The 242964-nt window shown below is 57.9% G+C and overlaps 7 protein-coding genes, 1 long non-coding RNA gene and 1 other non-coding gene across 23 annotated transcripts; 4 read left to right on the top strand and 5 right to left on the bottom strand.

Moving 5' to 3' along the window:
* Positions 1–2789: 2789 nt before the first annotated feature.
* On the bottom strand, positions 2790–7565 carry CYP2W1 (cytochrome P450 family 2 subfamily W member 1). The gene is made up of 9 exons (XM_065919243.1): positions 7398–7565; positions 6325–6487; positions 5945–6094; positions 5720–5877; positions 4185–4358; positions 3748–3886; positions 3404–3588; positions 3102–3243; positions 2790–2986 (listed from the first exon to the last, which is right to left on the bottom strand). Exons 1-9 carry the CDS (start codon positions 7563–7565, stop codon positions 2790–2792), a joined length of 1476 nt encoding a protein of 491 aa, XP_065775315.1.
* Positions 7566–13594: 6029 nt separating this feature from the next.
* Positions 13595–17506, top strand: COX19 (cytochrome c oxidase assembly factor COX19). The gene is made up of 3 exons (XM_065923652.1): positions 13595–13726; positions 14343–14458; positions 16940–17506. Exons 1-3 carry the CDS (start codon positions 13645–13647, stop codon positions 17009–17011), a joined length of 270 nt encoding a protein of 89 aa, XP_065779724.1. The 5' UTR covers positions 13595–13644; the 3' UTR covers positions 17012–17506.
* ADAP1 (ArfGAP with dual PH domains 1) lies at positions 16960–63857 on the top strand. Of its 3 annotated transcripts, none has more exons than XM_065923649.1 (11): positions 16960–17079; positions 41443–41573; positions 47951–48042; positions 51178–51260; positions 58325–58437; positions 58923–59069; positions 60723–60806; positions 61102–61164; positions 61457–61528; positions 61703–61931; positions 62011–63857. In XM_065923649.1, exons 1-11 carry the CDS (start codon positions 16989–16991, stop codon positions 62037–62039), a joined length of 1134 nt encoding a protein of 377 aa, XP_065779721.1. In that variant the 5' UTR covers positions 16960–16988; the 3' UTR covers positions 62040–63857. The 3 variants fall into 3 exon arrangements, with proteins under 3 accessions (XP_065779721.1, XP_065779723.1, XP_065779722.1); XM_065923651.1 differs by lacking the exon at positions 16960–17079 and adding an exon at positions 26121–26422 and having other exon boundaries at positions 61460–61528; XM_065923650.1 differs by lacking the exon at positions 16960–17079 and adding an exon at positions 26121–26422.
* On the bottom strand, positions 63681–76705 carry GET4 (guided entry of tail-anchored proteins factor 4). 2 transcript variants are annotated; one of them, XM_065923647.1, is made up of 9 exons: positions 76432–76705; positions 72879–72957; positions 72587–72668; positions 72059–72208; positions 70461–70599; positions 69179–69319; positions 69007–69082; positions 68772–68844; positions 63681–64380 (listed from the first exon to the last, which is right to left on the bottom strand). In XM_065923647.1, exons 1-9 carry the CDS (start codon positions 76584–76586, stop codon positions 64295–64297), a joined length of 981 nt encoding a protein of 326 aa, XP_065779719.1. In that variant the 5' UTR covers positions 76587–76705; the 3' UTR covers positions 63681–64294. The 2 variants fall into 2 exon arrangements, with proteins under 2 accessions (XP_065779719.1, XP_065779720.1); XM_065923648.1 differs by lacking the exon at positions 76432–76705 and adding an exon at positions 75742–76228.
* A 539-nt stretch (positions 76706–77244) lies between these two features.
* On the bottom strand, positions 77245–121090 carry SUN1 (Sad1 and UNC84 domain containing 1). 12 transcript variants are annotated; one of them, XM_065923634.1, is made up of 24 exons: positions 120980–121090; positions 111858–111994; positions 107564–107660; positions 104184–104333; positions 102455–102639; positions 99563–99589; positions 99279–99455; positions 94570–94770; positions 94057–94140; positions 93759–93869; positions 92695–92793; positions 92076–92169; positions 91437–91495; positions 91140–91285; positions 90244–90420; positions 89503–89589; positions 88468–88511; positions 87075–87210; positions 85483–85737; positions 84860–84944; positions 82385–82500; positions 81102–81269; positions 79321–79413; positions 77245–78968 (listed from the first exon to the last, which is right to left on the bottom strand). In XM_065923634.1, the coding sequence occupies exons 3-24, from the start codon at positions 107638–107640 to the stop codon at positions 78855–78857; spliced, it is 2685 nt and encodes an 894-aa protein (XP_065779706.1). In that variant the 5' UTR covers positions 107641–107660; positions 111858–111994; positions 120980–121090; the 3' UTR covers positions 77245–78854. The 12 variants fall into 12 exon arrangements, with proteins under 12 accessions (XP_065779706.1, XP_065779709.1, XP_065779708.1 ...); XM_065923637.1 differs by having other exon boundaries at positions 91140–91279; XM_065923636.1 differs by having other exon boundaries at positions 94570–94767.
* Positions 121091–121305: 215 nt separating this feature from the next.
* Positions 121306–122597, top strand: LOC136158391 (uncharacterized). The gene is made up of 2 exons (XR_010661338.1): positions 121306–121721; positions 122392–122597. It is a non-coding gene; the product is annotated as an uncharacterized lncRNA (long non-coding RNA).
* A 14034-nt stretch (positions 122598–136631) lies between these two features.
* TRNAG-CCC (transfer RNA glycine (anticodon CCC)) lies at positions 136632–136704 on the bottom strand. The gene has a single exon. It is a non-coding gene; the product is annotated as a tRNA-Gly (tRNA).
* A 1033-nt stretch (positions 136705–137737) lies between these two features.
* Positions 137738–161022, bottom strand: DNAAF5 (dynein axonemal assembly factor 5). Its single transcript, XM_065923633.1, has 13 exons — positions 160377–161022; positions 159523–159707; positions 155983–156107; positions 155515–155633; positions 152469–152701; positions 151744–151956; positions 150091–150234; positions 148698–148866; positions 147492–147639; positions 144851–145001; positions 143856–144012; positions 142287–142478; positions 137738–139089 (listed from the first exon to the last, which is right to left on the bottom strand). The coding sequence occupies exons 1-13, from the start codon at positions 160993–160995 to the stop codon at positions 138953–138955; spliced, it is 2592 nt and encodes an 863-aa protein (XP_065779705.1). The 5' UTR covers positions 160996–161022; the 3' UTR covers positions 137738–138952.
* Positions 161023–169143: 8121 nt separating this feature from the next.
* PRKAR1B (protein kinase cAMP-dependent type I regulatory subunit beta) lies at positions 169144–238615 on the top strand. Its single transcript, XM_065923632.1, has 11 exons — positions 169144–169249; positions 169897–170091; positions 181477–181647; positions 184046–184137; positions 206914–206975; positions 207655–207701; positions 216172–216330; positions 220846–220906; positions 226141–226262; positions 237218–237299; positions 237483–238615. Exons 2-11 carry the CDS (start codon positions 169915–169917, stop codon positions 237653–237655), a joined length of 1146 nt encoding a protein of 381 aa, XP_065779704.1. The 5' UTR covers positions 169144–169249; positions 169897–169914; the 3' UTR covers positions 237656–238615.
* Positions 238616–242964: the final 4349 nt, after the last annotated feature.

The following is a 242964-nucleotide window of genomic DNA, read 5'->3' as shown; positions in this document are numbered from 1 at the left end:
CCCAGAAACGGGGTTCCCCAACTCTGCCACGCAAGGACACCCCCCGGGGTCACCGTGGTTCCCAGTCACGGCCGGGGCCTATGCCCAGCCCACCCCCGAACCCCTGCAGGATGAAGCTCCGTCCCTCCGCTGTGCCCGGGGCAAGGCGTGGTCTCTCAGCCCCGAATCCAACGCCCAGGTGTTCCAGACCGACAGGAAGAGGGCACGGGACTGCCCTGGGGGTCCAGTGGTGAAGAATCCTCCTCATACTGCAGCGGACAAGGCTTCGATCCCTGGACCTGGAAACTAAGATCCCACCTGCCTTGCACCTTTAAGCCCTTGAGCTCTGGAGCCCACGGACCACAAGTAGAGGCAATGCACTGCAACAAAGTTTCCTCCTGACAGGACAGAGGCCCTGCAGGCTGCAACTGAAGTCACTGACTTCGCTGAGTTATTCCGAAAAAAGGATGATTGCCAACTTCAAGCTTCAGCTCAGGACGCCAGGCGCCGGGGGCCACAGCACAGCCTGACTGGCACGGTTGTCAGCTGCCCCCTGCACCACGCTGTCCCCCGAGACCATCGTTCAGGGTGCAGGTATGGGAGGCCGCGGGACATTCTGTCTCCCTGGAGCCCCTGACCCTCCAGCCTTAGGCCTGCTGACGCCCCCTGGAGGGACTCGGCCAGGCTACTTTCGGCGGGAAGTCCAGTGTTCCAGCCTGACTGAGGCTCTGCCAGCCTCTGGGGGGTGACTGGGATCAGGACCGAAGCCAGCAACCTCCGCCCCCCGCCCATGGCCTCAGGTCCTGGAGAGATGGGGCTGGAAAGTACACGTGAGCCTCGTGCCACCAACACACATACCCCGCCCCACACCGACACACGTGCCCGAGCGAGTTAGAGTTAAAACTGCTCGTGGTGCCTACAGATTAGGAACACTCTTAGTTAGTAGCTCAGTTGGTAAGGAATCCACCTGCAGTGCAGGAGACCCGGGGTCTATCCCTGAGTCAGGAAGATCCCCTGGAGAAGGGAACGGCTACCCACTCCAGTATTCTTGCCTGGAGAATTCCACGGACAGTGGATGTGGAGGGCTACAGTCCGTGAGATTGCACAGAGTCGGACACCACTGTGCGACTAACTTCCTTTATTTTAAAGTTCTGGGGAAAAATGAAATGCATGCAGCCATGGGGTTTGGAAATCAGGGCTGGTCCTCATGATTCCTGACCCTGGAGGAGGTTCAGGGGCTGGGGGGAACCAAGTCCCATATCCAAGAGGAAACGCCCAGGGCCACCCCCACCGGTGAGCAGGTGCGCCTGTTACTGACGGGACGGAGGGCAGGTGGGGCCCCTGCCCTCTGCTCCCCTGGTTCTCCAGGAGCACAGGGCACTGGCCTGGAGTCAGTGGGGCAACGAAAGCCCCACCCAGCCAAGAGACAAATCCTGAGAAGAGAAGGACTCGGCAGCCCTTCCCCCCTCCCCTCCCCAGGCCCACTGGGCCATCAGTGCATCCAGGCACGGCCACCCACAGCCCTGCCCCAGATCTTCAGGAAGCTTCTCCCGCCCTGCCTCACCCCCGAGATCTGTGTGCTGACTGGTGTGTCCTGGGTCGTTCCATGTGAACCTCTGGAAGGACACGTGCTTTGTCACCCGGCTCCTCTCACCCCAACCCCCGTCAAGCTCACCAGCTCACGCCCCAAGGGCAGCCTCCCCATGTGGTCACTGACACTCAGCGCAGGCAGACCTTTTAATTCGTGCTCATCTGATGCTTCCCCCCCCACCCCCTCGGCTCCAGGAAGGCCCTACAGCCCCAGCTGGGAACCCATGCCTCCCTTGGTCCAGTCGGTTCAGTTGGCGAGCTCCAGGAGGGCGGAAACTACGCCTTGTTTGCCCGTGTCCCACTGGCAGAGGTGGTGTTGGGCAGGCAGGGCTGTGATCTCAGCTGACCTGCACATCCTGGCTCGCTCCCCACCCACCACCAGCTGCCCCGAGGTGCGAGGCCCCCACCGAGGGACCAGGAGCTGGCTCATGGGGAGGGTCCGGGAGATTGTGGGGCAAGAGCTCTTGGAGGAGGCCTCCCTGCAGACTCCTACGACCCGCCTCACCCCAGCCTGGCTGACCCGCTCTGGACAGCCGCTCTCCCTCAACTGGCCCACCACCCGCAGGGCACCAACGAGCCCTAGGAACAGGGTGGGGTCTGCAGGGGACCCGGGGGGCCCAGGGCCTGGCACGATGCTGAGCAAGTCAGGAATGCTGGTCCGAGGTTGGCCTCTGGGTGGATGTCGCCATGGGGCCCAGCAGCCCCAGCTATCTCCCTCACCCCAAGTTCAGGTGGGTGGCACCCCTGTGCCTGGCACGTGTTGGCTGGTGACGCGGGCCCTGCTGGGGAACCGGATGAGGGCCAGTGGGGAGGGGAACGTGGGAGCAGGGACAGCAGGAAGCCTGAGGGGCCTGTGGGAATGTGGGGGTGCGACACCTGCTGGGGGGACCCCAGAGGATGGGCAGGGGCCCTGGTGTAGACAGAGGCAGCAGCAACATTCCAGGGTCTGGGGGTGGAGCGGGGACGACACCCAGCTCTGCCCTGGGCTGTGGGCCCTGGGAGGGGGAGAGGAGGGCCAGGCTGGGGAGCACCCCATCCTCCATGGTGCCCAGATGAGGCTCCCTGGCCCGGGACACACAGCCCGTGGTGGTCGCAGCAGAGAACCAGGTCAGGGGCTGCATGTCTGTGTCCGACTGTCCTGTCTCCATCACCCACAAGCCCAGAGCAACTCAGCTTCCCCCCTCCCCAACCCTGGGCCCTCGGTCAGCCAGGCCTCGCAGTCAGCGCCCCTGCAGCCTGGGTACGGCGCACAGCACCTGGGCGGATGGCCGCGCGGTGAAGGCAGGGGCGGGTGTGGTGTCCAGGGCGGCGGTGCTGAGGCCCGGCGGGGGCAGCAGGCGGTACCTCTGCAGGAGGCCCGCAAACAGCAGAAACAGCTCCGACCTGGCCAGGCTCTCCCCCACGCAGACACGGCGGCCTGTGGGGACACGGGACGCCGGTGAGTCTCGGAGGCCATGAGGGAAGCCCCGAGGGCCGGGCCCTGAGCTCGGAGGCCCTGGGGTCCAGGCGACGGCCGGTGGGGGCTGTAGTACCTGCAGAGAAAGGCAGGAAGGCCGGCCGCTTGACGAAGCGCCCGTCGGGGTCCAGGAAGTGGCCGGGGTTGAACTGGCGGGGCGTCTCCCACTGCGTCTCGTCCAGGAGCACGGAGTTCAGCAGAGCCAGCACGGGTGTGCCCTGCGGGGGCGCCAGGTGAGCGGCCGGCCGCTCTCCGCAGACGGGGAGCACGGGAAGCCCTGCTCAGCGTATGTGTCCCTGAGACGCCGTCCCAGCCCCATCTACCGCGGCCGAGAGGAGGGGGGGAGGGTCTGGGGCGCCGGGGGCCTGGCCCTCGCACCTTGGGGAGCAGGTAGGGGCCCAGCTGGGTGTCAGCGACCGTGCACCGCGGCGCGTGGGGCAGCAGCGTGATGAAGCGCTGCACTTCGTGGAGCACGGCGTTGGTGTAAGGTAGGGCGTGCACGTCCTCGGGCCTCGGGAGCCGCGCTGGCCCCAGCACGCGGTCCAGCTCCTGCTGCACAAGGCCTGCCGGCGAGGCAGAGGCCCAGCATGCTGGGACCCCGCCCTGCGCCCTGGGCCCCGCCCCCTGAGACCCCGGCCCCGCCCTGCACCCCGGGCCCCGCCCCCTTCGCCCTTGGCTCCGCCCTGCGCCCTGGGCCCCGCGGAGACGCGCCCCAGGCTCACTCTGCACGCGCGGGTGCTTGCCCATCAGAAGGGCGGCCCACTGCAGCGTGGCGGCGGTGGTCTCCGTTCCGGCCATGACCATGTCCAGGACACAGGCCACCACGTTGGCCTCAGTAAACAGGCCCTCGGGGTCTTTCCCCTGCAGAGGTGGGCGGGGCCGCGCTCAGCTGGAGGCAGGCTCCATGGAACCCCCACGCAGCCAGCCCCGGGCTCGAGAAAACCGTCGAAGACAGGCGCCTCCTACGTCGCGGGCTCACGCGGCCTCGCAGACGCCCCGCGTCTCAGGTGAGGTGACCGAGGCTCGGAGGCGCCCGGCCAGGGAGTAGAACGGCATGGCGCAGGGTCGGCCGGCTCCCTCCCCAGCTCTCTCCCCCAGGTGGGGCCCCAAGATTCCCCCCTCCCGCGGCCTCTTGGGCGGGGGCAGGTCTCGCCCACACCTGGCCCTGCTGGATCAGGGCGTCCAGGTAGCTCCGCTCGGGCCCTCGCGGGGGTGTGCGGCGCCTCCGCGCCTCCAGGAGGGTCCTCAGGATGGCCCGCACCTCCTCGATCTTGCGCAGAACCGGCCGGTGCAGCTGGAGGAGGGCCCCGAGCCGCGGGTAGAGGTTGAAGAGCTGGGGGCGGGCAGGGCCGAGCTGTGAGGGCTAAAGGCGGACCTCCGCCCACAGGTGGGGCCAACTGTGCGGACCGGCAGCGCCCCAGGCTCCCGGCAGAGGTGCCATCCTCCCTCTCCCTCCCCGTGGGACCGCAGCCCCGGGGGCGCGGAGGAAAGCCTCCACCTGGGTGCGCGGAGGAGGGGCCAACCGACAGGTAACACCGCCGGGGTCCGTGCAAGTCACAGCAGGCGGTTGTAACCGTGGCCCCCGCTCCACACCCACCAGAGCAGGTGAGAGGGAGGCGGGGCAGGACCCGCCTTGGAAGTCACTGACTTCGCTGAGTTATTCCGAAAAAAGGATGATTGCCAACTTCAAGCTTCAGCTCAGGACGCCAGGCGCCGGGGGCCACAGCACAGCCTGACTGGCACGGTTGTCAGCTGCCCCCTGCACCACGCTGTCCCCCGAGACCATCGTTCAGGGTGCAGGTATGGGAGGCCGCGGGACATTCTGTCTCCCTGGAGCCCCTGACCCTCCAGCCTCAGGCCTGCTGGCGCCCCCTGGAGGGACTCGACCAGGCTACTTTCGGCGGGAAGTCCAGTGTTCCAGCCTGACTGAGGCTCTGCCAGCCTCTGGGGGGTGACTGGGATCAGGACCGAAGCCAGCAACCTCTGCCCCCCGCCCATGGCCTCAGGTCCTGGAGAGATGGGGCTGGAAAGTACACGTGAGCCTCGTGCCACCAACACACATACCCCGCCCCACACCGACACACGTGCCCGAGCGAGTTAGAGTTAAAACTGCTCGTGGTGCCTACAGATTAGGAACACTCTTAGTTAGTAGCTCAGTTGGTAAGCAATCTGCCTGCAGTGCAGGAGACCCAGGGTCTATCCCTGAGTCAGGAAGATCCCCTGGAGAAGGGAACGGCTACCCACTCCAGTATTCTTGCCTGGAGAATTCCACGGGCAGTGGATGTGGAGGGCTACAGTCCGTGAGATTGCACAGAGTCGGACACCACTGTGCGACTAACTTCCTTTATTTTAAAGTTCTGGGGAAAAATGAAATGCATGCAGCCATGGGGTTTGGAAATCAGGGCTGGTCCTCATGATTCCTGACCCTGGAGGAGGTTCAGGGGCTGGGGGGAACCAAGTCCCATATCCAAGAGGAAACGCCCAGGGCCACCCCCACCGGTGAGCAGGTGCGCCTGTTACTGACGGGACGGAGGGCAGGTGGGGCCCCTGCCCTCTGCTCCCCTGGTTCTCCAGGAGCACAGGGCACTGGCCTGGGGTCACGTGGCTAATGAAGTCAGGAGCCTCTCCCTGCCCCCACCTCACTCTCTGACCACCCCCCCCCCCAGCCCCCAGGCCGAGAACAGCGACCTCTACCTGCACACTTGGCTTCCCCAGGAGGACCATGACCTCGTCAACGAGGCCCAGCAGGGACACGAACACAGGATCCCGGTAGTCGAACCGCTGGCCGAAGAGGAGCGCGAAGGTGATGTTGGAGGGAGCCCAGCGGAGCAGGGCCAGGGGGAAGGGCTGGCCTGTGGGGGGAGAGAGGCTTCAGGGCTGTGGGCTGCGCAGGGCGGAGGCGTCCCGGCCCCCACTCACCTCTGTAGCTGTCCAGCTGCGCCATGAGGCACCTCAGCTCCTGCAGGACCTTGTCAGCCACAGGCGCCCTCCCCACGCCCAGGCCATGGAGGGCGCGCACGGTGAGCTGGCGGGCGGCGCGCCAGAGTGGACCTGAGGAGAAGAAGATGCCTGCGGGCCGCATACGCCCGGTGGTGAGCGGCCCTGGGGCAGGATCCCAACGGAGCCTCATGCCCCCCAAGCCCCTAGCGCCCCCTCCAGCTGGTGTGGCCCAGTCCTGGTGTGCCCCGCCCCTGTTGCTCTGGGCCTGCCACACGGGCACCCTGGTGCTCCCCCGGGCCTCATGGGAGCACTCACCATGCCGCGGCCCCTGCCGCGTCCTGCCCCCCACACACACCTACCCCCGCCCCCGTTGATGAGCTGGAAGATTGCAATTGGGGGCCGGCCAGCCAGCTCCTGCCCGGCGCCCACCAGGGCCTTCTTCACTGCCTCGTAGCCGGTCAGCACCACCGTCTTCTGGTGCCCAAGGTGCACGGTGAACACTGGCCCGTACTGTTTGGCGAACTGGTGGGAATGGGCAGGGCTCATCCGCTGCCCCACCCAGGTCCCTGGGGGGCCCTCACGCCCCACCAGCCCCTTCTATCCTTACCGCTCCCCTGCCCATTCTGCAGATGGGCAGACTGAGGCCTGGGGGTGGGCAGTGAGTTGCTGTGGATCACACAGCAGAGCAGGGCCGGCCACTGCTGTTTGCGGGCGGCTCTGCCCCCAGCACACGGATGGTGGCCTCCAGGCCCCGGCTCTGGGCACAGGCCTGAGAGCCCTGGTACCTGCCACCTGGCGGGGTGGCTGCCCCAGCTCAGGGCGCTCCGGGGTTCCCCGAGGGACTGGGGCTCCCGCACCTCCTCCCCCACAGGGCCACCAGGCAACCTCCTGGGCGGTCCCTGCCGCACCACTGCGCGTGATCAAGGCCGGAGCTGAGCGGGCGTCAGCTGCCCAGCCTTGGGGATGGGCCAGGCCTTCAGCCCCGGGTCAGCTCACGGAGCGCAGTGAGGGGTCCAGCCTCAGCCCAGCTCAGGCAGCCGCTTCCCACAGAGTCCCCCCGCCTCTAGGCACCTCTGTGTGCTGGTCCTGCTCATTTGTTTCCAGACCGCAGCTGCAGGTGCCGCTCCCAGGAGCACCCACCTTCTGCCCTCTGCCACCCCAACCTGGGCCTCCCGTGGGCACTCATCAGGTGCTGCCTCCTCCAGGGAGCCCTCCTGGCCCCTTGGACCGCCCATCCTTTTCCCTCTGGGGTGGACCGTGCTTCTCTTCTCAGAGGCAAGGTGGGCCCATGGGCCTCCTGTTCCGTGTCAGGCCAGTGCCAGGCTGGACACGAACCTCCCACTCCACGGGGGTCCTGGAAACTGGGGGCTCAGCTTTCCCCCAGATGGGGCAGGCGGGGGCCCAGGGCACCCACGGACCTGCGTGGACCCACCTTCATCAGCGCCTGGTCCTGCTGTGCTGCCCGCAGCAAGTGCAGGTTCCCGATGAGGGGCAGGGGGCGCGGCCCCGGGGGCCAGCGGGGGGCCGGGGTGCGGGCGCGGGTGCGGAGCAGCCCCCAGAGCGTCAGCAGCGCCAGCAACGCCAGGAACAGCAGGGCCATGAGTCCGGCGGGTGGCGGCCAGCTCCCCTCCCGGGTGCCGCCTGCCCTGCGCCTTATGGGCCTCCTGGGAGGGCGTGCCGGCACCCCACCCTCCCGCCACCCCACCACCCCGAGAATGTGGAAGGAGCAGTTTGCAGGGACAGTCAGGCGCTTAAAGCGACAGGCGTGCGTGGAATGTGGGGGCCAGTCTGTGCCAGGGGTCGGGGGACCATCCGGGGGACGGGCGTCCAGTTGGGCCCTTGGGGCTTCCTTGGCCCTTGCCTTGTTGGGGGACATGGCACGGTGACTGTCTGCCCCCTGCACCAGCTGCCTCTGCCCCATCTCCCCACCAGAACCAGGGCTCCAGGGCCTTGGGCTCCACCCTCCCCAGGCTCTGAGCCTCCCTACCCGGGAGCCCCGCAGCCCCCCCAAGCCCACCACCACCTGAGTCCACCCAGCACCTCTGGGCCTGGGCCAGGGCGGGCACCGGGTCTACATGGCCAGCGCCTCAAATGCCAGGGCTCCAGAGCCCAACAGCGAGCTTGCCAGAGTGACGGTGTGCCCCTTGGGGGCTGTGGGAGCCCGGTCCCCTGGGCAGACGGCACTGGCCTTCCCGGGACAGGGTGGGCATGGGGGCGGGTCGGCCGCGCAGAGGGGCCCAGCCTGCAGGCCAGGCCGCTGGGGCGGCAAGTGGCGGGTTTATGAGCCCTGTCTATCTGGGCTGCACTCTGCTCCGAAGCCTGGAGGCCCAGCTGGGAGGGAGGAGGTGTCCATTTGGGATCGAACTCCGAGGGGCCAGAGGGCCGGTGGCCCCAGAAGCGGCTGGGCCTGCGACATAAGGCAGCAGGAGCCCCCTCCCCACCACTGGGCCCCTCACCCTGGGCCTGTCCCCTGCGGTGACATCTGTGCCCCTACACCCACCCCAAAGCCAAGGCAGCCTGTGGGCCCTTACCCCTCCCAGCCTCCATTTGCACACCTCCTGTGATGGGGTGCTCACTGCCTCACAGGCAGCCCGTCCAGATACACAGTCCTGGGGCTGCCAGGAGCGGGAACTGTTCTCTAAATGCTGAGTCTCTGGGTCTTTCGGGCTGAGCAGCGGTTCCCAAAGCCCCTACTGGGTGCAGAGGCTGGGGGCTTGTCTGCCCAGGTCAGTTCAGGCAATTAACTCAGCGTGTGTGTATTGAGTTCCTGTGTATTACCAGGCTCTCCAGGCGCTAGGGCTGTAGGAGTGGGTGCTACGGGGATCCTGAAGTGCCCTCGCAGCCCAGCGGAGGCAGGCGGGGGGCACGTGGCCATGACTTTGCACAGAAAACCGCTCGGGTGTTGGAGCTGGAGGGTGTGTCTCAGGAGGAAGGGCGTTCGTGAGGAGGGAACAGCTTGTGCGGAGCCTGCAGGGGTGGCATGGAGCGGGGGCGCTGGGCAGCCCTGGGTCACGGCCATGGAGCCACACTGGGGGCCCAGCCCCTTGGGCTGGCAGTGTGGCTTCAGGGCTGGAGGGGAGCACGCATCCCTGTCAGGGGCTCCGCTCTGGGTCGGTGAAGCCCGCGCTGAGGGGCCTGCTGGGCGGGGGCCAGGTCTTGGTGCTGCCGCTGTGCTCGGGGAGCAGGCGTGGCCCCCGCAGCAGGACTGAGCTGCAGGGAGCCCGTCTCAAGACCCTTCCTGACGGAACCGCCCCTGGCGTCTGTCCTGGGGCCTCCAGCTGCTGACAGCCCGTCAGGGTGGCCAGGTTTCCCGGGGAGGGAGTGGGCTCAGCTCGGTGGCACAGTGGCCCGCGCCCCAGGGCTGCATTTGGTGGGCCCTGCAGCGTCCACTCTGAGTGACCCACTGCTCTGCCTGCATCCCGTCCAGTGAGGGGGCACCACGGGGAGGGTCCTGGGAAAACCCAAACTGGCTGGAGCAGGGAGCTGGGTCTAAGGACATTCCCCTGACATTCACATCCACCCAGAGCCTCAGAATGGGGGGCTCTTTGGAGTGTGGCTCTCTAACCAAGTCACCTTGCCCTTCATTTGGTGATAGAGGAAAGGCCACAGACCACAGGCCAAGGACCCAGGAACCGCAGAAGCTGGCGGGAACAGGAAGGACCCCCCTGGAGCCATCTTCAGGAGGCGCCCTGCCTTCTGGCCTCCGGAGCAGAGCGGGTGGTGGTGGTGCTTTCTGCTCCCCCAGGCTATGTCCCTTGTTGGGGCAGCCCCGGGAGGCCTTGGGAGCAGGGTTCAGAAAATCACCCCACTCCAGAAACACGGCAGACGGGTCACACGGGTCCCTTCGTGAAGTTGCCGCCTAACCGCCTGCCTGGGCGTCACTTCGTCCCCCCAGGAATGGGGGTTCACGCTATTTGACTTGTCTATGATCGACTGGGCCCAGAGGCCACCAAGCCGGCCAAGAACAGGACAAATGCAGGTGATCCCCCATAAACACACGAGGACGTCTGTCTCATGGAGGAGGTCACCCAGAGGCTTGGCTCTGCTGTCCCGTCAGACGTTGACTGGTCCTGAGCCTGCTCGGTGGGCTCAGCCAGTGCTCTCTCTCCTCTGACTGGGTGTGATTGTCAGCGTTTGCACATTGCTCTTTGAAGCAGCCTTGCCGTCTCGCCCTCTTCCCTCGTTAACGGGCAAGATAAAGCTCGGCCGTGTGCTCAGGATCTGTTAGTCTGAGAGCCTTTTGAAAATTACTCTTTGACAGCAGAATTTATAAACATCAAAAGATCAGCAAGATCTAGTTTCAGGCCAGGGTCGATTCAGGGGCCCAGTGACATCATCAGGATTCCGATGAATTCTCCCCTCTCTTGGGTCTGCTGGTGGCACTCTGAGCTGGGGTGGGGTGGGCTGGGGGTGGGGAGTGGGGGTTGTGGGGCAAGCGGTGTTTCCATGTCTGCTCCTGGTGGCCAGACAACCACCTGCACCCAGGCTCACCTCCTCCCAGCGCGGCACAGTGGGCAGTTGTAGCAGCCCCATACTGGTGTTCGAGCAGAAGCCTGGGAACTGTGTGGTCAGAACTGAGTGGCCAGGGTCACCTGGGGCTCAGGTCACACCTGGCCTTGACGCCCCAGGTGCAGATTGTTGCCTAGAGGGCTCTGGGGTTGCACACACCTGACTCCACACTTGGCCCCTCTATCTACTCCCAAGGCTGAGACAGCATCTTCCAATGACAGCTCCCAGCCCTCAAGCACTCCATCTACTTGGCCCTCAGCCATGGAGAGCTGGGGACTCTGCCCTTGACCCTGGGTGGGGGCTAGTGACCGTGGTGGAGGCAATGTTCTGAGACTTTGGAGGTGGACTGGGAAAGCCATGTGGCTTCCACCTACTGCTTCTGGGATCCTGCATGCAGGACGCAGTCAGCATCCTGGGAGCAAGCCCTGGGAGGTGGGAGGAGGGCCAGGGGGACAGGAGTCGCGGCCCCCAGGAACCAGGCCCAGCACCCAGCCTCACGTGCTCAGTCCTGAAGGGCTTCCCTATTCTGAGGTGTGGCGGCCCCTGCTGATGGCCCATGGGTCCGTCTCCACATGGCCTGCCCACTGCCCGCGTTTAGGAGCGCAGCGGATTGCTGCTGTTTCACACCCGTGAGTCTGGGCTGTTTGTTACAGTGGTGGGAAACTCATACACTGGCTGTGTAACGCTGGGCAAGGGGCTTGACCTCTGTGTGTCCTATGTCTGACATGAAGATAATAATGCCTGAAAACTGTTCATTCTTCAAACATCATTTTTAACTTAATCTCGCAGTTTCTTTATTTTTGGCTGCCCTAAGTCTATGTTCCTTCGCATGGGCTTCCTCTGGTTGTGACGAGCGGGCTAACTCTTTGTTGCAGTGTTCAAGTTTCTCGCTTCAGGGGCTTCCAGTGGTCCGTGGACTGTAGCCCTGCTGGCTTCAGCAGTTGTAGTTCTCAGGCTCTAGAGCGCAGGCTTGGTAGTTGTGGTGCACGGGCTTAGGTGCTCCAAGGCATGTGGAACCTTTCCTGACAGGGGATCGAACCCATGTCCCCTGCATTGGCAGATGGACTGTTAACCACTGGACCACCAAAGAAGTCTCCCCAAATATTTTTAGTTTTTAATTAACTAATTAATTAAATTTTTAGCTATGCTGCATGGCCTATGGGATCTTAGTTCCTCAAACAGGAATCGAAGCCAGGCCCCAGGCAGTGAAAGCATCAAATCCTAACTACTGGACTGCCAGGGAATTCTTCAAAAGACACTAGCTGAACACCTACTGTGTGCCAGCACTGTGAGCCCACGTAAAACAGCCCCACACGTAAGAGGGTTTCCAAAAGCATTATTCCTTGCTTTTTGACCTAAAGATTTAATGAACTGCTAAACATCTCCTATGAAGCAATAATCGGTTACTTGGCAGGCTGACACCTCCTGGTCACTGGGCCTCGAGGGGTCATGGGTCCCCCAGGGCTGCCCCACGGAGAGGGAGAGGTATGGCAGCCTGGGTGGGGAGGAACTGTCCCTTCCTCTGCTAAGTGGTGTGATCAAGTTGCAGGGAAAGGTGCTATTTGCTAGGTAATAAACGCTCCTATTGTTCACAGCCCTGCAGCGTTAATAAGTAACCCAGTGCGGGGCCCCTGGCTCCTGTAATGTCAACAGTTAATATGACAGGAACGGGGAACAGGTACAAGCTTCCTCCTGTAGTTTTCTGTGGGCCCAGAGCCCCAGGCCAGCCCCGGCCCAGACGACAGGGCTGGGCTTACCCGCTGGTCTAGGCCCACCCTGTGGGCCCCTCCTGTCGGCCCGCTGACTTTGGTGGAGCTCTGGGCGGCTCCGGACAAACAGGGTGGAATCCCACCTCAGGCCCGGAGGTCGGGTGGTGTGCACCATGGGGGTCCTTGCGAGTGGGTGAGGGCATGCTGGATGGCTTCTGGAGAAGGGGGCATCCGACCTAGGCCCTGTGGGGAGAGGGTGCTGCTGGGACTGGTGGGCAAGCCCCCGACGTTACAGGGGGCAGTGGTGCTGGGCCTGGGGGAAGACTGCTTGTCCAGGGGGGTCAGCTGGTGACTCTGCGGTGCTGAGGCCCCCACAGGCTTATGTCTAGGGCCTGGCACGTGGCTGGCACCAGGGACCGCTATGTGGGTGGAGTGGATGCGTGAATAGGGGTTGGAGCTCGGGGAGGAATCGGACAGCAGGGTGGCGGGCAGGCGCCCACCCACCCCCATCAGCTCTGCCCAGGGTACAAGGTTGGGAGGAGCCCTGCTGCAGAGAGATGGTGACCACCCCCCCCCCAGCCTTTTCCCTGTTTTTACTGTTGCTATAACAACAATAATAAATGACCACCAGGGACTTTCCTGTTTATAATGCATTTTCACTCTTATCTGTTGAATTGTGTCCCCAGATTCACATGTTGAAGTCCTAGCTCCCCTACCTTAGAATGTGACCTTTCTGGGAACAGGGTCACTGTATATGTAATTAGCTGAGGTGACGTCATGGGGACGTCATGGGGGTGTGTCCTAACCCAATAAGGGTACATCCTCCTGGAAGGACGATGTGTGAACACAGACACACAGGGAGAGGCCACGTGGTGAGGCAGACGGGGTGATGCGTCCACAAGCCAGGGGGCACCAAGAGCTGCCGGCAATCCACGAGCAGGGAGCCAACACCCGGCTCTCGGATAACTGGCCCCCAGAACTGTGAGAGAAGGAATTTCTGTTGCTCTAAGCTGCCCAGACCTGCAGCCTTGCGGGGATGCAGAGACCCTCCTCACCCTTGCCAGGGACAGCCTTCCAGGAGCGTCCTCCTGCCCTTGGGCTTCTTATGGATTGAAGCTGTGTGCCCTTGGGCAAGTTGCTGACCCTCTCTGAACTTCGTTTCCTCGTCCTAAATAGATGACGGCTGGACCCTCTGCCATTGTGTTGCCTCGAGGATAATAAGAAACCCCACCTGCAGATCTAGTGCCTGAGGGTCCCGGCCTTTCGGAGCCCGGGGGCGGGGCCTGGGCACGAGGGGCGGGGTCTCGGTGCTGGGGGCGGGCCTTGTACCTCCAAGTCCAGGCCCATCAGGGGCGGCTCGCCGCTCGACGTGCTCGGCGCTCCCGCGGGGCCTGCTCCGCGATCGGCCGGCCGTCCTGCGTACGGCGCGCGTCGCCCTGGGAGAGTCTGGGTGCCGCCGTCATGTCGACGGCTATGAACTTCGGGTCCAAGAGCTTCCAGCCGCGTCCCCCGGACAAGGGTAGCTTCCCGCTCGATCACTTCGGTGAGTACTGGCGGTCCGGACTCCCCGGCCCGGCCCCGCCCGTCCAGCGCAGGGCCGGCCCGGTGGTGCCTCGCGGCGCGGGCGGGGCCTCTGAGGCTCGGCACGGCCCGGCTCGGTCCGGAGCCTCCCACCGCGGCCCGGGGTAGGAGCGGGACGGCGCTGGGCCCTGGGGCCAGCGAGAGGACACGGAGGCCGGCCTGCGGTCGGGGGCCGACGTTCCGGCAGCCGCATTCTTGGCGGGTGTGAGGCCCGCGCGCGGGGTTCCGCGGGCGTTTGGTGCGGAAGCGGAGGGCGCTCCTGGTCGCCGCAGCCTCCGCGGAAGCTAAGGCTTCGAAAATGGGTTTCGGATGGTTCTTTATTTGCCAGTCTTTTACCGAGAGATATTCCAGACAAAGGGCAACGTCGGCAGGGAACTCCCGGCGCCGCCTCTTGGACGCCCTCCTTTTCCTGCCCTCGCTGTTCCACCCAAAACATTTGTCTTTTCTCGTTTGTTTCCAGAGTGTTTCTGAAGGAAACTAGTTTCCAGAGGAGAAGAAGGAGGGCTGCCAGTAAGGTTGCTGGGCGGGCATGTCCTGTTTTCACTTTAAAAAGAAAACATTTTTCTGTTTTGTTCCAGGTGAATGTAAAAGCTTTAAAGAGAAATTCATGAAGTGTCTCCGGGACAATAATTTTGAAAATACTTTGTGCAGAAATGAATCAAAAGAATATCTAGAGTGCAGGATGGAGAGGCAAGTATCTGCCAACCATGATTTATGTCTTCTCCGCCCACCATGTCTCCAGCTGAAATGTTTGTCCCAAGAGGCCCCACCCAGGCCTGGCTTCTCCTTGTGTTTGGCCCCAAAGGGCTGCCTGCCTGTGAAATTGAGGCATTTCGGAGATGAGTTGTACTCAAAGTTGTTGGCAGCTGTGGGAACCTTTTCCCTAGTGATAGCCTTGGACGTGATTGCATTTCTCATAGTTTTTTCTTTCTAAATGATGTGTCATTCAGGTTTCAGAATCGTACATCATAAAAATGCTGACTGAGTCAAAAGATTTGTGGGGACAGAGCTTATTCCTTTAAACGTTCTCAGAACATAAAAATACGTGCTGTTTTGTTTGACATCCACTCAAGAGCTGTTTGTAGTGTGACAGGCAAGACAGTGGGCCCGAGAAACAGTGAAAGATGAGTGATTCTTCCCATCTCAACCAGAGTTCACAAGACCCACCTTTAGACAAAACAAAAACGCTTCTAACTGATCCGTTGAGATTTTACTTCAGAAGTACCATTGTAAAGCTTCATGGGGAAAGCATGTAACCTATTATGTGCTTGGGTGGAAACTTTTATTTATGTCCTTTGAGCTCTTTGTTTGCTCACGAGGGAACCCAGTCTGGCAGAGGCCTTGTCTGAAGACAGGTTGACAAAAAGCAATCCATTCTGGGCCTGTTTTCAATTTTTCCTTAACAAACTCAGGCATTCCCCTCCAGGCAAGCTCTGCTATGCTTCTTGGACCCCAGGTGTGTTGAGGGCTCTCTGCAGACATTTGGGATTTTGAGGGAGATGGGCCGCCTTGGTGCCCGGCCCTCAGGGGGCGCCCCTCTCCCCTCGTGCGTCACGCAGGCTCACAGGTTTGTAGCTTTAACGATGGACCGGCCTGACACCAGCTCCGTCATCTCTGCGTGGCGTGTCGGTCGGGTCTGCATGCTTCACTCACTCTCTCAAATCAAAACACCTGAACTCGCGGAGTCTCTTGGCACTGCCGAGCCTTGGTGATGGAGTTCGGCGCTCGTCTCTGCCCTGCGCCTGCCCCAAGCTCGGATCGCCATCCCCGGGTCGGTCCCCCCTGGGCTGGCACAGGGCCCAGCAGCTCCAGCTCAGGGTTGCCTGGAGGGTCTAGTTGCTTTCGTTCCAGAGCCACGCCTGCTGCGTGACGAGGGCTTCCCAGCAGGGCCAGCGGAAGGGCCGTCTTTTTCCCGTTTGCTCCTGGGCCTCTGAGGAAGGCCTGCAGACGGGAACGCGTCAGCTGCTCTGTGGGTTCCACGATTCAGGCGGCGTCACTGGTTGGTCAGGCCGCGTTTGGTTGTGAGGGGTGTGTGTTTCTGACTTGGTCCGTATCTTGCCCACTTGCTTCTCCGTCACTCTTTTATTTATTTATTTTTCCATCACTCTTTTAAAAAGCTTCTTCCTTTCCGCTGATATCCCACACCCTACTTTCGTGTACTTCACATGCATCTTTTTAAGAACTGGACCTCAGTAGAATCTGTCAGTTGGCTCACATGGTCTCCGGCCCTGTTGGCCTGGAGTGGATGCGTCTGCTGCTGAGGGCAGGGGCTACGCTTCCTCACAGCAGCTTCTGTTAACATTGGGGTTGCACGGTCAGGAGACACACAGCGAATACACGTGGGATCCGAGACCTCAAGTCCAGGGCCCGCCCAGGCATGTCTGGTGGCCGGGCCTCCTGACCTGGTGCGGAGTGTGTAGAGTGTCTGGTCCTGGGAGAGCACCAGGCCCAACCAGGTGCAGCCCAGGCGCTTCCCTCAGGAGGGTCTGTCCTGACCTGTCTGTTCCCGGGCTTCCTGTCCTTGACCTGTGACCCATCCTGCATCCTCACGGTCCTTCCTCCTCTTTACACTTTTTCTTTCTGACCAGAGGCACCCAAGGTTCTGTGATTTTAAGGATCCTGGGATTAGGTTGGGTCCCCTTGGATAATCCAAGGTGGTCTCCTCTCTGAGTGGGCTGACAGGCAGCCTTGTTTCCTCAGCAGCCTCAATACCAACCCCCTCCCACTGGTATCAGGTCTCACTCACAGATTCTAGGGCTCAGGGCATCACCTGGGGGCCCTGGCCCTGTCAGTCACGCTGTGTCTGAGTGGCCGGTTCTAAGAACCGTGTTCTGACAAGGTGTAGTGGGAGTTTGTCGTTACTTGCCTCCTTGGATTTTAGGAGCGTCTCGTGCATTCTGTCACTGTGAGGGTAGTGTAATCTGCTGCCGGGTGGATTCCACAAACTGGTGTTTGTGATTCTAGGGATGTTGTCCTCAGGGCTGTTGCCAGGCCTCTGGATGTCGTGGGCGTGGCGGGCAGGGGCCAGGGGCCTGCACATGGGAGCATGTGATGAGGAAAGTGATCGGGCGCACGGCAGGTGTGGGCCTGAGGGTGCTGTTCCCAGGAGGGGTGAGGGTGCCCGGCCTGAGCGGCTGCACGGACCCTAACAGTTCTCACTTTTCCTTTCAGGCAGCTGATGGCACAGGAACCCCTGGAAAAGCTGGGATTTGGAGATCTGATTGATGGAAAATCAGACAAAAACTGAGCTGTGCTGGGAGGAAGCCCGCGGCTGTGTGGGGGCGCTCGGACTCCGCCCCCACAGCGTGCTCATAGGTACCGTGGCTCAGAAGGGGACTGTGGGGGTGCCCGCGAGATGCTGCTCGGAACCATGCCAGACGCCCCTCCCTGGGGATGTGCCTTGAGGCTAGGAAACGGCTCGCCTTCTGAAGCTTCTGAAAGGATTTGGGGAAAGTGGTGTCCCTTTCAGATTCCTGTTTCCCTCAGGCTTGTGAAGGTTTATCCTTCGCGGGGGTGACAGGGCTCCCGGGGAGGTGAGGTGTTCGGTGCCCCCCCAGGGCACCGCGGGCGCCAGCGAGGTGCTGGGCTCACGTTGTCGGCTGTGTGTGTCCTCTCTGCGCTGGTAGTGCTCAGCACAGATGTTACATGGACGTTGTCAGGAAGACATTCCTAGCAAGTGGGTTGCTCTTTGTACTCATAAGCATATACTCTGTTCGTTTCCTTTTCTTTTTTTTTTTTTTTTTGAAGCAAAAACAGAGGATAAGCCTGGGAGGGGAAACTGGTTTTGACACATCTGACTTCTTGATTTTTTTCTGGTGATGCCTGAACACCATGTGTCTTTCTGATCCATATCAGGTGACACTTGTACAGTCAGATGTTTAGTTTCAAGAAGTCGCCTGCTGTAACTGGGGAGCAGGTCGTCCGCCCTTGTCAGGCGACGCGCGCAGCGGCCTCTGGCGCTTTTTCTCTGAGGAGCTGCCGAGCCTGCAGCCACCCCCGCTTCTTGGCCAGGAGGGGTCAGGGCAGCGTGGGCCCGTTGAGTGCTGCCCGAGTGCTGTCAGACCCCAGGGCAGTGTTTCTGGGGTGCCTTGTCGTGGGCTCAGAGCCTCAGCAGAGACCCTGCACCTGCCCCGTGACTGCCTCCCTGGCCTCAGTCAGCTGATTTTTGTCCCATTGTGGCCAGCGGGGGGGGGGGCTGTGCCAGGAAGACCCAGGTGAGTGCCCTGACCCCCTCCTGCTGCAGGGAGCCCTCGCGCCTCCCCGGCCACGTCCAGTTGTCTGTGTGGCGTCCCTCCCCTCGGTCCTGCAGTGGCGCCGTGCTCACTCAGACCCTCCCCTCGCTCCCTCCCAGGCCGGCCGTCTGCCGGGGGCTCCGGCACTGCTGGCCCCGTGGGGGTCCAGCCCCCGGCGCTCCGTCTGTGCCTTGTCACTGGAGCATCATCTCTGTCTATGCTTCTAGCTGGTTTATGAAAAGCCTTGCTTTTTATCACCAAATCGAGCCATGGAAGTATCCAGTGTGACGTTGCACCTGTACAGGGTTATTCATTGCAGTGTTGTTTGTAATTGTAAAGCATTGGTGGGACCCGGCCACCCGTGCTTGTCCCCGAGGCAGGGCCCGGGGCGGCCGTAGGAAGGACTGGGGGAGACCATGGTGTGCCCTGCATGGCCCTGCATGAGAGGGAACTTGGGGCCCAGAAGGCAGTGTGGTGGGGGAGGGCCATGGGTAGAGAAGCAGATGTACAGAAGTGTGTGCAGAAGCATGTGCATGCACTCACCTGTGTTCATACGGACATCCTTTCGCTCTAGGTCCCAAGGACCTGGGGTCACTGACCCCTGGCAGCCAGGAGCTTGCCTGGCGGCTGACTCTTTGATTTGAGCCTCTCTCCAGCAGGAAGACCCAGGGCCAGAAAGTCCATTTGACCCTGGACCCTCTTGTGTCAGACAGTAGGGAGTTGCCGAAGCCTTGGTGGGCTTGTCAGGAGCACGCGGCAGGGCTCCCAGTGACCTGGTTGGCAGCAGCAGGAACAACTGTTGGGTTTGGCTGCAGCATCAGTTCCTGCCCGGGAGTCCCTGCTGAGGGAGGGTAAATGTTCCAGCGCAGGAAGGAGACAGCCCTCCTCCTGACCCCGGCCCTTGTGGAAGGATGGGGCATCCGGGCATCGATGTGTCTGGAGGTGGGTGGGCAGCGTTAGGCGGAGCGGGTTCTGGAGGACACCCCAGGAAGCACTCAGCCATCAGCCGAAACCTCTGGGATGTCGCCGACGGCAAGGTCCCCATGGCACCCGCCCTGATCTGCCCCATGGAGGTGGCATCACTGCTGTTTTCTCTTGAGTGCGTCACCTCCGTCTCCGAGGACACACCGACGTGCCCGACCCGAAGGCCAAGCCTGGCATGAGGGTCAGCGGTACCGTCCCCGAGGACGGGCGAGGGGCTTCGGGTCGGTCACAGCGCGTCATGTCCGTGCACACGGGGATGTCGTCAGGAGAAGCGGGCAAACTCTGACCTGTTTCTGCAACTTTTTGGAAGTCTGGAGTTATTTCAAAATAAAGAATTAAAAAAATGGTCCATGCTCATCTCTTTGTAGTTGAACTTTGTACATACATGACTGGGTGAATTCATGTTTTGAAACACATTTGGGAATCCCACAGAGAACTCAGCTGTGGTGGCGTCAGGAGCGGGCGCGGGGCTGGAGGACACCCCATGTGGACCACCGGCTCTTCACGGAGGAGCGGTAGCTCTTGCAACCGCTGCTAAAAATACGAGGCTTCGTCTGATCCTGCCAAAGCTCCCATGAGGTATTTTTGGTTGTCATCATTTGTCAAGAATGCATTTTACTTGTCATATATACTTGTCTCAGTGAGCCAGTGACATTACTAGAAGGCACCTGAAGACAATGGGCAGAATGTTTTCCAAGTGTCTTTAGGATTATGCCAGGGCAATCTGATGGCCACTGTCAGCCCTGGGCCCACAGTCATCTTCCTGAAGTGCGATGCTGACAGAGCCCCTGGGATGGGAGCTGGGGGCACAGGGCTGCCCCCCCCCCCCCCTCCTTAAGCAAGCCAGCTCCTTGTAACAACTCTGGAAAACTCAAGCAGAGGAAAACAAGGTGGTTGGAATACCTTTTACTCTGTATCTGTTTAGTGAGGCAATGCTTTTATTAAAAAAAGCAAGTTAGGTTCCCTCCCCACTAACAGATCAGCACAGACTCTGTGGCTTAAACAACACACTTATGCTGCCTCATGTTCAAAAGCTCCCGGGAGCTGGCTCCTTCCGGAGGCGCTGGGCAGGGTCCACTTCCTGCTCTCCCAGCTCCTTGAGGTGCCGCGCCCCGTGGCCCGACCTCCTCCTGAGCTGCTGGCTTCTCCCTCCCTGACTGCCTCCTCCCCTATCCTCTCTCTGACCTGGGGCTCCCGCCTCCCTCCCGGAGGGTCCTTCGTGATGACATTGGGCCCCCTAGGCATGGGCAGCTTCGAACTGGGGGACACAGCAGAACCCCGCTTGTTTTACACACGTGGCTTACATGTTACCGTGTGCTGTGCTTTGCGGTGAGTGGTGGTTTTGATTACTCAGTAGACGTTCTTCAAAGGAAACTGAAGGGTGTGCACGTTGGCCTCTTTACTCCTGCAGAGAAGCCCGCGGCCTCTGCCCTCCCTGTGTCCTGGATGGTGTGGCCCTGGCCCTCAGGAGGAGCAGGGATCTTAGGTGGCTGCTCTCTGTCCTTGGGAAGCACGTGGGGGCAGCGGGAGCCCAGAGCAGGACAGCCCCCAGCCCTGGGGGTCCGGGAGGGCTTCCAGGAGTGTGTGGAGTAGGACCCGGGCGGCGCTCGGCAAACAGGGCCATCTCCGCGCCGTGCACAGCTGGCCACCAGTTTTTCTTTGTGACTCTTTATAACAAGCATCTATCATTTTCATAGAAACAATAGAAACATCAGCTAGGGGAACAGCCTTCTGAAGGTGCCAGGCCGTGTTACCAAGCTCGGGGTTACCACGTCGCGGGGGGTTAGGGTTGGCGTGTGCAGGGCGCCAGCCGCCCGGTGACAGAAGCCGGGCGTGGGAAGGGCCCTTCTCCCTCCCGGAAGCCGCAGCGGGGCACAGACTGTGGTGGCATGGCGGCCCCTGCTGGCCGGTGGTGGCGCCGCAGTGCCTGGGGTCACCTGTGGGAGGGCCGTCCCCTGGGGCCCCCACGGGCGCAGCGAACGTGCAGTGACCTCCACACTCCAGGTGCAACACATCGGGCCAGGCTGTGCGTCTCTGAGGCCCTGGATACTCCTGACACGGGGCCCTGGCTGGAGGCGGGAGGGCCAGCCCCCAGTGCCTGCGCCCTGGTCACCCCGGGCTCAGGGACCCGTGAGGGACTGCAGGGGCTCGCCGTCCACACCTGCGGGCTGTGTGCCCAGGGCGCAGTGGAGCCGCTGCAGAGGAGACCACCCTGGGGCATTGGGCGCGGAGGGCTAGGGTCGGGCTTCTCCCCGCTCTGTGAAGAGAGTCCTGGGCGTGATGATGGGGGCAGGGTTCTGGAGAGGAGAGCCCTGTGCCTGCGCTGGTGGCAGCTGCCCCAGACTTGGCTTCTGACCCCAGCGCCTGATGGTTGCCATCCTCACACCCAGGTTGGGCTGTGGTCTGATGGCGGCTGACGCCCCTGTGACACCGTACCCCTGTGCCTGGCACATGAGCCGGTTGGGGGGCGGGCGGGAGGTGGGGGACCCCCACCAGGCCTTGGCAGGTGGCGGCTCAGGAGAGACTCGGGGAGACTGCGCGCCAGCAGGAGCTGAGTCCCCTCCAAGTCTTGGAGGCGGGGGTACTGGGTCCTCCTGGGTTGGAGGCTCACGGCTCCCGGTCCACACCCCGGAGCAGCCGTAGGCCCCACCCATCGGGCGGGGCAGGCGCAGGCCCCACCCATTGGGGCGGGGCAGCCGTGGGCCCCACCCATCAGGGCGGGACAGCCCGTAGGCCCCACCATCGGGGCGGGGCAAGTAGCTCCTGGGGGAGGGCGTGTGTGAGGCTGACGGGTGGACAGGGTGGGGCGCAGATGCACAGACCCTGCCGGGGAAGGTGAGGACCCCTCACGCCCCGCTGGTCCCCCTGTCCGCGGCCTGACCTGTCCTGCCCCCGCGTGTCAGCCCAGGACCTGGCCTTGCCGTGTGCACAGCCTGCAGGGCCTGGTGAGCTGTGGGGTGATTCCACACGGGCTGTGGACTCCCGCCGCCTCGCCCTGCAGGTGGGGCGGGGTCCCTTGTGCTTGGTCCACAGACAGGCCTGGGGCCTGGTCCTGCAGACAAGCCTCAAGCCGTAGGTGAGCAGGGCCTCGCAGCCCCGGCTCCCTGCCCCTGAGGACCGCTGACCGGTCCATTCCGCGGGCCTGGTGGCTCAGCAGGGGCTGGAATCGACAGGTCCGAGGCCTCGGGAGCACCCCGGCATGCCGTGGGCGTTCACGACCGGCTGTTCTCACTGACCGTTGCGGTTCCTCCGGGCTGTAGCGTTGTAACGCTGCTCTCGTTTTCGCGGCCGAGTCCTGCCCGGCTGTATCCACGCTCCGCCGCCGGACAGGGCTCACCCCGCTTTGGCTCCTGTGAGGAGTGCTGCTGTGAACATTCACGTACACATTTCTGAGTGTGTGCGCGCTTTCCGTCTCTCGGGTGCGTACTTGGTGGAGTGGGTGATGCTCCGTTTATGGGTCTGCGCGGGTGCAGCCGTCCCCGTCTGCCAACAGCCGTGATGCTGGGCACCTGCACGTCTGTGTGTCTTCCTGGGAGAAAGTGCTGCTCGGTTTCTCTTCCCACTGGCTTGTCAGAGTTCTTTCTGAGTTTTGAGTCCCACTCATTTGTGAACTTTAAGTCCCCGACTGGATGTCAGTGCTCAAAGAGCTGGGGCCCAGGAGACGGAGCATCACTGCGGCCGCAGCCCTCTCCCCAGACTGCACCCGGGCTTCCCCCGGCTCCCACACCCGCCCCAGGGGGGCACCCTGGGAGCCCAGGTCCTCCAGGAGCCCGAGGGGCCTGCAGACACGTCCCCCTGCCACATGCTGGTTCTCTTCAGGATACCAGGCAGAAACTCTTTTTAAATGTCCCCACACCCACTGAACCAGCCCTGGAGCTCTGCCCCCACGGAGACCCCACCCCACCCGTCCCCTCTGGGGACCCCCCTGAGACCCTTCTGGGTCTCTAGAGCCAGCTCCGCTCGTAGATGGAGACACGGTCCTGGTGCCGGGAGCGTCCCCCGCTGCCCCGGCTGTGGGGCAGGGAGGGGTGCACACCCCGCACACCGAGGGTCGCCTCTCTGTGGGGCGTCTCTGTTTTCCTTCATCGGGGTGGGGCTGGAGGCTGAGGCTCAGGAATTAGGAGGGCGAGGGCTTTAAAACAGGAACTGGGCCAGCCACACCGGAAGCCGCCGCTCGTGGCCAGGCGTGTCAGCCGAGTCTCTGCGTCTCCCACATTCTGGGAGGTGCTTACCTCCTCAGCCCCCGGAGTCCCCGTGGGGACCTTGCCCTCAGCTGCCACCCAGTCCCCAACAGAGGACTGACCCCGACCCCCCGGCTCGTCCACGCCTGGGAAGACCTGAGTTCCCAGCCCAGGTGCGGCTCAGAGCAGGCCCGGGGGGATGGAGGGTGCCAGGGAGGAACGCCCATGGCCCCCCCAGGCCCAGGAGGGTTCGGGCCGGGCTGGCTGCTTGCCAGGTGCCTGCCATGCTCCCATCTTGCCCAACACCACCCCGGAACCTTGCGGTTGCGCAGCCCCGAGCCACGACGTGGCCAGGAAAGGATGGAGGGCAGTGCCCGCTCTCCCTCCCCCATGCACCCGAAACCCAGCTCTCAGGCAGGGGGACTGGTGGGGGCGGTGGACACGGCCTGGGGCTCCCCGTTTTCTCCCCTTGGTAGACGGGTCCCCACTGCTCAGGGCTCTGCACAGAACAGGCACGCCGAGGGTGCTGTCCAGGGCCCAGCCGCCCTGCAGGCCCCCTCTGGGCGCCCCGCCCCGCCCAGGCCGGAGGGCCAACCCCTCTGCCCTGCAGAAGTCCCTCAGGAGTCTGGGCACCGCTGCCAGGGGCTGGTGGCTGGCACCCCGTGGGGCTCCTGTCAGCCTGCGTCCTCCGCGCCTGCACCCCGTCGCCCTGCAGCCCCTGGGGCTGGGGTCCTGCCTCTCGGGCCCTCCCCTCCCTTGCCCTCCACCCCGTCCTCGTGACTCCCCCACCTCCTGCCCGGCCCCCCTCTGCCTGGCCCTGCTGGGGGGCCCACTGCGGCCTCCATGCTGTCAGCTGCCCTGGACTCTGTCTCCAGCCCGCAGGAGGACCCCTCCTTGGTCTCCCAAGTGCTGCGCCCTCCCCCATCCTCACAGCCTTCCTCAGGCCACGAGGCTCTGAGTCCTGGGTGTTTGCCTGTCCGCGTGTCCCCCACACCTCAGCGGGCGTGGCTGGCTCCCGTCACCCTCACGTGCCCCCTCCCACAAAGCAGACAGCGTGGTCACTCCCCTTGCTCCCGTCCCCTCAGCAGAGGGGCCCCCCAGGGCCCTGTGTGCTGGCCTCCAGCCCCTCCGACAACCCCTGGGGCCTGGGCAAGGGCCTGTCGGGCGTGGCCCGCCTGGGGCTGCGCGTGCCCTGCGTCCTAGGAGCCCCACACCAGCCCACTGCACCCTGTGCTTCCCTTTGGCCTGGGGGCCGGGTCAGGGGCTGCAGAGCTCCGTCCTGCCTGTCTCTTTAAGGCTCTTACATCCTGACCCCTGTCCTTGAATCCGCCTCCCTGGACCGTGTCATCACCCCCACAGTCGCATGGGACGACAGAAGCAGAAGGACCGGCTGCCAGACAGCCTGCGCCTCGCCTGCTCGTGCTCCCAGCCCCTCCAGCTTCCCTGCCCCCACCGGTCCCTCCTCGGCCCCCAGCATCCCTGCCGCTGGGGGCGGGGGGAGCGGGGGCTCGGCTCTTTGTTCCCCAGCTGTGTGTTCATCCCAGTCCTTCCACCTAGAAGCCACTTGTGACCTTGGGTGTGACTGAACACCTCTATGCCTCTGTTTTTCAGCATCTGTAAAATGGGGATTAAATGGGAAGGGGTTTGACCTAATGCCTGATGTAGTGAAAGTCGCTCAGTCGTGAGCGACTCTGTGACCACACAGACTGTAGCCCGCCAGGCTCCTCTGTCAAGGGATTCTCCGGGCAAGAGTACTGGAATGGGTTGCTGTGCCCTTCTCCAGGGAATCTTACCAACCCAGGGACTGAACCTGGGTCTCCCGCATCGCAGGCAGACGCTTTACCATCTGAGCCACTGAGTCAGTGAAGTAATTGCTGTTGTGACTGATGCCAGTGTGTCTTCGTGACGCGCTGTTCCCCACTCTGCTCTGTGGCACATTCTGACCCTGGCATGGGGACCCCGAGATGAGGACACCACCCATCCCGCCCGGAAGGGCGCCATCTGATGAGGGAGAGAGGAGGCCAGTTCAAGCACACGATGACGCAGGGCCTGTGGTTTAGAAACTCAAGCCCAAGTGGGCTCCCGTGTCCTGCCCGAGAGATCCTCAGAGCTCTAGAAGCACCGCGCCCCAGTGTTGGCCAGAGTAGGCCTCGGTGGACAGGCCCACACAGCCTCTGTGGAGGGCGAGGTGGCAGGCCCTTCCCCCTGTCCTGGAGGTGCTCTCCTGGTTGTGGGCCCCCGGGACTCCGGCACAGCATCCAGCTGAGACCCTGGCCGGTGGCACACGCCCGCAGTGCACCCCCTGCCGCGGACTGCCCGGCCGAGGACCGTTCTGGAAGAACGCTAGCAGTCGCTGACAGTGTTTGGCTCAGTCACGGGGTGGGGCGGGGGGAGGCTGTCCGCTGTTTCTAACCAGCTGCATCACTGCATTCATAATTTAAGAAGAAACGGGAAAGAAACTGAACAGAGACCCGTCCCCTCCTCTCCCCCATGCTGGCCTCCTGACTCAGAAGGCTGTATCCAGAGCACCCTTCTCCCCGCACACCCCGCCCTTCCCGGCTGGGTGCAGAGCAGGGCCCTGCTGTGGCCTGAGCGCCCCCGCCAGCCTCTCCTCGCAGGACAGGGAGGTGGTCCTCAGGGCGCGCGTGCACCCCTTCTTCGTGCATTCCCTGCTTGCCCGCTGGGCCTGGGGCACTGCCCCTGGGGGCGCAGTAGCTGTCAGGCGCTGTCAGGGCGAGTGACGGGGACGGTCCCACCCTCGGTCCCCGCGACCGTGGCTGCTGGTGTCTTGCCCGGCCAGGTGGGCCCGCTGCAGGGGGATAGGGTGGGCGCCGGCCCGGAGACCGCCCCTGCGGGTCCCTGGGCGGGTCCCGGGAGCGCGGGCTGGGGCGTCGGGCCGGCGCGGGAGGAGGCCGTTCGCCCGCCCTTCCGCCCGCGCCGCTGGGGGCCGCCCGCGGGCCGCGCCGGCCAGAGCGCGCCGTGCGCCCCGGGCCCCGCGCCGGCACACGCTCGGCGGCCGCGGCGGCGAGGAGAGCGGCGGCGGGGCCGGGCGGGCGGCAGGAATGCGGAACCGGCGCGCGGGCTGAGCCGCCCAGGATGGCGCAGGGGCGGCGGCGGCGGGCGGCCTGCGTGGGGCCCTAGTGTGGCGGGGCGGGCGCTCCCCACCCGGCGTCGCGGCCATGGCCAAGGAGCGGCGGAAGGCCGTGCTGGAGCTGCTGCAGCGGCCGGGGAACGCGCGCTGCGCCGACTGCGGCGCCCCGGGTAGGTGCGGGCCGGCCGGGCGCGTCGGGGTGCTGTGGGCCCGCGTGGGTGCGGGCCCGGGCGTCTGCGGCCCGGGCCGGGTGCTGGCCTGGATGCCAGCCCTGGGCCGGGAAGGGGTGCTGCAGCGCCCGCAGGGCTGGGGGGCGCGGGCCGTGGAGCCTGGCCCCCGCTCCGGTGAGGCGCGGGCCCGGTCCCCGCCGGCCCCCGGCCCCCGGCCCGCGGCTCTGTCGCCGCCTCCCCTCCCCCAGGCTGCGTGTCTTGTCAGCCGCCGGCAGCCGCCGCCTTGCGAAACCTGGGGCTCCGCAAAGAAAGAGGAAATCGCGGCGGGAGACCGGCGGCAGGGAGGGGATGGGTGAGCCGGACCGCGGCTCCTCCGCGGGGATGGAGGGTCCGCCGCCGCCCCCACCTGCGGTGACGTCATGGCCCCAGCCTGCAGCCGCCCTCCGGCCCTGCGCTGGGAGCGGGGGAGGAAGCACCTGCCGCGGCCACGTGGACCCGCTGGGAAAGGGGTCGCAGGCCCCCCGCCCCCAGCCTTGCTGCCCTGAGCAGGTGGCCAGTTCAGGTGGGGCCCTGGGCAGGTGCAGTCTCCCGGCGGGCATCTCCTGGACTTCGCTCCTGGGTGGTGCTCTGGGGTGATTTCCAAGGCCCGGGAGTCCTGGGGTTACTGTTCAGGGGTTGGCAGGAAGAGAAAAGGCTCTGCTCTCAGGCCCCCGGGACCCTGCTTAGTGAACTGGCGCCCCGGCAGGTCCTGGCTGCAGTGGGGGTGGGGCTGGAACAGCCCCCAGCAGCTAGGGCGGCCCCCTGGCCTGCAGGGACACACTGGGCGCCGCCCCCCCCCCAGGGGGGCCTAGCCTGAGCCCCTTAGAGCAAGCCGAACAGCATGGAGTGGCTGAGCCCCCAGAGAGGGAAAGTGGGGACACAGACTGTGGACGTTCACTGCCCGGCTCTTGACAGCTGCTTGCCCACTGGGCTGGGAGGGGTCTCTTCCCTCCCGCCGCCTCCCATGCAGGGAATCTGGAGTGGAGCGGCCCCGAGGGGAAGCAGCGGCAGGCTTCCCTGGAGGCGGGCGGGCTGAGGGCCTTCCCCACGGCCTCCCTCCAGAGCTGCCCAGGGCCTGCGGCTGTGCCCTGAGGCTGCATCGCCACCGCCTGCTGCTGCCCGCCTGGACACCCTACTTCTCTCTCCCGGGCCTGTGTTTCCACTTGTCAGGAGGGCGAGCCGTGCCAGGGAGTGGTCTGTCCGCACCGTCTCCTGCCAGGCCTGGTCTGAGGGGCCAGGCCGTCAGGCCACCCTGCCCAGAGGAGCTTCTTGGGACCCCGAGCCTCCCTGGCAGGAGGGAGAGGGGCCTCCTTGGTGTGGTGATCCTGCAGCCGCTGCGCCCACCCACCCACTCCGCCAGGGGCACCCCACCCCCGCCCCGCGGGCACAGGCGCTCAGGAAGCCCGCCGCCTGGCACTGGGCCACACCTCTGCTCTTCAGACTCCATCCATGACCTCAGATCCTCGCCTCGTCTGTCTGGCAGCCTGAGGAGCAGCCAGGACGTGGGCCCCCATTTTACAGCTGGGGACACCGAGGCCTGAAGACCTGGAGCTGACTCAGTGGGCGTGGGGCCTCAGGGGTGACCGCTGTCCAGGTGCCCGGCCCCCTGACCCGTCTCGCGCCTGCCGTGTCTCTGCTGCAGCCCCATGGCTCTGTCCATGGTGGGGGCCTCCCTGGGGCGCTGCTGTGACTTCCTGTCCCCGCCGCGGCCAGCTGGCTGACTGGAGCCCTTCCTGGCTTTGATGGGGGCCGGAGGAGGACAGCACCCTCCCACAGCGGCTGGTGCTCCTGCTTGTCTCCGCTGCAGCCCACCTGGAGCGGCACCTCGGGGCTGGGGGTCCCCAGGGCCTTGGCTCTGCATGGCAGGACACGGGTGGGCCCTGGGCCCCCAACCGCCAGGCGTGGGGCTGTGGGGATAGATCTGGGCAGGCCACCATGCGAGGGCTGCCGGCAGGGAGGCTGTCTGGGGGTGGTTGCAGCCCCCAGACCCTCTGGTTGTCTGCCCCAGAGTGGGCGCCGCTGCCCTTGAGCACGGGGCCTGGTCTGAGGCTCCCAGAGGTGCGCCTCAGTGCAGGCCTGGATGGGAGGGTCTCCATCCCAGAGGTGCGGGGGCTGCACTTCTTTCCTTCGGGTCACCCGCCTCATCAGTCACCCGCCAGGTGACTGTTTGGCCTCCGATAGCCAGGAAGGGCGAGGCCTCCACGCGTTCCCTGGGTGAGGTGTGGGTGGTCCTTCCGTGGGGCTTTGATGCCTGTCACCTGCACCACCAGGTAAAAACAGTTCTGATTGGTGAGGTCTGGGCTTGTCAAGGAGCGCTTTCTGGAGTGACGGTGGTGGGACGGTGGTGTGGAGACCCTGCTGGGGGCCCGGCACTGGGGGCCAGTCCTCACCGCTCAGCCGGGGCTGGAGCGTCTGCCTGCCAGACCTCAGAGCAGGAGGTCCGCACTCCACCCCGGAAGGCTTCAAGGCAGAGGTGGCTTTTCAGACGTTGCTGTGAAGTGGGGCAGGAGTACCCAGGCTGGGAGGGGCTCTGCACCGTGGCTTAGTTTGGGAGAGGGTCCCCTGAGAGTGTGGCCGGCAGGGGGCTGCCGAGAAGTGGGCTGGGCAGACGGTCCCCGCTCCCTGGAGCCGCAGCCTGCTTGGGTTTTAGGTCACTTTTTTCCATTGTGGTGAAATCCACATAAAAGTCACGCTTCTCACTGTTGCGCAGTGTACGTCCACGTTGTCATGCAGCCGTCACGACCGTCCGTCTCAGTCCATCTCGTGAGTTCTCTCCATCTTGCAAAACAGAGCTGTGTCCAGTTGAACACTGACGCCCTCCTCGCCCCAGCCCGCACCCTTCCCCTCGCCGTCTCTGTGGATTCGAGCCAGACAAGTAGGCTCACACAGGACCTGTCCTTCCGTGTCTGAGTTGTGTCGCTGAACGGAACGTCCACAGCGTTTGTCCCGCTGGGTCAGGTGGCACGGTTTCCTGCCTTTAAACAGCTGAGATGTCGTTGGCTACAACGTCGTATTAGTGTCAGGTGTAAACACAGTGATTCGATGCTTGTGCATACTGAGAAACGGTCACCACAAGAAGTCTAGTTAGCATCCCTCATGCAGGGTTTCTTCTTGTGACGAGAACTTTTAAGATCTGCTCTCTTAGCACCTTCCGGGTGTCTGCCTGCTGCAGTGCTGGCGGCTGCAGTCCCATGCTGTGCGTTTGCCCGCGGGCCTCGTTGATTCTGTAACTGGAAGCTTGTACTTTTTGACCCCTCTTCACACAGCCCCACCTCTGAGAACTTGTTCTCTCTCTGTGAGCGTGGGGTTTGGGGTTTGGTTTTTTAGATTGCACATGTTAATACAGCATTTGTCTTCCTCTCTCTGGTTTATTTCACTCAGCGTGATGCCCTCGGGATCCATCCACGTGGTCAGAAATGGCAGGGTCTCCTTTTTGATGGCTGAATAGTATCCATTTGTGTCACCTCTTTATCCAGCCGTCCGTATCTTAGCTGTGGTAGGGCTGCTGTAGTAAACATGGGCATACAGACATCTTTATGAATTCATTTTCGTTTCCCTCAATAAAATATCTAGAAGTGAAATTACTAGATTGTATGGAAGTCCTATTTTTAATTTTTTGAGGAACCTGCGTTCTGTTTTCTATCTGCAATGTCACCCAAATGTATCCTTGTGTCCACTGCCACCCTTGGCTTGTTATTTCCTGTCTTTTTCTTGCTGGCTCTGCTCATGGGTGAGCTGATGCCTCACTGTGGATTTGATCTGCATTTCCCTGGTGGTTAGTGGTATGAGCACCTCTCCACACACCACGCCATCTGAATGTCTTCTTTGGAACAATGTCTCCTCAGAGGCTGTGCCCAGTTTTTAATTGAAGTGTTGAGTCTCTTGTTGTTGGCTTGCTATCACATGAGTTCTTTGTGTATTTGGATGTGTTTAGACCCACTGTCAGGCGCGTGATTTACGGATATTTTCTCCCGTGGGTCGCCTGCCTGTTTGGTTGACGGTCTTGCTGTGCAGTCTTTAGTCCCACTGGTTTATTTCTGCTGCCTTCGCTTTTGGTGTCAGGCCCCCAGACTCATCGCCAGGACTGACGTCAGGGAGCTTGCTGCCCGCGTTCCCCTGGTTCTGTGGCTCTGGGCCTTGCGCTCGAGTCTTCAGTCCGTTCTGAGTTGACTTTTGTAAGAGAGTGGCCCTGGTTTTGCACATGGATGCCCAGTTTTCCTGTTTATTGAAAACACCGTCCTATTTCCATTGTAGTCTTGGTTCCTTCGTTGTAGATTAATTGACCGCAGAGGTGCGGGCTTATTTCTAAGCTCTCTGTTCTATTCCATTGATGTGTATGTCTGTCTTTATGCTAATACTATACTTTTTTATGTACTCTCTTGATTCCTATAGCTTTGTAACGTAGTTTGAAATCAGGAACTATGACGCCTGCAGCGTTGTTCCTCTTTCTCAAGTTCGCCCTGGCTGTTTGGACTTCAAGGTTCACAGAAACGTTAGGATGGTTTGTTCTGTGGTGCTGCTGGGATCTTGACAGGGATTTCTGTGTTGCCTGCTCTGACACCGAGGACGGCTTTGGGGGTGCGGACGCTTTAACAGTGTTAATTCTTCCAGTGCGTGAGCACGGTGTGCAGTCCCATCCGCCTGTGTCTTCAGCATCTTGTAGTTTTCAGTACGCGTGTCTTTCTCCTCCTTGCCTAAAGGTATTCCTATTTATTTTATTCTTTTTGACGCAGTTGTAAATGTGTTGTTAGCTTTCTTTCTCTCTCTGATGTTTTTATTCTTTTTGTTTTGTTTTTGGCTGTGCTGGGTGTTGTTGCTGCCTGGGCTTTTCTCTGGCTGTGGCGAGCAGGGGCGCCTCTCCAGTTGCGGCGTGCAGGCGTCTCTTGCTGCAGAGCGCGGGCTCCGGGGCACTTGGGCTTCAGCGGCTGTGACTCCCCGGCTCCAGAGCACAGGCTCGGTGGCTGTGGCGCTCGCTCCTGCATGGCTTGTGGGATCTCCCCGGGTCAGGGGTTTAACTTGGGTCTCCCGTGTTGGCAGGTGGATTCTTTACCACTGAGCCACCAAGGAAGCCTCCATCGTTTGTGTCTGTGGGTTCTTTTTAGTGTAAAGAAACACAATAAATTGTTGTATTTTGATTTGTATCCTGCAACTTTACTGAACTCATGTTCTAACAGTCTCTCCATGGAGTCTTAGTTTTCCATATATTATATATTGTCATCTGCAAACAATGACAGTTTTACTTTTTCCTTTCTTGTTTGGATGCCATTTATTTCTTTTTCTTGCCCGTTTGCTGTGGCTGAGATTTCCAATACTTTGTTGAATAACAGCGGGAAGACTGGGCACCCTTATATTGTTCCTGGTCTTAGAGGAAAAGCTTTCAGCTTTTCACTGTTGAATGTGATGTCAGCTCAAGGCTTGTCATTTGCGGCCTTTGTTATGTTGAGGTGCACTCCCTCTATGCTTTTATCGTAAATGGATGTTGGATCTTGTCAAATGCATTTTCACATCTGTTGAGATGATCGTGAGTTTTTCTCTTCACTTGGTGCATGGCACTGATTCTTCTGCTTCCCTAGCTCAGTTGGTAAAGAATCTGCCTGCAGTGCAGGAGACAGAGGTGACTCGTGTTTGATTCCCGGGTCAGGAAGATCCCCTGGAGGAGGAAATGGCTAACCCGCTCCAGTATTCTTGCCTGGGAAATCCCATGGACAGAGGAGCCTGGTGGGCTACAGTCCGTGGGGTCGCAAAGAGTCAGACACGACTCAGCGACTAACCCACCACCATTGATTGATTTGGGAATATTGAACTGTCCTTGCATCCCTTGTGAGAGTTAGACCATAAAGAAAGCTGAGCACCGAAGAATTGATGCTTTTGAACTGTGGTGTTGGAGAAGACTCTTGAGAGGCCCTTGGACTGCAAGGAGATCCAACCAGTCCATCCTAAAGGAGATGAGTCCTGGGTGTTCATTGGAAGGACTGATGCTGAAGCTGAAACTTCAATCCTTTGGTCACCTCATGTGAAGAGCTGACTCACTGGATAAGACCCTGATGCTGGGAAAGGTTGAAGGCAGGAGGAGAAGGGGATGACAGAAAATGAGATGGTTGGATGGCATCACCAACTCAAAGGACATGAGTCTGAGCAAGCTTTGGGAGTTGGTGATGGACAGGGAAGCCTGGCATGCTGCAGTCCACGGGATGGCAAAGAGTCAGACACGACTGAGTCACTGAACTGAACTGAACTTGCATCCCTAGAATAAATCTCAACTGATGATGGTATATGATCCTTCTAATGCATTGTTGAATTTAGTTAGATTAAAATTTGTTGAGGATTTTGTATCAGGGATATTGGCCTGTGATTTCCTTTTTGTGTATCTTTATACAGAAAACCAGGTATCTTTATCTGATTTTGGTGTCAGGGTAATGCTGGCCTTGTTCAGTGAGTTTCAAAGTGTTCCCTCCTGTTTCTGGAAGAGTTTGAGAAGGACTGTTGTTAACTGTTTTTAGGTGTTTGGTAGAATTCACCAGTGAGGCCATCTGGGTTGCTGGGAGGCTTTTGATTACCCACTCAGTCTCCTCACTAGTCACTGGCCTGTCCAGATTTCTGCTTCTTCATGATTCAGTCTTGGCAGGTTGCATGTTTCTAGGAAATAATCAGTTTCTTCCAAGTTGTCCAATTTCTTGATTTCTAGTTTCATATCACCATGGTTAGAAAAGACACTTGGTGTGATTTCAGCCTTCTCAAATTAGCCTTGTTTTCTGGCCTAACGTATGATTTATCCTGGGGAATGCCCGTGTGCACTTGGGGAGGATGTGTGCTCAGTGTGGCTTCTGGACGGAATTTCCTACGTGTGTCCACAGCCTCATGTGTTGTCCAAAGCCAGAGTTTCCTGATTGGTTTTCTGTGTGGATAATCTAACCGCTGAGGAACATGGGTTTTAACAGCCCCTCCTCTTACTGTATCACTATCTCTTTCTCCATTTACGTCTGTTAACATTTGCTCTACATTTTGGGGTGTTCCTATATTGGGCACCTCAGTTCAGTTCAGTTGCTCAGTCATGTCTGACTCTTTGCGACCCCATGGACTGCAGCATGCCAGGCTTCCCTGTCCCTCACCAACTCCTGAAGCTTGCTGAAACTCATGTCCATCGAGTCGGTGATGCCATCCAACCACCTCCTTTGGGTGCCTAAATATTTACAGCGTCTTGTTGGGTTGACCTCTTTATCATTGTGTAACGTCCTTCTTTGTCTCTTACTGCAATACTTGTCTCAAAGTCTTTTTTTCCTGAGTATTTTTCCCTAAGAATAGCTATCCCAGCTTTCTTTTGATTTCCATTTCCTTCCATTTTACGGTCAAATCACATTCCATTGTATGGATGGACTATTTTCCTTACCCATTCTTCCATCGATGGACACTTAGGTTGCTTCCGCATTTCAGCTGTCGTGGACGATGCTGCTGTGAACGTGGGTGAACAAACATCTCAAGAGTCTGCTTTCAGTTCTTCTGGATGTGTGCTCAGAAGTGGACTTGCTGGGTCACATGGCTAATTCTCTCTTTACTCTTTTGAGTAATCGTGTGCCACTTTCCAGAGTGGCTGCGCCGTTCTCTCCCTCACCAGCAGTGCACACGGGTGTGACTCTCCCCAGCCTCACCGTCTCTGGTTTGGTTTGGGGGGGAGCAGTCACCCTCGTGGGTGTGAGGTGCTATCTCACGGTGGTCCTGATTTGCATTTTCTTAATCATGCATCATGACTGGCCATTTATATATCTTCTTTGGAGAAATTTCTTTTTAAATCCTTTGCCCACTTCGAAATTGGATTTTTTTTTTTTGTTGTTGTTGTTGTTGAATTTTGGGAGTCCTTTTCTTATCAGATATATGATTTGCAAATGTTTTCTATGTTTCTGTGGTTTGCCTTTTTGCTTGGTAGATAGTATATTTTGATGCACAAAGTTTAAAATATTTTCATGAGGGAATTCCTTGCCAGTGGTTAGGACTGCGTGCTCTCACTGCTGAGGGCCGGGGTCCAGTCCCTAGTCAGGGAACTAAGATTCCACAAAGCCGCGTGGCATGACCAAAAAAAAGTTTTTATTAATTTTCATGAAATCTAGTTTGCTTGTTTTTTTTCGTTTCTTGCCTTTGCCCTTTGGTTTCCTATCCAAGAAAGCATTTTCAAATCCAGTGTCATGAAGGTGTCATCCCGTGTTTTATTCTCAGAGTTTTATTGTCTTAGGTCTCACATTTAGGTGCTTGATCTGTTTTGAGTTGATTTTTGCGTGTGGTGTGAGTCAGGATCCAGCTCTATTCTGCATGTGAAGCCAACATCCCAGCACTGCTTCTTTTTTTTTTTTTGCAGCACTGTTTCTTGAGCAATTTTTCCCATTGATCTTGGCACCTTTGCCAAAAAGTAATTTGACCGTAAATGTGAGGGTTTATTTCTGGACTCTCTGTTCTATTCTTTTGGTCTCTGCCTATTTTTATGCCAATATATTTTGATTATGTTTTGATTACTGTAACTTTGGAGGTCCCTTCAGATTGCATAGGAATTTTAGGATGGGTTTTTCTATTTCTGCAAAAAAATATTTTTGGAATTTTGATAAGTATTGCCTTGACTTTTTAGATCATTTTGGGTAATGATGGCATTTTAACAATATGAAATTTCCACTCCATGGACATGTGATGTGTTTCCTTTTATTTATTTCTTCTTTAAATTCTTTCAGGTATCTTACATTGTACAAGTCTTTCTCTTCCCTGGTTAAGAAAATTCTTAAGTACCTTATTCTTTTTGATGCTAATGTAAATGACATTGCTTTTGTGGTTTCCTTTTAAAATTGTTATATGTATATACATATATAGCGTGTATGTGTATATACATGTGTATATATAAATTCAGTTGATTTTTTGCGTATTAACTTTGAACGCTGCTACATTGCTTAATTCATCTACTGGTTTCATTAGCTTTTTAGTGGAGTCTTTATATGTTTCTACATATAAGATCATTTCGCTGGCAAATGAGATAGTTCTACTTTTGCTTCTTCCTTCCTAGTTTGGATGACTCTCACTTCTTGCCTGACTCCTCGGGCGGGAGCTCCCAGTCTGCTGAACACGAGTGGTGCCCTTCCCACTCTGTTTTCTGCGTGTCTCGTGTGTTTGTGGAACACTGGCCGTTTGAATCTAATCACATGGCGCCTCTGGGGTGGGTAACCACTGCTGTGCTCAGAGCTGAAGCTGAGCAGCACCAACGCCGTTGATGCCAGGCCGCCCCTTGAAGCTGTGAGGCTTCCGCAGGCTCCGGCGCTCCGGACAGTTCTGTCGTCCCGTTCTGCCAGCGCCGTGGTTCTCCAGGTGGAGAGACTCTGGGTGCTCCCTGCCCCACCAGCTTCCCGGAATCTTGTCCAGGATGGGCCCTCCACCCCGTCTGTCCAGGATAGCGTGTAGGCCCGGAGGTGGCCAGCAGGGTGCCAGCCTCACCTGGCCCACGGCAGCCCCACCCAGAGCCGGGGGCCGGCTGGGGCTGACCTTGGATCCGCCCCAGAGCGGGCGCTGCCCGGCCCCATGTGTGAGTGTTGGGGTGCCTTGCCCTGCGCCTCACTTGAGCTCTGTGCTCTGGTGTGGGTGGCAGGTGGCCCCGTGCAGAGGCCAGGCGGGTCACGAGCGCGGCGGCCCCCCCCTCCCGGAGGGCAGGGCAGATGCTGGCCGCTGGAATCTGGAGGATGAGCTTTTGGGCTGTTGGAGCCGCTGCCCGCCTGGCCGTGTTGAGGCCGCTGCAGGGACCTGGGGATGATGGGGGAGCTCGGGGTCACCTCAGCTGAGGGCCAGCCTGGGGTGGGTTTAGTGGGGAGCAGCCTGAGCCGCGTTGGGGGTCCCGGGGGAAGGGAGCTGGAGGACACGGTGAGCCCCGGGCATTCCTTGTGGGGACCCAGCCAGCAGAGCATTCGCGAGGCCTTGGGGAGGGGCACCCCGCTGTTACCAAGGGGCAACTCGGGGTCACCAGTTGGTGGGACCCGGTGTGGGAGCCCCGTGGAGGGAGCAGGGCCCTCACCTGCTGTGACCAGGACCCCAGAGGCGGCGGCGCTGGAGGCGTTCCTGTTGGGGGGGGCAGCTCTGATGGAGGGGCCGCATGCCCCTACCTGCCTGCCCGCGCGGCCCCGGGTTAACCGGCATGCCTCTTTGGGCTGGGCTTCCCCTGCCCATGGGCGCCCTGGCACAGGCCTTGGTGCGTGAGAGTGGGCAGCATTGGGCAACGGGGGCCGTGGAGCCTTGGCCAGGCGGCGGTCAGAACGGGTCCCCCGGGTGGGGGTGAGCGGCCTCAGTGACAGGAGCGAGTGGGTGCAGCCGGGCTGGGGGCGCTCACTGGGGGAGGCTGTTGCTGGGCTATGACCTGGGCACAGGTGGGTAACCGTGGCTGCCAGGGTCCCCCGGTCACGGGGGCGCGGCTCCTCCCACAGCGGCAACCCGCCGGGCCCCCGCGAGCCTCGCTTGTTGCAGAGGGAAGCGGAAAGCCCATCTGTCCAGTGCCGGGACGCAGGCTCGGGGGTGACGGCGGGGCGGCAGGTTGAGGCCGGAGGCCGTTGAAGAGCGAGGGGTGTGGGGGGACTGTCAAAGCCTGGAAACACTTGGAAGTCTGAGGAGCTGGGTGTGGGCAGAAGGGCGGGAGCGGCTGCAGGAAGAGGGGCAGCCGTCCGGGCCCTGGGGACATGGCAGGACGGGACTGCTGTGGAGAGGCCCAGAGCTCACGGAGGTTCCAGAGCAGGGACGCCAGGGGTGGGGGCGGCCGAAGCGGCCGAGGCTGCATCCCCGTTCGCTTTCCTTCACCTTCGCTGCGGTGAGATTCACGCGAGGCAGAGCTGATCGTGGAAAGGGAAGACTTCCCGGCCTTTAGGACGTTCCCTGGTTGCGTGACCACTGCCTCTGTCGAGCTCAGATCTTGGGCTTTAGAGCCACAAGGCCAGATGGGAAGCCGGAGGCCTGGCGGGGTGTGCGTGTGGCCTCGGGGGCTGTGGGCAGGGGACCCAGGGCAGTGCCCGGTCCGGGAGGGCTGGGCTTGGTGCCAGGGAGGCCAGGGTCTCAGAGGGCATCCGGGGAGCGGCGGAGGGGCGACTGGGAGGTGAGGGGCCCTTGGGCCTGAGAGGGGCTCTGACCGCTGGGTCTGCCCACTGGTGGGGGCAATCCTAGAACTGGAGAGATGGACCCGAGAGAGAAGGGAGCAGGGGCCGGGCGGGGAGGCCACTCCAGGCCCGGGTCCACTGCTTGCCTCTCTGGGGACTGGGCAGGAGGAGAGGCGAAGGTGTGGCCACAGACAGGCGCTGAACGCTTGCTGTGTGCAGTGCCATCTTTAGTGACGGAGCACTGCCTGCCCCCCAGAGCTCGGGCTCCAGCGGGAGGTGAGGGTGGACCCTCAGCGGCTCAGCAGGGGGAGCCTGTGATGGGCGTGGGCAGTGCACCCCCGAAGCCAGCGCCTGCCCCCTGCCTTGGTGCCCCTTGGGCCACCCAGCTGTCCCCTCAAGAGCTCAGCCCTCCCTGCTGCAGCCCGTGGCCTTGCCGGGGCAGAGGACCTGGAGCTGGGCCACGGGCTTTGGCGACCCTGAGTCCCTCTGCGGCGTCCCCCGCATACCTGCTCCCCCTGCCTCAGCCCCAGGACGTGTCTCACCTGCCCCAGGAAGAGCCAGGGGCCTGAGTCACGCAGAGTGTCCAGGAGAAGGCAAGGCAGGCGGGGCAGCTGGGGGCAGGAAGGCGGGGTGCAGGGCAGAGTCTGCCTGACCACGGGCCTGGCCACCCCCGTGCAGGAGCCTGGAGAAGCGCGGGCCAGCCCCAACGTTTGCGAGGCCCGGGAGGGGTGCGGGGGGCTCAGGCCCGGCCCTGCTCCCACCCCTCTGCCTCAGGGCCCTGAACTTCGCCCACCCTCGCTGTGCCCTTGGCCAGAGCTGCTGACCCACGGCTTCTGCTGGGGACACAAGGTCTTGGCGGCTGAGTCCAGGCCGTCGGGAAGGGGGTCCCCGCGTCCTGGGTGCACAGAGGGGCAGGGTGGGGCGTGCCCCCAGAGCAGAGCCTGGGCCGAGGGTGGGGTCCTCTGCTTGGGCCTGAGGGCCTGGTGCCGGGGCGCCCGACCGGCTCTCCCGCCCTGTGCCTCCACCCTGGAGGCACGCTCAGAGTGTGAGGCTCTTGCACGGACGTTCACACCCCAGCCCCGGCGCCGTCTCCTGGTGCTGGCGTGGGCGCATGGCCGCCCCGGAAGCCGAAGGTCACCCCTCCCACGACCGCCCCCACCCCCTGCCCGGGCTTTTGGCCGCAGGGTGGACGTCGAGCCCCCCAGAAGGCTGTGCTGAGAGGCTGCTTCCAGGAGGAGGGAGGGGCTGGCGAGTGACTTGCTGATCTGCTGAAGCGCAGACGCCCAGACGGGCCGGAAGTGGTCATCAGTTACGCCCAGCGGGGCTGCACGGTGCCGGCTCACCTGGACGGCCGCACACCCGCTCGTCTCCACTTCCTGCTCTGGTGGCTTCAGGGGGCTGGGCCAGTCCCTCTCCTGACCCCCGAGGCCTTGGTCTGCTGTTCAGAGTCACCCCCAGAATCCTCCCCGCAGGGTCTGAACCTTCCTCCAGTCACCTGACTGGGCGTCTTCCGGGCCCCCAGGGATGCGCTGCGCCCCGCCTGAGGGTTTGAAGCCTCTGCAGGGAGTGGGCACACAGGCGCGCACCCGGCCGGCGGGCAGCTCCAGCGCCCGTGCTGTGGGCAGGCGGGGCGGCCGGTGCCTCTCTGCCCAGAGGTGGGGCACGTGGAGGGGGCACTCCCGCAGGCAGACCGTGTGCTCCACAAGCTGCAGTGTGGAGACTTCTGGCTGAGACACCCCTGCCTCCAACTCACTCAAAACCATCTCCCGGCCCCGGCACCGCCGGGGGACCCCAGGCAGGAGGGGGGCAGGAAGGACGGGCTTCCTCACGGCCTGGGCACTGGGCGGGGGCCCCTGTGGACGGTGGCCGGTGTACCCTCCGGCACCCACCCGCTCTGAATCAGGAAGGTGGTTCTGGGAGACCCGGGCCAGCCGCCCGCTGCTGCGTGACCCCAGGGACCCTCCCTGGGCTTTGATGCAGCCGCAGCGGGAGGCGGGGCCGAAGCCCGGCAACGTGGCCAGCGAGGGTGAGCAGGCCGCGGACCCCAGGACCCCAGCGGCTGGTACTGCGTCCCGAGCGGGTGTGGGGGTCCCGGGGAGGCTGGAACGCGCCTGCAGCTGCTCCTCCAGGCCCAGCTGCCCGACGCCCGTCCGTGAGGACGCAGGAGCCGCCAGCCCTTCAGGCCCGACCTTCCTGCTTCTCTCTCCGTTGGGACGGGGCTGGGGTTTTCGACACACAAACAGCACTTTCTCGGGTGTGATCTGCAGAGGGTAAAGGGAGCCCTTTTGAGTGTGAAAAAGTGGCCACCATCACCCCGAGAGGCTCTGTGGCGGGTGTGATGGAGCCGTGGGACCGTGAGCTCTCCTGGGCCGGGTCCCGGAGGGAGGCCAGGCAGGCGCTCGGGCGAGGGAGCCGTGGCCCTCACCCGCCCCCGCCCCGCGCACATGGGCTCCCCACGAGGTCCCCGGTGCATGTCGTCCACCTGCACGTGCCCGCGGACCTGTTGGCCTCCCCTCCCACTGTCCTCATTCCCTGCGGGGGCCGCGCTTTGGCATGGAGGATGCGCTCCTGGACCCAGGGTGGGGGCACGCTGGCCGTGCGGGCTGGACCCGGCGATGCTCGCGGAGAGCTCTGAGGCCCCAGGGGTGTTGGGGGGCGCGTCACTTCCTGCAGATGGTCCCACGAGCCGGTGGAGAGTGGTGGTGGGTGGGGCTCTTCTGTCCAGGAGCCCCGGCTCTGGAGGTCATCTGGGGGTCCCTGACTAGCAGTGTTCCCTCCCACCGCCCCCCGGGAGGCTCAGAGCCAGGGTTCGTGGTGTTCTTCTCCCTCCCCAAGCCCGCTGTGTCTGCGCCAGGGGTCCCCACACGCCCGGGGGCCCGGGAGCTCGGAAGCCTGGTTCTGTCTGTGGGCAGGCTCTTGCCGCCAGAGCGCCTTTCCAGGTCGTGGTGGGGACCGCGGGGTCGGGCCTGTCCCTGTCCCCCCAGCAATTGCCGGGGCCCAGCGGGTGGTCACGGAGGCCTGGGGGGCACAGGGGCCGTGCCTGGGGCACCACCCTCTGGCTGGAGAAGTCCCCGGGGTTCCACCCGGAGAACTGACGTGATGTCTGTGGGCCCCGCAGGCAGAGGTGCAGCTGGGGGATGTGGGCAGCGGACAGGAAGCTGGGGGTGGACGGCGGGTGTGGGGAGGATGGGGCCCCCGCTCATGGCCTTCTGAGCTGGCTGAGGCCTCAGGTCCGGGCCGCCCCCACACCGGCTCTGCTTGGGACCCGCCGACGTGTTGTGGGGAGGTCAGGGCCGGGCTCCCGGTGGCCTCAGAGAGCCAGACCCTGTCCCCAGGCCAGACATTCTCCCCCCAACCCGTTGCCCCAGCTGCAGCAGGAGCCCCTTCCCACAGCCACCCACCCTGTCAGTGGCCAGAGGCCCTTATTAGGGGTCGGGGCTCAGCCATGCCCTCAGCCCCCCAGCCCCCAGCGGAGAGTCTGCAGAGGCCGGGTTGAGGGCCCTCGTGGAGACACGGCCGTCTTCCTCCCGCACCTTGTCTGTTCCGTGTTCCGCCCAGGCTCCCAGCTTCCAGTCTCTCCCCTGAGGCCCTCGGGGCAGCTAGCGTGACGGGGGGTTTCTAGGATGACAGGGGGCTGGTCCTTTGTGGGGGTGGCTGGGATGACGGAGGGTCCCTGGGACGACGTGGGGCTGCTCTTTTGTGGGGGCGGCCAGGACCCCTGCTTGGGGCCCTCAGACCCGTTCTCCTCCCATCGCTCCAATGAGGAAACAAAGCCCAGGAAGGAGGGTGGGCGTGCAGACCTTGGCGGTGGTCCCGTGCCCCCGTCCCAGGGGAGACCCTGGGGGTCTGCCGGCCCCCCTGACGTCTGGCCTTGTCTTGCAGATCCTGACTGGGCCTCGTACACCCTGGGGGTGTTCATCTGTCTGAGCTGCTCTGGGATTCACCGGAACATCCCCCATGTCAGCAAGGTGAAGTCCGTGCGGCTGGACAGCTGGGAGGATGTCCAAGTGGAGGTACGGCCGGGCTGGGTGCCGGGTGGGGGGGCCTGCCCGCTGCCACGGTGGCCTCAGACCCAGCCCGCGGCTCGGCCCACGCAGGCCCCTGGTGCCTGCTGCCCTGCCTCCTTCCTGGGGCGTCCTGGTGCCCAGGGAACCCGCACGGGTGTCTTGTTGTCAGGGTTTCATGGGTAACTTAGGTAGAGTCGTAGAAGGTGACAGATGTCAAGGCCTTCACCTGCCGTCCGCCCACCGAGTCCTGGGCCCACTCCGCCTCCATGCCAACTCAGAGTCCGCATGTACCCTAGCGAGGCCGCTGCGTATGTGGACACACACCACGTGACTGGAAGCACCCTCGCCCCAGGGCCGGGCAGCAGGGCGAGGCTGCCTCGACCCAAGCCAGCAGCGCGTGCACCTTGTGAGCAGGGAGGGACAGGGAGGCCGGGCTGGGTTGGGGGTGAGGGGGCTCAGCCCCTTCTGCTGTCTGCTCGTCTGCTCCCATCGTGACCTCGAGGGGCTGGCAGGGCTGGACCTGTAGCATGCCGGACCCCCGCCTGGGGGCCCGGTGGGTATGGACGGGGATGCTGGACCCCGCCCTGAGTCCTCGGCCGGCGGGCACGAGCCAGGCCGGCTCCTGGGAGGCCCGGGGTGTGGAGAGCTGGGCGCAGGGCCCCTCGTCCGTGCTTCGTTTTTGTCACGTGTTTCCCTGAAGTTCGTATTTTTCTGTAGCACATGCTTGAAAGCAGCTTTATTGAAATGTGACTCACAAGTTGTATAACTCGCTCTTTTAAGTGCACCTCAGCGGTGTTTGGCACACTCGCCGGGTCCTGCAGATGTCCCCATCGTCAGCTTTAGGACATTCCCCTCACTTCAGATGGAACCCGGCCCTCCGCGCCACCCCAGCACCGGGCCTGAGCCCCCGCACATGTGCTTCTCCCCTTATGAGGCCGGGGACGCCCCCGCGCGACTGGGCCAGGGTCATGTCTGCGTGCACGGCTCTGGGGGCGCGGGGGCCCTGCTGAGGCTCGCTGTCCTCCCAGGGTCGGGGCGGGGGGTCCTTCCCAGACGACCCCTGGGCCAGTGGACTGCCCCGTGCACTCATGGTCCCGCTGGGCAGCAAGGCGGCCTCCGTTCCTGGAGGGGAAGTTGGAAGGCTCTGACTGTAACTTGAAGGATTCTGCCCGGCTTCCCCTCGAGGCCACGCCCACTGGCCTCTGCCTGGCCCCCTCGCTACTGCAGGCCCTTCCCTCCCGTCTCCCCTTCTCTCCTGGCCCTCCGCCGCCTCGGGGACTGTGGCAGAACCGGGTGTGACCTCTGGGGCCCTGGGCCGAGCTGCTTGCTTTCTTTTGTGGGGGTTTCACAGAGGTGGCTTCACGGCCCTCAGAAACAATAGGTGGGGGTGTGTCTCGGAGGTTGTCCTGACTTTGCTCGTGGCGGTTTTCACGGTGGAGACTTTCAGATTTTGAAGTGATCAAGTTTATCAGCCTTGCCTTTTGTGGTTTCAGGGTTTACGGCACACCGAGATAGGCCTGCCTTACCCTCGATTATTTTTACTCAGAGCGGCTTGACTTCTGTCGTTCACACACCGCACCCCTCAGCCTTCTAGAGTCTACAGTTTGGTGGTTTTCGTGAATTCTCAGGGCTGTGTGACCATCGCCATGATCTAATTTGAGAATGTTTTCATATCCTCAAATGAGCCCGCACCCACAGGGGCCCTCCCCAGCCCCCTGCCCCGGGCCCTGCAGAGAGAGGACCCGCCTGCCCTCTGCGGGGGGGGGGGGTCTGTCCTCGACGCTGCGTGTCGGTGGCCTCACACGTGTGGGCCCAGGCCTCCCCCTACTCTCGCTGAGCCTCGGTTTCCAGACTCATCCCTGCTGTCAGGGTGTCAGCACTTCTTGTCACGGCCGAGCTCACATGGTCCTGTGGGTGGACCACAGCTTGTCCACGTTCACCGGCTGCACACCTGGGTCGTCTCGTTTTCCCAGGCCTTCGGAACAGCGGGCTTCAGAGCAGTTCCATGCCCTCAGCTCTCTGGGAGGGCGCGGCGCTGCCTGACGTCTGAGGGCCGGCTGGCTTTGCCCACCACAGTGGCCTGGCCCGCCGGCAGCAGGCGCGGACTGCAGCCCCTCCTCAGCCCTCCTGCGGGGCGTGCGGGGCGTCTCCTGGTGGTGTCGGCCCCGTCTCCCCAGTGCTGAGTGACGCTGATCACTGCTCCATGTGCTTCCTGGCCATTTGCGTATCTTCTTTGGGGCAATGTTCATTCAGATCCTTTGCCCACTTTAAAAATGGGTTGTCTTTTTATTACTGAGTTAGGAGATTTTATTAGTAAGAGCACTTTATACATTCTGGACACAAATCCCTTATCAGATTCAGTATTTGCAAGTAATTCTTCTCATTCTGTGGGTTGTATTTTAACTTTCTTTTTGAAATGATATTTTTAAAATGAAAACGTATGGTTTATATTTTTAAGGAGCTATTTATGTAATTTTTTGAAATATTGAGGGGTGATTCATATAAAATCCATTTTAAAGTGAACAAAGTGGTACATATATATGCTGGAATATTATTTGGCCATAAAATAGAATAAAATAACGCCATTTACAGCTACATCGATGAACCTAGAGATTATCCTACCAAGCAAAGTAAGTCAGACAAAGACAGAATACCGTATGACACCACTTACTTGCGGAATCTAAAACATGACACAGATGAATCTATCTACAAAACTCACGGACGCAGAGAACAGACTTGGGGTCGCCCAGAGGGGGTGGAGTGGGGAAGGCGGGGGAGTCCCGGGGCAACCCGTGCAGACTAGCACCTGTGGGATGGATGAACAGGTCCCGCCATCCAGCCCGGGGGCTCTGTTCAGCACCAGGAGAGCGAGGTGCATAGAGCCGAGGCCCCCCTTACCTCACATCAGAAGTCAACGCAGTGCCGTAAGTCAACTGCACTGCAGTAAAATAAATGCTTAAAAAGTGAATAATCCAGAGGCAGGGGCGTGCAGTGGGGAAAGGAGAGCCTCTTCTGTGAAAGGTGCTGGGAGGACTGGGTGGCCCATGCAGTGTCACACCATGTACAAAAAGTGAATCAGAGACCTAAATGTTTAAGACCCAAAACCATACAACTTGTAGAAGAGACCACAAGCTCTTCGATGCTGATCTCAGCAGTGTCGGCCTGGGGTCTGCCTCCTCAGGCTGGGCTACAAAAGCAAGAATCAGCAGGTGGGACGGCAGCAAACTAAAACGCTTTTACACAAGAAGAAAACTGTCAACAAGAGGAAAAGCCCACTTACTGAATGGGAGGGATGCTTGCAGATGATACATGTGTTAAAAGGGTTATTGCACAAAATGTACAAAGAACTCGTACAACTCAGTATCAAAAAGAAAAAAACAAAAAATTACCCAATTAAAAATGGGCAGAGGACCTGAACAGACACTTCTCTAAAGAAGACATACGGTTTGTCAACAGGCATATGAAAAGACGCTCAGCGTCACTGTTAGAGAAACGTTAATCAGAACTGCACCGAGGGACCACCTCCCAGTGCCAAGAGTGGCCTTTGTTGAGAAGCCCACGAATGATGGGGACTTGCCTGGGGGCCCAGCGGTTAAGACCCCTCGCTTCCAGGGCAGGAGGGGGCATGCGTTCCATCCCTGGTGGGGGTGCTACTAAGATCCCATATGCCATGTGGCCACACACAAAAAATATTCTACAAATAACAAATGTGGAGAAAAGAGAGCCTTCTGCACTGCTGGTGGGAATGTGAACTGGCGCAGCCACTGTGGAGAACAGTGTGGAGTTTGCTCAGAAAACAAGAGAGACCTACCATGTGACCCAGCCCGCCTGCCAGAATGGGGGCTCCCCTGGGGTCTCAGGCAGTAAGGAAGACACCCGCAGTGTTTGGGAAGATCCCCTGGAGGAGGGCACGGCTGCCCCCTCCAGTACTGTGGCCTGGAGAATCCCATGGACAGAGGAGCCTGGTGGGTACAACCCCACAAGAACATTTTTAATCAGAAAGATACATGTACTCACGTGTTCCCTGCAGCGTGAGTTACAATAGCCAAGATGTGGAAGCATCTACAGGTGACTTGATAAGGAAGATGTGTACTTATACAATGGAATATCCCTGAGCCAGGAGAGTGGTATTTTACAGTCTGCGACGACAGGGCTGGGCCTAGGGGGTCTCATGCTAAGAGAAACCTGTCAGACACAGAAGGACGAGTAGGTCCGATCTCACTCCCACATGGAATCTGAAAAAGACAGAAACAGACCATAGGCACGGGGAAGAAACAGGCAGTTGCTCGAGGGCAGGGGTGGGGGAACAGGAGGCGGAGGCATGATTGCAGTCCTGGCACAGATAAGTCACGGGCGGCAACGGCAGCACAGGGTCCCCAGCGTCTCACGACCCGAACGAACGCCGAAGCACCAGGTCTCACGCCTGACACCAACAGTGTACGTCAGCCTCCCGGGAGCGAAAAGCAGATAAAGCACGTTCACAATCCGGTTCAGCCGTTGCCTCCGGCTGCCAGGACATCTGTTGTCCCCACCTCAGGGGAGACCCCTTCCTGAGACCCCCAGGCGGCTCTCCTGCCTGGATTCGCCCGTCTGGGACGTTTCACACCAACGTGGTCCTCGGCTGTGTCTCAGGACCTGAGAAGTCTGCTTCTCAGGAGCCTCATGTTTTTAAGGTTCATGCATCTTTTCCCTTTCCTGATGGTGTCCTTAGAAGCACAGAAGTTTTAAGTTTTGGTGAAGTTCTGTTGATTTTTTTTTCTTTTGTTCCGTGTGGTTTTGGTGTCACCTCTGAGAAACCTGAGAGAGACCTGGTGGCTCAGCTGGTAAAGAATCGCCTGCCATGCAGGAGACCCTGGCTCCATCCCTGGGTCGGGAAGACCCCTGGAGAAGGGAAAGGCTGCCCACCCCAGTATTTTCACCTGGAGGATCCCACGGACTGTGTGGTCCATGGGGCCGCACAGAGTTGGACACGACCGAGCGACTTGCACACTTCACACACAGTGACCGAGAAACCATTCCCAACCCCAAATCCTGAAGATTTCCCTCCATGTTTTCCTTGAATCATGTTTTAAATCACCCTGTGATTTTCATCTGTTTTTTTGCCGTGTGGTATACAGGGTCTTAGTTCCCCGACTAGGGATCGAACTGCCTTCTCCACTGGAAGCTGGACTGCCAGGGAATTCCCTTCATCTACTATATTGATTGCTTAACTTTGGAAATTCAGCCTCTCATGAAGTTGGAGTTTTGTTTTGCTGAAAGGCATACCCCCTTTTCTCCGACAGTTTCCAGTTTCTCATTGGTTATCGGCACCCATCGATCTGAGACGTTACCACTACTGTGTACCAGCTCGTCCTGCTGAACCTGCTGATACTGGATGTGAGATCCCGTTGGATCTGCTTCTGGACCTTTTAGGCTTTCTGGTTGGCACTGTTTGACTCAGTAGCTTTATTACAGGCTTTAATATCTGCGAGGAAGCGTCTTCCTTCTCACAATTTTCTTCTGCTTGTTAACTTTCAAATGAACTTTAGAATCATTCTAGCTCTTGAAAATTCTATTCCTGGTTTTCTTTTTTGAGAATTGCTAAACATAGATGAACAAAGGAGACTGCGTGCTTTCCGTCCCCCTCACCTGGAGCGTGGCCTGACTTTGTTCAGTGTCTTCTGCTCCTGGGGGCGCGTGGAAGTTTCTCTGTAGAGACTGAATGGCCCTCGTCCCGCTGGTCCTTAGCAGTGATGGCCCGGCTGCTGTCCTCAGCCGGCTTCCTCTCCCGTCAGGCCTCTGACCAGATGGCTCTCTGCATGGAGCAGCCTCTGCTTTGAGGATCCCACGTCGCTCCCAGCCTTTGCTAAAGGGTCTCATCGTTTGTGCTCTTCCCGGTCATTCTTCGCACCCTCGACTGGACGGGCTTGGAGCCCCGGGACCCATGCCACCCCCGGCCCTTGAGGCCCTGCGGGAAGCCCCCCCCTGCCCCCGACACCAAGGGCCTCCCTCCGGCTCACCCAGCTTGCTCCACCTCAGGGCTGTCGCCCGTGCTATATCCGTGCCCAGACACCCGCACACTGGCTGCTCCAGAGACCCCGTCGCCTCCACCGCAGGGCAGCCCGTCCGCGCCCCGCGGGCTCGTTCTCTGCGCGCAGCCCCCTGCCCGCTCTCTGCAGCCCGGCCGCCCCACAGCCCGTGGGCCTCTTCTGGGCCGGTCTGGCCTCCGTGCACCAGGACTGGTGGGGTCAGATGTGGGCCGGGGGCCTCCCTCCTGAGGGGCCCTTTCTGGAGGGCCGGGGCCCCACCGCCTGTGGGGAAGGGCAGTGCTACCCCCTCCCGTGGCCAGCCCCCGGGGCCCGGGTCAGCTGTGGGTCGGGGCCCTGATGCTGTCTCTCTTGCAGTTCATGGCCTCCCGCGGGAACGCCATCGCCAGAGCCACGTTCGAGTCCAAAGTGCCCCCGTTCTACTACCGGCCCTCGGCCTCCGACTGCCAGTGAGTATAAAGGGGCCCTGTCTGCGCCGCTGGTCCGCAGCTGGCCGCGCTCCGGAGGCGGCTCTGGGCGACTGCAGGCGGGAAGGGGGGCCGGCCCGTGTCCTGGGGCTCCCCGCTTGGTTTTGTTTCCTGGTGTGGCGGCGGCGGTGGGCAGTGTGGGGACAGCCAGCCTGGGCTCCAGGCGGCACAGGTCTCCGCGGGAACCCCAGCCTGGGTTCCGGGGTCCGCATGGTGCCCCCGGCCCTCTGGAGGGCTTGCTGGGCGGCTGCTCCAGCATGTGGCTGGCCTGGCTCGGTGCCCAGGGCATGGACGCGGGGAGGGTTGGGGGCACGACCCCAGTCGCCAGCCTCTCTGAGCCTCAGTGTCCCTGTCTGCCCACCCCGCGGGCACTCCTGGGTTCTGGAAGGTTTCAGAGGTCAGGGGAGGTGCCTGGGGTGAGGCTGGGACCCCAGCCCCTGGGGGAGACCCCCATGTCGGGCTCAGCACCAGTGGGAGGTGCCCACCAGGGGTCTCAGGTCCTTCCTGGGGGCTGCCTGTCTCACGAGCCGCACCCCCGGCACGCCCCCGGCGGTGCTCTGCCCCAGCACTTCTCACCCCCCCGATCGCCCTCCCCGTCCACCTCCCGCTGCCCTCAAGCCGCTCCTGCTGCTTGGAGAGGAGGGCCGTGTGATGAGGCTCCTCCTGGACCGTCCCTTCCTTGGAACGGAGGGCGGGGCCGCGGCCCAGCCTCCTCCCAGGCCCCCGCATCCGGCCCCCACCCCCAGGCGGCACCTCCTCCTTTTTGCCCCGCGCTGTTGCCCTGACTCACTTGGTGAAGCCCACACCCCAGGGACCCTGCCCATGATACCTGGACCTGGGCTGCATGCCGGGTTCGTGTGTTTCTAGTTCTGCTCAAATGAGGGGTGGGAGACGAGGGGGCTGCCGGCCGCCACAGCAGGGCTGGGAGTGGTGACCCAGCTGCAAGCCTGGGAGGCGGGCCAGTTCAGGCCCCACTAGACAGGTGGGGGGCCAAGGCTGACCTCCCTCTGCGCGTTGCGTCCCGCCCTTCAAGCCCTCGTGGGCAGGCCCCTTGCCCGGCCCCACCCTTCCTGGTGCCCCACGCCCGACCGCTCTGCCCGGCTGTGAATCCACAGGTCAGCAGCTATTCTGCGGCCTGACGGCATCACGTCCGCAGGCTGCCCTGCGGTTGGCTCACCGCCTGAGCCAGCGCCACGGACAGGCTCCCACAGGCCTGGTCCCTGCGGGGTGCCCCTGGCAGGGCTATGTGGTCAGGGCCTCTCAGGTGACCTGGCGGCCCCAACGGGAGGGTGCTCTGAATCCCAGTGGGCCCCACTTTCCAGAAATTCTGCTGGGCGAGGGCCCACAGGAGCCAAGCTCACTCCACTCCCCAGACTCAGGTGCTTGGGTCTGCTGGGAGGGGTGGGGTCCTGGAAGAGGCCCCTCACTGGGCTGGTATCAACAAGGAAACCTGACCAGGCAGCCATGAGACCAGGAGGGTATGGGGCTGACAGCCGAGCTCACCGTGGAGACCATGCAGCAGTGGAGGGTGTGTGAACACCCGTGTACACTGTGGAGTGCTGTGCAGAGGTGGAAGGGACATGTGAATGCCCGTGTACACTGTGGAGTGCTGTGCAGAGGTGGAAGGGACGTGTGAATGCCCGTGTACACTGTGGAGTGCCATGCAGGTGTGGAAGGGACGTGTGAATGCCCATGTACACTGTGGAGTGCCGTGCAGAGGTGGAAGGGACGTGTGAATGCCCATGTACACTGGAGTACCATGCAGGTGTGGAAGGGACGTGTGAATGCCCGTGTACAGTGGGGAGTGCTGTGCAGAGGTGGAAGGGACGTGTGAATGCCCGTGTACACTGGAGTGCCATGCAGCAGTGGAGGGTGTGTGAATGCCCGTGTACACTGTGGAGTGCTGTGCAGAGGTGGAAGGGACGTGTGAATGCCCGTGTACACTGTGGAGTGCTGTGCAGAGGTGGAAGGGACGTGTGAATGCCCATGTACAGTGGGGAGTGCCATGCAGGAGTGGAAAGGACATGTGAATGCCCGTGTACACTGTGGAGTGCTGTGCAGGGGTGGAAGGGACGTGTGAATGCCCGTGTACACTGTGGAGTGCCATGCAGGGATGGAAGGGGTGTGTGAATGCCCGTGTACACTGTGGAGTGCCATGCAGGGGTGGAAGGGACGTGTGAATGCCTGTGTACACTGGAGTGCCATGCAGGGGTGGGAGGGACATATGAATGCCTGTGTACACTGGAGTGCCATGCAGGGGTGGAAGGGACGTGTGAGTGCCTGTGTACACTGTGGAGTGCTGTGCAGGGGTGGAAGGGACGTGTGAATGCTCATGTACACTGTGGAGTGCCATGCAGGGGTGGGAGGGATGTGTGAATGCCCGTGTACACTGGAGTGCCATGCAGGGGTGGGAGGGACGTGTGAATGCCTGTGTACACTGGAGTGCCATGCAGGGGTGGGACAGGTGTGTGAATGCCCGTGTACACTGGAGTGCCGTGCAAGGGTGGAGGGACATGTGAATGCCCGTGTACACTGGAGTGCCGTGCAGGGGTGGGAGGGACGTGTGAATGCCTGTGTACACTGGAGTGCCATGCAGGGGTGGAAGGGACGTGTGAATGCCCGTGTACACTGAAGTGCACCTCCAGCTATGCCCACTTAGTGCAGGGGCTGCAGCAGCCTCCCACAGGCAAAGGCTCTGGTGCCATTGGGATGAAATGAGGTGGTGAGTCAGGAGGCCGGGGTCTGGCCCGAGTGGGGTCTCTGGACGCAGGGCCCGCCCCCGCCCCCTGCCGTCTGGGTAAAGGGAGGATCAGGTCCCGGGGACACGTCAGTTTTAGCAGCAGGCCCGTGACTAGAGTGGCCGGGACCCGGCTCCCTTCCCGTGTTCCTGGTGCCTGACCTCGGGCTGAGGGAGGTCAGGTCAGCCCCCCGTTTGGCCTCTGCTGGCAGCCGGCCCCTCCTGCTCCCTGCGTCAGTGGGGTGGGTGGGGCCCCCTGCTCCTGGCAGCCGTGATCTGGGGTGCCCCTCCCGGTGGGTGTGCCCAGCCCACCCGCCCATCGGAAGTTCACCCGGGCAGCTCTGGCCAGGCATCGCCCAGCACGTGCCCTCTCTCCTCAGACTCCTGCGGGAGCAGTGGATCCGGGCCAAGTACGAGCGGCAAGAGTTCACACACCCCGAGCGGCAGGAGCCCTACTCTGCAGGTGAGGCTGCCTGTACCTGGGTGTCCCGCCCGCCCCTCGCCCCCCAGAACCGGAGCAGGACCCTGAGGAACCCGGCCAGCTGCTTCAGTGTTTGAGCCCGTGTCCACCCACCGGCCCTCGACACCGGCTGGCTGACCTGGCCGCAAGGGCCCTACAGCTGCTCACAGCTCCGCCCTGGACCCTGGCCAAGGGTGGGGCTGCCGCGGGCCCTCTGGGCTCCTGGGGGCTGTGTCTTTGCCCCCGCAGGGCGGGCTGGGCTGTCCACAAGGGCCTGGACAGGCCTGGGCCCAGGTGGGCCTGCAGAGGGTGGGCCAGGCCCTGGGGGCTCAGTCAGCACAGGGCCTTCTGCTGCTGTGGTGATCAGACGCGGGCGGGACCGGCCCCCGTACCGTCTGTCGGCCGAGGGGCTCTGCGTGCGCCCCGCTCCTACCTGGCAGGCGGTCACAGGACTGGGTTGTGGCCTTGGTTCAATTACCATCCACCCCTGAGAGCCACGGGCTCGTGGGCACAGGTGCCTGTTCAGCCCCAGCACTCCCACACTCATCCTGCCTGGGACCTGGCCCTGCTCTGGGGCCCCAGGACGCTCACCCCACAGCCTGCTCCTCTCTCCCAGGTACGAACACCTCAGGGGTCTGGAGCGTGTGGCGTGTGACCTCGGTTCAGAGCCAGAGGCAGGGTGTCGTCTGTTCCTGCATCAGGATCTCTGGCTGTGGGGGTCCAACCCAGCGGGCGTCAAGCAGACAGGAGGGTGGGCTCGCAGTGGCGCTGGCTCCAGGCCCAGCCTGACCCCAGGGCTCACTCAGCGGTGATCCACCCTGAGGATGTGGCCCATCTTCCCCGGTTCCACCTCGGGTGGCACCAGCCCCCCGGAGGAGGCTTCACTGCAGCAGCTCCAGACTTCCCGCCTGGCTGGAAATGCCGTCAGGTCCCACTTCCCCCCGGTGCCGGGAGGGGCCTCAGCTCCGGTCCCGACTGCTCAGGAGTGGGCAGGGGGCCCAGTCCCAGGGCCCGGGGGTGCGCGAGCCAGCCCCACTTTGGAGTCTCCCGGGGAAGCAGCATGTTGACCCTCCGTCAGGGGCGTCTGCAGGTGCCGCTGGGTGCAGGGCCTGGGGCCCCTTGTTTCAGACCCCCCAGTCCTGGGGTCCCCCGATGTTGCTGCCATCCCTCTCCTGAAATGTCCCCCGGACCTCAGGGCACTGGACACGGGCCTGGGCTGGGGAGCCTGTGGGGTGCGTGTGGTGGGGTGAGGTGCGGGCTGCCGGGTCGGCCTGCGGAGGCGCCCTTGTCACCTGTTCGGTGTCAGGCGTGGGGGGCAGCAGAGGGCCAGCCCCGCTCGGGGCCACGTGAGGCGGGCAGGTTCAGCTGGCCCCAGGGGCACTGCAGAGGGGGCAGTTGCCAAGGGCCCGCCGGGCACGGTGCAGGCCTCGCGGGGGACAGTGCTGGCCCCACTGGGCGTCAGCTCCTCTGCAGGAGGCTGCCCGCTTTCCTCTGAGCACTCAGCCCTGAGTAGGGAGGCCCTGGCCTTGACTGCGTCTCTGCCCCGGGCTCAGGGCAGCGAACCCTGGCCAGGCTTTCTTCTCATTTATTCAAAGCCACCATCCCCCGAGGGTAAATGCCGCCGCCTGGAGCCCTGGGAATCCAAGCCTGTGGTCCCCCACCCCCCTCACCCAGCGGAGTCCCGGGTGCCCTGAGATTCTCAGGAAGTGTCCTGGGTATGCAGGACCCCATGACAGCCCTCCGCAAGCACCCTGGGGCAAGGCCCCCTCAGGGTACTGTGGGGAGGTGCCCAGAGGTGCCCAGCGCTGCCCTGAGTGGCCTGTCTTGTGGTCATGGTGGGGCTGCCCCTTCCCCACCTGCCTCCCCAGGCCTCCTGGGGAGAGGGTGGTGGCCAGGGACCACCCGGAGCACCGCTCCCGCTGCCCAGCTAGCTGGCCGGAGACCCTGAGACTGGAGCCCTGCCCGCACTGTGCCCGGAAGGAGGGGGCTAGGCCCCCAGCCCCCATCTCCTGCCCTCGGGCCCACCCGCACCTCCCCGTGCCCCCGTCCAGGGTGGTGGAGCAGCTGCCCTGGCTGGTCGGCCTCCTCAATGCACAGCCCCCGCGAGGGGCGCCAGGGTTCCTGGGGCCTCGCACATGCATGGGGGGCCGACACACCCACGACCGCCGGGAGGGGGGCCCGCGGCCCGGAGGGAGGGTGCGTGGGCTGAGCCAGGCAGCCTGAGCAGCAGCGTAGCGTCGTGGGGTCTGCAGTGGGTGGACGCCGCACGTCCCAGGATCCAGGGACTCAACCGCGAGGGGTGGGGGCACCGTCCCGCCCAGAAGCCACCGTGGACGAGGTGCCTGTGAGGACAGAGGGGCAGGGGTGACCTCCCGGGTCGGGGTTGGTTCGCCTGGGGGTGCTGACGTGCCCCCGTCAGGCAGGGGCCCCCAGCGTGTGGCTGCGGCTGTGGGCAGGACCGCAGGCACCAGCCCGGCTCAATGGCTCTGCTGCGGCAGCAGCGAGACGGCAGGTGCTGCCCACGCTGCCCTCGGCCAAGGTCAGGGTGCGGGAGGCGCTCGCCCCGAGATAACGCGGCAGAGATACGTGGCGCCCGGGCCAGGCCGCTCCTCCCGCCGCCCACAGGCCCCTCGGCCGGCTGACCCCAGGAACCGGCCGCTCCTGGCGCCGTCCCCAGACCGTCCCCGCCTGTACCGAGCCTCAAAGGCCGCCTTTCACAGGCAACAGGGCTCCTGTTGTCCCGAGGACCGCCCGTCACCCACACCCAGCGCTTCATGCCGTGGCCTGACTGGCCCAGCCTCACGGGTCCATCCCTCAGAGACCGGGGGGGCTGGGGCCACGTGTGGGGTCTACCCCTTCAGAGGCAGAGGGGCCCGGGGCCGCATGTGGGGTGCACCATCGCTGGGGCCGCACGCAGTGATGTGGTGTGGGGGGCACGGGCTGAGGCGGCCCTGGGTGGAGCGAAAGCATGCAAGGCTAGTGAGTCTGTAGCACCCTGACACAGCCCATGTGTGTTCACACAGGGCTCACACACGTGGCCATACACAGCTGCATGCACATTCATGTGCATCCACGTGTTCACATGTGTTCCCGCAGTGCGTGTAGCCACAGATCACACACGTTCATGTGTGTGCGCTCAGTCTGGGCTCAGATGGCCCAGTCGCATGCAGTTCTCAGGTTCACACGTGTGTCCACACCCTGCGTGTGGTTCCCAAAGCCTGGAACGTTCCCAGAATATCCCACGAGGGGGGCCCGCCTCCCACCTTTCCCTTTGCCCGTTCTGGCCGAAGCAGCCTGGAACCCAGGTGGTAGAGGCCTGGGCTCCCACACGGACCTTTGGGGCATGGAACCTAGAAGCCAGGTCCTGGCCCTCCTGGGGAGGCGGTGAGGCGGCTGTCCTGAGTGCCTCCTGCCTGGGGCCCCCCTGCACCTCGGGCCCCCAGACAGAGGTCACCGTGTGGGGACCCGTCTCCCCCCCAGTGCGGCTCTGTGCGCGGAAGCCTGGCCTGGGCCCCAGCAGGCATGTCTCCTCAGAGAAAGGCGTGCGGTCCCTGCTGCAGTTTGTAAAGGTTAACATGTGGTTTACACCCTGAGGGAGAGGTCTGCCAGTGGGGAACACGAACCGCCCCAGACGCCGCTCCCGGCGCCCCGCGTCCACGCGCCCCGCTGCTCACAGACGGCCGCTCCCGGTGCCCCGCGTCTGCATGCCCCGCCGCTCACAGACGGCCGCTCCCGGCGCCCCGCGTCCGACCGGCAGTCGTCCCTGGTGGGCAGCGCCCAGGGTCGGGGGACCAGCTGGTCCCCAGCTGAGGGACGTCTGTCGTGTCGTGTGAGACGCGGACGAGTGAAGCTGCTGAAGACACGTGAGCGTGTTTTCGTCGCGGTTGTGTTTTCGCGTCTCAGGCTCGCGTGGGATGTGCGTGTTGAGCTTGATGAGAAGCTGCCCACTGCTTGCCCCCTCGGGGACGGTCAGCCAGGGAGCCGGCTCCCGTGTGTCGTCCCCGGGGTGGGCAGCACTGGAGCCCGGAGCCCTTGCCGGCGTCCTGACCGCTTCACGCAGGGCTTCCAGAGCAGAGGTGGCTCTGAGTCGGGGGCAGCCCGGCTCCTCCCGCGGCCCCGCGTGGGGCACGCAGCTGGCGCTCAGCAATGCTGAGTGAACCCTGTGGCCTCTGACCCAGCACTGGCCAGCCCTTCAGGAGCAGACGGCCACGCTGCACAGCCGGGCCTCGGGGTGGGCCTGCTGGTGGGCGGCTGGCCCGGGGCCCGGCTTAGGGCCCAGGCCGTGCTGGGTGGTGGTGCCCGCAGCAGGGCCTGGGCTGCCGCGTCCTGCCTAACGGCGCAGGGGCGCGGAGAGAGGGTGGCTCGGCCGCGGGCGCACGGGCACGCTGTGGCCGAAGAGCGGCCCATCCCCCGGGGGGCGTTGGAGGCTGGTGGGTGCCCATCCGGAAACACCGCTGCCACATCACACACCCAAAACCGGGCCTCCTCGCCGCCCGCCGTCAGGCCTGGGAGCCTGCCCCGTTGCACTGGGCGCGGCGGGTCAGCGGGGTCAGGGTGACCAGCTGGAGCTCCATCTGGGCTACAGCGGAGACACCCCAGCCCAGGCCGGGCCGAGGCGCTGCTGCCCCCTGGCGGCCCCAGCCTGCAACTGCACGCTCGCTGGCCGGCGGCCTTGGACAGGACCCCTGGCCGCCTCAGCCGCGTCCTGGGCTGGGGGGGTGACCAAAGGACTGTCCGGAGGCCCACCTGGGGGCCATGAGACAGCGGAGTGCATGCTTGGCCGGCTGTGTCCCGTGCGGACAGGATGCCGGCGGTGACCGTCCTTGCAGAAGGGCTGCGTCTCAGGCACTGCTCTGTAGCCGATTCCGGGTCGGGGAGGCCGGCAAGGGGTCTTCTGGCCTTGCCTTGGGCGGAGCGCTCCTTTAGTCTGTCAGGACACGTGCCAGGGTGGGCCTGGCTTCAGCTGGGGCGTGAACATACAGCGCCACACTGCAGGTACGGGGCGGGGGGCCTGTGCCAGGCTCCGAGGTGGCAGGGGCTCTCCGCGTCGTCGGGGGCGCTCGGAGGCTCCCCTGGCCTGTCGCACTGCAGACTGAGGGGCCAGCGGCCCCGATGCCAGGCTGCCACCTTTCTATAGCCGCCCGTCTGGAGCGCAGAGGAGCGCCCTGTGGCCATGGTGTCCCGCGGCTGGCGGGCAGGGAGCTGGATGCTGGGGGTCAGCACCATGTGGTGGCATCCCGACTGGGACAGCTGCAGCCAGCAGTCATCGCCAGCAGGGGACAGCGCCAGGCAAGGCCGGCCCAGAGGGCCACCTGGGGGCCCCGACCTGTGACACCCGGGGCCCTGACCTGACCTGTGACACTCACACGGGGCCCTGACCCGACCTGTGACACTCACATGGGGGCCCTGACCTCTGGCACTCACACGGGGGCCCTGACCTGTGACACTCACATGGGGCCCTGACCTGTGACACTCACACGGGGCCCTGACCTGACCTGTGACACTCACACGGGGCCCTGACCTGTGACACTCACACGGGGCCCTGACCTGTGACACTCACACGGGGCCCTGACCCGACCTGTGACACTCACACGGGGCCCTGACCCGACCTGTGACACTCACACGGGGTCCCGACCTGACCTGTGACTCACACGGGGCCCTGACCTGTGACACTCACACGGGGCCCTGACCTGACCTGTGACACTCACACGGGGCCCTGATCTGTGACACACGGGGCCCTGACCTGTGACACTCACACGGGGGCCCTGACCCGACCTGTGACACTCACACGGGGGCCCTGACCCGACCTGTGACACTCATACGGGGGCCCTGACCCGACCTGTGACACTCACACGGGGCCCTGACCTGACCTGTGACACTCACACGGGGCCCTGACCTGACCTGTGACACTCACACGGGGGCCCTGACCTGTGACACTCACACGGGGCCCTGACCTGTGACACTCACACGGGGCCCTGACCTGACCTGTGACACTCACACGGGGCCCTGACCTGACCTGTGACACTCACACGGGGCCCTGACCTGACCTGTGACACTCACACGGGGGCCCTGACCTGTGACACTCACACGGGGCCCTGACCTGACCTGTGACACTCACACGGGGGCCCTGACCTGTGACACTCACACGGGGCCCTGACCTGACCTGTGACACTCACACGGGGCCCTGACCCGACCTGTGACACTCACACGGGGCCCTGACCTGTGACACTCACACGGGGCCCTGACCCGACCTGTGACACTCACACGGGGCCCTGACCCGACCTGTGACACTCACACGGGGCCCTGACCCGACCTGTGACACTCACACGGGGGCCCTGACCCGACCTGTGACACTCACACGGGGCCCTGACCCGACCTGTGACACTCACACGGGGCCCTGACCCGACCTGTGACACTCACACGGGGCCCTGACCCGACCTGTGACACTCACACGGGGGCCCTGACCTGTGACACTCACACGGGGCCCTGACCTGACCTGTGACACTCACACGGGGCCCTGACCCGACCTGTGACACTCACACGGGGCCCTGACCTGACCTGTGACACTCACACGGGGCCCTGACCTGTGACACTCACACGGGGCCCTGACCTGTGACACTCACACGGGGCCCAGAACAAGCAAAGGGGAAAGAGAGGGCAAGAGGGGTCGGGGTGGATGTGTCCCCTGAGGGTCTGCCTCCCCCGCCCGCTGCTGCGGGGCCAATCGCAGGCTGTCTTCAAGTGACGTGACAGACCCCAGGCCCGGAGGTCAGGGCCGGCTCCCCAGGGGCTCCCCCGTTCTTGGCCGAGGCCGGTCTGGCGCCTCTCACCCCGCCCTGTCTCTCTGGGCCCGTGGTGCTCTGCGTCTGGGTGTTTGGCTGCCACCAGCCCCAGGCCCACAGAGCCTGTGGGCGCCACGTGCCTCCCGCCCACCCAGGAAAAGGAAGAGGGCGACCCGCGGTCCGGAGATGCTCGGGAGCCCCCCACCCACGGGGGCCGGGCCCCTGGACAGGAGTACAACCACCGGTCCCCGTTAGGGCGGCCGTCCAACCATGCTCTCCCCCCAGGGTACCGAGAAGGCTTCCTCTGGAAGCGCGGCCGGGACAACGGGCAGTTCTTAAGCCGGAAGTTCGTGCTGACGGAGCGCGAGGGGGCCCTGAAGTATTTCAACAGGAGTGATGTGAGTGGGGCTCGGGGGCTGGCGCCACGCCCCCAGCTGCCCGCGCTCTCCCGGGAGACACACTCCCCCCCCGCCCCGTGGGAACCCTCTGCCCGCTTCCGGTCACAGCCATTCCCTCTGGTGTGGGTGGCGCCCCTCGAGGGACGGGACTGGCACCCTGCAGGCAGGTCAGTGGGACCCTGGGCAGCGTGTGGAGGGGCTGGCTGGCCCTGCCTGAGGGCCCCGGGGCATCTGCAGCCCCAGGGCAAGAAGAGGGGAGAGGTCAGGCTGGCAGGGTGGGGAGCAGGAAGGGGGCACCCGGCCTAGGGTGGGGTGGACCAGATGGCCCGCCCTCACATCTCCTGGCAAGGTGTGGTTCCCTTAGGCGAGGAAGTGCAGACCCAGAAAGGGTAAGTGAGTAACTTGCTCAGAGCCACACGGCAACCAAGTATGGGGCCGGCATCCGCCCCGCCTGCCTAGTGCTGAGACCTGGCCCTGCTCCCCAGGCCAAGGAGCCCAAGGCCGTCATGAAGATCGAGCATCTGAACGCCACTTTCCAGCCGGCCAAGATCGGCCACCCGCACGGCCTGCAGGTCACCTACCTGAAGGACAACAGCACCCGCAACATCTTCGTCTACCACGAGGACGGGAAGGTGGGCGCATGGCTGAGTGGTGGGGCCGGACCACCACTGTCCAAGGAGAGCCTGCCTGGCCCCGGACCACCGGCCGTGGCTGCAGCGGGAGCCGGCTGGGCCCTGCGGGGGAGGGGACCTGGGAGCCCCGCCCCAGGGCCCGGCGAGGGTGGGCGTCCGGGCAGACCCCCGGTCTGGCCTCAGTGGGTCACTCCGGCGAGGTCTCCGTGAGCCTGGCCGCTGTGGGCTGTGTGCCCTGCAGTCTTCTGATGCACAGTATTTCAAAACACTTTAAAATGTGTTCCTTGGGCCGCATGTGCCTTTGGGCTCATAGTCAAGAAGTCACTGCCAAGTCCAGTGTCGTGGCCCCGTGCTCTTGTAAACTTTGCTGCTTTGAGGCTCACGTTTCAGCCTTTGATTCATCTGTGGTGTGAGTTAGGGTGCAGTCTCATTCTCTGGCGTGTGGACATTCAGTTTTCCCAGCACCGGTGGTTTGTTCTGGCCCGTCCTGGGTTTCGTGTTTTTGTTGTTTAATTTCACTGAACTCTAGTCGCCTTAACTTTCTCACGTTCCCGTCCGCTGTGGTCTGCCACAGGGTGCAGAATAGAGCTCCCTGAGCCCAGCAGACCGGCCCTTACCCTCCTGCAAGCTCGTCTGCGGCTGCGCGGCCCAGCCTCCCCCCGGCAACCCCAAGTCTGCTCTCTGTGAGGCTATTTCTGTTTCATAAAAGCTCATTTCTGTCATATTTTAGATTCCACGTGTAAGTGACCTCAAATGGTAATTGCCTTTTCCTGACTTAGTGACTCTCTCGGTGCATCCACATTGCTGCAGATGGCATCCATTTCATTCTAAAATGGCTAACATTTGTGTGTGCACACAAATCTTCACCCATTCATCTGTCCATGGACACGCAGGCTGCCTGTACGTCTTCAAACGAATCTGTTCAGTCAGTTTTCTCTACTCCTGCTCCCAGGATTGGGACCGCAGGATCACATTGTAGTTCTCTTGTTTTCTGAGGAACTTCCACACTGCTCTCCACGTGGCTGCACCAGTTTACACTCACACCAGTGAGGGTGGTTGCCTTTTCCCCGCAGCCGCTCCAGCATGTGGTTGGTAACTGACAACGGCCATTCTGGCGTCTGACGGTGCCCTGCTGGTTTTGACCTGTGGTTCTCTGACCACGAGTGATGCCGAACATCTTTCACTGTGCCTGCTGGCCGCCTGCACGTTTTCTTTAGAGAATTGTCTGCTTAGGTCTCCTGCCCGTTTCTGGATTGGGCTGTTTTTCTGTTGCTGAGTTAAATGAGTTTGTGGGAATTAAACCCTCATGGGCGGCACCGTTTGCAGGTATTTCCTCCCAGTCTGTAGGCTGTCCCTTCATTTTGTTCAGTTTCTTTTCCTTTCGACTTTGATTAGGTCCCACTGTTTATTTCTTTCATTTCAAGTGCCTTGGGAGACTGACCTAAGAACACTGGTGCAGTTGGTGAGAGCAGGCTCTGGGTAGGTCTATAAATAGACACGCCTCCTTCCAGGCCAACATCCAGTCATAAAAACAGCCCCATCTGAGGAAAGGCTGGCGCACAGGGGAGCTGCTCTGAGGGCCGCAGGCGGGTGGGGCTAGGGGGGACGTGGCGGGGCCCCGCGGCGTGGCCCTCACCCAGCCTCTGACCCCAGGAGATGGTGGACTGGTTCAACGCGCTCCGCGCCGCCCGCTTCCACTACCTGCAGGTGGCCTTCCCGGGGGCCAGCGACGCAGACGTGAGTGGCAGCTGCTCCCTGTGACTCCGAGGGGGGGATGTGTGCCCTCGTCTTGGATGGGCGGCTGGGAGCTGATCGAGGGTCACGTGGCCCCCAGAGACCCCGGCCACCAAGTGGCCTAAAGTCCCTGGAGACCACGGGGGTTTGTTCCAGGGGGGCTCAGTGTCACTGTGGGGAGGGGGGAGGGGAGGGACGGGAGGGGGTGGTGGTTGGCGGGGAGGGGGCGGCGCGGGGCAGCTGCGGCTGGGGTGGGGTGGGGAGGCCCCCAGGCCCACGCCACCTGGTTCCGCCCCAGCTGGTGCCAAAGCTGTCCAGGAACTACCTTCAGGAGGGCTACATGGAGAAGACGGGGCCCAAGGTGGGTCTGACCCAGCGACCTGGACGCCTGGGCCTCACGAGGTCCCATTCCCATCACCCGGGGCTGGGCGGGACAGGGTTGGGGATAAACAGTGCCAGCAACCCCCCCGTGTGTTTTGTGAGCGTGGGCTCCACTGACCCGCGCTCCTGGGGCTTTGGGCCCGGCCTGGTCAGCTCTGAGCCCTGCCTCCTGCCCCCGTGCACACGGGGTCTCCGCCGCAGGGGTGTGGAGGGCAGGCACGGGGCCCCTGGGGAGGCAGCGCCTCCGGCCGACCTGTGCCCTCACCCCCCAGCAGACAGAAGGCTTCCGCAAGCGCTGGTTCACCATGGACGACCGCAGGCTCATGTACTTCAAGGACCCACTGGTAAGGCCAGGCGCGGCCCCAGAGGCGCGGCTGTGCCCTCCCGTCACCGTGAGGCAGGCGGCCCGGGTGGCCTGCTGGGGGAAGGGCCGGGCCGGGCCGGGCCGGGGGCCACATGCAGCTGAGTGACTCAGGCGGGCGCAGCCGCCCCGTGCAGCCCACCCGGTTCTCCCCCAGGATGCCTTCGCCCGCGGGGAAGTCTTCATCGGCAGCAGAGAGAGCGGCTACACGGTGCTGGACGGGCTCCCGCCGTCCACCCAGGGCCACCACTGGCCACACGGGATCACCATCGTCACGCCAGAGCGCCGGTTTCTGCTGGCCTGCGAGACGGAGTCGGAGCAGCGGGCGTGGATGGAGGCGCTCCGGAAGGTGGTGGACAGGCCCATGCTGCCCCAGGAGTACGCAGGTGAGGCGGGCGGGCCGGCGGAGGGGGAGCCCCACGGCTCCGCGTGGCTGTGACCCGGCAGGGCCCTGTCCTTTCGCAGTGGAAGCCCACTTCAAGCACAAGCCCTAGTACAAGAAGGTCCCGGAGGCCCGAGGACTCTGGACTGCCTGGATGTGGCCACCGCGGCCAGCGGAGCCTGAGCTTCAACCACGAGCACCCGTGTCTCTGGAACCTCAATGTGGGCTGGCCCAGTCTGACCCCGCCACGCTGCTGCCCACCCCCCATGGGACGCCCACAGCCCCCCCACCAACCTCTGCCCACTGGAGCCCCATTCCTCTGAGGACCACCCCCAGCTGCCACTGCCCACCTGAGCGGGAGCCCCCCCACCCGGAAGCTGGGCTGTGGGGACAGAGGGCCGGCCTGCATGTCCCCCTCCCAACACGTATTTATTGAAACCCACTGTGTCTGTCGTGGGGTCTTGGGGGCCGGAGTGGCAGACGTGGACCCCAGCCTCAGTGAACTGACCCGCACCGACGTGTGGGTCTGGGGAGTCGGGCCCCCACGGTGGGAGCCCCAGGGCCTCGAGCCTCAGGCCTGGCTGCCTACCATGTCAGCTTGGGACTCTGCGCTGACCGTGACCCCCCGTCTCTGCCCGCCCTCACTGTCTCTGACCCCCGGAGGATGGAGCTGGGCCCAGCTCACGCCTGCAGCCCAGCAAGCTGCTGGCCAGTGCTAACCGCCCCCAAGCCTCCCCGTGTGCCTGGGCAGGGGGACAGGGCCGTGGTGGAGTGGGACGTGTGTGGGGGTCACCCGCTAGGTCATCTGGGTGCTGTCCTGTGTGGCCACGACACGCTCCCAGGGGACCTAGACCAGCTGCTGGGACCGAGAGGGCGGGCACTGGGCCTGGCCTGGCCGGTGGGCCCACAGCCAGAGATGGGCCAGGCGCCCTCCTGTGGGCCCATCTCCCCTCGCACCTGCGCGAGCACCTACAGTGCAGACCATCACAAACCCGCGCCCTGGGCGGGGGCTGCAGGCTCCCGCGGGGACCACAAGCCCCCCGCACCCCCCACTGGGGCCACCACCAGGGCTTGCCAGGTCAGGGGTCACCAAGATGGTTGCGCTAGGTGAGGACCACTGTGAGGTCACCCAGGGCCAGAGCCCCAGACACCCTGCCCCTGGCGCCTCCTCCAGCCCAGGTCCTCGACTTCCAGAGCAGGCAGGAGGGCTCGCCCAGGGTCCCCAGACCTTCCCGACCACGCAGGGCTGCCCAGCACGCACCCTCGTGGACTCAGCCTCAGGCCCTGGGTCGCGGCGGCCCGCTCTGTGTCAGCGTGGGCTCTGCACACTCATGTCTGTGTGTGCACACCCACGTGCTCTGCCAGAAGGCTGCATGACGGCCCAGCAGGGAGGATTTCTCAGAAAAAGCAGAACCCACACGGGGGGGCGAGAGTCAGAGGCGCAGAGCCTGCGTGCAGACATCACAGCACGTCCTGCTCGATGAGACCAGGGCTCAGGGCACCCAGCCCCACCGGCCGCTCGCAGGGCCGGGGAGGCCTCACCTGTCCGCAGATTTAGATACGACACTGTTCATACCTAAAACCCTGACACTCTCCCAACACGGGCCACCTGGTGCCACCCACCAAGGATGCAGTCCAGACAGCTGGAGAAACACTGGCCCCGGCGCCTGCGGGCCTCCCGGGGCGTCTGGCCGCTGCTCCCCGCCCACACCCGGCCCCAGGAGCTCCCTCAGAAAGGACCACTGCTGCTGAGCCCAGTATAAAGGATTTATTTAAACTCAACAATGAACACAAACCTTCCTTTAAATTCCATTTTTACAGTAAATAAAATTGTGTACTGCGTTCCTTCCCATGCATGATCACTGGGTATTAATCTACAACTCTTATTATAATTGTGAAAAAATAAAGTGTTTCCCCTTTTGTAACCGTCCCGGGCATCTGGTGCAGCGTCAGTGACAGACAGGCCTGCTCGTCCCAGGCCGCTCACCTGGGTAAACCTGAACCGTCAGGTCAAGGCCTCAGTCACCCAGTGACGGTAACACCGCCCCACGAAGCTGGGGGTCCCGCAGCCTCCTGACGAGACCCGCTCTGGTGGCTGGGTGCTCGGCCGCCCAGTTGTTCCCAGGACACGGTGGCCAGGCCCCCCGCCCCGCCGAGCCCTCCCCAAGCAAACCAGACACGAGGGCCGGGAAGAGGCGCCGCAGGGCCTGTGCTTTATTGGGGTCATCAAGGTACACGGCCACGGCCCGGGCCCGGGACGCCCAGCACACGGCCACGGGGCCCTGGCCAGAGCCCGGGACCGCGGTCTGGACTCGCGCTGGCAGCCACCCCGCCACGGTCCCAGCCGAGTCTGCAGGTCTGCGGGCGTCAGTCGAGCTCAATGGGGCTGCTGTCGTCCTGACTGTCCTCACCCTCCTGCTCCGAGGAGCCCATGAGGCTGCTCAGAAGGTTCCCTGGAAGGAGGCGCATGGCACCGTCAGCCCAGGGCCGGGCCCCGCAGCAGCCCCTGCCCCAGGGGTGCCCTCCTCACACCCAGGTGTCCTGCTGGGGATGCGGGGCGGGGGGTGGCGGCAGTGCCCATCAAGGGGACCCGCATGGCCACCAGCACAGGCCCGGGGTCACAGGTGACCGAGCAGCAGGTGAACTCACTCGCAGGTTACCCCTGCAGTGACGGTTCTAAAGCCACAAGTAACGACACTAACTGCTGTCACCTGTGGGCCCTATTGGGCCAGACACTTCTTTTTACCTAATTTTTATCCAAAGAACCACTTCTCCATCAAAACCAGAGCCAAGTTTATAAAGTGCCTGAAAGCAACCCACACGGGAACAAGGAGGCATGGGCGTGTGGTGCCCCCGGCCATGCCAAGCCCGCTGTGGCACTCTGGGGCCCAGGACAGGCTCTGCGGGGAAAGCAGGGCTGCTGCTGAGGCCCGAGGCGTGGGGGGGCTGGACGGGGCCCCTGAGCTGAGTGGCCACAGTGAGAGCCTAGGAACGGGGAGCAGCCCACCCCGCCACACAGACTCCGCCTACAGGTCAAGTCCAACTTGTATCTAAGGGGAAACAGCTTCTCAAATGATCCAGGAGACAGGAAGAGCTTCCCCTGCGGGAGCACCGTTTGACAACGCTCACCCCAGCCTCCCCGCAGAGCCCCATGGGGCAGGCTCGCCAGCGATGGCCTATCGGGCAGGGGACGCTCCGAGGGATTCGCTCTCCCAGACCTGCGGCCCTGAGGCCCACAGCAGCTCCAGAGTGAAGGACAGGGGCTGTGGGTTCGTGGAGAAGGGGCTGTCTGCATGTCTGTGAAGTTCCCCCCAAGGAAGCTAAGACAACAGGCTGCCTGGCCTGCACTTCCCCCGGGGACAGTGGCGGGGCCTGGCACATCTGGACTCTGCGAGACACGTTTTATCTACTCAAAAGTAAACCTAAAGCATTAAAGATGTCAAAACCCACGTCTGAGTGCAGGACTCTGCTGGTCGGCAGCTCAACTGGGAGTCGGAAGTCGAGACGGAGGCAGCACAGACAGCGGGGCAGGATGGGGAGAGGCCCGGCCCCGAGAGGCAGCGTCGGGGCTTGCACGAGCCAACGCCAAAGACACACACTCCTGACAGGCTCCAGGGTCAGGAGACTGACTCTGAAATCAGGCTCCAGCAAAGAAAATCCCAGAAACTCACGGCTTCACTGGTGAAACTGCTGAACTAGGACCACACCTCCTTCAAATGCCAGAGCCAAAAGACACTACAATGAAAGAAAACTACAAACCAATATACTTTATGAACACTGATGCAAAATCCTCAACAAAACACTAGCAAACCAAATTCAGCAGCATGGTGAAAGACTCAGACACCACGACCAAGTGGGATCTGCTCCTGGAACGGAAGGATGGCTCAACATGTGAAAATCAGTCTACATGATACACCACAACAGATGAAGGAAAAAACCAATGATCATCAAGTGACACACATGAAGCACTTGGCAAAGTCAACACTTCCATGAAAACACTAAGAAAGGAAACCATCTCACACCACGACGTGATAAAAGCCGTATATGAACCCACAGCAAACATCACAGCAGTGACAGGCTCGAAGCTCTGGCCCTGAGACCAGGAACAGAGCAAGGATTGCTCCCACCACTTCTGCTCGACGTGCTACAGGCGACCCTGAACACAGGGTGCACCGCACGGGCCCACTCACGTGTGCGTTTGTTTTCTACGCTCACACTAAAGCACTACCTGATCTGCAGCTGGTTGAACCCACGAATAGTGGACCGACTCTAAATTATACACCAGCTCTCAACTGCTCAGGGGATCAGCACCCCAACCTCTCCACATTGTTCAAGGGTCAACTGAACTTGAAGTTCTAGCCAGAGCAATCAGGCAAGAAAATAAAAGGATTAAAAATTGAAAAGAAGTAAAATTATCTGTCTGCAAGTGGTATGATTTTACATGTAAAAATTTCCAAAGAGTACAAAATAAACAGAAACAATTCTATTTACAATCACGTCAAAAAGAATAAAACAGTAACTAGCTGAACCAAGAAGGTGAAAGATTTCACAATGAAAAGTATAAAACATTTCTGAAAGACACGTTAAGTGAAGACACATCCCATATTCCTAGACAAAAAGATTTAATATTGTTAAAATGTCAATACTACTTAAAGCTGTCAACAGACTGAATGAAAACTTAAATCCCCAAAACATTTTTTGCAGAAATAGAAAAACCCATCCTAAATTTCATATGTACTCACAAGGGACTCAAATAGCCAAAACAACCTACTCTCAAGGCTCTTTGACTGAAAGAGCCAAAACAATCTTGAACAAAACTGAAGTATCACACTTTTTCATTTAAAATTTACTACAAAGCTAGTCATCAAGGTTGGGCTTCCCAGGTGGTGCAAATGGTAAAGAACCTGCCTGCCAATGTAGGAGACGCAGGTTCGATCCCTGGGTCAGGAAGATCCCCTGGAGAAGGAAATGGAAACCCACTCCAGTGTTCTTGCCTGCAGAATCCCACTGACAGAGGAGCCTGGCAGGCAACAAACAGTCTATTGGGGTGCAGAGACAGACACGATTTAGGAACTTAAACAGTGTGGTCCGAGCATAAAGGCATGCCTCAACCAGTGGAAAAGAGAACCCAGAAAAGAACCCTCGGATATGTGGTAAAAGATTTTTGACAAGCGGTGTATGCCCACTTGATGGGGAAAGGGTAGTCCTTCCAACACGTGCTGTTGGGAAAACTGGAAATCCACACGCCAGACAACACAGCCGGACACTTACGTAAGTAAACCATCAGAGAAAAGACCACCTCAAAGGGATCCAGGATCCACATGAAGGCCTAAACTGACACAACTCTCAAAAGAAACCACAGGGCAAAAGCTTTCTGACACTGAACTTGGAAATGACACCAAAGGCACAAGCGACAAAAAAAAGTGGACAAACAGAATGAAAATTTTAACATCTGTGCATCAGAAGACATGCCGGGGTTCATGCTGATGTGGGGCAGAAACCTATACAGTATTGTAAAGCTGTCATTCTCCAAGTAAGAACTAAAAAAAACACTCCAGGGAATAACACGGTGACGAGGGAGAGGAGGCAAGAACAGGTGGGACAGCGGGTTTTCAGGGCAGCAGGGGAGTAATGGTGCGTATGTGTCACCACACGCGCGTCCAGACTCAGAACACAGACGCCAGAGTGACCCTGATGTACTCAGCTCTGGGTGATGGTGTCAGAGCAGGTGCATCATGACAGGTATACCCGCTGGTGGGAGGGGAGGCTGTGCCTGGGTGGGGAGGAATATTTATGTGAAACCTTTGTACCTTCCTCTTAATCTTGCTTGGACGTAAAACTGCTTAAATGCTTTTAAAAAAAAAAGTCTTAAAAAAAAAAGCCAATCCACAGAATGGGAAAAGACACTTGCAAATCATGTATCTGGTAAGGAAAATACCCAGTATAGAGTATATGTACATACTCTATATGTATATAGAGTACCCAGTATAAAGAAGTTGTACACCAACCAACCTGATTCAAAACCAGGGAAATGACATGAACAGACCTTCACAAATGGCCGACAAGCACATGGAAGAAACACCAGGTGCTCAGAGTCACTAAAAAAACACCAATCAGCACCGTCACAGCAGGCCCAGCGCCCACACACTAGGTCAGCTGCCGTCAACAAAACACACAGCAAGTGCTGCCGGGTGTGGAGGTCCCGGATCCGCAGCCCCACTGGCGGCTGTGCAGAACACAACAGCCGCTGTGGGAGGAGGCTGTGTGCTCAGAAATGACACAGATCCAGCAACTCTGCTTCTGGGTGTCCCAGAAGGACGGACAGCAAGACCTCACAGAGATTACTTGCAAACCCACGTTCACAGCAGGCAAAGGGGAAGAACCCACGCACCTACCGATGACTGAACAGATAAACAAGACATGATCCATCGCATGATGGGACACACATCACCTTAAAAAGGAAGATTGCGGCAACTGCCGTAGCCGGCGCAGCAAACACCCGCTCGATCACACGAGGTGCCTGGAGGAGGCAGGGTCACAAGGACCGACGGGGGGCTGGGGCCCGGGCGGGGGGCAGTGTCGGCGTGGGACACCGCCCGGGACAGCCGTCCACGGAGGGGCAGCCGCGCGGCACGCGATGTGTGCTTCACCACAACACACACCTGGCTGTGACTCTGTGGCCAACAGACAGGAGCCCAGGGGAGAGTACTCATCGGGGGCAATAGGCCCTCAGCTCCACCAGGGTGGGGCCGGGGGGCGACGAGCCAGCAACCCTCCTGCCAGCATCGGGCATGCCCTGTGCTCTGAGACGCACCCACGGGCCCCCACCCGGGAGCCCCCTCACCTAGCAAGCCTCCGTAGGATGACGTCTGCTTGGGTGGAACACCGAAGAAGAGTTGTCCTATCCTGTCGAGGTACTGGGGGAGGCAGACACTGAGCCGGGGCCACGCCAGCAGCTTCTCCCCACCCCCCTCCCCCAGCTCCTTCCCACCCCTGCCCCAGCTCCTCCCCCTCCCCCAGCTTCTCCCCACCCCTCCCCCTTCCCCCAGCTCCCCCCCTCGCCCCGCCCCGCCCCTCACCTCGTTGTACATGGGGTCCCGACGCAGGGCCGGCTGGTACTGCTCACACAGCACCGTGAACACTGTGAGCTTCCCCCTGGAACAGGAGCGGCAGCACACTGCAGCCATGCAGGGCCATGGGCACGGAGAGAAGCCACACGCCTCCACCACACGCCTCCACACACACACTCACCCCTCCACGGCCAGCAGCAGAAACCAGATGAAGTTGAGTAGGGGCTGCACAAAAGGAGGCCCGCTCTCGATGGACGGGTGTTTCTGTGTGTACGTCATGAACACCACCGATGCGCTGCTTTTGTTTTTCAAACAGAGAAACCTGGAAATAAGAAACTTCCCAGTCAGCGGGTGCACCCAACCGTAGGAGGAGGAGGAGCCGGGGCCCCGCCCTGCCCCGCCCCCCAAAGGTGCCTGCCAGGCCCTTCGCAGCGCAGGGAGTCCGGGCTGACAGCGTGGGGACCTCCTGAGCCCAGCGCCGGCCTGCACCCCCAGCGAGCACACGGGCTGGATGCCGCCCAGCACCGTTCTCCTTCCTGTGGAGGACGTGTCTGCGGCCAGACGTCAGCGCGGTGGGGGCCCACGACACAGCCAGATGGACAGGGAAGGGCGGAGGCTGGAGGGGATGTTCGCACCACGTGCAAAGCTGGGGTCAGGGCGCTCCGGACGGTGAACAGGTTTTCTTCTCGGAGTCGCAGATTCAGCAGCAAGTGGTGCTGGTGGGGCTCTGAAGCTCCCTGTCCCCCAACTCACACGAGACACAGCCCGGCCTGAGGCCTGGCCACCAGATCTAAGTCCTCTCTGGGAAGGTTAATCTCACTCACAACAGCGGTGTGTCTGCTGGGGAGAGGCTGGGCCCCAGTCACCTCACGTGAGCTCCCTACCACGTGGGCCTGACACGGTGCTCACACCTCCAACGACTCTGCTGTACCGCACTGCTCTTAAATTGTCCAAAGAACACAAAAGATCACGACTCAGCTGGGACAAAAGAGCAGAGAGACACAGAGCGAGGTGGGAAGCTGGCAGAGGACACCCATCACTGCGTCTGGACACATCAAACGTCTGGGAAGACAAGCCACCTTTGAGCAAAACCTGTGTCATATGGACACGTCACATCCCAGGGTGGTGCTGAAAAGCCAGTAAATGTGTGGGTCCCACCAAAAAAGTAATTCCCTCCCAACTAGACATGATGGATAAATGAGAAAACAAAATTGATGGCAACAAAAAATTAACTTAAAGCATAAAAAGTACTTCCACTGTCAACAGAAACATCACAGGTTGATCTAAGAGAGGGCAGGCCTGGAGTCCCCAGAGGACAGCAGCAAAGTCATGTTTGCGGACGTGAGCTGTGTGTGGGATGCCAAGTGACTTCAGACCTGTCCTTGCGTGAGGTTCGGCCAGAGGCCGCCCTCAGACCCTGGGAGACCACACACACGAGGGCAGGACAGCAAGCGGGTACCTACTGGAGGACGGCCTGAGCCACAAACATGTCCACCTCGCTGCGGAAGCCGCGGGCCGTGGAGTACTCCACCAGCATGTTGGCGCAGCCCTCGCCGTCGCTCGAGTGCAGGAAGTGGTATCGCGACTCGCAGTAGTTCTGTTCTGCGGACAGAGAGCGAGGGAGGGGCTGTGAGTGCCCTGTGAGCACAGGGCCCCATGGCATCAGCACAGACGCCACCTGGGTGGTGGACCCGTGGGGACAGCGGGGAGTGAGTCAGGAAGGCAGAACCCGAGGTGCCCAGGAGCGGGGCACACGGGACGGAGCCCAGGGGCCCTCTGCCCACGTCTGCCACTCTGACGAGGAGCCAGGATTGGACGCGGGCTCTTTGGGGACCAGCCGTCCTCTGCTGCTCGGCTCTTCTGAGCCTCTGACGACACTGGCTACTGTCCTCTGGGTAGGTGACCCCAGCCCCCACCTGCCCAGTTTCAGTAGAGGACTGGAGCCGTCAAGGGCCCCTCCTCAGATACCCAGGCCCCCCGTCCCCCCATCCCACCTTCCAGCCAGTGGCTCCCACCCAGAGTCACTCAGCTCCTACCCCAGACACTGGGATGTCTGGAGCTACTGTTGGCCATCACAGTTGGGGGAGCTGATGGCACCCAACCCCAACCCTAAACCACCCAGCAGCTACAGAGCGGGCGGGACGCCCAGGGTCAGTGGCGCAGAAGCCGAGACCCAGCTGCAGGGCAGGGACCCTAGGTCCCGCGCACCCACCACACTAGGCCCCCCTTCTCCATGGGAGACTCCATGGCTTTGGGTTAAGCCTTCCCAACCCCCACCCCCAGGTCACGGCCAGCTCCTGGCTGCCTCCAACACAGAACTAGTTCTGGGGTCTCCTGTCTCCTCTCCCTCCAACCCCAAGCGGTTTCACAGCCTCCAGGTGAGAGAAGCACCCTCCAGCTCCTGGCAGGCCCTTGCACAGGACGCCGGGCCCTGCTGCACCCCCCCCCCCTCGGAGGCTGCCCATCGCAGGGGGGCCTGCAAGCACCCCTCAGCGCAGCCTCCCGTGTGCGCGGCCTCCCGCCGACCTCACCCACTGTCTGTGCCTGAGACCCTGAAAACGCCTGCCCCGATCTTCAAATCCTTAATATACGCGTACCAGAACTGCACAGCTCCCAATCCCAACAAGGCCTCCGCGCAGGCGCCGGCCGCACAACCCGGGCTCCGCAGACACGGGCAGGCCGGGCACACAGGCGGAGGAGGCAGCGCAGAGGGGCCTGCCAGCCCAGCCAACCCGCGGGCAGAGCCCGGCCCGCGCGTCCACAGCAAAGTGGCCTCTGGCCGAGGCCTTCTGAACTGCCACAGGCTGGGGCAAACGAGGCCACCGGTTGGTGTGGTCTGACGGCACCTGCCCGCGGCCGCCATGCGTCCACCTGGCCCTGAGGACTGCAGCCGCGCTGATGGGGCAGCGACGCTCAGGCCACACTGGCCCTTGGAGATGCCCGCCCCGGCTGCGATTGCCCGTCTAGAAGAGAGTGGTGAGTGCGGACGGGTGGGTGGGGGTGGCGGACTCAGGGCCCAGCGCCCGCGGCCTCCTCGGGGCCGCCCCCCAGGCCCGCCTACCTTTCCACAGGGTGAGGGCCAGCAGCTGGTGGAGCCGGGGGTGGCCCAGCTTCCCTGACCCGCCGCTGGACCACTTGAGGGCTCGAGACACGAACGCCACTCGCTCTGGGGAGTTGGGATCCATCAGGCTGAAGAGCTTGGCCAGACTTTCTACAAACGACAGCACAGAGGCCTGACCCGGAGGCACGCGCGCCGCTTCTGCTTTGTACCGGGCATCTCAAACAAGTGAAAACCCACCGCTTCAGGGTGCAAAAGCAAAGCAGCCCTGGAACGATGGTGGGGTCCCGGGGCCACCCGACCGCCCGCCCTCACCAGGCGTCTCCCCAGCAGGGCCCGCGAGGGGCGCAGGCAGGCGGGAAATGGGCTGCGGATACCCGGCGCCCCACTGCGGTGTCCGTGCAGGCATGAGTACGTGAGCACGTGAATGTGTGCGAGAGCACAGGCGTGAGTATGTGAACGCATGCGTGCAGGCGTGCGTGCATAAGCGCGTGCGTCTGCGCACGCACGGTGGGGCTTGTGCCGCCTCACCCAGCAGTTCGTCGGCCACCTCGACCTCTGCCTTCTCCAGCGACTCCAGGACGAGCATGGACAGGTCAGCGGCGCTGTTTTGCTGTAAAGCGTTAGAGATTGGTCAGTGGAAGAGAGCCTCCTGCCAGTTCTCAAAAGGCGGGGAAGCTGGCCGGTGGCTCTGGTTGCCAGTTAAAAACCAGCGACCGACAGCACCTAAGAAACAGCTCCGAGCACCGAGGAGGGACACGGGCGCGCCAGAGCCGCCCTCCAGACTTCTCCCGGGCCGCTCCCGGCCGCGCTGACGGCTCACCTGGCCATGGCTGAAGAACAGCAGGGCTCCGGAGCACATGAGTTCGCGGGCCTCCGCGTGCTTGCTCTGGGCCATGTACCTGTGGGAGAGAGGGCGGGCCCGCTAAGCTCGGCCACCCACCCCCATCTGGTGACAGTGACAGGTGACAGGGAGCAGGCACCCTCTCCAACAAAGCAGCCCCTCCCTGGGGCAGGGCAGAGGTCTCAGCAGCGGGACCAGAGAGGGGCTGGGGGCCACTTCCAGCTGCAAGCACAGGTCTGCCAGTGCAAAAGGCAGGGAGAACCTGGCCAGGGCCACTCATCGGGGCCGATGGGCTGCTGGGCCGTCTCCTCCGCCCTGAGTGCTTTCCACCGGGAGCACGTCTCACTGGGGACAGGAGTTGGGAAAAGCTGGCTTCCCAACTGCAGACGGACAGGAACCTGACGGGCAACGAGGTGCACACAGAATAGAAAGGATGCTTCGTCCACAACAACTGACACAGAGATCCGGGGGCGGGACCGGGCCTGAGCCGAGCGCAGGACACCAAGTCCACTGGCCACATGTCCTCTCAGGGACAAACAGGCAGGAAACCTGTCCAGCCGGTCAGACCTGCGTCCCGGCCCAGACAAGCCGAGTCAGAGATGTGAGAAGTGTGCGGCCAGCAGGCGCGCAGGAGAGGAGACACGGGAGCCCTGCTGCCCTCCAGCTCAGGCCGGGGCCAACCACAGAAAAGGGCTTTTCTGTACCCAGCTCAGGAGCAGCGGCCTCAGCCTCAGCGCGCAGGGTGGGACCAGGAGGAGAAACCCACAGCCTGAGAAGCACCCAGGGCACCTGTGGGCATGGGCCGGGCACGGACACGACGCAGGGCTTCTGGAAAAGCAAGCCCATGCGCGGCCACTGGCAGAGATGCTCACACAGCGGGCTCTGCTCCAGGGACACGACAGGCTCCGGATCCTTCCCCTGAAGCACAGCTAGAGATAAGCACCTAAAAAGCCAGGGACGGACAGGAGGCCCGAGAGGCAGACAGGCCGCATTCCTGGGGCAGCAGCTCCGGTTCCCAGTGACCACAGCCACACAGTCCCGGGCAGCCCTGCCCGTGGGAGAACCTCCAGCACCTTGGGTCTGGAGCCGCCTGCTGCTGGAAACCCCACAGCAGTGACAGGTGCCCCAAAGCCCGATGTGCTTTCTGGACGCCGCAGAGGGACATGTCTGACCCCGCCTGTCCCGGCAGAGAGGAGGCCAAAGGGACAAGGGGGTGCCCGTGGCACCTGAGACAGAGCTCAGCCTTCCTTGGAACCAGCATCTCCCGCCCTCCTCGTGCAGCACACCCCCCGTATACCCAACCTCCTGGGCTACCCAATTCCTCTCCCCCTCCTCAGGCTGCTGGGGGACACAGTGTAAGTGAATTAAAATAGCACAGATTGGTGAATTTATCCAACAGGTGAATGGATAAGATGTGGTCCACCCATACAACGGAATACCACTCAACAATAATTAACTAGTGACTTCAAACGATCATGCTAAGGAAATTCGAAAAGTCAGATAAAAACAGGACATACTATATTATGCTACTTACATAAAATTCCAGAAAATGCAAACCCATGTATTATAACAGAAATCAGTGGATGCCTGGGGGCAAGGGGTGAAAAATTCATTATAAAGGCAGAAGAGAAAGCTTTGGGGCATGAGGGGTATTTTCAGTACTTTGGTGAAGTTTCTTGGGTGAATACGTATGTCAAAACCCATCAAATTGTACACTTATGTAAATGTTTAAAAGCACTTATGGCCCCTGCAGGCCGATGGAGCTGGGCCCTCTGGACAGTCACAAGTGCCACCTTGCTGGGGTCCACAGCTGACCATTTACTTCTCAGGAGTCCTCAACTCCTGTAGGAGCCCCTCAAAGACCAAAGAGAAGGCCAAGACTTGGAGAACAGGTTCAGCAAGTTGTCCTGGGTTATAGGTCACTGAGCAGAGAGGAAATACAAACCCGAGTCAAGGCAGGTCTGGTGGTCACCACAAGCACACTTCGGGCACAGGGAGGCCTCTTCAAAGCTAATCAACAATCATGTTCCTAGTAACAGCAGTGACTGCAGAACTGGCTCAAAACAAGGAACGCTATGTTTATTCTTGGGACGATCCAGTTTTGCTGATTAATCACTGGGGCAAATATTTATATACAATTCCCTGAGAACAGCAAGCACCGGACAAATCTCAAGTGCTACAAAGCTCCCATCCTACAAATCTGATTGGCTGAGCAGAAGGCTCCGCGTTAGAGACTTTAAAGCTGCTTACACCTTTGGCTCATCCCCTGAAGGACAATTAACTCCCTCCTACCTGGTCCTCTGGGCCACCGAGCCGAAACACGACCTGAGGCAGACGCACTACGTCCCAACCAACCTACAGCCAAAGCAGAAAGTACTACCGGAGTTTCCAAGACCCTGATTCAATTTGCTGTTAAAAGAAAAAATTTCTATCTAGGCCTAAATGGTGTAAAGCAGACCTGACTGCCCATAAACATCACAGCAAAATATCTTCCGTCCTGCGGCAGTTTAGGAAAAAAAACTATGCAGATCAGATTAAATCCTCCAAAATTATCTTTAAATGCTAACAAATGGCCCAAATGTTTTCTGGCAAGAAACCTGAAGGCTGATTGCATTTGTGTAATATACAGGGACGCCTGACGCACGTAGGAACAACTAAGAAACTACAACGGTTAGCTTGTAGTGACAGCAGAAACGGCGTGACACACTGCAGTGCAGAACAAAACTGAGCTAGGCAGTCAGTGTCCTGACAGCTCCGAAGGCCACACTAAGGCGACATCTTATTTAATCCAATATATCCACGCGGCGCTTCACCGTGCCATCAGCACTTCCTGAAGAGTTACCTGACATTTTCTCTGCGCTGAGTCCTCGAAGGCCTAGTTTTTACACTCACAGCCCATCCTGTGAGGGACTCACATTCCAGAAGCTCAACTGCCGCACGTGGCCAGCGAGCCGCACAGGTACAACAAAAATACTGGCTTTATGGAAACAGCCGCTTTAGTAACAAAACAAGGTGAGCAAGGGCGACACAGAAAGAGGAGCAATATGTTTACAGCCTCGCGGTTGGACCGGGAGGGAGAAGAATCGTGGGACTCCGAGCGAGGGTTTCAAACTCAACGGCGCTCAAGGCGGGGGAGGGGAGGGCGGCCGGGCCAGGGTCTGGAACCCGGGCCGTCTGCATTCTCGGTCAGGGTTTCGGGTTGGGTCTGGGGTCTCGGCCGGGGGTTTGGGTGGGAGCACGGGTCGGGGATCCAGCCTCGGCCGGGGCTCTGTGTGGGGCTCTGGAATCCGCGGGCCCGGGTCGGGGCCCCGGGGGTGGGTGAGGGGCCGCGGTGTCGCTCCCCAGCCTGCAGCCCGCCCCCGGCCGCCTCACCGCCGCCCGCTCCCACCGCCTAGGCGACGGGCAGTGGCGCGGGCCAATGGCGGCGCGGGGCGGCGCGGCGCGGCCAATGGGGGGCGGCCGGGGGCGGGGCGCCGGCCTCCGCGGCCGGGCGGAAAGCCCTGGAAGGCGGCGGCCGCGGCGCAGCGACTACCTGAAGAAGAGGGTCCGGTACATCTGGTGCGCCTCGTAGTAGTCGCCCTTCTCGACGCTGGCCCGCAGCTTGCCCTCCACGCGCTGGACGCCGCCGCGGTTGCGGGCGCCGTTCCGGGCGCTCTCCTGCTCGGCCATCGCCGCCGCCGCCGCCATCGGGCCGGCGCTCCGCGCAGGGCTGACGCTGTCGTAGGCGCGGTCGGCAGCGCCTCTCGGCTTCCGTCCCGGCGGCCTCCGGATGCCCTCTACGGTGGCCCGCGAGGAGCCGCGCGCTGCCGGGGAGGCGGGGCGCGGGCGGGCACGTGACCGCGGGGCGGGGCGCGGGGATGGCGGGGGTCCACGGACGACGCCGCGGGGTGGGGCGGCGCCACAATGGTGGCGGCTCAGGCGCCGCATGCGCCGTCTGTCCCCGGTTGCGCCGGGAGGGGGCGCCCCGCCGTGACTGCGGCGGCTGAGACACCGAGGCCTTCCGGGGAAGAGCGTGCTCCCAGCCCTTCACCGGGGTGCCGGCGGCTCGGGGTACGGGGACAGTGCTCGGCCCCGGCGCCCGACACCCGATCCCGCCGCTGTCTGCTCGCGGATGGTCCGTGGGAAACCCGGGAAACGCGGAGACATGTCTGCGACTGGGGCGCGCGCCGCCAGGGGGACGCGCACGGCGGACGCACGCGTGCCGCGAGGCTGGCTGCCCGACGACGAAAGGGTCGGGCCAGGGGTCGCTCAACGCGCTGGGTCTCCCTCATCGCCCGGGGCAGAGACGAAGCAGGTAGAGAAAAGAAACATACTGTTTATTATTACTTTGAAATGTCACATGCACTTTTAAAAATTAAAACTCTTTTATTTAAACATTTCGGTAGCGTCTTACCAATTTGGTGGCAGCAAAGAAGCTCTACCAAAGACAAGTATGTTGAAAAGCATTTACAAAAATACATTGCACAAAGTCCTGTCTCGCATCTTTAAAAATAAATATTCAAAATATTTCCACCCCATTTCCCAAATTTAGCTTTATAGGAAATTTTGATTTATATATTTATCCTGTAATATATGAAACATATGTATATATTTTATCCAACTTAACTGCATAGGCATTAGTTTCAATTCTAACAAGAGTGAAAAAAAATGCTAGTTTATGTAGTTTTTGTATATTTGAGGACTGTTGTGCAATATACATAAAACTCTTCAGAAAACCAGTCAGCACCATCATTTTGTCTTTTTCTGAAAATACAACATTTATGGTACACCAAAAAACTGTCTTAACCCAAAAAAACTTAAATAATTTTTAAGGTAAAACATCTGTAACTTTAAGTGCCTTGCAGATACCTCATTTATAAAGTCTGCTCAGTAAAATAGTCTAAATATTAAATATTAATTATAACCAAAACAAAGAGAATGGCCAAGTCGTAATAAAAGGCAAATCCAACCAGAGCCAGTACAAAGTGCTGCTGTAAGAAAAACATCACCAAATGTCCTGGTTTCATGAATTTGCCACATGGGACAATCTTCTTTAATAACTGTAAGTGGAATAAAAACATAAGCCTCTGAAAGACAGAGCATGTTAGTGTTCGTTCGCTTTTCAGCAAAATTCAAAACAAAACCTGAAAATATCCAAAAGATTGGATTTCTTGGTTCCTATTCATAGTGTGAAGTGAAACTGTAGGGAGAATCCGATGGGATGAGCCCAGTGGAGACCTGAGAACTCTATTTACATGTCTGTGTAGATCCAGACCATCCCCTCTCGAATCAGACACACTTCAAACCTGCAACACAGGGAAACTCTCCAGGGTTCCTGAATGGATGATGGAAAATCCTTCTCAGTGGTGGAACACACGAAGCAGGAAATCCCATTTCCATTACTTCCGCACCTGGTGATACTAAAGAACCACTTTTGCCAACAGAGGAGTATCTCACCCTAAAGGAAGGGAGTTCAGCTCTCAGCTTTGGTGACACCGTTCTTCCTTGAAAGACGTGTGCTGGGTTGAACACATATCTGCTCCCAAAGGCCCTTTCAAAGGGGCCAGTGAAGGCTGCTGTCAAGGCTTCAAGAACACTCCAAATTTTCTAACTTTCTTTGCTTTGTTCCTGATGTCAAGCAAATAGTTTTATGTTCAAAATCAATTCCCCCCCACCCCCCAAAAATAAGTGTCTGTGTGAACCATACATTCAAATGAATTTCCAGAGACCACCTGCAGCTGGCCGGTCTCTGAGCCCAAGTAGTCAGCATGCAGTGTTTCCTGGGGACAGAATAGCAAGCTGGGCATGTGAAGCTGGTCAGCATTCATCACTTCTACCCTGTGTTCTGCTGGCAGTCGGTACGTTTATTTCAGGGGTGAATTAATGCTGCACTCTCTATGCCTGAGTCCATGAAGGATTCCAGTGTTCCAGGCTGTCCAGTATATACAAAATGTACAAGGATAGTGAGTCATCTCTTTACTTGATAGGCTCTCCATGAACTCTGAACCGGTAAAGACACGTGTATTCAGGATGGCCCCAGTTAGAAAAAATCCGCAGTTCCACTATTTGGAAAGCTGTTTCCGGTTTTTTCTGCAATTGAGGGGAAAAGAGAAAAATCACACATTTCATATTAATATGCCCAAGCCCCACCACTTGCCCAGCTATGAGACGAGATAAGTAGCCAAGTTGGAGATTAAGCTTTTAACATGAATTATATTATTATAGGACACAAAGTTCAGGTCATTACGTATGGCACATTTGTGCAGAACAAGTTCCATACTAAACAGGCTCATTCTAGAACAGAGAAGCTAGGAAGCTCGGGTCCACTTGGTCAGAGGCTGGCCCTCACGCCCCGTGGACAGTTCTGTTAAGTATCTGTGGGTCCTGAGGCCGGAACTGTGGCAAGGGACCCCGGAATGCGCAGGAAGTGCGAGGTCCTTACCGGGGCCACGAACATCTGGAGTGATTCCCCTTCCTGATCGTAGGTGAACCGTCCCAGGAGCTGCCCTTCTTCCTGATACTCGTTTTCTAACCCCTGAAACAGAACCATCTAGTTACTAAATAAAGGGAGAAGACAGTGAGGTAGTGGGGGGGGGGAGGGGGGGATTATGTTTCCATTAAAGCAGGGAGAAGCGCCCAGGAAGGCTTGCTGTGTGCTGGGCATTTTGTTAAGGGCTTCTCACAGACCACAAAGCCTGTGAAGCGGGCATTATTTTCCCATTATATAGATCAGGAAAACTGAGGCTGGGAGTGGGCACGCTAACCAGGCAGCAGACCACACTCAACAGCCACATGGCCCACTGTTGCCCTCCACACTCCAGTGGAACCCAGGGCACCTGAGGCGTGTGGGAAAGGAGAACAGGCCAGCAGAGTGTGGTAGGCTCACTGCCAGAAAGAGGATGGTGGGCGCCAGGGGCTGAGGGACGGGAGTCAGTGTCTGTGCAGACAGTCTCCGTTTGAGATGAGGGAGCTCTGGACATGACGGTGGTGACGGCTTTTCACAGGGTGAATGTGCCTAATGCCCCTGAACTGCACACTCATAGATGGTTAAGATGCTAAGTTTACGTTCTGTGTATTTTACCACAATAAAGAAGTAACCAGTAGGAAACAAGTGACTATTTAGATGTCTGTTTCATAAAAGGAAAAAGAACTTTCTAGGTGCAAAAATGCCATGGAAGAAATTACAGGTAATGAGCAGGTGTAACTAAATATGGAATTAAGACTGACAGTAGGAAGTATATCTGTAACAGAATGACTCATGATCAATATTTTTATATTAGAAAGCTAAAATATTCATAAGGAAACTAAGATACCAAAAGATACATGGATAAAAACAAACCAGACTCTACAAAAAAAGGAAACATGCATGTGCAATACACAGTCATGAAGATTAAAACAAGAACCATCAGGTTAGTGGGGATTTAAAAAAAAGACTCAGAAAGGGAACCACGAGATGAGGAATGCCTCTCATACTAACAACACATGCTGTCTAATGAATCAAAGGCCCCTCGTACCCCCGAAACATCACCGCCTGAGTGTCTTTCTGAGGAGTCACTGAAGAGGGAAGGCAGCTTTGGGGAAGCTGGCACATGGACAGGGGCACTGGGGAAGCGACCCAGTGCGCAGTGGCAGGAGGTGATGCTCCAGTGTATCCAGGTGTCAGATGCTGCTAAAATGCGTACAGTGACATTCACTGCCATGAACAAATTATTAGGGTCAATTTGCTTTTTTAAGGTAGGAAGTGAAATTTTATGAATGGTGTTGTCTCAAACTGTGCACTTCTTTTTGCCAAGCTACGCAGCTTGTGGGATCTTACTTTCCAACTGGGGCCTGGGCCCGTCAGTGGAAGCACCGCCTATCCGTTGGACGGCGGGGAATTCCCTCAACTGTGTGTGTTATGGGAAAATGCCAGTGTTAATGGTGACTGCTGAGGTGCTGGGATCTGGGTGTCCTTTTCCCAGTACCCTCACCATGTCCTCACACCGGAATCAGAACAGACTCCACGCTGAGCAGACGAGAGGCGAGTCCTCCCACAGCCTCCCTCCCTGGAAAAGTCTGGGAACGTCTCCCTCCATGTTTACTGGATACTCAGAGGTCAGCGGGCAGAGGGGAGGATGCAAGGGGTGACGCTGGCAGTATACTCGCGTCCCAGCCTTCTTAGGGCTCATCTTTGGAAGAGTCTCTGAGGGCTGAGGTGGGGTCTCGGGGTTTGGGTGCACTCACGAAAACCGCGAAGTCCTTGGGGGCGCTGGTGATGCTGCCCGTGGGTGACAGCGCTTTCGGTATGTGCTCCAGGGTGAAGGCGGTCGGGTGGATCGTCATTGACAGCCTCACCACCAGATACCCCTGGGAGCCTTTGAATGCCCAGCAGTTCCCTGGGTAGATGTCAGGCTGAGGAAAGGCAAACACTAACACTTAAAAGCTGAACAAGCTCCTAACCACTCGAAAAACAGGAGTAGTGAGAGAAAAGACTGGTTAATGTTGAAAAAACAAACCATAGAATTTTTGTTGGTAAGAAACGGTCATACGAAAGACCAAAAACAGGAAGTGAGGAAAGGCACCCGTGACTTCATCCTGAAGGGCCACGTACACAGTGCGAGGCGACGCCCAGTGGGTGAGCCTGAGAACAGGCGGCACGCGGCACTGTGAGCGCCTCGGACACAGGGGGACTCCCTGTCCCCAGGGCAACGCGAAAACCACAATTTAAGCAATACCTATGCCCATCCCTCACCTAGCAGACAGACAGTAATCCCTACCAGACAAAACCTGCTGTATGCTCTGGGGATGCACAGCCCGCACGCCAAGCCCAGAGCAGCGAGACGCAGCCCCGGCATCACGGAGCAGACCATGCACGCAGCCACCCTCCGGCTGAACAGAGCGCCCACGTTCACGCCCTGTGTCTGGGGACAGCCCCAGACGACAGAGGCGGAGCACTCCCCTGAGAGAGGGCTTGTACTGCGGTGGAGGAGCCTGAAGCCCTCGCCTGGGGCCTCCTCTCCAGAGGCCAAGACCACCCCCCCGTCCATCCCTGTGTTCATCTCTGCCTCTCCAAGTGCCCCAGCCGCCCGCCCTGTGCCTGGGGCTCCGGGTCCCCGGCAGGGTCGTTCCCGCCTGCAGAAAGGCCAGGCTCCCCAGGGGCAAGCCAGGCTGTGCCCTCAGACAGGCCTGGGTCTGAGCCGTAGGGGACACCCCCGAGAGACAGTGAAGCCCAGCACGGGACGGCACGGGTAGCCTCGCCTGCCCCAAGTCCAGAAACAAGGAGAGCCAGCAGAGGCGTCAGAAATCGCCTCTGAGCGAGCGGGGACGGTAGGGACCGAGAGGTGCGCGACTCTGCTCCTGGGTCTGGGGCCGCTGCGCGAGGCACACCCTGGACCGTGGACTCAGGACTTGCATGCTCCAGCCTGCACCTTTGTGGAAGTGGAACGCACACACCCCCAAACGGTCACAGCTGCACCACAACTGCTCAAGGCCGGGACATGCATGCGGCAGCCCAGAAGCCTGCTCACCTGGATGGCCACGCGGGGCGACTGGGAGAAGTACCAGAGCGGCACGCCGAACAGGCTGATGAGTGCAGTCTTGGTCTCGTACGTCTCGGAGCAGCGGGTACTCAAGACGCTCCCCCCTGGAGCAGAGCGGAGACACGACTCAGCATCTCATCCTACTGTTTCGGAAGCAGCATCACTCTCACCTTAGGGATCTGTTTGTAATGTTCTGAAAGTTCTCACGTTTCTAGTCAGGTAAGTAATCTTACATGAAGAGCAGCTCCAGTCTTACTTCTTCAGTATTTATTTACGTGGCTGACGGGGTCTAGACGCAGCACTGGGGAGGTTCGTTCACGGCCGTGCTTGGCCCCCTGGGTGTGGTGCGCAGGCTCCAGTGCTCAGGCCTTGCTGCTCTGCAGCGCGTGGTCTTCCCAGACCAGGGGTCTCACCGGGTCCCCTGCACTGCGAGGTGAGTTGCTAACCACTGGACCACCAGGGAAGCCCCTCCATTCCTAACTTTACTTTTTCCAAATTCAGAGTCCACAGTTCACAAATGTTTTAGGACACACAGTCCTAATGCCAACAAGACACTGGGCTCCCCACCTGCCACGATGAGGGCGGTGACTGAGTGAACTACTGTTCTCATTTTAAAATAAAGAATGACGAATCTAACCAGGCATCGGGAGTTCTCAGATGGCCTACTTACTGCTGAGGTAATGGGCAGTGTCTGCTAACAGGACAGGACTTCTCTTTGGAAATAAACAGAAATGTCCTGAAGTAGATAGTGGTGACCTTGTAACAGGATAAGTATGCTAAATGCCACCCAACTGTACACTTGAAAATGGTGAAGTCTGTTATATGAATTATATCTCAATAACTGTAATAATAAAAAGTGTTAAAAAAAATAAAGTCCAGTTTGTCTCTCAGTAGGAAATGGGATAGGATGTTGGTGTCAAAACAAGTTGGCATGGAAAGAAATATCAACTAAAATAAACTACAAAGGAAACAAGTGCGTGATTAATAAATCCAAGCAGTCCCGAGCCGTCTGTCTGCTAGGACCAGTGGCGCCTCAGCTGGCTGCACGCCACCACCCCGGGGACACCGGCAGATGCAGCCCCGGCCCCTCTTGGGGCTTCTCACCTCTGAACAGAAGAGGTGCACATGGGACAGAATTTTAAACAAGAAAATAACGTGATTTTGATCTAGCTGATCAGCAGGTCCAAACTTCTGAATTCTTTTTAAAATATCTTATTCTCCATCTAAAAAAGTGTCTCCTTAAATACAGTGACTCAGTTTTTTCACTTAGGAAGAGTCAATAAATGCTTTTGCTCAGTAACAGAACATTCAGTTCAGCCTTCTGGGGATGATGAGAATTCTGAATCAGTGACATACTAACCTGTGAAGACTTACACCTCTAAGAAAACATGGTAACTACTGGTCCCATCGAACTGGTAAAAATCACGTGCTGTCTCTGAGTTGTGAAAGTTCCCTCAGAAACCACTGAATTTCAAAACACAAAACTAAAATCACTGAATATTCTGAAACAGTCATTCTAAACAAAAGACACACAAGGAGCAGCTGGGCGCCTCACTGCTTTCCGATGCTGGAAGAACCTGACTGCCTCTGGCAGGAACAGTAGCCCCGAGAGGGTGAGTAAGGGGAGGCCCACGGCACCCCCAGCCCTGCCCTCAGCCTGCCAACTGCCCTCACCCCTCCCACAGGTCCTCACATGGTTAATGATGTGTGTCAAGAACCTCCTTTCCTCCAAGAGACCCTAAACATTCAGAAAACCAGGATTTTCTCCAACGCGTCTGGTGCCAAATGCTCCCTGAACTGACGTGATGTCACTCCCATTTTCACACGCATCCCCATGTGTGATCCCAGGTGCTGTCCTGCAGGTCACTGAGGGTTGGTGACAGAGGGCCATGGACATGCTGCCTCGCTGAACCACAGGCTGGCTCTTCCAGCACACCTGGCCCGGGGCCACGGCCAGGCAGCACCTCCGACTGGCCTTCCTGAGAAGCCGGAACAGTGCCCATCCTTTCTACCCACCAGCTGTGGCTTCTGACACGGTAACGGCCATTGTTCTGTCATCTGTCTCCCCCTTGGAGGGGAGGTTCTGGGGGGCAAGGACTGTCCGATTCACTGTTGTGTCCCTGATGCCCCCAATGGGCCCTGCACGTGGCTGACAGGGAGCACTATTGTCCTGAGAAACAGTCTGAAAAATGCTCTACAGTCAGTGGACTTCGATACCTTAAAAAACCCACACGCTTTACAACACACAAGACTGTAAGTGAATAATCAGTAGTTCTGGGGTTCTGCTGCGGCCTGTCAGCTGGGACATGCCTGGAGTGCCGCTCCCCCCCAGGCCGCGCTCCGGGGAGCCGGCGTGTCTCCACCAGACCGCAGGGGCGCACCTGGAGGACCGCTCCCCGTCAGGCTGTTGCGCACTCGCCCACGTCCCCGCCCCTGCCCTTGGCTGAGGAGTCGGGCACTCACCCCCGGACTCCAGGGCGAAGTCCACCATGCCCGTCTTGTCCTGGGAGTACAGCTTCAGGGCATTGTTCACGATGACCCGTGCTTGCTGGGCAGAGGCGGCGCCCACAGGAGCAGAGACAAGACTCGTGTTAGTGACAGAGACAGACTTTCAGTGAGCTCTATGTGGGGCATCTCAGCAACGCCAGACTTGAGTCCTGCTTGTGACCACGGGGACCCTGGCGAGGGGGCCAAAGCCAGACACCCGGGCTCAGACACGGCACAAAAGGCTCAGAGCCAGAACCCCTGGTGCCGTAGAAAGTGGACAAGCAAGGGCTAGCATTAGAGATGGTAACTGGGACTGCACTGTGGGAAATTTTTGTGTAATTCCAGAAGGTATGTGGCTACCAGGTAGACAAAATCTTTGGGACAAAAAGATTAATGAAGTATGAAGTGTAACACTTCCAAGAAGTAGTCTGACAATAGGAAACCTACTTTCCCCACACCCACCCAGAGCTAAGCACTTTTTACACCATCGCCACATCCTTAAGGAACCATCGTCAGAACAGGACATCAGCATCTGCCAGCTTAATACCTACATGGGCAGTTTCATCACCATGTGACTTAAACGTTCCTTGTCTACTCACCGCTTCTGTTATTCCCGAAATGCCTGCTCCGCTCACAGCAGACACTACAGTTTCGGAGGTCGGCATCTCTCTTGTCACAGAAATGTGGTGTGTGATGTTCCTCAGAATCTGCAGCTCTAAATCTCGTAGCAAAACCTGCACGTCATCCTTGCTCACAAACTGAGCAGACAGCTTCCGGAGCAGCCAGTCGACAGAAGCATCGTGCTCATCTCCAGAGAACATGAGTCTGAGCGCCTCTCTGATTTGGACATCCACCTAGAAACATCATTGGCGACTGTCATGTGAATGTACTGTTTTAGACGAATCTTTCCGACTCTCCACTCAGTCACCTTAGATACCCTGGAAGGACCACACAGCTGATCAAAACCCACGGCAGAAACGCGACACAGTTTCTCCTTTCATACAAAACTTAAGAACCCTCCAAAGATACTGGGACACACTCAAGGGGCAGGGACAGAGGAAAGCAAGTCTGGGTGCTCTGGGTGCTGGAGGGGGCCCTGCCCCAGGTGAGGTGCAGAGACGACGGGGCCCCAGCTTCAAATTCAGTCTGAGAAGCTAACAATCCCATACACAACTGCAGATGTGACTTTACGCAGGGAGGAAGTATCTCGGTGCGGTTTATACACAGACACCCGGGAAAGCGCAGCTCCTGTCACGCCGCAAGCCAGTGACCTCCCCATCTACCTCCCCATCTGCGCACTTTGCAATGTTCACCACGCATGTCAGCCGCCGCCCCGCCTCGGGCCACCTCAGCACTAACGTCACAACTCTGCATGCGTGTCCACGGCCCCACGTGGGCTCTTTCACCTCTGCACCCGAGTCCCCAGAGTGGGGCTGCTTGTCTTTGAGACAAAGTCTCTGCGGCCCATGGCCGTCTCAGGGCCTTCCCCCAGGAGGCTGCAGGCCCCTGTCCCCCAGGCCCCCTGCAGGGACGGTCATCACCCCGCCAACCTGAGGATCGAGGAGCAGGTGTTCCCGCAACCTGCCACCCATTCAGGGAGACAGGTCGCCTGCCAGGCTGGGCTGCATCTAGCGTCTGACTGAAAACATACGGCTTCAGGGCTTTAACAGTCCTATTTTAACGCAGCTGTTGTGTGCTGTGAAACAGTACACTGTTACAGTTACAGCTGTTTATGTACTTATCGGTGTTTATCAGCCTCAGGGCTCCCGGCACCACAGACCTACCCGCCCCCCGCCTGCCTGCCCAGCTCGGCAGCGTCAGTGCTCTCACCGCCCACGGCTCTAAGCGTAGGGGCTTCTGCTTCTGCGTGAGGAAGGGCGGCCCTGATCCAACGTCCTGACGCGCGGATGTGAGGCATGTGCGTCTGCTCTGGGGACAGACAAACTGCCCCCCCAACCCACACACAGGCGCGCCCTCGGAGGGAAAGATAGGCCAGCACCCACACCTCGTGTCACTGGAATGGAGGGAATTCGAGGGGAGCTGAATTTTTAATTATTTCATTTAAAATGTTCAAGAAACTTCAAATAAAGTTAAAATAAAATGTTTAAAGAAAGTTGAAATTAAAAAAACTTAAGGCACCAACTCAGTGTTTTTATTTTCCGTGACAAAACATAAAAACTGAGGCACTGACCTTTTCATGGATGGCCTCCACCTTCTCACAGCTGGCTTGCCCGTGCTGCCAGCTGGAAAAGTCTGCTCTCAGGTGCCCCAGCTCCTGCTCCAGACGCCCGACCAAGGCAAGCAGGCGCTGCTCCTCGCCAGCCCCGCTGCAGGGGAAGGACAACAGCGCCATCAGGGCAGAGGCCCCACTCAGGCAGGCTGGCTGGCAACACCCTCCTGCACCCAGCACAGGGACGGTTCAAGTCAAGGGCCCAGAGGCTGTTCCCACCTCAACGTCCGCACCCGCACACACACCACACACACCTGCCGTCAGCAGCGGTTACACTTCTGTTGGGTGGGGGAGGGCACCTCCTAAACACTATTTAATGTAAAACCTACCTATCTCCTTAAAATTCTGAGACTTCATAAACTCATAAATGAGACTATGTTTATTGGTAATCATCATAAAGTCAAGTATGAATTTTTCATGCTACTGGAAGAGAAAACTAAACAAAAAACATATGGCTTCAGGGTTTTAACAATCCTATTTTAATGCAGCCATTGTATGTTATGAAATGGTAGTGTTATATTTATAGTTGTTTATAGGCAGGAACAGTTGTGGAGATACCAACAGTTCAAATCTCACAAGAGTGCCCTCGGGGGTGAACACTGCAGGGTCTGCACGGTCTGTCAGAGGGGCTTTGACACATAAAGGCCCTGAAGGAGAGTTAAAAGTTCTGCCACTCACATCGTCCTGAGGCCTAAAATCACGACACAGGACCCACAGACACACTGGGGCCAAAGACAGGAAGACTGGAGGTCAGAGCTCCCCACTTGTTCTCTCCCAAGTGAGTTACTGGAGTAACAGAAGGGTAACAAGGGCGGGGAGAGCCCGGGTGACAAAACCAAGGGTGTGAAAAAGCCGGCAGCTCTGAGGTTCACAGGCAAGGGAAGCGCCACGTGGCTGAGGGCATCGGGAAAACGTGCAGAGAAGGAGCAAGCAGGGTGTGATGACCAAACACGGAACTGCTGAGGGCCAGGGCTCAGAGGAGGCCCAGCCGTGCTGCAGCCACCTCCTCGAGGGCTGCCGCGCTGCAGTGCCCCGGGGCGAGCAGAGAACCCGGCAGGAGGCCCACCGCACCCGGCCGTGAGCCCGCGGCCGCTCCTTACCCCGGGGTGGCCCTCCAAGCCGCGACCAGGGAGGGAGGCTCCCCAGAGCACACGGCCCCGCATCTTTGGTGTGGCGTGGAGGTGGATGGCAACAAGCCTCCCCCAGCCTCCTCCATCCTCAGGTGCCTTGAGAGCCTCCCAGGAAGACAGCGGCTGGAGCTGACACAGCCCGCCACTCCTGTGCTGAGACGGTGTGGCCCACGGGACACCGAGGAGGCCAGATGGCGGGAGAGGAATTATGTGAAACGTCCTACCTGACTGTTCTTAGCCTGGCCTGCTCTAGCTCCTTCTGGATGGCCTAAAATGATTGAGAAACAATGTTTAAATACACAAGTTATGCACCAACTTTCCAGGAAGTCACATACATGACTACATACATGTAAACAGAAACAAATACACATTTTATCTGGGATTCTCCCCCTTAATTTAAAGCCCAGCCTAGGCTGCTGGTAGGCAGGTGAGGGATGTTTACTTTACTTTTCACAACAGACTTTAAAAGACACATAGTGTCCATTCAGCGAGGCACACAGTCCACCTGGGAGCAGCCTGACAGATTTTCAAACTGAGCAAGCAGCTCCTATAACCAGTACCCAGGCCATGAAGCCAGACTCCGCCAGCCCCACCAAGTGTCCTAAGCGTGGCAGGGCGCGGAGGAGCAGATTTGCACACGACGCTGTGCCTCGTTAACATGGTTTGCTCACAGCCGTGCAGGCACAGCTGGACAGAGGCCCTGCTCTGCGGCGGCAGCGACACGAGCGTGGGACGGCCGCGGACACTTCCAATCGACGAGCAACGCAAACTGCCGCCTCGGATGCTGTCTGCGGCCAGCCCCACCCCAAGGACTAAGGTCTGCCCTGAAGCAGCAGCTCCTCCCCCACCTCCGCGACACCTGACGAGGCCAGACTTTCCCCCAGAAAATCCTCTGCAGACAGGTCAGAGCGCTGCTCCTTCTCCCCCCGGTCCACGGACACCGTCCCCCGAGGAGGCAGGAGGCAGCGAGTAGAGCCGTCCCCACCCCACACCTGGCTCAGACCCTTCCCCTCGAAAAGACAGCTGTGAGCCCGTGAGCCAGACATACGTGGGAAGCACTAGAACCACACTGGAACCGCCCAGGAGAAGGGGGAGCAGCCAGAGATACTGCTCTTTAGGCTCATGAGGGATGGCAGCAAACGCCCTAGAGCAGCGCCTTCAGAGTGGCTGGGGATGTGGACAGTCACTGCTGACTGCTGACTTTTGTCAAGGAAACCGCGACGCGGGGGCTAAAAGTGAAAGATCAAGTGTATGAATACCTCAGATCTTTCTGTCAGTTCTCCAAGTACATCTTCCAGGCTGGAGATGCGCAATTCATGCTCTTGGTGAAGTGTCACATAGTTGGTCTTGAAAGGGAAAATGAATGAAAAATGGCAGAGAAAATTAAGCAGCAAGTAAACCCAAACCTGTCAGCCAGGCCATGCCGTTCCTCCACAGCACCCCGCAAGGAGGACATCCTCTCGGGTCTAAGTTCAGACGTCTGAAACCTGCCCTATGGTGGTTCTGAGGAAAATGGACTGACAATCCTTTCTTTGAGAAGCAAACAGATGAGACATGAAACATATATATATATATATATATATAAACTCATGGCTCCATAAGGACTAGTAGCTGCTCTTAACTATCTCATGATCTTGAGATATTTGAAATAACAGATTTGAGCAAATTTTCAGTTCAGCGACAGTAAGATTTCATGCAATTGTGTGCGATCCACTCACGAAAAAAAATGCAGGCCAGGGACAGCCACGTGTCCAGCTGCAGCCTGCCCGCCATCCTGGGAGACACCCACAGGCCCCTCCGCCTGCCCCACCCTGTCCTCATGGGGCTTCTCCTCGGGAGTGTCCGGAGCACCAGAGCGCCGGCCGCTGCCCTCCCCGCAGCACCCACCACAGGGCCCTCCTGATCCCCGTGCCTGAGAACTCCCTGGCGTCACTATGGAGCCCGGGAGCCCGCCAGCACCAGCCCCCTTGAGATGCTGCCCCCCGCCCCACACTCCTCACCGGGGGTGACCCCCCCTCACTGCTGCCGTCCTTCCGGTCCACCCGAGCTTGCAGTTTCTGGAGCAAAGCCGCCAGCTGTCCAAGCTTCTCATCATGACTGTGACACTGTCCCGACAACGTGGCCACCTGCCTCTCCACCTCACTCATCCGACGCCAGTGGAAGGCCTCATCACCAACCTGGAGAGTAAGAGGTTCCAAAGGGGACAAAAAGACAGGACAAGTCCAGACAGCAAGAGCAGAGCGCTACAGGAGAGCGTCAACTACAGCTCACACAGCCCAAAGGAAAAGACAGAAAGACGTTCCTCAGTAGTGAGTTCCTTTACCTGGCAGCCTGTGGGTGGTTTTTATTTTTTGCTTTATGCTTTCTACATTTTCCAAAGTAATAAAAGCTCTTTTTTTAAGTGAAAATGAACTGAATGATGAGATGAATTGAAATACAGAACTTCACTGAACTTCACAGGCACTGCATTTTCACAAGCGAAGGTCTGTCCAAGCACCTTCCTAACTGCACAGAGGAGCCTGTGCTGTATCACAACCCTCCACCAGCAAAGACATTATATGATTCATTAAAGGCTTAGATGATGGTTAGCATTTGTTAACTGTGAAGTATTTTCAATTAAGGTCTGTACATTATTTTTTTAGATGTAATGCTATTATATACACTTAAAGTACCATAAGGTAAACATAACTTTCATATGAACCAGGAAACCAAAAAATCTGTGTGATCCTGGAGCAAAATTCACAGTACTTGAGGTGTGCCTGTATTCATTACTCCAACTGTTTCAGAACAGGTTAAGGAGCCCAGCTGAACTGCCCTGGAGTTTACAAGGGATGCAGAAACTCGCCTGGGAGAACAGACTGGCAGTGCCAGGAAAGCATGTCTCCTGACTGGTTACCTGCAGAGGCTGGTTGGGATGGGAGGCAGCGGGTGTGAGCGTGGTCCTGGGGTCATCCGCGCTCTGCACTCTGTGGCTTTGTGTCCAGTTTAACACAGGCAGGAGCGAAAAGACGTCACCCTGGCCCCATAATGAAACACCTGCACCTCAAAGGAGAGAAAAAGCACCTGTATACACATGTGCACACACTGCTCTTCACATGACAGATATTTAAGAGCTCTATTTATTCACCAATTCACACGCATATGCATGTGTGCATACTAGTCACGTAAGGTAACAAAGTAAAACTGTACTTACCTAGTAAAAGTAATAATGGAATGAGCAAGATTAAAAACTTGCAAATATTTCGAAGGCACCTAGGAATGAAAAGAAGTAACTTGGGAAAAGTGAAAAGCAGGGGTCACCAACATACCTGAGCTTGCTGGGTAATTTTATACAAAACACACCCCCCGCCCTCATTTTAAACTGAAAGTCCACAGGCCAAGAAGTGCAGCTAGCTTCACGCACAAGGTCAGTAGACGCCTACAAGAGAACCTGCCCATGCAGGGCTGTCCTCAGGGCCCACGTGAATAAGGCAACAGGTCAGTAAGTGTCAACACGCTGGGCTGGGTGCACAGCAGGGCACTCAGGGACCGCAGGCGCTGACCCAGGGAGGCAGCCTGGCGCCAGGGCGAGGGCACTGAGAGGGAGCCGGGGGCCGGGCCCCGTCCTGAGCACCCTCCCAGTGCTGTGATCCAGGACGCCTTGCTGAGCCTCTGCACCCCAGTTTCCTTGACGACACCTGCCTTTCCCTTTGCACAGGACTGGTTTGAAAAATTACCTAAGAATATGAAAGCACTTTGCAAAGTATAAAATGGTTAAATCAAACGAGATCATGAAATCAGCATAAAACCAGCTCTTTAAAACACCCAGCTGACATGGTATCGGTCTCCTTACCTTGTAAGAAGAAACACATTCAGCCAAGAGATCAAAGTAACAAACTGGTACCATCCAATCCCAAGCCACGAGAACACGTCAGACGCTGCCTTCCCTAGAAGGGAAAACACCAAAGGTCCTGTGGAGATGCTTTTAGGAAGAGCAAACCCCTAATGCACAGTTTCGTGAAGGCAGGACAGAAGCACAGGAAATGTGTTAACAGACACTAGAAAGTATATCAAGATGAAGTTAGGGATGAAGTATATAGGATGATGCTTAGTCATCACAGCAGGAATACCCATAACTCAAACAGGAACATAAAGAAGCCACAAAGCAACATGTCACACACAAGACAAGATACAAAAGGGAAAACCTAAGTCCATGCACTCCCAACTACAGCGAAATTAAGCAGCTAGACTTACGCAGAACCCCACACACCGAGAAACAAAGAATGCCCATGCAGCTAAAAGCACAGGATGCTATTAAAGAGTATTTTTAATAAAGGGCGGAACACGCTACACGAAGGATAAAGGCACAGAAAGCGAAAATGAAATGTTTACTTGGTTAGGTAACCAGTTTACTGCAGGTGCTTAGCCGCCAAAAGCCAAGGAGCGCTAACACGGAAGGCCAAAACAAGCACCTGGGGCGGCCGCGGCCAAGCACAGCGCCAACAGCAGCGTCCGGGACCCACGCCATCCTGCGGCTCCGGCCCTGCGCAGCGCCTGCCCCGAGAGGTGACCTGTGCCGGAGAGGACGTGGAGGAGGGGCGCTTTCAGACCCCAGCCCCGCTCCCCGGCAGAGCCGGCCAGCACCAGTGTGCACCACGCCCGCACCCGTCCCATCAGAGCCCACGGCCTCCCGGCAGGAATAGCCATGGCTCGTTTACGTCCAAGCAAGACGCTGACACCAACTTGTGAAAACCCTGCTCTGGGTCGCAAGTTTTCATTCACTTCTGCCTACGGACATGTAGGACATAAAATGCAGACGTTTCTCATAAACCCATGGGGGGCTGGCTGGCAGCTGCCCTGCATGCAGGTGCAGCGGCGGCGGGCAGAACGTGTGCCAGCAAGACACCGCAATCACATAAAGGACGTAAATGTAACACTCGCCAGCAGTTAACAGGCTCTGGGCGAGACAATGGTCACTCAGACACCAGAATGAAAATCTTCCCACACTGGTGAAAACTGGTGGAAAATATCTTGGAATCACAACTGGAAGCCCCACTGGATGACAGAATAAAACACAACAAACTTGATGCCAAATGTCACACATTATATAAGGCAGAAAACTGCTTGTGAAATCACCTGTTCTCATTTTTTAAGAGTAACCACTGGAAGTTAAACACTCACACAGCATGTGTGTGTTGACTCCTGAAAATGTTAAGTAATTTCAACTCAGCTGATGTGTAAAGACACACGGTGTTAGAGGCTTATCTTTTTTCTTTTTAATCTATAGCTTTATATTTAATTAACAATGAGAGACAAAACCACTCAGTCCGCCTCAAATGTGCTCCTCTCCACACACTTCATTTACACTAGATACACTTGCAGAGAAGCTTTTCAAGAATGAAAGTCTCCGTATTTTAAACCAAAGTTACTACTTTCCTGTAATTTTACTAAGCCCTTGAATTTCAAGCACAAAGAAACAGTAAACAAGGAGCATTTGTGAAAACACGACAGAACCAAGACAAAAGCGCCGGACGACCTGCACGGGACAAGGCGAGCCCCAGCGTCCCTGCCAGCCCTCCTGGCCACGAGAGCTGTGAGCGGGTGGTGACGTGCGTTTCCAGGCGCTTCCTCCCCTTACAGTCGTCGCCTGCAGGGGTGGGACAAGCAGTTAATCGGACAGATGGACAAACACACCCTGTCAATCTCAATGGTGCGCAGCAACGGCAGTTTGAAACAACCAGGAAACTCAATTCACGCAAACTCCCAGCCAGCGCAGCTAGTGCTGCCGGCTCCTGGCCTGAGGGCTGTGGGCCCGCGTGGCCCGCCATACTTACACAGCGACGCCCCGTTTGCATGGAGGTGGCCGTCCTCGGTGAGGGGCGCTCTTGCGTCCATCCTCCCACAATGACGGGAATGAGCTGCAACACAGGCGAGAGGGGCTGAGCCGGAATGGGGCTCTGCAGGGCACAGAGGGGCGGCGGCCACCTGCCGGGACACGCCCGCCATCACACAAGGTGGGCCTGCTTCAGTCACTTTTGAAACATCATTGTAAATGCCATTCAAATAATTTTTTTTACTTTGAAAAGGTCATAAGAATAAAAAGAGGTGCGTGTTAACTTTTTATTTACTGTTTAAATGATGATCGACATCCAGGAAACGTCCAGAACTGCAGAGAGAGAGAGGTGCAGAGTAAGGCTGCAAGCAATAGACAGAGAGTGAGCGACAGAGAAAGGCCCGCACAGGTCAAAGGGGGGGGCATGAGCTAAGCGTTGCATGGGGAAGAGTGTTTTCTCCACCTTGAAAGCGCTTGATTTGGTGGAAAAAGGAGAAAAAAATTATTTAAATACCTTTTGATTCATGGCTTTCTGACTCATAGCTTTTTGATTCACGATCTTTTGATTCACAACTTTTCAATTTGTAATTTTCTGATTCATAATTGAGCTTCATTAAAACCACTTGGAAAAGTTGCACTAAGAACGAGGCACAGGATGCCGAGGTGCGCGCGGCCAGCGACCAGGTGCCATCCCCACGGCGGGCGGCGCGGCCTGCTGAGAGACCGTGAGCAGTTACTCTTCCGGCAAGGCGGGGTGACGCACTTCAGCTAAGGCGGGACCCACCTTTTTTTTTGGCCCTGTCATGCAGCTTGTGGGATCTTAGTTCCCCAACCAGGAACTCAACCTGGGCAGTGAAAACGCGCAGTCTTGACCACTGGACAGCCAGGGCATCCCCTGGAACCCACTTTTAAGTGGGCCCCTGCTCGGCAGAGCCACAAACCAGCTGCCCCGAGGGCACTGGCGGCGCCACACGCGCCTCTCCACGGCCAGCTGTGGTGAACACGGGCTCTGAGAACACCGGGCCCCACACTTCACAACACACCACCACCTTCAGGAACTGGCAAACGGCCTCTGCCCTGACCTCTGGCCCAGTAAGCCCACTGTGCCCCCAGCCTCAGAGAGGAGCAGCCCCCTCAGAGGCGCTCCGGCAGCTCGTGCAGCCGGGGACAGAGACCCCGACACAGACACTGAGGCTCTGGAAGCTACGGTGAGCCTGGTCAAGGGTGCCTGCCCGCCCGTGGCTCCCTTTCCACAGCATCCAGCATGTCAGGACAGACGGTGCAACCCCTGTAACCTGCAACACACAGGGTGGTGTCTACACGTCACGGTGGCTAGAAATTTCCATGACTAACAGAGTTTCTTCACTGAGTGGCAGCTGAAGAACGAGGCTCATGCCTGCCCCGTGACAACCACAGGATGGCCTGGAGACAGGGCTGCCAGCCTGGGCCACCGGAAGCAGACAGACACGGCCCACTCAGCTCTGTGAGGTCAGGGCACACGTGTGAAGCCAAGGGGACTGGAGGGGTCTGAGTGCGAGTGGTTCAGAAGAAATAAGGTCAGAGCTCCAACCCTCTCCCCACATGGCCTGAGTGGAGCAGCAGGCTCCTTGTGAAACGGAGATCTGAACCAAAACACCAAAGCTGGGACCAGAACCCCCCGTCAGGCCCACTCTGTGTGCCTTCACTCACAGTCCTCTGCTGTGACACTGCAGCGTGTACTTCACACAGAGATTGGTAAAAACAGAAAAAAGTTAAGGAGGTTAATCCATGGCCTGTCTCACTGACACTCAAAAACACCAACATCCATTTTTCATTCATCGGTTGGCAACATTTAAGAGAACAAAAATACAAAGACTCCTACTTAGCAACAGAACATGAATGGGACCCCCAGCTGGCCACGCAGGAGAGCAGTCCGGGTCAGTCTGCTGGGAGGTCAACAGGAACAATCTATCTAAACTGACACTATACATCACCTGCTTTCAGCAGCGATGATAATGATTCACAAGCTGCCAGCTGGAACAATTTTTAAGTATATTTAACTGCTGATGGTGGTTTCTGCAGAGGACAGGCTCAGAGCTGCTCCTCCTCAAAGCCGGACAGCAGCATTTCAGCTGCTCCGCAGAAGCCGTGCCACGCCGTCCACTTCAACCTCAGCTGCTTGGGGTCACAGCTCTCCGACCCTGAAGTCGCCCGCCCCTCTCCCAGAAGCAGCAGACCTCTGCCCTTCCTTCTCTAAAGACTAGGCCTGGTTCAAGAAACGAAGTTCTGCTCAAAGCAACTGAGACAACTGATAAATTTTCAAAGGAATGACTTTTCATTCATCCATCTATCCTTCTTTCCTAGGTTTACACCTTATACTGGAGGACAGGTGTGTCACCTTAGGCAAGAGAAAGAACACAGAAGCCTGTGTTTTCAGATTCCAGCTCCCTGAGTCCTCCTATGGGGTCAGCCCGGGGGCCAGGCAGGCCCGAGGGGCAGCAGGCACACAGGAGCAAGTCCTGGCAGAGCCGATCTCCACGTCTCCAACACCACAGGCTTCTCACACAGATGCCGATCCTCACGGCAGAACTGAGTCTGCTCATGAGCGCAAGTCTTAACATCCTGCTCTGTTCAACACTGTTCAATGTCCAAGGAAACCATGTGCAAGGCTTTTAAGGCCTTTTTTATGTAGCCCCAAAAAATCACATTTTTTCTACAATGCACTCAGCCTAAATCAGAAGGTTTCAGACTCAGAAACTGCACAGCGCAGGCAGGACATGCGGTGTGTAGCACAGCTGTGCTGCTTTGGGCCTGCCTGCCCTGAAGACTTGTGCACGGACTCATGTACACCCAAAGAAAACAGAGTTTGTAGAAGTGTGCAAACAGCAAAGCCTGAATGTCCACCTCCACACCAACTTAACAAATTTCGATACAACCATAATGCAACATTAGGCATCAAAAAGAATCTAAGTTCATGGCAATTGCCATTTAAAATGAAACAACTTGCAAAATCACCTATTGGAAGCAAAGACAAAAACATACTCCATGTTTCTGTAGGAACATGAAAGCAAAATTTAGACTGTTAACACAACACTGAAATGATACGCTAAAATGGTAGATGGTTAAGCCCCTGTTATGTGACTTTCACCTCCTTAAAACAGCAGGACGTTCCATAACGAACAGGGTGAGGTGAAGGTCCCTCCAGAAGGGACACCAGACAGGGACTGGGGAGGAACAAGGAGGGGACTCCACTTACCTGTGCTACTTAAAGATTTCACAATGAGAAAGTAAGGGGAAAAAAAAAAAAGAAACGTGTGGGTGGGGTTAACTTGTGATTGTTATGCATATTTTGAGTAAACATGCTCATATAACAGATTCCACACAGTGTGACCTAAACCACACAACAGAGAAAGCGCCTCCGGGTTCAAGTTACAAGTTATTTTAATTTTCTTCCTTGTACACCTCTGGGGTTTTCAAAAGTTCTTTGATAAATGTTTCACTCAAATAATTAGGAACAAATTTTTTTCAAAGGTAGTAAGTTAGCACTGGCTCTACAGAGCACTGCTATGATCTAAAAGAACAAGGAGCATAGTAAGAATAGAAGCCCAAAGTATCCGTAACTGGTTTTCTCCCCCAAAACACTCAAGATCGGACTTAAGCAGGAAGTGGGGTGAGTATCCAGAAGCTGCCCTCTGAAGACCCCGCCGATAGCGCAGTGGGGCTCAGGCCACCGTCCCCAGCTGTCAGGATGAGTGGCTGGCTGCCAGCGACAGAGATGCAGCCGGGGGTGAGCAGCAGACACGACCACAGACAGGCGGCTCCGCCTGGCAGTGTGTGGGGCGCGCTTTCACCCTAAGGAGGGCGTTGCGCTCCATGCAGCAACGGCAAGCTTCAAATGCAGCCTCAATGCCTGACACGCAGCACATTAAGTGTGGAGCCCGGGCCCCAGCCCCAAGGGAGCTCCCAGAGGACCAGCGGATCGGGGCCAGGTCCAGGCTCCATCACTCGCCGGGAAGCGTCTGAAGCTGGCTGAACCCGTTTACTGGTCTGTACGATGGGGGTGATGATGCTAACAGCGACCACAACAAGGGAGACAGCTGTCCCGGAGGGCTGCTCTGAGGGCCGGGGAGGTCATGGGGCAGAGCCCTGGGCAGTGTGAGTGCACAGGATGCAAATCTCCACAGCACCCATACACGACCCCGGGACCAATTCCCTGCCCTTCCCCTCATGGTGTCCCTGCTGCTCTGCCAGCCCTGAGGAGGGCAGGAACATGGCAACCGGCAGAAGAGAGAGCCCAGCCAGGGGCTAAGGTGCAGAAATGGAACTGAGAGTCAGCCTGGGACCGTCCTCCTTCACGGCGAGACGGTCACTCGAGAAATAGGACCTGGGCGCCCTCGTGCACAGGACCCCACCCCGCCCTCCCGCACTGTCCCCTCCCAACCAGGTCCACCTGCACAGCGTGTCCCCCCTCTGTGCCAAGCAGACAGCGCTCAGACGTGAGACCAAGGGCTTGGAAACAAGGCAATGCATATTTCAAGTCAAGCGCACCCAGCCTCCCACACCTGAAGGCAAAGAGCAACTGCAGCAGCCGTGAAGCCACTGGAGGGGCACCTTGGCCAGCTGGCCCCCGGAGGAGCCTCTGTAGCTGCGTTCTCCGTGGGACCTGGCAGAGGCTGACTCTCTCCGGGAAGGTGCTGATGAGAACCGATCAAACAGGCACACGGGGGCCCAAGGGCCTCCCCCTGCCAGTCAGCGGTCGCCCCGTGAGACCCTCCGCCATGCCTGCCGCCCTCCCAAAAACGCTGGTGTGCCACGTGCCACCTAGAACTCTCGCGCTCTGGTGGGCTGTCCCACGGTCAGGCCGGTGACCCACACAGAGACCAGAGACGGCCCGCCGCCCCTTGGGGCACATGGAGCCTGTGCGCCCTTAAGGAAGAGTGCGTCTGCACGGACCACACAGCCCTGCAGGTCCATTTGGAACAGGGTTTCTCCTGCTTACTCTAAAGTTCAGACAGACAGACTCTCAAACACTCCTAGGTACAAGACCCACCACATCAAACGTAGGCTGGAAGAGGAGGAGGAGGAACAGAGCTCATTTTTGGTGCATCTCTTAAAGAATAACTTTGAGCTCAAACCTATGGTGAAGACCGTGAGGACTGTAAGACAAGGCTGATAAAAAGAAAATGAAATAGCTAGTATTTGGACATGAACCCTTTTCCTCACTTTTAAAAGAGCAAGACTTACGTTTCTGACTCCTGTCCCTGGAGTAGACCCTGGAGGCTGGGCCGCGGGCTGCAGAGCAGATGGTGAGCATGCCCCTGCGCTCCGAGAGGAGGCTGCAGTCGCTGCAGGTGTAGCCGTTACTTCCGGCCGCCTCCGCGGCCACCTCACCGTTTCCCTGAATGGTGGCTTTATTCCCACCTGGAGTTTGCAAAAAAGAGATGGCACCTGCTTGTTACAGTCTGAAGACACCTAACTAAAACCTCCATTTTGAGAAATGTGGGGGAGAAAAGGATGAAAATAATTACCTTTAAGATCTCCATCATCATCAAGACCTAAAAAACACACATTTTTTTGCTGTTGAGCTAAAATGATCAAAACAGGACAAAATGCACACAAGCAAAAGTAAAGGTTCCAATGGTTCATAAATGAATATTATGGCCCTGGTCAAGACTGACTTCCTATAAGGCCTACAATTAATGAAGATTCCTCTAGGTACCTGCAGACGTCTGCTTTCCATTCCAGGAGAAAGTGCATCTCTGAGGAAAATGCCTATACACAGTCTTTGTCTTACACACACACATCCCCCCATCTCACACACAACACCCCCCCCATCTCATACACAACACCCTCCCATCTCACACACACTCACACACCATCTGACACACACTCACAAACCCGTCTCATATGCTCACACACACCCCATATCACATGCTCAAAACACCCATCTCACAGTCACACCCCTCGTCTCACAGTCACACACCCCTGTCTCAGTCACACCCCCCATCTCACAGTCACACACCTCCATCTCAGTCACTCACCCTCATCTCAGTCACACACCTCCATCTCACACAGTCACACACCCGCCCCATCTCACAGCCACACACCCCCGTCTCAGTCACACACCCCTCATTTTAGTCACATCCCCCTCATACATTCACACACCCCCATCTCACAGTCACACCCCCTCACCTCAGTCTCACATGCTCACATCCCATCTCAGTCACACACCCCCCATCTTACAGTCACATACACTTCATCTGACACACACACCCCATCTTAGTCACACACCCATCTCACACCCCCATCTCAGTCACACACAATCTCACAGTCACACACAATCTCACAGTCACACACTCCCGTGTCACATGCTCACATTCCGTCTCAGTCACACACACCCCGTCTCAGTCACACCCCCCTCATCTCAGTCACACCCCCCTCATCTCAGTCACACCCCCCTCATCTCAGTCACACGCCCCTGCCTCACACACACACCCCCGTCTCACAGTCACACCCCCTTCATCTCAGTCACACGCCCTGCCTCAGTCACACCCCCCTCATCTCAGTCACACGCCCCTGCCTCACAGTCACACACACCCCCATCTCACAGTCACTTCCCCATCTCACACCGTCACACATCGCCATCTCAGTCACAACCCCCGTCTCACACAGTCGCACCCCCCTCATCTCAGTCACATCCCCGTCTCACAGTCACACACACCCCCGTCTCAGTCACACACACCCCCGTCTCAGTCACACACACCCCCATCTCAGTCACATCCCCGTCTCACAGTCACACAAACCCCCGTCTCAGTCACACACCATCTCACAGTCACACACCCCCGTGTCACATGCTCACATCCCGTCTCAGTCACACCCCCCATCTCACAGTCACACGCCCCTGTCTCACAGTCACAACCCCCTCATCTCAGTCACGTCCCCGTCTCACAGTCACACCTCCCGTCTCACAGTCACACACACCCCATCTCACAGTCACACACACCCGTCTCACACTCCCATCTCAGTCACACACAATCTCACAGTCACACCCCCCGGTCTCAGTCACACACCCCCGTGTCACATGCTCACATCCCGTCTCAGCCACACCCCTCCCTGTCTCACAGTCACACACACCCCATCTTACAGTCACACACACCCGTCTCACACCCCCATCTCAGTCACACACAATCTCACAGTCACACCCCCCCGTCTCAGTCACACGCCCATCTCACAGTCACACACACCCCCGTCTCAGTCACACATTCCCATCTCAGTCACACTCCCGTCTCACAGTCACACCCCCATCTCACAGTCACACCCCCATCTCACAGTCACACCCCCATCTCAGTCACACCCCCCATCTCACAGTCACACACACCCCGTCTCAGTCACACCCCCCGTCTCACAGTCACACACACCCCATCTTACAGTCACACACACCCGTCTCACACCCCCATCTCAGTCACACACAATCTCACAGTCACACACCCCCGTCTCAGTCACACGCCCATCTCACAGTCACACACACCCCCGTCTCAGTCACACTCCCGTCTCAGTCACACCCCCATCTCACAGTCACACCCCCGTCTCACAGTCACACCCCCATCTCAGTCACACCCCCCATCTCACAGTCACACACACCCCGTCTCAGTCACACCCCCCATCTCACAGTCACACACACCCCATCTTACAGTCACACACACCCGTCTCACACCCCCATCTCAGTCACACACAATCTCACAGTCACACACCCCTCGTCTCACATGCTCACACACCCCTGTGAGCAGAGGAGCAGGCAGGAACCGTAGCGCCAGTGCACTCGCCCCTCTGCTGCCCAGGCGCTACTCTGCTGGTGAGCAAAACAAAACCAACATGCAGGCCAGGCGTCCCCAGACCAGCACACGCTATTTCGAGAGCTGGTCTGCCCTCCGCGTCGCCTCAGAACAGGCAGCCTGAACGTCAAGGGGACACAGCAGCTCTCGGCCGCTCAAGCCGTGGCCCCTGCGGCTGTCGTGTCCTCTGTAGCAAGGACGGGGCGCACTGCTACTGCTCAGGAGGTCAGGTCACAGCCACCCTGCCTCTGGAGTCCGTCTGTCTTCACCAGGTTCTTCCCAATGAATCAGAAACTGCAGCCCAGAGCCTGAAACCACGCTGCTGAGTTTACCAGGGACGGCACGTCAACACCGCACAGAAGTCCCGCATTAGACCGTCATGAGCCTGGCCCGAGCCCTCCACGCCACCTTCCGCAGCAGGACACACACTTGGCCATGGGAGGTGGTTTCCTGGCGTTTCCGATCTGATTCAGAAGAAGTCCTCAAACGTTCGCTGGGCTCCCCCCACCAGGAAGGGGCAAAGCAACAAACTGGCCACAACACCTCTTCCTCTCAGGACAACCAGAGAAATCAGCAGAGACAACTCACCCCAGAAGTGGTCCACTTTGGTCTGCTCACGGATCAGAGACTCATCCAGCACGGGAGGCCGTGGACAGGCTGCGGCCTGCACGGTGCCCGAGCCACCATGGCTGACAGCCGAGGACAGGACCTTCCTCGAGCTGGGGTGGACGCTAAATGCCAACTTGTGTGTGCTGCTGCGCTGCTTGGCTAGTCTAAAAAGGAAACAGTGAGGAACGAGTCTACGAACTGTCTAGTAAATATAAATGATTACGTTTTACCAACACAAAAATCTTTGCCTGACAATGAATAGTGTTGTTAAAGTAACATTCTCCTACATCCTTCCTGCTGTAATGACACCTATTAATCTAAAAAAGGAACTGCTAAGCTAGGCTCCAAGAACTCCTTTGAAAATTGTATGCACAGGTACGTTGCAGATTACTTGGGGGCCAGGACCCCTGATAGCTCAGTTGGTAAAGAATCCTCCTGCAATGCAAGAGACCCCAGTTTGATTCCTGGGTCTGGAAGATCCCCTGGAGGAGGGAAAGGCTACCCTCTCCAGTATTCTTGGGCTTCCCTCGTGGTTCTGCTGGTAAAGAATCCGTCTGCAATGCGGGAGACCTGGGTTTGATCCCAGGGTTGGGAAGATCCCCCGGACAAGGGAAGGCTACCCACTCCAGCGTCCTGGCCCGGAGCATTCATTGGACTCTGCAGTCCACGGGGTCGCAGGGCGACCTTCACTTCGTGACCCAGAAGGGGTCAAAAAAAGACAAGTCACGGCACCACAGGCACAGCCTGCGGCTTCTCAGTCACAGTGAAGGCAGAGTCGCGTCCAGCACAGCGAGGAGAGGCTGTCACCAAATCCTTTCTGCACTGGACCCACCGTGACGATGGACACGAAGCCCAGCAAGACGAGCTCCCTGCCCTCCTCCCCAGGGACGGAGCGGAGACAGGAAGGCCCCACGAGCACACACACCAGTAAACCTAGTCCTGGAGCCACCGGGGACAGAGAAGCAGCCCGCAGAGCCAGGGTGCCCACAGCCACCCCAGTGAGCCCTCGGACCAGGACGTCCAAGAACATCGCTGCAAGTGAACCCCACGTGGCCGCAGGGGCATGGTGTGCGAGCAGTCCTGTGGACGGGGCGGTGGCGCCACGGAGGTCCACGCCCAGCCCTGCTGTCAGGCCAGAGGCCTGTCCTCCCACCAGTCAGCATCCCCACTCCCGAGAGACAACTACTCAGGCTGGAGACTCATCGCTCTTAACGCGAGCAATGCTAAAGGAGAGCTGTTAATTTCATTCTTCATCTCTAAATGGCACAGGGATCCTGCACACTCCTTCTTGGGCACAAATAAGTGATGGGCACGTGGAGAGTTCCAAAATCACGTCAACAAGACAACCATAAAGACAGGTAAACATCTAAACTTAGGCATGTGCCCGTCGGTCCACACACAGTTTGTGACCAGACTGCAGCAATGACGACAGAGACGCTGCAGGGCCGTGAGACGGCGGGCAGGCCCCCTCTCTCCCCACCGGGAGCCCGCACGCGGCCGAGATGGGGACACTGGCCCGAAAGCAGGGGTGTCCTCGCCCTCTAGACCGACGCCAGACGACCCGCACACCCCAGGCCTGGCTTCAGCCTGGTCCACAGCCGGGCTACAGCCACGTGAGCACCGGTCTGTGTGCACACACGTAACGGCAGACTGCCAACAGCAGGGTCTACAGGCCGGAACGCGGAGCACCGGTCCCCGTCTCGCTCACCTGGCCGCGCTGTCCCCGGCGGGGCCGTCCCCGGCAGCGCGGGCTGTGGTGACCAGGCGCAGACTGCGGCGGGACATTCTTGGAGAATCAAATACAGGATCCAACTTGTGTTCAGTCTCGAAATCCAGAGCATCAGAAGAATAACTTGAACTAGAAGGAAAAAAACCTTGTCAGAGATAAACACCAATTATAGCACCACTTTTAAAGCAAACAGAACGTGCAATCTAGTGTGAATTTTTAAAAACAGCCATTAGGATGTGAAGCCTTTCCTACAAAGCAAAAGCAAGCTGGGACCAACTCGGCCCACAGCTGACACGTCTTCCATGGGCTCTGACCACAGCCCCTGCCTGGGGTTCAGGTCTAGGCCTGGCTCTGGAAGTGCGAGAGACGCGCTGAAGTCACCAGCATCCTTCCATGGGCCGTGAAGTCAACACTGTCAGAAAACTACAACCTTTACTGTCAATAGTGGACCCTGCCTGATAACGCAGTTAATGAAACAGGGAGCCCAGCAAGCTGCTGAAAAATCAAAGAAGAGGAAAGGAAAAGCCAGTGACTGAGCCAACAGCGCCACTTTGCGTCTAATTCATCGTTAAGTCCAGAGACGGATGGTACAAAGAAAACCCACTTCCATGTAATTTCCTTAAACCAAAACACAGGTCCTTCTGCACTGTCAGCAAACTTTCCAGATCCGGGAACATGAGTGGAGAACCTGCTCGGTGCCTCGTGGGGGCGGGGGTCCTAGAGACAGTCCAGCAGCTAGGCAGGACAGTGAGGACTCCACACCTCCAGGAGGTGAGCTCACACCCCGGCAGGAAGGAGGAAGGTGAGGGAGAGGGCACAGCTGCCACAGGCAGCAAAGCAGGGGAAAAGTAAATTGCAGCCCAAGGCACAAGGGTGGGGCTGCATGAACTTGGGCCTGGTTGCAAACAAAGGCCTTCTGGAAGCAGAGGGAGACCTGCTCCCTGGGAGGCCCTGGGCAGGCCCAGTGGTTTATCAGCCGGAGGTGGAGACTCTGGAGACACCTGGGGGCATGTCCACAAGGCAGCAGAACAGGCCCCAGTCAAGGCAGCAGACCACTGGGCTAAGGATCTGGACATCCAGGGTAACCAGGAGCATCTAAGTAAAGTAAATGGGCTTTACATTTCTGCAATTTACATTATAAAAACATTTTCAGAAGCGCCCCTGGTGGCTCAGTGGTAAAGAATTTGCCTGCCAATGCAGGAGACACAGTTGGATCCCTGATCCTAAAGATCCCGTATGCCACAGAGCAACTAATCCCCTGCACCAAAACTATTGAGCCTGTGCTCTAGAGCCTAGGAGTCTCGAGCACTGAGCCCACGAGCTGCAACTCCAGAAGCCTGTATGCCGTACAGCCCATGTTTCACAAGGAGAAGCCACCACACTGAGAAACTTCACGTCACAACTAGAGAGCAGGCCCCATTCTCCACAGCATTTCAGGCAGATTTTTACCCTCTGAACCACCAGGGAAGCCCACTTTAGGTCTGACACCGAAACATGTTAAATCAAACCAACCGAAAACCAACACAAATAGCTTCAAGCTGCTGTGTCTATTTGAGGCATCACCGATAACTTAAGGAAAAGGTTCTTAACTTTAGAGGCTGGAGTGGAGGCAGGACAAAGTCTGCACTAACCCACACTGAATAGTGAGGATGCTAAGCTCAACATAATTTTAATTAATACAAAATATAGTTACTACTCTTCCAAAATTACTTTACATAATTTTCTTAAATGAAAACTGTAATTATTTCAAGTCAGAATTCACCACATAGATGTGGACACCACAACACCCCTCCACCAACTTCCTCTTCCGAGATGTGGGCCTCGACCCCCGGGGCACTGGGGTTCCCATCTGGGCTGGCCGAGGGCCAGACGGTGCCTGCCGCCCGCAGAGGTCTCGAGCCTGAGTCTCACACCCTCCCATGAACTGGTCCTCTCCCAGGCCCTCCTCCTGTGCCCTCCCAGGCTGCGAAGTCACCCTTGCCCCTCCCTCCCATCAACCACAAGGCCTCCAGTGTTCCCTCCCAAACCGCCCACCCTGCCCAGCACTGCCCGAGCCCTGAGCCCTGTGCCCATGGAGTCTCAGCTGAACGTCTGCCAGGCTCTGCAGAGCACCGTCCCCGTTCTGAAGACCCACACAAACCTGGTCCCACCCCTCTGGGTGGAAACCCTGTGCTGACTGCCCTCCTCCCACCAGCACAGCTCAGCCTACCTGCCTTTCCCACCCCAGCCCTCATCCACCTCCGAGGCTCTGCCGGAGTGACCTGACTGAAACAAACAGTGCTGCTCTCCCAAGGGAGAGATCCAGATAAAGGGATGTTTAAAGACTGTATTTAAAATGGATCATAAAAACAGATAAATAACTATAAAAACAAAATTAAATGGGCTATAAAAACTAAAAATAAATTACCAAGAATTATTTTTATGCTCCACAAATACAGAACAAGGAAGAGTTTTAGTTGAGTTGGCCCACTCATTTTGTTCTAAAATACTACAGACTTTCCATATAAACAGTACATGTTACTGTGGAAAAGCATGACATGATCTAAACTTGTGACTAAAAACTCAAATCATTAACTATCAGGTTTGAGTAATGCTGCTACGAAGTATGTTTCTGAAAATACCTTCCAATTTTCTTTAAGTTTCGATCACACTTTTAATTTTTAGAAGACAAGTCATTGATAAAACTGACACTAGCATCTTTACTGTGTGCTCTAAACATCTTGCCAGGATGCAGAGATTTTTCTGTCTGCTAATCAAATCCGCACCAACCTAGGAACATCATCCCTTTGACACTGGCTCATAACTTTACCATACTTAAGTTTCATCTCAACTGTCCCTTCTACTTGGTAAACTAGAAAGGCAAAGAGCAAGTGAATGCCTCCTAAGACTCAGACTTCCAGGCGCAGCACAAAATCACAATACAAATAAAAACAGGAGACCCAGCACTGCATCCGCCAGAAGTCGTGCTCCAGAAACCGAGGCTTCACCAAGACTCTGCTCAGGGTGCCTCCTCTCAAGGGCAAATCACTTTCCAGGTTACTTCTGTTAACTTTAAACTGCTCAGCCATCAACATAAATCACAAACCCCAACATGACCACAGAGATGTGCTCTTGAGACCACAGCCCCCTGGGTGGAGGCTAAATCAGTCATTTGCAGTGATGAATCACTGAGTCATCAGAAACATTTGGTTTTCAAAAAAACCCCTCATAATTTCCATGTCAGTTTAGCAGTTTTGTAAAACCAGAGCATAACATAAACTTCACAGGCATTTTCACTTTCAACACAAAGCAGCTGGGTGCAAGTGCTATGAACCCCCACTACCCCCCGGCATTCAAGACGACGCACACGTGCAGCTCACCTGAGTGCATACGTGTAGCCCGTGTTCTCGGGCACAAACTGCGGAGGGGTGTACGTGTGGAGCCGAGAGAAGTCCATGCTCACGGTCTCAAAGCATACTGCAGAGAGTGGGAAAAGCAACGCAGGCTGTTAAAGGCTGGGACACACAGAGGAGACCTGTATAAACTGACTCAAGAGCTGCCGTCAACACTTCGATCAAACAGGGCCAGTTGGAAGTTAAAGCAGGGTTGCTTTTTTCCTTTTAAGCAAAGGAGACAAGTTTTCTCATGGCTCCAAGTCCAGAGTGTAGTTAGTTGTTAGACTGAGTTCCCTAAAATGATAAATCTACAAAAGCAAAGGGGGAAATCCTAGATCGATTGACTGAAAATGAAGAGAAAACAGAGAGTAGCTCAGAACCCTCTTCAGAGCGTATTTTTTAAATCCCTGAGGTGTCGAAACCTTCTCGCGCCTCGGGAGTAAATTTTCGTTGTTATTAAGTAAAACAGCACTGACTCTTGTTCCACGTTAAGATCACCCCAGGCTTTCCTCGAGAGTCAAGTTTTTTTAATTATACAAGTGCCTCAGAATCAGAAGACTGCAGGCTGAATAAGAGAGAAGCTACAAGCTCTGGCTACACTTTTATTTTTCCCCCAAAAAAACACAGATTATTTTTAAATTTAAAAGTTTTGAACATATTGTTTTCAAGGTTGTCATCCAGATTTCTTTGAAATGACTCAAATTTTCCTCTGGTTAAAAATATACACTTCAAAAAAAAAGAAAAAAAAAAAAAAAAAACACCACCACACCCTCATAGGAGTAACATGAATCTTAATCTGTTGTTCAAAAACCAAGGAAGATAAACCTGGACAAAAAAAATCACGCATAAATGACTGATTTCTATAAACTAAGCCAAAAGTACTTAAAATTCACCCCATATTCTTTGAAACAATGCAGGTAGACTTTTAAAAACTAAGTTCCCACAGAAACAAACACCACACACACAAAAAAACGAACACCACTGTTTACATGTTGGGACTGTCACCATGCCGACTAATTTCGACACTGCCCCACCCCTCCTGGGGAGCTGGCTCGTGGGTCCAGGCAGCACAGGCGCCAGACAAGGACAATCACACTATTAACAGACACCTGGAGCTCCTGCTGCCAAGAGCAGCGCCCGACGCGAGCCCACGTCTGTGTTCAGCACCCGCCCACAGGCCTCCCTGTGTCCCCCTCCGGCGGCAGCCGAGCCCAGGTTCGGCGCGGGTTCCGCGGGCGGGGCTGGACCCAGCAGAGGGTAACAATGGCTCTGCCGGAGCTCCGCGAGCTTACCAGGCAACCAGAGTAGCCTCAACACGGAATCTGCTCCCAGCCCCAGCTTCATTCCCAAAGCGACCTTTCACTTGGCTGTCTACCACCCGCTCAGTACCATCCCCAGGTTAAAGCGGTTCTCACTGCTGCTTTTGTTTTAATGACGGTTTTATTTCATCATTTCCAAACCTGTACCTTTTTAAAAATTATTTATTTATTTATGGCTGTGCTGGTCTTCGCTGCTGCAAGGCTTTCTCCAGTTGCAGCGAGCATCGGCTGCTCTCGCCGCGGCCGGCACAGGCGTCTCACCGCAGCGGCTTCTCTTGCTCCGTGTGGTACCCAGGGTCTCAGGTGCCCAGGCCCAGCAGCTGGGGTGCACGGACACGGCTGCTCCTCAGCGCCCGGATCAGGGGTCGAACCCGTGTTTCCTGCGTTGGCAGGTGGATTCTACCACATGGCCACCAGGAAAGCCCCGCTGCAGAAGAGTTTGACCAATGAGTCTACAACTCGTATTCAATACAACCCAGTGAACTGAGTATTTGGATCGGTTCACACAAAGTCATTTGCAAAGTTATAAACGACTGAGCGGCAGGTGACCGAGAGCCAAGCAGCACTGAAGTATCACGACGATGACGTAGAGACATCAGAACGCCCGGCTGAGAGCAAGGCCGACTCCGCGGGTCTGGGCTCTGACCCCAGCTCTGCCACGAGCCGCCTGCACCAGCTCCTCACGCTCAGGCCGCTCTGTGAGTGGTGGCAGAGCTCCAGGCAAGGCCGCAGAAGGGCTGCAGGGAAGGCCAGCCCATGACTGAGAAGAGAAGAGCCTGGAGAGGAGGCCATTCGAAGAACTGACAGCCTTTTTACTTTATTCTATTTGCAATGTACCTATAATACTTTCTAACTTCATTTACTTGAAGTATAGTAGATTTACAAGATTTCAAGTGTATAGCAAAGTAATTCAGTTATACATACATACAAACATATACACAAATACAAAGTACTTTTTATCCTTTTCCATGATAGGTTACTACACGATATTGAATACAGTCCCCTTTGCTATAAAATAGGCCCCTGTTGTCTGCTTAGTACAGTCTTTTTATTTTAAGAAAAGTTACATTAATATGTTCTCACGTTTTCATCTACCTAAAAGAGAGGTTAATTTCTAATGGATAACTGTTTTCAAAGCTGTCAGAAGCAAAGGACCAGCTATAACCACAGCACTCAGCCTGGTTCTTCCTATCGATGAGACAGATGAAGCTGAGCGATACCACCCTTGTCAGGCTTAACGGAGGACTTCTGCCACAATTCAAAAAGAAATGTGACTTCTTGTCTCTGAAATAAAGTTCTATCCAAGAACCAAGTGTAGCTACTGGCCATCAGACGAGTTTCCTACCATGAGCAGGATAGGGTTACAGCAGAGTGACCGCGTAAACGTCCTACAGGCGACAACAGAGACACAAGCTGGGTGGCAGGCACGTGGAAGGCTTTTGGCTAAATGTTTTATGAGGGGAGCTTCAAACGTAAAACACCCAAGGATTAACACCGTGGAGACAGCACTGGTGTGGACACACAGCTCTAGGAAGACCCGCACGGTCTGGAGGAAAGGCACGCGGGAGACGGTGGAGGGCAGTCTTGGCCATGCTGGTCGGAGCTCAGCGGCCACAGGAGTGGCAGGAACGGGAGACTGAGGTCAGTGCTCTTACTTTTCCCTACTCACGCTGACTTCACTCCTGTAACCACAGACTTTGTGTTCAGTACACACGTGTAACAGCTTCTGCAAAGCCCACCCCTGTCTAATCAGACTGCGGCTCAGGGAAATGCCGCGCTGGCCTGACTGCCTCCAGTGCCCAGAAAACCACCTCCCCACGCAGACCCTCCCAAAGCAGAGCTGGGTACAAAGGCTGCAGCAAGCTTGACTCAGAAGCGCGCCGAAGGGGGAGGCGTGCTGCCCTGCGCTCAGTGTGGACGCGGCTCGGGGTGCAGGCGTGCTGCTCCTCTCCACCCTGCTTCTCCTCTGCCAACTCTGCTGCCTCAGTCTGCCTCCCTGGACACATCATGATGTGGCTTCACAACACTTTAAAATTAATCTCTAGTTCCTTTCATAAAACACGAACATTAGATAAAATTATAGAATAAAATAAAGCTAACGAGAATTAAATGATGCATGTAAAGCAATGCCTGATACATGGCAAATGCTCATCAGGTAAGCTTTAATTATTTTGTGGAATACAGTTACAAAGTCTGTTTTAATTGTTTTTTAAAGAAGAATTTTTTCCTTTGTCTTCTGAGTTAACAATTCCCAAGACTGAAGAGTCACTCACCCCAGCCTCAGTGAAAGAGAAAGTCCAACGGCGGCTCAAAGGGCCGCGCCCCAGAGCCCGCAGGCAGAAGGCCACCCCAGCCTCGGCTCAGCAGGACCCCCAGCAGCAGTCTTCCCGCTGCAGGGCCTGACGTGTCCCCAGAGCCGCTCCCGGCTACTCTTACACCATCGCTACTTCAAGCCCGAGTGTAACCTTAGAACCTTCCCACTTGCAGCAGGGCCTGAAGGTGGCCTCAGCCTGTGACTTGAGGGAGATCAGATTTGCATTTATAATCTGAGTAGTATTGAAAGAGCAAGTGAAATAATGAATTGAAAATGCTTTCATCAGCATCAGAAAATCCTGAAAAGAATTCCAAGTCAACATTTTGCAAACACATGTGTTTATAAGGAGCTGTCCTATGCAGACTTCACTGTCCTCATTTCTCTAGTCTCTTTCAGGCCTCACCCTTCTCCCAATGGTGTCACCACCGAGCTGACCTCCTCACGGGCCATGTGTCCTCTGCGTCCCTAATGCGGACATGGCGGGGCGCACGGCGGAGCCAGGCTCACACCAGGGCACCTCCAGGCCCAGCAGGCTAGCGTGGGGGGGAGGGAGGGGGTGCTCCCTGGGAAAGAGTGCTCCTGAACAGCGTTCAAACTGCCGGTCCCAAGTGGAGGCAGTGGGGGTGGCGGGGAGTGCAGTGCTCACCTCAGCAGATGCGGCCGTGAGTGGAGAAGGAAGTTCCAGTGTCACCCTCTGATCGTGTCCCAGCGGCCACGCACACAGGCCAGCATGCACGGGCGAAAAATGGTCCTCTGTCTAGGCTGCAGACGCTGGTCTCAAACCTAGGAAATGAAATAAGTGTCGTTAACCAACACGCAGATCCTAGCGGGGCTTTAAAGTATGAGTTAAGATGCCTCATCGGTGACACTTGGCTCCTCCTTTAAAGCTCTCCCCTTGCCCAGGGCACACTGTAATATTTACACCATGTGGGAGAAGTAAAATAAAAAGTTCAGTTTTTGTTCTTGAATGCTTTGGTCAAAAGTGGATTTTAGTTCTACCACGACATATAATTTGAATCTCTACTATTTAGAATATTTGTACTCATCTAGTAGCAATCTAGAAGACATGCCTGAAAAATATTAAAAATTACAAGTCACATGGTTGAAAATAGAGACTGAAGCAAATGGCAATACCAAAGAAAGAAAATAAAACTGTTAACAGCACTGAAATAAATTAGCACAAAATATTTTCTTAGGAAATGCTATCAGTTCTTAAATAAAACTAGAAAAAATCAAACTTTAAAAATGGTCTGCAGCATTTCTTCTCATTATTATAAACCACAAGCATCATCATCTAGTAGGTAATTATTTTTTATTAAACCATGTATAAGGCTATCAGAATTTGCTCCAAAGGCACTGTGTTTGTAAAGACAAGCAAGTCACAAATCAAGGTTTCTATGAACTGATGGGGTTGCTGACCAAGTGGGCCGAGCCCAGAAGTGAGCCTGATGGACACAGGCTGACACGGCTTCCCTGCACAAATCCTCAGGGGCAACAGGACCGCCTTGTCAGCCCCCGCCAGAATCCCCTGTGAGCACCGCACCCCGCCCTCAGGAAGTGCAGCCGTCCAAGGGGTCGGTGCCAGACAGCACCCTCCCCTCTCTGGGCACAGGGCCAGACACCATCTGCCGCAGGCCACATCCAAGGCCCTGAGCTGACGGCGGAGGCCGCACTGCCCGCCCCAGGCCCTCGCACCCGCACACAAGGCCCAGCCTCACTCCCACCAACCCTGCACTGCACAGGGTTTGGTTGTCAACGTGCACCTGTGAGATCTGGTATTTCTTTATTACATGCCTTGTAGAGAAGAATTTTAAATCTGAAATTCAGAGGTGCCCTTTATAGTGATTTTTAAAAAATCAGTACTGTATCTTATTGGTGATTTTGGCCTCACTGCAGGGCATGTGGGATCTTAGTTCCCTGACCAGGGACTGAACTCGCACGCCCTGTGGTAGAAGCGCAGAGTCTTAACCACTGGACTGTCTGGGAAGTCCTGAGTACTCTACTTTAACATAATCACTTGCTCAGACTTAATCCTGTTAAAACTACATAACATAGAGACTAAAAATATTAGTTATATTTGTCTACAGATTAGAAATAAATATAAACTGGCTTAGAAATGATTGTTTTCCAAACATCATATTCAATGTAATTACTTCCACAACATAATAAACAGGAATTGGCATATTACCTACCTGTTTTCATTTTAAGGAAGCAAAACATTGCTAGTTTATGGAAAACTATGATTTATACTTGTAAAGAGTCGGACATGACTGAGCAACTTTACTTACTTAAAAAATAACCTCGTTCTTTAAAACAGCTAATCAGAAACAAATGAGTATAACTTAAAAATATATGAAAGATCTTTACAGAATATTATATTTGTTTTATATATATACTTGAATATATTTTTAAAACTTCAAGAAAAATACTACACTAAATTTAATTGTAAATTACAGAGAATGAGACTACCCCGTCTGGGACTGTTCATTTTTTTAAAGAGTAGGTCTGCTAAATGGGACAAGAATCTGAAACAGAACAGATACGTGTGAGTGTGACTGAATCACTCTGCTGCACATCTGGAATTTACACAACGCTGTTCATCAACTATGCTCCAGGACAGAATAAAAAGTTTTTAAAAATGAGGAGTAGGTTTTGGTCTTATAATTTAAACAATTAATCCAGTAACTATTATTTTCAAAAAGAAAAAGAAGGCCAGTCTTCATCTGTGAAGCTGCGTGAGGTGGCCTGACCTGGGGTTAGGGTTAGGTTCAGTGGCGGGAGCCGAGCCCTTGCACTGCGGCAGGACTCGGCCAGTCACCACCCCCCGCCTGCCCAGCTCGAGGGTGAGAACACCCAACAGGAGTCAGGTATTAGCAGCAGCAACTCTGTACTGACAGCTGACAGCCAAGATCTGAGGTTTCTTTTTTCAGAAATGGTGAAATAGGAAAAGAGGCAGGCTATATAGCTTTGTTTACATAATAGCAGCGTTTTCGGGGAAATAACTCCTTCTACATGAAGATGCACTATCACCTGCTTACATCTCCCAATGATACGTGCTCCAGAAGGTTTTAATAAAACCTGTGTTTCCTCTCACAGGGAGATCTGCCTCAGTGTTTCAGCAAAGGCAAATTACTTTCTGCCTATTACTGTAAAGGGTTTTTCTTTTTAGAAGACAGAAAACATGACCTCACAGTTCTCAGACCCAGAGTGCACTGAGTTTCCTTCCAGCGGTGCGGTCAGAAGAGCTGCGCCCGGCACCTCCCCTGGTAAAGAGTTCGGTGACAGCAAGGGATGGAGGGTCTTCCGGGGCAATGCCGGGCGGTGGTCTGGGGCCCCCACACCCTACAGGCTCCTCAGGACACTAGAGGAAACTCTGACAGGCGAAAGCCCTCTGTCTCATCCCACGGGAGGCTTGTCTCTTTCTCACCGTCGCACAGGAGTTAGGTCGCACATGCCTGAGCTGGTCCCCGTCTGTTGCTGAATAAACGTGTGTGACAGGCCCAGGGGTCAGCCCTCCCCTGCACTCAGCCCTCCTCTGGAAGGCCCTCCTAACCCAGAGCCTGGGAACAGGCTGTCATGGATTCTGCTGCCCACACAGATCTGACCTCTGCACTCCCCGCCATTTTTAACTCATCTAATCCATCTGTTGCTCCTTTGTATACCTGAGGCAGGCATCTGATTCTACTTCTGCACGTCACCCACTGAATTCAAGGGGAGCAATCACCACCCCCCCAGAACAGCGGCGCCCTCCCTTGGGCCAATCCCCTCCCCCCCGACCATCTCTTGCTGGCTTCCTGGGAGCGAGCACCCCTAATTTCCCCCATCCAGTCTTGCCTCCTCAAGCCAGAAAACTGCCAGAATGATCCAAAGAGAGATTCAACCATCTCCCTCCCTTCAGATCCCATGGCTTCCCAGCACCCAAGAATGAGACCCCTGTCCGGGGCCCCATCTCCCACCACCACATCACAGCTTCACTAAGAGCCGGGCCCAGGCAGCCCTCTCCCTCTGTTCCATTTACCTACAACTCTGGTGCCCTTCTCTTGTCTGGGACGCCCTCCTGATCCTGACTCCCACTCCCTTGGTCTCCTGCCACCCCAACTGCTCCCAGGTAACTTCTATGCACCTTCCGGCTCTAGCTGAAAGACCACCTCCAGGTAGCATCCAACTTATGTGCCAATTTTAGAGGTCCCTGGTGTTTAACGACATAACAGAACTGTGCTATCTGTTGATTAATGAGTCTTTCTCTCCAACTAGACCGTGAACTCTCTGAGGGCAGGAGCTAACCCTGACTAGTAGAACCAATGAATGTCACACAGGTGCCCAGAGAAACGGGAGACGTCGTCGCTATCACGCTGCTTTGCCTTTAACCTGAAAATACTCCTGGTTCCCCTCACCCCTCTCTTGGCACCCCCACCCCAGGCTGGATGAACTCTTAAAGAGCAGTAAGGGCTCTACACATCTGGTCCCCAAACTCCTTCTCCTAATGAACCTGAAGCACTTCGTGTGTTTCCTCATCTAATCAGAACTGTGGTGTCTGCTGCTTCATTTCCAACTATAACTGGGAACAACCAGAAACAGTAATTATAGGATTTTACTGCCACTATAAATGAAAACACTTAACCCACACCATTTCGGGATCACGCTTTTTAATGCTCTGCCCTCCTGCACGTGAAGCACAGGGCTAAAAGTGAGTGTTCACCAGTATGAACAGGGTTTGTACCATAAACAGCAAGTAAAGGAACCTCTAAACGGACGTTTTTCATATTTTAGATGAGGCTCCCATCTTCCAATAACATTAAAGACCAAACAAAGAAAACAGAATGACTAAGAACAAAGCAACTAGGCAAAGCACTCTTGTTTTGAAGCTGTGTGCGCCCTGGGGAACCCCTCACACCACCCTGGGAACCACTGATCTACGCTTAATTACTCTCACACGACTCAAGTCTTGGCCCTGCAGCTTTACTCTGCACAAATATCTAAAACCATCTGTCACAAGGTTCTTACTCCCTAAACTAAAATTCAGTCAATAATGGTTCACCGAGTGCCCCTATGTCACTAAATGAAACACGGCACTCAACTAACATGCAGGATCACAGATCCAGCTCAAACTGCAGAGCTGACCAACGAGCCACACAGGCCACTCAGCAAAGCAGCGGGTCACAGCGCTGGCTATAATGAGCAGCGAGCTATAGAAAGTGTGGTCTACACTTTCTCTTTGTCCATCCTAAATTTATTCTGGCCCAAAGGAAGTAAAGTTTCAAATGGAGCCAGTCTAGTCTCTTCTATCTGGACATCAAGTGGGCTAAGCTGTCCAAAATAGCAATGAGTTCCCAATTTAGGAAGAAAGGGAGGAAGCAAATGCAGGTGTTTTCAGTCAACAAGACAACGCTGTAACCCTCCTGCAGGAACCACAGAGCACAACTACCCTCCAAAATATTCACAGCAACATCACGTCTGCTTGACTGGAATTACTGTTTTGTTTCCACTGCCCTGCGAACCCCAATGTGGGTGCTCAAGTTTTGGATGTGTTCAGAACCACTTAGCTTGAGTCAACGTGGGCCCCATGAAATACCCTGCAGTTCTCTGGGTTCTCACCTCTCCTTGAAATACAGAGGTACGGACAGGTATTGCAATGCTGAAGCTGGCTTCATCCCGCCACCACGGCTACCAAAAGTGCCTGGCATTCACTGAACAGGAGAAAAAACAATAGGAAGAAACTTGGAAACAAGAAAACAAATGGATGAATGAAAACTGACATAGGCCAGAAAAAGCGGAATCATAAGCTTGAGATGAGGAACACTGAGAAATAACCCAGTTTTCATCATGGACCCCCAAAGTCTTAAGATGGTGACACCTGTAAACACTTGGAAGTAAGGACGTAGAACGGAATCAAAATTCAGGACGAATCAAACAATGAAAGTCTGTTTAAGAAGCAACTAGGCAAAACCATGTGATCATCTCAACTGGTGCAGGAAAAGCATCTGTCAAAATCCAACGGTTCTTCGTGACAAAAACATTGAACAAACTAGGAAAAGAGAACTTCCTCAATCTGACAAGGGGATTTACTAAAACTCACAGCTAACACCACACTCTATGGTGAAAGGCTGGAAACTTTCCCCTGAAATCAGAAACAAAACAAGGACATCATTTTACCACTGCTATTCAAGACTGTACTGGACCTAGCCAGAGCAATTAGGCAAGGAAAAAAAAAAAAAAGATGGCATCCAAATTAGAAAGCAAAAACTAGGACTTCCCTGGTGGTCCAGCGGCTAAGACTCTGAACTCCCAATGCAGAGGACCTGGGTTTGAGCCCTGGTCGGGGAACTAGATTCCACAAGCTGCAACTAAGACCTGGTGCAGCCGAAATTAATAAATACATAAATTAAAAAAAAAAAAAAAAAGCAAAAACTAAAACTGCCTCTATTCACAGATGGCATTATAGAAAATCTTAAAGAATTCACAAAAAACTACTAAAACTAATAAACTGAGCCAAGTTAAAATTGCACGATACAAGATCAAGACACAAAAACAAGTTATATTTCTATTTACTGCCAATAAACAATCTAAAAGCAAAATTAAGAAAACAACTGCTCTTAAAGTAGCAACAAAAAGAATAACAAACTTAGCCAGAGGTTATGAGTTTGTTCCTCACCTGGAGCACCAAAAAAAAAAACCAACAACAAACTTAGTTGAATAAGTTTAAGAAAGTATAAGACTGGTACACTAAAAATGATAAAATATTGCTGAAAGAAATTAAAGACATAAATGAACAGAAAGAGAGCCCCATTCATATGCTGGAAGACAATGCTGTTAACCAGACAATACTCCCTCCTAAGTAAGCATAGATTCAATGTACTCTCAAAATCACAAAGGCCTTTTTTGGTAAATATGGTAAAGCTTATAGTTAAATTCATATGAATTGCAATGAATCCCAAACAGCCAAAAACAATGTTGAAAAAGAACAAATTTGGAGAACTCACACTTTCCAATTCCAAAACTTACTTCAAAACAGTGTATTCCCGTCATAATGACAGACATATAAACTAACAGGACAGAATTAACAGTCCAGAAATAAACTCATACATTTAATGGTCAACTGATGTTCTATGAGGGTGCCAAAACTAGTCAACAGGGAAAGAACAGTCTCTTCAACAAGTGGTGCTGGGACATCTGGACATCTACAAGTGAAGCTGGATCCTTACCTCACCTCATATACAAAAACTGACTCAAAATGAATTAAAGGCCTTCATTTATGAGCTAAAACTACAAAACTCTTAGATTAAAAACATAGAGATTTACCTCCACGACCTTGGATTTGTAAAGTCTCTTAGATAAGACACCAAAAGCATGAGCAACAAAGGAGAAAATAAATGTGGCTTCATCAAAATTAAAAATTTTGTGCATTAAAGGACATTATCAACAGAGTGAAGAGACAACCCAAAGAATGGAAGAAAGTATACACAAATCATGTATCTGAAAGGGTCTAGTATTCAGGAGATGTAAAGAACTCTTACAATTCAACAAAAGGGCAAATAACCCAATTACAAAATGGACAAAGGACTAGAACGGACATTTTCCAAAGGAAGATATATAAAAGGCGAACAAATACATAAAAAGATGATCAACATCATCAGTTACTATGGAAATGCAAACCAAAATCAAACTGACACACCACCTCACAAGTACTAGGATGGCCATAATAAAACAATACAAAATGGAAAAAGTGTTGGAGAGGATGCAGAGAAAGTGGAACCCTTACACACTGTTGATGGGAATGTAAAATGGTGCAGCTACTGCGGAAAATAGTTTGGTGGCTCCTCTACAAATTACACATGGAGTTACCATGTGACCCAGCAATTCCACTCCCAGTTACTGATACATACCCCAAACATGAAAACAGGTGCTCAAACAAAAACTTGTACACAAATGTTCACAGCAACATTATTCGTAATGGACAAAAAGTGAAACAACTCAAACGCCCACTAACAGATGAATGGATAAGCAATTGATATATCTGTACAACAGAATATTATTCAGTTGCAAAGAGGAATCCAAGTTCTGACACACTCTACAACATGGATAAACCTTAAAAACATTCTGCTACCTGAAAGAAGTCAACATAAAAGGTCACATACTGTAATAATCCATTTGTATTAAAAAAAAAAAAAAAAATCCAGAACAGACACATTCATAGAAACAGAAAAAACCTTAGCAGCTGCCAGAGGCCAGGAGCAGTGGGTAATGGGGAGTGACTCCTAATGGGTACCGGGCTTTCATCTAGAGTGATAAAAAAGTTCTACAACTAGGAAGTGGTGATGGTTGCAGAGCACTGTGAACAAACTCAATGCCAAGGCACTGTACAGGTTAAAACATAAATTTTATGAGGTGTTTTTTACAACTCAAAAAAAAAAAAGAAAAAAAGCAGTTAGCTACTCAGCATGGTTCCCCTTCCTGCCTCTCCCTAGAAAAGACTGGAGCATAAAACCAAGGGCTCTCTAGACCCGCAAGAAAGAGGGGCAGTCGAGTTATAGAATGCCTTCCTGCAACGGGGGATGAGAGCATTTCCTCGCTAATTTGTGAAGCCCACAGCCACAGTCTTCCACCCTACTTTTAAAATGAGGCAGAAGATTGGGAAGCCCTTTTCTGGACCTCTAGAAAGTCCAGTCAAAGGACCCAAGGGCAGTGACACTGAGTATGGCTCAAGGAAACCCAACCCGTCCTCTCAGCCAACAGCGACAGGACCAGCGCGGGTGCAGAGCTCCCCAAGGGCTGGGCAGGGTCCCACTCTCAGGTACCCCGATGTTTCAGGACAGGAGGACTCAAGCAAGCCAAAACTTAGGCCACGGACGGAGAATGAGATGCCAAGGCATTCAGCAACAACATGACACAAAATTTTAGAGGAAAAAACAGTAACGATCAACAACCCCCTGGGAAATGGTAAAATCCGAAGGCCAAAACAAAACGCTCAACAAATGAATTAGGAGATTAAGGAAATCTAGAAAGTCAAACAAGAAGACAACGGTGGAAAATAGAAGAGATAAAGATGACAAATCAAGAGGTCCAATGCCCAAATACAGTAGCATTTCCAAACACACTGAAAAAAAAAAAAGAAAAGAAAAAAAAGAAAGCTATCAAAGCAAATAAATCGAGAAAATTAAAATTCTCCAGAACTTCCCAGTCACCCCGCGTTTTCAGACTTAACTCTGAATTGTCCGTTGAAACGGATGAAAACACACCCGGACGGCTCACGTTTCGGAGCCGCGAGGGCGGGGCGAGGGAACGGGTCGGGCACTGAGGACCCGGCGCGGTGCCGGGCACCAGGCCTGGCCGGTCCGACCTCGGCCCCCGCCTGCAGCGGCGGGCACGCGCGACCCCGGGCCGGAGCGGCGAGCCGGGCGCGCGAGCCGGAGGCAGGCGGGGGGCGCGGCGCCCGGCGGGCGGGGGGGCGGCGGACCGCGGAGCTGGCGGCGGGCGCTGAATAAGCGCCGGGTGAGGCGCGGGGCACTCGGTCAGCAGAGGGGACGCGGCCTGAGGAGGAGCGGCCTGAGGGGGGGGTCCGACCAGGGTCCGGCGGTGCCGCGCACGTCCCGCGGGCGGGGACGACCGTCTGAGGAGGGGGCGCGGGGGCCGCGGGGCTAAAGAGAGGCTGCGGCCGTTGGCGGCCTCGCCGGGGCCCGCGGCCGCCCCTGCCCCCGCCGCCCGGAGGGGCGCCTGGGCCCCGGGCCCACCGCGCCCGGCCCTCCCGCCCCGAGCCCCGCCACAGCTCACCTGCCTCGCGCCGCGCTCGCCGCCGCAGCCGCCGCCGCCGCCTGAGGCCTTGTCTGCACCGCCCAGGCCCGGGAGACCGTGCCCTGCCAGCCAATCGCGCGCCGCGCCGGGGAGCAACGCGGACGCCCACCAATCGCGGGCGCGCCTCTGGAAGCTCCTCGGCCAATACAGAGGCGGCCTCCCGAGGGGCCCACCCAATCGACAACGGAGGCCGAGCCGCGGGCGGGGAGGTGGGCGGGCCCCCAAGGCGGCGCGCGCGGGGACGGGCGGGGCGAGAGGGCTCCGAGAAGGCGCGCAGGGTTTTCGTGCCGAGCGGAACCTCGGACGCGGGAGGACGTCCGTCTCGACTCCGAGCAACCAGGCCGCGCTCCCTGCGACCCCCGTCCCCGCGCCTCGTGGCTGTCCCCGCGCCCCCAGCCCCGACACCCCGTACCCGTGCGACCTCCGAGCTCCGCCCGCGTCCCTAGGCGTCGCAGGTGCGCTCCTCCGAGGCGGGAGGTGGCGGAGCCGGGCTCTCAGGCCGCTGCTCCGGGGCCTGCGGAGGACACATGCGCCTTCCTAGCCTGCAGCCTTCTCCACCCACGGATAACAACAGACCACTCTCCGGTGGGGTGTTGCGCTGTTTGATCCCGACCTTTATTATCTCTTTGAGTTTCAGAACCGATTTGCCAGGTAGATAAAGAAGCTGTTACGACCCTACTTTACAAAAGAGGAAACGCGGCTCCAGCAGGTTAGCAGGCAGGTGAGGGTGAGAAGACTGCCCAACTGGCCTCTCACGGAAAGACTTCCAGCGCGGCAAAGAAAAAACCAGTTGCAAGGGCTATTTTAATGAGAACGTATTTATTACAATAATGGCAGTGGACTAATGCAGTGTTAGCTGGCTGTCCTTGTAGGGTTTATTAAGAGAAAGGATGGCCTTTTTCTTCTCTTATTTTTCTAACTCAGCACAGGGGCTGTGTCTTTAGGTGAGCTCGCAGGAAGTCATATCCCCGGTGTAAATTTCACAGATGGCTTTTTATAAGCAGGGTAGGTGGTCAACAGGAGCAGTGCAGAGAGAGGAGAGAAGGGTGTGTTTTTTGTGTTGTGTTTTGGTTTGTTTTTTGAGTGTTACCTGGGAGGGCGGAGCGGGAGTGGAGTGTAAGGCAGGGGGAGGAGTGGATTGAGGAGAATAAATTTCCGGACTAAGTCTAGGCCTTCCAGTTGTCCACAGTAGCTACCGGCCACATGTAATTACTATCACTGGAAATGTGGCTAGTTGGAATTGAGGTGAGCTGTGCATTTTGAAGACTTAAGTATGAAAAGGAAGGTTAAATATCTCATTTTAAAATGTTGCTTATTTGTTAAGTTGTAATATTTTGGATTTTGCTGTTGTTTAGTCGCTTAGTTGTGTCTGACTCTTTGTGACCCCACAGACTGTATGCCACCTGGCTCCTCTGTCCATGTGATTCTCCAGGCAAGAGTACTGGAGTGGATTCCTATTTCCTTTTCCAGGGAATCTTCCTGACACAGGAATCAACCCTTGTCTCCAGCTTGGCAGGTGGATTCTTTACCACTGAGCCACCAGGGAAACCCAATATTTTGGATATGTTGGTTAAATAAAACATCTGTTGTTCAGTTACTCTGTTGTGTCCGACTCTTTGGGACCCCATGGACTGTAGCGCACCAGGCTTCCCTGTCCTTCATTATCTCCTGGAGTTTTCTGAAGCTCATGTCCATTGAGTCAATGATACCATCCAACCATCTCATTCTCTGTCATAATATCAAATTAATTTCATCTGTTTCTCTGAGTTTTTAGTGCAGCTTCTAGAAGATGCAAAGTTTCATAGGTGACACGCATGGTGTTCCCTAGTGGACAGTGGCGTAGACGTTGGGGGGACACTTCTGGATAAGGATTCCACATGGAAGGCAGTTCACAGAGTCCATCGTTTTCCTTCCAATAATTACAAAACGACCGAGGCCAATTTACAAGAAGAAAAAATATTTCACCAGCAACAACAGACAAGGAAGGATGCAAACCCACATGCCATAAGACCAGAGGAGGGGAAGAGGTCCTGGTGGGGCTCTGTGGAACCCCCAGTACGTAATGAAAGGGAGCTCGCAAAATCCTAAGGGTCCTGACCGGTAAGCCCCCACCGGCCAGGTCTGAGGAAGAGCAGCAGGCCCGGTTGGGAAAGGCACGAAAACCTCTGAGAGTAGAAGGCCCTGCTTCCCATCCTGGGCCCCGCCCCTACCGTCCTCAGCCTCGGTGCTCACCGTTCAGACCTCCAGGCTGGGGAGCAGGGAGTGCGGCGTAGGGGTAGGGTACAATGTTCCTAGATGAAAACAATGGAAACACTCCCCAGTGAAAGAAAACTAGCGGCCCCGAGGGCGGAAGTAGCACTGACAGCCGCTACCTCAGGCCCCGGTGATGGGGAAACGCAGGGCTCCTCAGTGCCTGCCTCCTCCACCTGGTGGGGTTGGGCTGTGGAACCAGGGACAGATCCCTGGTAGGGGGGACAGAGCCCCTGGCGCCAACTCAGGCACACGCCTGGAGGTCTTCCCTGGAGGGGCTGTGTCCACCCTGACGGCTTCTCTAGTCTGTGCTTCGGCTGGTTGGTATCAGCCTGTGGGTGTGAGTGAGTCCAGCTTGCACTGCAGCTGCCCCGCGACCTTCAGCACAGCCACAGACACCTGCAGAGCACCCAGCCCTGCCGAGGCCCAAGCAGGAAGAGACTTCGCCGGCACTGTCGGGGGCCGTGGGAGTCCTCCCTTCTCGCTGTGCTGGCCGTGTCTCCCCTGCTTTCCGCCTTCCCCTGCAGGCCTCTTACCCCAAGAAGTCTTCCCCGCTCACCCCACGCACCTGTGTCTCCAGCGTGCCCACCCGGACAGCTGCTTGGCTGCTTGCTCCCAGTCTCCCTTCTCATTGGGACTGCAGTAATTTCACATGTGTTTGCTGGATACCTACTGTGTGTCCCATATTTAGTAGGGGCTGGGATCCACCACTGAAAATCAGATTTGCTTGCCCACCTGACACCTGTATTCCAGGGGGAAGAGCCATGCGTAACACGTGTGTTTGAGCATGCGTCCTATGCTCACAGAGCAAGAATTCACAATTCAAAAAAGCAAAGGAACCAGAGATCAAATTGCCAACATCCATTGGATCATCAAAAGCAAGAGAGTTCCAGAAAAACACCTGCTTTATTGATTACGCCAAAGCCTTTGACTGTGTGGGTCACAACAAAATCTGGAAAATTCTTCAAGAGATGGGACTACCAGGCCACCTTACCTGCCTCCTGAGAAATCTGTCTGCAGGTTAGGAAACAACAGTTAGAATTGTACATGGAACAACAGACTGGTTCCAAATCGGGAAAGAAGTACGTCAAGGCTGTGTATTGTCACCCTGCTTATTTAACTTATATGCAGAGTACATCATGTGAAATGCCAGGCTGGATGAAGCACAAGCTGGAATCAAGATTGCTGGGAGAAACATCAATAACCTCAGATATGCAGATGACACCACCCTTATGGCAGAAAGTGAAGAACTAAAGAGCCTCTTGATGAAAGTGAAAGAGGAAACTGAAAAAGTTGGCTTAAAACTTAACATTCAGAAAACTAAGATCATGGCATCTGGTCCCATCACTTCATGGCAAATAAATGGGGAAACAATGGAAACAGTGACAGACTTTATTTTTTTGAGCTCCAAAATCATTGTAGATGTTGACTGTAGCCATGAAATTAAAAGATGCTTGCTCCTCAGAAGAAAAGCTATGACCAACCTAGACAGCATATTAAAAAGCAGAGACATTACTTTGCTGACAAAGGTCCATCTAGTCAAAGCTATGGTTTTTCCAGAAGTCACATATGGATGTGAGAGTTGGACCATAAAGAAAGCTGAGCACCAAAGAATTGACACTTTTGAACTGTGGTGTTGGAGAAGACACTTGAGAGTCCCTTGGACTGCAAGGAGATCCAACCAGTCCATCCTAAAGGAAGTCTGTCCTGAATATTCATTGGAAGGACTGATGCTGAAGCTAAAACTCCAATACTTTGGCCACCTGATGCGAAGAACTGACTCCTTTGATGCTGGGAAAGATTGAAGTCAGGAGGAGAAAGTGACGACAGAGGATGAGATGGTTGGATGGCATCACCAACTCGATGGACATGAGTTCGAACAAGCTCTGGGAGTTGGTGATGGACAGGGAAACCTGGCATGCTTCAGTCCATGGGGTCGCAGGTTTGGACACAACTGAGTGACTGAACTGAACTGAACTGAAAAAAGCAAAACGGGTGGAAACACTGGTTTCTAGATGGGGGTGGGGTGGGGAATGTTTCAGTCAGTGTAAGAGGATCACAATGAGGGAAGTTGACCTGGAACCTTTATTTGTTTTTATTTTTGGCTGTGCTGGGCCTTCATTTCTGTGAGGGCTTTTCTCTAGTTGCGGTGTGAGGGCTTCTTATTGTGGCTTCCCTCGTTGCAGAGCACGGGCTCTAAGGAGCACGGGCTTCAGTAGTTGCAGCTTCTGCTCCAGAGCAGAGGCTCGGTGGTTGTGGCGCTTGGGCTCAGTTGCATGTGGGAGCTTCCTGGATCAGGGGTTGAACTCGTGTCTCCTGCACTGTCAGGCAGATTCTTTACCACTAAGCCACCAGGGAAGGCCCTGACGTCTTACAGTTAAATTAAGGGAGGGAAGAGACAGCTCCAAGAACAAAGCCAGTTCTCCTTGAAAAAGAAAACAGTGCTCACACTGTCATATCTGTGCAGAGACCAGGGTGTGAAATGTGCTCAGGAAATTATAAGCTGTTAACTGAAAAAGGTAGCTTGTCTGATTCCATGTGTGTGTAGACACACACACACACACACACACACACACACACACACACACACACATACACACACAGGGCACAGAAAAATGTTGCCAGTGATTCTATCCAAGTAGGGGCATCGTAGATTGTTTTCCTTTTCTTACTTGAGTTTACCTGTATTTTGCACAAAATACTGAGAAATTTTTAGAAATTTTAAAAGTTTCTAAATGTTAACATTTCTAAATGTTAAACTATGGAAAAAGTACAGACTTGTACTGTACTTTAGGACAATGACTTGTACTTTAATGGCTCCATTATCCTAAATTAACAACTATGAATATTTTGCCATCCTTCCTCATTGAAATTTTATTTTTAAAGAAAAAATTTTTAAAGAAATAAAACTAGATTCCAGATGAGTGACAACCTGAGAAGGAACACTACGACACTGAAAGAGACTGAAGGAAGCTGTTTCCCGGCGGGGGGTGGGGGGCAGCGTTTCTTAAACCTCCAAGGCACAAACCTTATGGCGAAACATTGATGGGTCTGACTCCATCAAAGTGAAAGATGTCTGTTCAGCAAAAGATACCGTGAACAAGTAATCAGTCAGATAACAGGTCAGAAGATATCTGCTGTCTTTAAAACAGACCAGGATGACTGGTTAGAATATACAAGAACCTCCTGCAACTCAACAAAGAAAAGAGAAAGGCAACAGGAAAATGGGCAGAAACAGAAACGTAAGTGCATGACAAGAACATGAAGCGTTGCTTTGGCCCCTTAGTAACCAGCGAAATGCAGATTCAGGTAACTGCACGCCACTCTACCCCCATCATATGGCAACAATCAGAATGGACAACGCGAGTACTGGCGGGCATGCGGAGGGCCCAAGCGAGCTCAGGGGAGGGGCCCTGGAGCAGTCAGGGTCACAGAGACAGGAAGGAGGAGGCTGGGCACCTGGGACTGAGGGAGGGGGGTGGGGTGAGTATTTAATGGACACGGGGTCTCAGCTTGGGAAGGCGAGGAAGCTCTGTCCATCACCATGGACAGTGGTGATGGTTGCACAACAGTGTGAATATTCTAGACACCTCTGAACTGGACCCTGAGAAGTGGCTGAGATGGCAAATGTTATGTGAACTTTAGTACAATTTTGTGGCATCTGGAAAGCAGCCTTGTCGAGGTACTTCCCATGGAAGAAATCCTCCCACTGACTATAAAATTCATCTGCTTGGGGGCTTCACCCTTCCTGAGGGGGAAGGGCAGCTTGAAAATAGCACCCTGGGAAGCCGGAGGGGCAAGAATGAAGGCCGCTCCAAGCGTGGGCACAGTCGTCAGGCGTCCAGGTGTCCTGGCGTCCAGGCTTGGGTGCCCAGGCATAAAGGTGCTGGGAGGCTTCAGCTTCCCAAGGGTCTCTCCTGTGCCTTCTGCAGCCCCCACCCCGCTTTCTACCCCTTGTACCTGGCCCCTGGAAGCCACTAGCCTGCCCTCTTTTTCTAAAATTCCATCATTTCAAAAATGTTGTTTAAATGGTATCCCACGGCATGTCACCTTTTGAGGCTGGCTTTTTAAGCCCGGCAAAATTCCCTGGAGATTCACCCAAGTTCGTGCGCTTGTCAGTATTTGTATCCTTTTTAATGTAAAGGGGGCTGCACACACACAGGATTCATCCATGGGTGAAAACGTGAGTCCCCCTGTCCTGGTGAGCAGGGGGCCTTCCCTCCTCCTGTCCCTCCCTAACAACACGTATCTGGACTCTGAGGATGCCCTTCTTTCTTGCAGCAGGAAACCGGATACAGATGAACATACACTTCATGCTGAGCAGCAGTTCTGTTCTTCTGAAGCCGTGACACCCCGACTCCCAGCCTCACTTGCGTGACAACGACATCCCTGTAGCACCAGGGTTAGGACTTGTGGAGGGCTGTTCCCAGTCTCAGAAAGCGCCCACCTGCCTGGCAGCTGCAGGCATGTGCCGGTGACTGGCTGTTGAGCGTCAGGCCCTTTGCATATGTGAGTTTATCACACATGCTCCCATGTCCAAATGTCCGTTCTTCAACACCTGAAGCGTACTGGAAGTCATTGTAAGGGGAACCTCTCCTTCTCTGGGGTGTGGTTGTAGAGCACAGAGGGGACTGGGATGGGAAACCACAGCAGGATCTTTTGAGCGCTGCAGCAGTGCTATTGTCATCCAGTGTTTGGTCCTGAGTCATTGTCAGCAGCTACAAGGAACATCGCACGGCCAGGTGCAGCCAGTTCATCCACTTGTCGTCTCTTCAAAGAGCCTTCAAAGGCTGGAGAAAAGCATATAAAGCTCTGTCTTTGGGCAGGCTGTCTCTGCGTTCTCATCCCTGATGAATTTCCAGACCAGAGGCATTCCTCCGTCTGTACTGAGAGAAGCTTCGATGGCAGACCAGCATGCGAATATCTTTTCTCTGAACGCAACAAGGACACGTTTCTTGAGGGGAGTATCTAAGAGGTTTCTGCTTCCATTTCTGTAAGTCAGAAATCTGCTTGTTACTGCACATTCTGAGGAAAGTGAAAGGTGACCCAACCTTCAGTATGAAAAGCCCAGTATCAGGTCAGCAGGGCTCACCTTTATTCGCAGGGTTGTGTACAAGGGCTTGAAGGGCATTTAGCAGCTATGATCTGTTCGTTTCCTTGGTAGGAGGATCACTGACTGATGGAGTTTGCCAGAATCTACCTTTGCACTGGCAACAAACACGAAGATGGAAAACACAGCTGAGTTTGTCTGCGGACAAGATATCAGCAGTCTTTGTTCTGTGTATTCTGCAGTCTCGTTAAACTCTTCCCAGACATCAAGAGGATGATCTTGGACCTCCCTGGTGGTCCAGTGGTTAAGAATCTGCCTTCCAATGCTGGGGATGCCGGGGATGCCAGCTTGACCCCTGGTGAGGGAACTAAGACCCCATGTGCCACGGGGCAACTAGAGAGATGCCTGTGCACCACAATGAAGAGCCTGCACAGGACTTCTAAGACCCGATGCAGAGAAAAAGAAACAAAGATTTAGAAAATAAAAAATAATTTTAAATAAAATAGGGCTTCCCTGGTGACCTAGTGGTTAAGAATCTGCCTTACAATGCAAGGGACACTGGTTCGATCCCTGGCCTGGGAAGACCCCACATGCCACGGAGCAACTAAGCCCCTGTACCATGATGGAGCCCACGTGCCTAGAGCCTGTCTCCACCACAGGAGAAGCCTCCGCAATGAGAAATCCACACACCGCGACAGCCTCCACTTGCCAGAACCAAAGAAAAGCTAGTGCAGCAATGAAGACCTAGCACAGCCTAAAATAATAAAATAAATCTTGAAAAAGATGATTTGAAACTCCTTACTTCCAATCAAAGTAGCCAAGAGCTGAAAGAACAGTGTTTTGGTGCCAAATTGTGCGGGTCTTGGGGAGCCCGTGGAAAGTCTCCTTGGGGTGAGAGGTGAAGGGTCAGCTCTCCTCTATCAGGGCAGGAGACACACTTCTTAGCACAGTCTTCCTTCTGATCTCAGAATGTGGAAATGTCACTTTACTCAGCTCCATAGAGCATGAAGGGACAGCGTGTCCTGAGCTCACACGGCGGCCCCAGACTGTCTGTGGTCCTGGGAAGACAATGAAGTTGTGGCTGGTTTACAAGAACTTTCCTGTCACACCCGGGACTTGAGGTCAGTCCCCACCTGCGCCCTCCTTCCTGTCCATCTGAAAATCCAGATCAGATCCACGTGACCCTCCCCTTCAGACACTACACAAGCTGCCGCACTCACGACCACAGTTTAGAAAACATGTGTTTAAAAAACCCATAGGTCACTTTAACCCCATCACCCAGAGATAGCTCTTACAAACATTCTTATGTCTGTCCTGTCACTTTCTGTGTACATATGCGTATATTCGGAGAAGGCAATGGCAACCCACTCCAGTACTCTTGCCTGGAAAATGCCATGGACAGAGGAGCCTGGTGGGCTGCAGTCCATGGGGTCATTAGGAGTCAGACACGACTGAGCGACTTCACTTTCACTTTTCACTTTCAGGCATTGGAGAAGGAAATGGCAACCCACTCCAGTGTTCTTGCCTGAAGAATCCCAGGGATGGGGGAGCCTGCTGTCTATGGGGTCGCACAGGGTCAGACACGACTGAAGTGACTTAGTAGTAGCATGTGTATATTTTTATTAACATAAAATACGTGCCCCGTATATGCCATTTTGCAGTCTGCTTCTCCACCTCAGCATGCACTCCTCTCTGCCCACCAGAGGTCTCAATGCAGAGAACTGAGTACACCCTGTCTCTCTTCTCCCTGAAGGCTTCTTCACGGAAAGGATTGGCAGAGACGCACAGAAAGGCAGTGGGTGGGCACGGGAGGTGTCCGCAGACAGGGGCATCCAACAAATTTGGGGAAGTGTGGGCAGAGGGAGCAGCATCCCAGAATAGGAGCGCTGCGCGGAGGCAGGTGCTTGTCTGTCCTGGTCTCAGAGGCTCAGGGTAGGTGGGGCTGGCACTGGGGATTAACCAGAGGTCCGGGGATGAACAACTGCTCCCTCACAAACCCAGGCCACAGAGCAGCTGGCAGCTGGCCTGGTGCCCTGGTCCCAAGGCCAGGCTTCTCTTCTCCAGAGAAACCAAGCAAACTGCTTTTAGAGTGGAGTGGGGCTCCCCAAGGAATTCCTCCCTCGGCCTGGCGCACCTGATAGCACTGACCCTTGGACAGGACATTCCCCTCAACCTTTCTATTTAGGAGACAGGCCTGTCAAGGAAACTAAGTTACCTGGAGTGCCTAAGTAAGTTCTGACCCCACTTAGTGATGAGAAAGATTTGGAGGCAATGGAATGCTTGTGCATTTCTGGTGGGCCCGTCAAGTGGTACAACTACTTTGGGAATGAGATCAGCAGTTTATCATAGAGTTAAACATACACTTAACATGCCATCCAGTGATTCCGCCCTTTGGTATTTGCTCAGGCAACATACAGATGTATGTTCACACAGAGACTTGTAAATGAATGTCTTTAGCTATTATTCAAAACTGAACTGGATAAATTGAAATGTCCTTCCGCTGATGAACAGATAAAAAGCTATGATACAATGGAATATGACTCAGCAGTAAAAAAGGAATGAACAACTGATACATGTAAAAACGTGGGTAAGTCTCAAAAACACATGCTGAGCATGACACTAAAGAAATGATACTGTAATCTGTAATGACAGAAATCTGATCAGTGACTACCCAGGACCTGGATGTGGAGTGGGGTTTGACTGGGAAGGGGACCAAGAAAACTTTGGGGAAATGTTCTATACCTTGATTGTGATGTGATTACACAGTTGTATATATTTGTCAAAACTCATCAAAATATACAGTTAAAAATGGGACCATTTCATTGTATATAAATTAAGCCTCAATAAAGTTCATTTATAGAAAAAGACTTAAAAGGTAAATGGTAAAAAAATAAGAAGATCAATAAAATACTTAGAAAATAAAGTAAAAAAAAATGATCTTAGGACATAGAAGAAGTGACCCAAAAAGAAAAAGAAGAGGAAGAGGAGAAAAAATAGTTAAGAAATGATGGAGTCATGGAGGATGTGTCCAGGATATTTAACTTCACGTACACAGATGTTCCAGAAGAAGAGAATAAACAGAAAGAAAGTTCTTAAATACAAACAAAAAATTGTAGAAAATGGAAGGTCCCCTCGAGAACAGAGAAGGGTGAATGAATAAAAAGATCCCCATTTAGACCTGTTCTTGTGAAATGTCAGAGTATTAGGGATAGAGGTTTCAGAAGCATCTGAAGATAAAACTCGTGACTCCTCCAAAGGGATGACTATCAAACTGTCAACTGTGAGATAATGACAGAGCTGGGCCTTCAAAATGCTGAGGAAAAATTTGGGATCTAGAAACTGATGCCAAGTTATGAGTGCAAATTAAAAGCCTTTTTAGAAACATAAAGACATCCCCTTCTGAGGACATGCTTAAAATATACTTCAGCATATGAAGCTGGGACCAAGTACAGAGAAAGCGAGGGACTGGTGGGCCACGTGTGATGTCCGCAGTGACAGTCAGGCAGCAGGTCTGGACAGAGACCGGGGCTCGGAGACAGACAACTCCAGGGGAAAAGACAGGTTTTGGGAGCTTCTACAATCTACAAGCAAAGCATGAAAAAGCATTTTCAACCCATTCAAACTGTAAAGACTAATCTTGACAATACTCAAGCAAAAGTTTGGGTGATGGAAGGTGGGTGGAAGTGGGAGAGGCAGAGGAATGGACAGGACCCCTTTCTTCCGTTGGGGGGAAAGAACACCATGCCATCCAAGGCTTGTGGGACAAGATACAGAGGTCTAAGGATTGGGTATTGTTTAATGCCACACAGGTACTCAGTGAAAACATACAAGAATAACAGAATTATAAAAAAAAGGACGTGGGAAGAGACATGAAGGGGTAGGGGAGAATATGTTCTCTACCCTCACCTGCTGTGGTCCTGATGGTCTAACCATGTTGTATGTCTGATCTCACCTCTTACTGTCCTCCTCTCACTCATCTGTAAGCTCCTGTCCTGCCTCCTTGCTGTTCCTCCAAATTGCCAAGTTTGTCCCTGTTCACGGCATCCATAACTGCCAAGACAGTAGAGACAGGCTGGGCAGCAGAGATTCCACAGAAGCCCATCCACCCCAGCCGCTCTGAGACACAAGGGTTAGCCCCAGTTCTGAAGGTCCCTTGCTCACCTTGCCCATGAGAGCAGTGAATTCATCTTCACTCCCTTGTATTTTGTAAAAATGGTATGGAGTTCCCATGTACTCTGTCTCATTTCTCAGTGTCAACAATGTTATCTCTTACACCTTCATCACTTGGTTCAGGTGTTTTGGTCAAGTTTCTCCACCATGAAGTTACTATTAATCCCTTAGTAATTAAAAAATATCTTGGGGGAGATATTTGAGTAATAAGCTGTCTCAAAACTTTTGGTCACAAATCTTAGAAATCATCAGTAGATCTTGTTTGGGACAAGTATTACTGAGGTGTTTGCCTAATGTTGATTTTCTATTTCTCTCCTTCCTACTATATCTATTGGAATATTTTTGTACGGAAGGCCTGTCCTTCCTCCCTCACTTATTCTTTTTTCTTTCTGGCCGCACCACATGGCTTGTGGGATCTTAGTTCCCCAATCAGGGATTGAAACCAGGCCCTTCGCAGTGAGAGTGTGCAGTTCTAGCCACTGGCCCACCAGGGAATTCTCGACTTATTTATTTATTTTTTTATATCACTAGGGACTCGTGAATATTTATTTTACATTATTCTGTAACAGTTTTATTAATTTTGCCAGGCACATAGTTCCAGCTTTGGCCACTAGGAGAACCTTCAGGTTGGCTCCTGAGTCCCCATCCTTTTTGGAGCCATTCCTTTCTGGCAATGCAGGACTTTCCAGGCTCACCTTGGACTTTCCCTGACCCAGCCCTGGAATCAGTCACTTCTTCAAGAAGCCCAGGTATGTGTGTGGGTGGACTTGCAGCGCTCTCTACTCTAGGCCCGAAGGAAGGAAAGAGGGTGTTGTGAGAAGGAACGGCACTCCTGCCTCGCCCACTTCTCCCGCCCTATTCTTCCCTTCAGGAAGGATGTTGCTAACAGGTGCGGTGGGCTCTTCACGGACTGCGCCCCGCTGGGCCCCTGTCAGGACCCCCAGTTGTGTTTGAGGTACAGAGTTTGTACTCGGAGGGGCAACGGCTGGGTCTCAGAGCGTCACCAGAAAGGGATACCTACCAACTGACAAAGGTATCTGTGAGCAGCACCCCCGCCCCTGTCCCTCCCAAATCTCTGGGGGCTGGAGGACGGTGGGGGGGTAGCCCACTCGGAGGAATGGGAGTACAGTCCCTGTCGGCTCGAACACGTTCTTAGTGAGTCACAAAACTAGGACATGAAAAATGAATTTTTTTCCAGGTCGTTCTGGTAGTATTTGTTTAAATTCTGACGTTTTATCGAGCAAGTATCAAAACGTGTAGCTCAAACTGGCTTCAGCTAAACAGTTTTCAGCAACTCAACCGAAAAGACGTGGTTGGACCGCAAGTGCAGTTTGCCGAGGTTTCTGGCTCCATTTCTCCACAAGAAAAGCAACAGCAACATCAACCCTCCCTGACTAGAAGACCGGCCACTCCACACTGTAGACGTCAGCGCGGTGCGCCGCTACTTCAGGGTCCGGGCGGGAGGGGGCGCGGCCGGGGTCACGTGACCCAGATACGGCCAATCAAGGGCCCGGCCGCCGGTGGAACGCACTGCCGTAGGCGCCTCTGCGCCGCTGGCGCCCCCGATTGGCCGAGTCCGAGTCACGTGGCCGCGCCCTCGCCGCAAGGGCCGCTGGGAGAACCGCTGTCTGGGCTTGGGGTGCCTGAGTCGCGCGGTCGCGGGGGCGTTCTGTGCGGCAGGGCCGGGTGCAGACGTGGAGGTCGCGCGAGCCCGGGGGAGTGCGGCCGCCGACCGGCGCCAATGCGGCGCCCGTCAGCGGCCGCGGTGTTAGTCGTACTTCTTTTTCAGGCGGCGGCGCGCACTTGCCTGACGCGGAGCTGCGGCGGGAGGGGTGGCCGCGCACCCCTCGTGAGGACCGGGATCGCGGGTCCGAAGCTCGTCAGCTCCTGCAGGTGCTGGGCACTGCGCACAGCTGCTGCGCGCCCCGGAGCCGGAGGCCGGCCGCCGGGACCTCTGGGCTAAGACGGAGCGGGCTGGAGAAACCTTGTCGCTGAGTTGTTGGGCGATACGGTTGTCCTGTAGGGATTTTATACGCCAAAGCGAAATTCCTAATTTTGGTTTCGCCATTAAATATCAAGGATTTCAAGCCATGTGAAAAATCCACAGTAGTTTCTGAAAGGTTAATTCCATCTCGTTAATCACGGGAAAAGGTACAGGCTAAAGCACTTCCATAAGAGGCCATGAGAAGCGTTAGTTGCTAAAGGTGTCATCACACACGAAGACCAACGCCACCAGGAGGGTCGTTTCCATTGGGTTTGCCCGCCGCAGCCTTGGCCAACTGAAGCCAGGCGAGCAGCGAGACCGATGTGTGTGCGCTTGTGAAACCCCAGGTACACAGGGCCTCAGACAGTTGATCCGGAGGATGAAGACCCCAACTCAAACGCCTGTTACTGGGAGGCTGGAAAAGGGCCAGTGTTCTGCCCCAAACCCAGTCCCCCTACAGTAGTTTAAAAGGCCACTGTTGTCCCCATTTTTACATTTGCCAGTTTCACCACTTTTGTTCACTCTCAATCTTAGCCAAAACTGTCAACTCACTTTTTCAAGAATAGAAATATAAAGGAACTAATGTAATCCTAGAGGATAGAAGCGCCATCAGTTAGGCAGGAAGAGAGCACCTAGACTTCTAAATGGATTCTCTTGTCTGTAGTTACCATGTCTTGTCAGCCAACCAGGGCACTGGTTGCCTCTTCAAATTATACTAAGACATTGAGAAAACTCCTAAGAACAACGGAGCAGGTGCTTTTGCGTTTGGGACCGGTTCCAGACCTGTGTCCCAGCCAGCTTCTGAAGCCATGATTTGCTTATAGGAAGAGTCACAGAAAAGCAACTTACACCATTGAGGGTTCAGGGCCAAAGGAGAAGGGCTGATAGGGTAATGCTTGAATGGAGGCTACAGCCCCTGGCTGAGATACCAATTGTCATGTACTACAACCCTGCCATTAACATTATAAAAAGACTCAAGTCTGGAAAACAAAGAAAAAAAGTATATCCAAAGCCGGTCACCCTAAGTACCACCCAGTAATTGCTCCTCTTGTCTGCATCACACAGGCAGTGCCTGGGTGTCTAGACATCATCGACTGTTTAGAGTCCTGGAAAATGGGGAAAAATCAGGAAGAAAGATTTATCTTTAGAGAGGATTTAATTTTCCAGGCTGGTTGTAAGGTAACTGGTAGTGGAGCGGCAAGCCTTTGGTAACACACCACCATACTTGCTGTTCCTGCCTGGAGGAGGCAGCCTCTGAGAGCACTTGATCTTAGCTTTTGACTTCCAAACTCAACCAATGATTGTTTCTAAAGTTTTGATACTTTCAGTTATGAAAAAATTCACACAAGATACACACACACACCAGTAGAGCAGACAGGAACAGGTACCTAAACATCCGTCACTGATTCAGTGGTTAAGAGAGAACCGTTGAACGGCTTTGCCTGTTCTAGAAGTCCAGCAAAAGAGGCACTCTTCACACCTGGCTGGCTGCAGACTGGGGTTTGAGCGCACCACCCGCCTGGCAGTGCTCGGTGCCCTTTGATCGCTGTCTTCTCTTGTGTGGACATAATACAGTTCATCCATTCACAACGTCAATGGACATTTGGGTGATTTCCAGTTGGGCTGGAATAAAGCAGTTATGAACACTGGGTACAAGTCTGCGTTTTCATTTCTCAACGAGACAAGTTTTTGGTAAACATTTTGCTTCATCCTGAACGTCCTTCCCTGGACGTGTGCTGACAGGAGTCAAGATCATCACCCACAGTCAATTTGGATTTCTGATTTGGCAGTTAAGTCTCAGCTGAGATGTGCTTTCAACTAATGAACACGTGCATAAGAAAAGTAAATGAAAAGGTATCAAAAGGCACAGACCCAACTTCCACTCCAGTCCCTCAGCCCTACAGGTGCCCTCCTCAGATGACACCAATTTGATGTCATCAAATGGTAAGATGACACCTTACCAATTTCTTTGTAACCTAGAAATGTCTTCTGCACATAAAGCACATATAGGCAGTTCCTTCTCTCCTTTCATGTATGGTGCATTTGTTTTTTTAAAAAAATACTTATCTGGCTGGCCCAGATCTTAGCTGTGGCTCCGAGATCACTGATATTCATTGCAGCACATGGGACCTTTAGGTGTGGCCTGTGATCTCTTGGTTGCAGCATGTGGGATCTAGTTCCCTGACCAGAGATTGAACCCGGGCTCTCTGCATTGGGAGTGCAGAGTCTTGGCCACTGGACCACCAGGGAAGTCCCTACATACGGTGCATTCCATACACAGTGTAGTGTTCCTTGATTGTTACAATTTATTTTAGAAGTTTAATTCCATACTGGCACATATCTGGCTCTCTCTGGCTACTAAAAGGTAAGTGTTTCATCTTCAGCCAACCAACTCAGCCCTAGAAGGATGTTTTATTTTCATGTAGGTCCTGGAAAGGAGACTTTAAAAGGAAGTAAAACTTGTTTTTGAACCACAGCATGGGTTGAGGCAAATAGATAAATTACCTTTAAGAAAATAACCTTTTGAGCTTCTTAAATTCAGGAAGTAAAACCTTGGGTTGAGCAAAAATTTCCTAGATACAGCATCACCGCAAAACCCATAAAAAAACAAATGGAAAAATTAGACTTCTGGGAATTTCCTGGTGCTCTAGTAGTTAAGACTCGGCATGGTCACTGCAGACGGCCCAGGTTCAATCCCTGGTTAGGGAACTAAGGTCCCACAAGCTATGGGGTGTGGTTAAAAAAAAAAAGATTACTACCCCTCTATAGGCTAAGATTGCGTTGGGTGTCCTGATTCACTGCCATGTTGCCTCTGCATAGTTCCCCGAATGACGCAGAGAAGCAAACGCACACCGCTAATGCCGCGATGGCAGCCAGGCCGGACAGCAGTGGGGGGCACCCAGCCCCGGCCGTGTGGGAGGTGAGGGGTCGGGCATGTGTTGTCCTCCTAGCCAAGCTCTCTGCTGTTTATTTTTGGCTCCCGTGACACCGACTGACCAGAGGCAGAAGATGGGGCTTCTTGCTGGTTGTGAAAACGCATGCTCTCGGGGCAGGAGTCCCCGGCCCGATGTCTCTGATTCAGTAGGTCTGGACCGAGGCCAGATAACACGCATCTCTGACAGGTTCCAGGTGGTGCTGAGGAAGGACACCCAGAGGCACCAGAGGGCAGCCGCGGAGCTGGGGGAAGACCATCTGAGGGCACCCGCCATCCCTGGAGCCATCAACCCTGATGGGGTGTGGAGAGGAGCTGTGCGCTCAGAGCCTGGAGGGCACAGAAGGGGGTGTCACCGCGGCCAGGAATCGCACGGCCTGGGTGCAGCGACCCGGGTCTGTGCTGCAGGCTCGGTGCCCAGCCCTTGTGCAGGCGGACCCCATGGCGCGTGCGCCCTTGGAAGGCTTGCTGACGCCCTCGTCTTAACTCGTTTGGAGCGCCTGCCGCCTGGTGTCCACAGAGGGCACCTCAACGAGCTGTGAGAGTCTCAGTCCAAAGGCCCAGGATCCTTAAGGCTGGGATCACTGTGAGGTTAAATCTGAGGAAGAAATGAATCTCAACTTCAGTTACCAAAACACAAAGACAGGCGTGGAGAATAATTATAATAAATACTTTAAGTTATATTTTCAAATACCAAAGCATAAATGTTAATATTTGATTTTTGGAAAAAATAGAGCATTTTTTTGTGTTAACATAAATATTTGGCTTATGGAAATAATGCTTAAAATGAAATCTTTTAGGCACTTGGGGATAGAAAGTGCAGGAAAATATAACACAGTTTTACTGTACTGCTACGTACAAGAGCAACCAAAATTATATTTGATTAAATATCCTATTTTCAACACTGTAAGCATTACTGATCTAAGATAAAATACTGTGACCAAATACAACCCACATAACATTTTAAAAGGGGAAGATTTTGTTGATAATAGTTCTTAAAATTTCAAATTCTTTTCAGTTTCTTCACTGAGATACAAAGTTTCACTAGACAGAACCCAAAGAAGAAACATTTCTTCTTTTTTTATTTTAACAACACTTCTTTTTAATCACTTTGGCTTTTTTCTTTCTATACACTCAAGAACTTTCTTGATGGGCATTTAAGCAAGAAAGAGCCAATAACCCATGAACCTAGTAGTGTATGTAGCCTAAAAACACACAGTGCATGGATTAGGCTGCCAGTATGAGGAACTGACATTTAATTTGAAGTTAGATGTCGATTTCTGGCAGACTTCTTAATGAATTGTATGAATAAGACATAAAAATACAGAAGCCACTCAGAGAGAGTTATTTCAAAAGCCGCTGGATGTGAAACACTGTCCCAGGAGGCACTGGGCAGGGAGCCCAGGGAATACATTCTTCTTGCTGTCAAGGCTTGCTTGGGAGGGTCCTCCGCTGCTGGCTGACAGGTGCCCTGTGACGAGACTCGGAGGCCATGGGGTCCAGCCTGGTGAGGACGAGGGCTGCGCGTCTGCTCCCCTCCAGCTGCTGCTGCTCCCAGGACTCTGGTCACTGGGCGGGCGGCAGGGCCTGCAGGTGCTGCAGGAGCTGCTCGCAGTGGCTGGGCGAGCGGTGCTTGTGGAGGACGGCCTCCGTCTCTTTCACCAGGAGGTCAGGGAAGAGGACACTGCCTGCTTTGAGGGCTTCTGCAAAACAGGAAAACACTTTTATTATGCCAGAAATAAATACTAAGTCCACCTTAGCTTCATATTAAAGTTACAACAGCCATAAAGAGCAGGCTGCTGGGCAAGGGAAGTGATCGGGGGTAAGGAGGGCGTCGCATGATTATGTCAGTTCTCAAGAAGACATAATGATCTTTATGTATGAGCCCCGTAACAGAGTGTCACACTAGGCGAGGCAAATGACAGCTGTGAGGAGAAGTAGATGAACACACTATTGTGCGGGAGACTCCCACACACTCCTCTCAGAAATGGGAAGATCCAGCAGGCAGTCGGGTAAAGCAGAATCTAAGAGCACCAGCGATCAATTGAGTCTCTATAGACTGTCTCATCCAACCCCAGCAGAATATACATAACTCTCAGCTCTTATGGAACATGTACGAAAACAGACCACAGTCAGGGCTGTAAGACACACCTTCACTATAATCTCTGCTCTCAGACCACAGTGGAATTACTGAAGTAAAAACTGAAGTCACTAACAAAGGGATAGCTGAAAAACTCCCAAATAGCTGGAGCTCACACAACACATCTCTGAACACCAAAACGGTCAAAGAAGTCTGAGAGAAAACACATTTTTAACTAAATGAAAATGAAAATACAACTTATTTACAAATGATGCAGCCAACAAGGGACTAATTTCCGAAAGGTATATATAAACAACTCATACAACTCAACTGCAAAACAAAGAAATAACCCAATCAAATGTGGGCAGACGTTCTAAATAGACATTTCTCACCAAGAAGCACATGAAAAAATGCTGAACATCGCTGATTATCAGAGAAACACAAATCAAAACTACAATGAGGTACCACATTACACTGGTCAAATGGCCATCATTAAAAAGTCTGCAAACAATAAGTGCTCGAGAGGGTGTGGAAAAAAGGGAACCTTCCTATACTGTTGTGTGTATGTGCTCAGTCATCTCCGACTCTCTGAGACCCCGTGGACTATAGCCCGCCAGGCTCCTCTGTCCATGGGATTCTCCAGGCAAGAATACTAGAGTGGGTTGCCATTTCCTCCTCGAGGGGATCTTCCTGACCCAGGGACAGAACCCACAGCTTCTGCATTGGCAGGCGGATTCTTTTATCACTTGCGCTACCTGGGAAGTCCACTATCCTGTTGGTGGGAATGTAAACTGTACAACCATTACGGAGACCAATACGGAGATTCCTCAGAAACCTGAAAGTAGAACTACAATTTCATCCAGCAATGCCACTACTGGGTGTGTATCAGGAAAAAACTAATTTGAAAAGGTACATGCATATCAATGTAAAACCCACTGAAATGTTGTGAAGTAATTAGCCTCCAACTAATAAAAAAAAATTAAAAAAAAAAAAAAAAGAAAAGGTACATGCAACCCAGTGTTCACAGCAGGACTAGGAACAATAGCCAAGACACAGAAACAATCTAAATGTCCATGGGGAGATGAGCGGATAAAGAAAATATGATAAACAGACACACACATGTGCATGCACACACAACGGAATATTACTCAGCCATAAAAAGAATGAAGTAGTGCCATATGCAGTGACATGGATGGACCTAGGGACTGTAATATTAAGTAAGTCAGACAGAGAAAGATATATGATATTGCTTACATGTGAAATCTAAAAAAAAATTATACAAATGAACTTATTTACGAACAGAAAGAGAGTATGGTCACTAAAAGGGAAGTGGGGGAGGGATAAATCAGGAGATTGGGATTGACGTGTACACAGTATAATAAAGTCTTAAAAAACAACCCAATTAAAAAATGCGACAAAGACCTTAACAGACACTTCACCAAAGAAGAGATATAGATGTAAGCATGTGAGAAGATGCTCCACATGGTGTCACCAGAGAGATGCAAATTAAAATAAGGAGCAATCAGGAGACACCTGTCAGAATGGCCAGAGTCGGTATGCCACCTGCTGGCAGAGTGTGGAACAACGGGGACTCTCACCTTGCTGGTGGCACTGCAAAATGGTGCAGCCACTTTGGTGATTTCTTAAAAATTAAATACACTCTTGGGCGTCCCGGGTGGCTCAGCTGGTAAAGAATCCGCCTGCAGTGCAGGAGGCCCCGGTTTGATTCCTGTGTCTGGACGATCCGCTGGAGAAGGGATAGGCTGCCCACCCCAGTATTCTTGGGCTTCCCTGGTGGCTCAGCTGGTCAAGTATCTGCCTGCAATGCGGGAGACCTGGGTTCCATCCTGGATTGGTCTCCAGATCCCCTGGAGAAGGGAACGGCTACCCACTCCAGTATTCTGGCCTGGAAAAGTCCACTGACTATACAGTTCATGGTGTCACAGAGTCGGACAAAACTGAATGACTTTTACTTTTCACTTTCAAACCATACTCTTACCATATGAGCCAGCAATCACAATCTTTAATATTTATCCAAAGGAGCTGAAAACTTACATTTGCAAAAATCCTGCACACAGATGTTTAGAGCTTTGTACATTATCATCACAATCTGGAAACAATGAAGATGCCTGTGTAAAGTGATCAGTGAAGGTATATATAAACTGGTTCACTCAGACGAGGTATTAGAGCTAAAAATGAGCCCTTACACCATGAAAAGGAGCCTCAAAAAAAAAAAAAAAAAAAGAAAAGGAGCCTCAAGTGCCTATTACCAAGTGGAAGAAGTCAACATGAAAAGGCTTCATACCACATGATTTCAAGAATATGATGTTCTGGAAAATGCAAACTACAGAGGCAGCGAAGCTGAGTGGCTGCTGAAGTCTAGGAGGGACAGGGAGACAGACGAATGGGGAAGCGCCAGGGGTTTCAGGGACTACGAGCGACACTGGACGTGGGAGGCACGTCCAGACCGACAGACCCACGGCGCCCAGCGACCCCAAAGTAAACCAAAGACAGGGCGGCCGACGTGTCCCTGCAGGTTCGCTGACTGGAACACGTGCACTGCCAGGCGGGGTGTTGGCCATGGCTGAGCACATGTGTGCGAGGCGGTCTCTGCACCCCTGCTCATATTGTGGGGAGGAACCCCCTTGAGCACATGTGCTGGCTCCTGGTACCAAGCGAGACCACCCGTCCGTTCACAACTGCTACCACTGTGAGCAGTTTCCAAGTCGCCCCGGACAAGTTGCCTCTTGTCACCTCGAGAGCCGCAGTGCCAGTCGGTGGCCCCCGTGTGGCCGGCCCACATGGGGACAAGGCTCTCACCGAGAACCGCGTCCTGGACGGTGCGCTCCGGGTCATCGAGGTACACAAGGAGCTCGCGGTACAGGTGCTGGATGCTGGTCTCGTAGCAGCACTTCGAGGCCTCCCTCTGGACGCGCTGCAGCCAGGTGACCAGGGCGGAGGTGGCTGCCAGCCTCACGTCGTTGGAAACGTCGTCCAGGCGCTTTAAGAGTTCTGGGGGTGGGGGCGGGGCAGGAGTGTGAGCAGAGGTTTCAGGGCAGGCTAAGCTCCCAGCACCGTCCCAAGAAACCAACACGCGGGTGCTGGGGAAGGGGTGTCTTGGGACCCTTGGCTGCTCTGGCCCAGGGGTGGACTCCATGGATACCTAGTGGAGGCATGATTGGCCTGCCTGGGAATCTGCGCTCTCTGACCAGTAGGGTGGCCTTGGGGTTCCCCCATCTCCAAGATGCTCAGGCTCAGTCATTCACAGGCGTTATGCCCTAGCCACCCCATTTTCCCCACCATGTAGACGGCAGAAAAGGCGTGTGCTGACTCTACTCTCTGCCCACAGTGGCTCTGAGGATGGAGGGGAGGGCTGGTGACATGAAGGCCACCAGCCAAGTCGGCTGTTTCTATTGAGCCTCCAGGACCAAACGTCCTGGGGGAACAGTCCTTCCTGAGGGGCAGGAACGCTTCCCATGAATGGGAGAGACTCTTATCAACAGGTGCTTTTCCCTCAGAGCCCACACGAGATGCCTGCCCCACGACTGGTGTCTTCTAGAGACTTAGCGCCACCCTCCCAGGTTCTCCCAGGGTTTCTGTGCTCCCATTTGCATTTTTCTCAACTTGTTTTTTTCACTTTCTATGAAAGTTCATTCTGAAATGTGCAGCAGGTTCCAAGCCAACATTGGTTCTGAGCTGTCGGCAGGGAATCAGATGGTCACACGGCAGTGGATTCAGGATTATCATGGCCCTGGCACAGGGACAGCGGACTCCTCTTTCTGCGGGAACGCCTGTCCTCCTCGCCTGCCTCCCGGCACCTGCAGGCCAGACATGGTGGCGTCCAGCACCCTTTCCACAGAGCCTGCAGCTGTAAGTGCTCAACTTGTTTTGAAGGCTGTTATCCTTGCAGCCTTCTGTGGCTCATGACCTCACTCAGAGATGGCACACAGGGCCTGTAACTCCCTCCAGTGAGGGCGCACCCATGAGCCCCGAGGTCCTCAGCGGCAGGCCCACCCCCAGCAAACTGCTCTGCTCGGGCCGCGCTGCACTTGTGCGTCTGGGACTCTCTGGTGCTCAGGCTCCAGGAGGCACTGACACAGGGCACGTGAGGCAGGGGCCCTCACTCCCAGGGTGCAGACCCTGCCCGCGGCAGGGTGGCCCCCGGCTCCTGTGGACGTCTGAGCGCCCACCCCCCAGTTCTGGCCCACAAGGTGCCTGTCCTGTTTCTCCTGTTACGTTACTTACTCAGTGATGTCAAACCCGCCACAGCCATGTTTAGACTCAGCACCAACCTGACCAGAAGTCAAAAGTAGCATTTCCTGTTCTTCCTCTGACAGAAACGACTGTCAAACACACACACACATGACCAGGGAAAGAAGCATGTCCTACCAGGATAAATCTTGATGCATTTGTCTGGATCAATCACACCATTAGAGGTCTTTAAAAACAAGTTAATGATCTGGCACGAAATCAATCGAGTCATCTGAGAATCTTCTTCCAGGGTGGTCAGAATTTGAGGCATCAATATTTCCTGCACGTCCTGTATCTGCAATAAGAAACCACATGAGCTGTGGGTCATGGCTGGACAGAGACCGCTATGCATACACTGTGTGCATCGCCTGAAATGGGAAAGACTTGGTTTTAATGCAACCATCACAGAGTCTGGAACACTGTTCTGAAATTTCTATGTGAGAAGCAGACTTGAGTCTTGATTTTAAATCCAGATAATTTGAACACTGATCAGCTGATCCTTAAAAAATCTGTTATTCAGAAAGTCTTAGGCATGGATCCTACACAGCCCACTATTTGCTAGCAGAACCGGGTATCCTGTCCAGTAAAGTTTAGGGGACGTTTTTATAAATGTTGTTACAAATAAATTTGGCTGTGCTAGCTGCAGCATGCAGGATCTTCAGCTGTGGGATGCGATTCTTAGTTGCGGCACGTGGGATCTAGTTCTCCCACCAGTGATCGAACCCCGGGCCCCTGCATTGGGAGCGTGGAGTCTTAGCCACTGGACCACTAGGGAAGTCCCCAGGGGGACATTTTAACTTAGTAACAGCCGTTCAGGCATCACACTGTTTTCCCTACTTCTACTATTTCCTCAATTCCCCCTCTAAATGAGATGTGAATATAAACACTCAAGTTAGACTCCTTGATGAAGTTCTTTTCTCATAAATGGTAACAATCACCTGAGAAAACCTCCAGGCAACCCAGGGAAACCCAGACTCTCCCCCAGACCTCTGCTTGCCCTCGAGCCTCACGGTCTGGACCTTGGTCTGCCTGGGACTATCTGCTGCAGCTGTCAGGACAGGAAACTCAGGCGAGCGAGTGCTCTTCCAGGGCACATCCCCCTCCCCCTGGGGCCTGGGACACATGGGCCCTACCTGCCCGTCCGACAGGACCCCGCTGCTGACAAGCGCCCAGAGGCAAGACACGGCCGCCGTGCGGATGGCTGCGGCCGTCCTCCCGGCATGCCACTGCAGGTTGGGGACCAAGATGTCCTGGATGAGGGTGTCCAGGTAGCCGTGGAGCTGCCTGGAGTAGAAGGAGAGAGGGGGTAAGGGGCATTCAGACTCCCTGAAGGCAGCGCTTCTGTCTGGGAAATGGACGGCGCTGAGGGAAAAGGCCAGAGGAAACAGCAGAAACACTGGATGCTGAGCAAGTGCCCTGCCTCTCAGGGCCAGGGGTTCAGAGGGGCGTGGGCTCTCCCACGGCTGCGCGGGGGCTCTGGCCGCCTCTTCCGGGACTGGACCCCAGGGCTGCTGTATATTCCAGCCTCCCTCCCACTTTGCGACTGAGGGGTTGCCTTGTCCACCATCCCTCCCGGGGTATCATTGGGATGGCGAGTCACTCCAAGGGCAGTAACCTCACAGAGACAGGCCTCGCGGTCCCTCAGACGATGTGAAGTCCCTCTGACCACACCCACCACCTCAACAGGAGGGCAGGTTGGGGCTGTGCCCACGGCCCCACGTGCCAGGACAACAGGAGATGCGGCCATTCCCGCCAACGCGGTGGGGGCCCCTCCTCTCAACACGCCGTCAGGACAAACCCAAAGCAAAACGAAACCAGGATCCCAGCCCCGAGCCCCACTGCCGGGCCTACACCGTGGAGCCACAGCTGAGGCCCCATCCAAAGCCCAGGGGAAAGCCTTGGCTCTTCTTACAGCTCGTCTGCCCCACACGCCTCTGCTGGTGGCGCAAAACCTATCCTGCTGAGCACACGACCCATCGATTGTGTCCCGAGGTCGTTCCGGAACAGGCTGCACAGGTGGCCCTGCCTCCAGGAGCCGCGTCAGTCTGACCAGCGCCAGGGCCCCAGGACCTCCAGCAGGGGGCGCTCCAGAGCCCCCGCAGCCGCTGACCTCGAACCTGGTGCAGGGGGACTCACAGGCCTCCCAGGTTTTCAACCTGCTTGATTTTTAGCAAAGAGCCGCTGTTTCCTGAAAAGTGATCCACCAGGGGTCTCTGGAGAGGTCAGTCTCGCGTCCCAGCCGAGGTGGCCCACACGAAGTGGCAACAAGGGCCTGAGTGCTGGCCACGAGGGACAGGCAGCGGCCCCCTGAGCTGCTTCTGACTCCAGTGAGGTCCTGGGGGCAGAAAACGCAGCAGATTCCCAAAGGATGAGTCCCACTGCGCGAGGAGAATGCACACGCATCCTAAGCTGGATCCTGAGACAAGAAAGCCCAGCCGGCGGACCCACAGTCTCTCCCAGAACCACCAGCACCCAGTCTCGTTCCACGGGAGAGGAGTTCCATGACATCCGCGTGAGGGAACAGCTCCACGCCAGGGGACGACGTGAGGGGATCGCGCCACGTCAGGGGTTGACGTGAGCGGATCGCTCTGCGTGAGGGGATCGCTCCGCGTGAGGGAATCGCTCCGCGTCAGGGGATGACGTGAAGGGATCGCGGTTCCGTTGACGTCTTGGGCGCCCAGAGCAGGGAGTAGCCCTCTAGCACCCGGGGATTCCTGCCCCAACCCTGGCGACCCCGCCCGCTGTCCTCTGGCTGTGGGGTCCTTACAAGGTGGGGTGGGGACAGGGGTCCCTTGCTGTCTTAGGCGCCATGATTTTAGAATCCCAAAGTTCAAAACCAAGCAGGTGTTGTTTCCCAAAGTCTTTCCTGCCTGTAAAAACAGCTAGTCCTTTCACTAAATAGTTGAAACTGAGCGACTTTCTTTTCACAAGAAGCCTCCGGGTGCAGTTTCTTGAGGGAGTTCAGTCCGGCACGGAGGCTTCTTTCCTGGGGATTCATTGTCCTCGGGGAGCAAGGGCCCTGAGGGGCAGCAGCTAGGCTGTGGGTTCTCTACTCACGGGATGGTGCCAGGGCTGACTCCGTACCTTCTATGGTCTCTCCTAACCCCTGAAGCCTTTGCAGACAAGTAGGAAATAAAACTTCCTGCAATATGATGGGCTGGCTAGAGGCCCGACAGCAGATCAGAGTAACGTCCAGTGACGCGAGCTCTGAATGATGACCTGCTATTTCCCTGGGAAACTCCAGGACAGGCCGACGGCGGAGATCTGCTCTCTCAGATCCCCAACAACTCACTGCATCTCGCCGCCTGCCGCCATCCTGCCAAGGGCTCCGCTCCCCTCCCCTCCAGAGCCTCGAGTTGGAGGTCCGGTGTTTACTGCCTCCAGTCCCTCCGAAGAACATGCGTTTCCCGATCTCTGAACTCTGCGGTCATTCAATCAACTCTCTGAGGCTTGAAAGGCACCAGAAGCCGTGTAGAGCTGAGCACGGCCATGTATAAACCATCAGGAGTTAATGTTCCCTGAAACTTTTCATTCAATGGAATTTTAATGACCACACGAACACAGCTTTGACTCAGCGTCTGTGTGGTGCGCTTGCGGCTGGCGGCGCGCTGTTTCCCTGGGGCGCTGAGTCGGGGTGGGGCGAGGGAGCCGCAGGACAGCAGGCCTAGAGCCTGGGGTCACCCCAGTTCCCACGAGACCTCAGTGTCGGGGCAGGTGGGGGATGGCCCAGCCCTAACTCCGCGTGGGGGCAGCGTGGCGGCAGAGCTGACCTACCCCTGTGAATCCACCGTCTCTGGGGCTTCCAGCAGCACGCCCGTCAGGGTGGAGAAGAGCCTCAGGCGCATGGCTGGGTCCCGGGCTGGCTGAAGGCAGCTCCTGAGGATGGGGACCAGCTGGGGCAGGGCTTCTCCGAGGGCAGGGCCTAGAAGACAGGCGCGGCAGGAGGATGGGAAGGTGGAGCCCTGAGCCGCTCTGGCCGCCAGAGGAGGCATGCGGGGCATGGCGGGCGGGACGCTCTCGGCATAGGACGCCATGGGCCACCCCCCCGCCTCCGCCACGGCTCTGTTCGCCATGTGAACTTTTTCTTCATACATCTCACCAAATTTGTAAAAACACTGAAGTCAAGCACTCTTTTAAAGACCGAAATCAACTACTCAAGAGTATAAAAACTGCTGGATGTGTGCCCTGAACCTGGCAGTCAATGACCTTCCCACGCCTGTTACCAGACGGAGCGGCGGTGCTCTGGCCCTGAGCCTGGCAGGATCCCAAATGCAGTGACGCTGCTCAGGGCCTGGGCCCGCCCGTGACGGGCTGACAGGGTCTCTGGGTCTGGATGAGAGTCACAAGCTGCCTTCCCCACCAGGCCCTGCGCTGACCTGGGTCGTTCGCTCAGAAGAGACAACAGCTACCCTCAGGCCCTCGGGCGTGAGACAACGGCCACCCTCAGGCCCTCTGGTTTACGCGCGGTCTGCTGATTCCGCACTCAGTCAGGACTTCAATCTATTCAGAGGCATCGCCTCAGAGTCCAGGGTCAGAGTGGAAAAAGTGTGGCCGGAGAAAGACTGCCCGCCCCTCCCGCCTCCCTTTCTCCCTTCCCTGAGCCCTGAACCCGCAGGGCAGGAAGCCAGCTGGGCAGAGAGAACAGCGTGCAGACGCCACGGCCTGAAGAGCACGGCCACACACACAGCACCACGCTGAGCCACGCGTTCAAGGTTCAACATCAAAACGTGTGCCTGGGCAGGCCTTTAAGACCACGTTACATCGATTCTTCACTGAGACATTCTCAGCACTTTTTAAAATAAGGTTTTAAAATGGCCGATCTCCACAGGTGACAGTGATCATGACTGAATGCAGAACCAGGCCCCAGCGCACGGCTGACTGGGTGGTGCTGAGCAGCTCTGCCCGTCTGCGCTGGGGCTGCCAGAGCTGCCACGGCGCCAGTACCCTGACCCCAGCCCGGGGCACCTGTTCAGGGCTCACCTGAGTGGGTGAGCACCACGTCCAGCTGCAGAAGCTCCACGGAGTGGCCGGTCCAGTCCTGGTGCGAGGCAGCCAGCCACTCCAGGAGGGGGCTCACATGTGCTCGGAAGAGGTCCTGGCTGCTGTCCACGCCCTCCACTGCAGCCAGCTCAGCCAATGTCTCCTGAACCTGGGGGAGCAAGTCACCGGCTGAGACAGTCAACCTCAACGTGGGACTCACACACCCACTGGAGACCGTCACTACCTGAGGGACAGAGAGCAACTCGGGCACACGCCATCTGACCTGGGGTCCCCACATCCCTGGCCCTCCCGCCTGTACAACAAATGAAACAGACAAAGGTGCACTTACAGGAGGCTCAACATCCCCCACGGCCCCCATTTTGCACCACCCAGGGAGGGCAGTCCTTGCAGGGCAGAGGGCTGGGGCAGCTGGACTCTGTCTGCAGAGAAGGGGACTAGGCACCTTCAGGGACTGAGCTCAACAGACTTAAGCCGTGGTCAGCAAAGGTGGGTCCAAGGCCCCCTCTCTGAGCTCTGTACCTGACCAGATCAGCGGCAACAGTACGTCTGCTGCTTTGGGGGCAAAATGGGGAGGGCTGGCTGGACGGTGGAGCCAGGGCTGCCTGCCAGCCCCACACCCCGCCACCCTTGCCTCAGGCTTGAGGAACAGGATGCACCCGGCACTCTGCACGATGCCCCGGTCCGAGTCCGGCCTGCAGACCCTCCATGAGGACCGACTCGACTTTTCTAACATAACGTTTACGGCCCTATGATGACAAACCGCCAGTTCAGACACGGGCCCTCCAGAGGGGGATTTTAAAGAGATAAAAGAAAGTTCAGAAAGGCACTGAGGAAAGTGAGGGCAGTGTGTGGGTGCCTCCTGGACACGATGTGGGCAGAGAGGAGGAGAAAGAACCAGGGGCAGAAGCCGAGCTCTCAGCTCAGGGAGAAGCGGCCAGAGACCTGTCTCCGCTTGGTCCTTACAGAGGTGGGGAGCTAAACAGCAGGAGGTTTAAAGTTAAATACAGAGCCAGGGGAGTGGAAGTGACTGGAAAGCTGGACTGTAACTAAACAGGGAAAATATGATAATATTGCCTCTCCTGTATCTTTCAACCTAACTTAAACGCAGGTTTATTAATGACCAGGGAGGCCGCCTCTCTTTTGTTTCTCCAAGATTAAGCAGCGTCTTTACTCTGAGACACTGAAGTCAACTTCAGTGGGAAGGAATCTAAAATCCTGAGTCCCCCTGAGGCCGCATTGAGGATGACACACCCAAATGTTCTAGATTCCCTGTCTTTGGTTGGGCAAGGTCAACACCTGGGAGTTTGAGAGCAGAGACTACGGAGAGAGTCACAGTCCAGGGGCTGCAGCGAAGCGGGAGGCTCCCCCTCACCTTGTCGCCGAGGCCTTCAGGCCCCCACAGCGCCAGGACGGTCACCAGCACCTCCAGGAGCCGCTCGCCAGCCCCTCGGCAGTCCTCCCGGCCCACGGACACCATGGCCTGCACGCACTGCAGCAGGCGCTCACCATACAGGCGCTGAGGAGAGAGTGGCACCGTGAGCCACCCCACGCCCGCCCCACACTCAGACGAGGCCCTGCTGGCCAGGCCGTGGAGCCACGGCGGACTGGGCCCGGGCTTCCGCACATGGAGAGGGCATCCCTCTTCGCAGCAGGGAAAGCGAACCCCTGCTGAACCCAAGGATCATGGGTTCCATGTGCAGTTCAGTGACATACACTAGAAGGGCAGGGGACCGTGGACGGGCTTCAAACGACCCAGGCCTCCCCCCAAAGTCAAGCTGCAGCGGGATGAGGCTGGGAAGGCGCGGCAGGCACGAGGGGTGCACGCTTCTCCCCTCCGCTCTGTGTACTTCGGGGTTCCTGTAACGCCCAGTGAACAAAAACAAATGAAAGTCTATGACTCAGAAGATGCTTCCTGACTGACGGGAACACGGGGCTGCTCCTTGGGAGGGCCGAGCCCATCACCCACCTCCCAGGCTCCAGACTCAGCAATCAGGCAGCGGGCCAGGCGTGGGCGGGGCCAGGAGTGGGCGTGGGGTGGCCCCCAGGGGAAGGACCTCAACACCACTCCCACGTGTCTGCTTTGCTGTGTTTCACAGAGGACAGATCAGGACGGGGGTCCTGTGTGTAGGTCACGTGTATGTGCCCAGCACGGTAGCTGGGACCCGCTCTGGTCCACCTCTGTGGGCATGGCCGCCCCTTTGAGCGTTAGCTGGTGCGGGGCCAGCTTCCCGTGGGCCTGCAGAGCGAGGGCAGATGCCCAGTGAGGCAAAGCCTTCTTGTTCCAGAGACAGACAGAAGCGCCACATCCCAATGCAAAGAGTCAAGGTTTAAGATCATCACAACCAAACAAAAACAAGGTCGTTATTTTTCCATCAATAGGAAATAATTACAAATTATTCCAAATGACTAAGTCTAACTACCTAGATTGTTTCAGCTTCAGATGTAATGGATTTACTGCTCAATTTAAGACAATAAATTTGTAACCAGCAAGAATAGCTCCCAGTAACGAGTGCCAAATCAGGCCGCCTGCTGGAAGCCCCACTAGAAGCCAAATGACGCGGTAAGGGCAAGCTTGTCATGGAGACACCGTGTCCGAGAGGTGTGTGGGCTGACAGAGGGTGGGCAGACTTGCAGCTTCTGGGTGGAGGGCCCTCTGCCCAGGATCACCCACAGCAGTGCCATCCAAGGAAGAGAACTGCCCTCGGTGATGGAAGTGCTCCACCCCATGCTGTCCAGTGAGGCCGCCATAGGCCATGAATATGTGAGCACAAATACTGGGCACTTGAGTTGTGGCCACTGTGACCTGTGCACCATGGTGGATGGAGCAGAACGGGCCAGGAAGTGCATGGGTCCAAACAGAACATCGCTGACTGCACCCCAGCTACCTTGTCGGTTGGCTGTCCCTGAGGGGCCTGAGGGAAGGGTGACTGTCACTGCCTACGCGTGGATGGCCCCCCGCAGAGGACTGCGTCGCCATGGAGACGGGCTGACTCTACAGACCCCACCCTCCCCCCAGCATGCTCACGTTTTCAGACCCTTGGCAGATGCGAGCCTGGGCCAGCTCCATGGCGATGCCTTTCACGTGTGGCTGCAGAGCCTCCCTGGGGCAGCCTCGGATGAGGGAGGCGAGGACCAGGAGGCCGGAGGGCGAGGGTGACTTCCTCAGCGTCGACAAGATCAGCTTCAGAAACACCTCCGGGCTGACGAAGTTGCCGACCAGCTCTGCAGACTTCGCACACTGGGGGGTGGGGGAATGGGAGGGGGGCTGAGGCAGCTGGCCCTCTTCCTGACACCCCAACACTGCTCGGCATCTACCTCGCACGCTTTCACCCCCAGAAACAGCTCTGCGGGCACATTTCCTCCTGGAACCTGCTCAAACACTCACAAAAACAAGTGAGTCCTCCTGTGAGCTCAGAACTGCCAGGGGAAGGAAGTCACGCGTCTGGCTCGTGGGAGGGCTGTCAGAGCGTCCTGAGGCCTGGCCACCTAAGGTGGACACTGGGGGCTGCTCTGTACATCTGCCTGCCCGTGGTCCTTGCAAGCTGACCACCGCAGGGCCTGTGGGTGGACGCTGTTTTCATATGGATGCGGGGCCACTCGCCCGCATGCACTTAAGGAGAGCCTGCGGGGGGCCATGGCACATCTACACCTTCACGCAGAGGTGACCATGTGCCTGCTGAGGTCCGAGTTCACGGCCGGCAGAGCTGAGAAGGAAGGCCGGGGCCCCTCAGTCCCGCAGACGCCACTCACGCTGCAGACCACAGCCGCCTCCTCGTCGGCGCAGGCGCGGAGCAGGGCGCGCAGCATGGGCTCCAGGTGTTGCGTGATGTGGTCCTCCGCGTGCAGCAGAAGCACGGCCAGCAGCTGCGCCGACTTCACCCTGGTGCCCACCACCCAGTCAGCGATGTCGTGCCAGATGGCGGGGAGGATCTTGGAGAGGTTTCTGAAGACGAGCTCTCGGCAGCCCAGCCCCGGGCGGCTCTCTGCGGGTCGTGAAAGTGAAGGGAGATGGTGACATTCACACACCCACACCTCACCGACTTGTGTGGGAAGGTCGTTTATGACACGTCCCTCATTTAAGGCAGACCTACAGGTTTATATTCTGAGGCCTTAAAGAACACAGCCCGACTCTGAAGACAAAAGGAAATGAGGCCACAGAGTGTCATTACTTACTTGGAAGATTTCAGTAACGGTGAGGCGCGACACACATTAAGCTACATGTTCAAAGTGCTAACAATCGGGTACACGGCTCTCCGGACAACACATGCATCACCCAGAAGCGCCCTGTGCTCCCGACACCCCCCACCGCCCACCCCTCCCTCAGGCAGCTCGGCCGGCTTCCGGTCACCGCGGAGGAGCTGCCTCTCCCACCTCCTGCGAGCGCAGCGCACGGCCCCCTCCACGCGGAAAGGCACGCTGAGCCCCATCGCGTGGTGGGGCACACGAGGCCTTCTCACTGCTGAGCGTGCCACTGTGGACAGACCACAGTTTGTCTGTCCGTCTGTCCACTTGCTGATGGTTGCCTGAGCTGCTCCGGTGCAGACTGTCGCTAACAGGAGCTCTCTTGGGTGGGCACACCCAGGAGTGCCCACGGGAGCACCCAGCAGGAAGGCACTTAATGGTTTAAGAAACAGGGATGGATTTTCAAAGCGGTCGTGCCACCCTCCCTCTGCTCTGCGCCCCACCCCCGCCGCTCCCTCCGCCACGCCCAGGACCTGTGGCTCCGCTGCGTCTACACCAGCTGCAGGGCCGATGTCTCCTTGCTGCTCCACTGTGCGCTCCGCTCCGCTCGGGACCCATGCATGACCTGGGACATCTTCTCAGGTGCTCACTTGACATCTGTGTGTCTTCAGGCAAGTGTCTTCTCAATCTTTTTTTACCCACTAATGCTGGATTGTTTCCGATGCTGAGTTTGCGCATTCTCTTTGTGCTCTGGAAACAAGCCCTATGCACACAATCTGCAAACATCTCCTCGGTCTGCGCCTTCAGTTTCATTTTCTCAGCATGTTCCAAAGAGCAGACGTTTTCGTTTTGATCAGAACCAGTCCACCAGTCGTTCCTTTGTGGAGTGTGTGGGTCCTATCCTCAAGCCCACAGGCTGCTGGGGCTCAGCCTCGTGCGACAGGAGGACAGGATCCAGGTCCAGGGGCGCCATCTCCACTGCAGACGCCCTTTCTCCCGAGCTGTCTCTGCAGCTCATCCGAATCCAGAGGCCACCCGTGTATCTATCTGACTCTGCTCTGCCCACAGGCCTGTCTGTCTGATGCCGACCCCCCCGCGCCCACTCACTCTGGCTTTATGTTTCTATGTCTTTATGTCTTGAAGTCAGACGAGCTCATCTTTCAACCTGGGTGTTCGTCTTCAAAGTTTCTGCTGCACTAGGTCCCTTGCGTTTCCTTGTGAATTTCAAGGCAAATTTCTCAATTTCTATAAAAAAGCCTTCTAGGATTTTGATAACAAGATTTTCATCTTAAAGATTCAAAACAACTCTAGAAATAGAAATGAGACTGTGACAAGTCAGAGCTTAAAGGGTGTTTTGGTGAGAAGAACAGCTTGACCCACGAAGCCCCACTTTGAATTTTTGCTCCTGTTACTTTTCTGTCTCTACGGTCTACGAGAGACTTAGCTCCAGAGATTCAGATTCTGTTAGCTGTTTAAGTGAGCCTGTTATAATTCTGCAAAAGACAAAAAGCCTGGTGACGCTGGCCCCTTGGGGCAAGTCTGGGGGATGAGGACAGTCTGGGGAGGGGTCCGCTGGCAGGCGGGCACGTGGCCTCACTCCGACAACCCCTCTGACCTCCGTTCCTGTATATGATATGGTGGACGTGGTAATTCAGAAGATGGTGCGTCCTCAAACTTCAGTAAGTCAGAAAAAGTCCCTGCTAGCAACTAATTTTTTGTACCTTTTCCAAAACATGTGTGATTTCCCCTTATAGCAGCTGCGCGGTGTGGGAGGTGATGCTGCCTGAGTCAACAGGTAGACAAAAAAAAAGACACAGGCCTCCCAGGTGCAGGGAGGAGCCTCCCCGTGGGCCTCACACTGAACAGCGCCAGGTGCCAACACCTGTCCCCTAGTTCATCACGCCCGCAGTCCCTCGAGGGGCCTGACTTCACCCGACCAGGTCTGGCAGGGCCTGCAGGCCCCAGGCTCGGTGCCTCCCACGGCACTGCCCGTCTGACCTGGCGCACATTTACCAGGCTCTGTCCTGCCAGTGTCACCCCGTCACGGCTCCACTGTAAGAAAACACCTGCAGATAGCCTGCAGTGATGAAGGTGCCCCATCACGTTCACAGGGGACTTCAGCCCCCGACAGAATTTCCTCAACACAGGAAACTAGATGCATGCAAGGCCCTGGAGCAAGAAGGGGGGCTGGGGCCCGGTAGGCAGGGGCCTCCTTGGAAACGCAGCTCGGCTCTGACTCAGGAGCTGAGGGGAAACATGGGTGCCCATGTGTGCATGGGCGTGCACACACACACACACACACATGCGCATGAGCGGGCGCTCCCAGTCTGGCAGGAACCACAGCAAGGGGCAGGATGGGGGTCCACCAATGGAATCCTCTGTTCTGAGGAGGCATCACCCGAAATGCTAGGGCTGTGTCCCACTATGGCCTGTGTCTCTCCTGCAGGAGAGGCTCACAGAAGAACTCTGTGAGTTGACAAAGCACCCGGCTTTCAGAACTCCCCCAGCAGCCTCGCGCTCCTCGGCTGGCCTGGGACCACGAGGGCTTCTTCCAGCTGCCGGGCCACACCTCCAGGACACACCCACCTCATCAGCCCAAGCCGGCCGCACTCACCTGGCGAGGGGTGGTGGGCCGGGGGAGGGCTGGCAAAGTCCAGCTTGTCCTTGAGGTCTTCCTCGTTCTCCGTCTGCCACTGCAGGCCGACCTGCTCCCAGAGGCTGGTCGCCTCGCACCTACCACACACGACAGTTGCAGGTCAGGGCGTGCCCACGGGGACGGGGGGCTCAGGGGGGCTGGCCACGGGGGCCCCTGCCTAAAAGAACGTGCCAGTGGGTCTGCCAGCCCCCATCTCTGCCTGACAAATTCCTGTGTGCGAGCCGGGCGAGGGGCTGAAGGTGCAAAACTGCCCGGTCAAAGCCCTGGGGCCGCTCAGTAGGCAGGAGGGGGCTGTTGCAGGGGGCTCTGGCCCAGAGGAGAAGCCGCCGCCACAGGAAATGACAACAGAGGAGAGGCTGCGCCTGGGAGGAGAGCGGGCAGGCCTGGGGCACCGGAGCCCGGCCACGGCCCCACATCGTCACTTACGCAATCTCAGGGATCTCATCGTGGAAGCCGCTCAGCAGGAGTGGGATGAGCTTGTGGAAGAAGGAGTAGCGGTCCCGCAGGCTCAGCAGCCAGCCTCCCACCACGCGTGTCACCGCCTGGCGCACCTGCGGGAGGGAGACAGTCAGCAGCCCCCCCACACAGGGTGGGCAGCCGGGCCCACCCTGCAGGCGCTGCAGGGCCCAGGGCCAGCTCGCTGCTCCAGCAGCTGTGCTGTCCGAATCTTGGGTCTGGGACAGATCGCCAGGATGCCCAGTCTCGCTGGTTTGAGCCCATGTCCTCCAGGCTCAGGCCGGACCCTCACTGACCACAGCAGGCTCCGTGGCCCTGTCTCAGCCCTGTGGCGTGTTCGCAGCCTTCTGCACAGGAACCTCCCGGGCAGGCCTGTGTCTGAGAGGGTGGTGTGCGTGCCTGTACACACCACGCCCACTGCAGCAAGGTAGCAAGCTTAACAACATATTTCTTTACACTAAAATGAAACATCAGAAAGAGAATGTAAAAAAAAAAAAAATCCTTTTTAAAAATTGCAACCAAAAAAGTTAAAATACTTGGGCATAAACCTGACCAAGGAGGTGAAAGACTTGCATAGTGAGAACGAGAAAAATTAATAAAGGAGATCGAGGATGACGCAAAGCAGTGGAAGGACACCCACCTTGCTCCCGGGTTGACGAATACTGTTAAAACAGCTGCACCACCCAAAGTAAGCAACAGATTTCATTTGAGGCCTATCAAATTACCCATGACACTTTTCATAAAGCGAGAACAAACAATCCTAAAATTTATATGGAACCATAAAAGATCCAGAATTGCCAAAACAAACCTGAGGGAAAAGAACAAAGCTGAAAGCATAACTCTCCCAGACTTCAGACAATACTACAAAGCTGCAGTCATCAAAAGAGCATGGTGCTGGCAAAAAAACATACACATGGGTCAGTGGAACAGACCAGAAAGCCCAGAAGTCATCCACACAGCTGCAGTCAATTAATCTCCAACAAAGGAGGCGAGAATATACAAAGGGGGAAAGGGCAAGCGGTGCCAGGAAAGCTGGACAGCTGCATGGAAATCAATAAGGTTAGAACACACCCTCACACCAGACACACTAATAGACTCAAAATGTCTTAAAGACTTAAACGTAAGACATGACACCGTAAAACTCCTAGGAGACAGCATAGGCAAAACATTCTCTGACACAATCCGTACCAATGTTTTCTTAGGTCAGTCTCCCAACATAATAGAGATAAAACAAAACTAAACCAATGGGATCTAATCAAACTCACAAGCTTTTGCCCAGCAAAGGAAACCATAAGCAAAACAAAAAGACAATCTGCAGACTGGGAGAAAATATTTACATGATGTGACTGACAGGGATTAATTCCCCAAATATACAAACAACTCATGCAACTCAAAAACAATAAACCAAAAAACCCAATCAAAAAATGGGCAGAAGACCTTGATAGACATTTCTCCAAAGAAGACATACAGATGGCCAACAGGCACATGAAAAGACATTTGACATCAATAATTACTGAAGAAATGAAAATCAAAACCACAATGAGATATTCATCTCACACTGGTCAGAGTGGCTATCACTAAAAAGTCTCCAAATGGACTTCCCTGGTCTTCCAGTGGTTAAGAATTGCCTGCCAATGCAGGGGACACAGGTTTGACCCCTGGTCTGGGAAGATTCCACAGGCCGCCAGACAACTAAGCCCCCACGTGCTAGAGCGTGTGTGCCACAGCAAGCGAAGGCACTGCAGCGGGAAGCCCAATCACTGCAATGAACAGCAGCCTCTGCTCACCACAGCCGGAGAAAACGAAGACCCAGTGCAGCAAAAAATTTTAAAATAAAATAAACAATAATAAAAAAATTTTTTTTTGAAAAGTCTACAAATAACAAATGCTGGAGAGGGTGTGGAGAGAAGGGAACCCTCCTACACTGTTGGTTGGAATATAAACTGATGCAGCCACTAAGGAGAACAGTATGGAGGTTCCTTAAAAAAACTAAAACTAGAGCTAACATATGATCCAGCAATCCAGCTCCTGGGCATATGTTCAAACATAATTCAAAAAATACATGCACCCCAATGTTCACTGCAGCATTGTTTACAATAGCCAAGACATGGAAACAATCTAAACGTCCATGGACAGATGAATGGATCAAGAAAATGTGGTACATTATATACAGTGGAATACTACTCGCCCATAAAAAACCAAAATAATGCCATTTGCTGCAACATGGATGGACCTAAACATTATCATACTAAGTGAAGTAAATCAGAGAAAGGCAAATACCATATGGTATCAGTTATATTTGAAATCTAAAATATGACACAGCCGAACCTTCCTATGAAAGAGACAGACTCACAGACACAGAGAACAGACTTTGGGTTGCGTTGCCAAGGGGGAGGGGAGTGGAGAGGGAATGATTGGGAGTTTGGGGTTAGCAGATACAAACTAGTATACACGCATGGGTAAACAACAAGGTCCTCTTGCACAACACAAGGAACTATATGCAATATCCTGTGAGAAACCACAATGGGAAGGACTCTAGAAGACAGAATGCATGCATGTGTAACTGAATCACTTTGCTGTACAGTCAAAGTTTACACAACATTGCAAATGAAGTACACACTTCAATTATAAAGAAGAAGAAGAAAACAAGCAACATGACCCAGTGTGGCTGTGGTTGGAGGCCAGCTGGGGTGCTGGAGAGCAGTCTTTGGAGTTGACAGACCCAGGCCTGGAGGAGGCCAGCTCCAACTGGGGCCCTGGCACTCATACCGGTCCCAGCCTCAGACATGGAGGATCTCCGTGGGAAGGAACACGATGGCATGTAAGTACTGACGGACAGGACACGAGAAGGCTGGCGTTCCCCCTGCCAGGGTCACAGGGGCCACGTGTCCCCCGCCCTGCAGGCGCCCCACCAGCAACCACCGCTCCTCCTGCCCCAGGGACAGGAGCCCTTCACCCACTCTTCCCTTTGGGAGACAGCCTGCCCTTGCGGCCTTCACTCTGCTCCTCACTGCCTTAGATCCACGACTCTGAGCTGGCTTCTGCCAACAAAAGAGCTGCTTCTCTCACCTCCACCTGCCTGCCTGTCTTGTCTGTCTGTCTCCGCAGGCCCCAAAGCCAAGGGGAAGGAATTACCCAAATACACCAACCCTGGCTCCAATCCTCCTGGTTTGCCAATCTCTGTGGTTTTTCAATTAAATCACCTTGATGAACGGCATGTTACACATATTTCTACAAACCGTGGAAACACTCAGTTTAGAGTTTCTTCCTAAAAGCAAACAGTCCTCTTCCCCATTCTTTAGAATTAAGAATAACAAACATACCAAGACAAGTCAGTTCTCCCTCAGTCTCTCAAAAATGTGAAATAGGAACACCCTGTGACTGGGAATGATGGAAGGACATTTTGGTGTCATATATATTTTTAAAAAAAGACAAAAGTGAGTGACAAATAGTACACTGGCACGCTTCTGGTGGAGAAAAGGGACCGCCCGGAGGAGAAACTCCCCTTACCTGGGGAACGTCGTCAAAGAGCCGCTGAGCAAAGTGAGGAAGGACATCATCCACTGACTTCCCGCTGCCGAACTGGATCACCGTGCCCGTGGCCTCGATGACGGCCACCCGCACCTTCCAGTGCTGGTGGGAGATGGACTGCATCAGGGGGCCAATCAGGGACTCCGACTGCATGTGGAAGTGGTCTGTGGGGTGGGGAAGCCACCAGTCACCAGGGGAGCCTGGGGGCCTCCACTCTGGCCTGGTTCCGCTGGGAGCTTTGTACCCTCAGCACTGGAGAGACGCAGGGACAGGACGAGTGACTCAAACAGCACCTCTCTCAGAGGCCTGGGGCTGGACCCCATGTCAGCTGAACAGAGCAGCTGGGAGGGGAGAGCCTGAAGCTGCCAATGGCTGCGACAGGTGCCCGGAGTGGGGAGAGACCGCATGTCCCCAGGTCCTGCCGAGCCAGACAAGCAGCACAGCACAGGAAACCCCACCAGCACCGCCTCAGGCAAAGCCACCCCGCTTCTACGGGCCTCACAGAAAGTCAGGACCGGGGGGGGGGGGGGGTGGTGTTCTTCGTGGAACCCAGGTGGATCCTCCAGCCTCTGCAGTTCTGCCGCTGCTTCAGACCTGTGTGAGGTCGCTATTTCAGTGGTACTTCCAGCGAGTTCTCTCAGCGCTCAGGTCCTCAGATCAAGGCAGGCTCTGGCTCACTGCTGCCCAGGGTGCGAGGGCCCAGAGGAGAGGCCCGGAGCGCAGGAGAGGCGCTGAGACCGGGAGATGTGGCAGGCGTTGCGCTCGGGGCTGGGGTTGCAGCTGCAGAAGGGCGCGGGGAGGGGGTCACCAGGGAGGGGACGGGGGGCTGGCACCTGGAGTGGCGCGTGCCAGGCCGGCGGCGCACTCGCAGCTCTCGCGGCGCACTGCGGCGAAGGGGTCGAGCAGCGTGCAGCGCAGCGCGCGCACCGCGTCGTCCAGGTGGGGCGCGAACGCGGCGCCGGCAAGGCGCACGGCCAGGCCGAGGAGTTGCACGAGCGCCAGGCGCAGCTCCTCACAGGCCTCGGGCGGCGGGCGGCGCGCGGGCTCGGGGCTGGCCAACCGCGCGGCGAGCGCGGGCAGCAGGCGCGGGAGGGCGTCGCGGGGCCGCGCGGCGCGCCGCAGGCCCAGCCCCAGCAGGTGCACGGCCAGCGTGCGGCAACCCTCGGCCGGGTCAGCCAGGCGGCGCAACAGGCGCGGCAGCAGCAGGTGCACCCACGGGCCCTGGAAGGCCGCAGCCGCAGCGTCGGGGTCGGCGTCGGGCGCCTCGGGCTGCGCCGCCTCCAGCGCCCGCTGCAGCGCCTCCAGAGCGCGCCGCCGGCCCAGCTTGCTGTCGGCCTCCAGCCCGGGCAGCAGGCGGCTCAGAGAGCGGCTCAGCTTCGCCTCCTCGGTCGTCTCCCCTGTTTCTGTCGGGCCCCGGGGCGCCGCGGCCTCAGGCACTAGCAGCGCCGCCATCTTCCCCGCGTTGCTAGTCACCAGGGGAGACCGGCGCTTTTACGACGGCCGCGGTGCGGATTACGGCACGTTTTCCGGCCAACTCCGAGCGCAACTTTATTGGCAGCTCGGGCGCGGACAGGACACGGCCGGGGGCGTGGTGGGGCCTTGGGGGCGGGGCCTTGGGGAACTGAAGGGACGCTGTCCAGGACCAGGGGCCGGGGGCCGGGGGCCGGGATCCGGGTCCCGGCTGGGTCCCGATCTGCTGGCTGCTGCGAACTTGTGTTCGGTGAGGCGTGTAGTCGTGCCCTTTCGTGTCCTCGAGTGGCTTCTGTGACCCTCACGTCTCCTGCAGGCCCGGGTCGGGCCAGTCTGGTCTTGCCCGCTCGGGTCTTGGTCTACTGGGTGGCAGGTTAATCAGCGTGAGGGATGAGGGCCAAGGAACTTGGTGTAGACTGGGAAGGCTTCCTGGTGTGACGGCCGTGGTGGTATATAAAGGGCGAGTAATAGTTAACTCTCATAAAAGCTAACTTCCCTGGTGGCTCAGATGGTAAAGAATCCACCTGCCGTGCCGGAAACCTGGGTTCTGTCCCTGGGTTGGGAAGATCCCCTGGAGAAGAGCATGGCAACTCTCTCCAGTATTCTTGCCTGGAGAATCCCTGGACAGAGGAGCCTGGCGGGGAGAAAGCTGGACACCACTGAGCGACTGAGCACACAGCACAGGGAAGTTAACTGGGGGAGCGGACGGCACGCACAGAGGCCTGCGATGGCAGTGTGGCCGCTCACTTGTGCTGTGCCCCCCAAAGTTCATGTAGTGGAGTCCTGAGCCTCCCTCCCCGCCCTGGGCCTCAAAAGGGGATGTTACTTAGCGATAGGGCCATAGAGACTCATCGAGTTAGGATATCTTTAGGGTGGGCCCTGATCCGTTTGACTGTGTCCTCATGAAAAGGGGAGACGGGAGACAGACAAGCACACAGGGAGAAGCACGTGAAGGTGGGGTGTCTGCAGGCTCAGGAGCGTGGCCTGGGACCGACTTCCTCACACTCTCAGGGGAACCAGGCTCCGACACTGATCTCGGACCTCTGGCTTCCAGAACGCTGAGATAAATTTCTCTTGTTTAAGCTGCCAGGCTTACAGCACCGTGTTTCCGCAGCCATAGGAACAGATACAGGGAGGGGGCCTGACACCGTTCCACCCCGCGGCTGAAGCCAGGGCATTCAGGGGGAGCAGGGTCCTCTGGGTCCCGGTGGGGGACACAAGGCAGGGTTTGAGGTGGGAGGGTTTCACTAGGAGGTTTGTGTTTGTAGGAGACTACTCTGGCTGTCAGAGAATGGGTTGGAAGGGAGCCGGGCAGACGCCACGTGAGGCTGCTGGGAAGGCCTTGGCTGTGGTCGAGATGAGAGCGTCCGCACTGAAGTGAGGGTGCTGGGATCCCCTGCTTCAGAGGTGGGGCAGACTCGCTTTCCCGGCTACTCCCCCGCCCAGTTACAACTGAACACCTTGCAGCTAGTTCAGCGGACAACGGGGGAGGATCTGAGCTGGAGAGAAGGGGGCAAACTGGGGACTCCACACTGGAGGAGCAGCTGTGGGGAGACCCAGGGGTTTCTCTTCCGGCCTCTAGTTTCCTGGAACAGGCACTAGAGGGGGCTGTTACCCAGACCTGCCGGCAGGCCATGGGGGCTGTAGCTTGGCCACTGCCAGAGGACAGATGGCTGCCTCAGCATCTGTTCTCGGTGGCCGGGTGCCTGCGGGGCCCTGAACTGGCAGGAGCCTTTGCAGTGCGTGCCCTAGATGACAGCCCACAGAGTCACCAGTAAACTGAAGTTCCCAGTGTGACCCCCCCGCCCAGCGCCAAATGAAAATTACAGAACTGGAAGATACAGTAGCCATAATAGCATAATAGACATGGTGATCACTGCCCACTATGTTTGGACGTGATAACAAAATGGGGATGAAGGAAAGAATCAGGAGATTCACAGATAAAGCCTGCTCAATCTAAGCAGCAAAGAACAGACTGAAAAAGAAGAGACACACAGCCTCAGTGTGAGTCACCACCACAGGATAGTCACCAGAGACCCAGAGCAAGAGGAGGGAGCATGTAGGCTGCAAAGCGCTGCAAGGAATAACGGCCAGAAACTTCCTGAATTTGGCGAAAGACAAACCCATAGACACAACCGACTGACTGAGCCCTATGTAGACCAGCGTGTAGTGTTTGTTGCTCAGTCGTGTCCGACTCTGTGTCACCGTGGCTATAACCCCCCAGGCTCCTCTGTCCATGGACTTCTCCAGGCAAGAATACTGGAGTGGGTAGCTCTTCCCTTCTCCAGGGGATCTTGCCCACCCAGGGATGGAACCCGAGTCTCCTGCATTGGAGGAGGATTCTTTATCATCTGAGCCACCAGGGAAGAGCTAAGCCCTCTAAAAACCCATACCAAGACACATCGTAATTAAATCTCTGAAAACAAATGACAGAAAAAAAAAATGTGAAAACAGAGAGAGATGCTGTTTTGCCTCCAGAGGGACATGAGTATGAATGAGAGATTTCTTGCTGGAAATCACAGAGGCCAGAAGGAAGTGGCACGTTTTCTAACATCTGATGGTTGCAGCAAACCAGGGTACTCTGTATGAGAGAAGTGAGAGCAGTGGAGGGAGGATTCTGCGCCACAGGATGTGGCGGAGCATCGGTGCCCATGGACTGATAACTGCATGCGTACACGGGAGTGTGTAGAGCGCCGCTCACAGACGTCGACAGCGATGCACTCAGCACGCCATCCAGTGGAATTCTGATGGGTATCCAGGTACCCCGCACTGGCACGAGAGAGGACAAGCGCCACTTGAGCACTGATTATCAGCAGTTGCTTCAGATGTGAATGGCGTGTACACACCAGTGAGAAGACACAGATTCGCAGGAGGAATAAAACCTGTGACCCAACTTGACGTTGTCTGTCACACGCTGAAACTCTCTTCAACTGTGATAACATGGAGAGGCGGAAAGAAAAAGGGTGGGAAAAGATCTATCACGTAAACATTCTTTTTGAAAAAGTAGAATGATGACCGTCAGCCAAGGTAGACGTCAGAGCAAGGGGAATTTCCAGGGGAAAAACTGGTCGATTGTATAACAATAAAAGGATCAGCCCAGCAGGCAGGTACATAGCAATTGCAATGTTTACGACCCAAGCAGATCTTTAACATACACAGAGCAAACACTGGTGGAGCTGCAGTGAGAGAGACAAACCCCCCAGTTTCAGGTGGGGCCTCAGCTCCCACTCCTCACCGCTGCTGGGACGACTGGGCATTCGGAAAGGACATAGAACACTGTTGATCGGAGGGATCAGTGGACACTCATGGAACCCTCCACCCAATAGGCACGTAGTGCACGCCGTTCACAGGTGCCCGGGGACGTGCCGGAGTAGACCGTGTGGATCCTGGGCCATAAAACAGACCTTGACAAACGTGAAGGATGTGAAGTCAGAGCATAAAAATCAGTAACAGAAAGACTCCACATGTGGCCGTTAACTCAGTTCTACTCAGAAACAAAGAGGAAGGACTGTTGATATAGGCAGAGACTCGGGTGCACCTCTGGGCGGTGTGCGGAGTAAAAGACAATCACGATGAGACACTGACTGCCTGAGTCCCTGTAAACAGTCCTGAGATGACAGTTGCGGGAGTGGAGGCCCCGGCAGTGGTCTCCGGGGCTGGGGGATGGGCTGGGTGTGACTGCACCGGTGTGGCGGAGGAGCTTCCTGTAGTGATGGTGCCTGAGCGTCCTGACTGAGGTGGTGGCTCTGTGAACGCTCGGGGGAGTCCAGCCTCCTGTCCCGTCCCCAGATGTCCTTCCCGACTGAATAAACAGGGGCAGTAGGACCGAGGGGCCAGTACTTAGACAGACCGTGCCTAGAAAGGCGAGAAAACATGAGACAGGAAGAGGAAGCTACATAAGAGGGAGACGTGGATGGCAGAAGCAGAAATGCTCGAATCAGGTGAGTAGACATTTGGAAGAATGTGGAGAAATTAGGACCCTGAGCCTCAGTGGTGGGAATGTAAGCTGGTGCAGTCACCGAGGATCCCTGTGGTTCCTAAAAAAATTAAACAGGGTTAGCAAGTGACCTGCCAATTCTACACGCGGGTGCAGAAGGGAAATCGGGGCGGGGGGCGGGCAGGGGACAGAGGGGAGGGGAGGGCTCTCGGGTCTGCCCCCCTTGTTCACAGCGGCCAGAAGGTGAGCCTGGGATGGGTGGGTACACACCACCCGAGGCGTGTGTGTGCGCATCTGTGTGGTGAGAGCTGCCTCCACACGGGGCCGTGAGTCTGCGTCCCGCTTCCCTGAGGCAGCGAGGCCGGTGCGGCGGCTGGGGCCTGGGCATCCTAGCTGCCGGAGGCTATCCCGATGCGATAGGCGGCGAAGCCAGTTGGCGGGTTTGTGGTGGGGTGGCTGCTCAAGGGAGAGGAAGAACGCAAACTTCTCCTTTTTCCCAGTCTGGTCCCTGGCCTCGGCCCGGCTGGATGAGGGAAGACACTTTAAATCAGGTTGCAGTTTTGACCATTTCATAGCACTGGACACTTAAAGTGACTGAGTTGACACTGGGTATGTGTCTTGACATAATGGTAGAACTTTGAAATTCTCTACGTTTGTGCCGAAATGTGATGGAACTGCCCCAACTGTATAGGCAGGAGTCGGGAGGGAACCTCCTCCTCTGAATGGATTTTGAAGACCCGGTCAGGGTAGGAAGGAGTGACTTCAGGTCTGTTCCAGGAGCCCCCGTTCAGTGTCCTGGACTGTGTCATTTCACCAGCACGATAAACCGCTGCGAGCCGGCGCGCTTGGTCGGTCTGTTCATTAGCTCCTCTGGCCGGTTCTTGAGGGATGCTCGGGGTCCTGGGGTCCACAGCAGCCCCTCCTCACAAAGCTGAGGGCAGGAAACCTGTGGACGGCGGGGATGAAGAGCAAGGACCTCACCAGGCGCAGGTGAGGGGGCCAGGGCCTGGGGCACTGGGGACAGGCGGCCTTTGCCACCCGCGGGCGTCCCTGCCTTTGTCCTCTGCAGATGTTGCGGGAGTCACCACAAATGCAGGGCCTCACACTCCTGATCATCTTGCGTCAGTGGGTCAGGAGTCCAGCAGGGCTCGGGTGTGTCCCCTGAAGGCAACCCTGGAGGCCTGGTCTGGTCCTTTCTGGGGGCCTGCGCCTTGGGTGGCCTGCGCCTCTCGGGCCCCTGCCCCAAGCTTCAGGACGGGTCCCTCCCCTCGGGCTCCTGCTTGGGCTCCTCTTCTGCACCCGCACAGGCCCTGAAGGCTCTGCTCTGTGCAGGGGGCTGAGCTTGCTACCATTCCCTCAGCCCCACCAGGAGGGACGTGGCTGGACAAGCTGTAAGTGGTAGCCTTGTGGTCACTGGACTGATCACCTGCTTCTTGCTCATCCCGGCGGGTCCCTTTGGTTCCCTGTCAGCAGGTGCCGGCAGCCACGCCCACCTCCATGCCCACAGGCGGGAGACTGGAGGGTCTTCCAGGTGAAGCCCCCAGTGGCCCCCACACTGTTGCTGGTCGGGAAGCAGGACTCACCTAGGAGTCCGCCTGCCAAGCCCAGCTCAGCACCCCCGGGCGGGGGACGTGCTGAGACCTCCCTCGCTTGGGCAGGTACCCACGTCTGTCTCCTTGCCCCTTAGGGCGTAAAGGACAAGATGCGCAGCGTCCACACTCCCTGGGGTGCTCGGCACAGCAGGGGCCAGAGAAGGGGGCAGGTTCAGCAATCAGCCTCCGGCTCGCTTCTCACAGAGCCAGGGCTGCAGGGAGACCCCGGCGGCACCCCCAAGGGCCCACGCTGGCCTGCAGGTGTGAGGGCCCCAGGCAGGGAGAGTTCCTTGCAGAAGCAATGTCCCTGTTGAATCTTGGCAGGTGATCTGGACTTGGCACCACCAGGAGTCTGGGGCGGGGGAGCAGGTGGTTGGAAAATAAGGTGCTTTTGAAGCTGGACCTTTGCAAGACGTGGAGACTCAGGCTCCAGGGCGCGGTGAGGACCCCGGGCTGCGGCACGAGCAGCCCTTCTGTGGGGAAAGCAGGAGGGCTGGAGGGGACATATAGGCCAGCACAACTTGTGGGGACGTTTGCCGATGACACGATCCCCACCTCACGTCTTCAGGACGCCCAGTCAACCAGGGCTTGCCACTGTCCAGCCCAGCGAGGTAAGGACCTTGACCCAGCTGTGCGTGGCGACATTGGTCCACTCAGCTCCCTGACCCTGCTCCAGGCGGGGCATCCCTGCTGTCCCCACGCGAGGGCACTGGCCGCCCGCGGTCTAGGCAGCTTCCCTGATGGACCCTGTGCTCACCCCCCATCTCGCGGGAAGGGGCGTGGGTCGTGTAGTTCAGGGTGGAGGCACCTGTATCAGCTGCGAGGAACCACTGTGCCATCACTGGGAACTTGAACTGGGCTGCCCTGGTGGCTCAGCAATGGTGCAGGAGACGTGGGCTCTGTCCCCGGGCCGGGAAGATCCCCTGAGGGGCAAGTGGCAGCCCACTCTGTATTCTTGCCTGGAGAATCCCACGGACAGAGGGGCCTGGGGCTACAGCTCACGTGGTCACAAGAGTCGGACACGATTCAGCCTCTCAACAGCAGCAATAACTGGTCAGTGCCGCCCAGTTCTGGACACGGGGAGGCCGGGCCTGGTTTGAGGGCCCCTGGCTCCCTGCCTCAAAGCGGTGAGTGCCTGGATGAATGGGAAGTGTTTCCCTTCCACCCAGGTGACCGGTGAAGGGGGCTGGGGCCCCAGGAGAAATGAGGGGGCTTGCCCTGGGGCAGGGCTCTTAGGGCGGCCTGCCTGCAGGCCCTGGACGTGGGGGCCGCTGAGATAGGCCCCCGAGGGGCCTGGAAGGGTCTGAGGGGAGAGGCTGGTGGGGGCTGCCCCCGTGGTGGTGGGAGCATGGGGCTCATTCAGTCCCAGCTGAGAGGGGCTGGGGAGCAAGGTTCTGGGGGGCCAGGCACCCAGCTGCCTGCCAGCCATGGTCCGGGGGCTCTCTGCCAGGGCAAAGCACCCAGCAAGATAAGGGTGTGTGTGTGTGGTGGGGGGTGCTGGGGTCCGAAGGCCATCCTCAGAGAGGGTCCCCCCCTGCGGACCATGCGGGGGAGGGCCCCGCACAGATCTCAGGAGCACCCAGCAGGCCCTGAGAACAGAAGCCTGCCCTGGAGCGTACGCCTCCCACAGAAGTCTGTCATGTGAAACCTGGCCCCCGGTTTTGTCACCCTCCTCACCAGGCCACCTTCCTCCGTCCGTGGGATTCTCCAGGCAAGAATACTGAAGTGGACTGCGTGCCCTCCTCCGGGGGATCTTGCTGACTCAGGGATTGGACCAGCATCTGTTAGATCTCCTGCATTGACAGGAGGGTTCTTTACCACTAGCACCGTCTGGGAAGCCTCCAGGCAAAGGGTGGGGACCCCCAACTGCCTGAAATGACATTTCTGCCACTATCCAGGCAGAATGGGGGCAAAATGTGATGGTGGTGGTGGTTTAGTTGCTAAGTCATGTCCGACTCTTACGACCCTCTGGCAGGACTCACACCAGGCCCCACTGTCCATGGGATTCTCCAGGCAAGAACACTGGAGTGGGTTGCTATTTCCTTCTCCAAAACGAGCTGTTGGCAACTGGAAAACACAGGCGACTGACTCCCATTGCTGCCAGCCTGGCTGGAGGCTTAGGGGCTGTGCTGGCCTCTGACTTCTGGGATCCCTGGGCTGGGGGAAGAATTTAGAGTGACCCTGTGATGACCCCCCCCCCCAATCTGGGTGAAGCTGGTGCCCCTAATCAGGGGCCACCAGTGCAGGCCCTGTGACCCAGAGGTGACACCCAGGTGTGAAGGTTGGGGGGGGGTGCTCACCATCACCCCCAAGGCCCCAGGGGGCTGCCACCAGCCAGATGGGCAAGCTGGGTAATCGAGCCTCCAGTGGGGGGATGGAGATGTGAGGCAGGCGCGTGGGGCTGGTCGTGGTGGTCCTCCTGGCAGCGCCGCAGCGCACTGATATGTGTCGGTCTGTCCAATGTGGGGCTCGTCAGCCTGCGTGTCTGGGGTGAGGGTGGGAGGGGGAGCGGGGGCAGGGGTAGTTTGCCCAGGCGGGAGATCTGGGCGGCGGGGAGAGGGGTTGGGGGTGGGCCGGTAGGGAGGGTAGACCGCGCGGCGCGGCGCGGGGGCGGGCGGAGGGCGGCGCCGCTGCAGTGCGGGACCGCTCGCCCGCCGTGCCCGCGTCCCCGCGCAGCCACCTCCGGCCTTGGGCGCCGCGCATCCAGGTACGCGGGGCTGGGGAGGGTCAGCGCTGGAGCCCTCGGCCGTCCGGAGGCCCCGGGAAGCGTGGGCCCTGGGGGAGCCCCCGCCTCTTAGCCCGACCCGGGCCGTCGTGCCGCGGTGGTCTGAGCGCAGGGACCGGGGGCACGGGGGCCGGGGTCGCCGAGCTGCGTGCAGCGCGGGCCGGCAGGCCGGGTTCCGGGCTGTCATTGTGACCTGGCCGAGCGCGGGCCGGACGCGCGGCCCTGCCATTGTTCTCCGGGTTCGTCTTCCCGGGAGGCCCGGCTCCTGGCTTCGTTCGTTTCCCGTTTTCCTTCCTTTTCCTGCGGATCGTGTAACCGCGCCCCCCGCCCCCATCATCTCCCTGGGAGCTCGCGGGAGGCCCTCTAGCCAGGAAGGTCCAGGGAGGGGAGGGATGGTCGCACGTGAGACCCCTTATTGGCCGGCTGCGCGCACAGGCCGGCCGCCCCGCTTCCCCGCTTCCCCACCGGCCCTGGCGGGCCCCCACGCGCCCCCGCGAGCATCTGCCTAGAGGTGAGCTTTGCCTCGAGGACGAGGGGCCTCTGGCAGGGCAGACGCCCCGGTCGCCAGGCCGGGTCGGGCCCGGGCGCTTGCTGGAGGCGCGCGGCCTGCGGACTCGCCTCTCCCGCAGGACGCGCCGCGCGTCGCCATGGCCGCGCCGGGGGCGCAGCAGCTGGACGAAGAAGACGGCCTGCGGGCCTGTGAGCTCTACGTGCAGAGGCGCGGCATCCAGCAGGTGCTCAAGGACTGCATCGTGCAGCTTTGCTTGGCCAAGCCCGAGCGCCCCATGCGGTTCCTGCGCGAGCACTTCGAGAGGCTGGAGAAGGTCAGTGGCTGCGTGCCTGGTCCCCGCGGGCAGGGTTTTCGGGCGGCGGGCTCCCCCGGCCTCCCCTGGCCTCCCTCCCACCCCTACGTGCTCAGCACGCGCCGAGCCGCCCTCTGCAGCCCCTAGGAAGCCGGGCGGCTTCACGCCCCCACAGGACCCCATCTTCTCTCGCGGCTCAGGCTCTCAGGGGGTCCCCGGAAGGCTTGGGATCGTTTGGGAGGTGGTGGTTGTGACTGTCTCTTGTGGGGTCACCAGCAGTTCTCAACTCAGGGGCCGTCAGAGATGCGCTCTGCGCTCAGGGTGAAAGCGAACGGGCTGCCGGGGAACGCAGTGGAGCTGCAGAGGTCAGCCTGACGAGGGTCCGCAGTCCTGAGACCAGGCGTGTGGGCCCCTCAGACCCGCGGCTGCCCACCCCGCTCCCTCCTGCCTGGATGACCCCCTTCACTCCTCCTGGTTCCTGGTGTGGGCGGAGGCTGGGAGCAGGAGATGGGCAGAAGCCCCAGAGGACCCCCGAGCAGCTTCCCTCCCCCCTCATCCCCCCTCATCCCCCCCCCACCTTCCCCCTCATCCCCTGTCTCTTCCCCCTCATCCCCCGCCCCAGGCACTCTCTCTGGGGTCACCCCAGGCTCCTCCCAGGTCCTTGTGTCAGTACCTGTCTGACACTGCCCGCCCCTCCTGGGGACTGAATGGGATCCCAGTTGGGGCCCATCTCTGTTTTAATCACCTCTGTGTCCCCGAGCCCCGCAGTGCTTTACTTCTGATGGGGGCCCCTGTAGACACAGAGCCTTAACCCAGAGGAATGGATTTATTTCTTCCCTTTGAAACAACCCGTTAAAGCACATTTTTAAGTAATACATGCCTTTTAAAGAAAATTTGGAAAGTTCAGAAGTGGAAAGAAGAAGTAGAAATCACCTGGAGTCCTTCCCAACCTGTCCATACCCTCTGCTCATTGTGGTTTTGAAACAAAGTTGGAATCATGTTATGGATGCAGTTTTATGTTGTGCATTTATTACACATTCCTCATAGTCCTCACTGTAAATGATTGTGTAGTTTGTGTGGAGAAGATTCACCGAAGTTTTCTCAACATTTTCCTCACGATTGGACAGTTGTTTCCAATTAAAAAAATTTTTTTTTATTTTGGAAAGTAATGCCATATGAACATATTCATACATAGATTTTTTTCTCTTTCTGCATGTAGCATTGTTTAGAGGTGGAATTACTGAAATTCAAGATGGACTTACTGGGTTTCAGAGATCTTGCTGGTATGGTCAGGGTCTCTCCAAAGGGAGCATCAATTCAGGACCCACCATAACCCAACCTAGCCAGCTTTAGCTGTGGTTGCCTGCGGGCGCAGCGCGAGAGCAGGGTTGCTTAGTCGTGTCTGCCTCTTTTTGACCCCATAGACTCTAACCTGCCAGGCTTCTCTGTCCAAGGGATTTGCCAGGCAAGAATACTGGGGTGGATTGCCATGCCCTTCTCCATGGCTTTGGCTGATTTAGTGTGAAAAGCTGTTTTTCAGTTGGTAGCTGAACATGGTCATGTGGCTTTCATCTGTTTTTCTCCGGTTCCTCGCTGTGTAGGAGAGGTGTGGGTGCCCAGAGGGCAGGGGCGGGGGCTTGCTATTTTCCGGCATGTGTGAGGGGGAGAGTCAGGCGCTGACAGTGCCTCTTGACTCGACTTGTCACGACGACCCCAGCCAGATGATGTGCCTCATGGGATGTGAGCTCTCAGCAGCCTGCTTGGAGGCCAGAGGCAGGGTCCGGCCAGACTGAGACCTCAGAAGGAGACCTGAGCAGAGGGTCCCAGTGGGAGGGATCCTCTTGCCCCCAGGGGCATCTGCAGTGGCCAGAGACACTTGGTGTTGTTACACCTGGCGGGAGAGGGGGTGCTTCTGTCCCCTGGGGGGAGTGGATGTGGAGTGAGAGGCTTGGGGGGCCTTCCTGGTCCTGCTGGGGGATGGGGGTAGGGTGAGGAGCAAGGCCTGGACCGTGACTCCTAGGACTGGCCTGAGTCCGGAGTGAAGGGGTGCCTCTTGCCAAGAAGGGGGCGGTGGGGAGAGGCAGCATTGGACAGAAAGACAAGAGAAATGCCTTGGAGGGTCTGAGTCATCAAAGAGGCTGTGGGCCTGGAGCCTGCGGGGGAGAGGCCTGGCAGGCACAGAGGTTTAGGAGGATTGATTGACAGTTCTCGCCTGGAGGGGCAGTTTCCGGCCTGCCTTCAACAGGTGAGGACTGAGGTTTGGAGAAGGGTGACCTGAAGGCCGGGATTCCAGGCTCCAGGCTGACTGGGTGGAGTCTCTGAAATCGCCTGCGAGCTTTTACAAGCGGGTACATTTTACTGGGGAGAGTCCCTGGGATTTGCAGTTGGCGCTCAGATGGACCCGAGATTCCCAAACGTGAAGCGCCCTGAGGTGTCCTCAAACCCACGGGCGTCTCACTGCCTGCCGCACCTGTAGACCAGAGTGACCGCGGTCGGAGAGGCTCTTGCTGTGGGGCCTGGTCCCGGGCCCCTCTCCGCAGGAGGCCGGCAGGCCAGAAGCCTGGGAAGGGACGCATTTCTCCCCTTGTGTGGCGAGGAGAAAGCATATGTCCGTGGCCTTGATAAGCGCGGAGGCTGCAGCTGCCCACACAGGCCGGCGGGGATGGTCTAGCTCCTGGGGTGCGGTGCCCGGCGCCCGGGCCTCAGTGAGGGAGCCAGCGAGGAGGCAGGCTTGTTCTCAGGTGGAAGCTTGAGGGGGCAGAATGGTCTATACCCCCTGGCAAAGCACAGCCTCGGAGCCGCTCTGGGATTTGGTGGGTTTAAATGGAGCAGGAGCGACGATGGAGTCGCACCCGTGTGCCACCTCTACGTTTCCCCCAGGAGTTTCCTTGCTTGCAGGACGCGCTTATACACAGATGTGTGTAATCGTGTATGTGTGCATTTTTTGTTAGATTTTTCTTTTTTATTCAAACTTATCATTTATTTCCGGCTGTGCCGAGTCTTTGTTTTGTGTGCGGGCTTCCTGCGGGGGCAGCAGGTAGGCTGCCCTCTGCGCGGTGCGCAGGGTCCGGGGCGTCTCTGGCAGCGCAGCTGTGCAGGCCTCAGTGGCTGGCGCGCTGGTGTTGTCACCCCACGGCACGTAGCCACGTCCCCTGCACCGGCAGGAGGACCCCTCACCACCAGCCACCACCGGCCACCACGGAAGCCCTGATGTTTTTCTTCCTAGTAGCATTTTTTATTGTAAAACATACAAAGCGTTCTGGCCGCTTTTCAGCGTGCATCTCAGTGGCCTTAGGGGCACTCCTGTGGCCCCGTGTCCACATGAGCAGCGTTTCCGTGGCTTCTCGTGGCTGTTTCGTTTTCCATCCTGTGGATGTGTCGTAGTTCTATTTTCTTTCCATCATTTTGTGTTTGATGGCTTTCAGTTTTTTTTTTTCTCTCCAGAAAGCACCTTTATGCCGAGGAGATGATTTCAGAGAAATAAGCAGGTTTGTAGCAGGCTTATCAGGAAGGACTCGGAGCTGAGTGTCTGCGTGTGTTCCTGCTGCCCCGGAGGGCTGGGTCTGCTCCCGGAGGGTGGGTCAGCCTGTGGTCTGCTCCCGGAGGGCTGGGTCAGCCTGTGGTCAGGCCGCACCCTCTCCCGCGCCCACGCTGATGCTGCTCTGCGATGCCTTGTGGCCCTGGACGCCTCGTCCGGCGGCCCCGTCTCCTGATCCTGGGGCGGTGGTGGCTTCCCTCTGGTCCGTTGGTCAAACGCCCGCTGACCCAGGCTCGCTCTGTGCCTTTGATGAGACCGCAGTCACGCCGGGTTTCCCTTGTGATGGGCGGGCAGGGCTTCGGGAGAGCCAGCGGTGGCTGCTATGGAAGTGCGTCCTGTTGGGGCGCAGAAGGTTGTTCCTGAGACGAGGGCCGAGGTCTGTGCTGGGCGTCCGAGGCGTCTGGTGACTCCGTGTGGAGGGTCACCCTGTGTTTGCTGGTGGCCAGTGCTGCCTGTGGCGGACAGAGGTGTCCATCCGCTGGTCTGGCGTTGACCTCCTCTTGGGAGGGCCATCCGCCCCTGGCACATCGACAGTCTAGGCCCTCCCTTGCAGGGGGCCGCCGGGGAAGCCACGGTGGGGGGTGCGTCCGCGTGCATCCTGGGGGCCGACAGTGGGCTGCATCCGGTTGGGGGCGGCCAGGTCCGTTGTGGGGCAGCACGCTCTCCGCTCTGGGGGGGCGGGGGGAGGGGGCTGTGTGTGCATGGGGACCAGAGGCATGCTGGGAGTCTCTGTGCCTCCCTGTGATGTTTGATGTGAACCTGTGACTGCGTAAAAAAAGACAGACTCTCTGAAATTAAAAAGAAAAAGTGGGGCCCTCATATCTTTGGCCCTAATGATTTCTCCCCTGCTTTGCTGAGACGTCCGCTTAGCTGCGTGGAGGGGTTCGGGAGAGGCAGACGTCAGCGGGCTGAGAAGATGGAATAAAGAGGGTGTGGAGACCAGTTAGAAGTGGGGGAGAGGGGCTGGGCCGGGTCTCCAGGCTTCTGGGTGGACGTGGGAGGGTCCTGGGCCCTGTTAGCACTGGACAGCTGGCCCCAAGGTCTGGGGGAAGGCGGTGGAGACAGCGGGCTTTGGGGGAGGTTGAGGTTGGGGTGTAGGTGTGTCTGGCAGCACAGTGGGTAGCCATGTGCCTGGGCTGAGACGGGCCTCAGAGCACCAGTGGATCAAGGGAGTGACATTACTGACCAGCGCCCACAGTTCACCTGAAGCTTCCCTCATGGTGCACACTCTGTGGGTTTAGACAAGCACGTGGAGTGTCTCCATCGTCACAGCATCATGCAGGGTCGCCGCGGCACTAAAAACCCCTGTGCTCCACCTGTTCACCACTCCCTCCCCCAAGCCTGGTGGCCGGTCCTTTCCCGGTCTCTGCGGTTTCCGGAAGGTCACAGCACGTAGTCGTTTCAGACCGGCTTCTTTTCCTTAGTGGTTCGCACCAAAGCGTTCTCTGGGTCTTCTCATGACTTAATAGCCCATTTCTTTTTATTATCTAATAATATTCTGTTGTCGGGATGAACCCCAGTTTATTTATTCATCACTGGCTGAATGACTGGCTGTTTCCAAGTTTTAGCAATTGGGACGAAAGCTGCTATAAACGTCTCTGTGTGGGATCTTATGTGATGCAGGTTTATCTCGTTTGATAAACACCAGGAGTGCAGTGCTGTGTTGCATGGAGCAGACACCAGAGTGTCTTCCAGAGCGGCTGCCCCGTTTTGCATCCAGGCGTTTTGCAGCCCTGGGTGAGGGTTCCTGTCGTCTGTGTCCTGGATTCTGGTCGTCCCCGCAGGCCTGCAGCTAGCTCATTGTTGCTTTAGTTTGTGTTTCTCAGATGACACGTGAGGAGAAGCAGCTTTCCCATGCTTGGTTGCCATCTGCAGATCTTCCTTACGAGAGGTCTGTTCAGATCTTTGGCCTGTTTTCCATTCGGGTTTGTTTTCTTATTGTTGAGTTTTAAGAGCTTCCTAGGTGGCGCTAGTGGTAAAGAACTGGCCAGCCAATGCCAGAGTCGTCTGGTTTGATCTCTGAGTCGGGAAGATCCCCTGGGGGAGGAAATGGCAACCCACTCCAGTCTTCTTGCCTGGAGAATCCCATGGACAGAGAAGCCTGGTGGGCTGCAGTCCACGGGGTCACAAAGAGTTGGACATAACTGAAGTGACTTAGCACGCACACACAGAGCTTTTTGTACATTTTGCATACGAATCCTGTCTTAGATATATCTGTTTTGCAGAAATTTTCTCCTAGTCCATGTCTTGTCTTTTCATTCTCTTGATTATATACAATTTTTTTTCTTTGGCTGCGCATGTGACTTGCAGGATCTTAGTCCCCCGACCAGGGGCAGGGCCCAGGCTCCACTGTGAAAGCACAGAGCCCTAACCGCTGTACCGCCATGGAATTCCCTGGCTGTGCGTGATTCTGAATCCTCCTTTTCGGTGTCTTAAACCAAACTTTACACAGTTACTAAATTTACTAAAAGCATGATTTAATGGTGCAGTGTATTCTATTATATAGATGTTTCTAACTTGATTTAAGCCATCTCTTATTGTTGTTGGTTGAAGTAAAAAATTTTCAAGCCCTGCAAGAACTTTCCGGTGCAGATACCTTGTTTCCTTAGGATGTGTTTTAAGACATAGAATTATGAAGCTCAGAAGTACCCACTGATAATAAAGCCACTTCTCCTAAAAGGTTTCACTCGTTCATTCATTCATTCCGCCAGTTTTTATTGAACACCTCCACGTGCCGGCACTGTCCCAGGTGCCGAGGACGTGCTGGTGAGCCCCCTGGGAAGCCCCCCGGGAAGCAGTGACTCCATGCGGGCGTGAGCGACGGCGGGCCGTGACTCAGGGAGGACACAGTACCTGCCTCGCGTCGTCACTGAGCTTGGTTTCCTTTTCCCGTCTCTGTCTCCTGAGATCACGATCGGGTTACATCAGAGACCCTAGCAAGATGTGTGTGAATCAGAACTTTAGAGTTTGAGAATGAAGTACCCAGTGTGACTTGTTATCTCAAGGGACGCCAGGACGGGTTTGTCTTTTTCTTACTCAGAAACCAAATTCTTTTACTGCAATCCAATCAAGTTACAAATTTTTAATAAAAAGCCAGAAAAAAGAGAAGGAGCCAGAAGCCCCTACTTATGTTTGGAAATCAGTAACGAGCTTTTGTCTGTGCATCAGTAGAAGAAGACTGTCGTGGTAAAAAAGTTATGAAATATTTAGGTTGAGTGCCAGTAACAGCATTACATATCAAAGCATGTGAAATTAGCAAAATTGGTACCTAGAGGGAAATGTATGGCCTCATTAAGAAACAAGATAAATAAAAAATAAGATGAGAAATTAATGAGCTGTGTGTCTTAGTTTCCTCGGGTGGCATAGCAAATTGACAAGAAATTGGGCAGCTTAGAACAGGTATTTATTACCTCAGTTGTGCAACCCAGAAACCCCAAATCAAGGCTTTGGCAAAGGTAGTTACTTCTGGGGGCTCTGATGGGGGTCCATCCAGGGTCTCCCCTGCTTCTCGGGGCTCTGACGGGGGGCCCACCCTTGGACCCCCCAGTTTCCGGGGGCTGCCCTTGACTGGCAGACCCTTCACCAGACAGTCCCATGTTCATCCCTGTGTGTCTGTGTCCAGACCACCTCCTAAAAGGACGCGTGTCGCTAGATTAGGGTCACTCCGATGCAGCATGACCTCATCTTAACTTGATTGTTCCTGCAAAGAGTTATTTCCAAATTAAGCCACACTCGGAAGTTCTTCATGGACATGAAGTTTTGAGGGACCATTTTCAACCCATTGCCAGATGCCACCTGAGATACCAGGAGGAGAGAAAGCAAGCAAGACAGAAACATGGAAAATAAGGATAAAAGCTGAAACTAATCTAGCAGAAATCGAAGAAATAGCAGCAGACAATAAAATCAGAGTCTGACTCTGAAGAGACGGGCAAAGCAAACATCCCAGAGGGCTGCCACATTGTGAGATGTACACTAATTTGCCACACGCGGGGGAGGAGGGGGGTCGAGGAGGAGGGTGGGGAGGGTGTGGAGGGGTGGACTCAGATCTGCCCACGTTCCCTGGTTCAGCCCTGCTCATCTGGGTGGACTCAGAAGACACCTCCTCCAGGAAGCCCTCCTTGACTCCTTGCTGAGGATGGTCTAACAGCCTGCTATTGCTGGCACAACCCCTTGTACGCGGCTCTTTAGTGGTGCTCACCCGTCATCTTGCTGAGCCCTCTCACTGCCTCTGTCCTGTTTGAGCTCTGACAGTAACCTCCTTCATGACAGAACCACGCTCTTTTCCCCTGTTGCATTTTGTGTATGAAGCCTTGTATACAGAAGGTGCCCAATAAATGATCAAAGCCCTGTGTTTCTCTTCTTGCCCTGCGGCTGGGTGACCAGGTGCCCTGGACATGCCCCTTACCCTGGGACTCTCCTGCGAGTGAGGGGGCAGGCGGTGTTCCCGCCCAGTGAGTGGGGGGCGGGAGGAGGGGTTCCGCGGTCCCAGGGTCCCAGGCGTGTGGGGTGTTGGGGGGGTCAGCTCAGTCATGTAGCGTCTCCCTAGACCCCCCCGTCATTGTCTCCCCTCGGGCTGGAAGCCTGCACTTCACCCCCTCGTGTGGGAAAAACCCAGTCAGAAGATGAGCTGCCCACGCTGCGGCCCAGGCAGACCCTGGCCCCGGGGGCAGGACGCGGTCCCTGGAGCTGCCTCTGCGTTAGGGGCAGATTCCGCAGCTTTCTGGGAAGGCCGTTCCCACACTCTGGTTATGAAGATGCCTTTGGCCTGGAGTGCCTGTCCTGACCCTGAGTCCTCCACCATCCTGCAGCCCAGACAGCTCATCAGCCCGGATATGGGAGACAGGAAGGGAAGCTCCGAGAGCCAGAGGGTTTCCTGGAATCTCCCGGGTGGGGGGGTGTCATCCAGGAATAATGGTCTGGTGTGGAGGAGCCCTGGGGGGCCATGGCTCCCGGGAACCCCCCAGGTCCTCTTAACCCCCCCGAAGCGGCTCCATGCTTTGAACCACCAGTGTCCTGCCTCATCTGACCCTTTGCTGCCAAAGATGGAAAATCATCTCTGTGCCCGGGCGGAGCTGCTCATGGGTCCAGGAAAGCAAGGGCTGGACCTCAGCTTCCTGGAAGGAAAGCGGCTTCTGGCGGCTTCCCTGGGGAGCCCCGGGTCCTCGCCATGACCGCGGGCCTGGGTCAGCCTCTGTCCACAGTGCTGTGGGCCACTCCCAAGGCCAGGTCGCTCCATTATCGTGAAGTGAGTGTGTCCCAAACGCACTCAGGTCAACCAGATTGAAACCAAACCAAAACACAGAAAGTGGCAAGGGTGCCTGGGGATTGCACTGCTGCTGGGAGCGTGGAACGTGGCGGCCAGTGGAGACAGCTCAGAGGTTCTTCACTGAGCTGAGCGTGATGCCCCAGGGTGTCCCCAGGAACGGCACACAGTGCTGAGACACATGCCCGCACACTCAACACCCATGGCAGTCGAGGGGTGGACCCAGCCCCTGTCGACCAGCCATGAACGGGCCATCGAGATGTGATGGGATGGAGTTCGACTCAGCTATGGAAAGGAGGGGCGAGCTGGCACCTCAGCAACATGTGTACCTTGGAGACCATCAGAGAGGGAGGGCCCGGCATGGATGGACACGCACCGTGGACTGCTTCTGTGAAACGTCCAGAAGGGGCATGTCCACGGACATGGCAGGTGGGCTAGTGAGTGCCAGACCTGGGTGGAGGGTGCAGGGGACTACCAGGTGTTTGGTGGTGATGAGATACCTGGATCTTGGTGCCAGTGATGTTTGTATAACGTTATGAGTGCCCTCAAGGCCACAGAACTGCACACTTTTAAGACGATGGGCTGTTAATTTTATGTAGTGTGAGTTTCACTTCAATCGAAGCAAAGTCCCCTCATTTGCTCAATCACCTCTCGGGCCCCTCACTTCTGCAGGAAGCCTGGGGTCATTTCCTCCTGACCTGCTCCCACCTCTCTGCCCTGGGTCACCACCACCACGGAGCCTGATCACTTCTGCATGGCCTGACTCTGTGGACGTCCTGCGGTGGCTGGGTACCTCTGCTGACTGCTCTCTTCTGGGTGCCGGCAGAGCCGGGAGTCACTCTAGGCAGTCTGCACTGCACTCTGGGGGCCTTTACATGGTGTCGCTTCAGGATCCCACCGACTCACTTCTGCCTGACTACTGTTTTTTCTTTTCGGCCACGTGGCTTGTGGGATCTTAGTTCCCCCGACCAGGGATCAAACCTGGGCCCTCAGCAGTGGTAGCATGGGTCCCTAACCACTGGATCCCAGGGAATTCCCTTGTTCTGGTCTTTAATAATTTCTAAGAGCAAAGGCCCAGAGTGTCTCACTTGAGATGCAGCTGACATTTCTAGTCAAAATTCATGGTTTACAGGAGCAGTCGGTGACATTTGTGATGATTTCTGTGAACGCGGGACGGTCTTACCAACAGTTTCTAGTTCATTTCTGGCCGCTGCGGGTGGGCTTGCCCTGGTCGTGGCGTCAGGGGCTGCTCTCCAGCTGCAGCTTCTCGTTGCAGAGTGCGACCTCAGTAGTCGTGGTGCCCGGGTTCAGTTGCCCCGAGGCAGGTGGGGTCGTCCTGGACCAGGGATTGAACCCAGGGCCCCGCATTGGCAGGTGGGTTCTTCACCACTGGACCACCAGGGAAGCCCTTACCCACAATCTTAATGTTGAGTAGAACTAATGAAAATGATGTTTCCCTGGTGGCTCCGTGGTAAAGAATCTGCCTGCCAATGCAGGAAACTTGGGTTTGATCCCTGGGTTGGAAAGATCCCCTGGAGAAGGAAATGGCAACCCACTCCAGTTTTCTTGCCTGGGACATCCAGTGGACAGAGGAGCCTGGCGGGTTGTGAGAGAGTTGCACATGGCTTAGCGACGGAACAGCAGCACATTTCTAGCGCGTTGGCATTCATCTCTCACCCAGTAAACTGCAACGGTGGCACATAACCCAAGGACTCCTGGCTCCGGGGAAATACTGATGCCAATCTCAGGGAGGATGGGAAGGCTGTCGTCATGGTAACGGGAGAGCAGCAAGGCGTGACCTTGGAAGGCAGTTCTGGAGCCGTCGGTGGTGCAGCCCTCTCACCCACAAGGCGCTGGGGTTGCTGCCCAGCCTTGCGGACGCTGCGTTTGGATGAAGACCGTGTTCGGTGGCGTGAGGAAAGCATCTGTCCTCGGGGTCTCTGTAGATGCAGAGCTTGTGTGGAGTCAGCCGTGCTGCTCAGCCTGTGCTGCTGTGACCGCCCCAGGCTGTGTGCTGGGAAGCCCCGTCTCCATCTGGGGACCAGCTGGTCACCAGGTTGCTCTGGGGCTGTGGGGCTGCGGGGTCGGCCATGGGAGACCTCCACGTCCCTTTGCACGTTTTGGATTTGGGGGCCTCTGTGTGTAAACCTGGTTTTTAAAAAGCAGTAGCTTTTGGGTCTGTCTCCATGTTATGCACCCAACTCCTGTCTCCTGCGCCCCAGGGAGCAGAGCGCGGGCGCTGCTGCCCTTAGGGTGAAGCCTGGGGCCTGGGGGTGCCCCACGTGCTTGCTGGGGGCTTGGGTTGACTGGAATATGGTTCCAGGACACGTTGCTCAAAGTGTGAATGAGCAGAAAGCCTCCTGGAGCCAGGGTGCTGTGGCCGGCAGAGCTGTGGGCTGGGAGTCCTGGGGGGGGCAGGGGTCAGCACGGGGCACCCCTAGGGCGCTGGAGGGCGGGTGGTGGGGGTGGGGTCCGGCACAGGAGCCCGGCCAGGGTGCTCTGGGTCCCCTGCCTTCCCGGGACCCCACGGCCTCCTGGACGACTCTGGGGTTCTGCCACGATGGCCTCTCCTCTCACCCCTCCCTGTTGCCCCCCTGCCCCCCAGGAAGAAAACAGACAGATCCTGGCTCAGCAGAAGTCGGCCTCGCAGTCGGACTTGCAGGACGAGGATGTGTCTCCGTTGCCGCCCAATCCCGTGGTGAAGGCCCGGCACCGGCGCGGCGGCGTGAGCGCAGAGGTGTACACGGAGGAGGATGCGGTGTCGTACGTGCGGAAGGTGGGCCTGCACTGGCCCCCCGGCGTGCTCCGCCCCGCCCACAGCCCGGAGCTGCGCCGACCTCCCTGGGTGGGGGGCGGAGGGGGCGGTCCTGTGGTCCCCGCTGAGCCTGAGCCTCGGCGGCACTTACCTGAGCTCCCGTGGGGCCCCTGCCGCCCATGGTTCTTGATGCCGATAGGCTGGGGATAGGGTGGGTCCACCCAGGTTGTGGGGTGTGGGGGAGGAGCCCCGGGTCTGTGGCCACGCTTTCCTGTCCTCCTGGCTTCATCCTGCAGGCTGGACCCCGACCTCGAGCTGTCTGGAGGGAGCCCGCCCCACCCTGGCCATCAACCTCCCTTCCTCTCCCGCTGAGCAGAGCTCCCCTCTACCTTGTCAGGGGCCTGACTGGTGAGATAGCGCTGGTGGCCACGTGGCCCCCAAGGCCCCCTTGGACCTGTCAGTCCTTCTTATGCATTTCTACAGCTAGCTTTGCTTTTTAAATTTTTTAAAAAAGTAGTTTATGGCCATTAAAAATTTTCAACAATTAGGAAAATGTGAGTAACATAAGGTTTACCACCTGTGTTCCTGCCGCTATAACAAGAGGCTGGCGGCTTACACAGAAGACATGTACTGTCACAACTTGGGGGCTCAGGGTCCCAGACCAAGGTGCCGGCAGGGTGGGTTCCCGGTGAGGACCCTCTTCCCGCGTCCCCAGACAGTCGTCACCTTTGCACGTGTTTTCAGGTCGGGTTGGGGGGCCGTGTGTGGAGCAAGCTCTTGGGGTCTCGACTTACAAGGGCACCGATCGCATCCTGGGGACCCCGCCCCCACAACCTCCCCCGATGCCATCCCCCTCCCGAAGCCCCATCACCGCACCCTGTAACCTGGGGACCCTCCCTAGGCCGTGGTCCTTGGGCTTCGACATAGGGATCTGGGGACAGAGTGGCCACAGCACTTCAGCCACTGTCATGCCACAATCATCACCGTCATCTTCAGGATGCTTTCATCTCACAAAACTGAACGTCTGTCTGCATGTGACCACACCTGCCCCCAGCCCTCCCATATAATCAGGGAATAAAACCAGTGAAAGTGCAGTTGAGAAGCCCACCAGGACACTTCACTCCTGTGGCCGTTCTCCTAAAACCCAGGACTCCTGTCTAACGCGGAGTTCCCCAGACACACCCAGAGGGAGGGACCCTCTGCAGAGTAACTGGCCGCCCCTCCTCCAAGGACCTGTCCCCGACCAGAGGGGCTGAGGGGCGGTCGCCTGTGTGTGGCCTGGGTGGGGGCTGAGGAGGGGGGATGGATGTGTGGGTTCAGTCCCTGGGAAGGTGGTGGGGGTGCTCCGGGGCAACCCTGGGTGTCGCAGGAGGGCGGGGTGGCTTCAGCATTGCAGGTCTGACAGTGGTTGGACCTGAGGCGGCTTTTCGGGAGGCTCCGTCCTGCCCCCCAGGGGCCTCCTTTTACAAGGGTTCCGTGGTTTCAGACATAGTGCGCCCACCTGGGGGGTCCTGACGTCCCCCCATCCCAGCGTGGAAGAGAGCGAGGGGCAGCTGAGCAGGAGGCGGGGCCGTGTCATGGCACAGTCAGCCTCCCCCTCGGTGTCCTTTTTTAAGACCACGTTTCTTTTTTGAGCTGCCTCAGGTCTTAGCTGCCACGCATGGACAGCAGCTGTGCTCCAGGATTCAGCTGCTCCTGGGCTTGTGGGACGTTAATCTCCTGACCAGGGGTCAAACCCACGTCCCCCGCATTGTGAGGCGGGTCCTTAAGCTTCGGGCCACCGGGGAGGTTCCTCTTGGTGTCTTTTAAGGGAAGAACCTTGGCGTTGGAGATGCTGGTGCTGGTCACCAACGGAGCACATCGTGAGCGCCGCGGGCTGGTCCCGGTGGGCATGGGGATGGCTTTTTACCCACATTTTGGCCAACTGGGTCCAGACCCCTACCCGGCCCCTCCATCACCAGCTGGAAGTGTGGAGCCAGCCTTCGGTCACGTTATCTTTTGTTCCCCCAGTTTTCAAATATTTCAGGAAGTACTTACTACCTGAAGAAAAGCCAAAGAAAGAAAGAAAATTTTAAAAGGCATGGTAATCCAGGGGCCCGGAGGTCTGTAGTGTATTTTAGAGGCTCTGGCGGCCCCCAGCGCCTGTCCACCGAGACCCTGAGTTCACAGTGACACTCAGGCCAACTCTGGGTGACTCTCAGCTCCTTGCCTCTTCTTTACTTTTTAAATTTCAAAAAGTTGTGATGCTCAGCTAGCATTTCAAGTTTTCTGTCTACCATCACTGGTAGACACATCTTGCAGGCTGGGCAGCAGCATTTCTCGGGGTCTAGCAGGTACCAGGAGAGGCTGGTACCCGGAGAGGCTGGCAGGTTCAGGCCCTGGGATGTCACAGGTGTGACTTCACCTGGCCTCCCCGCAGGTCATCCCCAAGGACTATAAGACCATGACGGCGTTGGCCAAGGCCATCTCCAAGAACGTGCTCTTCTCTCACCTGGACGACAATGAGCGGAGGTAGGAGCTGGGGGCTGGCGGGACGCCCGCTCCACGGCACGCGGGTCGGCTTTGGGAGCACAGGCTCAGGGGGTGGGGGTGGCCTCCGGAAATGAAGCGCTGTGTGCACCTGGGCTGCCTCCCAAATCTGGGTCAGGATCGGAAGTGCCTGTAGGCTGGCCTTGTCACAGAAAGACACCTCGTCTGCTTGCAGAGGGCCGAACGCGCTGCCTTCTGGGGGCACGCGTGGAAGCACGTCTGTGCACGCAGCACGGGGTCCTGAGGAGGGTGACTGAGCTGGGTGATGGGCAGCACTGGCGGAAGGGCCTTGGGGCGGACGTGGGGCGAGGGTGCGGGTTACCCCGGGGGCGGACGTGGGGCGAGGGTGCGGGTTACCCCGGGGGGGGACGTGGGGCGAGGGTGCGGGTTACCCCGGGGGCGGACGTGGGGCGAGGGTGTGGGTTACCCCGGGGGCGGACGTGGGACGAGGGTGCGGGTTACCCCGGGGGCGGACGTGGGGCGAGGGTGTGGGTTACCGCAGGGGGTGGATATGGGGCGAGGGTGTGGGTTACCCCGGGGGTGGACGTGCGGTGTAGGTTACCCCAGAGGGTGGATGTGGGGTGTAGGTTTCTCCAGGGAGTGGATGGAGGGTGGGGGTGCGGGTTACCCCAGGAGGTGCATGTGGGGTGGGGATGCAGGTTACTTCAGGGAGTGGTCCAGGTCTGAAGGCGGTGGGGTGCTTTGCCTGAGAATTGAGACCATGCGAGTAATAGGGAAAGCTGGAACGTTTTGTGCCCCGCCGCCCGGGTGAGAGGGCCCCTGGGGCATTGGGCGCAGTCCTTCAGGGCTGACTCTGCCACAGCTGAACCTGGGTGGAGTGGGAGGACGCCCCGGCGGAGCCTCACACCCATGAGGAGCGCAGCATCTGCCCTGCATGCTCCGGGCCGTGTCACAAGGCTGCTTTCCTTCCCTGGCTCCTGCGTTTTTTAGGACACGCAGCGTTTGGATGACATGCCTGTCCTCAGAGGCTCGTTGAAAGTATTTGCCTGTTTAAGATAAACTCCTCAATGTGGATCAAAGAGTAAATGATGTCTAAAAATTTGGTTTTTCTAAAAAAATTCCTTTTCCCCCCATTCTCAGCAAACTGATTCATTAGCCTCGTTGAACACATTTTGAGAACAGTCCATGTAGGATGTACACATGGCGAACAGAATGAAGGGAGAAGAACTCTCTGTTTTCTTACAATGGCAGCTTTTGAAAAGCTGATTTTACTTATTCATCTGTGATTGCACTGGGTCTTCGTGCTGCGCACAGGTTTTCCCCTAGTTGCACCGAGAGGGGTCCTTGTGGCTGAGCATTCGGGCTTCTTACTGCTGTGGCTTCCCCCTGGTGCGGAGCTCGGGATCTTGGTCCATGGGTTAGTTGTCCGTGGAACGTGGACTCTTCCCGGACCAGGGACTGAACCCGTGTCCCCTGCATCGGCAGGCAGACGCTTACCCACTGTGGCACCAGGGAAATCCTGAGAAGGCCTCTTTGCGACCCCCTCCCCACAGTGACCACCTGCTGCAGTCTGGGGTGGTCCCTGCAGGCTGCTGTCTGTGAGCGAGTTATGTGGAGCCGGACGGGACACACGCATCTTCTGAGACGCGGGCCCGGGGGCCTCCCCTGTGACCCCTGTCTGGTGGTTGTGGGCCTGTCGCTCTACTGAGGGGTGGTCGGTTTGTCCACCACTGCCCTTACCAAGGCCGCTGGGACGTCTCTCCTGTGTTAGGGGCCTCAGAGGAGACCGAGGTCGCTGGGCCATCTCTCCCGTGTTTGGGGTGGAGACCAAGGTCGCTGGGCCGTCTCTCCCGTGTTAGGGGTGGAGACCGAGGTCGCTGGGCCGTCTCTCCCGTGTTTGGGGTGGAGACCGAGGTCGCTGGGCCGTCTCTCCCGTGTTTGGGGTGGAGACCGAGGTCGCTGGGCCATCTCTCCTGCGTTAGGGGCCTCAGAGGAGACCGAGGTCGCTGGGCCGTCTCTCCCGTGTTAAGGGTGGAGACCGAGGTCGCTGGGCTGTCTCTCCTGTGTTTGGGGTGGAGACCGAGGTCTCTGGGCCGTCTCTCCCGTGTTTGGGGTGGAGACCGAGGTCGCTGGGCCGTCTCTCCCGTGTTTGGGGTGGAGACCGAGGTCGCTGGGCCGTCTCTCCTGCGTTAGGGGCCTCAGAGGAGACCGAGGTCGCTGGGCCGTCTCTCCCGTGTTAAGGGTGGAGACCGAGGTCGCTGGGCCGTCTCTCCCGTGTTAAGGGTGGAGACCGAGGTCGCTGGGCCGTCTCTCCCGTGTTTGGGGTGGAGACCGAGGTCGCTGGGGCGTCTCTCCCGTGTTAGTGGTGGAGACCGAGGTCGCTGGGCCGTCTCTCCCGTGTTAGGGGTGGAGACCGAGGTCGCTGGGCCGTCTCTCCCGTGTTAGGGGTGGAGACCGAGGTCGTTGGGCCGTCTCTCCTGCGTTAGGGGTGGACACTGAGGAGCGGTCTTCTGCAGGGCCGGCTCCCGGAGCAGTGTGGCGGCACTGGCCAGGTGCCAGGCTGGGTTTTCAGGCTTGTGGTACATTGTGCTAGCCAGTCGCCCAGGAAGGCCGTAGGCATGTCCAGGAGACCTGAGGTTGGGGTTGGCCCCTCCTGGCCCCCAGCATGGGGACGAGGCTGCTTCCCGGGGCGGGCGGGAGGTTGGCGTTGGAGAGGCTCGGTCTGCAGAAGCCCGTGGGGCGGGCGGGGCTGGAGGGCCAGTGCTCCTCTCCAGGACCGCCCGCGCTCAGTCCTCCCTGGTGTCCTGGACTGCCCTCTCACTCTGCTCTGCAGTTCCTCGCAGACCCGTGGAAGGTGGACGTGGGGGACACCGCACAGTCACCCCCCGATCCCCTCTCCCTCTGCTGAGTAGCCTTCCCGGTGCTGGGCACCCCAGGTGCGATAGCCTGATACCACTTTGAGATGAGAGGGCGTCATTTCTCTGAAAACTGCTGACAGCTGGGCGCAGCTCACTGGCTTCCCTGGGAGCTGCTGAGCAGGTCCGCGGCCTGGACTCTTATGCCCAGAACAGAAGGGTTTGGGCTCAGAATTGCAAGGCTTCTCAGCAGGTCCTGCCCTTTCACGGCCCTGCCAGCCCCAGGCAGTGGCTGATGCAGCGAGGTCTTAGCTTAGGGCCAAGGCAGCTGAGCGGGACTCCCTCTCTGGGCGGTTTCTGGCAGCGTGTGTCCAGGAAGCATCTGGGGGGGGGGTCCTTTGCCCTTGACCCTAAGTTTCCAGAGCCACGAGGCTCCCTCTGCCTCTGACTTTTCTGCATCCGAGAGCCAGGTGGACAAGAAGTGGAGGAAGCAGATGGCTGGATTAAAATTCCTCTTTGTGAGGCTGGCGTGGAAAGAAAGCTTTCCACAGGGCGTGTCTGCTTCAGATCTTTTGTTTTGCTCGGAGGAAAACTCACTTTCCATATCGGAGCCCGCACACCCCCGTTTCTGGCCACGGCGGCCTCGAGGAGACCAGTCGACAGCTCAGGAAGCAGGTCCGGGGGCGCGGGTGGGGAGGGCTGTCTCCTGACCTTCCTCATGCTGGCTCCTCGTGTGGCGCCCAGCATCTTTGCTGCTCCCAGCTTGGTGGATGTGGGGCTTCGCGGCTCCGTCTGTGCTCGCCGCGGCCTGGTGCGTGCCGCCTGTACCCCCAAGCGTGCGGAACGTCTGGCGAGCCCTGATGAGCAGGCGGCCTGCTGCTCCCTCCGCCTCCTTGGGTGGGGAGCCCCCGCACATCCCCGCAGACAGACCCCGGGGGGACGCAGTGTGCTGCCCTGCAGCCCTCCCGCTGACCTCAGAGGTGACACAGGCCACCCCACAGTCGCGGGCTGGGCATCATGGCTCCGCCAGCGAGTCTAGCTGGTCTGCAGGTCCACCTGCTGGGAGAGCGGGGGGCCGTGAGCAGTCTTCCCTCTAAGGGAAGGAGCGTGTCATTTGGTCAAACCGCAGCACCCACCAGAGCTGGTCCCGGCCCCTCGGGGGCTCTGCGGCCTGCGTCCCGCCCCCTCCTGGGTGACAGTTCACATGGTCACGTGCCTGTGACTGGAGGAAGGTGGCGGCCCAGGCGCTGCCCTGCGAGCGGGGGTCCCGCTGTCCTGGGGCCCTGGGGGTGCAGGGAGCTGGCCCTGCCCTGCTGGGTCTTGGGAGCACCAGAGGGGACCAGGGAGCCCCGTGTCCTCGCGCTGGGGGCAGGGGTCCGGCCGCGGCTCTGTGTCGGGCCCCGGGTGGGGGCCTCATCGTCCCTGGAGCCCCCAGACGGCCGGACGAGCCTGTGACCGCGAGGCAGCCACGCTCTCTGCAGCTCTCATCAAGGCCGGCCTCCGTCCGCGCTCCCGGCCACGCAGCTGTCTCTCTCCCGCCCACCTGCGTATCTCGCAGCCTGTTTGTCCGCAGACTGGCCCGGCCCCCAGGTGATGGGAAAAACACGCAGGCAGCTGCGTTGCCACGCGGCGCAGCTCGGGGCGGGCTCTGCTTCTCTGCCCCCCGCCCCCCCAGCCTGGCTCCAGCTCCGGCTTCGCTGCCTCCCAGTCAGGCGTCGCTACAAACCAAAACTGAAAAACAAGGCTGGTGTTTCGGAGGGGGCAGGACCTCGTCCGAGCCGCTGCTTGATGGCTTTAACACGCGAGGCCACTCTGGGCTGAGGACGCCTCTAGGCTAGTATGTCCGGGCCGCGTGGCCCAGCGCATGGGGGTCGCGATCCATGGGGGCCGAGGCCCGGGGCTCTGGCGCCCGCGTCCCGGAGTGCTCTGAGCCAGACTGCGGGTGGCATGCCTCATGGGCGCGTCTTGTTAGGGCTGCGCCATCAGCAAGATGGGCCCCGGGTAGGGTGAGCAGGCTGCCTACGGCCCCCACGGCCTGGAAGAGGCGGGGATTCGGGCCAAGGGTGCAGCAAGGCTGCCCGGCTGACCTGCTTCCCGCCGTGACTGCACCGCTGGCCCCAGAACCTTTCGTTGGCCTCACCCGTGGTCTCCCTCATCCGGCGCCGTCGTGACTTAAGGCTGCTGGTGTCTGGCAGCGAGAGGTCTCCAGGACGCGGCGGAGAGTCCTCCGCACACATGCTGGGTCACTGTTGACGTCTCCTGATGGTCACCCCTAATGTCATTTGAGGTGCCTGCCGGCCACGGGTCACTAAGGTCCAGAGAGGTGGGGAGTGCGGTCTTCTGTCTGGAAAGGAGGGGCCCTGCGGGGGTGCCCCTGCTGGGGAGCTGGCCCCGGCACCCCCACAGTGGCAACACGGGCCCTGGACCGAGGGACCCCAGGGTGCTGGCCCCACTCCTGAGCCCTGCTGACTACAGAGGGAGGACCTGAGCTGAGTGTGGGATCACCGCCTGCCCAGGGCCTGTCCCGCCTCTGCCGACGCAGGCCGCCTGCCCCATTTGTCAGGTGGGGAGGCGGCTGCCTGGCCCCATCCACGTGCCTGAGATGAGAGTCCCTGAGCGCATGAGGCCCTCTGAGGCCACTTCTGCCTGCCCCTGGAAGGGAGGGCAGCTCCCGTCCCCCCAGGCCCAGCTGACCCCCTGACCCCTGCTCCCCAGCCCTGCTGGCTTAGCCTTGCCACGTGCACGGACCCGGGTCCACAGTCGAGCGACAAGGAACCCAGGATGTTACCAGGGCAGGGAGACCCCAGGGCGCCAAAGAGTTAAAGCGCTCCATTTCCGATGGCATGAAAATCAGGGGCGAGCAGCTGATGGACACGGTGCGCCCTCCCCACAGCTGTTCCCGGAGTCAAAGCGCGTCTTTGTTTGCCCGACTCTTAGCAACTGTTGCTTTTTCTGAAGGACACGCGTGAACCAGCTGTCCCCTCCCAAGATGCAACCAGGCGAGGTAGCTGAGATCCTCAGCGGAGCAAGAGGAAAGCACGGCTTGTGTGGGGGGTTGTCCCGGCTGTTCCCAGCCTCGCCCTTGAGCACCGTGGCCCTTGAGCACCGTGAAGGGGTCCCACCCCGAAGGCGGCTGTTTGAGCACCGACTGCACACGGCCAGGCTTGTGGGCGGGACCCACGTCAGAACTAGAGCTGCACACGATGGCTGGAGAGCAGGCTTAGGGGTGACCCTGGGAGCACCCCCAGGGGACCGGCTGGGCCCCCAGCTCAGCCTCTTGAAGCGGGTGGGGAGCTGGGGCTGTGAGCCCCACGCCGGCACCTTCGTGTGACGGGGCACCTCCTGCGAGGGCTCTTGAGGGGTCTCCTATGGGGGCATTTGCGGGACCCCTGAGGGGCCCCTGGAGCCAAGGGCCGTTTTCTTCCAAGGGGTTTGGTGTCTCGGGTCCTCCCACGGGGGATGCGGCTGGTGTTGACCCTGTGTCCGCCAGGGCTGCATCCGTGCCATCCTCTGGCACCTGACCCCCTGCTTCTGTCCGGCTCTCATGGTGACCCTGTGCGTGTTGGTTTCTGTACATTTTATAGGTGGGGAGGCCCAGGGCTCAGGGCAGCCGGCACGTGGTCCTCACTTGGCCAGACCAGGGTCCAGCCGGCCCACAGGGCTGTTCCCCGCTCCCCACTGGGGACCCCCAACATGGCCGCATGCAAGTCCGGGGGGGGCGCTGGGGGAGGAGCCCAGGGAGGCAGCAGGGCCTGTGTGGGCTGTGAGCCTCGGCCTCTGAGCTTCTGGCCCAGACACGTGGTGACGTTCTGGGCTGTTTTGCCATCAGGAGGCGGCTAAGACCTCGGGGGAAAACGGCTGGGGCTCGGTGACCTTGGATTTCTCCTGGCTGTGCTGTTTGCTGGCTGTGTGACCTTGGCAAGTGACGTAACCTCTGGAGCTTCAGGAATGTTCTGCCTGCCCTTGAAGGCAGGAAAGCCTTGGTCCTGAGGCAGGAGCTCACCCCCACGCACCTGTCCGTCCAGCAGGTGTCCGGCGCTGCCCCAGGGCAGTGAGCAGGCGGCAGGGGAGAAGGGCGCTCGGGAGATGTGCCTGAGTGGGGTGGGAGAGGTCTCTGTGGGGCGCAGAACCAGGGGCGGGGGCTCTTGGAGGAGGGAGGTGCTTTAACCCAGACCTGGAAAGTGCCAGGGGTGGAGGGACAGTCAGGGCTGTGGTCCTTGTGCGAGCCTCCTGGGACTGCCCAGACGCAGTCTTGTCTCTGGCTTCGAGCTCTGGGACCGACCTGCCGGGGGGGCCAGCCTCTCCCCGTCCTCCTCAAGATCAACCTCTGTCACTGGGGGGCGGGGGACGCCTAGCTCTCACCCCGGCTTTCCCTTGACTGCACTGCTTCCCGGGGCCTTGGGCCGCCGAACATCGGGACAAGCAGATTGCTTTTAATGAGGCACTGTGAACGAGCATCCGAAAGAGTTTTACCTTTTCAATGTAATATTTATCAGAATCTAATGTATTTATTTTTAACCAGCTCCATGCCAATAATTTTAAAAAAACCTCAGTCTTGAAGGAGGATTTTAATACTTCAGGTCTTCTAGTCACATGTTTCTCACAGAGCAGCACGTCAGGGAAGTCGATGAAACATATTTAAATGTAGATGTTTTTACACTAAGGTGAGTTCTAGGGAAAAGAGTAGAAATGTCCATTCAAGGAGAGCAGTAACAGTGCCACATTCCCGGCCAAGAGGCTTTTTACGCCCGTGTTCCCTGTTTAAAGAGCTGGGGGGTGTGCAGTCCTGTGGAGCACCAGGCTCCCCAGAGACGCAGGACCCGGAGGACACAGACACGTCTGAGGACATTTAACGCCGGGAGCTCTTGGGGTTGTGGAGACTTGGGCACCCCGCGTGCCGTTGTCCACCAGTGGACGTGCCCGGAGCCGGTTCAGAGGCTCAGGAGCCGGAGGCAGGGGTTCGAGGGCGGGAGGGTGGACGTTCAGCTCAGGCGGAGTGTGCGGGTCTCCCATCACCTGCGTTTCTCCCCGACAGGGCCCTCGAGGGTCGGTGCCGCCCTCCCGGGGCAGGGCTGTCCTCACGCCCTCTGAACTTAAACACTGGCCTCTTCCCAGATGCAGCTAGAAATGTGTTCTCACAGCGGAGTGGGCGTCCCTGGGCCCAGACAAGACGGCACACTTGAAGCTGTGGATTTCTATTCCATGGTCTGTGCTTAAAAGAATGACACAGCAGTTCCAGCCATTACAGTAGGCCAGAAATTCTTCCCCGTGTAGACATTTAGTGAAATGTTTCAGATGTTTAAGGACAGCGTGTGTGGCCGCAATAAAGGACCTTATCGTTAGGGGGCGAGGTCGGGGCCTCCGGGGAGGCCAGTCAGGTAGGCTGCCGGGGAGGACGGTGGACGGCTGCTGGAGGGCACGGTGGGCACGTTGGTGCCGGCCCCGGGTGGACCAGCTGGGCTGATGGGCTGGGTGGGGCGGGAGACAGGGCGGGAGACGGAGCGGGAGCCTGCAGGCTCCGGACTGGTGTGGCCTCAAGGGCACAGCTGCTGGTGGGCAGGTGGGATCCGGCCTCACAGGCTTGACTGGCCTGGCCTGCTGGGTGTCCGGGGGGAGCTGTCAGGAGGCCGGGGTGGCCCTTCACCCCAAGGTCATTTTCTCCCCTCATCTGTCCGGAAGCAGTAGAACTGTTCCTTTTACATCCCTGCGAGCTGGGCTCGTGATAAAGGTTCCTCGGCCAGGCCTCTGACCCCAGCCTTGTCTGTCTGGCATGAACCTGAGCTCCGCTGGCCCTTCTGTCCTTCCCCAGACGTGTGTCTACTCGCAGGAGGCCTGGTGCATACCTGGGGTGGGCGAGTCCAGAGCCTGGACTGGCGGCGGGAGCAGGATGCAGAGCTTCCTTGTCAGATCAGGGCTGTCCTAGACTCCAGACCGGTCATCTCAGTCCGGTTGAGCATCTCTGTGCCCTGGTCCACCCCCCGCCTGCCCCCCCAGTCTGCCCACCGGAGGCCAGTTGTGCTGCGTGACGGCCGCCCGGGGCTGCTGGAGTCGGGCAGGGGCTCCCGGGCCTGTGAACACGCGTGTGCACGTCTGTGTGCAAACAGGTGTCCACCGCTCTTGGGTAGATTCCTGGACAGGCCCCTTTCCAGCTGTGGAGAGCGGGGCCCTCTCTGCTTCTGTCGTTCGGGCTTCTCACTGCGGTGGTTCCTCCCTTTGTGGAGCACGAGCTGTCGGGCGCTGGGGCTTCAGTAGTCGCGGCCGGTGGCCTCAGCACCGGTGCTTCTCGGGCTCCAGGGCACAGGCTCACGGGCTTGGTTGCTCTGCACTTTGTGGGATCTTCCTGGGTCAGGGATGGAGCCGTGTCCCCTGCGTTGGCAGGCGGAGTCTTTACCCCTGAGCCACCAGGGAAGCCCAGCAAGTCTTTTAAAGTCCGACTTATCTGTTTTTTGTTTCAAGAATCATGCTGTTGTTTTCAATCTAAGAACTTTGCCTAATGCTCATTTACAAAGACTTATGTTTTTTTCTAAAGGTTTTGTCTTTTTAGCTCTCTCGTTCAGGTCTGTGGACCACTCTGAGTTAGCGTGTGTGCCGTGAGGTCAGGTTCTGAGGCTGGGTGGTTATGTGGATGTCCAGCTGTCCAGCTCCACTCGCCAAAGAGGCTGTTACTTCCTCACGGACGCGTCTTGGTGCCTCGTTGATAATCAGCTGGCCGTCAGGGTGAGGGCTTGTTTCTGGGCCCTGGGTTCTGTCCCACAGATCTGTTGCCGTGTCATCACACCAGCCCCACAGTCTTGACGGGCGTGGCTCCACAGTGAGCTTGGAAATCAGGTCATGTAAATCCTCTCACTTCATTCTTCTTTTGCCGAATCGTCTGGGCTATTTTAGGGCCTTTGCACTTCTGTGTGAATTTTAGATAACTTTCTATTTTGAAAGCCCACGTTGGATTTGTAGATGGGTTTGACACAGAACTGGCATCTTGTCAGCATCGAGGCTCCTCAGTGACGGACAGGAGCGTCTCTCTCTCCAGATCTGCACCTTCTCGGCAAGCCCTACAGTTCTCAGTGGACGAGTCTCACGCTTCTCTCAGCAAACGGATCCTGCAGTGTTCATCCTTTCCCATGCTCTCGCCAAGAAGACCGAGTTCCCACCGACAGCGTGGACTGGCTGTTGAGGCCCGGGGGGCTCCGGTGGGCGGCAGGGCGAGGCCGGCCAGGATGGGCTAGGGGTCCTGCCCCTGGACACAGCCCTGCGGTGGAGGGGCACGGAGGACTCTGGGCTTCAGGCCGGGGCTTGCTGGTCCTCAGCCCTGGGGGACAGCCTGTCTGTCATAGCTTGGCGTGTGGGCCACCCCCCCCACCCCGGGAGCAGGACGAGAGCTCCAGATGGTCTTTGTTATGTGAGCGGTGTTCTCTGACCTCTGCTGGTACCTCTGGGACTAGTTAGGGGAAGAGTTCCTTCATGGCTAAGCACATGGGGCTCTTTATCTGGTGTAGGAGTGAAGTTTAAGTGAAAGTGGGCCACACCAAGGAACTCAGGGCTTTCTGGAAATAATCACCCCAAGGCTTTTATCCTGTGTCTGCTCGGGGCCCGTGTGCACTCGGGAGCTGCCCGCGATGCAGGGTCAATGGATACGCTGTCTCCAGGGACCTTCTCCTCTGGAGGGGCCAGCATGAGGCACGTGGGATGAAGGACAAGCTGCCGACTCACGTCTGAACGAGGACTAGCATCTAGAACACGTGAAGATCTCTGTCGATTCAACAACATGAAAACCAGGAGTCCAGTTAGAAACTGGACAGAGTGTTGAAGAGACACTCGACCACAGAGGACCCTGGGATGGAGAACGAACCCTGGGAGATGCCCGGCCCCTCGGGCAGCAGGGAAATGCAGAGCAAACCCCAGGGGGCTGTCACTCCTCGCCCATCGGGATGGCCAGAGTAAAACCCGCCTGTGCGGAGGTGGAGGAGCCGGGCCCTCATCCATTGCCACTGGGAATGGCAGCCGTAATGGCCTGGAAAACATTTGAGTAGGTTCTTAGAAAACTAAACATGTAACTGCCGTGTGACCTGGCAATTGCACTCTTGGGCATTTATCCCAGAGAAATGGAAAATTACGTTCACGTGAAAACCTGTACATTAACTTGTCATAGCAGCTTTCTTTGTAAAAGCCCGAAACTGGAAATAACCCAGGTATCCCTCAGCGGGCGAGTGGATAAATAAGCTTGGGCGCCCTGCCGTGGGATAGCGGCCGGCCAAAAAAGGGGACGAGCTGCTCACACACACGGTGGGCGGGGTGAGCCTCCAGGGAGCTTGCTGAGAGGCGAAGCTGGCCCTCGAGCTTCCATCCCGCGGGACATCACTTAAGTGACATTCTCACAGTGGCAGAATTACGGAAGTGGAGGGCCGATTGGTGGCCCCCAGGGCTTAGGGGCTGGGTGGGGTCCTGGGGGGTCTGCATGGCATCACCACCGGCACCCTGGCCGGCCTCCGAGATGCCCCCTATGGGGAGGTGCTGACCGCCGCACGGCCGTCTCCGTGGGCAGGCCGGCCACTTGGGGTCACTGTGCTCCAGCCGTCTGCGAGGGCAGGCGTCAGCTGGGCTGAGGGCCCGCTGCAGGTGGGGCGGGGGTGCCCTGGGACAGGCCACCTGGGTTGGGCTGGAGCAGACCCCCAGCCCCCTGGAGGAGCCTGGGCCTTGGTGAGCGTGGCGCCGCCTGCGACTGGACGTGGCGCTCAGGGCCGGTGGGGCTGTGCCGCCTGCCGGGTGCAGTGCTGGCACGTCTGCGTCTGCCTGTCGCCCCTTTCGCAGGTGATGGGATGAGGCCCAGCGGTTGGCCGGCCAGGCCCTCGGCTGGTCAGAGCCATGAGGTGGACCCTCTGCCTGGCACCCAGGCCCATCCGCCTTCTGCCTCGCCGCACTGTGCCCCAGAAGACTGAGGATCCCGTGTCTCTGCTCTTCCCTCTGTCCACCTGCCCCCAGGGCCCCCTGTGGCCATCACGGGGTGGGAGGAGAGGCTGTTTCTCTGAAGCTGTTCATAGGACAGTGTCCCAGGGGGTCCCAGCGCCCCAGGGAGCAGCCCATGGGGTTGGGGCTCTAGGGGGCAGCTGGCCTGTGTCCGCTACTAGTCAGGTCCTCGGTATGGTGGCCCCTCTTGGGTCCCTGTTCTCAGACGGAATCGGGGTCCCTGGTTTGTCTGCACACATCTGGCCCAGTGCCTCTGTGGACCGTGGCCTCTGTGGACTGTCGCCTCCGTGGTCCGTGGCCTCCGTGGACCGCCGCCTCCGTGGACTGTCACCTCCGTGGACTGTTACCTCTGTGGATTGTGACTTCTGTGGCGGGCGTGAGAATGTCAGGGAGGAGGAGGCCTTTGAAATGGGAGGTAGAGGCCAGAGGCCAGCCGCTCTGCATGCCCTGTGCTGATGGCCTTGGAGGGTGGCCAGGGCATGGGTGGAAATGGTGGGGCTTTGAGTGGGGTGGCTCTGGTGTGGCCACCTTCTGCAGGGAGGGAGAGGAGAGCTTGGGGCCTTGGAGGGGCTGGGGTATCCTGTCCCTGTCCCAGGGCGCCTGCCTCGGGCTCCCTCTTTGCCTGCAGCCAGCCGGAGGCCACAGGGACTTGTGAACAAAGCCCACGTAAGTCCGATCAGGAAAGACAGCACATTTGGGTCTCAGCACAGCTTAGGAAGAACCACGGGCTGTGGAACCCAGCACATGATCTCTGACCATGAACCATGGGGAATACAGAACACGGAACCCAGCACATCTGCAGGTCCGTGGCTGTGATGGGGCAGGGATGTGGAGGGCCAGACCCCGGGCTGGGTCAGCGGCATGCCTCGAGCCCTGCCCCTTATGGACCCTCGTTACTTGTGGTCTACCTGAGCCCGTGTTTGTCCTGCTCATCGTCCCTCCCCCAGGCCCCCGACTTGAATCCACATAGATGTTTCGTCCACTGCAGTTTTTATCCGACCGGCACCAAAACGGCCACTCTGTGGCCGCTGGACCCTCTTCATGAAACTCCTGTGTCCTCTGGTGTGACCGCGTCGCTTTTGTCATTTTCCTTGCTTTCTGGTACTTCAACAGGTGGCCGGCTCGTCTCATATGTTTTCTTCCTCTTGGTGGGAGGCTGTGTTTGGAGACCACGTTCTGGGGGGGAGTCACTGCTTTGCTCTGTCCTTGTTGCTGGGCTTTTTCTGCAGACAGAATCAGGACTGTTTTTAAAATAAAATATTTCATGTGTTCGTATTGATTCTTCCAGTTTCAATTCAGGGCTAAAGATTGGCTTCCTTCCTTCCTTCCTTTTAAAGTAATGTGATTAATTTTGTCTTTATCTCTTTTCCCACATGCTGAATATCTCAGCTGTCCATGACACCAGCGAAAGAATTCTTTGCTTCATTTCACCACAGGGGCGCACACACATGCACACATCTGACCTTCGAATAACAACCTGTATGGTCAGCAGAAGCATTGAAGATTTAATTCTGGCTCATTTTGCCCTGAGGTGTCTGCAGTTTGGGAGCTGATGCTGTCTGTTTGGGAGCTGATGGGTGTACATTTCAGTTCCTTTTTTTGCTTTTCCCTTGGATTTCTAAGTATTATTTTTCAAATCTCAGGCTTGTTTTTAGAACTGTGTGAAATATTAACATAGTTTATGGTTTCAAGGTCGCCGCCACCAGCATGGTGTGTCCCGGAGCCTCACTTACCCCGTGTCCCCACCGGACACTCGGCGTCCTTCCTGTGGCCGTGGGGGCTCTCTGCTAGTGGATTTGCCCGTGGCTGGAGCAGCAGACGAGTGAACGAGTCAGCCCACGTGCAGGTTCACGCCCTCCCCCCTCCTTACACACACACCTTTTCCATCTGATGTGTGTCCTGGAGCTCACGCCGCGACACTTTTCAGAGGGTCTTGACAGCTCTGAGTCTCTGGGGCCATCCAAGAGCTGGGTCAGTAGGTGGGGGTGGGGTAGATAAATCTTACGTCGTCTCCTTGGTTGCAACTTGGCACATTTTGCGGAGGAGGAAGCCGCTGGCCAGGCCTGAGGCGGGTGGGCATCTCGGTGGGACTGAATGTGGCGCCAAGCCCAGTCCTGCGCCCGGGGCGGCCCACGGGGTCTAGGCTGAGATCTGCCCAGGGATGAGGCCTGTGGCTCCCGGGCCTGACGGGGTGGCTGTGGCCCCCTGACGGCCCCGGTCCTCACGGCACCACGAGCGTGTCGAGGCGTGGCTGCTCTGCCAAGAGTCAGGCGAGCCCAGCCCCGGCGCTTTCACAGGAGAGTCAGCGTGATGTGGCCGTGTCCCGGGTCTCATCACCTCGTGGGAGAAAATCAGGTACAGGCAGACACAGTGAGATCCCGCAGGGAACGGGCTGGTGTGTCCCGAGCCTGACCTCGCGTGGACCGCGGTGGCCTCACCTTGGCCGCCCAGCCCTTGGATCCCAGGGCCACCGGGGACCCGGGGCTGTTGGTGAGGATGGACTCAGGTGGCCGCGATGGACTTGAGCCGGGGCATGGAAACAGCCTTTCCGGGGGGCTGGGTGCGGGATGGGGGGCAGCCGTTGGGCCGGGCTTCCGTGAGAGGCCTTGTCTACTGCCTGTGTGTGTGTGGGGCTGATGCTGCCCACACGGGGACGGGGTCTCGAGTGGCACCCGGAAGGAGAGCAGAGGGGGATATTTGCAAACGCAGGGCTCCAGGCGCGTCTGCTGTGCTCACCTGTTCACTCAGTGGTTTGTGATGACGTCCTGGGCGGCAGGGTGCCTGCTGGCCGGGTCTCCGGCGGGGACGGGCTGCTGCTTGATGAGGCCGCTCTGGGGCTCCACCCGCTGCCTGGCACGTGGGTCCCACGTGCTCTGTCCCTCGAGTGGCTTTCTCTCTGCAGTTGTCCGAGGGATCGTGCCCGTTGGTGACAGAGCCTCCCCGCCCTTTCGTTTCTGTGCTGGGCCCCGGGGCGTGTGTAGAGGGCACCCGGACGGAGCACAGGCCTGCGCTTTTGTGGCTGTTGGGCTGGTGCAGTCTTGGGCATCCACTGGTGCCATGGCCGGCTGGGTTCTCTGCCTTCCAGCCCTCCAGCCCTCCAGCCCTCCAGCCCTCCAGCCCCCAGCCCTGCAGGCTGCTCACCTGTGGTTGCCGGCTTTACCCGCCCTGTTCCTGCCCCACTGCCCTGAGTCCAGCCTGGTTGGTGGCGTCCGCGGTGCCTGCTGCAGGCCTGCGTCTGGCCCTTTGAAGCCGCCCCTGACCGGTTCAGCAGCCGTGGAAAGGACACACATCCCCTGACCCCAAGGCCTGCGGGGGGGGGGGTGTCCCGGAGCCAGCAGGCCGCCATGGCCTCCCCTGCACACACGCTTGGAGCTGGTCTGCAGGCTGTGATCGCATAGGCCGCCTGGGTCTCATGATTGATCCCCGGGCCTGCTGTGTGTAAATAAGCAAGATGCCGCTTATCCTGGAAAACATTTCCTGTCTTGGGAGGTGAGGAGGAAGGAGGAGGGAGCCAGGACCCCCTATTCCATGCCCGACCTTGGACGAGGCCTGTGCGGGGCGGGGTCACTGCGACGGGGCTTCACTGTGGTCAGCGTTCACACGGGGTCTCACTGGGGACCGGGCTTCATTGCCGTCAGTGTTCCCTTTATGCATGTCTTGGTATGGTTTTTCGTCTTTACTCCTGGGATGTGATGCGTTATGTTTGATTTTTGAATACTGAGCCCGCCTTGCATGCCTGGCGTGAAACCCGCTTATCTGTGTGTGTGAATCTTTTAATACAGGGTTGGGTTTGGTTTGCCGGTGTTTTGCTGAGCATTTTTACATCTGTGTTCATGAGTCAGTGGCCTGTAATTTTCCTTTCTTGTTGCACCTTTGTCTGGTTTTGGTATGAGAGTAATTCGGGCCTCACAGAATGAGTTAGAAAGTGTTCCCTCTGCTTCTGTGTCTGGAAGAGATTGTAGAGAATTGGCGTGTAGAGAACGGCTTCACCGTTGAAGCTTTGGTGGAATTCACGTGAATCCATCTGGGCCTACTGCTTTCTGTCTGGATAGTTGAGTGTCTCCTGATTCAGTTTCTTTCATAGGTTATGTTGTCTGTTTCTTTGGGTGTGTTTTGGCAGGTTGTGTCTTTCAGAGAACTGGTCTCTTTCCTCTAAGTTGTCAGGTTTATGGACACATGGTTGTTCGTAGTCTCCCTTCGTGATCCTTTTCAGTCCATGGGGTCTGTAGGGGTGATGCCTTCTCTCTGGTTTGTGATGTCGGCTATCCGTGTATTCTCTCTCTCAGTCTCTCCTCCCACCCCAACACCACCTGTTTTGCTTACCATGGCTAGGGGTTTATAGGTCTTTGCTAATCTTTCTAAAGAACTGGCTTTGGTTTCATTGATTTTCTCTGTTAATTTCCTGTTTTAAATTTTCCTCCAATTTTTATTATTTCTTTTCTTTTGCCTGCTTTGGGGTTAACTCACTCTTCTTTTTCTATTAATAGTTTCCTTAAGTCTTTTCCCCTTTAAGACGTGCGCTTTCAACGCTGCACGTTCCCCTCCAAGTGCTACTCTTGCTGCCTCCCACAAATTTTGTTAAGTTGCCTTTTCATTTAAATACGTTTTCAATTTCTCCGAAACCTTCTTCTTTTAACCATGTGCTATTTAGAAGTGTGTTGTTTAGTCTCCGGTACTTAGGGATTTGAAGTTACTTTTCTGTTATTGATTTCTAGCTTAATTCCACTGTGGTCTGAGGGCAGGTTGGGTGTGCTTCGCGTGCATTAATTTGTGCAGGTGTGCCCAGGTGCAGCAGGACTCACCCGGCCCTCCCGGGGCTCTGAATGTGCTCCCCGTGGAGTCACGCGTTCGTGTGCGTCCCTGAAGTGCCCGGCATCGTGGCTGAGGAGGCAGCCACAGACGCGGTGGCTCCGGTCCCCCGAGGCGGAGGCTCCCGGGGTTCCGTTAAACACCGTGCTCTCGGTGTTCCAGCAGGGAGCAGGAGCCCTGCATCCAGGCCATGAACAGCTATGCCTGAGTTATTGCTGCTTAGAGAGAATTATTTGGAAACTCGCAGTCAGTTTCGCCCAAACAGTGCAAAAGCCTAAACACAAGCCAGGCACCCTGTCAGGGTGCTGGCTCCAGCGGACGAGAGCCCCCCTGTCCCCGGGCCGCGACGGGCGGCAGAAAGCAGGGCGTCCTGTGGTGCCGGTCCCCAGGGCTCTGCCTGCGGCCCCGGCCGGCTCCTGGAACGTGAGTAACGCTGACCGTGGGCCCAGGGCAGTCGCGGCGGCTTCCAGGTCAGGTGTGCTCCTCCCCTTTCTGGCTTCATTTCGACGTTGGAAAAAACACTCTATGCCTCGAACGCGCTTTCTGCATCCGTGAGGACTTTTTAAATTCGAGTCGCCCTGGTCCTCGACCCCGCACGTGTGCGCGCTGTGCCTGCCCGTGGCAGGAGCGTCTGTGCCCTGTTCTGTGCTGCTCTTGTGACCTCACCAGCGGGGGGCAGAAACGCACATCCTGGCTCTGACACCCCCACCCCCGTGCTTCGGAAAGTTGGACATTTTTCAGAATAAAGCATTTAAGGAAATAAAGACACAGAAACGCTGGAACTGCTAATGCCGGTTTCTCCCCCTTAGGACTGGAGGTGGTCCCGTGGTCCCTGTCACAGCGCTTTTGCTCAAAGTCACAAGAATTGCCCCTCCCGCTCCCCATGTTTACAGAATGCTGGAGGAAAGGCAGATTGTTGGGGTTCGGGGGTGGGGTGCAGGGGTTCTTGCCAGCCCACCCTCCGTGTCCTCCTCGGAAGGGGGCAGGCGTGGCTCCCACTGGCTGTGGGCGCCTCCCTTGGTCTGGGTGCACTCGTGTGGCCTCGCTCCGGAGAACTGGTCCAACCTGTTTGGACCAGTTTATGCTTCCGCAGGTTTCTCTGCAGGGGTGGGGGTGGGGGGTGTTTACCTGTCAGGCCACCTGCAGCAGCAGTTCAGCAGTATATCAGAAATGTCAGCCAATACAAGGGAATAAGACGGTCATAACCGGACCCCGAGACCGCCTGAGCTCCGGGGCGCAGAGCGCGCCGCTGGCGTCCTTCCTGGGGCTGGGTGAAGGATCCCCTGTGTGCACAGAGTTTGGAGCCAGCAGGAACCGCCATGGTGGCTCCCGGTCGGGGTGGACAGGGCTGTCGCCATCTTGGGTGTTCTCCTGCAGCGCCCGGGGCGGTGCCTGATGCCCGCGGGCTGGCTCCTTGGACGCTCAGCCCCGGGGTCCCTTCAGGCGTGTTCAGGGTGGCCGCAGGTTCCTTGGTTGCCATCGAGGGAGCACTCGTCACAGGGACGAACCAACCCCCCCCAGTGAAGGCCACACGCATAGCTGTCACCCCCTCTGCACAAGGAACCCTCGGGCGGGGCTGCAAACGGATACGGGGGGTCGTGCAGACACAGAGGCTGGGCCCCCGCCAGCTGGGGAGTTCTTGCTTCGTGAGAACAAAGGCCCCGTGTTGCTAGATATTCCTGGTTTTTTTTTTCCATCCAAATTTCTGGCGAGTGTATGCTCCCCGGTTCTGTCTTGTCACAACAAAGACTTGGAGTGACGGACATTAAAGCCCCCTCAGCGGGTCACAGCTCTTGGGTCTTGGACAGACTGTGTTATAGCTCTTAGACAGATCAGTGTTACAGCTCCGTGTTACAGTTCTATTTTATTTAGAAGATAGCAGGCCTAGCCATCTTTGAGGCGTGAGGGCACGTCGATCCAAAGACGTGAAGAGAAGGGCGCCCCAGCACGTGGGAGAGAGGGAGAGAGGAAGAGAGGGAGAGAGAGGGAGAGAGGGAGAGAGGGGGACTTTTGGCTTCTCTTTTTATATGTTTTTTTCTTCCCCAGGGGCCTGCCCTATGCAAATTGCGCTTAGTCAGGAGTGCTGTTCTGCCTGAAGTCCTCACTCCAGTCCTTGGACCTTCCTTTGACCTTCTTTTATTCTATTTTTGTGGGCTTTTCCCTTCCTTGTCTTTTAGCCACCGCCATTTTGGACTCCTTTTCCCTATTGTAACTACCTAACACAAAGAAAAACCAAAATTTATGATATTTATAGATCTCTCAATTTTTAAATATTGGGAACTAACTTTGAAAATAGGGCCACCATTGACCCATGAACAATCCATAGAACACTCAGAAAGTTCAGTGGTGACCTCCCTTGACAAAGAGGCACAGGTCCCAGAGGTTTTCTGGATGAATTCTGTCAAAACTTTAGCAAATCATCCATCCTTTTACAAGTGACTTCAGAAGATAGAGAATGAGAAAGCTGCCCCGCTCATTGTATGAATTTCAAATGAGTTTGGAGGGACACGCCAATCAGGCCATAACAGACACACGGCCTGTGTGCTCTGTAAGTGTAAACCACGGATGGAGCGATCAGTGGATGTTGGGCACCTAGGCTGATCCTCCGGGAAGACAAGCCGGACCCCCTTCCTGTGGACAGAAGGTCTGAATGTCTTCACGGTAGTATTTGGCAGAGGATGCTCTGGACCCAACTGTGTGCCCCAGAGTCACCTGCTGAAGCCCTAACCACCTCGGTGGATGCATTTGGGAGGGGGTGGGGCTTAGGTGAGGTGGGACCCCAATGATGGGATTAATGCCCTTATAAGAAGACATGAGGGGCACCCCTGTGGTCCAGAGACTGAGACTCCGCCCTCTCAATTCAGGGGCTTGGGTTCAGTCCCTGGTCAGGAAACTAAACACCATGTCCTGCAACTAAAGATCCAAATAAGACCTGGCGCAGCGAGTAAGTAAATACATATATTCTTTAAAGAAGACACCAGAGAGCCTCTCTCTCTGCCGTGTGAGGGTACAGTGAGAAGCAGCCAGACATGCTCCTGAGAAACACGGACGAAACAGGGGGGGTTCTGTGGCATGATGCTGCCTGGGGTTTAAGGTGCATGCACCTCAGGATTCCATGCTGTAAGAGAAACTGTACAATGGAAGGTGGGGGTGGTCTAGTCGCTCAGTCGTGTCTGACCCTGCGACCCTATGGACTGTAGTCCACCAGGGTCCTCTGTCCATCGCATTCTCCAGGCAAGAATACTGGAGTGGGCTGCCATTCCTTTCTCCAGGGGATCTTCCCAACCCAGGGATTGAACCCACGTCTCCTGCATTGCAGGCGGTTTCTTTACCAACTGAGCCATCAGGGAAGCCCCCTCTCAAATCTCAGTACAAGCACCAGACCTCAGGGAAGAAGGGAGAAGGGGAGGACTCTTTAATGAGAGCGATCCCCACTGCTGTGAACTCAGGGCCACAAATCTGCATCTGGGGTTTAAGACGCGGGTGGCTCCCAGCGGCGCTGGTGTGACTGTCGGAAGCAGTGGGGGCCATGGCGCTGCCCAGGCTGGTCCAAGCCACAGCAGCTCCCTTCTGCTGGGCCCTGGGGTTTGGGGGCCACGCCAGGCCCCCAGCTCCGTGTGGTCCAATCTGGGAGGCCAGCCGTCCTGAGAGCAGGTTTGAAGCCAGATCACAGAGGCTGGAAGGACTTGGCTGATATTTCACCCCAGGAGTGGGGGGGTTCTCTCACCCTCAGAGAGAACGTTCCTTATCTGCAGAGGTGGCCCTCCAGAGAAGGCCTGGTTTCCATGGCAACCTGCCTACACCCCCAGGGCTGCAGGGTCAGGGTCTGTCTTCCGCCAGGATGGGGACAGCAGGTGGCAGGGAGCCCTTCACGGCCCCGGAGGTGGCAGCGCGGTACGGCCCTCCCGGGGTGGATGCTCCAGGCGCCGGGACCAGGCATGCCCAGCGCCCACCCCAGGGCCAGGGGCATCTCAGGGCCGAGGCCCACCCCCGCCCTGGCCGGTTCCTTCCCTCCTAACCTCGGGATTGTTTTCCCAGGCACCTCGCTTGGCGGCCTTGGCCACTGGCTTCGGACGTCTGGTTTCCAAGGTCAAAACAAGTAACTTACCGGCAGGATGTGCTGTAAACATTTACTTGCAAGTCAAGAATTAGCCTTGTTTTAAAATGGCACTTGGGCAGTGGGGTTTAGATTTAATATAAACAAAAACCAAAATGTCTGTGCTGTTGGAATTAGCTGTGATGAACATTTAAACTACTTTTGGGCTGAGAATAACAAGCCCAAGATGGAACAGCTCCGTTTGCATGATTTTTTCCCCCAGAAATGTACTGAGTTGGGATTCATCAGTGCTGTTTTTTCATTGAGGTCTAGTTGATTTATAATATTATGTGTTCCAGGTGTGCAGCATAGTGATTGTGATTTTTAAAGGTGATATTCCACTTGTAATTACTGCAAAGTACTGGTGGTATTCCCTGTGTTGTGCAATGCATCCTTGTAGCTTATTTATTTTTTGCATAGTAGTTTGTACCTCTTACTTCTCTCCCACTACATTGTCCCCCCTTGCCACTGGTAACCACTAGCTCTCTATATCTTTGAGTCTGCTGTTTTCTCGTTATATTCACTAGTGTGTTGTATTTTCTAGGTTCCATATATAAGTAAGATTATATGGTATTTTTTTACCTGACTTAGCCTAAAGCTCTCCAAATACATCCATGTTGCTGCAAATGGCATTCTTACATTCTTTTTTATGGCTGAGTAATATTCCAGGGTAGAAAAGACCCTGATGCTGGGAAAGATTGAGGGCAGGAGGAGAAGGGGACCACAGAGGACGAGGTGGTTGGATGGCATCACTGACTCAGTGGACATGAGTTTGAGCAAGCTCTGGGAGCTGGTGAAGGACAGGGAAGCTTGGCGTGCTGCAGTCCGTGGGGTCGCAAAGAGTGGGACACGACTGAGCAACGGAACAGCAAAAGTAGCAGCAACAGTGCATCGCACGCACACACCGCGTCGCCCTCGTCCACCGCTCTGTTGGTGGGCACTTAGGTCGCCTCCACGTCTCGGCTGCTGTAGCTAGTGCTTCTGTGAGCGTTGGGGCGCACGTGTTGTTCTGAATCGGAGTTTTCTCTGGTCCCGCTCCCAGGAGTAAGATGGCAGGATCACATGGCAGCTCTATTTTTATTCCTTTTCGGGAACCTCCATACTGTTCTTCTAGTGGATGCACCAGTCTGCACTCCCACCGGCAGTGTCGGGGAGGGTGGGGCTCGGGGAGCTGAGGTGTGCCTGTAGGCAGAAGCGGGACTCAGCCAAGCAGAGGAAGGCGTCCGCGGGGTCGGTCTGGGGGCTCCCGCGCCCCCCCTCACCTGCTCCTCCCTCCTCCTCTTCCAGGGAGGCAAGTGTTTAAATAGACGAAAGCAACGGCTGTCAGAGGTGTTTGTGTTTCCTGGGCTTGGGGACCGGGCGGGCACGGGCAGGTTGGGTCCCTGGCTCTGTGTGTGTTTCCTGGGGGCTCCTCCACTGACCCATTTCCCAGACCCTTGAGAACCCCCTGCCTGGGGGCCCAGCCTCATGCTTCTCTTCTGGGGGACGTGTGTCCGGGGTGGGCGAGCTCCCCGGGGACGGTGGGTGGTGGTTGGATCTCAGTGTCTGGACCCTGGCCTGAGCATCTGGTCACTGTCCGGAGGAAGTAAAGGCTCCTGGGTGGACGTGGCCGCTCCTCCAGTCGACAGGGCGTCCTCGCCTCCGCGCACCCCGGTCATGCTTGAGGGCCCGTCTCACACCAGACTCGGGAGACAGACAGCCCGGCGCCAGCCTCGAGCCTCTGTGCCCGTCGAGTGAGCAGTTGAGAGAGTCCGGTTTCCTCCCATTTCTGTGTCCAGCATCTCGACTCCCTTAGATGGAAAGTGTTTCCCTGGAAAAAGGTAGAAAAGGGATCAGGACTGGTTGCTGTGTCCTCGTGGGAACTGTCCCCATCTGCTTTGTCTTCTTGAGTGGAGTCTGTCCCAAATGATCCTGTCTTCGTAAATCCTCAGGCCGTGCAGAGCAGGGGGTCTTGAGTCCAGGGCCAGCAGGTCCCCGGGGTCTTCATCCCCTCAGAGCCGGGGAGCAGGAGCCGTGGGCAGGCAGGGCGGCCCCCAGCGCCCCCGTGGTCCCCACACACCATGGTTTCTTTTGCAGCGACATATTTGACGCCATGTTCCCCGTCACACACATCGCCGGGGAGACCGTCATACAGCAAGGTACGCCGCCCGCTTCTCCTCCTCGGGGCCGGAGCCCCTGTGAAGGGTTGGTTCTTCCCTTACGAATATATTTGTCACGAAACTCTCATTGTCTGTCCCTGAGACGGGTCACTAGGACCCTGCATCACAGCCCACATCACAGGTCAGCGTGTGTCAACACGCGCTGACAACCTCTGCACTCAGTCCTTCCTGATTCTTTATGACCCCACGGACTGCAGCCCGCCAGGCTCCTCCGGCCATGGCATTATCCAGGCAAGTACTGGAGTGGGCTGCCATCTGCTCCTCCAGGGGATCTTCCCGGCCCAGGGATCGAGCTCGTGTCTCTCCTAGATTGGCAGGCAGATTCTTTTTACCGCTGAGCCAGGGGGGACCTTCTTGTCGTTAAAAAAATTGAGGTGCTGTGTTGAGTCCTGGTGACTGGACGGCCGTGGACTTCAGACGGCAGCGGTGTCAGGAGAGGACGCTCTGCCAGCCTGACTGTGGTAACTGTTTCCCGACGAGTGTGAAGTAGGTCACTGTGTTCACCACCGTCGTACACGCAGCTTCCACTTAAAGATTTTTAAAGATGGATGAGGCCCGGCCTTGCTTGGCAGAGGTGTAGGAAGTAGCGTCGTAAGACAGTCTGTTAGCAGAAGGACGAAAGTCCGCCTCCTCACGTCATGTTTTCCTTCCCTCGCAGGGGACGAAGGGGACAACTTCTACGTGATCGACCAGGGAGAGGTGGACGTGAGTATCCCCAGCGTCCTCTGGACGGCAGCACCCGTCCGTGCCCACGCTCAGGTCTAGAGAAGGTCGTTCTGGGTGATGTGTTTCCAGTTTTTCAGTCCTGAAGCAATAGAGTTCACGTATACGATACTGCAGGCACATCCGAGCAGACAGTGGGGTAAGGGCGGCTGGTGTCAGCCCGGCCACGGCCCCTGCCGTCAGTTCCCGCGGAGCCGACCGCGGTCCTGCGGCCCCGACAGGCAGCTCTGCTGCAGCCAGGAGCCCACGACCTGGCAGGCTTCCGCGGCCGTCCCAGGCGCTCACACGCTTCCGACACCCAGGGGCCCTGTGGCTCTGCCTTTGTGGTGGAACCAGGCTGCGTTTCTCCTGGGATGTCACGCCCTCCGATTCTGTTCTGTGTCCCCTCTTTACTGCCCAGTCTCCGGTGGGGAAGGCCCAGGCTCTGTTTGGAGAAGCACCTCCTCCATTACCTGGCCCTGGGCTGAACCCTGACCTCCCTGGGTCCCCCGCGGGCTCCTCCAAGCGCGGCTCAGCCTGAGCTGCCGTCCGCCCTCCCGCGCCCTCTCCCGCCTCCCCGTTGGCCTGGTGAGCCTGTCCCCCATGCGGGCTGCCAGCCGTCCGACTCCCCTGAGGTTCTGCCTGTGGCCCTGATTCAGTCCAGCTTGCGCACTTGATCCTGGGGTGTCTGTTTAAGGCTGGCTCCATGTGGACTGGAGCTCCCTGCCCCCCAAACACAGGCTGAGTCTGTCCCAGGGTCCTGCAGTCAGGATGTGTCCTTGAGGCCCCTGCGTCAGACTTGGGCCCAGGACACCAGTGCTGGGGTGGCAGCCCCCACACCCCTGTCCAAGCCTCCGAGAGATGGAGCCCGCTGGCTCCCACCGCCTGCCCATCCTTGGGGCGGCGGCCAGCCGGGCGTCCGGGTTGGGGGCACTTTTCCTCCACGTCCCCCAGCAGCGAGTCTGTGTCCACGCGGCTGCGGCCCTCAGCTTCTGGGGCCGGTGGCAGCAGAGGCGGCAGTGTTGGTACCTCTGGGCAAGCCTCACGGGCTCTGGGTTTCTCTCGTCCCGGGCTCGGGCCTCGGGCGGGGGCTGTCCTGTCTCCCCCGACAGAGGAAACTGAGGCAGGAGCCGGAGGCCAGGGCTCTGGGGGAGGTGGTGGGGGAGGCCGCAGGCTGGGCTCCGACCCCGGTCACAGAGCCAGCCACAGAGAGACAGGCTGCAGCACCTCAGACCTGGCCGCCCGGGGCCCCCGCATGGTGTGGACGCTCTGCCTGGGCCCAGGTCGCTCGGGGCCTGAGCTCCGCGGGCTCCTCCCGCTCCTCGGCCTCTGCGTCTCCTCTCTTCTCCTCCGCCCTCTGTCTCTCCCTCGTTTTCTGGCGCAGATGTCCAGCGAGCGCTTGTCCCATGCTGGGCGCTTGCAGAGCCCTGAGGATGCACTCCTGGGGACACGGCCCTGCCCTTGGGGTGCGTGGGGGTGGGGGCGACGGCCGAGATGGCAGCTGCCAGTGAGCCTCTGGCCGTCCTGTCCCGTTCTTACTCCTGCTCTGCCTTGCAAACTCCTGTCCATCCTTTAAGACCCTGCTGGGCTCCCCCAGAGCTGCTGGGCTCCCCCAGAGCATGGGGCTCCCTGAGAGCTGAGACGACCAAGCTTGGGTTCTCCCCAGCCAGCAGACGTGGGCACGGACGCCTCGTGGCCCAGAGTCCCGTCCTTGTCTTTCTAGGAACCTGAAGGGTGTTGGGGTCCCATGAGACATGCCTCCCGGTCCGCGTCCTCCACACAGACCTGGGCCTGCATGCCTGAGCTGCGTGTTACTCTCTGTCCCCCCAGGAGGTTAGCACGGAGCCCTCACCCCTGGCTCCCAGAACCCAGACGCTCGGGCCCTGTGGGCGGATGCCGCCTCCTGGCTGCGGCCTCCAGCTCGGGCCATCGGCCCAGACGGGGCAAGGTGGTGACTGCAGGGCCGTCCCTGCATCAGCCTCAGAGGCTCCTCCAGCAGCTGGTGGGCTTGGGGCGGGCTGGGAGCCTGTGGTGTGGGCCGTGGGGGCGGCTGCGTGTGGAGGACCAGGGGTGCTCCGTCAGGAACCCGGGGGAGAGAGTGGCCAGACGCATCATAACCCTGGTAGTCATCTCTGCTCCAGGTCTGAAACGCGGCTTCTCCCGGCCTGGAGCTGTGCTTCTGGCCCTGCCTTCGGGGGTGGGGAAGTGACCCCGGACCAGGGACTGGCTGTGTGTGAGGGTTCTGGGGGCCTCTGTAAGGGTGTGGGTAGCAGAGGCTGGGTCCACTGCATTGTGACCCTGAAGCCCCCAAGACCCCGGCCCCCCTCGGAGGCCCCACCCTGGCCTTTAACAGGAGGGCCTGGGGGTGGCCATCCAGAGCCCCCCGCCCAGCAGTGCGCTGGGGGAGCTGCTGGGGGAGCGGGTGCCAGAAGCACCAGCTCAGTTTAAATTACGGTTTTCCAGGGAGATGCGGACAGTGCCAGCCGCAGCGTGTGTACCGCCGAGAGCTATAATCCGTCCTCCTAAGTATAAAAATATCTCCCAATTTGTTTTATTCATGGAACATAGCATTTCCACTTGGAAGGGCACTCCATGGCCAGCTTCGTGGCTCAGGAGCGCTGTTCCTCCCTGCCCGGCCGTCCAGGCACCTGGGGCTTTGGGGCCTCCTGGGGGGCGCCTGCTGCACCCGGCTCTGCCCCCGCCCAGGGCCCCTCCCGCCTCACCAGACGTCTGTAGGCACGGCTGCGTCCAGCCTCCAGAGGTGGGGGCGCCTCGGGGGATGGGGCACCCCAGGCCGTCTGGCTCCATGGGTCACGGCCGGTCAGTCTGCTTGCCTGGTGTTCTGGTTTTTATTTTTCACTCGGTAAAGTACACACACCGTAAAGGTTGCTGTCTTAACCTTTAGGTTTCCAGTTTGGGGCCGTGAGCAAATTCACGCTGTTACATGGCCCTCCCACCACCATCTCCAGAACGTTCTCATCTTCCCAAACTGAGACTCTGTCCCCACTAAAGTCTAACCCGGGGCCCTCCTCCAGCCCCCACGTTCCATCATCTCTGTGGACCTGACGCCTCCAGGGGTCTCGTAGAAGCAGAACCACACAGTGTCTGCCCTGCGCTGGGCTTATCCCACTGAGCGTTGGTCCACGCTGCAGCAGGCGGCAGAGCCCCGGGCCTGTCCGCCGAGTCACGGGGCCCGTCTTGTTCATCAGCGATCATGCCCGCCTGTGTGGTTGCCGCCGTGACCGGCACTGCTGTGGACGATGGGCCATGGGGACCTGGGCGTCCTGCTCTGGGTGCCGTCTGCTGACCGGTCGCTTTCCTGGGTGCAGGGCAGCTGTGGCCCCAAACCAGCTGTGAAGTTTTCCTGCAGCATCTCACCTACAGGGGGCGACTGGGGGCCCTGCACCCTTTTGGGTCTCTGCAGGGGTCCTGGAGACCCCATTGTGGCCAGAGGCTGCTCTGGATTTGGGGGACAGGTGACCCAGAGCCCCCTGTGGTGCTGGCGCCATGACGACAGCTTGGGGAGGGCACCGCCCTCAGGCACACCCCATGCCGGGCCCCTGACGGGCTGCACGGCCACCCTGGAGCATGCGGCCCTGCAGGCGGGGTGGGGGCCCGATGGGGTCCTGCCTGTGGACCCCTGCGGAGTGTGAGTTCTGCGGGGGAGGGCGGGGGAGGCCTGGGAGCGTGGCGGGTCCACGGAGGGAACCGAGCTGGTGGCCGGTCACCTGGGGAGAGGATGCTGACCCCACGTCGTCACCCATGTGGCTTGGGCTCTGCAGACGGGGTCCAGCAGGGAGACTCGGGGAGCTACTCTCAAGCAAAACGGGTTAGTCAGCCCCTTCCCCCGCCAGGCTCTTGGGTCAAAGAGGCCTGAGGCTCGTGACCCAGTTTATCCTGGAAGAGCAGCCGAGGACCTGGACTCACCCGCCCAGATGCCCCCACTCTTTGTGGCCGGAGCCTGGGACGCGGAGGAGCTGGGCCATTAACATTTTCCCATCACCTGTGGAACCAAAAACAACAGCGGCTGGCATGCCTGGCTGGCTTCCTCGCCCCGGCGGCTCCGGGTTACGTGGGAAATACCTGCGGGAGGGGTGGGTCTGAGGTCGCAGGACACCACCCCCCCCAGTGGGTGGATCTCTCAGTGACTGTCCCCACTTACCCAACAGTTGCTTCAATGGATTTTGTATTTTCTGTGGCGTTGCGTGTTGAACTGAAGTGTCCTTGTGGGTAGGAGCAGACGGGCAGGCAGCCCTTTGTGTCCTGGCTGTCTAGATTGGTGGGGCTGGGCCCTACTGAAGCCCCCCACTGATGGTGGTTCTGCTTTGGGGGTATCATTAAGCAGATTCTTGTGTCTTCAGCCCCCACCTCCACCTCTGTCCAAAGTTGGGACGAGAGCTGGTCCGTGGTGGGCGGGCGTCAGCGTCACCTGCCGACATCCTGGGCTACACCCCTAGGGCTCTGAGTCGGAAGGTCATTGTTGGGGGGCAGGTTTCCAGGTAACGCTGTGCATCTGGTCTGCTCACCACTTGTCGAGTGACCTGGTTGAAGTCTGGGGCACCCCTCACTGACCCTTGCTGCCCTCTGGTTGCCCCGAGCTGGACTCCAGCTGTCGCAGGAGGTGTGTCCAGGTTCAGCCCCGCCAGAACCTTCAGAGGTCCCAAGACACACCTCTCCCCACATGGCCTCCCCCGTGTGCCCCCTCCCAGTGCCGGCCCCCATGTGGCCCCCTCGTGGCCCCTGTGGCCTCCCCTCATGGCCCCCCATGTGGTCTTGATGCATATGGATCCGAGTCCAGTCCTGCCTCGGGCTCTTTGCACGTCCTGTCCCGTCTGCCTCCAGCTCTCCTAACCCCTGGTCTTTGCACAGGACCCCTCAGGCTGGGCACGAGTTTGCGTCCGTGAAAGCCCCGAATGGTGGCTCTTCCCTGTATCCTCTCCCTCCTTTCTCTGGCGCCTGCAGCTTGTTTTAAGGACAATTGAAAGTGTAAGTGAAAGTTGCTCAGTCGTGTCTAACTCTTTGGGACCCCATGGACTATAGAGTCCATGGAATTCTCTAGCTGGAATACTGGAGTGGGTAGCCTTTCCTTTCTCCAGGGGATCTTCCCAACCCAGGGATGGAACCCAGGTCTCCTGCACTGCAGGTGGATTCTTTGTCAGCTGAGCCACCAGGGAAGCCCTTGAGAACGATCACATCTGGATAATCACTGCCCACCGGTGGTCAGTAAGCCCCTGCGAACTGGAATCCGTGTGCTTTCCACTGCTGAAGCCAGCGGTGAGAACATGCGGGCCACCCCGGGTGCTGGGGTGACCTGGAGTGACAGCGACTGAATGGACCAATGGGAACAGCGGCTGGGGGCGCCAGGTGAGGCTGGAGACCCTGCAGCGGCGGTGGGAGCGTGGGTGCAGCCAGTGCGGCCTCCCACCACTCCCCTCTCACAAGAAGGAACAGCAAAATGAAACGAAGCCCGCAGGAGCCCCTTTGCGTGCCAGCCGGGGTGGGGCCGGGCGCTGCGCGGCTGTGCTGACAGCAGCCAGTGTCTTGAGAAGGATGGCCCTTTGTGCTCCGGGGGGCGGCCCGGCCCCTCCTCGGCTCCACACAATGCTTTTCTCTGATGCCTCTGAGGACGTGGCCGGGGCTTGGTGAGGAAGGGAGTCCTCATGGCCTCCAGGGACGCGCTCCGGCTCAGGTGCCCTTGCTGGGGTGCGTGGCAGCCGCCTGCCCGCTCTTTGGGGTGCACCCTGGGGAAGCGGGATTGTTGAGTGCCTGCCCTGCTCCTGGGGGACCCTGTCTCTTCAGAGGGTGATGGGGTGGCTGGCCTGCCCCACAGGCACCCGAGGCAGTGGCTCCTGCTTCCCCCGAGACTGAGGGAATCCACAAACCCTCCCCAGGACCCACGGTCCCCCAAGGCCGTGGCACTTTGCTGACCCAGTGCCAAGAGGTGGGTGCAGCAGCACCAAGGGAGGGCCAGCTGGTGCAGACTGGGGGTGCTGCCTCATGCGTGAGAGAGGAGGGTGCTGGGTCACCCGTGGGGAGGTTCGCGGCCACATCAGAGCTGAGCCTGGGCGGTGTCCATCGGCTATGGGTAGCGGTAGTACAGCTGTGAGAACGGCGGACCAAACCCAGCACTCAGCTCAGCCACACAGAAGGCTGCGCGGGGGCCCAGGCCAGCTGCCCTGCACATACCCTCGGGCATGGAGTGCGGGAGGGCCCTGGGAGATCCTGGTGCCCAGAGACGTTCAGCGCCTGACCTGGGTGGCGGGAGAGCTCAGCACTGCACACGTGGGGTTGTATCCAGGCAGAGGGGGTTGTATCCAGGCAGAGAGGGCTGTGTAGACACGCGAGCCCTGCGTGCGCTCTACGGACCTGCGAGCCCCGTGTGGTCTACGGACACGCGAGCCCCACGTGGGCTCTACAGACACGCAAGCCCCGTGTGGTCTACGCACATGTGAGCCCCGTGTGGTCTACAGACATGTGAGCCCCGTGTGGTCTATGGACACGCGAACTCCACCTGGGCTCTACAGACACGTGAGCCCTGTGTGGTCTACGGACCTGCGAGCCCCGTGTGGTCTACGGACACGCGAGCCCCAAGTAGGCTCTACAGACACGCGAGCCCCGTGTGGTCTACAGACACGCGAGCCCCGTGTGCTCTACAGACACGCGAGCCCCGTGTGCTCTACAGACACGCGAGCCCTGCGTGCGCTGTACGGACCTGCGAGCCCCGTGTGGTCTACGGACCTGCGAGCCCCGTGTAGTCTACGCACACGCGAGCCCTGTGTGGTCTACAGACACGTGAGCCCCACGTGGGCTCTATGGACACGCGAGCCCCATGTGGTCTATGGACACACGAGCCCCGTGTGGTCTACAGACACGTGAGCCCCACGTGGGCTCTACAGACATGCGAGCCCCGTGTGGTCTACGCACACACGAGCCCCGTGTGGTCTACGGACACGTGAGCCCCACGTGGGCTCTATGGACACGCGAGCCCTGTGTGGTCTACGGACACGAGAGCCCTGTGTGGTCTACGGACACGAGAGCCCTGTGTGGTCTATGGACACACGAGCCCCGTGTGGTCTACAGACACGTGAGCCCCACATGGGCTCTACAGACACGCGAGCCCCACGTGGGCTCTACAGACACGCGAGCCCCGTGTGGTCTACGGACACGTGAGCCCCACGTGGGCTCTACGGACACGCGAGCCCCGTGTGGTCTACGGACATGCGAGCCCCACGTGCGGAGGGCCAGCCCTGGGCCCCAGTCGCCGTGACTGCCCCTTCATGGACTTTGGTCCCTTTGGGAAAACCGGAGCCTCCGGGATGCTGGGTCGAGAGCCCGGCGGACACAAAACCTGCCTCATGGGAGGAGGTCCCCGTCTGGGGTCCTCCCGGAGGGTTGCGTGTCATCTTGTCCCGCTGACACCCTGTACTCAGCGGGCCAGCCCTTCTCCCCACCCCTGCTCACACCGCACGTAGTATCACCGGCGTGGCGCCCACAGACTGGCGATTCTGAGCCTCAGTCATGGTCGAGATAATGCATCATTGAGTCCATAAGAATTGCTTCCATGATTCGCTGTAATCCATTCTTCCCCGACACGCACGCTTTTTGCCAATGGGAGCCATTCTTTAAGCTCATTGACACCGAGGAGATGAACAGAGGTTGTGTTAGTTGATAGTAAGCGAATCCACATAATGAACAATCCGGGCCATTCTGGCAGGACGCGGACCTGCAGTCAATGCATAGTCGCCACACTGTGCAGGGCCACCGCCCTCGCTGCCTGAAAGGGAACCTTGTCCGCCTCTGGGCTCAGCCCTGGGCGCTGGCCTCCGCTCCCATTGACCGCAGGCGTGGGCGCTTGGGCGCTGCCCGAGGGGTGGGGGGTCCCGGGGACTCCGGGGGCCTGGCTCCTCCTGGGCTGCGGGGCCCGCGGGTGGAGGCGAGCAAGGGCCTGACTGCTGCGTGGAGCCTGGGATGGATGGGAGGGCAGCTTGTGATCAAGGCCGCCGGGTTGGAGGGGGCCGCCTGGGTGGGGCACGCGCGTCCCGGCAGGATGATGCCTGGAGGGGTGGCCCCCGCCCTGGGGCCCGGCAGGTGGCTGTTTCTGGCTGGTGAGAAGAGTGTGACCTGGCCCGGGAGCTGGGGGTCCTGAGCGGCGCGTCCGCTGGGGCCTGGCCGGCGTCGGCACTGATGGCTGAGGGTCTCCACCTTTGTGCCTGTCCAGCCTCGATCCGGGCAGGGCTGGGAATGAGGTGGGCACCTTGGCTGGTCCGGGGCAGGGCAGAGCACAGCTGCGTCCCACCGCCTGCGAGGCATGTGGGGGTGCAGGGACCTCCTGCCCCCCTGGGGGGTGCTGTGGAGGGCTCCCCATGCAGCAAGTGGCAGTGTGACCCCAGCCCCCAGCCCCATCCCGTGCAGGTGTGGGTGGACAGAGGGTGGGGGACCCCAGGCCCCCGACACTGTCCCCTGTCCACTGCAGGTGTACGTGAACGGAGAGTGGGTGACCAGCATCAGTGAAGGCGGGAGCTTCGGGGAGCTGGCCCTCATCTATGGCACCCCCAGGGCAGCGACCGTGAAGGCCAAGACGGACCTCAAGCTCTGGGGCATCGACCGGGACAGCTACCGGCGTATCCTCATGGTGAGCCAGCGAGCGGCGCCTCGGGCAGACTCCACCAGGGCTGGGAGGGCACGGGTTGAGTCTGACACCCGCCAAGCATCTCATAGGAACCTTGGTCGTGTCCGGCTGGGATGAGTAGGGATGAGATGGGGGGTGAGTGTCGAGGGGGTTCTGGAAATTTACCCAAAGGCAGGCAGACAGCTGGGCAAGCCCATTTGCTTTCCTTCCCATTCTCCTTACAATGGTCTGGAATGTGGTTGTGATGATTGGAGCCCCAGCTGCCATTCTGTACCATAAGGTAACTTTGCTCAAGGTGGTGGAGTGAGTTCCCAAGAGGAGCCCAGCATCTGCTGGAACAGTAGGACCACAGTCCTGGGCAGGCTGCGGGCTGCTAGGCTTCCTTACTGGGCGATAGTCATTTTATATTTACTTACGTGCAGCCACCTCCTCTCTTCACGTTTTGGGTGTAGGCACGCACATCTGTGCAGGCCACGTTGGGGCTGTCGGGAGCAACGGGGCCAGTGTTCACAGGAGGCTCTGGAGACGAGTTCCTGGGCGGAGGGGGCCCTTCCCAGGCAGAGGTGACTGCACCTTCCCATGCCCACTCAGTCTCGTGCTGGGACCCACCAGGGGACGGGGAGGCTGACGTGCTGGTGGAGGAGATGGGGCGAACCTGGCTCCTGGTGACAGTTTCCAGAGAGGGCAGGCGGAGGCAGGCCCGCTGTTTTATGGAAAGCCCTGGAGAACCCTCCCCAAGGTCCCCGTGACAAGGTGGTGTTGAGCGGAGGCCTGCAGCGGGGAGCCCTTGGCCGTCCAGGAGGAGAGTGTCTGGGCAGTGGGAGCAGCCGCTGCAGAGGCCCTGCCTGGGGTGCAGGCCTGGCTGGTGTGTGTGGACCAGCGGGGAGATGGCCAGGATGCCAGATCTCAGGGCGGGGGGTGGTGGTGGGAGGGCTGTGTCTTCCGGCCCTCTGCCCCCGGGGGTCCTGGACTGACTCCCACTGCACCAGGCACCCCTGCAGGAGCATGGGCAGAGGAGTGGCAAAGGCCACCGGGCCTTCCAGGTGAGGGTGGAGAGCCTTTCGGATTGGGCAGGGTGAGGGGAACCGGGAGGCCCTGGCCGGCCGCGCTGGTCTGGGAGAGTCCCCTCATGGCCCAGGTCCCTGGCCCGAGGCCCCTGGGAGCTGAATGCTGGTTCGTCGAGGGAGTCATGCTCCTTGGCTGTTGTCTGCACCTGGGGAGACTGCTGGCCCAGCTGCTTTTCCGAGCTGGTCAGGGGGTTGCTGGAGGGCCTGAGCTGAGGGCAGCCCCCAGTGGGTGGTGACGGTGTCTGACTCCTGTGGTCCTGAGATCCAGGGGTCCTGCCAGCCTGGAGGGAGGTCACCGAGGGGACACGTTGCTGGGAGACCTGGGGGCTGCACGGGCCCCTGCCACGGGCCCTCAGGCCTCAGTCGCCCCCAAAGACCAGCTGGGCCCTGCAGCTTCGGGGGGCTGTGGTTGGGGGCGCTGCGGGACATTTAGGACAGGCCCTGTGCGCTCAGTCCCGTCTGAGCCTGCAGAGCGGTCTCGTCCCGGGGGCCCCCTCGAGGGTCCTTTGTGGTCGGGGAGGGGGTCAGTTCAGTCCTGGGGGCTCCTCGTCCGCATGCTCTGGGGTCGTCCGCTGGGCGCCTGCCGTGTGCAGGGGCTGCTTTAGTGCCTGGAGGCCCTGCCCTGCCCTGCCCAGCGAGGTGCGTCCTCGTGGAATGCAGCCCCCTCTCTTTGGTCTCAAACCTGCCCGGTCCTGCCTCCCCTGGAGGGCACCCTCCCCCGTGCTGGCTGCTCCGGCGCACCTGGCCCCGTTGCATAAGCCATTGTTCCTTTACCACCATCTGCACCGAGTCGTTCTTGGCTGTGGGATTTCTGTGGCTGGAACCTTATATTCAGGGAAGTTCCCAAACCACCGAGGCAGCCGGCGCTTCCTCTGTTTTAATTCTGGATCCCTGGGCACTAAGAATAGCGGTGGCCGTGCCCAGAGCTGGCGGAGCCCTGCGTTTCAGGAGGAAAATGACAGTGCGGCCCACTCGGAAGGGAGTGTCCGTGACAGCGTCCGTTTCTGCATCAGACCGCGGCCTGGGCGGACGCGGGTGCGCCTGCCGAGCGATGAATGGACCCTGAGCTGGACATGCGTGGGGGGCGCCAGGTGGGGGCTGGTGTCTCCAGGGAGAGGACCACCCCCCTCTGAACCCCAGCACGCCCGTCTGGGAGGTGGCCTTGCTCTGCGCGGTACAGACGGATGGATGGAGCTCGGTGAGACCAGCCACACCCGCCGCTTCCGAGCAGAGTGGGGCCTTCATCCCGGGGCCCCGGACAGGGGCCAGCACCCCCAGACTTCTCTCCTCCAAGTCAGGACCGTTTCTCCCTGACTCTTACATGAGGCCCCAGTTGGAGCTGATGAGTATAGACTCCTGGTGCAGAGGCTGGGCTAGGGGCTCCAGAGGCCTCCTTGCCTGGGGTGACCCAAGACCCTTGGAACCGTGTCCTGACCCCCCACCCCACATGCTTGGGCCCCTGCTCCCATCTGTGCCGTGGGGCAGCGGGGCCTGGGGCCCACCCCTCGTGGGAGCTGGGCCCGGTGGTGGGGAGCTTCATTGCACGCTGCAGGGCCGGCTGGGCCTTCGTGTGTAGGGGAAAGGGCGCTCGGAGCGGCCGGTCCAGCTTGGAGAGTCACCTTGCCCGCCGTAGATGCCTCCTCAGCCTGGCGGGTCTGCACCCTCCCCCAGCTGAGCCCTGATTGCCCGGTGGGCAGGAGCGCTGTGAACACTCTGGACTCAGGGGACGGGAGCCCCCAGGGGCCTCGGGCGGTGCTGTCCGGGGTGTGTGCACTTTGGCCGGAGCCCTGATGTCCTCTGGGACCCGGGTCCCCTGCCTGTCCTCAAGGCCGGCTCAGACCGTGCGGGTGGGGCAGGGCAGGGGAACCTGTACTTTACAGACGTTTTAGGTTCCCGTCTTAAGACAGACGCTGCCCCTGGGCCCGCGGGGTGCAGCAGCAGGAGCCTCTTGCTGGGCAGTGGGTTCGGGGTGGCCTCGGGCCTGTGCCAGGCGGTCGGGGCTGGGGGAGGGCATGCCCCTTGCTGGGGTGAGGTGCCCCGTCAGGAAGTGTGGTCTGCCCCCCATCCATCTGTCGGGGTCAGTAGGGGTCCAGCTCTGCTGTGCTGGGGGGCTGGGGTGTGATGGAGGGCGGTTGGAGGAGTCGCAGGGGCCTCGAGGTGTAGGTGGCAGGTGGGGGATGTAGGTGGTCTTGGCCTGACGGGACCCCAGCACAGAGAGGTGGAAACTGAGGCCTCAGGCACCAGGGAGGCAAAGCTGAGAGGGGCCAGGGCCTGCTCCTCCCGGCGGCCTGGGTCCCTGTAAGCAGCACTCGGGACGCGGGTCCAGGCGCCTGGCATCTTACCCCCCGTGGCCTCGGGCAGACCCTGTCCTGGCGCCGGGGGTCCATGTAGGGCCATCTCACCAGGCATGAAGCCCCCCGTGACTGCCGGCAGACAAGCCCCCGGGTGGGGGTCCTGGCCGGCCCCCGGCCTCACCCTGGAGGACAGCTCTGATAGGAGGCGCCTTGGTCGGCTTGGGAGGCGGGTCTCACCGCCCGAGGGTCCCAGGCAGCCGCCTCCAGCTGTCGTCCTGCGGCGGGAGACGGATGGGCCGGTTGTGGCGGCTTTAATGTCTGGGGTTGCCGGGCAAACACGCCTGCATTCCAGCGGGCGGGCGTAGCTGCTGGGAGGTCAGCGGGAACATAAATTATCCTTCAAAGAAACGCCTTTCTCCCGGCCGGTGGTGTCTGAGGTGGCTCAGCTCCGGCTGGGGGCTGTGCTGAGCTGAGCAAGCTGCCCCCGTGAGTGTCCAGACCTGCCGCCTGTGGACACACAGGGCCCCAGGAGCCCTGGGTGCTGCTGCTGACCACCTGGACGCTGTGTCCCCTGCACGGCCACCACTGAGTCCCTGCCTGCTTAGTCAGCTATGAGGGGGTCTTGGATCCCAGCCCTGTGGGGGCTCTGCTGGATGAAGGGGCCCCGGGGAGTCTCTGGGCTTCTTGGAGGCAGGCTGGGAACCTCCAGAATTCTGGAATCGAGACGCTGCCTTTGCAATGTTGATCTGGCCCCGAACCACGGAGTCACGGGGGCTGACAGGGAGGCGGAGCCCAGGGCTAGGGGGCTGGGGTCCCCCCGCCAGGCCAGTTGACTGATGTTTGCTCACCTAGCCTTCACGGAATCCTGTGGGGACAGGAATTAGGATACCCCGTTGTCCAGATGAGGAAACCAAGGCGCCCCTTCCCTTGTGAGTCTGGGCGAGGCCGTGCGTTGTGTGAAGCCCCGGGGGAGCGGGCGGCCTGGGCCCCGTGGCGGCAGCCCCTCAGACCCCCGCTTGCTTGAGGGGCTTGCGGGACACAGAACGCCCCGAGGGCCTCCTCTCAGGGGTTCAGGGTCACGCGGGGATTTGGAGGACGTGGGAGGACTTGGGGTGTGAAGCCCTCTGAACACCTGCTTCTCTGTCTCCTCTCCGCAGGGCAGCACGCTGAGGAAGCGCAGGATGTACGAGGAATTTCTCAGCAAGGTCTCCATCCTGGGTGTGTGCCCACCCACGCGCCGCTCACACCTGGGAACCACACACACGCGCGCACACACATGTGCACACACATGCTCTCATACACATGCACACACATGTACGCACATGCGTGCAGTGCCCCCCCCACCATACACACGCTCCTTGTGCATGCAGGCATGTGGGTTCCCGTGAACACGCACACACACTGTCTTGTGTCTGCCTCCATCCCTCCATGCTGTGCGTGTCCGTCTGTCCGTCATCGGAGCCGCTCTCCCGACGCTGGTCTGTCTGGAGGTCTCACATGTGCCCCTGTGTTGAGTGTCTTTCCTGACCTGTCTGGGGGTTCCCTCTGTGGGTGTCCCCCCCGCTCTTCTCGTCCTGGGGTCTGACAGACACGTCGTCAGAAAGTGCCCCCAGCAGCATCTTCTTGCTGTTTGGACCTTGCTCTGAGTTCAGGACGGAGCGCTGTCGTCCTGGCCCAGTCGCCCAGCAGTGTGAGGTCTCCAAGCCTGTGTGGGGCACTTGGGAATTCCGCATTGTTTTAACCAGCTGGGGTGTGAGTAAGTGTGTGTTGAGCAACTCCCATCAAGTGCCAGGGGGGCGACCTCCTGGGGAAAGTGTCGGCTCAGAGCTGAGGCCCCAGGAAACCACAGGGAATAATGGTCCAGAAACAGTTCCGGGGGGAAGGTCTCAGCCTTAAACCCCAGGCTGGTTGCAGGTTTGTGGGTGCAGGTGGTAGGTGAGGTTCAGCCTCCTTGTCTCAGAATCTGTGGGCTGAGGAGGGGAAGAAAGGAGCAGACTCTGGGGCACCAGGACGGCGAGGAGGCAAGAACATGTGATGAAGAAAAGGCATTCTCTGCAGCAAGTGGTGCTTGGAAAAGTGGACAGCTGCATGTGAAAGAATGAAGCTAGGGCTTCCCTGGCGGCTCAGTGGTAAAGAATCTGCCTGCCAATGCGGGAGACACAGGTTCGATCCCTGGTCCAGGAGGATCCCACATGCCGCAGGGCAACCAAGTCCGTGCACCCCAGCTACGGAGCCTGTGTCCAGAGCCAGGAGCTACGGAGCCTGTGTCCAGAGCTGGGAGCTACAGAGCCTGTGTCCAGAGCCGGCAGCTATGGAGGCTGTGTCCAGAGCCGGCAGCTATGGAGCCTGTGTCCAGAGCCGCAGCTATGGAGCCTGTGTCCAGAGCTGGGAGCTACAGAGCCTGTGTCCAGAGCAGCAGCTATGGAGCCTGTGTCCAGAGCCGCAGCTATGGAGCCTGTGTCCAGAGCTGGGAGCTACAGAGCCTGTGTCCAGAGCCGTGGCTATGGAGCCTGTGTCCAGAGTTGGGAGCCATGAAGACTGAAGCCCAAGAGCCGTGGAGCCGGAGCCTGCTCTCCGCAATGAGAGGAGTTACAGCGAGAAGCCCGCTCATCGCAGCCGGAGAAAAGCCAAGCAAAAGCAGCAGAGACCCGGCCAGCCAAATATGCATAAACAGACAAGTCCTAAAAAAAGAATGACATCAAAACATTCCCTAACACCACCTACCAAACCGCCTCTAAATGGATTAAAGACCCACATGTCAGACTAGATACAATAGAACTCCTAGAGGAAAACATAGGCAGAACACTCTTTGACATAAATCTGAGCAATATCTTTTTGGCTTCATCTGCTAGAGTAATGGAAACAAAAACAAGAATGAACAAATGGGACCTAATTAAACTTAAAAGCTTTTGCATAGCAAAGGAGATCATAAAATAAAAAGACAACCTACAGACTGGGAGAAAATATTTGTAAATGATGCAATAGACTAGGGATGAATTTCCAAAATATGCAGACAGCTCATAGAGCTCAATATAAAAAAAACAAACAACCCAATCAATAATGGGCAGAAGATCTAAATAGGTGTTTCTTCAAAGAAGATACAGAGATGGCCAACAGGCACATGAAAAAGATGCTTCCATCTTTGCTAATTATCAGAGAAAAACAAACCAAAACTACAGTGAGGTACCACCTCACACTGGTCAGAACTGCTATCATCAAAAAGTCTACAAATAAATTTAGGAGAGGGTGTGAGAAGGGAGCCCTCCTACACTATTAGTGGTACTGTAAGTTGGTGCAGCCACTATGGAAAACAGTATGAGATTCCTCAGTAAACTAAAAATAGAGCTCCCACATGATCCAGCAACCTCACTCCTGGGTACATATCCAGACAAAACTATAATAAAGATGGGTGTGCCCCATGTTCATAGCAGCATTATTCATGATAGCAAAGACATGAAAGCAACCTAAATGTCCATCGATGGATGAATGGATAAAGAAGATGTGGTACATGTATATACACAATGGAATATTACTCAGTCATAAAAAAGAATGAAATAATTCCATTTGCAGCAATGTTCATGGACCTGGAGATTATCATACTAAGTGAAGTAAGTCAGGAAGACAAAAAAAAAACCCACCATGTGATATCACTTATATGTGGAGTCTAAAAAAATGAGCTTATTTGCAAAATAGAAAGATGCTCACAGACGTAGAAAATGAGCTTATGGTTACCAGAGGGAATAGTGGGGGTGGGGTGGGAGGGGAAATCAGGAGTCTGGGATTAGCAGATACACGTCACTATATATAAACTAGATGACCAGCAGGTCCTACTGGAGGGCGCAGGGAACTATGTTCAGTGTCTTGTAATGACCTGTAGGGGAAAAGCTCTGAAACAGAACAGAAGGGTGTGACTGAGTCACCTTGCCGTGCACCTGAGGCTCACAGCATTGTCAACCGAGCACGAGGGAAAGTGTTAGTCACTCAGTCGTCTCCGACTGTTTGCAACCCCATGAACTCTACAGTCCATGGAGTTCTTCAGGCAAGGATACTGGAGGGGGTAGCCTTTCCCTTTTCCAGGGCATCTTCCCCACCCAGGTCTCCTGCATTGCAGGCAGATTCTTTGCCATCTGAGCTCCCAGGGAAGATGGATAAAAATCAACTATACTTCAGTTTTTAAAATGGTTAGTAAAAAAACAGGGACGTGCCTGAGGATGGTCCTCTCAGCAATTCCCACAATGACAAGAAGATGGAAAGAACCTGCAATCTGTCATCACAGGAAGGGACGCGCCCGGGTGTCTGTGGCGCAGGTTTGCCTCCAGTGAGGCACGTGGACGAGGCCGCCGCACGTCAGCACGTGTCAGGACGGGTCAGAGACACGTGCGTGTCTGCACAGTTTTGGCAGGCTGCGTCGAGTTTAGAAAGCTGGGCTACAGTGAAGGTGTGAGACCCGCTGGGAAGAAGCTAACCAAACCCTTAAGATTAAAAAACAGTTCCCCCAAATCCTGAACAGCCGTGGCCTCTGGGGAAGGAGAGAGCTCAGGCTGAGACAGAGGGACTGGGTCTTGTCAGTGCACGGCGTGCCTGTGAGGAGCGTCTCTGAAGCGGTCGTGGCCAAGTGGTTCTGCGATTCCATTCAGGACAGATGCTGCCTGTGTCGTCCGTTCCAATGTTCTGATTATTTTTTCCACATCACAACGGGAAAGGCACGACTGTGGAGTCAGGGCCCCGGGCGCTGTGAGCGGTGGGGGCAGGTGGGTCCCTGTGGGGCGGCGGTGGCAGGCCCGCCCTGGGCAGCCCTGCATCTCCTCGGGCTTCACGGGGGGAGCAGAGACGACCCAACCCCACTTCCCCGGGAAGAAGCAGACTGCAGGCTGGGGTGAGAACGCGGGGTCTCCTGGGAGGGGAGTGGGTTGGGCTCAGACCTGGAGGGCTGTGGCTGGGAGCAGCGCCCGAGGGCCGTGTCCTCCTGAAGCATCGCCCCCGGCAGGTCCCTTCCCGGCTGCCGCTTACTTGGCTGCGCCTGGGGGTGCCTTTGGGATGCCTCCGGCATCTCCTGTGGGGCTTCCAACAAGTTCCTCAGCAGCATTGAGACTCCCCCAGAAGGGTGGCGTTGGGGTGACCCCACGTGGGCTGACCGTCCACACCTGGAGCCCAGGGAGCTGAGCGCAGCAAAAGTGCCCTGAAGCTTCCACCTCGGAGGTCAGGGCCAAGGAGTCGCCCACCAGCTTCTCCCGACACTTCTTTCCTGGGATTTGCATCGTCAGGGAGGAAGCCCCTATTCTCCGACCTTGGGACGTTCAAGGTCTCAAGTGTAATAGAAAAACCTGCTGATCAAACAGGAGGAAGTGAGCTTCCTGAGCCCGAGGCTGTAAAGTCAGAGGCTCCCTTGCCCTGGAAGGAGACCAAGAGCCGGTCACGCGTTTGCAGGCACTGGTGTCCTCGCGGGGACAAACCGTGATCCCTGCCAGAGACGCCTGCGGTCACGCGGTGGCCCTGCCGCCTCCTGCGGGTGCCGGGCCTGGATCGCGGGGCAGGTCCCGCCTGGGGTGGCGGCTGGCGGGGAGCCTGCTGCCAGGCCCCCCCGCCACCCGAAGCCGCTCCAGCCCGGCTCGGTCAGAAGCCTGTCCTTTGTGACGTGGGGCCCTGGCAGGATTTTTCAAGTCGAGAAATCCCCCTCCTAGGCGAGACCTGAAATAGATGGTCTGCTCTCTGTTTTTAGCGGCTGACCTACATAAGTGCATCTGATGAGTGCAGGCCAGAAAAGTTTCTTTGACCAAGAAAGAAGCAATCAGGCGGTCATTAATTCTTTATAAAAGGGGCTTGTTATTATGATTTTCCTTCCAGAGGGCTGAGAGTGCATAATGATGGGGAGGGAAGGTGTGAGGGAGCGGGGAAAGGTACAGAACCTGCAAGCGTTAAACCTGCCATTGGAATGAAGTATCTTGACCTGAAATAATGGAAGGCAGTCCGAGACTCTGTCACAATGTACATTCAGCCCTGTGCTCTCTGGGGCTGCTGAACGGCATCTTAAAAACAGCAAATCGCTTCAGCCTCTGAATTATTTAAACCCCTGAGCAGCCTGAGTGCTGAGCTGCAATTACATTGTTTGCAAAGATCCAGGCAGCTCTGTTCTCTCGAAGATGAAAGCGTTTCACCACACGTTAGGCTGGACTCTTGCCCACTGCCCCGCGTTCACGGTGTTTACGTTGAACCCGTGGTTGACGGAGGTTATGGTCAGCCCAGGTTCTGCACCCTCGTCCACCTGCTGGGCTGTGTCTGCCTCCTGGCCCCAGCTCACTTGTGGAGATGCCTGTGCCTCCTGCACAGAAATTTGCTGTGTTGTTCATCCTCGTGACTTAGCAAAGCATCATCACCCTGAGGTTGTCTGGGGAGGGGCGCTGGCCCTGGGACTGCCCCAGCCTCCCATGACCCCCCGTGTCCCCCACCCCCAGCATCCTTGGAGAAGTGGGAGCGTCTGACAGTGGCTGACGCCCTGGAGCCCGTGCAGTTTGAAGATGGAGAGAAGATTGTGGTGCAGGGGGAGCCTGGGGACGACTTCTTCATCATCACGGAGGTGAGTCCAGCTAGGGCGGGCAGGGGGCTCTGTGTGAGGACCTCAGCCGAGGGGTGCTACACGGTCGGGGGTGAGGCCTGGTCTGCACCGCCCCCTCTGGGGCCCACCACCCCCTGGCCCAGTGCTCCACGCCCACCGCCTCCATCGGCCGTGTGGACTGTGGCCTTGGGCCCCCACTGATGTCCTCGCCCTGGGGAACTGCGGGGTCTCCCCTGGCCCCCGGGCCCACCCCGTGCAGATGTTGCAGAGACCAGACACGCCAGGCACACGTGCGAAGCTGGGGGGCCAGGCTTGGTTGAGAGAGAGGAGGGGCTGCCCCGAATGGGACCTGGCGGGGGAGCGTGTGAGCTGGGGGCCCGGGGGGTCTCCCCGCATGGCTTCTCATAGCCATGTGAACTGACCGAGGTCCCGGGTCGAGGTTGGTGTGAGAGGTGGGCGCCAGCGTCCCCAACCTGGGCCTGTGTGAGTCACCGTCCGGCCTGCTGTCCCCCCGCGGCGACAGCTGGCTCCACCGTAATCCGTGGCGGCCACGCTCAGCCTGCCGCTGACGGGCAAGGGCAGCTGCGGGGCTGTGTGTCCCCCCACCTGGGGCCAGGCTCGGCTGTGGTCCCCGGAGAGGAGCCGCAGCCGCCCCGGGGTGGACGGGGGGCGGCGGGGGGGGGCGCCTGGTCTCGGGGCCCACCCCGTGACGCAGGCCCGAAACTATGTGAGTCTGGCTCCCTTCCTGCTGCGCCTGCCCACCCGCCGGGAAAGCATGTGCTCCAGCCCCGCACACTACCCTCAGAGATCAGGTGCCCGCAGCACCACGGAGGCGGCAGAGAGGGTCCCTGAGCTGTCCAGGGAGAGCCGGGCCCGCCTGGGGGCAGTGCAGAGAAGGCGCAACCCCGGGGACAGGCGGCCCGCACCCCCGGACTTGGAGCCACCGTCTCGGTTGGAACAGCGGAAGGGGGCTCCCCAGCTCTGCTGTGGGTGAGAGCGCGCGTCCTCCCATGGGCAGTCCCCTTCTGTGCCTCGGGCCACACGCTCGCCCGGTGACCAGGGGTCCCGGGGGGCTTGCTCTGGACTCCTGCAGAGGCCGCTCCCAGGAGAGTGCCTGCAGTTCTTCCTGCTGCCTGCCTGGCTGCTCCCACGGGTGCTGTCAGAAGGCTGAGGGGTCAGGAGAACCACCCCGGGAGGATCTCAACGGGGCCCGTGCGAGCTTCACAGTGTGCTTTCGGGAACTGGGGCCCTGGCCGCCGTCCGGTCCATGTGCCGGGCACACCGGAGCCCCCGGGCTGGGGAGCCATCCACCGGCAGCCTTCCTGTCCTGGGGTGGGTGACTCATTCGGCAATCATATTTCTTGAAAGAAAGTGAAAGAGCCCCAGACAGAACAGATTATGACTCCTACCAGCGAGGTCTCCACTCCACAGACCGAGAGAGGGCAAACCCCGCCTGTCAGCTCTGGCCCTGGCTGTGACCTCAGAGAAGGCCCCAGCCTGCTGGTGCCAGAAGTGAGCCCACGGTGGAAACCTCAGCTTCACTCGGAGCATTTGCAGGCCTTTCCTCGCAGGACTCAGGCTGTGTGCCTCTGGGTCCCTGTTTTACTCTCAGATCCTCCTGCGAGTCCTCAGACACACCGGGGTCTGGCTCATGTTTTCTGGAGGACGTTCTAGCAGAAAGTTACTCACGTTCTCTGAACACAGCCAAGGAGGTATGTGGTGTGTACTGGCCTGCACTGTGTGTTTTCTTTTTTAAACATTTGAATTGTCAATATTTAAAAATCAGGCTGAGTGCCAACGAATTGATGCTTTTGAACTGTGGTGTTGGAGAAGACTCTTGAGAGTCCCTTGGACTGCAAGAAGATCCAACCAGTCAATTCTAAAGGAAATCAGTCCTGAATATTTCTTGGAAGGACTGATGCTGAAGCTGAAGCTCCAATACTTTGGCCACCTGATTCGAAGAACTGACTCACTGGAGAAGACCCTGATGCTGGAAAAACTGAGGGCAGGAGGAGAAGGGGACGACAGAGGATGAGATGGCTGGATCGCATCACCGACTGGATGGCCATGAGTTTGAGTAAACTCCAGAGTTGGTGATGGACAGGGAGGCCTGGTGTGCCGCAGTCATGGGGTCGCAGAGTCAGACACGACTGAGCGGCTGAAGAGCAACCGCAGTCGGTGTCACGTGAGAACCTGGATCAGCCTCTGGACCGGCGTCTGCCCGGCCGCAGCTCGCTGCCCAGGTGCCGTGCTGCGCGCCTTGCCCTGTCCCCACCCCGCCACCTTGCCTCGCTATGGGCTCTGCACTCACTTGCAGGCCATTGAGTTTGCCGCCTCGGTTCTCGAGGTCTAGAGGCTGAGGGGATGAGAGCTATTCTCTGGGGCCACAGGCTCCCCGTTGGGTCTAAGGCCGCGGGTGGAGAGACCACAGAGCTGTGATAGGTGGAGCTGAGGGAGTCCTCGCGGGGCCGTGGGGACCATGTGCGCCCCTGACCTAGCCCGCGAGGGGACCATCCCTCCCCAAGGACTCTCAGAGAGCAGGTGGTGGGCCCCAGAGGCTGCACGCGCGTGGGGCCCTCACTATGGGGTGTGGTTGTGTGTGTGCACACGTGTGTGTGAAGGAGTAGAGTGAGTGTGTGAGCGCTGCTTCCTGTTTCCCGGGGTCCCTTGGGTTGACGCCCTTCAGGCGGAGGGTGGGGGTGCTGACTGCCTGTCTCCACTGCCCGGGGCTGGGTGTTTCTTGGTGCCTCCATTAGAGGCTGTCAGAGCTGGTTCTGTGCTCGTCTTCGGGGGCACAGCTGGAGCCGCAGTGTGGTCTGTGTTCCGTGGAGCGGGCTCCCAGCAGAGGTGGGGCAGGCCCTCCCCGGGGGGGCCCTGATGCCTGCTGCAGAAAAGCTGTCCTGGGGGCCTTGGGAGACCGGCCCCAGGCTCTGTGGGAGCTCGGCTGAGTGACTGAGGGCCCCCTCCCCCACTGACTGGGGTGGTGGGGGTCGGGGAAGTGTGTGGGGGTGACTCCCAGGAACCGCGGTGGTGCTGGCCCCAGAGGGTAACCCAACCCCCTCAGAAGGTGCGGCTTTCACAGCCTTGGGAGACGTATTTGAAGTGGTCTCCTTGGCAACTTGGATATTTTTCGCTTTTCCTCCGATCCACCAAACTGGGGGAGTCACAGTGGGGCCTCAGGGTTCACAGGCGTCACGGGCTCAGAACTGAAAGGCAGGCTCGGAGCGTCCGCGGCCTCACGCCGTGTTTCCTGCCTGTGGTCCCGGCCACTTCTGAGTGGGCACAGTGTCCCCCCACGCGAGCCCCACCCTCCCCTGAGCCCCCCGCGGCCCTGATTCCTCTGGAGGATGTGCTGGCGCATCTGAGTAATTCCTTATTCGTGCTGCGTGCATGTTTGTACGATTTGGTACAGCATTGGCCCACGAAGCAGACAGCCGGAAAGGCAAGGATGTTTGCCCTGTGGATGTGCCGGGAGGGACCCAGGCTGCCGGACCCAGGTGCTTGGTGCAATGTGGGTCTCCAGGTGTTTCTGCAAAGGTGTTTCTCTGATGCAATTGACACCGACATCCGCTGACCTTGAGGCTGGGCCCCCAACTCCCCAAGGGACGGGGAATGTGGACTGGCGGGCCCTGCCCCTCGGGGTGGACCTGAGCCTGTGCTGGGAGCAGGCTGCCCCTGGCTCCGCTGCCGCTCAACCCCGCCTTCCGCCAGGCCTCTGTCCGCCCCCTGGTCTTCGGGTGGGGGTGGGCTGCTTTGGGGGCTGCGTCCCAGGTGTGAGGGGCTGACAGGGACCCCCACCTGCACAGACCTGAGGACTGGCTCCTGCACACACTGGATGTGTCACTGCGGCGGGCACTCCTTGTCTCTGGGCTTTGCATCACACCAGCCGTCTCTGAGGCCGTGGGGGTCTGCCAGCCCCTTGAACAGCGGACCCCAGTGCCCCGGGAGCGTGTTCTCCGGTGGCCAGAGCAGGCCTGCGGTCGTCAACCTGGGGCTACTCGGACATGAGGACAGAAGGCACAGTGGTCTTCGCGGTGCCTGGCCCTTGGCCTGCAGCTGTCCGTGGCGTCCGAGCAACCCCACCGCTCTGGGACCCCTACTAGTCACCGAAGGCCTGAAGCGCCTGGCGGCCCAAGGGGTCTTGGCGGCCGACAGCAGGAGCTGCGGGGCTCCAGCCAGCATCTGCCGGACACAGCCCGGGGCCTCCCCAGGGAGGGGGCTGGCAGGCGGGGCTCCAAGAGGCACACGGGCTGCCTGCAGCCCTGGAGACTCAGTTCACCCCCGGAAGGCTCTGGGCGTAGGCGGAGCCCGGCCCGGGTCTCAGTCCTCTTTGACACGGCCCACTCTGTGGGTGACTCCACGCAGCAGAGCCTTAGGGGCCTGTGGGCAGCTGGGTAGAGCCGGTTCCCTCCAGCCCGCTCCCGCAGCCAGGAGGTGTTGCCATGGAAACCCGAGGTTGGACGGTCTCCTGTCTTTTCAAATCACTTTTGTGAACGTCCCTGACGTTAAGCGGCCACTTTGAAGCTGCCTCTGGAGGGGGCTCTGCATTCACTGTCATCTTGGGAACTTTTAGGGAGGCCCCCAAAATCCACCACATGCCGAGCCGAGGTCATGGCTGCCTGTGACCCCGCCCGCCTGCGCCCCCACTGTGCACCGGGCCGAGGCTCAGTGGACTTGCGGGGGCGATGGCCACCGCTGGGCAGTGTGCAGGGTGTTCGCCGAGGCGGGAGAACCCCTTGCTGCAGACCCGACCTGGTCCCACACGGAGACGGGGAGGCCAGGGTGGAGCTGTGCCCTGGGTTTCAGTGGGCTGCGTGCGGATGTGGGAGTGCAAGTCCTCCGAGTGGGAAAGATGGGCGGGATGTCCAGAGGAAGGTCGGGCCCAAGGCCAGGGGGGCCGTGGGGTGGGCGGGAAGGCGCCGGGGGCAGACTGGACCAGACCCCTGCCCTACAGACAAGGGCTTGGGACCCCGCCCTGAGCTCCCCTGCAAGGGCAGGGACGTTGTGTCCAGCTGCCCAGGCTTCTTATGAGACAGACGACGGCAGCGGTCCTGCCGGGGACTCCCAGCTCCTGAGGGCCTGGGGGTCTGCTTGTCCTAGACCCCCCACCATGGGCCTCCCGCTGCTGGGTGATGTCCTTTGAGGCTCAGCCACAGGGTCCGCGTGGGGACGCCTGAGGGCGTCCCACCTCTGCACAGTGACGGCGTGTTCCTGCTGTGGTCGGTGCCAGACTCTCGTGTCCGGGGCAAGAGCGGTGCCCGAGGTTGGTGTCGGAGCACGGCCGTCTTGGTCCAGAAGGCAGCAGGAAGACACTCTCCCCTTCCAGGCTGAACCAGATGAGTGCTTCTCCAGAAGCTCGCACATCCGCCCTCCCCGCCCACTCAGCTGTCTGTCCTCACTGCCGGCTCGGTCACCAGCACTCAGTGGTCTCCGATCTCGGCTGTGTCCTTTCTGTTTAGAGCCTGTGTCTCTGAAGGGTGGCTTTGGTTCATAGCAAAGTGGAGGGAACATATGAGGTCCGCCCCTCACGGCCTCTCCACCAGGCAGCCCCGCCCGGCGGCAGGCCTCCCTGTATGCGTTCCTGAGGCCCAGCTCGGGCGCTCAGGCCCGCATCAGCCGCCACCGCATCACATGAGCGGCCTCCCTGCCTACCTGGCGCTCCCACACTGGCCCCAGCTCTTCAGCGTCCCCCGGCTCCCTTTTCCTGGTGGTCCTGTAGCTGGAATCACGGAGTCTGAGGCCTTCCCTCGCCGATGCCTTTCACCCGGTGGCCTGCGTGCGCGTCTCCTCCGTGGCTCTTCAGGGCTGGATGGGTCCCTGGTGTCTCGTGCTGAATACAGTCTACCATCTGGATGTTGGTGGTGTTCACTCACTCAGCTGTGTCTGACTCTCTGGACTGGACCCCACGGATGGCAGCATGCCGGGCTCCCCTGTCCTTCGCCAGTTTATGTATCTGTCACCTACAGAAGGGCACCTTGGATGCTTCCAAGTCTTGACACTTAAGGAAGCTGCTGCAAGCATCTCGGTGCAGGTTTTTGTGGGCTGGTGACTTCATCCTCACCCTCCGGATAGATACTGAGGAGCTCTATCCACTGCCGTATCTCAGAGGGGTGGGGACCCCCTGATCTGGTGTCTGCTTGGTGCTTGTGCCCGCCTCTGCTGGCCCTGTACGGGGCCCTCACGCCTCTGCTGGCCCTGTGCGGGGCCCTCACGCCTCTGCTGGCCCTGTGCGGGTTCTCACACCTCTCCTGGCCCTGTGCGGGGCCCTCACACCTCTGCTGGCCCTGTGCGGGGCCTGCACGCCCAGATGGCACAGCTCCTGTCTTGGGCATCTCTGATGTCCCCTGCAAGAGTCAGAGGAGCCAAGGGGGCCCTTGGGTGCTAATTCATCGCTCAGGGGCCCTGTCCTCTGGGGGCCGGGGCTGGGGGCCTGTCTTCTGGGAGCCCCCCCTTTTATAGCCTGTACACCTCAGTCGCCCTTTCCTTGAGGAGGACAGCTCCCAGAGCCAGCCACGTGGGCACCCCTGGCCTCCAAATGACCTGACCACATCCCCTTGTGAGCCGTCGGGCTCTGCTTTCCCTGGTCCTCGAGGCAGCGACGTTCGCAGACCACAGACATGGGTCCCGAGGTCCCGTTTCTCCCTAGCACCAGGGGGGCAGAGATAAGCACCGTGCACAGACCGTGGCCGTACAGACGCCTGTTTTGACCAAGGAACATTCGTCCCGCAGACATGCTGTCCTGGACGAATCAGCCTGTGGGAATGTCAGCCCCCACCCCCGCCGCTGCTGGCTGGCTGGGAGGGGGCGGCCTGAGGGCGGCTCCCCACACGCTCTAAGTCAGACTGCCCCGGGCCTGCACTACTGGCTCCCTGCATCTGGCAGTGGCTGGCAGCCTGCCCATTCTGCAGATGAGGAAACTGAGGCTTGGAGGGGTGCCTGGGTTTCCCCAGACAGTGGCCAGCATGTGGAGGAGCCAGGCCTGAGCCGTGGGAGCTGTGCAGAGCACGGGCCACATCGGGCGCTGCAGGTGGGGCAGGTGTGTCTGCAGGCCTTCCTGTACCCGCCCCCGTGTTCCTTCTCTCAGTTGCCCTTTAATTTATGGGAAGTGATGCCGGTTCCCATTTATGGCCATGATGTTTCTTTTAGAATATATATTTGTTTAAATAAGTGCATTTCCCTGGTGGCTCAGAGGGTAAAGAATCTGCCTGCGATGCAAGAGACCATGATTCAATCCCTGGGTCGGGAAGATCCCTTGGAGAAGGGAATGGCCACCCATGCCAGTGTTCTAGCCTGGAGAATCCCATGGACAGAGGAGCCTGACGGGCTGCAGTCCGTGGGGTCATAAAGAATCAGACACGACAGAGCGACTGACACGTCACACTTTTTGTTTAAATAAAATAGTGTTTCCTCTCCCTGAAGTTGGTGTCAGTGGGCCCTGAGCCCGAGTGCTCACTGCAAGGCAGGCTGGGGCTCAGGTTCAGCCCTGTCCACGGACACGCGCGTGTGTCCCCTCCCTCGCCGGGCTGGACGCGCACGAGGGTTGTGACAGACTCTGTCTGTGCCCAGAGGCTGGGAGCCTGGATGGGGGCATCTCTCTCCCTGGACCCTGTCTGCCCAGCCCTGAACCCCGACCCCCTGGGGCTGCACGTCCGGTGTGGAGCTGGCAGCCCCCAGCCCTGACCCGTCTGCTCTGTCCCCCCAGGATGCGGGTTCTGGGGGTGCCTGTGTCTGCCGGTCCTCGCTGATCAGTTTTCTTAGTCCTCAAGCAGCATCCGGCTCACAAGTCAGAGGCCTGGGTGACGGCCTGCAGGATGGGGGGGTCCCTGGGGGGGCAAGGCTGCCCTCCCTGCCTCGCTGGGTGCAGCCCCCACGGCCGGAACCGTGACTCCTGACCGCTGTCACCTGCACTGTTGGGGGCTCTGGGCCGGGCTGGGGGGCAGTTTCGGAGAGTGGGAAGCCTGAGGCACTGCTTCAACGAGCGCGTCCCCCTTGACCTTGGCTGCTTCCTATCTCATAAATGTCACGCGTGCCCATTGTCAAAACCAGAGTTGATTTGGGTTTCAACTCTGTAGAAAAATTTTAAAAATGAAAAATGTTTCAAGGAAAACGGGTCTCTTGTAATAACCCCGTCTCCCCCAGGCTCTGGCAGGGACATTTTTCTCGTGCGTCCTCCTGGGCCGACTCCTTTGTGACCCGGTTTATTTTTAGAGCTGGGCTAGAATCAATGAGTGAGAAGTTTGGGGAATATGATCTGGATCCTGGCAAGTATGTTTTTCCAGCCCCCAGAGTTCCGGTGCTCAGTCCCCGGAGGACGTCTGTGCTGCCTTCTCTGCCGTCTGGGAAAGGAGCTCGGATAGGCCGGCTGCTCCGGGCCAGTGATGGTCTCTCTGGGGTGGGAAGAGCCGGGCGTGTGCTGGGCACGCCCAGGGCCCCTGTCGTGGGAACGCCCGGCCCTGCTGGCTGAGGCCCCACCCCGCCGAGTCCATCTGCGCGTTTCCCTTGCTCCCGCCCCGGCTTGCTGATTGTGCCTTTGCCAGGACGGGGACCGCCTGCCTTTGCATCAGGGCCCGGGGGTGGCGGCTGGTCGGCCTCGGCTGCTGTAACGGAGACGCCTGGGGCCGCTGCGGGGCTTCCCTGCCTCATGAGGCGGCGCCCCACGGTTGTCGCGGGCACCCCGGGTGTGTGGCCCTGTCCCGTAGCCCAGTCGCCCCGGGCGCCCTTGGCAGACGTACCCCGGTGGAGGTGGGGCTGTGGCAGCGGGAAGAGAGCTGGTGTGGCCCACGCCCCGCCGGGGACACGTGGTCTGTGGCCACGTGCCTGCAGCCCGGACGTGCGAGGACCTGGCAGGGGGCCGGCCTGTTCCCTGTCGGTTCTGCTTGTTCGGGGCTCCTCTGAGTACCTTTCTGTGTGTCCATGCTCACAACGTCCAGCATGGAGGGTCTGTCATGACCTCGGTCTTCTGAGCCTCCATGTCAAGGCCCTGGTGGGAAAGCTCTGTCCATCTGTCCCAGTGGAAACCGATTTCATCTCATCAGCCTGCGTGGCTCGTAAGATGGGCTGGCCTGTGTGTGACCAGGAGAGATGCTGTAGTGACCGTGGGGGACTCGCGGGTTCCAGAGAAGACGAGGCCTGGGAGGGGTCCGCACGAGGTTGGGGGCAGCATGGGGGGAGACAAGTGAGAAGCAGAACGGTCCAAGCCGAGCCCGTCCCTGTTTTCTGTGCCCCAGGCCTCACCCCTGTCCCGAGTGGGCAGGGCAGAACTTGGGGAGGGGAGCCAATCACATTGGCTGCAGGTGAGCTTGTGACCTGCTCTGGCCGGTGAGGTGTGAGGTGAGGGTGCCCGGAGCTTCCAGAAGGTTTTCCTGTGGATGGCATCGGGGAGGCGTTTGTGAACTCCCGGAACCGTAGTAGCCACGGTCCCACCATGAGGATCCGACCGAGACCCCCAAACAGGAGGCAAGGACAAGCCTAGGTTCACACACGTCTGTGGGCCTCTGAGTTGGCCAGCCCTGAGGCCCTCCTGCATCTTCTGGTTTTGGGGATAGCGGTTACCCTTAGTAGCCTTCAGACACCTTGAGTCGGGTTTTCTGTTGTTTGGAGCTTGACGTCTCTCAGGTGCTCCAAGCCTTGAGTAAACCAGAAAGCTTCACTTCCATCACTGGGGTCCTGACGAGGAAAATGATTCAGCTGTAAAGTGGGAAATTGTCTAAAATGGGAATGTAAGTTGTATAAGTGAAAAGGCATGAGTGTAAATGATAATTAGGTAAATGTGGCATCGTCTCCAGAGAATCGCTGCGGTCCTCGTGGAGCCTTCAGCCCGGCACTGACCGCCCTGCTCTCCAGGGGAGAAGGGCTCTGCTCCTCTCTGTGACGTCAGCGCGAGACCATGTGTCCTGCAGGCCCCGCGCCTCGGCCCGGGTCTGTGGGCGTCTGGCCCAGGGAGCACTCCTGGGTGGGTGGAGAAGTCTGATGCTTCCAGGCCCCTCTGTCTGTCCACTGGCGTCGTAAGCACCCCAGATGCCTGGGAGCCGAGTGGCCCCATGGCTGGAGGGGGCCAGCATGGGGCTGCCCAGGGGCAGAGGTCCCAGGCCCGGCGGGGATAGGCAGGGTCTTCTGACTGCATCTCTCGCTGCCCAGGCAGAGGGGTTTACTGTTAACCCGGGTGTGGCCCGGCCGGCGCTCATGATCTGGGTCCTGGTGAGCTGAGTCTGCAGGGAGACAGACTGTGCTCGTCTGTATGGCCGGGGTGTTGGCACCGGCTGTCCAGGCTGGGGGCACGCGTGAGCAGTGGATAGCTGAGGGCCCAGCGGGCGTGAGGGGACCCCGGTGACGCAGGAACCCTGTCCCGGGGCCCCGGCTGCTCAGCCAGGATGTGGATGTGCCCCGCTGGGGCCAGGTGATACAGCGGGTGCTGTGCCTATCTGCGAGGCTCAGAGCCGCTGGAGGCTGTGTGGGTCGACGGGGTGGCTGGGGAGGCTTCGCCCTGACTCCTCAGGTGCATGGGGAGGATCCCAGTTTGGACGAGGTTCCAGCCCTCGACCCTAGGCGCCAGGCCAGGGGCTCTATGTTTGGAAGCCCCTGGGGCTGGCTTGCGGCTGCCAAAGCTGTGTCTCAGGTGTGGACTGTGGTCTTGTTCATCACTGAGCCCCGGGGTCTGCAGGCGCCCCATCACTTAGCGGGGGAAGCGCAACCCCCAGCCACACTGCTCCTGTTCTTGACATGTAGGCCAAGGTCGGCTTGGAGGAGCGCTGTCAAAGAGGTGGCTCCAGATTCTGCCAGCGCCCGGCCCAGGGGGTATCCAGGGGGTGCCCTGCGCCGAGCACGGCTCCCGGAGCCCACACCTCACTCCAGGCAGGGGCGCGCGGAACTGGCGGGAGAGGGTGCAGGCAGTGCCCTCACGGGTGAGCCCAGGAACCCCCACCCTGGCCCGCTGGACCCCTGCTGGCCGACCCTCACATGCACCTTGGCCTCTGCAGGGCACGGCTTCGGTCCTGCAGCGCCGGTCCCCCAACGAGGAGTATGTGGAGGTGGGGCGCCTCGGGCCCTCTGACTACTTCGGTGAGTGTGGGGCTCTGTTCTCAGAGGGGTGGCCAGCTTGCAGGGCCCCAGAAGGGCCTGGGTCGGGCTCCACGGGGGCGCAGGAGTCCCGGGAGGCCTGGGTGCCTCGATGCCCGTCCTGGGCGCCACTCCCCCCGGGGAGGGTACCCTGATGCCCGCAGCCCTGACACCCCTTGCCCCCAGGAGAGATCGCACTGCTGCTGAATCGGCCCCGAGCGGCCACGGTGGTGGCGCGGGGGCCCCTCAAGTGCGTGAAGCTGGACCGGCCCCGCTTTGAGCGCGTGCTGGGGCCCTGTTCCGAGATCCTCAAGAGGAACATCCAGCGCTACAACAGCTTCATCTCGCTCACCGTCTGAGCGCCCTGCTGCCCTCCGGGAATAAACGCGGTGCCTCCTGGAAGGCAGCCCTCTCCCCGCCTCCCTGCCCTGTCCCCCCTCACGGCCCCTCTCAGGGAGCCCACCCCCTCCCCCGTCTCCTGGGGTGCAGGCAGCTCCCCAGACTCAGCCCAGGCCTGGTGATGTGAGGCCTCTGGGCTGCGGTTGGTCTGGGGCGATGTCGTCCCTGTTCTTGGAGCTGGAAGCTGAGGCTGCAAAGCTCAGGCCCCTGCCTCAGACGTGCGCCTCCCCCAGGCCCCCCAAGATGCCAGGGTTGGGGATGCTCTGGTGGCTTCAGCCAGGCTCGGCCTCAGGGCGGAGTGGGGGACGGTGACCTTCCCCTTTCCTGGAAAGCCCGGCACATGGGCCAGTTTGCCTGACCGTCAGGGCGGGGGGCCACCTTGCTGGGCCGGGACGCCCAGCAGGGAAGAACCCGCTGTTTGAGTCTGGGGCTTCCCTGGGCACGGGAGCCCTGCCCCCGGGTTGGGAGGAGCCCTGCTGCCCCCACTGCTCCACAAAGCAGCCTCTCAGAGACTTGGAGGGAGTGCAGGGACCTTCTGAGCACACTCCGGATGCAGCTGTGAGTCACCCTCCTCAGACAGGCCGCCGTTACCTGGAGCGGCGCCCCGGGAAGGTGGGTATCTGGGCCTCTCCCCGAGTCAGGCTAGCCTGCGGCCCGCACACCTGTGTCATCCATCCATTGACTACCCCTGGAAGTGCCGCCAGGCCTGCTCTCAGCGGAGCTGGAGCGGCCGTGGCCTGTGCCCGTCAGACTCCCAGTGACCTGAAGTACCAAGGAAACAGCGCCGTCACCCCGATTGGCTCCCGCCTGTGCATCCTGGCCTGAGGGGCCCCTGCTTTGCCTCTGAGTGTTTCTGTGATGTGCGAACCCCACCCTGTTTATCATGATGTTCTGAATGCTGCATGTGCTATTAAATGTGCAAAAAGTACATCTTCCTGACTCCGGGTTTTGGTCTAAAATTTTTAGAGAAGATTTTCTTCCTTTTGCCTGCCTCTTTTGTGGTAAAATAGTCATAAAACTTAGCATCTTAACCATTTGTAAGTTGAGGGTCATTAAGCGCATTCACACCTTTGCTCAGCAGCCACCCGTCTCCAGAACTTTCTCAACTTCCCAGACGGAGACCCTGTCCCCATGGGTGCTGGCTGCCACCCCCAAGCCCGATCCCCCGGCCCCTCCCCCTACTCTCTGTCTCCGTGGCCCTGACTCTCCGGGGATCTCAGAACAGTGTCTTTCCTTCCGTGTCTGGCTCATTTCATGGCTATGTCCTCAAGGTTCATGCATGATGTAGCCGGGTCAGCATTTCCTTCCTTCTTAAGGTTGAATCATATCCCGTGTGAGCGTGGACCACATTTTGTCTCCATTCACCCACTGATGGTGATGGTCCCTGGGGCTTTCAGCCGTCTGTCACAGTCATAGCTGACGAACTGGCTGTGGCCCCCGGGGGGCGGGGGTGCTGGCAGCTTTCAGGGTGTGAAGCCATGGGGCAGGAAGCAGGCCCCGGGCCCACCCAGGGGACCACGCTCTGACGGCCTGGGCGCAAGTTTCTGAGCAGTGGCGCGGGAAGGGGGTGACGCTGGGGAGCACGTGCCATCCGACCCTCTTGTCTGGACTTTGGGGAGCAGCGGGCCGGTGCCTCCCTTAGGACGGCCGGCTTGAGACCACCGTCCACCCCCCACCACATGGGGGTGCATGTCGGCTGTGCCATTCCCAGAGAGCCCTCGGGCCAGGTTTCAGGCTCCTGCTGTGAGGGTGCGAAGGGCCCACTGCCCAGGGCCGCCCAGACAGGCTCCCTGGGAGAGCTGGGCATGGCTCCAGGATGAAGTCTGAGCCGGGGAAGGGTCTTGACCCACAGAGAGTTGTTGCTGCTGGACTAGGCAGCAGCTTCTGGGTTGAGGACAGGTGTGCACCTGCCCTGGGCCTTGTCTCGAGGGCTGTGAGTGGCAGTCCCTGGAGCCAGGATGGAAGCTTTGGCTCAACAAGCCCTGCAGGAAGCTGTGATGAGCCCTGTCTGTCCAGTGGGCAGGCGGCCCGCTGTGCCCGGCGCGGAGACGGCCCTGTTCGCCGAGGGCCAGCCCGGGTCCTACTCTACACGCTCCCAGAAGCTCTCCTGGACCCCTGGCCTGGGGGGCTGTCCTGCTCTGGGGTCCCACTAACCCCACGTGCTTCCCAAGGACAGAGAGCAGCCACCTAAGACCCCTGCTCCTCCTGAGGGCCAGGGCCGAGCCATCCAGGACGCAGGGAGGGCAGAGGCCGCGGGCTTCTCTGCAGCAGGAGTGAGGAGGCCAACGCGCACACCCTGCAGTTTCCTTTGAAGAACGTCTACTGAGTAATCAAAACCACCACTCACCGCAAAGCGCCGCACACGGTAACATGCGAGCCACGTGTGTAAAACAAGCGGGGTTCTGCTGTGTCCCTCAGTTCTAAGCTGCCTGTGCCTGGGGGGCCCGATGTTATCACGAAGGACCCTCTGGGAGGGAGGCGGGGACCCCAGGTCAGAGAGAGGATGGGGCAGGAGGGAGCCGGGGAGGGACAAGCCACTGCTCAGGACGAGGACGGGCCACAGCGCGCGGCACCTCCAGGAGCTGGGAGAGGAGGACATGGACCCTGCCCAGCGCCTCCAGGGGGAATGCCTCGACCTCCGGATTGTCGGGTTAAGTAGAGGTTGAACTGCTGAGTTTGGGGCATTTTGTTACTGCAGCCGCAGGACGCTCATTCGAGGCTCCGCTGGGGCTGGACTGGAGCTCCGCCACCACGAGGGCAGGTTCCTCCCCAGCCTTGGGGCGTGCTCCTGAGGCCCAGGGTCTCCCTGGACTGGGGTGTGGAGGGGTGTGGCCTGCCCGGCTGGGTGCGGGCACCCAGGCTGGCGGCTGCAGGAAGCCTCTGCCTGCCGCCCGCTGGGGGCGTGGCCGGAGCAGCATCTTCCCCAGCTGGGCACTGGGCCTGCTCCCTCTGGCGCCAGGCGGCACAGACCCGGGGCTGTGGGCTCGTGAAAGCGGGCTTGTGTCTGCCTGAGACTACAAGCTGGGTGATTGTTCCTGCCCCGTCGCGTTCCTCAGGGTGGTGCCAGGGGCGCGGGGCAGAAGGGGCCAGCAGGACGCGGTCCGTGGGGATGGCCCCCGGGTGGCTCGCTCCCCTTGGCCGCTCTGGGGCCTGGCGTGGACACCCCCACGCTGTCCCAAGGCCGCATCTGCGAGGGTCAGGGTCTGACCAGTCGAGGCCTGACAGTGGGCTCTGGAGGGCAGCTGGGGGTCTCACACACTCACCTGTGGGCCCCAGGACCCCACGGCACTGGGCACCCAGTGGACAGCAGCAAATATTTGAATAATGAGTAGAAGTGGATAAAGTAGGTATCATCAGAGGGGAGGTTGGGAAATTCAGGCTCTGGCTTCTACAGGCCAAAAAATAAGAACCTTAGTTTGAAGTATCATATTTTCTACAAAAATGAACTCAGAATGGCTCACCGATTCATACGTAAACATAAAACCATAAAACTTGCAGGAGAAAGAAGAAGAGAAAGGAGACATCCTGGGGCTCGTGGGCCAGGCAGCCTGTTCCACACAAGCCCCGAAAGGGGAGCTGGACCAGCTGGAAGTCCTGACCGTCGAGAGCACTCGGAGAAGGAACCGAGAGGAGGTGGAGGGGACAGTGTGCTGCCGGTCCCCCTGAGGGCCCGCACCGGGACGATGAAGCTCAGCAGCGAACACGCACGGGGAGGACACGCTCACAGCAGAGGAGGAGATGAGAAACATGACCACACCAGTGCTGGCGAGGAGGCGGGGGACGGGCCGCTCACACACGGCTTGGTTTCTATGAGAAAACGACACGGGGCTTGGACCTTCCTGCTGGTACAGTGGACAGGAATCCGCCTGCCAGTGCAGAGGACATGGGTTCGATCCCTGGTCTGGGAAGATCCCACATGCCTCGGAGCAGCTAAGCCTGTGCACCATAGCTACTGAGGCCCGTGTGCCCAGAGCCTCGCTCTGCAGCAACAGAAGCCCCCACAGTGAGAAGCCCGCGCTCACCACGACTAGAGGAATCTACGTGGCAATGAAGACCCAGCACTGCCTAAAATAAATTAATTACTTTAAAAAAAGGCAAGCTACAAAATCACATAAAACCCCCACAAACCTAAAGCAAACAGCTCCGCAGGTCACAGCCAGGACCGCTTGGGCACTTAGCCTGGAGAAACGCGGCCCTGCTCAGCCAGACACCCACACGGAGCCTCACAGAGCCTCACGACGTCCCATCCACAGAGCTGGAGATGCCTGGACCTGCTCTTGGGCGAGTGGCTGAGCACAGGGCCCCCGCACCGCGCAGCGACTCGGGTACCAGGAGCAGCCCGTGGATTGAGTGGCTGCCTGGGTGGGTCTCCAGGCAATGGAGCTGAGAGGAAATGCCGACCCCCAGGGGTGACCCAGTGTATGAGGCCAGGTACACAACAGCCTCGACAAACCCCCAGGACACAGGACTCGGGTGGGGGCTGGAGGGCCTCTCGGCCTCGCCCTGGAGCCTCACGAGGTGTCACCATGGGGGCGGCCGGGTGCAGGGCCCCCACTCCTCTTGGGAGGGAAAGAGCCTGGGTGCCTGAGAGCGTGGGGAGGGCAAGGCGGGCAGCATGTGGGAAGGGGTCTGCTCCCCCAGGAGACTGGGAGGGGCCGCTGGAGAGCTTGGGGCTGGGGGTGAGTCTGATCTGTGCTGTTGGAGGACCTGGGACTGAGTGGCCAGGGCGACCCTCAGGCTTCCCTTCCCTGGTGGCGTTACCGGGACAAAAGAGGCTGCGGAGGGGGCACCCAGGCCTCAGCAAGCTCGCACCCCTCCCGGAACCCCTCCCTGCCTGGCCCTGGCCCCTGTCCCCATGGAGCAGGAGCTCTGCCGCTCACTGTGTGGCCTTGGACCAGTCCCTTGACGTCTCTGGACCCCACCCACCCTCCCCCAAACACCCTAGGAATGCACTCCCAATGTTTCTGGAAGACACAGTGGTCCCGAAGCCCCTCCCTGACCTGGGCTCAGGTGGTGCTAGGCCTGGCGTGGGTGGGGTGGCCTGGGGGGCTGCCCTGGCAGGGAGGACGGCAGGCTCGCCCAGCCACTTGGCATCAGCGTGTTGTGTGCACGGCGATCCCAGCGGTGGGTGGCAACCTGTCTCCTGCAGAGCTGGGAATACTGGCAGGAGGACCTGAGCCCAGGAGGCTGTTGGGCCCCAGCCCCGAGGGCTGCCTGGGCTCCCTGTTCCGCTCTGCCCATCAGGTCTCAGGACTGTGCACTGTCCCGG

The sequence above is a fragment of the Muntiacus reevesi genome, chromosome 2 (assembly GCF_963930625.1).
Source record: "Muntiacus reevesi chromosome 2, mMunRee1.1, whole genome shotgun sequence".
In the NCBI taxonomy this organism is placed as follows: Eukaryota; Metazoa; Chordata; class Mammalia; order Artiodactyla; family Cervidae; genus Muntiacus; species Muntiacus reevesi.
The sequence above is the reverse complement of the archived record's forward strand: the minus strand, read 5'-3'. Positions and strand labels throughout refer to the sequence as shown.

What these genes read in the sequence shown, in the direction of transcription:
- SUN1 (XM_065923634.1), bottom strand. Translation starts at nt 107,640, where the DNA reads ATGGACTTCTCTCGGCTCCACACGTACACCCCTCCGCAGTTTGTGCCC. An exon ending in CTTCGCCCTGGAGTCCGGGG is followed by an intron (nt 82,501 to 84,859) that starts GTGAGTGCCCGA and finishes GCTCTGCTCCAG; the next exon opens with GGGGGAGCGTCTTGAGTACC. An exon ending in CGCCCCGCGTGGCCATCCAG is followed by an intron (nt 81,270 to 82,384) that starts GTGAGCAGGCTT and finishes GCCTTTCCTCAG; the next exon opens with CCTGACATCTACCCAGGGAA.
- PRKAR1B (XM_065923632.1), top strand. Translation starts at nt 169,915, where the DNA reads ATGGCCGCGCCGGGGGCGCAGCAGCTGGACGAAGAAGACGGCCTGCGG. An exon ending in GCTACCGGCGTATCCTCATG is followed by an intron (nt 216,331 to 220,845) that starts GTGAGCCAGCGA and finishes TCCTCTCCGCAG; the next exon opens with GGCAGCACGCTGAGGAAGCG. An exon ending in CGGGCCCTCTGACTACTTCG is followed by an intron (nt 237,300 to 237,482) that starts GTGAGTGTGGGG and finishes CCTTGCCCCCAG; the next exon opens with GAGAGATCGCACTGCTGCTG.
- GET4 (XM_065923647.1), bottom strand. Translation starts at nt 76,586, where the DNA reads ATGGCGGCGGCGGCGGCGATGGCCGAGCAGGAGAGCGCCCGGAACGGC. An exon ending in CTGCTGCTGGCCGTGGAGGG is followed by an intron (nt 69,083 to 69,178) that starts GTGAGTGTGTGT and finishes CTCCTGTTCCAG; the next exon opens with GGGGAAGCTCACAGTGTTCA. An exon ending in GGGACCCCATGTACAACGAG is followed by an intron (nt 68,845 to 69,006) that starts GTGAGGGGCGGG and finishes TGCCTCCCCCAG; the next exon opens with TACCTCGACAGGATAGGACA.
- COX19 (XM_065923652.1), top strand. Translation starts at nt 13,645, where the DNA reads ATGTCGACGGCTATGAACTTCGGGTCCAAGAGCTTCCAGCCGCGTCCC. An exon ending in CTTCCCGCTCGATCACTTCG is followed by an intron (nt 13,727 to 14,342) that starts GTGAGTACTGGC and finishes GTTTTGTTCCAG; the next exon opens with GTGAATGTAAAAGCTTTAAA. An exon ending in AGTGCAGGATGGAGAGGCAA is followed by an intron (nt 14,459 to 16,939) that starts GTATCTGCCAAC and finishes CCTTTCAGGCAG; the next exon opens with CTGATGGCACAGGAACCCCT.
- DNAAF5 (XM_065923633.1), bottom strand. Translation starts at nt 160,995, where the DNA reads ATGGCGGCGCTGCTAGTGCCTGAGGCCGCGGCGCCCCGGGGCCCGACA. An exon ending in GAGACGGTGGATTCACAGGG is followed by an intron (nt 145,002 to 147,491) that starts GTAGGTCAGCTC and finishes CTTCTACTCCAG; the next exon opens with GCAGCTCCACGGCTACCTGG. An exon ending in GGGTCCTGTCGGACGGGCAG is followed by an intron (nt 144,013 to 144,850) that starts GTAGGGCCCATG and finishes TTCTTATTGCAG; the next exon opens with ATACAGGACGTGCAGGAAAT.
- ADAP1 (XM_065923649.1), top strand. Translation starts at nt 16,989, where the DNA reads ATGGAAAATCAGACAAAAACTGAGCTGTGCTGGGAGGAAGCCCGCGGC. An exon ending in GGGAGGATGTCCAAGTGGAG is followed by an intron (nt 41,574 to 47,950) that starts GTACGGCCGGGC and finishes TCTCTCTTGCAG; the next exon opens with TTCATGGCCTCCCGCGGGAA. An exon ending in GCAGGAGCCCTACTCTGCAG is followed by an intron (nt 51,261 to 58,324) that starts GTGAGGCTGCCT and finishes CTCTCCCCCCAG; the next exon opens with GGTACCGAGAAGGCTTCCTC.
- CYP2W1 (XM_065919243.1), bottom strand. Translation starts at nt 7,565, where the DNA reads ATGGCCCTGCTGTTCCTGGCGTTGCTGGCGCTGCTGACGCTCTGGGGG. An exon ending in AGGACCAGGCGCTGATGAAG is followed by an intron (nt 6,488 to 7,397) that starts GTGGGTCCACGC and finishes CATTCCCACCAG; the next exon opens with TTCGCCAAACAGTACGGGCC. An exon ending in GCCCCTACCTGCTCCCCAAG is followed by an intron (nt 3,244 to 3,403) that starts GTGCGAGGGCCA and finishes GCGCCCCCGCAG; the next exon opens with GGCACACCCGTGCTGGCTCT.